This window comes from Geotrypetes seraphini, chromosome 5 (assembly GCF_902459505.1).
Source record: "Geotrypetes seraphini chromosome 5, aGeoSer1.1, whole genome shotgun sequence".
Classification (NCBI taxonomy): Eukaryota; Metazoa; Chordata; class Amphibia; order Gymnophiona; family Dermophiidae; genus Geotrypetes; species Geotrypetes seraphini.
In genome coordinates, this window is record NC_047088.1 from 60,954,854 (window position 1) to 61,243,211 (window position 288,358).

Genomic DNA, 288,358 nt, shown 5'->3' on the forward strand with positions numbered 1-288,358 from the left:
CGCACTTTAGTAAAAGGAGCCCACAGTCTTGATCAGAATGAATGTTTGATAAATATTTCTTTACAGATTTTGTTTTTGAACTGTAGTGGAACAGAAGATTTATTAATGGGAAAACTATACAAAAGTTTAAGTCAGATCTTACATAAACAATAAAGGTAGTAATTAACTGATCTTAGTACAATAATAAAGAAGGAACATAATAATCTTAATTAGCAGAATAAGATAATTTGCTGTAGGACTGAATATTTCACCACTTAATGTAGGACATATTGGCATGAGTCAAGCATTTACATTTCTTCCACGGACAGTTTCTTATTGACCTTGTGAGGTGACATATCTACTGTCACTAAGCTCCCAAATGTGAATCCCATCATGCCTCTCCACTTTTCTGTACAGAAAGCAACTAATTTGTCAGCTTGCCAGCTTTAACTAGCCAAGATGAAGCTAAGCTAATTTAATAGGAACTGTTCAATAACTTCGACCCACCTGACACTGTCAGTTAAGGCAGCTTCTCATTGCAATGTCTTTCATTATACCCGCCACTTTCTTCAGAATAGCTGAACACTAAGTCAAATAATATGTTTAGGAGTCAATATGCCTGACTTTTTCTCAAGGACATTCTTCTGATGCCAGAAACTGTCAAGTAGAAAAACACATGTGTGAAGGCAAGACGACACTAATTAAATATATATATCAGGGGCCGCTGAAAAATTCTCAGCCCAGCCAAGAAAAGAATGATATAGAGCCATGAAACTTACACGTTATTCCAAATTTTTCTTGACACTTTTCTGTTTCAATGATATGAAATGAAAAGTGTCAAGAAAAGTGTGGAATAACTTGTAAGTTTCATGGCTCCACATCATTCTCTTCTTGGTTGGGCTGAGAACTTTTCAGCAGCCTCTAATAGTTCTGGCCAAAAGTACAAGAGTAGCTTGCTTTATGAAACTCTGTTGACTGCATGACTAAGATTACAACTGTGGGCAAGAATGCATTTCTAATATTGTACATTCAAGCTGATATGGCTTAACCTCTTAAAATGTAAAATAAACCAGTCCTTAACTATGTTACTGATAAATACAATTTCTGGAAATTTTCTGTATAATTAAAAATTCATCAGGTTTGTTTTAATTATCTGAGTGAATTTATAACATGCCTTCTGAAAATCCAGATAAGATATATCAACTGGCTTTCTTTTATTTATAGGCTAATTCACAATTTTAAAGAATTATAATAGATTAGTATGGCAAGACCTCACTCAGAGGCCCATGTTAGTACTTCCCCCATTAAACCATGTGACATGTGACTAATAATGTTGTTCTTAACAATGGTTTTCACCATTTTTACTGCCACCAGAATCATGTACATTGAAGTACATAAGAACATAAGAACATAAGCAATGCCTCTGCTGGGTCAGACCTGAGGTCCATCATGCCCAGCAGTCCGCTCACGCGGCGGCCCAACAGGTCCAGGACCTGTGCAGTAATCCTCTATTTATACCCCTCTATCCCCTTTTCCAGCAGGAAATTGTCCAATCCTTTCTTAAACCCCTGTACTGTACTCTGCCCTATTACTCCCTCTGGAAGCGCATTCCAGGTGTCCACCACTCATTGGGTAAAGAAGAACTTCCTAGCATTCGTTTTAAATCTGTCCCCTTTCAACTTTTCCAAGTGTCCTCTTGTTCTTTTATTTTTCGAAAGTTTGAAGAATCTGTCCTTCTCTACTCTCTCTATGCCCTTCATGATTTTATAAGTCTCTATCATATCCCCTCTAAGTCTCCTCTTCTCCAGGGAAAAGAGACCCAGTTTCTCCAATCTCTCAGCGTATGAGAGGTTTTCCATCCCTTTTATCAAGCGTGTCGCTCTCCTCTGAACCCTCTCGAGTAACGCCATATCCTTCCTAAGGTACGGAGACCAATATTGGACGCAGTATTCCAGATGCGGGTGCACCATCGCCCGATACAATGGCAGGATAACTTCTTTTGTCCTTGTTGTAATACCCTTCTTGATTATGCCTAGCATTCTATTTGCTTTCTTAGCGGCTGTTGCGCACTGTGCCGTCGGCTTCATTGTCATGTCCACCATTACCCCCAAGTCCCTTTCTTGGTTGCTCTCATTTAATAATATCCCTCCCATCGTATAGTTGTACCTCGGGTTTCTGTTTCCAACATGCAATACTTTACATTTCTCAACGTTGAACTTAATCTGCCATCTCGCCGCCCATTCCCCCAATTTGTTTAAGTCCCTTTGCAATTCTTCGCATTCCTCTTTAGTCCCAGCTCCACTAAATAGTTTTGTATCGTCCGCAAATTTTATTATCTCACACTTCGTGCCTGTTTCTAGATCATTTATGAATATATTAAATAGCAGCGGCCCTAGCACTGAGCCCTGCGGAACACCACTCGTGACCCCCATCCAGTCCGAGTAGTGGCCCTTCACCCCTACCCTCTGTTTCCTACCCGCCAACCAGTTTCTGATCCATCTATGTACGTCTCCGTCCACTCCATGGTTCTTCAGTTTCCGGAGTAGACGTTCGTGAGGCACCTTGTCAAAGGCTTTTTGGAAATCAAGGTATATGATGTCTATGGGGTCTCCTCTGTCCATCCGTTTGTTAATTCCTTCGAAGAAGTGCAATAAGTTCGTTAGGCACGATCTCCCCCTGCAGAAACCATGTTGGGTTGTTTTCAAAAGTTCGTTTCTTTCCAGATGTTCATCGATGTGTTCTTTAATCAGTGCTTCCGTCAGTTTCCCCGGAACCGAGGTCAAACTCACTGGTCTGTAGTTTCCCGGGTCACCTCTTGATCTCTTTTTAAAGATGGGCGTGACATTGGCTATCTTCCAATCCTCCGGGATCATGCCTGTTTTCAAGGATAGGTTGCAAATTTGCTGCAGTAGTTCCGCTATCTCCTCCTTTAATTCCTTCAGAACCCTGGGATGGATTCCGTCCGGACCCGGGGATTTGTCAGTTTTAAGTTTTTCTATCTGCCTGTGTACATCATCAAGGCTCACTTCCATGGATGTTAATTTTTCTGCTTGATTTCCATTGAAGATTTGTTCAGGTTCCGGTATGTTGGTTGTGTCTTCGTTTGTAAATACAGACGAGAAGAACATGTTGAGTCTTTCTGCGACTTCTTTCTCCTCCTTCACCGCTCCCTTCCTGTCTCCTTCGTCCAGCGGTCCTACCTCCTCCCTAGCTGGCTGTTTCCCTTTAACATATCTGAAGAACGGTTTGAAATTTCGTGCCTCCCTGGCTAGCCTCTCTTCATACTCTCTTTTTGCTTTTTGAACCACACGGTGACATTCTTTTTGATACTTCCTGTGCTCCTTCTGGTTCCCTTCAGTTTTGTCCTTTTTCCATTCCCTGAATGAATTTTTCTTATTGCCTATCGCTTCCTTCACTATTTTAGTCATCCATACTGGGTCTTTTGTTCGACCCTTTTTGCACCCCTTTCTGAATCTGGTCATTAACAAACCCCTAGGGGTCCTTTTACTAAGGCGTGCTAGCCAATTTAGCATGTGCTAAAAATTAGCGCATGCTAATGCATCTATATGATATAACGGACGTGTTAGCATTTAGTGTACGATAATTTTTAGTGTGTGCTAAATCGGCTAGCATCCCTTAGTAAAAGGACCCCCAAATATTTATAAATTTAAACATTTATTTCTGACACAATAATTCTCATACAGTAAACACAATATTAAGAAGAAAAAGCTAATTGATAAAATATACAACAAAGAAATACTGATATTAGCCCTCAACGTTGGGGGGGGGGGGGTTGTAACCAATGTGACATTTTCCAAAGACATGGGGAAAAAAGATAAAAGGAAAATAAAATGCAGATTAGGTTCGTACAGATTTCTATCATTGAGGAGTTCAAAGATTCAGTCATTGAGAGTTACTAGAAGTTGCTGGAACCTTCTTAGATACAAATGTTAAGAGTTCAGCTGGATCAAGGAAAAAATATTGTACTCAATGAATATTGAGGGTACATTTATATAAAGATAACAAAGGACAAAAGAGGTTCCTAACTGCAACACATGAAGTAAAAGTAAAATGCCTTCTCTTCTTTTGGGTCGCTTGTGATATATCAGGATAAGCATGAATCTTATAATTCATAAACATAACATCTTTAGTTGTAAAGAAAAGTCATTATGTATCAGAATCCAAATCCACTTGAACCAGAAGAGTAGCAGGAACCATAACTTCTGTGTCTGTTTTGTCATAGAAATTAGTCAAGTCCAAGCTATTCACAGTAGGGTTTTGAGAGCTCCCCATACAATATAATCAAAATATGGTGACATCTGTACCTGGAACCTTAATATGAAATTCACTGTGGTAAACTCTGCTCTCTGGCCCTGATTCTGCAAAGTGCTCCCAATTGTAGGCAGCTGTAGACATCCTACAGCTGTCTAATCAGCCAATCGAGAGGCACTTTAAAAATAAAAAAATGCTCCCCAGGCAGGCCGCCTATATTGAAGGCGCCTCCAGGGAGTCTAGAGAGGCCCGCAAGCCCGTCTAAGCTCGCATAAGGCTAGGCAGTAGTCTTAAGCAAACCTAAGCGGCCCTACGCATCTCCCTAGCAGAACGGGAGATGCTTACAATGTAGGCTAGCAAAATGCTGGCTTATATGGTAAGTAGACGCGGCCGCTGTACCTAATCGCGGCAAGGATCTCCCTGCCGTGATTAGTATAGTGGTTGCGGCTACGGCCGCAAGTCTCCCCTCCTTCCAGTGATCATGGCAGGAGGGTACCCAACCCCTCCTGCCGACCCCCCCAACGGCCCTCCCGACAATCGCGGAAGAAGGGTACCCAACCCCTCCTGCCAACCCCCCCAACAGCCCTCCCGACAATCATGGCAGGAGGGAACCCAACCCCTCCTGCCAACCCCAATGGTCCTACCGACAATTGTGGCAGGAGGGTGACCAACCCCTCCTGCCAGCCCCCCCAACGGCTCCCCCTAAGATCACTGGCAGGAGAGTGCCCAACCCCTCCTGCCGGCCCCTACCCCCAATGAACCCCCCCACACTGGAACCCCCCCTTAGACTTACTTTCTCAAGTTGGACCGGATGGCTCCTCGCACGTCCGGCCAGCAGGCCTGCCTCCATCCAAATGAGTCAGGTCTGCCCCTCCCCTGCCCAACCCACAGGATCCTAGGGCCTGATTGGCCCAAGCGCCTAAGGCACCTCCTATAGCGGGCCCATAGAGATTTAAAGGGCTTTGGGGCTGTTGCCACATGGCTTTGTAAAACAGGCCCTAAGTGATTACATCACAAGTTTAAAAAAGAAAAGATAGCTGAACTTATGTCTTGGGCCTAATTTATCGCTTGTGCTTGTGATTCTAGAGGGGTACTTGAGGAAGATACCACTTTCCAGAAATAATGTTGTTAACTGTGAAGCTTCAAAAATTTTTTTTTTTTTAAAACAATGCTTAACTCCCTGAATAGTAACCATAAGTTTACAAGGGTATCTAAGCACAAATGTAGTCCCCAATTTCAAAACCTGGGGTCACAAGAGTAGAAATTGTTTCCTCTTCTGAGTAATTCTTGATACATCTGGATATATTCTAATTTTATGATTCATAAACAAATTATATTGGTGTTTGAAAAACATTTTCAGCAACCAATGTCTATCCGAGTCCGATGCTAATTAAACAAACAATGTAGCCAAGGCTACCACTTTCACATCTGTCTCTCCAAGAAATTGGTCAAAATTCAGACTATCTGCTGAGGGACTTTGTTGATCAACCACTGATTTCTTTCTTCCCTGAGGGAGATATACTTTAAAGATTGGTGGATAGGAGGATTCTGGAACTTTTAAAACCTCTGACAAATATCTCTTAAACATATCAAGGGCCAATATAGAATACATTTTTGGAAAATTAATTAGTCTGAGGTTTTGTCATCTAGAAACATTCTCCAATACCTCTTCTAAAACTTCTACTTTAGTTTCTTGTTCTACAAATTTATTTTCCAGCTTTTCCACTCTGTCCTTAGTGTTTGACAATTCCAAGAGCATTCCTGTGCAGTGGGATGTTAAAGTCTGTATCTGAGTACCCAGAGAGGTTTGTAGTAAGGAAATAGCTTCCCAAATTTAACACAAATCAATAACTGAAGGTCTTTTTAGAGTGGTGGGATCAAAGGTATAGGTCCAAAAATATTAGCTTTCACAGTACCTGAAAGTAGACCAGTAGCAAATTAAGCCTGCGTTCCCTCTCCTGCCTGCAAAGCATTACATAATGTACCAATGAATCCACTTGTAGCCGTTGTACAGCAGGATCTTCTCTTTCATTATGGTCCGCAGGCCAAGCTGCCTCACTCCTCAAACCAATTGCATCGCTCAACATAAATCAGGGAAGTGGTTGTACTGGCAAATCTTAACTCTTCCAGAGAAAGGGTGACTGCCTTGAATAATGTTCTGGAGTTCTCCCTCTGGCTTCCATCTCCGACCAAGAACTTTTCATCTGGAACTACTCTAGGCCCACGTTCGATGAAGGCATCCATCGGACCAGGTAATTGTGATGCTAGCTCAGGTTCAGAAGGAAAACCCCAGGTTTTAGATTTCCTTTTTATCATCGGAGAATTGGTAAAGGTCAACGGTGTCTTCCCAGGCAGCCATCTTAGTCAAGCTCCTCCCCGGAAAACCTCATTATATTCTCTCTAATCTTTGTACTTTAAGATTTTGCCGTGTAATGTGCATAGCACCAATCAGAGACAAGAAATTCAAATAAATTCCCAGTAGTGAAAGGCAATGTAAATGGTTAACATTCTTCTGTTTCTATAACTGTTATAAGAACTGTTGTTTCTCATGTTTTATGGGAGCAGGATGGAGACTTGAAAATATGAGCAGTAAATATAGTGACATCTACTCAGAGTGACTTACCTGACAGAAAGATAAGCATTGGATTTAACATCTATGAGTTATTACATTCCTAGCTGGTTTAAGAATTGGTTTAGGGCTCCAGAATGTGATGGTTAAAATGTTTTTCTCTGACTTTTATGTGTATTATATTTGAGTGGTAATCAAAGAAATGTTTGTCTCACTAGCTTTCTTTATGAGGGAAGAAAGAAATCATTAAAAAATAGAAGCAGTTAATATAAGGGCATGCTTACAAAAGTGGTTACCTCTCATTAGACATTAAAGCACACATTAATGGTAAATGGTTACCTCTCATTAGACATTAAAGCACACATTAATGCATGTTAAAAGACCAAAAGTGGTAAAAGTCCAGACTAGCTGTTTAATATGCTGAGTAGTGTAACGGGGTAGTACAGAGATCTGGCCATGTGTGATAAATAGCATGTGGTACAGACCCACATGCTATTTGTCACCAAGGCTGGCATAACCACTGGACAAGGTGAGGCACCGGCTTAGGGCCTGGGTGATAAAGGGTACAAAAATCTCCAGCCTCTGACATTACTACAGCAGCGGGGCAGAAGTGTGGAAAGCTCGCTCCTGCCCGCTGCACCTCTGGACTACCAGGGATTGGCAGTGCACATACGACGGATAGGACATGGAGGGGGCAGGGGGCAGAGCCTGGCAATGGCCTGCAATAAGTCTGGGAGGGGGACTCTGGCCCGAATATAAACCAGGACTCCCATGTTTGGGACAATTTTTTGGCCCCCAAATCCCGGTTTATATTTGAGTATATATGGTAAGTTAGGTGGTGGTAGGACGCCGACCTCACCTAACTTATGGCGCTGTTACTAGAATCAGGTTTTTGGTGCCTAGCTTTGGGTGAGTTACAGAATGAGAGGCTTAATGTCTACCTTCAAGGGGGATGTAAACACTGGTAGAGTACAGATGGGCACAGGTATGTCATTAAACAACATATATACCTTATAGAATATTATCAGTTACAGTAATGCAGCTTATATCAGCCTTGACCAGTTAGAAATGTTTGTACCTATATTCTGGTACACTGACACGGCTTTGCTTTAGTATTCTATAATGTACCCTGAAGCCATTAAAGAAATTATGCAAATTATACATCTACATCTTGGTGATCAGTTGTATAATTGCCCTGTATCTGGATAGTGCAATATTCAGTCAATTAACCTAATATCTGGACAGCAGACTACATTTTCTGGTATCCAGATAGTGGTATCAGTCATATTTAGCCCTAATCACTAACACCAGTACCATCTGTATTTGTTCTGGTTGCTGTGACCTGCATTTAAAAAAAAATGCTGATCACAGTAGCTGAATGTCAGTCCACTGTTCCTTTCTCCTATCCATTTCCACCCTAGGCACTGGTTTGTTTTATAACACTATTCCCCTCTATAGTACTATCGCATTGAATCTGCTCCTTTCGGTCTAAATGGCTTCTTAACACTGACAATCCCATGCATCCACTCTTCAGTTTTTGATTGATGCTTGCATTGTAGCAAGTATAAGCAGCTCACCATGGGTCTTCTGATCTATGTAAAATACTTTCAAACAATAGATGTGAAGTTACTTGATTTTTGAGTATTGTGGCACCAATAGGTAATTAAGTATGTTGACTTACTCTGAAATTCTGATTTGACAGCTCCTCACTTTACAATGATTTCAGCTATGTTATTTTGGAAATGTATTTTCCCGTCAATGTCTATAGCCTAAACACTTTAGAAATTTCAAAAAAAAAAAAAAAAATCCCATGCTTTTCTTTATTACTCTCCTTCCTGCCCTAGCCAGGAGATAGTGTCCCACTAGTACAGCATAAAACCAAAGCTTTATATTTCAGCTAAGACACTTTGGATAAGAATAGTTAAGAATTATAGAATTTACAATAATTTAATTTAATTCCTTATACTACTCTATCAGTATCATGACTGACGAGCATGAAAAACATAATAAAACATATTTTAAATTATTCAGTATCTAGAGTACCTGATTGGATTGTAAACTGTAGCTGCTGGGTGGTATATTAAATACAAAATTAACTTGAACTTAATTACATTTTAAAGCAGAATATACTCGCACTATCCCCAATATATCACTCACTGTCAAAAACGTAACTCTCCTCTGCCTCAAAGCCAAGGGATTGACCTCTGTTTATTGAGTCCCAGAAATATTTCTCCTCCATGCACAGGACTCTCAGCCTTGTATATATAACCAAATTTTATTTATTTTTTCTTCTAATAGCCACATAATCAGTTTCCAATCAGTATCCAAAGGTCTGGAAGACCATAGTACAACTCAATGCAATAATACGAGGAACGGCTGGATAAATTGCGGCTATACTCACTCGAGGAACGCAGAGAGAGGGGAGACATGATCGAGACGTTCAAATATCTCACGGGCCGTATCGCGGTAGAAGAAGATATCTTCCTTCTCAAAGGTCCAACAATAACAAGAGGACATCCATGGAAAATCAGGGGCGGGAAATTGCACGGTGACACCAGGAAATACTTTTTCACCGAAAGAGTGGTTGATCGCTGGAATAATCTTCCACTTCAGGTGATCGAGGCAAGCAACGTGCCTGATTTTAAGAAGAAATGGGATTGTCACGTGGGATCTCTTCACAGGGGAGGGTCATTAGGGTGGGCAGACTAGATGGGCCGTGGCCCTTATCTGCCGTCTATTTCTATGTTTATGTTTCTATTCACTATGAAACAAAAAGTCAGTCCTATGAGTATACACGTCCGGGGTGGATGGGAGGGGGATATATCATTAATTTAACTTGGGAAAGGTTATTGAAGGAATCTATGCATTTGTGTTTTTCTTGATTAGTCATTTGGGTGAACGGGAGGGGTAAAAATGATTGCTTATGTATTTCTGCAAGATGAATGTGCATTTATTGAATTATTATATGTACATCTACTTATTTATTGCACTGTTGATAGTTGGAAAATCAATAAAGAATATGTATATATTTAAAAAAGTCATCTAAAAAAGACTGCAATTTCCAAGGGATATGAATGCAAAGAAACACTATAGGGATGAAATAAAGGAACTCCAAGATGGTATTGTTGTGAACTCACCATTCAGACACCAAATTTTGCTCCTCGCACCAACAGTGGTGTGTCTTTTCTCACTACGAGAAAGAAGAAGGGGCATCCTGGGCAGTTCTCGGCAAGTCTGGAGCATCCCTTCACCTGTGGTAGACAACTCTGGAGCAATTTTGGGTGCCTGGATCTTCCGCCACCAATTCCTTTTCTTTGCTGTCAGGGTTTCCAGACTCAACAGCATTGAAAGGGCTTCATTGAGCCCTGAATTACAGTCTGCTGCCCATCTACCTGGAAACTCTTACATGGAGACAAAGCAATGTTTGGAAGCTGATTTCTTGAACAGGCAGTCAGCCTTATTGTTGGGGAGCCTATCTTTAGTGGTGACTTGCCCCCAGGAGGGTGCTATACTCAAGAGGGATGAAGACTTGAACCCTTCACTGATAGCTCAAGTATCACCAGCTAACCAAGCTGAGGAGGAAGGAGGAACCAGAGGAGTGTTGAAGGATTTGAAGAAACCTGCAGCCATAACCCTAGAGATCGTTTAAGTGACTTGAATTCCTCCTTAAAAAATATCTTAGTGAAAAAGTACAAAGATATAAAGAGTATTTCTCAAACTTTAAGTTTCAAGTTAATTTCAGTTCGATATACCACCTATTATATAATCTAAGCAGTTTACATAAAATGTAACAAAATTTATATAAAAATTAATAAAAACAAATGCAAAAGTAAACAACAGGAAGACAGTACTAAACACAACAGGAAAGGAGGTAAAAATGTTACAATTTAAAAAAAAAGACAATGAGAACTGAATCTATGGATCCAAGATGGCAGTGGCTGACTGATGCTGGAAAGATCCCTTGGGACTCGTACAGCTAAATAGTAATTTCCTCTATTTGTGTGTTTGAGCTATGGCGCTTTCATAATGCCGAAGAGAAGAGGCAAGAGTGTTGCTGGGGCCTTGCGGCGTTCTGGTACTCCTCCACTTGGTACTATTAATGAGTTCCTGAGATGCTTACAGAATGACCCGTTGATGTTGGAGTCTCGCCTGCAGTAAGCAGAGCTGGTATGGATCTCCATGGGCTGGATACAACTTTGAGCCCTGACCTTAGAGCTCCACATCCATAGCCTCAGTGTTCCAGTCACCATGGGGTCAAGACACGATGAGGGAAGATATGTCTCTATCCCAGGAGGCTGAGATTTCTAGTATGGTGAGCGTGGATTCGGTCTCTCCTTTTGCTAAAGGAGAGCTTGGAGAAACCTGAGCAATTAACAATGGAGGTAGTTGAGCAACCTCAAGCAGGAGATCAGCAAGCTGTGGAATTTGGTGGTGAGCAAGTATCTACTACTCATTTACAATCTTTCACTATACAAAAGCCACCTGAAGTGACACTCGATTCCCTTTGGGATTTAATAGTAACCCTGGGAAAATTCTTAATCCCTAAAATTCAGGTTATAGAGGTTAAAGTAAATGAACAAAAGGAGGAAATAAGAGAACTAAAACAAGAAATGATTTATGTTAAATCCCAAATGGATAAGTTGGATAAAGATATGATAGAGATTTGTCATGTTCAAGATTCATTAATTAGAAATAATTTGTACCTGAGAAGAAAATCTGAAATATTAGAGAATAATTCTCGCAATAACAACTTGTGTTTTATAAATATCTCGAAGGTATATACTCTATCACCTAGGGAAATGTTAAAGAAATATTTCTTGAAAATGTTGGGGATATAATAAAAATCAGTTCCTCCTTGTACACAAGTCTACTACCTACCGACTAAACTCCAACAACCAGAACAAGTAGAAGAAAAACTAAACCCCTGTTTCACTAAAGTGCGCTATGCATTTTAGTGCTCATTTAGCATGCGCTACATCTACATGCGTGCTAAATGCTAAATGTTAGTCCATAGACTAACATGCACACATTAGCATTTAGCATGTGATTAGCGCACACTAATATTTAGTGCATACTAAAACGCTTAGCGCACTTTAGTAAAAAGAGCCCCAAATGTTACTGATATTCTGGAGAAATCTGATAGAGACATAGCTCAATCCTCTACTTTGTTGGTATCAGTAGCTTTAATGTCAGATAACATATGGATTAGAGAGTTGCGCGGGGACAGAAATCCCACCCATCCCCGCCTGTCCCCACCACGATTCTCTCCGTCCCCACCACGATCCTCTCCGTCCCCACCCATCCCTGCAAGGAATTACCTCCATCCCCGCCCGTCCCCATAAAAAGCAGCAATTACTTCTGACAGGATCATCAATTCCACAGTTTCTTTTGTGTTTGCACTGCTGTTTTCCTGGTTTCAGGTCAAAAGCGCGCGCAGACAATTGAGCGCAGTGCAGAGGCACACGCCGCACAAAATTACTGTTTTTATGGCTCCGACGGGGGTGGGTGGGAGGGGGAACCCCCCCATTTTACTTAATAGAGGTCGCGCCGCATTGTGAGGGCATTGTGGGGGGTTGTAACCCCCCACATTTTACTGAAAACTTCACTTTTTCCCTGCACTGAGAGAGGCCTAAGACTCTGATTGGCCAAATATCTAAGGCCCCTCCTATGTTGTATGGATTATTACCATAATATTTGATGAATCATTTTTTATTTGTTTCTCGAGGACATTCCTTGCATAATTTATCTCAATTTAGATTCCCAGCAGTCAAAGGTTGCACTCAAATATGATTTATAAATTGGCAATTATCTTATCAAGTTGGGACTCTGAGTTTGGACCGTTGGTTAGAATGCCTATGAGATATGCATTTTAGAAAATATTTTAAAACATTTATTTTCTAAATATCTGTAGATTATTGAATGTTATTGAAATTGTTATTTAAATGTAATTCACTGATAATGTTCAGTTCCATTTTTGTGTACATTGCACAGAACCACAAGATATTTGGTTATGTTACTAATAGTCCAGGTTAATGATAAACTAACCTATAGCCTATATTGTTAATGTTCCCTTTAGTGTGGTTTATTAAACATCCTTTATGGGTCTACTTTGCTGCCTTTTGCATATAATACAAAAATTATATTAGAAGAAACATAAAAAAAGCATGAAAGTAAAATCAATCTCTTAATAATCTATTGCTGATTTCAGATTCAGTTTTGCTACAGAAAGATGTTAGATTCCAAGCCTTTGGGGGATAGGAAAATATCTACTCAATCTGAATACAATGTGCTTTCAGCTATCAATGAAAAGCATGAGCTAAATATAAGAAAAACAGTAAACACATGTAAATTATTATTCAACTATAGTAATGCTCAATTAAACATGACAAAATTTCTCAATGATTCCCAAATCTTGCAAAATAAGAGGATCTCATTACATTTATCAGCAATTATCATGACATATATATATGTCACATAGACTAACCCCTACCAGCAGCAATAATCAATGGAAATGTTATCTTTTCAATGGCACATCCTAATCTTGGTGGCTAGGGAAAGCAAAATATCTATAAGGCATCTACCTGAATTAGAATATTTAGAGGATGTACTGTATAATGAAAAATATCTAAGGGCCCCTTTTACAAAGCTGTGATAGAACTTTGCGGCAATTACATTGAAGTCCATTCAAGCCTTATGATCTTCAGTGAATTTGCTGCAGGAGAATCGCTACCGTGACTTTATAAAAGGGGCCCTACCAGAGAAGTAACTGAAAAGAAAGTATGGGAGTTTAATTCTATACCATTCTAAAGACAAAAAAAAGACAAATTGCAGGCGGACCTTAGGAATTTGGAAGACTGGGCGTCCAAATGGCAGATGAAATTTAATGTGGACAAAGATGGTAAAGGGGATGGAACTCCTCTTGTATTAGAAAAGACTAAAATGGTTAGGGCTCTTTAGTTTGGAAAAGAGATGGCCGAGGGGCGATATGATTGAAGTCTACAAAATCTTGAGAGGAGTAGAATGGGTACAAGTGGATTGATTTTTCACTCCATCAGGAATTACAAATACTAGGGGACACGCAATTAAGTTACAGGGAAATACTTTTAAAACCAATTGGGGGAAATTTTTTTTCACTCAGAGAATAGTTAAGCTCTGGAACGCATTGCCAGAGAATGTGGTAAGAGCGGATAGTGTAGCTGGTTTTAAGAAAAGTTTGGACAAGTTCCTGGAGGAAAAGTCCATAGTCTGTTTTTGAAAGAGACACAGGGGAAGCCACTGCTTGCCCTATATCGATAGCATGGAATATTGCTACACCTTGGGTTATGGCCAGGTAATAGTGACCTGGATTGGCCACCATAGAACGGGCTACTGGGCTTGATGGAGCATTTGTCTGACTCAGTAAGGCTATTCTTATGTTCTTATGTTACTTCAGTTTACAAAACACAACTTTACATACAACAGAAAATATGCAATAACATAACTTAAGTCCAACAATAAAACCTATAATCCCTTAGTGGGCAAAACAGGATGGAAACTAGGGAAGCCAGGGTTCAAATTCCACAGATGCTTCTTGTGGCTTTGTCTCAGATATAATTTTACAAGAGGATGCTGGAAAGTTCTCAGCCCAACCAAGAAGGGAATAACATGAAACTAACACATATTCATCTCTAAGTTCTCTAACCTTTCCAAAACTACTCTGATGTCTGGTCAATGAAATACTGCTCTGCTGCTGCAATCACCCTTTCAAACTATTTTAAAGGTTTTGAAACAGAAAATATTCAGATGGAGCAAGGTCTGGTGAGTAGGGTGGATGACCAACCAGCAAAAACAAAAAAAGGATGACCCAAATTTCCACAGAGGAAAATGGCAATCCCAAATAAAACAAAACTGTGGAAACCAAACAATGTTCCAAATCTTTGTTTTATTTATCTAAAACATAAAATACTGTCCAATAAATATATATATATACAAGTTTAATAGTAAAATTAAAAGGCTTTGCTTCAAATATATGCCACAATATGCTGATTGGGAAACCTTTTTTTTTCTGTCATATATACAAATTCACTTTTTATATATGTCAGCATTGAAGCTGAAGTTAATGAGCACGTGGTTCCTGATTTGAAAAAAAAAAACCCCAAAAACATTTAAAGGTAGGAATAATAGTGTTTGATTCTAATTAGTCCAGGTATTTACAAAGATATGCAGGGTTCTCAAATGACTTTGTACAATTGTCAACTATTAAATGAAGAATGGCAGGATAGAATATGCTATGTTGAGTCACACTTTGAGAGAAGGTGAGAGTTCAAGCCACTTCTTCCATTTATCTGTAATGGTCTTTATAAAAGTGTGCAATGATAAAAATCTTATTCCCTTCCCATGTTTAGATGAGGTTTGAGGGCATACTTTGAACAGCTATAAAACATGGAGGTAACAAAGCACCTTAAGAATAAATGGTCTTAGATAAGACTTTCTGTTGCCACAATAAAAATGATTACAATGACCCCTTTCTACTTGAAATGAGTAGAATGCAGACCACTGAATCAGCAGACCTTAAATTATCACAGCAATGCTAGTTATTATTTCCTTCCAATTCTGTCCAGGCCATCTATCATCTTGATCTTAGTCACCATTGCATATATGTTGTTCTCTGCTCCTTACACACTCAGGGTTGTTGGGTTGTTGTTTTTTCTTAAAAGCCTTTATTTTCTTCTTAACTGCAAAATTGGGACATACATAATTAAAGATTTTATAAATAAAAACAAAAAAAAGTGAGGCAACAATTTTATTGAATTAGCATAATAAATTAGTTGATTTGCTTTTAGGTACAACAGCCCCTTCCTCTTCATGCAAAGATATGTGGATAAAAAAATAAAAACACTAGAAAATATAGCGGAAGAAGAAATTAGGGAAAGGGTAGTTATCAAGTTGCTTTATAGAAATAACCCTTTGCTTCTTAGCATGGATTTAACACAGCAACATTTAGGTCACCATATGTTTACTAATGAGATGTAAAACATGTAAATTAATGTAAATCAGCTCATTATTATATAAAATCCAGAACATGACTTGAGATGATCACCAGGTGAACACCTCAAGTTGTGTTATAGAAATATGAGGACAGATAAAGGTCAATCTGCCATAAAATGAGGGCAAAATAACCTCAGTCAAAATATGGGCTTTTTACTGTACTGGGAGCACTGAGCCTCAAAGCCATGGCCCAAATTTCCAGGCTAGGAGCTTAAAGGAGCTGTTGTTGTCCCCCACCCCCAATCGAACTATCCATTCCCCCAATCACATCTTTCTACATGTATTTTATTACACTCTTCACACTCAATCATATCCTTCCACCCCAATCAATCGCCTCTCACTGACCCAATTATATTTCCCCACCCCCATCTGGGGCCTACCAGTCCTGTATGCTCTGTTCCGATGGTCCTAGGGCAGGAACAATCCTCTGTCACTCTAGTCATGTCCTCTCTAAATGATATCCCTAGCTGTAGTGTTGAACTATTTTCACCAGGGTTTATGTCTCTGTATTTTGGAGATAGTGCCATCAGGGAAGGAACAACTTGGGATCACTTCTGACTTAGGAGCACAGGTACAGGGCTACATTCTTATTAAAAGAGGCTTGGATCATTTCCTAACAGATAAGTCTATAAGCCATTATTAAGATGGATTGGGAAAATCCACTGCTTATTCCTAGAATAAGCAGCATAAAATCTGTTTTACTAGTTTGGATCTAGCTGGGTACTTGGGACCTGGGTAAGCAGGATACTGGGTCTGCCCCAGAATGGCAATTCTTAAGTTTTTATGAAGTAGACATGGGTAGAGCATGCAAGGGTTGTCAAGTTACAGGAATATCATCATTATCTTGGGTACAAACTTAGGGCTCCTATTACTAAGGTGTGTTAGGGCTTTAACGCACGGAATAGTGCACGCTACATTGCCGCGTGTGCTAGACCTTAATGCCAGCATTGAGCTGGCATTAGTTCTAGAAGCATAGTGTGAGGTGTAGCGTGTGGTAATTTCCTGCGTTGTGCTAAAAACGCTAGTGCACCTTAGTAAAAGGAGCCCTTAAAAGGCAATTCTATAAGCTGGTGCTTAAATTTAGACCTCAACAGAACATATATTCTGCAAGCACTTATATATTTTAATGACACCAATAATTGGCAACTATGACAACCCTGCCCTTGATTGATGGATCACAAATAAATGAATATTGGTACCAGAATCCGGTATGTGTCACGTAAGGAAACTTATATTGTAAAATATTGCACTGTAACTATGGCAAATCCAATCTGTAAACTGTGTGTCAATTAGGATAAAACTTGTACTGGAAAACCTGCAGTGTAAGGATCATTATGACGAACTGTAACGGTAAACTGTATATTATGTATACACTTCCCCCTCCCTATTAGCGGTTTCGATGTTCGCGATTTCAATTATCTGCGGGTTTTTTCCCAGGCCCGCCCCTGAGAATCGCTCGTTGTCATCGCAAAAAAAAAAAACGGCCCTGGGACTTGGAGTGAGACAATCAGAGGCGGAGGGGGGTGATCGGAAGTGGCGTGGGGGCAATCAGACCTTACCTAGTGGTCTAGCGGTGACACGGGGCAGGAGCGATCTTCCTACGCTCCTGCCCCCTGCAGAGCCGTGCTGTGAATTCCCATGGTCTCACGAGACTACAACAGTGAGACCACGGGAACTCAGCAGCACGGCTCTGCATGGGGCAGGAGCGTAGGAAGATCGCTCCTGCCCCGCGTCACCGCTAAACGACCAGGTAAGGTCAGGGGGTGGGTCAGAGCCAGCCTAAAGTTATTCGCGATTTGTCCCTATTCGTGGGCTAGCTCTGTCCCTATAACTTGTAATGTAAACTTGTACTGAAATTGTGGCAAATCCAGTGGAAATCGTAACCTTTTAACTGTATACTATGTATGTTTAACCTGTAACGTGTTCTGAGCTCTTTGGGGACAACGGGATAGAAAATGAATTATAAGTGCTAGGAGCTATTCTAAAAACAATGCACCTAAAATTGCCATCTTAGATTGTGAGCACTACAGGGACAGAAAACACCAACTGTACCTGAATATAGCTCACCTTAAATTACTACTGAAAAAGCATGAGCTAAAAAAAAATATATATATACCACAAAAAAATGAATCCTTGATTAAATAGCACAAGTGCTCAATCTCGTCAAAAGTAACTAGACAAAAATAATTAATAATAAAGACCCCCCAACCAACAGAGCTAGGAACACACATGTTGCTACTGTGAATGCAGAAAAAAAAAAAAAAAAAGCAGCAGAAGAACAAAACTCCGCAGGACACAGAAGAAACACCAAACACAGTGGAGACGATCAGGCTGCACGCTGAAAATAATTTGTAGACTTTTTCCAGACTCAAGCGGAAAATAATCATGCCAAACAGATTTGACAAACTTGTCTCCAGACTCATACTGAAGAGAATCTTTTATTGGTAAATTTTCATCAGTCTCGACATGACCATGTTTCAGCCACTTGGCCTGCTGCTATTACTATTAATTAATTCTATAGTGCTACCAGACGTACACAGCACTGTACAGAGTCACAAAGTAGACGGTCCCTGCTCGAACAAGCTTCAATCTAAACAGACAAGGAAGATGTTATGGATACAGTTAAGGGGAACAGTTAATCTGCTGGCTGGGTTGGTGGGCAGTGGGGAGTAGGGTTAAGGATCGAAGGCTGTATCAAAAAGGTGGATTTTCAGTCTGCTTTTAAACAAGGTAAGGGAAGAAGCTTACGGACAAACTCAGGTAATTTATTCCAGCCATGGGGGCAGCTAGATGAAAAGAATAAAGTCTGGAATTGGCAGTGAAGGAGAAGTGTACAGCTAAGAGCAACTTATCTGAGGAACAGAGTTCTCTGGGAGGTGTATAAAGAGAGAGAAGAGAGGATAGATATTGAGGGGCAACAGAATTAACACATTTGTAGATCAGCAATAGGAGCTTGAACTGTATTTGAACGGGACTATGGAGCTAATGAAGTGATTTAAGGTGAGGGACGACATGAGTGTAGCAATGTTGGTAGAAGATGAGACGTGCAGCAGTTTTTGCACAGATTGCAGGGGGAGAGGTGATACTGTGGGAGACCAGATAGATTGCAGTAATCTAAGCGTGAGGTTTCAAGAGCGTGAACAAGGGTCCGAGTAGTGTGCTCAGTGAGGAAGGGAAAAATTTAGCACATGGCCATTAAAAAAAATAGTGTGTTGCCTCTACTGCCTCCTATTTTGTAGATGGTAAGGGACCCCGTGATAGTCATGCTCACTCTCTGCCCTTTGAAACGCCCCCCCTACAAAAAAAAATCAAACAAAATCTGCACACTGTGTTCACTCAAGATTACCCATTTACTGAGGCTCACGAGAGCATAAATTGACATTAAAAACTAGTATAACTTTATGTTCGTATTTGCCATCTAATTGTTGAGAGCTGTTGTAAAAATTATCCCGATGTTTAAAAGATTCAGTAAGAAGTTCAGGTGGAGATATTTTACAATATAGAATATCACGTGTTCTTGAGGCCACATTGAGCTAGCAATACAAACTAATGCGGTCAGCATTGGACGTCAACAAGTTCAGAAACTGTTCATTTTTTTTTCTTATCACTCAGTGTGACCTTGAATATGTCATTTACCTCTATGTGCTTAGGATTGAAAGCTCTTTTGGCTTAATAATGTTACAACCTTACAAGTTATCTCAGACAACTGCTCTATACACTGATGACATATAGAAAAATAATTTAATATCGTTATTATTGAAGAACAGTTTCTTGGGGAAATCATTTTAGGAAATAGTAATGGCAAATCTGAGAACAGGCATAGACCGAACAAAGGGTGGACCAGAACATGTGGCTGTACCGATAGTGTGCTTTTCATGTCAGCTAAAATGAGTGGGTAAAGAGAACTGAGATAGGGTCAATCTTCTTGAGTCACAGAAGAAGGATTCCTTGATTATAACAATTTTCAAGGAAAGGCAGTAATTTCCTAGGTAATGAAAAGATGGATGTACAATACATAGGGATTTTCAGCAAATAATCTTGCTCTGTAGGTGCACAGTACACTTTGTGGTCTTTTACAAACCAGTAACAGACTAAAGGATAATATGCACTAGGCTTTTTTTTTTTCCTTCTTCTTAAAATAATAGAATGTCCATGATCTGCTTTCGGTGATTTTTTTTTTTTTAATATGAATCAGAAAAATTGCATCTCCTAAATTCATATGTAAAACAGGGGTAAATTTTTAATAACTAGACCCCTAGAAGAAAATATATTTTATGCAGCTCACATACCAGCTGAAAAAGCACTATGGGCCTGATTCTAGTAATGACATCTACATAAGCTGGTGCCTCGAAAAATGGTGCCAGCTGCGGGACATGTTAGAAGAATCGCAGCTTACATTTAATATAGGTGCTGGTAATATAGGTATTGCAGGTCTATATTACTGGCACCTATGTTTGATGAGAATCACGTCTACAGAGGCGCCTAGTGGTGCCTAAGGTTGGCCCAGTTGCCTATGGACAGGGCCTTAGGCACATGGACCAACTCATCCCATGTGCATAAGGCCCTGCCCTTAGGAGGGGCCTAAGGCAACTGGGCAAATTCTGGTTGGGCGAGCCTTAGGCGAATGAGCCAATCAGGCCTAGGCCCCTCCCCGGTTCATCGCACAATGCCCCGGGATGGGGCAGGCCTACCATTCCAAGGATGGTGGGCCTGCCGGCTGGCCCAGGGACCCAGCCAGCCGGCTAACGTTAAAGGTTAGTGTGGGAGGGTCCGGGGTGGTGGGGAAGGGGGTCCAGAGTCCAGTGTTGTGGGAGGGCTGTCTTTGTTAGGAGGACCTGGGATCCCTCCTGCCAGTGTGGTCGGGGGGTGGTGGTTTCTGGGGGTATGCCTCAGCAGGAGGGCCTGGGATCCCTTTTGCCGGTGTTGTTGGGTTCTGGGGGTGCACCTCGGCAGGAGAGATTGGGCATCTCTCCTGCCGCTATTCACGGCGGGGTGGGGGGGGGAGGGTGCCTCGGCAGAAGAGATTGGGCATCTCTCCTGCTGGTATTTGTGGCAGTTCGGGGGGGATCATGGCAGGGGGTGGGCAGGTTGCCGGGGCTATTGAGCTGATCGTGGCAGCCACAAACAGCTCAGCGGCCCCTATTTGAAACTTATACCTGTTTTGACTTGGTATAAGTTCCAAATGGGCAAGCTCGTTAAACTTTTGGTTATACTTGCTGTACGACTAAGTCTAGGTCAGCCCACCTCCTGCCCTTTCCCCTCCTCCAAAAATGCCTCTTTTCGCTCTAGGCGTTCAGAGGCAGGGGAAAGGCCTAAGCTGGTTTTAGATACGTCTAAAACCAACTTTGATTATCAGTACTTGAACAATCTGTCTTTTTGATCATCCAAGAACTGATTTAGGCCACTTTTTGGATGTTTTTTATTGTTATAATTCTGAGCTCCATATTATTCTGAGTTTGCTAGGGCTGAGTTCTGCAATTACATCTCTTTGCTTACATATCACTCTAGTATTTTCCTTAGTTCACATCAGCCATCTACTCTCTTATTTTAAACCATAACTTCAAACATAAATCAATACTTTACTTACTATGTCTGGTGTTAAGCCTTTCTCTCGTTCACTGGGCTCTCGATTCATGTCCTCTTCACTTTATGGAGTTACCATTGCAAAGGAGAAAATAATGATGCAAACACTTGGGTAAAGAAGCACAAAAGAGAGAGAGACAAAAGTAGATTAAATTAACATTACCTAGAATAAAAACAGATTAATTTAATGTAAAATCAGGGACCCACATTAAGGGAAGGGTGAGAAGAAAAATAATATCACATTACAAAACAGAGGTCACTTCTTAAACTGGCTACAGGCAGAAACAGGGCAGGATTAACCAATAGGCCAAGTAGGCACGTGCCTAGGGCCCAAAACGGTCAGGGGGGCCCGATGTTTTTTTCCAAACGGTGATTGGCCCCTCCAGCATCGATCGGCAACACTGCCCCCCCCCTCCATCGATGGAAAGTAAGACAAGCAAGCAACACGGGTAAGAAAGGCAACGGGACCTGTAATTATGTAATTGTGCAAGCGGTGCAGCTTGTCCAAAGCTTCCCTCTGATGCAGCTTCCTGTTTCCGCCTGGGCGCATGGTGAGGTGGGGCGGGGCAGGGGGCCCAGTGTCCTTGTGTGCCTAGGGGCCCTCGACGACACACACACACACACCATAAGGCAGTTATGGTGAGATTTTGGGGGGGTCATTGGTCCTGCTTTCAGTAATAATTTGCTTTGTATTCAAGGTTTGAATTTCTATTCCAGAAATGTAAAACTGGCCCTCAAACTCTTTTCCTCTAAGGCAAGGGTGTCAAAGTCCCTCCTGGAGGGCCGCAATCCAGTCGGGTTTTCAGGATTTCCCCAATGAATATGCATGAGATCTATTAGCATACAATGAAAGCAGTGCATGCAAATAGATCTCATGCATATTCATTGGGGAAATCCTGAAAACCCGACTGGATTGCGGCCCTTCAGGAGGGACTTTGACATCCCTACTCTAAGGCCATTCATTCTTAGAAACCATTAGTTTGAAAGGGTAGTGCTGTGGAGCCTTTAACCTCTAAAACAGTGTTCTTCAACCTTTTTACACCTAAGGACCAGCAGAAATAAAATAATTATTTTGTGGACCGGCATCGTTCCGCAGACCGGCAGTTGAAGAACACTGGGCTAAGTCATGGGCCAGACCCTGCCCATCTCTACCCAGTCTCCACCCCAGATCCTGCCTCCATAGTCCTATATGTAACACTATTTTTTCCATTCATTTTTCATATATACACATAATATAATCTTATTAACAACGCCTCGATCGCACCGCGGACCGGCAATTGAAGAACACAGTTTTGGGCCTGATGCACATGCCGGCCCTGTGGACCGGCAGGAAATTTCTGTGGAATGGCACCGGTCCATGGACCGGTTGTTGAAGAACACTGCTCTAATACACTTTCATTTCTAGAGCTTCGCTCTTGTTTTAGCTTCGGTTTACAGATGGGATCACCTCCCTTTTGTACTTCCCTCTTTCCTATTCTGAAATGTACCTCTTACCTCCATCCCTATCGTTGTAGTATGTCTTTTTTGTCACAATGTTCGTTACCCCAATTTTATCATTTTAAATGTGTATAACCGACTAGAAGTTTGATAGGCGGTATATCAAATTTAATTAAAAATTGAACTGGTGATTCACAATGGCAAAAGCCCTTGTCACTACTGTTCTTTGTTTTAGCTGTTATATACCCACTTTCCTCTTCTTTCTCTGTCTCAGTTTATAGTATTTTATTATTCGTATTCTCTGTTAACCATCCAGATGGTTCTCTAATGGTGATATATCAAAAACAAAACTTGAAACTTTAAATGTAGTATACATTTTTTGCTAGGGCATTGTTTTGTATGCTTTTTTTTAATGGGTCCTGCTTTCACCCCACCTTTTAAATTAGGCCCTTGAGCTGGTATTTCACTTTATCCTGGCTGCTAGAAATGATGCCGAAAGATAAGTGATCATTTTCTGGTACCTCTTTGATCCCTCAATACCTCTTACCACCTCCTCCTAAGCGAGGTCTGCTTTATGATGCATGGCTTCAATGGCTTCCATTTTTACGAAGCTGTTATCCTATTTGCACTTGGGTTGATCTAAACTCAGGTAGTTACGGTCACTGCAATCACATTTTTACAATACAGGTCTGCTGAAAGTCTCTAAAGTGTAGCACTTTGGCCGCTTCAGAATGTAATTCTATTTCTTTTGTTCTCCCCGGTTTACAACAGAATGATTGTTATTTCAAAGTTTATAAAAGGTAATACAGCCATTGTGGAAGTCAGTGTAGGAGATTACTTATAACCTGATACTAAAGTGCCGCACCATTCTACTTTCAACATTGCTGTTTCTCCAAATTCCAGGATGTGTACTATCAAAATAAGACTGTTTTATGCCTAGAGCAATAATGCTGCAGCTTGGAGAGAATGTGCTAGTAATAATAGAAAATTAAGCTCACTACCATTTTTTTATGGTACATTCCGGAGCATGAGAAAATATATTTTCCCCCTTATATGAAAACGCTAGCAACATCCATTTCAAACTGCTTTAGCCAAGATCTTTTTTTTTTTTGTTTAAGAGATGTCAGCCTGAAAGGCAATGATATAAGCACATTTTCGAAAGCAAAAGAGCTAGATCGCACTATAGCGTGTCTGAAAAATATTAATAGAACTATTCAAAAAAATCACTCTACGCTCTATAACTCTTGAATCTCAGTATTTTGCACTCCGTTCGCACCCACCACTTCCGTGGTGCATCGAGTAATGTGCAGCCGATCTTCACCGATCCTCAAGTATTCTATTTAGAGCTTCTTTTACTAAGGTATGCTACGCGTTTTAATATGCTCTAAATATACACATGCTGTAAACACTAACACACCAATTATAAGTCTATGGATGCGTTAGCGTTTAGCGCGCACTAATAACGCACCTTTGTAAAAGAGAGGGTTATTCTGATTATTATTATTAAATTTACTTAAATTATGTTTTTAAAAAATATTTATGAGGTTATTAGCATTCATTAATTCATTCAAAAATATAAAGTGCATAGACTTAACTTAATCTTCTGTCGGCACGGGGTTCTCTCCACCAAGAGTTATAGAGTGTATAGTGATTTTTTGAATATTTCTATGATTTAGATTTACTATATATGAAAAAAATGTATATACAACTGCAAGTGGAAAATAATAATATCATAGTCAGTTATTCTTCAAAAAGTGTACATCCTGCACTGTACTTAATGCTGGCCTCAGTATCTTCTGTGGAGTTATATTTGATATGATGGCTTTGACATGTAAAGTGAAAAATTTTGCTATTGTATTTCATAACAGATTTTCTCTTTTCTTTTATGATTCATCTATAATTTAACTCATTAGACCAAAGACTCACAGCATATTTTCCACTTTTGGAACAACCCTGCACTGTTTTAGATAAAATTCACATTGACAATGGGGGTTTTCAGTCTATTTAAATATCCTTGCTCATGTGAGTTTTAAGGCTTTTTAGGGCAAATTCTATAAGAAGCGCCCAAAAGTTAGGCCCCAAAATAGGCGCCCATCAGCGTGATTCAAGTATACCTGTCACTCCCGTGTACCACTCCTCCTTATATTATATAGCTAGTGCAGGGTTTTTACTACAGCAGCTGTTTTAACATGTGTTACGAGCTGTTAGCAAGTTTTGCGCTAAAGTTTCAAATTTATTTAAATTTTTTTATACCGCCCAATCAGCCTTCTAGGCGGTGTACAAATTCATAAAAACATAAAACAAACTTTAGTTAAAATACAAGTTTAAGCTGACATTACATCACCAAACTGTAACTTTTAATAACTTTTGAAGACTTTTAAAGACAAAGACAAACAGGAGCAAAAGGTAAAAGGCAAGAACTACAATAGTCAAAGTAAAAGAGAACAATTAAGGAAAAAACAATAGGAGGGGCTGCTATAAATAACGTTGAACTCAATAGTATTTGCACTCAATTGCCCTTAAAAGGACAGATAGGTCTCAAAGGCATCAAGGAAGAAAAATGTCTTTAGCTTCGTCTTAAAGTTATTAAGAATTGATTCTTCGCGTAAGTCAGGGGTGTCCAATGTCGGTCCTCGAGGGCCGCAATCCAGTCGGGTTTTCAGGATTTCCCCAATGAATATGCATGAGATCTATTTGCATACAATGAAAGCAGTGCATGCAAATAGACCTCATGTATATTCATTGGGGAAATCCTGAAAATCCGACTGGACTGCGGCCCTCGAGGACCGACATTGGACACCCCTGGCGTAAGTAATTTGGAATACTATTCCAAAGAGAGGGGGCAGTGACAGAGAAGATAGTAGACCTCATTGTATATATAAACTTCAATGACGGAATAGAGAAAAGGTTATTAGCTGTCGATCATAGGGTCTTAGAAGGATTATAAGGGGTAAGAAGATTATTAATAAATTCAGATTGATTGTTTTGTCTGGTCTTAAATGTTAACAGAAGAATTTTGTAAGTGATTCTGTGTTCTACTGGCAGCCAGTGGGCTTCTTGCAAAAGGGGGAATAACATGGTCGGATTTCTTTGCATTGAATATAATCTTTACCTACACTAGTTGCCTAACAGAGTTTAGTAAGCATGCCCCATTATTAATTCATTGTCAATGATTTGCCTAAGCGTTGATTGTGTGCATATTGCAGGTAATTTTATATCACATTTCAGTATATAGAACAACATTCTCCGGTTGTCCATTATAAAATGTGCACAGATACACAGAACTGGTTTTTATGTGATATCTACATACTCCAGGAGTGAGGTATTATGAAGCAGAAGAGAGATTGGCATTTTATCATAAATGAGGGGGTCACTGAAAAGTTCTCAGCCCAACCAAGAAGAGAATGATGTAGAGCCATTAAACTTACAAGTTATTCCACATTTTTATTGACACTTTTCATTTCAATGATATGAAATGAAACAAAAAAAATGTCAAGAAAAGTGTGGATTAACTTCTTAAATTTCATGGCTCCAAATCATTCTCTTCTTGGTTGGGCTGAAAACTTTGTAGCAGCTTCTCATATTGTGATGTCATAATGTCTCATTCCACCAAAGACTAAGAGCCAACCTCATCGGGGATATCACAATGGCTTAGTTTCCCTATACTTGTGCCCATTTACTGGAATTTGCCTCACTGAAATGAGAAGTGTCAAGAAAAGTGTGGAATAACTTGTAAGTTTAATGGCTCCACGTCATTCACTTCTTGGCTGGGCTGAGAACTTTTCAGTGGTCCCTCATACTTTATAAATTATGTTTATGTACATCTAGTCTTAATGATGGATGCAAACATGCAGTTACACCTGCTTGAAGCAGGTATAAATGGTGAACATCTGTTTTGATTGCACATACTGCCTTTATAAAATAGATACATCTGTGCTTATATGCCTTACTAGCTCAAGCACTCTCCATACATCACACACAGTTGAAAGTTGTAGATAAGCTATATATAAATGTTAGCCATAAAATCTTGCTCACCACAGTCAGTCTCACGGTAATAAGAAGGGACTGGGCAAATGGCAGAAAGAGCTAATCTTCTTTCAGTTCATTATGCTTAACTTCTTTCTTCACTTTGAAATCAGTTTTATTTTGCAGCAATGCCCTCTAATTGATCATTCTGTCACTTTACTCTTTTCTCCTCAATGGGAGATTGATTTGCTGTATAGCAGTGGCACATATTAATTGCAATTTGTCGTAATATCTTGTGACATGGTTGCATCAAATATAATGCAGCTTAATGTAGCTAGAATTCCAGTTAACACCTCGATACAATATGCCACAAAAATGACATGTAGCATCTCATGTTAAAATGTCAATTCCTACATTATGTTAGGGGATGAGCATTAATTTGAAACTACATGGGAAACAATTCATATTGTTTTTAACCTGAAACGCCAAGAAAAACACTGCTTTGTTTTGGTTTTTTTTTTTTTTTTGGGGGGGGGGTTGTCCCATTTTTAATAGTGCATATAGTAAGCACCTATTAAAGTGATAACTAGGCATCTTTTTTTTTCTGAAAGCAACTATTGAAGTGCTAAATAGGCTTATTCTGTGTACTTTTAATGAAATTGCCCTGAATGGAAAATGAATAGACAGCATGAATAAAACCCCCACAAATGGCATGAGAAACAACATAAAATAGATAAATTGTTTGCCTCCACACCATTGCATTGTGGGCTGAATTCTACATATTGCACCTAAAAAATCAGTGCCGAAAAAATTGCTGTTCCATAAGTCACACTTAGGGCTTCTTTCACTGAGGTGCACTAGCGTTTTTAGCATATGCAAAAGATTAACGCACGCTATAGCATGTGCTAGCTGAAAAATTACCGCCTGCTTAAAAAGAGGTGGTAGCAGCTAGCGTGCGCTATTCTGCGCATTAAGGCCCTAACGCACCTTTGTAAAAGGAGCCCTTAAAGTTATACTCAATGTTATTAGCCTAGTGGTGAAGCTACCCACTGAAGCACATTTACTAATAGTGGAGAAAAAGCCTCAACTGCATTAAAAAATGCTTTCAATATCAGATGGCAACACAACAGGGTTATAAGCCAGTCAGCTTCTGTTTCATAGGCAAAAAAAAAAAAAAAACCCACAAAGTAAAAAATGCTATTATCAAATTGGGTTAACCAACACCACTGTGCACAGGAAAAGAAAAGAAGAACAGGAAAAAGTGTTTCACTTATCTTCACTAGCTGATATCCTTGCTCACAGACTGTTGCAATCGGGCCCACAGCTGTTCATGTTGAAATTGCATCTCAATTAATCCACAATGCTGTAGTGAAGTAAAGTAGTTATTCCAACATGGCTATTGTTTCGCCACCTAGTGGCTGCATCAGGGAAATATCCAATGTTCTCTCTCCCTCCAGCGTAAATGTGTATGAGTCGAGTCTCTTTCATTTGAAAGGAAGCTCTGGAATGAGAGGGCATAGGATGAAGATAAGAGGTGATAGGCTCAGGAGTAATCTAAGGAAATAATGTTTTACAGAAAGGGTGGTAGATGTGTGGAACAATCTCTCAGAACAGGTGGTGGAGACAGAGACTGTGTGTGGCACAGTAGTTAGAGCTACAATATCAGCACTCTTAGGTTGTGAGTTCAAATCCCATGCTGCTCCTTGTGACTCTGGGAAAGTCACTTAATCCCCCATTGCCCCAGGTACATTAGATAGAGTTGTGAGCCCACCAGGACAGATAGGGGAAAATGCTTGAGTTCCTGAATGTAAACCACTTAGGTTATAAGTGGTATATAAATACTTAAATAAATTAAATAAATAAGAAGGCATGGGATAGGCACGTAGGATCTCCTAGAGAGAGGAAGAGATAATGGTTACTGCGGATGGGCAAACTAGATGGGATATTTGGCCTTTATCTACCATCATGTTTCTCTGTTTATAGAATAGTGCTTATGCCTGGGAACCGTGGCTAAATATACTTGCAGCCATTTGCACCAATAAAAATGTAGCACAAATGCATGTGCCTAAATTTGTCCTTATACTATAATTACCATGTAATAGTTAGGTGTAGATCAAGTTTCTAACTTTTAATTATTCTAATTATCACCCAGCATCGCTTGTTAAAATGCCAATTATTAGCACTAATTAGCTTGTCATTCAATTAAATTGCATGCACAATTTGGGAGCGCAAGCAAAACTGTGCACACAAATTTTAACCCTTTATATAGAATTAGGGGATGTATCTCTCTTATTGTTTGCACTTTTTCAGAATGAGACAGCTTTGCAGCATTGCAAGAGTATTTCAGTTGTGAAGAATCCGCCATATATCTTTCAATCAACAGGATTGTACCAGACTGTCTAACCTTAATGATTTTAGAATTTTATTAGGTTTTTTATCCAACATTGGATCCATTACATCATTAAAGTCCCCCGCCACAACTACATTAGAAGCAGCCAGTGGTAGTACCAACTGTTGAAGAGTTTTGAGAAAGTCAGCCAGATTGGAATTAGGGGCATAGATGTTGAAGAGCACCAACATATCATTCCCAAGCTCATATTCATATGAACCCATCTACCTAAGGGATCTGCAGAAATCTGATTAAATATAGCCGAACATTTCTTGTTTACCAAGATAGCCACCCCTGCCTTCGTATCCACTACTGGGGCAAAAAACAATACTTAACCCATCTTCCTTCCAATTTTCTTGATTCTGATAAGTGTGTTTCTTGCATATAATATATATCTGCATCTTGTTGTTTTAGGAAATTAAATGCCAAAGAATGCATATGTCCAATAAAAATATTAATACAGATCATCCAATCCAGACACTCAAAGTTCATTGACTATGAGAGAAAAATTGAGTTCTTATAGAGTATATCTTTAACACTCAGTGGTCTGAAAGTTTCTTAGGTTTTATTTAGTCATTCATTTATTTAGCCCGTCCTCCCAAAAGAGCCTAGAACAGGCTACAGGAGTACATATACAGTATAATCAAGACAAATATGGATAAGACATATTTGGAAAGCTAGTAGAACAATGACCGAGTTATGGTAAATAGAGAACATCTGAGATACATTAGGTAACTATACATGGTATAGTAGAAATGAACAGCTGAGGTACATTAATTAACCATACATTGCTATAGCAGCTATAAACATCTGAGATACTCTACTTTACTATACATGCTTGGTGAGGAACTTAGCATTATGACCTGGTTGATGAGTTTATCTGAAATCATTTAGGTTTTGCTTACTAGGGGTCACTTTTACCAAGCTGCAGTCAATACTACTACATGCTTACTGCATCTTAAAAGGGCTTACCATGGGTATGCTGAAAAATCCCATTGTGTGTGCATACTACCCCACAGGATACAAAATACATTTTATATTTGCTGTGGTTTTCATGAATTACCAGCAAATTCCACAAACATTCATGTTCCTAAAATAAAGGCAGTGGTAACTTTACAAAGGCCAGAGATGAAAAAAAACCCAAAATCCTCAAATAAGAACATTCCACTTAAAATCACATTGAGAGGACTATGCGCTACAGCTCAGCTCAGACCTTCTGCTGTTCATGCTAAATGGTGTTCTATGAATAAAGATCCCACAATTCATGCAAGCCTGTTCTGAAAAGATGTCAGTATATACAGTATGTGCTAAAATTAGCTTGGAATCATATCTAAGTGGTAGAATGCCAGATGCAAATTAATTAAACTTATTCAGAAAAAAATGATAAATAGTTTGTTATACTCGGTCTTAGACCAGGAAACAAATTTATATCTTGCTACTGATAAGGAGATAAGCTATAAGAGCAGGAAAAGTTATGGGAGATGTGGCATATAGGACTAGAAAGAGATTTAGATGGGAGACATTGAGGACAAGGAGGACATTTGAGAGAAGAGAGCTCAATGCATAACTAACCCCTCCCCCCTTTTATTAAACAGCAATAGTAGTTATTAGCGCAGGGAGCCGTGCTGAATGCTCTGTGCTGCTCCTGACATGAAACATTCAGGGCAGCTCACTACACTAATAACGGCAATCGTGGTTTAGTAAAAGGGGAGTTAAATACTTTTCTGAACAAGGAAGTAAACAAGGGTTCTTCAAAAGGTTTCTGCGCTTTCATATTTTCACACTCAACCATACACATTCTTGAAAAATGTATCGCAGAACAGGATGATTATGTAAAAAAGTGATATAATTTGCTTTTGAGATATTTAATAGCGTTTAAAAATAAAATAAAAGTGCTGAAATGTTTTGAAGATTCCTCATATATTTGAAGTCAAACGTTCTCCGATAGCAATGTTTTAAAAGTTATCATTGTACACTGCAAAGTATATTGGGCACATTGCTGAAACTTGTAGAATCATCATTTATTTTTATGGAGACCGTCTAATTGAACTCCCTATCCTAACATGGAAGCATCAGTCGTCAAAATATTTTGATGGGGGTGGGACTTGGAATAGGAGACCTCTGGAAAGATTGGCTGGAGTCATCCACCACAGAAGTGAGCCTTTGAGTAGTGGTGTCACAGATAAACACTGATATAGGAGACGGTAGTACAACTCTACTAGTATACTCCTTTCCTTCACACATGGAATTTCTATCCATAAGGCTTCCATGCTATTATGTCATGCAGAATGTTTATTTTGTTTGACTCAGTTCCTTCTTTAACATATAACACAATGCCACCTCCAATTTGATCCACTCTATCACTGCGATATAATTTGTACTCTGATAACACAGTGTCACAGTGCCTATATCTACCTCTTCATTTAGCACTATATGTATACTCTCACTTTCCCATCTTATTTTATAGACTTCTAGCATTGTGTGTTCTCCCTTGCATTAAAAGCCGCTTAGAAGTTGATGGACATAATTTGCATCTTTTTCTCTCCCCTGAAACACTCCTGATTTTTTCCACCATTATTGAAACATCTCTGTTGGGATTCCCTAAATGTCCTGTTTCAATAGTATCTATCAAGGATATTCTACACCAAAACATGTACTCCTGGGTGACTGTCAGCTTCCCCCTCCATTTTAGTTTAAAATATGTTATATTTCCTTTTAAAATGTTTGTGCCAGCAGACTTGTTCCATTAATGCGGTGTTCTTGAAGAATAAGCAAGCTTTAACTAACAGGGGCTCCCTTCCTTAATGTTTTTCTCCTAATTGTTCCTTTTCTTTGAAATTTGTAATTCTATCCCTCTATCCCTCCCATTCAAGTATGATGTCCGTAGTTAGCCCTTAGTATGTTTTTTTATGTGACAAATTTTAATGTGCATTGCTTTGAATTTATTATAAAAGTGTTTTATCAAATTTTAATAAAAACTTGAAACTTGTGAGGTGGAGTTCAGCCTTTTGGAATAAGCTCTCCCTTTTCTCAGAATGTTGCTCAATTCCTTTTCAATCTTAATCCCTTGTCCCTGCACCATCATCTTTGGAACTCTGTCTATCTCTTGGGTCCTCCACATGGAATGGGAAGCATTTCTAAAAATTCTATTCTGTAGGATCTGGATTTCAGCTTTCTAACCAAGAAACTAAGTTTAGCTTCCAGAACTTCCCTCCGCCCAATGACATTGGTACCTACATGTACCAAGACAGCTAGCTCCTCTCCAACACTATCTAAAAAGCTGTCCAGGTGATGTACAGAGTCCAAAAGCTTTATACCAGGCAGGCAAATGACCTCTTGTCAACTGAGACATTAATTAAAACTTGTTAAGATACTAAGAATAGAATAAAGAGCCTTAAGATTATATGGTATATTGTGTGCATTATTTTCTAATCCTAATTAGAATAAATATAGATTGAGAAATATGTGAGGGTTGGGTGAGAAAGAACACTGAGCTAGACTTTGCTTTGCCTTCTAGAAATTTTAGGCTGTGACAGTAAAGTTTCTTCTATCTCTGGCATAAAGTTCAAGTTTAAAACTAAGGAAACTAGTTTGCTTTTTTTTAAATTCAAATTGTCTTTATTAATGAACCTACATTTTCTCTTCCAATCTTTAAGTCACCAAAGCACAGAGTAAAAGTATTCGCTTACTACCATTCCTAGTATCTCCCCTCCCTATCTCTTGCTTTATTCTTTTAGCCCAACACCCCTTCTGTCTCTCGCATTCACACACTTAAAGCTGATCAATCCCTCCCTCCCCTAGGCTGTTATTTCTCTTTACTGTTTTTTCACCTTTCCACCTGTCATATATATCTCCCTCCCTCCCCTCCCTGAGTATGACATCTTTTCTTCTATCCCATTTGACATTTCTCTCCCTCCCTAAATCCATCTCTCTTTCCCCTTCTTTTCGTGTCAATCTCTCATCTCCCTTCTACCGCATCACCCTTAAAACCCCTCCCCCTTCTGTGATCTACCAAGGCCATATTTCCCTCTCCCATTTTTTCCCAATCTTCTTGTCAATCTGTCCCTTTTCCGCCCTCCCCATGAATCTGAATCTGCTTTTATTGTAACCACAGAAAAACAGTATATCAAGTCCCGTCCCCTTTCCCTTATTAATGACATTCACACATGCAGGTTTGCAAAATGGCTGACACATTTGTGTGTGCCAACATACATTCAAGGAGCCATTTCCACTATGATTTTTTTTCAACTTTTATATTTATATAGCGGATGCTCACATTGCACATGTTACCCCATACAAGTACATACTAAAATACTTCTGGAATTGTATATTATTCATCCTGGCAGATTCTGTAAAGGACGTCTAACTTTAGGCGTCCATAATGACGTCCATCAACTTAGGCATCCAAATAAAGTGGATAATAAGCCTAATTAACAACTTTAACAAGCAATAATTGGAAGTTAGATGTCCAAAGATTGTGCATGATTCATAAAATAGGCGTCCACGATTTTGTGTACGCCCATTGGAAAAAGCTGTGCCTAATGGAATAGGTGTGGATGTGGCTTTGAAATAGATGTCCATTTACAGAATTGTATGCTGCTCAGCGTCTTAACGCATCTACCTAATGCGTAAAATATAGCTATTACAAAAGAAAGTCTAATTTTGAGTGTGAGCTGGGTGCTAGGTAGGCGCGTGTTAGGTGGATGTGACTTAGGCATCACTTAGGCGTTCCGGAAGCATCCACATATAGGTCTCATATCTTGCTTCTATGGCTATTCCATATGTATCAAGTAGGATACTTCATTTATTGACAGATCATTGTATGGTCATCCCTCCTCTTGTCAAAGCCTGTTGGAATTCTACCCATGAAAGCGCTTTTGTTTTGTTTGTGCCCACTTTAGGGATGACTCCCTGGTATACCATGAACTTAGAGAATGACACGGTGAAAAAATTGGTCCCCGTCACCGCCCCGTCCCCGTCTCACCATCCTCTGCACCGCCCCATCACCGCCATTCCCTTCACCGCCCCGTCACCGCCACTGCCACCCCATTCACCGCCCCGTCACCGCCACTGCAACCCCATTCACCGCCCCGTCACCGTCACCGCTGCATACATAAAAGCCTCAAACGGGTACGATTTTATATACTTTTCTTTATTTACAGACATAAAACTACACAGTCTTACATGCAAAGGGGTTGGAAATAAAATAATCTTATTCGCTTTGCACTCTGATTAAAAAAAAAGAACCAGCTCAGTGCTGCAAGAGTAGCCCAGCCAGACTTCAGCACGGAGCTGGTCCTACTAGAAACCTCTAATGTGGCTTAGTAAAAGAGACCCTAAAAGCAAATAATCTCACCTGCATCAGAGCAAATGAAAATTTCAGCATGAGAATGTGTATGCTATTGGAAAGAGTAGCTCAGCCAGACCTCAGCACGGAGCTGTTTTTTTTTTTTTACACAAACATTCCTTTCCTTACCTCAGCTTGTAACCGACGAAGTTTTCAGGTTTTCAAGAAGCTGCGAAATCCAAATCCTCTGCTCGGCTCCGAAATCACAATCGCTACTGCTGCACTACAAGCCATTAAATATCATGTGCGGCAGTAGCGATTGGTCCCCTACTTTGATCTGACAAATGAGGAGCCAGTATATTGAGGGGCGGAGTCAATGCGGCAACGTGCAAGTTGGATCGAGAGTTGGAGGAGACAGACAACATGGCGGAGACATCAAACACCCGGTCACGAACACGGTGAAACACAGGTAAATAGCGGTTCCTAGAAGGGGGTACATTGGCCTGCGGGGACAAATCTTTTCACCGTTTTTGCGGGCGGTGAAAACTTTTGTCCCCGTGTCTGCGGCGATTTGGCTTTGGAGTCTCCATAACCCGCAGCCAAACCGCAGCCATGCCGCAGCTCCCTGCGGGGATCGCTCCCCGTGTCATTCTCTACATGAACTGAAGGATTTTTGAAAACTTTGACATGCTAAAGGTTCATGTTATTGTCCAGGTATTTGGAAAGCAGGAGCAGGAGGCCTCTTTACAAGTGATAAGCAAGGTTACTTTTCCTTTTATGGTTGAATGGTTTGTGAATTGTGTTCTTGGTGGTTTTAAGTTTATCATTTCTTAAATGGAGTTCATTTCTTTTATAGCACATTTTATTGTTTCATTATGTAAAAAGCCGTGATCTGTCAAAGTCAGATAACATTGCAAATTCTAAGAAACATATACATTTGAAGGGATATTAATTTACTTGCATTATCATCTTTAGCTTGCTTTAACAATGTGTAAAGTGTACAAATATCACTTGATTGGCACATTTTCAGAACACCAGACTGTGTTCTCCAATTGAAATGTTCAAATATAAAAGAAATATCAACTTCATCACTGGGCCCGATCACCCCTCTTGTCCCATCCAAGCATAAAATTTGTTGCTATGACAATACTAAAAGCCTTCCTGCTCTGCTACCTTGGACTTATAACGACTCTTTCAATATAATAACAAGGTCAAAAAGAAATAATACTGTGTTAAGATACAAAAAAAAATAAGCAATAAGACCTGGATTCTTTGAACAGCGCCGTTGTTGGTGGCTGCCGATTACTGTGCTAGAACCCTTTTGAGAATCGTGCCTAGAAGGTAGAATGCTACAATTAATATAGGGATTTCAATATTTAATTCTTTAATTGCATTAAAGCTCTTAATATTGACATCAAATTCATGCAATCTCACAATCTCATAGGGCTCCTTTCACAAAGCTGCACTAGAGGTTTTATCACATGCACCGGATTAGCGCGCGTGATAGCGCACGCTAGCCAGAAATCTACCGCCTGCTCAAAAGGAGGTGGTAGCAGCTAGCGCATGCGGCAATTTAGCGCACGCTATTCCGCGCGTTAAGGCCCTAGCGCAGCTTTGTAAAAGGAGCCCATAGTGATCATTCTGTTTTAAGGATCTTCGGAAGTTAGTGCAGTAATTCCTCATTAATGCTCTTTATGAAGAACTGTTAAAATCATCATCAATCCTTAGTAATATCCTTTAATTTTTAACTTTTTCTTTAGAAATTTTAAGATCTCATGAAAATCATAGCCGCGGCCAGTCCAGAGGCAGAATCAGCCGTTAACTGCTTAACCCCCTCCCCTCCCACAAAACCGCAGAAGCGGTTTTTAGCGCCGACTGACACGCTGAATACTCTGTGTTGCTCCCAATGTTTATAGGAACTCTATGAACATCGGGAACAGCACAGAGCATTTAGCATGCCAGCCAGTGCTAAAAACTGCTTTTGTGGTTTTGTAAAAAGGGGGGTACGTTAATCAGACCACTAGAATCACTAAATTAAACTAAACCTAAAGTTTATATGCCGCATCATCTCCACAGATGTGGAGCTCGGCACAGTTTACAGAAACTTAAAATATAGGAAGAGAAGGAAAAAAAAAAGGTTTACATGAACTTATATATAGAAGAGAAGAGTAAGGGGGATAGAATTACATTTTAGTGAAAAGCCAGGTTTTCAGTTGCTTGCGGAATAATGGGAGGGAGCTCAGTTTCCGCAGCGGGGTAGTAAGGTCGTTCCAAAGACCTGTAATTCTGAAGTGAAGGGATTTTCCCAGTTTGCCTGCATAGCGAATACCGTGTAGAGAGGGGAAGGATAGTTTATACCTTTGGGCGGGTCTGGTAGACTCAGGACTCGAGGAGTTATAAGATAGTGGGATTAAGGGAGGAAGGATGCCGTGAATGATCTTAAAAGCCAGGCAGGAGCATTTGAAATGGATTCTGGAAATCACTGGGAGCCAGTGAAGTTTGGCTAGGAGTGGGGAGACATGGTCAGACTTGCATTTTGCAAAGATCAACTTGGCTGCAGTATTCTGGATTAGCTGGAGTCTTTGAAGACTTTTTTTTTGTTAGGCTTAAGTAGATGGCACTGCAGTAGTCTAGTTTGGAGAGAATAATGGATTGGACAAGGACGGCGAAATGTTGTTGGCGAAAATAGGATCTTACTTTCCTCAGCATGTAGAGGCTGAAAAAGCATGATTTAGCCAAGGAGTTGAGGTGGTCATTGAGGGAGAGAGAAGAATCGATAATGATGCCAAGGACGTTGCTTGAGAACTCAAGCTGCAGTGTAACGCCTGAGGGTAGTGCGAAGAGGGTGGGCAGGTGTTCTAATTTTGGGCCGAGCCAGAGTAATTTTGTTTTTGATTCATTCAATTCCATCTGTACTGAGAAGGACCAGGAATGGTGTCTCATTATGCAAGCTATAATGTTCTCGTGGAGGTTGGTGAGGTTCTGGTCTGTCTCAAGGAGGACAAGGATGTCATCAGCGTATGTGTAGATTGTTTCAAGGGGGGATAATTGCAGGAGTTTCAGGGAGGACATATAGATGTTAAAGAGAATAGGGGATAGGGGTGATCCCTGAGGGACACCGCAAGATGGTGTCCAAGGAACGGACATGGTGCCATTTGTGTTGACAGTGTAGGAGCGAGAGCCACTATAGTATGCGCTACCCGAAAAACTACCGCCTGCTCAAGAAGAGGGGGTAGCGGCTAGCGCGCGCTATTCCGCATGTTACCTTTGTAAAAGGAGCCCACTGTTCTGTCTTTGTCTGGTTTAATTTATGTGGCAAAATGCTGAATAATGCACTTAACTGCATAAGTAATAGCCATCCAGACATACCTCCTTTTTTACTAAGGTGCGCTAGCCGATTTAGTTTGCTCTAAATATTAGTATGCACTAAACACTAACGCGTCCATAGAATATAATGGGCGCATTAGCATTTAGCGCGCGCTTTAGTAAAAGGACCCCATAGTCAGTGAGCAGACATGGCCTGTCATTGAACATCTGTTATAACACTGGGAGTGGCCAAAACTGCTGATCACTGATGAATATTTATCTACTAGCATGTATTTTTTATAAATTTAAAATATGCATGCACTGTATATCAAACAAATGCCTATGCAACAACCTCTGTAAATGGGCAGCCTGCCACACCAGCCCTAAACATCTCAAAACAGTGCATATGTACATGTAACAAGTCATTTGCCTTAACACTGAAATGTGTCCTCAACCCACTAGGCTCCTGGGAAATACCTTCTGTGTTGGAAACAGTGAGAGGAGTAAGAGAACTAAAACACGAGTCCAGACATTTTGTATCCCTTCCGCTACAGGTCAGGTGATGGCAATGTAGTTTCATGGCTGATTCTGAGCTTGGAGCCAGTATAATTCAGTTCATGTCAGTGGCCAGACAGTAAGCTTCCAATTGGCCAGCAGAAGTGTTTAAGCTGAGAGAACCACACTTCCCACAGACTTCTGTCTTCCAGCATCCTCCTCCCTAAATAAAATAAATTGCACAGAGTTCACAAGTTCCTTGACACTGAAAATAATCAGATATGACTGTTCTAGGTTTAAATGGCCTCTTATCCACACTACAGCATCATGCATCTAGCAGTACACGGCTGTTGCTGTTGCTTCAATGGAAAAATTCAATAAAAATGTAAATTAAAAATGGCATTGTCATTGTAATGCTTTGATATTTCACAGTACATTCATTTTTCTTTTATTTGCAAAGTGCTTTCTTATAGATTGAAATAGTTGTGTAATATATGAACTTAATTATTAAAATAGTTTAAACATTTAAACCAATTTCTTAGGACTAGCAGCATTCATTTTTAATTAGTAATCCTGTGCCCCAAAATAGTTTTGTACATGTGACTAATACGGAATAAGTAAGGAAAATGCATGTGGGATCTCTCTGAGAGAGAAAGAGATAATGGTTACTGCCGATGGGCAGACTAGATGGGTCATCATGTCTCTATACTCTACAGAACACATATACTGTAGGGCCCTTTTTATCAAACCGTGTTAGAGCTTTTTACTGCAGGTCAGTGAGGTAAATGCTCTGATACTCATTCAATTCCTAAGAGAGTGTTGGAGCATTTATCTCCCTGGACCGCCATAAAAAGCTCTACTGTGGTTTGATAAAAGGGAGCTTAATTTTCCCTTAAATATTGGATAAATTCAAGTCTTTGAGCGGGGCTGGTAAAATGTTCATTTTTGTCATATATAAATTCATGCATGCTTGTTGCAGTTTTCCGGATCTCACTGTGTTTGGGTAGGTTCCTATCCAAACGCAGCATGACCCGGAAAACTGCAACAAGATGACGCCAGCCATGGAAGCCTAAGAGAACAAATTCATGCATTGTCAACTTGCCAAATGTCCCTCTACCGCTGCTACTTCCTTCCTATTCCTTCTGCATCATTATTCCATCATTTCATCTACCAGCAACCACATTTCCACTCAAACTTTTCCACTCAATTCAGTCAGCTGCAATGAAAGTGGGAACAGGGGTATGTAGAGAAGGAGCTAGAGGACACAATGGATGAAAGAAGAGTCTAGAGTAGAGAAGGGGAAGCACTTTTTTTTGGGGGGGGGGGACTGGCAGGGATATTGGTACTAGGCAGAACCTCAAAAGGGAAGCAGAACAAATAGTGGAGTTGGACCTTTAAACACCTTGAGAAGAAGAAGCAACAACACCCACTAAACCCAGCTGTCTATAACCCCAATAGCCCTTATGGCTGCAGGTACCACCTATATGGCAGTAGAGTGGGATTTGGAGGGCTTTTGGTGGGCTCACATTTTCCACCATGAATGTAACTTCAATAAGAGTAAAGGCTAAGTCACTTCTTATTTATATATTTAAACACTTTAGATACTTCTCCTTTTCCTTTAATATCCTTGCTACTTCCTACTTAGCCACTATTTTGATCTCCCTGAGCCTGCTAGCAACCCAGAGCCGGGGGTTGGGAAAACTTTACACAATCCTTCTCATGAACACAGCAGAGCTAGGACCCTGGAGTGTAAAGCCAGACCTGTCAGCAAGCAGAGTGACTATTATCTAGGTCACCACCAGGGGAGCCAAAGAGATGAGCAGCTAGGTACTGACTGGGCGTGTCTTCCCTCTTGAAAAGCCAGCAGTCTTCAACAAATTGTTAGGAAGGTTAGGAAGGAAACTTAGGGCTCTCCCTGAAGATGAGTTACTAGCAACTGATCAGGAGATGCCCATGGAGTTGCAAGGTGAACTGACTACTGAGGATTTGTGCGGAGCTCCAGAGCTGATGGAAGCAGGAGTGGCTATCAGCTCTAGCTGAGCAACAAGACTATGAAGTTTTTTTTTTTGTTTGTTTGTTTCCTTCTATTGTTGGCTGGGATTTTTTTCTGCTCCCAGTCACATTCATGGACTTCCTGGATTGTGCATTTTTCTGTAAAGCTGGGGAGTGTTGTGAGGGAGAAGTTTTCTTTCATCTGGGTGGGAATTTTGAAAAGCAGTTAATGCTTTTGCTAAGCAAACTTGAGACACTCTTGCCCAGCCCTGCTCCATTTTAGGCTGCAGGCTTTTTTGTGTTGGTGCTAGGAATGTTTGAGTGAGAAAGTATATTCTCCAGGAACTGAACTTTGGTTCTCTGAACTGTGCTTACCTGAGCGCTGCTGGGAGCAAGGCTTGGGAGAAAGAAGCAGCTCTGTGAAAGAGAGAATCACAGGGAGAACTGTTTCTATGAAAAGTGAAAATCCTGATTTTGGCCAGAGTTTTCTTCTGGTCATTTCTTTTTGTTATAAGAACATAAGAACATAAGACTTGCCTCTGTCGGGTCAGACTGGAGGTCCATCGTGCCCGGCAGTCCGCTCACGCGGCGGCCCCTCAGGTCCAGGACCTGATAATGCTCCTACCCTAAAACTCACATATGCTTTTCACTTTGGTCCTGTAGAGTAACCTTCTATCTATACCCTGCAATCCCCTTCGCTTTCAGGAAGTCATCCAGTCCCTTTTTGAAACCCAGTATTGTACTCTGTCCTATTACCTCCTTTGGAAGCGTGTTCCAGGTGTCCACCACCCTCTGAGTGAAGAAAAACTTCCTTGCATTCGTTTTGAATCTGTCCCCTCTCAGTTTTTCTGAGTGACCTCTTGTTTTTGTTGTCCCCGCTAGTCTGAAGAATTTGTCCCTCTCCACCCTCTCTATGCCTTTCATGATTTTATATGTCTGTATCATGTTTCCTCTCAGTCTCCGCTTTTCCAGGGTAAAGAGCCCCAGTTTGTCCAACCTTTCGGCATATGAAAGGTTCTCCATTCCCTTTATCATCCTAGTTGCTCTCCTCTGGACCCTCTCAAGTATCGCCATGTCTTTCCTAAGGTACGGTGTTATATGCATTTTTCTTGGTACTATGTTGGGAGATTGGGCCATTCTGAACTTTATTTTGATTAGTAAATTTTCTTTTGTTACCATCCTAGAACTGTGTTGGTGTTTTTTGGATAGTTCCTTTAAACCCTGTAGGGTGACTCCTCTCTGGTTCACACGCCGGTGCAATTTTGGTCTGTGGCCACCGGAGGCACTGCAGAGTCCCGGCCTAAGGCTCTGGTGCTGGCTACAACTGCAGTGCCCTGTAAGGTTCCCCACTGATCTGTTGCCATGTCTGGGTGGCCAGTGCATCACAATGCTGGCCCCTCTCACATCTAAAAGATCTTGTTCCGGATGTTTCAGGCTATAGTGGGTATAGTGGTTAGAGTGGAACTAGAACTTCAGATTAGTGGGAAGAGGGAGGGGACAAGGAAATTGTAGCAGGCTTAGACACATTTTTGGTCGAGAATATGGTATAAAGATTGATGTACTGACAGTCTGGATGATCAACCATCTGGACGTATTTTTCGAGAATGGACATTTTGCTGCTGCTGATTTTGGGCAACTAGCGCCCTACATCCAAATCAGACTTAGATACATTTTTTTGATTATGGCCCTCCATGTGTGACTAAAGTTGATGCATGTTAAAGCTTCATTTATGTTTGAAGGTAGTGCTCTTGTACCATAGTGTGGGACAAGTTTGAATTTAAAATACTTGAAGTGTTTAATGTTTGTCTAATTATCTTTTTTTTTTTTAATTGCTTTTAAATTATAATTCAAACTATATATTCTGAAAGGAAATTGTTTGTGTCAATTTATTGGTCTTATATGTCTTTTTCTGACTTAACATTACCATTCTGAAAAACAAAAAGTTCCAAGAAACAAAATATGCCTGGTCCCAAGGATTTTGGAGAAAGGATAATGTACCTGTAGTAAATAATCATTGAAGATTGACTGTGAAAGGATCAAAGAATGTCATGTTTGTTGAGTATAATGTAAATCTGTTGCTGATATCACTATTCTCTTGATCTTACAAGACCAACTTTCCAACAACCTTGGAAGGCAATAGAGTAACACAGCAATCAGCAGGAGGCTATACAAGGACACAGTAACTAATTTACAGGACTTCATACATATATGAAGGACACTTGAAATCTAATTGGAGACACAGACAGTACAGCATGAATACTGGCTTGAAGTATTTCAGAGAATGGCATCCTGAAAAAAATGGCAGCAAAGAGTTTTGGGGCTCATAATCAAAAAAATTAAATGTCTAAAAAGTAGCCTAAATGGGTACTTGGACGATGAAAAAAAGCCTGATCGTCCAAGTACCCATAATCAAAGCTGGTTTTAGACATATCTAAAACCAGCTTAGGCCTTTCCCCTGCCTCTAAACGCATAGAGCAAAAACAGGCATTTTTAGAGGAGGGGAAAGGGCGGGAGGTGGGCCGACCTATACCTAGGCGTACAGCAGATATAACCAAAACTTTAGGCAGGATGCCTAGTCAGCACTTATACGTTTTGATTTAGACCAAGTCAAAGTACCGAAAAGGGGCCACTGAGCTGATCTCTGCAGCTCAGCGGCCCCAGCAACTTGCCCTACCCCTACTGCAACGTTCGCTGCATGAGAGATGGCTCATCTCTCCTGCCACATTGGTGATCACCCACCCCCCTCCGAACCACGGCTCTACGGGGTGAGCATCGCGGCAGGGCATCTCCCCTTCCGGCGATCCTCACCCCGAAGTGCCGTGGTTCGGAGGGGGGTGGGCGATCACGATCGCTGGCAGGAGAAATGAGCCATCTCTCCTGCCGCGATCACCCCTCCCCGGCTATTACAATTGAGCAGGAGGGGGCCCAAGTCCTCCTGCCTGGCAACACCCCGAACCCCCGACAGCATCGGGGGCAAGAGAGAGCCCAAGTCCTCTTGCCCCGCCCCAATGCTGTCGGGGAATTGGCAGGGCAAGAAGGCTTGGGCTCCCTCTTGCCCCGATGCTGTCGGGGAGTCGGCGGGGCAAGAGGGCTTGGGCTCCCTCTTGCCCCGATGCTGTCGGGGAGTTGAGGAGTCGGCAGGGCAAGAGGGCTTGGGCTCCCTCTTACCTCGAATGTTGTCGGGGTTTCGGGGTGCCACGGGCCAGGAGGGTGAATTCTGTAACTGGTGTTGTTTTTGACAGACACCGGTTACAGAATCCAGCTTTTAGGCAAAGGACCGGCTCCTCCTTCGCCTAAAAGCCCTTGTTTTGGGTGTTTGGGACTTAGGCTTTTTTTAGGTTGATTATATGATGTAAGTTTAGACGTAGTGGTGGTCTGGGCATTTAAACAGTTGAACGTAGAGGCAGGCCATTATCAAAAACAACCTCCTTTTGGACGTTTTTTTGATGATGGACATTTTCCCTGCTTCTACTTTCAACGTTTAAGATCTTAGGCCAAAAGGGGACTTAGACGTTTTTTTTATTATGCTCCACGCTTTTCAATGCACCTCTGTTACTGATAGCACAAGGAAGGGGAAAGGCAATACATAATTTACAGTGAATCACTAATCATTACACAGAATCTTGTTCACCAGAGATTCAGAATAAGACCTAAATCTTTCTAAAAGAGATGACTACCACAAATAATGAATATTAAAAAAAAAATTATTTCAAAAAAGCAAAGACTGTGAACTTATCAAGAGAGCGGAACTACTTTTAATATATTTTATTTAATAAATAATTTAAAGCGAGAGTCCTCAGTTATCACAACTGAAAAAAGGAGTTATGGATTGCAGTGAACCCACTAGGGTATTTTTTTGTGAAAACATCTCAGGATCTCTCAATTAATGTGAAAAAGCAAAAATGTTAATGTGTTCAGGTTTCAAGTTTATTAGGATTTTATATACCGCCTATCAAGGTTATCTAAGCGGTTTTTACAATCAGGTACTCAAGCATTTTTCCCTCTCTGTCCCGGTGGGCTCACAATCTATCTAACGTACCTGTTCAAGTGAAAACTCAAAAACACTAAGTGGTCCTTTTACTAAGGAGTGCTAGCCATTTTATTGTGCACGTTAGCGTTTAGTGCACGCTAAAACAACTAGTGCAGCTTATTAAAGGGACCCCTAAGTTCAACTAAATAGTTCACAGTCTTTATTATATCAATAAACATCAAAAAGGGTCCAATATCTACTGTGATATCCAATTTCATAAACCAGAACTTTCAGAGTATACTTATCTCATGATAATAATAAATTTATTCTTGTATACTGCCCAACCATGAAGTTCCAGGTGGTTAACAACAAAGAAGAACTGTACAATCAGTGAAAGGTACAATAGGTTAATAAAAATGAGTGACAAGAAAAATATAACAGATATTTAACAAACTTATCAAACAAGTGTGATTTTAAAAATTTTCTAAAAATGTTATAAGAATCTGTTTGACAAATAACCAAGAGCTTAACCAAGAGTTCAGTTTGCCTAGTTGAAAGGCAAATGCCCTATTTAAAAATTTCTTGTAATGACAGTTCTTAGCTGAAGGATACATAAACATTAACTTATTAAGAGTATTTTTTTAATGAAATATAAAAATTTTTAATGAAATATAAAAATTAAATTGAGAGGCTAGATATCCCGGAGCCAAACCAAAAAGAGATTTAAAACAAAGACAACCAAATTTAAAAAGAATATGTGCCTCAAAAAGCAACCAATGTAATTGCCGATAAAATGGGCTAATGTGATCATATTTCTTCAGGCCAAAAATTGAACACACTGCCGTATTTTGTACTAATCTTATATGTTGTAAATTTTTCTTAAATGAAGCAAGATAGACGCTATTACAATAGTTGAGGACAGACAGAATTAGAGACTGTACCAAAATTTTGAAAGAAACAAAATCAAAATTTTTTTTGATAGTTCTGAGTTTCCAGAGGATCATAAAACATCTTTTTATCTTAAGGTCAGTATGATCCTCAAATGTTAACTGTCTATCTAGTGTAACCCCTATAATCCTAATAAAAGGAACAATTTCAAAGGTTTGATCATTGATTAAGACCTGTTTGTCTTCAATACTGGTTAAAAAAAACCCTCCGAGCATGCTATTATTCAGTTCACATTTGAACGCTCGACAGAACTCCATTTCGGAGGTCTTCCCCTCCTTTTTCGGAAGCAAAACGCACTGCTCATGTACAATCTAGATCTACCTGAAGAGGATAACAAAATGAAAATGGCACTCTGACAGTACTGAAGACATCATGAGATAAGTACACGCTATGACATAATGAAGACTGTGAACTATTTAGTTGAACTTTAGTGTTTTTTGAGTTTTCACTTGAACACATTAAACATTTTTGCTTTTTCACATTAATTGAGAGGTCCTGGGATGTTTTCAGAAAAAAATACCCTAGTGGGTTGATTGCAATCCATAACTTCTTTTTTTTCAGAGGTTTCTTTGCAGGAGTTGTGATAACAGGACTCTCTTTCACTTCAAATTATGTATTAAATAAAATATGTTAAAAGTAGTTCTGCTCTCTTAATACGTAAGTTCACAGTCTTTTTTTAAATAATTTTTTTAACATTTGCTATTTGGACCTTTCTTTCTATTTGGGTTTGTTTATTGAAATAGCACAAATAATGGGCAACTATTTGCAGAAACTATGGGGACCTTAACAGCTTGTCAAAGATAAACTAACTTTACCTCTAAATCACTTCCCAGAGAACCATAGCAGTAGGCAAAAAATATTTTCTCCAAGCAAGAACCTGCACATTTGTGGGAGCTGTTGAATAGGCATCTGAAAGAGAACCAAAATACTGAAATAGTGTATGTAGGGTATTCTACATTAGGGATGCGTTCCCTTACATTCCAGCTATGAAGAATCAGACAGTATGATCAGGAAATTATTGGGGAGGGGCTGCCTACACTCATTTCTTTGTATTGGAAACAATTATTTTCTTTACTTTTGATGGATATTGGAATTTATATAGATGATACCTTGATACAAGGGGGCACTGAAAAGTTCTCAACTCAATCAAGGAAAGAATGGTGTGGAGCCATGAAACTTATAAGTTATTCCACACTTTTCTTGACACTTTTCATTTCAGTGATATGACATGAAAAGTGTGGAATAACTTCTAAGTTTCACAGCTCTACATCAATCTCTTCTTGGTTGGGCTGAGAACGTTTCAGTGGCCCCTCGTACAATATACTATACTAACATAATTGCTAGTAGTCAAAATATTTTCATTTTGTTTAGTTTCCTGTATTATTCATGGAAATTGTTATTATTTTGTTTTAGGGAACAATTTCATAAATAGTGAATACAGTTTGGAAGGAGTACACATTGACTCCCTTTGATGAAGCCACGTTAGGTTTATTACCAGCTGCGGCGATATTAGCTCTGACGCACATAGGAATTCTATGTCAGAGCTTTTACCACAGCGGCTAGTGATAAAAAAAAGCCTAAAGCTGCTTCATAAGGGAGAGGGGGGGGGGGGAATTATTTGTGATTGGAGTGGATTATTTATGATGAGTGTGCCCTATTCATGAATACTTCACACTCTTTCTAAAAAGTGACACACAACACCTCCCTCCCCCAAGTTTCAGTTTTTTTCCTGTTATGTTCGACAAAAAAATGACATAAAACATCAAAAGAAATGTCATCAACACTTTCCATGTCATCTCAAATGAGTGCGCATCTTTAATCGCTACTGAATATTTTTGTGTCATATTCCGAGCAACAAGAACATAGGCTTCACTTTTTCTCACAGACAGTATATCACACATATAGACGCTTCAGCCGTAATTCATGTTGTCTCTACTAGTGACTGCCTCAGTCTTTTTTTAATGGCCAGCTGTGCGATATCTTACCTTTATGCATTCCTGCTGTGTACTATGCTTATATTCTGTCTTCAGAGACCAAAGACATAAGTTCCCTGCTTGCATCTGGCTCAGGCACATGAAACATAACTGCATTCTCTAACTTGTCAGCACATTACACAGGCACAATTTCACAGGATCATCCTTTATTTAAATCCTCAATAAAAAGGCATGAGTAACATTACATTTATAATTATGCATGCACCATATTTTTATCATTACTGTAATGCATAATGTTTGAGGTAGGGGTATGAGAAAATCAGCATTATTTCTAATAATGTACTCGTGTAATTGCTTCTATTTGAATAATTTAAATAAGAAGTCTCATGTAGAATTTCACTTTTTGAAAGAAAAAAACCCCCATCCAGCATCAAGGACTTGCACATACTTGATATTATCTTTAGCTCAATTATGGACTTAAATTATTATTTTTTTTAATTGTTCCCTATGTCCTTTATGTCTTCTGTACTGTACATATCATGACACTTGAATGCCCAGAAATGTTGTTTACCCCTGGGGCACAAGCCATCTGGAGCAGAAGAGCTGCTCTGCTGCAGGAGGTATTCCATGGGAGACAAAACAAAGGGGAAAGAGAGCACACATAATGAAGGAAGGGTTGAGAAAAGGAAAAAGTGTTCACCTGGAGAAAAATAAAAGGAAAGAGAGAGTGAGTACCTGGGATGAGAAGGGAAAGGAGATAGAAATAGTGCTGGACACAAGAAAGGAAGCAAAAGAATGTTAACATGAAGAAGGAAAGGAGAAAAAGAGATGGACACAAAGAAGCAGAAGAATGTTGAAATGAAGAAAAAGGGGGAAAAGAGACTAACTGAAGGATGATAGGAAGGGACATAGTGCTGGGTGAAGATGGGAACAGATGTGTAAGCAAGAAAATTTTGAAAAAGGGGGAAAGGGGAGAAAGTGAAAGGAAGAGGGGATAGGAGGCAAGAGAGAAAAAATGGTGGGCAAGGGAAAGAGAAGTGAGGGACAGAGTGCTAAGGAGCAGAGATAGAGACAAGGTGATGGGGAAAAATGGAGAGAATGAGAGAATTTGGGAAGGAGTAACATGAAGAGGTAGAGAAAAAGCAGGAGGTGTGAAGGGAAGATTGTGTGTTCACTTTTCAGTCTTATTCTTGCTACGCCAAGGATTCTGCTTGTTGAACACCTCAATATTAGGTGGTGTTTGGCTAATCTTTGTCTGGATTGCATTGAATGACCCCTACTGCAGGAAGACACACCAAAACACGAACTGTTTTGGGTTCTTCAGTAATTTTGCTTTTTGATTACTCAGATCTTGAAGGCCCCTTATGCTTCTTTGTCCTTCCTGTTTGGTCTATACTTTGACTCCCTCTACATTTTGATTGTTTAATCATAGTTTCTCAGGCATGTTCTGACCAATGATATTGGGACTCACTTTAACCATGAATACCACCTTTCTAGTTGATCACAACTTCAGAAGCTAGAGAAGCCCAGCCAGGGCCTAATTTTGAGCTCCATTTATAGAAGAACACCAGATTCATCTGGTGTGATATAACATTAGCTGAGCTGATGTCACCGGCTAGTAATATTTATTGAATGATGGGGGGAGGGGGGACAGAGGGTAAGGGGAATATATGAGGTGTTATCAAGGGTCTGTAGAATAAGGATTGACAATTTTATAAGAGGAAGTAAGAAAGGGTTAATAGACAGAGCTTGTAAGAAAGAAAAATGATTAGGGAGGTTTCTAAGGTGATGAGGTGGAGCAGTCACGTGATTGGTTGGATGTTGTGGCAGGCTGGAGTGAACTCTGTGAGGAAAGGGGAACAGTAGAGTAGTCTCTTCAGGAAAAGATTATTCTCTTCAGAGTATATTAATTCTTACTAAAAATATTCTTTTTCATTGTGATTTTAATGTTAGAAAGTTTGGTTTATTTTGAGTAAGGGAATTTTTTACCTTGTTAACCTTCTCTGTGTCTGTGTTTTAGTCAGGACAGGCTATTTGTCTGCCAGGTGCTGGATTTGTTGCCTGATTAAGCAGAGACTGCAATGGAGAGGAGCAGTTTGGGCTCTTCTGTGGAGGTTTAACAGCCTGGCAGTACAACAGTCCCCTGTGAGGAGCAGCAGTTAGCGTTGGGCTGACATTTGGTGAGTTGTCTGCACGACCGTGGGCAGAGTGGGTTGGCTGTGAGGGAGATGGGATGTATAAGGTGTTTGCTCGCTAATGTACAGTGTATCAGAGAGGGACTTACCTGTTGGGGTTATTTTGTGTGACACAGAGAGGTCTTTCTGTTGAGGTGTAATTTTGCCAGGTTGTTTCTTAGTAGGCTAGTTTAGGGGAGCTGGCAGGTCTTTAGTTCACGAGGATAGTGACTGACTGCTCTGTGTGCCACACGGTTGGGCACTTATGGAAAGGTTTGATGATTTGACGTGAAATTCTGGTGTTAGAGGTAAGGAGGGAGTTAGGAGGTGCTGATGCTGCATTCAGGTGTTTGTTTTTTACAGCTAGGCAGAGTTGTGGATTTGCGGCCTTTGCAGATTTGGTGTTCCCGTGTCTGGGAGCTGAGGAGCACTGGCAGCTGCCATTGCAATAGTTATGTGCTCAGCGGCTGCATGACTGTACAGCATCACTATTTTCGCAGCATTGTGATTTAAAATTTTGGTTGGAGTGTCAATAGGGGCCATTTTCCTAATTTTCCTTTTGTGCTGTGGCCTTTCTGGATCTCTTGTATCTTCCTGTGACTGGCATTCTTTCTGTGTCGATTCAGCTTGGTGTCAGCTGTCCTGATTTGTTAGCTTAGCTGGAGATGACCTGTTCTTGGTGTTTCAGGTACATTCATATTATGTACTTGTGGGTTGTTGTTTTTTCTGGGTTTGTTAGGGGGAAATAGATTTCATGGTGTCTGTCTCTGTGGAAAGGGGGGCATTGTAATAAAAATGAGGGTTTGGTTTATTTGTGCTGGAGAAATTAAAGGGAAAAGTTTTTATAGTGTTAGTGGGGAATCATCTAGGTAAGTAGTGAGCAAACTTGAACAAAGTTATAGTGTATGTCATGTATAGGAACTACTGAGTGGAGTGCAGAGAAAAGGGTGGATGTGAATTGCTTGTTCACTCTTTCCAAAAATATTAGGACTAGGGGGTGTGCAATGAAGATATTAAGTACTAGATTTACAAACCAGAGAAATATGTCTTCAAACAACATGTGATTAATCTATGGAATTCATTGCTGGAGAATGAGGTAAAATCAGTTAGCTTAGCGGGGTTTAAAAAAGGTTTGGATACTTTCCTAAAAGAGAAGTCCATAGGCCATTATTGAGATGGCTTGGGGAAATCCTTTACTTATTCCTATGATAGGCAGCATAATTTCTGTTTTATTACTAGGGCATAGAATTTGGATTATAGGATCTCACTAGGTTCTTGGGTCCTGGGTTAGCTACTGTTGGAAACAGGATACTGTTCTTGCTGGACTTTTTGGTCTGTCCCAGTATCACAATTCTTATGTTCTTATGACGTGCAAGGCATCAGAGGCACTATTGGATAGAATTAAGGGGGGGGGGGGATTAGTCGAGTAGTCTGGAAAGTGAAGATGGAGATGGAAGGATAAATAGCTGCCACGGTAATGATGGGGTACAAGACATTTTTAGATTTATTAGGGATAGGAAGACATGCAAAAGTGATATTGTGGAACCCAAGGGGGCAATAAGTAGTAGCTGATAAAAAGATAGCTGACTTCTTCACTAATATTTTCTGTTCTGGGTTCACAGCTGAAGTGTTTGGGGAGGAGGGTGTACAAACACCTCATGTGACTGGGGCAGGAGGTGTAATAAACCCTGATTGATTTTCAGTGGCTTGGGTTTGTGAGGGTTCGTTAGAACTATGGGTGGATACTGCAAGGTACATCCAAGGGTAATGCAGGAATTTGGGGGTAGTTCTGGTGACTCTGCTGACTACCTTCTCACTGCTTCTTTAGAGTCGGGAGTGGGTAATGCAGGAATAGAGCAGGGAGGATGTGGTTTCTCTCCACAACAAATGGAAAAAAGGCAGCACTAGGGATATACAGGCAGGTAAGTTTGACTTTTTGGTAAGTAACTCAATAGAAACACTTTTACAACAGAGCTTGGGGATTCACTAGAGATGGGTTTGGATAAGGGGAGTGTGGTGAATATGGTGTATTTTGATTTTAGTAATTTTACCATTTTCATAGGCATATCGTACTCTGTTCTCGGTATGGGGGCTCCACTGATGGTCTGGGGCAGGAACTAGTTGGTCAGTAAGGTGTCAGTGGGTTGTGGTCCCAGGAGATGGCTATGCCAAGGGGGGATCTTATCAGTAGTGTTTGAAGATTTGTTATTGGGCTTGTTCTTTTCACAATTTTGTAAGTGGGATTGTTGTAGGGTTGTAAGTAAGATTTGCCTTTTTGTGGAAGAGGCCAAAACAGTAATGGACCAGACAGTCCTGATGGTGTGCCTAACAAGGATGGGCTTAAGTTTGTAGAATGGATTCCTATTGTGCAGCTCAGATTTTATGTTTGCATGGTGTGATTATGGGGTGAAGACCTTGGTGTACGAATGAGAAGTGGGGTTTAGTGTGATTATATGTGATGAGCTTCAGGAGGCAACCAGGTTATAATAGTGCTAGCAAAAGCTAGACAGATGTTTGGGTGCATGGGGATCAGTATGGCCAGCAGGACAATGGAAGTTTGCTGCCCCTCTAAAAATTTTGGTAAGACCTCCTTGTGAATTTTGTGTACATTTAAGTTCAGTTCAAAGGAAAGCTACTACAAGGGTTGACGGTCTATGTCCTATAGGCATATGGGAACTGAGTTCATGATCTCCATCTGTATACTTTGAGGAAGGGCATGAGAAGGAAGATAATAGTGATATTTAAATACCTATGTGGCCTAACTATACATGAGATGACTCCCCCTTTTATTAGACAGCAAATCCAGAGTAAGAGGGCAAGGAATGCAGTGCAGCAGTGCTGGGCTCTGCAGTACTGTATGGCACTATGTTGTTACAGAAGGTGAGGTAGATGCATGAAATAGTTTCTGAATTGGGGAAGGCATTGGATAGGCACATGGACTCTCTGGGAAAGAGGAGAAGTTAATTGTTGCTGTGGAGGGGTATACTGGCTGGACATTTTGGTCTTTATCTGTCCTTATGTTTTTTCTAGGTGGCTTTGCTTATGTCCTTAGACTGGGTTATGAGGAACTGCAAGGCGCTGGCTAGGTGCTAGGAGCCAAATTGCTTTGTTTTACTCATTTTCTGCAATTTTGGGTGCCAGAGGTGCGTTGCTCTTTTCTCATATGGAGCAGCCGAATGTTCTATTAGTGCTGTATGGTTTGTTTGTAGAATGATTTTGGAAGAAGGTTCACTGGACATTTGCTGGTGTGGGAATTTTATGGAAGTTATGAAATTGGTACTGAAATTGGTTGTGGGTGTGTGTGATCCAGTGTCCATGTGCAGAGTTTACTTGTTTGTTTGTTTTTTGTATGAGGGTTTGGTGACATTTGTTTGCAGTATTGCCTGATGTGTGTACTTCATGATTTGTATTGGTGCTCTGGCGATTAGCCTTTTTGTGGCACTTATCAGCTTATCGAGTGGGTGAGCTGGCACCTTCTCAACTTGCTATTGTGTTCAAGGGATAGCTGTTTGAAGATGTTGGGTTGACTGCAGGTTAAATGCAATTGCCTATTCCCTGGTCACCTGCTTAGAAGGATCAGGAATTTGGATTATTTTGTACGTGTGTGTGGAGTAACGGGAATGTGCAGTACCTTGTGTACCATTCTAGTGGGCTGGGGAGGATTGTCTTAGCTGTTTCTGAGTCCAGTTGGGCATGGACTATAGATTTTATGGTTAGGTGTATGGAGCATTTGTTGGGAATGACCCTTGCTAATCCTTTTCCAGCAAATACAATTTCCTAATCTCCTATTCTGTTTCACTTCTGATTCTTTTGATGGGTTGTGACATTTGTTCAGCAAAAGGAGAGGATTTCATACTGCCCCTGAGGCGGGATCTGTTGTCTGCTGTCTGTGTTTTCCCTAATGCCCCCACCCCTTTTGTTTTGTTTGGTCCTCTATTGAGTGTGTAAGGAGGACTGGGACATGGTTGCTATTGAGTGGTTGCATAAATGGGTTTAATACTAAGCTTTTGGAGTTACGGATAGCTTTTGGGGGTTTAGAGTGGTTTCTCATGAGTTTGTTGCAGCTGTTTTCCCTAAACATTATTGTCCTGATGCTGTCTACTTTTCAGGCATAGGTTTGGCCAATTTTATTGGGGTACTCTTTAGGATTTGTTGGAGACTTGTTTTAAAGATGTTGGCCGCAGCTTATGAGGTGGGGGAGCGGTGACAAGCTCGAGGCTGTCACCGCTTGTGGCGGAAAATGGGGTTTGGCCCAGTTGGATCTGGGAGATGAGCAGTTAATAAATAAATAAATGTAACACTCGTATGCAATACCGCTGCGAGGGGAAGCATGGCCTTGCGTCACCGTGGATCATGTTTGGGGGGAGGGGAAGCATGACCTTGCGTCACCGTGGGTCATGTTTGGGGGGAGGGGAGGGGAAGCATGGCCTTGCGTCACCGTGGGCCATATTTGGGGGAATGTTATAAATTTAAAGACTTAACAGGAGCTAGTTTCGACACCGAGTAGCTCGCTGGGGATGTGTGAAATATGCATTGGGGGTTTGTTGGTTTTTGGACACAGATTGTATTGTAAGTGAAGATAATATTCAGATAGATAATAAAGCTGCGGCCAAATATTTATTCCAATAAAACTGAGTTGTGTGATTATTGATTGATGGTGATTAGCTTTCAGTTGCAGGTGACGGGAATGCTAATGTTAAGAATTTGTCCTGTAGTGGTTTCTGTGAATACATATAGCCACTTTCATTTTTAAAAAAAACCACTATTGTGCTGTTAAAACCAACTCTCTGTTCACTTATTCTAACTCAGACTAGTTTCTTCATCTCTTTTGGGGTATACAGCAACCACCGTTACATAGAAGAAGAGACAGAAAGAAGAAAAAGATCAAGCCATCATAATGCAGTATTCATAGGCCCATCTCTGTCAGGCAGTGTACTTTTCATAATGACTTATGCTAGAAGTCTGCTGAGATGTCTTCTGCAAGGACTCAGACTGCTGTGCTCTTATCTGTACCGTTGATATATTCTGGAGGACATTTTAGAAGGGTTATGCAGAATCTATATAGGTAAATAGTGGCATTTAAACATCTAAATAACAGAAGTGCAAATGTTGACTTTAGAGCGCCATGTGGATGCTGCAGAACATGTAGATTTAAATGGGACATGCTCTATGTGTGATTTGGTTGGTCTTAGAAAGTATATATTTCTGAAGATATTACCTTGAAGATTCGGATTATAACTTTCTACCTTGAGGCTTAAATTTGACTTCCGGCACCTCTTTCTTATATATTTCTACATCATTGATACCCATATATACAATGATAACCCACGTTTCCACAACACATGCAAAATTCTTACCTACCTGGTGTTTAAAATGACCACCAACTTTGTACCATGTAGGCAAATTACCAAACAATTTTCACACCCACAAGCCACCCAGTTATCTACATTCCTAATGAACTGAAAATGCAGCTTAGTGAAAGGGCTCTTTAGTGCAGGATGGCCCCAGGGAAATATATGTGCATATATATGCATATATAAGGTACTACTATGTCAATAAATGACAACCTAGCCTGGAAATATAACAGAGGAATAATAAAGGTTTAACTCATAACAAGTCAGCTCTCCATATTACATAGAATATTTATCTTATTTTAGAAGTTCTATTCATGTTTTGGACTTCTGACAAACTGAAATGTAAACATCCATATTCCATGATCATTCACATTCTGATTGTATTAAACTGGGATACAAATGTCTAAAACTGCAATACATTCTGGTCTGGCTGTGTTTTGGGATGTGGTTTGGATGTGTTTATGGATACCCTATTCTGATTTTTGAAGGGAATGTCCAAAAAAATTGGATATTGTTATTTAGACTTAGTACCTGGCATGTCAAGGTTACAAAAAACTGCACTAACTGAGCATCACCTTCCCTTGTCCTCTCCCAATGTGAAATTAGCAAGTGATACCAGGCTCTGAGACAGCTTCAGGAACTATGAAATTTCATGGTACAAAATGAGGAAGAACATATTTAGGTGCAATAAGAGGGGCATAAAAAAAAACAACAAAAAAAAATCTAAGTCCCCTTTTGGCCTAAGGCCTTAAATGTTGAAAGTAGAAGCATTATCAAAAAAAAGTCCAAAAGGAGGTGGTTTAAAAAAAAATAATAATAATAATTGCCTGCCTCTACGTTCAGCTGTTTAAACGCCCAGACCACCACTACGTCTAAACTTACACCATATAATCAACCCCCCCAAAGCCTAAGTCCCAAACACCCAAAACAAGGGCTTTTAGGCAAAGGAAGAGCCAGTCCTTCACCTAAAAGCTGGATTCTGTAACCGGTGTCTGTCAAAAAACAACACCAGTTACAGTCTGTCTCCTCTCACTGAGGTCTTTTCTCCGTATAATTTAGATACCTGCTAAATTGAAGTCTCTTGCAAGGGGATTTAGTGTATGAATATCTTTTTAGTGATTTTATAATATCCTCTCACCTTCTACATCCAATATCTACCCCCTCCCACCTGACACCTCAGCCGCAGCCATACGAAGCCTTTCCTCCGACATCAACTCTGACTTCGGGGGAAGACTTCTGGGCCGGCTACATATGGCGTGTTGCAGGCTTCCTCCAACCCCTGCTGTTATCTGAGGACTCAAATGAACGGGTGGGAGAGAGTGCATTTTTGGACACAGAATGCAAAAACTTGGAAGAGAGGGAAAGAGATGCTGAAGTGGGGGAGGGAATGCATTTTTGGAAACAGAAGGCATGAACTAGAGATAGAGGAAGGGAGGGAAAAAGATGCTGAGATGGGAGAAGGAATAGAAAGGGAGAATTGGGCGTGGGTGTGTCAGTGAGCGGGAAAGAGAGATGGTTGTGTACACACGGGGAATGGAAGAAAGAGGAGATTTTTTGGTCATAGGAAGGGAGAGAGGTACTGATGATAGGGAAAAGAAAGATGAGAGTGAGAAATGTGGTAGAAAGAGAACAGTGGGACAGATTGAAAGGGATGCAAGAGGGAGGAATGTTGGACATAGTGGTGAAAGGAATGGAGGGAGAGATGTGGCATGATGCTGGAGAGGGATGATAGGACAGAAGGAGAAATGTTGAGCATGGGGCTTGTGGGCAGGCATGAAAGATGAGAAAGGGATAAATGCTGGACCATGGTAGGAGGAACCAATGGACAGCCACAGAAGAATTTACAGAAGATGGGAAAATAGAAAAAAGAAACTGGGACTAACTTGATGGAAAAATAAGTTTCCAGACAACAAAGGTAAAAAACTGAATTTATTGACTAAAATATGTTAGCTTTGGGAAATGTATATAGCAGATGTCTTTGTATTGTGTTCAAAAGAAAAGGAAATGCATTTCTGGTTTTATTTCTCCAGTGTTGAAGTACTTGCTGACCCTTGCTGTGACTGGTGGGGATCCCCAATCACCGCCAGCAGAGGAACTCCTCTACAGACGGCCAGAACTCCCCTCCACCAAGCCCAGCAGTCACTGGCAGCATCCATAAGCCACAGAGGTGCCAGCTTCTGTGACTCAGGCACACTACTGCTACCTGCCAAGCTGGCAAAAGGGACCCCCAGCCAACTGCAGAGGAAGTCCTCAGCTGAAAGCTTGGGGGTCCTTATCAGCTGAGTATTTCTATTTTATATTTACATTAGAGGCTCTGGTAGAAACCCGTTTACAAAGTATGTATACTTCACAATTAATATTTCCAAATTAATAAAGCGTCTTTGCTTATTTGTAAATGGGTCTCTACCAGAGCCTTTAATTCAGTAGCATAATTAAATGGAATAATTGTTTCTGAAGTTTATAGGGATGGGCGGGGACGGAGGGGATTCCTCGCGGGGACGGATGGGGACAGAGGGATTCTTCATGGGGTTGGGTAGGGACGGGTGGGATTTCTGTCCCCACACAACTCCCTAGTCTCAAACTCATATCCTTTGCAGGGCCACATTATGGATTTGTAGGCCTCAAAAAAAATTGTTAATGTCTTATTAAAGAAATTACAATTTTGCATGAGGTAAAACTCTTTATAGTTAATAAATCTTTCCTTTTGGATAAGTCTTAAAAATAATATTATAATTTATAGCTAAAGAGGCATAAGATAAAAAAACTGATTTATTTTACTTTTGTGATTATGATAAACATACCGAGGGCCTCAAAATAGTACCTGGCGGGCTGCGAGTTTGAGACCACTGCTGTAGAGCAATGTTTTCAGTTTTCTTCTAAAGATCAGGCTGTTTGTTTCCAATCTTATGTCATTAGAGAGGTTGTTTCAGATTTCTGTTCTAGCATATGTGATTAATGAATTGAATATGCATTTGTATTTGACCTCCTTTGGTGAGGGGAGGAGCATTATGAAGGTGTTGAAGATTCTAGTAGATGGGATTTAAAGTTGGCGTGACGTAGCTGGTGCAGGATGATTTGAAGTAGATTCTTGATGCTATTGGTAACCAGTCTATATGGACTTCACTGTAACCATTTTATAGCATGGATGTTCCTATGCTGCCATAATGATGTCCATGTCACTTAGGGCTCCTTTAATGAAGCATGGTAGAGTTTTAACTGCAGACTGACAGCGTAAGTACTCCAACACTCATTTACCTTGCTGGCCCACAGTAAAAGGCTCTACCGCTGCTTGATAAAAGGAGCTCACCATTTTGCATAGTTCTTAGTGCAGACATTCGACTTTGTAAAATGGATGTTCATGTTATATATAATCATCATATGGACATCTATTTCCCCTGTATTTTAGAACAGGCTGCAGGTCAACAGATCCTGTTCTAAAATACTAGCTCTGTGATATACTAACCTGGACTAATCACAGCACAGTGGCGTACTAAGGGGGGGGGGGGAGGACCGCCCCGGGTGTAAGCCCTGAGGGGGTGCTCCGGTGTCCGTTTTCCCCCCCACGACGTCCGGTTCTTCCCCTCTGGCCTCCCTGCACCATTAAGAGTACCAAAGCAGCCTGCAGCAAGATCGCGATGTCAGCGATCTTGCGCTGCTTCGTGCTGTCCTCCGCCGCGGTCCCGCCCCCTCCACTGACGTCAGAGGAGGGGGGCGGGTCCGTGGCGGAGGACAGCACAAGCAGCACAAGATCGCTGACATCGTGATCTTGCTGCAGGCTGCTTCGGTACTCTAAATGGTGCAGGGAGGCCAGAGGGGAAGAACCGGACGTCGGGGTGGGGGGAGGGCGAGCGGTCCTTTGGGGTGGGGCGGGCAGGCAGGCCTTCAGGGGGAGATGCAGGCCTTAAAGGGGGGAGACAAGCCTTCATGGGGGGAGACAGGCAGGCAGGCCTTCAAGGGGGGGACAGACAGGCAGGCTTTTAAGGAGGGGGACAGGCCTACAAGGGGGTGGGACAGGCCTTCAAGGGGGTGCAGGCCTTCGGGGAGGGGTGCAGGCCTTCGGGGAGGGGTGCAGGCCTTCGGGGGGGGAACAAGCCTTCATGGGGGGAGACAGGCTTTCGGGGGGGAAAGTCAGGCAGGCCTTTAAGGGGGGGGGACAGGCCTACAAGGGGGTGGGACAGGCCTACAAGGGGGTGCAGGCCTTCTGGGGGGTGCAGGCCTTCTGGGGGGGTGCAGGCCTTCAAGGGGGGGTGGACAGGCCTTCAGGGGTGAGATGCAGACCTTTAAGGGGGGACAGGCCTTTGAGGGGGACCCTGGTGTAGAAGGACACGGAGGGAACGGGGTGTTCAAAGAGACGTGCATATGCCAGACTTTGGGGGGAAGAAATAATGGGTCTGAAAATAGAGGAGAGGGAGAGAGATGATGGACCATGGGATTTAGGGAGGGAAGGAACAGAAAGGGAGAGAAATTGGACACAAGGGATGGTGTGGAGGAGTGATAGAGATACTGGATAGGAGGGTAATTGGGAAAAGAAAGGGAGAGATGGTGGGTCCTGGGGTGGTGGAGAAGGAGGGTGAGATGCTGGATGAAAGGGTAGTTAAAAAAACGTGGATCTGTGGAGGGAAAAAAAGGAAAGATACCAGACTTCCTGGGGAGGGAAGGGAAATGGAAAGGGAGGACAGAGATGGCAGATGGATGGTTAGCATGAAGAAAGAAGGAGACCCTGGCAAGCAAGTTATCAGAAGACAACCAGAGCCTGGGACCAACAAGATTTGAAAAATACCCAGACAACAAAAGGTAGAAAAATTAATTTTATTTTCTGTTTTGTGATTACAATATGTCAGATTTGAAATGTGTATCCTACCAGAGCTGGTGTTAGACCGTAAACGTGAGCTAGGATTTAACAGAGAGAGGAAAAGTCCTTTTTGTTTTTTATTTTATTTACACCACAGCACCAGTGTGGTTAGGAGAAGCCAAAGGGGGTGAAAAAGCTATAAAACCCACCAGGATTTTTGAAAAAAATCACCCAACTGGGCAGGAAAATCGAATCGAAAAACCAATTAAATAGGCTGAATCTAAATTTTTCTTCCTGAATCAGGCAGTTTGCGTTACTGTCTCAGACTTTAGGACCTGGGATTGGGGAGAGATGGCATCCTCAGTACTTTATAATGCAAGTGAAATGAGGATTTGGTCAGACTTTTGAAGGGTCTGCAGAAGAAAAATATTGTATAGGCTGGGGACATGAGACAGCAGGAAATGGGAACTTTTCTTCCTTCTATTTTTGTGAATGGAAAGGCTGAGGATGTCAGAGAGTTCAGTTAAAACATGTGCTTTATAAAAAAATATAATAATGTGTTTTATAAAGTTTATAAGCATTGCTGGCCTACCCGGTGAGGTGTTCCTAGTGGTGGTGGTCGTGGTGGCAGTGTGTCAATGTGTTCTGGGTGGTCTGCGAAATTCTCCTGAGCAAACTCCGGGCCCATTTCCACCCCCCAGTTAGTCCACTCCACTCAACTGTTTCACACACTGAGTGGGTCTTTGGGTATTGTGCCTAGGTAATTGTTTTGGGATCTCTTCCAGTGGTTTGTCAGTATCTCCTTGTGGTCCAAGGAAGGAAACTTTGTTAAGCTTAGCATTGACCTTTTGTAACAGTGCTGCTTGTGTGGCATTAGTCTATGTAGTGATCGAAAGAAAAAACCAGACCTTTGCACATTTTGCACTATAGGTGGGTGTATGAGGAGATTCACATTTCCTGCACAGCTAAGTCCGTGTGAAGTTCCCTTGTGCTGTATTTGACATCTAGCAAGGTTTCTGTTTGGAAGGAAAGATCTAAGCTTAAAAATGAAGTGGCCAGAAGTTATGGTAAAAGCAGATAGCTTAGCTGGTTTTAAGAAAGATTAGGACAAATTCCTGGAGGAAAAGTCCATATCTGTTATTAAGACATGGGGGAAGTGTCTGCTTGCCCTGGATCGGTAGCATGGAATGTTGCTACTCTTTGGGTTTTGACCAGGTACTAGTGACCTGGATTGGCTACCATGAGAATGGGCTACTGGGCATGATGGACCATTTGTCTGACCCAATTAGGCTATTCTTATGTTATGTTCTCATATGTAGGGGCCTTTGTTTTCACTTCTTATTTTAATGTATTTTTTTTTCTGGGAACTTATCAGTGTTTTTTTATAATGGGAACAAAAATGGAAGAGAATTAATGTGTGTGGAATGGGAGGGGGGGGGTAACTAATTTCTTCAGCTAAATAATTAAATCCACCTCAACCAGACATAGGAGAACTTGCACACCATTCACACACCCTCCAACCAAAAACGTCAAAAGAAAAAACTGTTCGACAACCTCCTAGCTATTCGAGCTGCAACACTCGACCCCCAACTCTACAACCTATTGACCTCGACCACAGACTACAAAACCTTCAAAAAATAAATAAAAACCCTTCTATTCAAAAAACACATAAAACTAAACTAAGTCAATCAGAACTGTCCCAAGCATCACCTGCAACTACTCCATATGTACTTCTCATGTCATGACAATTCAGACATAATTTATGTTATGTTATATTTGGAATAATGGCTACATATATGAGGTTCAATAAAAGAATATTTTCCCTCCCTGTTTCTATTCTGACCATTTATACCGTTTCATGGTTATTACAAAAAATATTTTTTACATGGGGGGGTGTCAAAAAATGATTGACCCCGGGTGCCACATACCCTAGGTACGCCACTGTCACAGCATTGATATTTCTGTTATGGACTTGCTATGTACATTAGTGCTCACTGCCTTCTGCCCACCAAACTAGCCAGCAGTTTAATCATCCACTCTAACTGTAATCCCAAGCCTGGCATCCTGTTTTTTGGTCTTGATTGTTTAGATTGTAAGCTCTTTTGATCAGGGACTGTTTCCTTTGTGACTAAGTATAGCAATGCGTACATCTAGAAACATTCTAGAAATAACACTGGCCAACACTCATTTTGGTGCCTCAAATGTTAGACCTGTTTCTAGGTAAATTTGACCTGCTGATTCCAAAAATGGCACCAATTTCCTCCTATCAGTTCTAGTTTTTGAGATACAGAACAAGTGCCATATACCATTCTTCACTCTGCTCGCTCATTAAAAAATCTGGATATTTTAATGTAGTGTTTAAATTAATATCTTTTTTTTTTTTAAGTTCAATAATGTTTTATTTTTTTTTTTAAAAAGTACAAAACAAACATTGCACTATAACAAATTAATATATTTTAAGCATGAAGGAAGCATATTAAAAATTAAAAGAAAAGTGTACAACATGAAAATCTACTTATTTCATACCAAAAGCACAAGTTTATGATGCAAACTTTCCAGTCATTCGACACACAAGAAGCTCATTTTGTAAGACTTCCAAGAGTGGGATCTGCCAGGACAATCCCGCATAAGATTCCAACAATAGTCTGTCATCATGTGTGCATCCCATCTTCTTTGGTATCTGGTTTCCATTGTTTTTATGTCTTGATGAAATCTTTTACCTTGCTCTTCGCTTAAGTCACCAAGGTTCTCTGGAAAGCGATCTAAGTGACTGTGCAGATAATGGACTTTTAATACTCATGTTACAGCCAAGCCTGTTGAAATGAAAGAGCATATCCTCTACTAATTGTGTGTAGTTGTCTGTCTTCTTGTTGCCAAGAAAGTTTTTCACAACAAGAACAAATGAAGACCAGACACATGATTCAGTTTTATTCATTGATGCTATGAAATGTGGATCATTTATAAGTTGTCTGATCTGTGGACTATCAAAAATTCTTGCCTTCAGTTTTTCCATAGTAAGTCCAGGTAACATATGTGCCATGTATTCAATGCATGAATTGTCTTTAATCAAAGCCTTCATAAATTGTTTCATCAGGCCTAGTTTTATATGTAGTCATGGCAGTATGATTTTATCACATGCTACCAAAGGTTCATTAATTACATTTTGTCCTCCAACCACCATGTATTCCCTCGGAGGCCAATCTTTTTTTGCCCAATGGTCATGTTTGGCTCTACTATCCCAAAGACAAATCTACTATCCCATAACCATATCTAAGAAACTATATCTGATACAGTCTATCAAATGCAATTTTCTGAATCAGCACCCCAAATAACCCCAGGAACAGGTCAAAAAACCAAGGCACCAAGATTTTTTGTTTGTTTTGCTGGCTTTTGTAATTAATAATAATAATAGTAGTAGTAACATAGAAACATGATGGCAGATAAAGGCCAAATGGCCCATCTAGTCTGCCCATCCGCAGTAACCATTATCTCTTTATCTGTCCGAGAGATCCCACGTGCCTATCCCAGTAGTAATAGTGTTTTTACATTTTTATCCCGTAAGCCTTTGCTGATTAGGCCATAATTTAATTTATTGAGATTATTTTGGTGAGACTAACATTTTTTTTGCAGCTTATGTCAGATCCCTTTGATAGCTCCTTCTCTTAGCCTCTATTGAATGATATAGATGTAAATTATGAATACAAAAAAAATTGCTTCATCCTATTTGCAATAAGCATTCAAACTGAGTTGTTTAAAAAGCAGAAGTTGCAAACAACAAAGATCACATACTTATGCTAAAACTGATTGCACAGTTTGATATTGACTAGCTGCATAAAATAAGTGATAATTTCTGTAAAAGGGACAGGTGCAAGTTACATCAGTACCTTCTGCTGCCAGGTCATCAAAATAGTATTAACAGGTGCTTGTAGTGCTAAAGCTTGGGAGAATGACTCAGGAGAGCCCTAGAAAAGTGGCAGAGTTTTGACAGCTGCTATGCAAACTCAACTATACAGTGGAAACACTTTGTATACATCTAGTTTGATAGTCTTTCTTTGTAATTCTTGATTTTATAACTACTTCAGTTTTTAGATATAAGTATGTTATTTGAAAAGGAATACAATATACATCCTTAACTTGGATCATATTTAGCTAGTGACAATCAGCATTTTGTAAATGCTGACCACTGTGAAAATAATTTGATCTGGATATTCAATGTCGGCCCATGTCCAGACACTGGCATTGAATATCATAGAAAAAGAAATTAATATCATAGGTCATGCTGGCATATACTGGCTGCTGGATCTTATGCAGATCTCAATCGATATTCAGCTGGGACCCACATAAGAATTGCTATACTGGGACAGACTGAAGTTCCATTAAGCCCAGTATCCTGTTCCAACAGTGGCCAACCCAGGTCCCAAGTACCTAGCTAGATCCCAAGTAGTAAAACAGACTTTATGCTGCTTATCATAGGAATAAGCAATGGATTTCCCCAAGCTATCTCAATAATGACCTATGGACCTATGGGTCTCTTCTCCCTCGAACAGAGGAGATTGAGAGGTGACATGATCGAAACATTCAAGGTACTGAAGGGGATAGACTTAGTAGATAAGGACAGGTTGTTCACCCTCTCCAAGGTAGGGAGAACAAGAGGGCACTCTCTAAAGTTGAAAGGGGATAGATTCCGTACAAACGTAAGGAAGTTCTTCTTCACCCAGAGAGTGGTAGAAAGCTGGAACACCCTTCCAGAGGCTGTTAGAGGGGAAAACACCTTCCAAGGATTCAAGACAAAGTTAGACAAGTTTCTGCTGAGCAAGAACGTGCGCTGGTAGGGCTAGTCTCAGTTAGGGTGCTGGTCTTAGACCAGAGGGCCGCCGCGTGAGCGGACTGCTGGGCATGATGGACCACTGGTCTGACTCAGCAGTGGCAATTCTTATGTTCTTATGTTCTTAAGATAACTGATTTCACCTCATTCTCTGGCAACAAATTCCAGAGTTTAATTACCTGTTGTGTGAAGAAATATTTTTTCCTCTGGTTTAAATCTACTACTTAGCAGTTTCGTCGTATACTCTTAGTCCTAGTATTTTTGTAAAGAGTAAACAAGTGATTCACATCTACCCTTTCTACTGCACTCAGTAATTTTTAGACCTCTTTCATATCACCCCTGAGCTGTCTCTTCTCAAAGCTAAAGAGCACTAGCCACTTTAGCCTTTCCTCATAGGGAAGTCGTCTCATCCCGTTTATCATTTTCCTCAACTTTCTTTGAACCTTTTCTAGTACCACTACATCTTTTTTGAGATACAGTGACCAAAATTGCACACAGTATTTGAGATGCAGCAGTTATCATAGGGCAATACCGGGGCATTATAACATTTTCATATTTTGGTTTTCATTCCTTTCCTGATAATTCCTAACATTCTATTTGCTTTCTTAGTCACCGTCACACATTGAGCCGAGGGTTTCATCATATCCTCATCAATGACACCTAGATCCTTTTCCTGGGCAGTGAATGCTAACGTTGTAGCGTGGCCGGCCCTCGAGGCTTGCGGTAACCGTCCCACGCTTAAAATATTCTCCCAGCGTGCTTCCCCAAGAGGGAGGAAGACCCTGTTGTGAATAAATTCTCCTATGTGAATAAAACAGAATGGCCTCACACAGGTAAGTAATGAAATAAAGAAATCAAATTTATTGTTCAACTGAACAGGTCCAAGCAGAAATGCATGAAAAGAAAATGGACTCCAAAAGATCTCGGTCACAATAATGAAAAACAAAAATAATATGGTCTAGATAACTTTCCCAAAATTATTTTATCAATGTCCCAGGTATAACAGAGTCTCTGACAGTCCTTGACTCTCCCAGAGTCTTACTTGTAAATTGACAAACAGACTATGTCACACTGCAATGTGCAGCGCTGCCCTTTCAAAAGCAGTGGCAGAAGGCTGGCGGATTTGTCAAATCGGCTCCTTGTTACCAAGAGCAAAATAACCCGCAAACAATTCACTAAGGTGCTGGGCAAATCCTGCCCCAGCTTTCAGGATATTCACACCTTATGAAAAGAAATGGCTGAAGTTATTTTCACAGCAGCCATCTTGGCAAAAAGAAAAAAAAACAACTTCCCATCAAAGCAAACACTTTGCTAGCATACATCCCTTTAGCTAACATGCCCAAGGAAAATCCTTATGCCCAGCAGAAATGGAAACATTCAAAAATTAACTCAAAAGCAATTCAAAACTAACTGATATCCATTTCCTCAGATAGTCCCACCTCTGGTAAAGCACTGCAATCCATTGCTTCATATTCTGGGTTTACCAGGGTTGTTCCTTCTGGCTCGATGTCTAACATTTCAATATCCTTTGGCTCTGGGGAACTTGGAGGCTCCTTCCACCTGAGAGCTTCTCCTGTGTCTCCCCTCCTCCTGGACAGCCAGCTCTCCAAATGCTGCAAGGCTGCTGTACCACACCCAGTCCTACTCAGGGGCTGGACTTCCTTCAGCTGAGGCTGCCTTCTACCCTGTTTAGCCAGCTTCTCACAAAATGGAGGATTTAAAGGGGCCCTGCCAGATTTCATCAGGCTGTGTTCTGCAGCAGGTCTGACACAGCCTGTGCTTCCTGGTCTTGTTCCTGATTATCAGGGACACAGTGATTAGCCCGGATTAGTTTCAAGGGATGTTTTCTCCGGGGTTTAACTGGCACAAGGCCAGCCTTGGGCTCGGGTTTGTGACAACGTGGAATCCTGCATCATGTAACAGTAATGCTAGGAGACTTCAACATACCAGATGCAGATTAGAACACACTATCCGCGACTACAGGTAGCAACAAAAGAATATTAAACTCCATAAAGGGTGCACGTCTTAAGCAATTGGTATTGGAGCTCACCAGGGACCAGGCGTTACTAGACCTGGTTCTCACCAACGGAGATAGCATCACGGAAGTCTCAGTAGGAGACACACTGGCCTCCAGCGACCATAATATGGTATGGCTCAACCTCAAGAAAGGTTTCCCAAAAACAAACACAGCAACAAGGGTTCTCAACTTTAGAGGCGCAGACTTCAACCGCATGGGAGATTTCGTCCATCAGGAGCTACATAAACAAGCAAAAACTGACAATGTGGAGGATATGTGGTCGTCTCTGAAGTCCATACTACACGAAGCAACAGACCGATACATAAAGACAGTAAGTAAACGCAGGAGAAACAAAAGACCCCAATGGTTTAGTAAAGAAATTTCAGACCTAGTTAAACAGAAAAAAGACGCATTTATCGCCTACAAACATTTAGGCAGAGAGGGGGCAAAAGAGGACTATCTAGACATATCTAAAGCTGTCAAAACAGCAGTCAGAGAGGCCAAACTCCGAATGGAGGAAGAGCTAGCACGGAAAATTAAGAAAGGGGATAAATCTTTCTTCAGCTATATTAGTGACAGGAAAAGAAACAAAGATGGGATAGTACGCCTGAAGCAATCGGATGGTAACTTTGCAGAATCAGACTCTGAGAAGGCTGAATTACTAAACCAATACTTCTGTTCAGTGTTCACCCGCGAAGCGCCGGGAGCTGGTCCACAGCTGCAGACGGGAGATAACCGAAAAGACCTGTTTCAAGATTTCGAATTTACGCCCAGTAGTGTCTACGGTGAACTATCAAGACTCAAAGTAAACAAAGCCATGGGGCCGGATAACCTACACCCCAGAATGCTCAGGGAGTTAAGGGAAGTCCTGGCAGAACCATTCTTTTCAATCTTTCCCTAAGCACAGGAATGGTCCCCTTGGACTGGAAAACCGTCAATGTAATCCCACTCCACAAAAAGGGCTGCAGGACAGAGACAGCAAACTACAGACCAGTGAGTCTCACGTCTATAGTGTGTAAACTCATGGAAACACTGATCAAACAGAATATTGACACAATCCTAGACAAAGAAAAACTGCGTGATCCACACCAAAACGGGTTCACCCAGGGTAGATCCTGCCAATCTAATCTGATTAGCTTTTTTGACTGGGTTACTAGACAACTGGACGCCGGAGAGTCACTGGACGTGGTATATTTGGACTTCAGTAAAGCATTTGATAGCGTCCCTCATCGAAGATTACTGAACAAGCTGAAATCGATGGGATTAGGAGACATTCTAACTACATGGGTTGGAGATTGGCTGAGCGGTAGACTTCAGAAGGTGGTGGTAAACGGTACCCCATCCGAAGTATTGGACGTGATCAGTGGAGTGCCGCAGGGATCGGTCCTGGGCCCGATTCTATTCAACTTATTCATAAGAGATATGATGCAAGGACTTAGAGGAAGGGTATCACTGTTCGCTGACGACGCCAAACTTTGCAACATAGTAGGCAGATGCTTATCACCTGATAATAGGACACACAACCTACTGCGACTGGAACAATGGTCAAATACTTGGCAGCTAGGCTTCAATGCTAAAAAATGCAAGATAATGCACCTGGGCAGGAGAAACCCGCGTGGAACTTATATACTAAATGGTGAGACCTTGGTTAGGACCACGGCGGAACGTGATCTAGGAGTGATCATTAGCGAGGACATGAAGGTTGCCAATCAAGTGGAGAATGCTTCCTCCAGGGCAAGACAAATGATGGAGTGTATCCGCAGAGGTTTCGTCAGCAGGAGACCTGAAGTTATGATGCCGTTATACAGAGCCATGGTGAGGCCTCACTTAGAGTACTGTGTTCAGTTTTGGAGACCACACTATCGAAAGGACGTGCTGAGGATCGAGTCGGTTCAGCGAACGGCCACCAGGATGGTCATGGGGCTCAAGGATCTCACGTATGAAGAAAGACTAAAGAAATTGCGGCTGTACTCACTTGAGGAAAGAAGAGAACGGGGAGATATGATTGAAACGTATAAGTACATCACGGGACGCATCGAGTCAGAAGATGATATCTTCTGGCTCATGGGACCCTCGACCACCAGAGGGCATCCGCTGAAAATCAGGGGAGGGAAGTTTCATGGCGACTCCAGGAAGTACTTCTTCACCGAAAGAGTGGTGGATCATTGGAACAGACTCCCACTCCAGGTGATAAAGGCCAGCAGCGTGACGGATTTTAAGAAAAAATAGGATACTCACGTGGGATCTTTAAGGGAGTAAATTCAGGGGGGATACTTGGAATGGGTAGACTTGGGGGCTATAGCCCTTTTCTGCCGCTTTTTTTCTGTTTCTATGTTTCTATAGTTCGGGTTCCTCTTTCCCATATAAATCACCTTGCACTTGCTCTCACTAAACACCATCTGCCATTTTGACACCTGGTCTCCCAGTCTCAGAAGGTCCTCTTGCAATTTTTCACAATCCAAGTTTTATTTAAAATTTGATAAAATGCTTATAAACATTTCAAAACGATATTCATTTAAAAAAACAACAACACAGAGACCATACTAAAAAAACAAAACAATCACTTACAGGAAAGAAAGGAAAGAGGGTTGAACATCAAATTTAATTATCTCACTAGTTATTCCAATCTCTAGATCATTGATAAATATGTTAAAAAGCAGCAGTCACAGCACAGACCCCTGGGGAACCCTACTATTTACCTTCTCCATTGAGAATATTGACCATTTAAACCTACTCTCTGTTTTCTTTCTTTCAACCAGTTCTTAATCCATAATAGGACATTACCTCCTATCCTATGACTCTCTAAATTCCTCAGAAGTCTTTCATGAGGTACTTTGTCAAATGCCTTATGAAAATCCAAATACACAATATCAACCGGCTCACCTTTATCCACATATTCATTCACCCCTTCAAAGAAATGCAGTAGATTGGTGAGGCAAGATTTCCCTTGACTAAATCCATGTTGGCTCTTTCTCATTAATTCATGCTTATGTATATGTTCTGTTATTCTGTTCTTTATAATTGTCTCTACTATTTTGCCCGGTACCATCAGACTCACTAGACTATAATTTCCCAGATCACCTCTGGTACCCTTTTTAAAAATAGGCATCACATTGGCTACCTTCCAGTCTTACGGTATTATACAGATCCCAACTGAATATTGGTTGTTGCCTGCATAAAGGGAATCATGTGCCATCGCCCTCTTCAAGTCCTCTTTCTCTCCCTCCTTATCCCAAAACCCTTCTCTTCCCCCAAAACAAGAAGTTGACTAGACTCTCAGCCTCCTCCCACCCACTGTAGGCCACTCTCAGGCCTAACCTTTCTACTCTTAATGGTCTAGGACAGGGGTGCCAAAGTCCCTCCTCGAGGGCCGCATTCCAGTCAGGTTTTCAGGATTTCCCCAATGAATATACATGAGATCTATTAGCATACAATGAAAGCTGTGCATGCAAATAGATCTCATGCATATTCATTGGGGAAATCCTGAAAACCCGACTGGATTGCTGCCCTCGAGGAGGGACTTTGACACCCCTGGTCTAGGAGGTTGTAAGGGCATATAAATGCCCATTTGCTTCTGTGGCTCAGTTGGACTCAAAATACTACCATGACCTCTAGCAGTACTAGAAAATGCTACTGTGCCTTGCAGTACTAGAAAATACCATAAGACAGACAGTAGAATTTGTGGTGGCCATTTTGAACGGGCATCATTCCTGCCTTTACAACCTCATTGATCAGGGCTAGGAATGATCAACCTTGGGGCCCTACAAAGTAAGTGGGTGGGGACCTGGTTGGGGGAGGAAATGGAGGGGCACTAGGAATCCCTAAGGACACTATATGGGAGTTAATTCATCAACTGTCAATATTCAGACCGATGCCTGGTCAGTTACATGAATAGTTAAAACATCCTTTCTGCTGTACTAACTTTATCTGCTTACTTAACTGGCTTGTGGTCAAAATATTGCTGGTAACTAGTTAACTACCAACTCGACCCAGATTCCACCTGAGCTTCACCCACAGATTGCCTCTTCGCTAAGTGGACAGTACAGGGCAATTAGTTTAATATTCAGTGGTACTGTTCACTTAAGTGCTCCTGAATATCAGCTGGTAGGCAGTCACAATTGATTTAACCAAGAAGGCGGCTCTTCTGCCTGGTTAAATCGCTTTGGATATTGGGTTCCAATATTATTACATAATAAATGCCTTATTTAATTAGTATATCAAAGGAACTGTACAAAGTTTGCATTATTGTATAATAAATTACTTACATGCTACGGAACATCTGCTTAACTAAAGTGTTGCTTTGAAAAATATAAAATCTGCCAATAATTAATAAAATTATTTGTACTGCAATCAGCAGACTGTAAAAAATTAGTGATTTTAGCCCTCTAAAGTGCCCATAAACTATGTTTGGTGATCTCTTCCATAAAAAAGTAAGATTTTACTTCACTTACCAGATCATTTGTGTGCAATATAATAAACATATTCCTTTGTGTTTATTTAAAAAAATGCATCCCCCCTAGGTGTAATAAATGTTAAACACCAAAATGGAGATAATTTATACAGCATTCTGTATCAATAAATGTATTTTGAACTATATTCCCTTGGAAAATGGTGGAAAGCAGCAGCAAGCTTGATCTCTAGTACACTTCTTTCTAAAGTCTGCATCTATCCTTTTGATAAGTCATTAGAAAAAAAAAATGGCGTGTGTCCTGGCACAACTATATCCTAGGGAAATGTTGACAGATGTGGAAATATAAATCAGTTCTGATGCACAATGTGTTGCCTCCAGAGGCATCTTCTGGTCCTCTGCTAAAGGTTAGCGAACTGTGCATAATTCTAAGATGCAGATACCATGTTAAGGAATAAATATAATGTACTAGGCTTTGCTACTTAGAAAATCTAATGCATGAATAATGTTCCATCTACACAATGGTCAGATGTAAATGAAATTGATTTTAGATGTAGTATACTGAGAGGCACTGACTTAACAAGCACAGCAAGACAAGGCAACTTGTCAAGACTGCAAAATTTATCATAGAGGTTATTCGTGTGAAAGAGAAACTGGGACACTGATAGGAATTACAGTTAGAAACGTGTGCCAAATAAAGCAAATGGATACTTTCATTTCAAATGTTATATGGACAAATACAAATCCAATTCTACTCAATTCTTCACAATCATGGAAGATGAATGAGTATCTGATTTTAAACCACTTAGATCACCTTGACAGGAGGAGAGTGTGGCCTAGTGGTTAGCGCTACAGCCTCGGCACCCTGAGGTTGTGGGTTCAAATCCTTTGCTGCTCCCTGTGACCCTGGGCAAGTCACTTAATCCTCCACTGCCCCAAGTACACCAGGACAGATAGGGGGAAAATGCTTGAAGAGCCTGTATGTCAAATGTTTTGAATGTGGTTGTATAACTACAAAAGACAATATACAAATCTCATTCCCTTTCCCCTAATAAAAATCTAAAATTTAACTATATGTAACTAATTATGGAATACAGCATGGACAATTAATTTCTCACAATCATGTAAATAAATGGAATAAGGATTACGTATTGGAATAGTTCCAGTTGCCACTGTTGAATTTATTTTGCAGCTCCAGACTATCATTCAATCTATGGCACAACAGTGTAGAATACTGAGGAAACAAGAATGTATTGAAGTTAGTACTGTACAGAAATGGGATGTAATTAGAAAGACAGCAGTTATTGTATTTCACATGGTATAAGCAGAGAATAAGAAGTGGAAGGGTAGGGGAGCAGACCGATGGTTAGATAAACCAGTTACAAACCAGGGAAGTCAGGGCTTAAATCCCAGCTCTCCCACTGGCAAATTAATTCAGGCTCTGTTGCTTCAGGCACAGCTTTCAAGAGTGAATTCAGTTGGGCAAAGAAATGACTGTGCCGTACATATATTCAGTACAAAGGTAAACCAAGAAGAGGACTTCCTTATTGTATAACCATCCTACCCAGAATGACATGTGGCATAGAACAAATTGGGTCTAAAATGGATGTTTCCAAAGGACTTGAAGAATATATAAAAAGGCGTATCACAAGCTAACTTAAGTGTGTCTATCTTCAATATTAGCTGTTCCCTTATAGAACAAAATAAGGTACTATCTATTTCTAAACAGTAGATTTACTTGCACCCATGCCCCGTCTTTGGCCATACCTTCTTTTTAGATCCTTGTAGTAGACTTTACATACGCTTTATAAAATATGTTTAGAAATTTGTGTGCTTAAATTCTAATTAATGAACATAAGAACATAAGAATAGCCTTACTGGGTTAGCCCAATGGTTCATCAAGCTCAGTAGCCCGTTCTCACGGTGGCCAATCCTGGTCACTAGTATCTGGTCAAAACCCAAGGTGTAGCAATATTCCATGTTACCAATATAGGGCAAACAGTGGCTTCCCCCATGTCTTTCTCAATAACAGACTATGGACTTTTCTTCCAGGAACTTGTACAAACCTTTCTTAAAACTAGCTACACTATCCGCTCTTACCACATCCTCTGGTAACACGTTTCAGAGCTTAACTATTCTGTGAGTGCAAAAAAATTTTTCCTATTGGTTTTAAGAGTATTTCCCTGTAACTTCTTCGAGTGTCCCCTAGTCTTTGTAATTTTCTACTCTACTCAGGCTTTTGTAGACTTCAATCATATCTCCCCTCAGCTGTCTCTTTTCCAAGCTGAAGAGCCCTAACCGTTTTAGTCTTTCCTCATACGAGAGGAGTTCCATCCCCTTTACCATTTTGGTCGCTCTTCTTTGAACCTTTTCAAGCGCCACTAAGCGCCAGATAAGGAAACCAGAATTAAACACAATACTCCAAATGATGTTGCACCATGGAGCGATACAGGGGCATTATGACATTCTTAGTTTTGTTAACCATCCCTTTTTTAATAATTCCCAGCATCCTGTTTGCTTTGGATTATGAGGGCCAAAGAATTTTGTTATTTAATGAGTATTCCATTTGGGTGGCAGTCCAAAGGAAGGTAGCGTCCCCATTCTGTTCTGAGCTGCAAGCAAAAAAAGGTGTCTTTTGCTTTGATTTACCCTGCTAAGCTTCGAGTGTGCACGCTGGGAAAACAACGGTGCTGCAATCGGCGGAGGAAGCGAAGGCATTTCTGGAAAGACTGAATGTGGCAACTTAAATGGTCTGGACCTTTCCTTATTATCTCTGAACCTCTTTTCTTGGAGTGGGAGAGAAAAAATGCATCATCAGTTTGTTAAAGAACCTATAGAATACTAGTGTAAGTTTGTAGCTATGGTCCTAAATTTAGGTGCAAGCACTTGCGCTAGCCAAATGGCTCATATAAATGTTCATGCGTAACTATAGGCAATTAGGTGCATAAATACAAGAATTCTATAACATGCATGTGTAAATGCCAGACTTGCCTCTGATCCTCCTATGCCTCTCCTTGGTTCATGCCCCACCCCCCAGTTGTACACGTTGGAATTTGCATGTACAATTTTTAGAATGCCAACTAGGGACAATTACACACAACTGCCAATTAGCACCAATTAACATCATTTATAGCCAATAATTGATTGTTAATGACAATTAGAAACTATTAATTTATTAAATTATGCCTTAAACTAAACATGTTCTATAAACTGTGTACACAACTACACATGCTAATCACTAACCCCCCTTTTTACTAAACCGCGATAGCGGTTTTTAGTGCAGGGATCCACGCTGAATGCTCCGCGCTGCTCCCGATGCTCATAGAGTTCTTATGAGCATCAGGAGCCACGCACAGCATTCAGCTTGGCTCCCTGCACTAAAAACTGCTGATGCGGTTTATTAAAAGGGGGGGTTAAGTTAGGTGCATTACTTTATGGACTTATGGGGTGTTTAATGTGATTTAGTAAAAGGGCCCTGAAATTGTTTTGCTTTGACTGCTTTATGGCACCCCCAAGAACTTGCTGCCCCGTGTAAAAGCCTAGTCTTTCTAATGGTTAATCCAGCCCTGCAAGCTTCAAGACTTCAGTGCAGTATTTTAACATGCTCGCTCCTTTGAAAAAAAGAAAAAGTTTAGAAGTGTTCTATAATGATTAAAGATAATTCACTTTGCATGTCTAAACCCATTTGACATTAAAGTTAAATGGAGACTTTAATACGCACAGAAGAAGTGATAAAAAGGGAAAAAAACATATTTTTAGCAACTAGATTCTAAAATACAACATGCTTGATAGAAACACTAAGCTCCCAAGATAGTTACCCATCATTAAAACAACAAAGGTTGTCAGCTATCTTGAGAACTGCTATAGCATTTCTGGTGGAATAACAGTTCCATTTTATTGTGATGTATCACAGACTCTGAGTAAGTTAATTGAGACTGTAAATTTCAAACAAAGTGGAAGAGTATAAAGAGTTTACAACTTGATTTACCCTCTTACTGATGGGTTCATAAATAATTTGTTTTTATTTTCTTCATCATGGACTTTGATGCCCTTACTATTGTTATGCTTATTGGCATTTGATATGCTGTACAGTTTTTTTTTATCAGGCACTCTATGTATTTTCGCTATCTGTTTAAAGTTAATGGCTATTTTTATTGTATATGTCAGTGATTCCTAGGGTTCTACAAACTTTCTGTGGACTCTCTTTAGGGGTTCGTGTCAGTTGAGACTGGAGCAATCCCCAGTCATTCCTGACCAAGCTGGCTCTGCTGACAAAATATCTGTCGAGTCCTCCCATACAGTGAAGCTGACCTGGGAAGGAGCACCTAGGGATCATTCCTGCCCCCTTTAGACTATCAATAATATTGTAGGCCTGAGGAGCTGTGGGGGAGTATGGTTTCAAGAAAGGGGGAGAAGGATCAGAGGGTAATGGGTTCGTCAGAGTATGAAAAATATTTTAGAGATTCTGCCATAGAAAAAAAAATGGGAATCACTGGTATATGCCCTGGTTGCTTTGTCTAGTCCTGTTTTTTATAATTATTATTGGAACAGGCTGCTGATTTATATATCTTTTCCTTTTAAGCAAATATCAATGAGAGACAGCACAGGAAGAAAAAAAAGAAGAAATTTTTTGAGAAAAATTCACAATACACACTTTTCATGAAAAATCTATCTATCTACATATGTGTATATACTGTGCAGTCCTTACATACTTTTAAACAATTGTTTGTATGTGTATATCTGTGTGTGGGGGAGGAGGGAAGTAATAAGCTACAGCAAAAAAATGACATTTTAACTCATCTCAGTTTACCATAGGAGTCACTAACCAGATAAATGTAGTATTATCTGGTACAAATTATATTACAAATATAGAGAAGGTCAAATTAGATGGGGGGGGGGGGGGGTTGTGCTATATGTTAAAGAAGGAATTGAATCAAACAAAATAAAAATTCTGCAAGACACAGATAGCAGTGTGGAATCCATATGGATAGAAATTCCATGTGTGAAGGGAAGACATACATTATAAATGTAGGGTTGTGCTACCATTCCTCAGGACAGAATGAGCAGATAGAAGAAGAAATATTTTCAGAGATTAGGAAAGCTGGCAAATTGGGCAACAGTATAATAATTGGTGATTTCAATTACTATATCAGTAATGTATAATTATTCCACACCTAAACCAACCTACCTAACTGGAGCATCCTTAGGATACACACAATTAAATATGGTAGAGAAAAAGACCTCAGTTATGCTACATAGGTCAGAAAAAAAACCTCCACCATATGCAATCAAGCAGGAGCTAAATAATTATCTTCATATTGACAGAGACAAACACATATTCTTCTGCTTTCTTTGTGTAACATCCACAATATTAGATTTCAATTAGTCATATGTGGAATCCCAGGGTCAACAGTAATTAATAGTCAATAGCACATACAAACATCAGCTTGCGCTGTCAGAAACTTCACTTGCTTCACAAAAATATTTAACTGGAGAGAAATACTATTGCTCTCAATCAGTCTATGTCTCAGACAATGAGTTACTACTCTTCAGCATGACACGGAATCCCCATTTCACCCACAGCTGCATCAGGGATTGTCACTATAAATTAAAAGTGAAATTCAAACTTCCAGCTTGATAGCTCTATTGACACACCAGTAAAAAAAAAAATTACTGGTGTGTGGGTATGTAAGTAGACCTCTTAAGCTGGAAGTTTGAATTTCACTTTGAATTTAAATTACTGATCTCAGTTATCCCAACATTGACTGGTTAAATGTTATATCAGGGAATGCTAGGGAGGTAAAATTTCTAGACATAATAAATGGCTGCTTCTTGGAACAACTGGTCCAGGAACTGATAAGAGGGATAGCTATTTTAGATTTGGTCCTTAGTGGAAGCAAAGCAAAGTACAGGAGGTAACTGTGTTGGGTCCACTGAGAAACATGATCAAATTTGAGCTGATACCTAGAGTGACATCACAAAAGAAATCTACTGTAGTAGCATTTAATTTTCAAAAGCGCAACAATGATAAAATGAGGAAAATAGTTAAAAAGAAGCTAAAAGGATCAGTTACAAACATTAGAACTATAAACCAGACATGGATGTTATTTAAAAATACCATCATGGAAGCCCAGACCAGATGTATTCCATGTAGTATCAAAGGTGGAAAGAAGAAAAAACAAGAGCCAGAATGATTAAAAAGTGAAGTGAAAGAGGCTATTAGAACAAAAAAAAAAAAATAATTTAAAGAATGGAAAAAGGATCAAAATGAAGAAAATAGCAAACATAAGTACTGGAAAGTTAGATGCAAAGCACTGATAAAGAAAACTAAGAAAGAATATGAAAAGAAACTTACCAAAGAGGCAAAACTTATAGTAACTATTTTTTTTTAGGTACATCAGAAGCAGAAAACATGTGAGGGAATCCATGAGACTGTTGGATGATCAAGAAACAAAAAGGGCACTCAGGGAGGATAAGGTCATGGCAGAGAGACTGAATGAATTCTTTGCTTTGGTCTTTATGTAAGAAGATGTAAAAGTTCTACCTGAATCAAAAATGGTATTTAAAGGTGATGATGCAGAGGAACTGAAAGAAATCTCTGTGAATCTGGAAGATGTACTAAGCCAAATAGATACGTTAAAAAGTGATAAATCACCTGGACTGGATGGTATATATCACAGTGTACTAAAATAACTCAAACACGAAATTGCTGACCTGCTGTTTGTGATCTGTAACCTGTCACTAAAATCATTTGTAGTACCCAAAGATTGGATGGTGGCTAATGTTATGCCAATTTTTAAAAAGGGTTCCAGGGGAGATCCAGGAAATTACAGACTGGTAATCCTGACTTCAGTGTCAGGCAAAATAGTAGAAACAATTATAAAAAAATAAAGCTGTAGAACACTTACCCACTCTTTTAAGTGCTAACCGATTTAGAAAATAAGAACATAAGAATATAAGAAGCGCCATCTCCAGATCAGAATATAATGGGTGTGTTAGCATTTAGTGCATGCTTAATTAGTTTGTGCACACTAAATCTATTAGTGCACCTTAGTAAAAGGACTCCTTAGACAAATATGATTTAATGAGACAAAGTTAGCATGGGTTCAGCCGAGGGAGATCTTGCCTTAAAATCAAATACCAAAGAGGTGTACTGAGATGTGTCTGAACCAACTTCACCTCTAAAACTAGCCACTGATGTAATATAAAGCTAATTGATAACAAGCCTCAGAGACCTTGAATTCAAGCAGTGTGCTGCTAGATGCATCATCAGGTCAGAATCTCAATCATTGGCTTGTGGCACAAACATATATGTGCTTTAAATATTTTTAAATATATTTTTTCAAATAAATATTAAATAGAAAATGTTTGAAACTATAAGGTAATCAAAATATCAAACATTCAACAATAGTGCATAAACTAATAATCGGCACTTATTTTACTGATATTCGGCACTGGACTTAAGACCCGACGGGGCCACCGTTTCACCTGTACCGGCTTCGTCAGGGGAAATGCCAAAACAGTGCGGAACAAGACTTATCCTTGATTCAAATGTGCTGCTCTCAAAATGGCCATCGTTGAATGTTTGATATTTTGATTACCTTATAGTTTCAAACATTTTCTATTTAATATTTATTTGAAAAAATATATTTTAAAATATTTAAAATATTTAAAGCACGTATATGTTTGTGCCACAAGCCAATGATTGAGATGATGCATCTAGCAGCTCACTGCTTGAATTCAAGGTCTCTGAGGTTTGTTATCAGTTAGCTTCATAATACATCAGTGGCTAGTTTTAGAGGTGATCTTGCCTTACCAATTTTCTGGACTTCTTTGTAGGTTGAATAAACAGGTGGATAAAGGTGAGCCAGTTGATATAGGGCTCCTTTTACGAAGCCACGTTAGCAGCTTTATCGTGCGCGACTTTTAATCACGCGCTAACCCCCGCGCTAGCCAGAAAACTACCGCCTGCTCAAGAGGAGGCGGTAGCGGCTAGCATGACCGGCAGTTTACTGCGCGCTATTACATGCGTTAAACCACTAACACGCCTTCGTAAAAGGAGCCCATAGTGTAACTAGATTCTCAGAAAGCTTTTGACAAAGTTTTTCATGAGAGGTTCCTGAGAAAACTAGAGTCATGTAATAGGAGGCTACATTGAGAATTAGGAATTGGTTATTGGATAGAAAACAGAGGGTAGGGTTAAATGACCATATTTCTCAATTGAGGAAGGTAAATAGTGAAGTTCTGCAGGGATCTCTTACTGGGACTGGTGCTATTTAACTTACCATATATACTCGAATATAAGTCAATCCGAATATAAGTTGAGACCCCCATTTTACTCCCCAAAAGGAGTATAAATGGTTGACTCAAATATAAGTCACTAACAAAAAGGCAGAAGTAGTCAAAAGGTTCTAAGAGTGGTAACTCAATGACAAAAATTCTTGTGAATGTCAACACGACTTCAAAATAAGATAATATAATAAACTAGCTGATGCCCCGGCGTTGCACGGGTATTTAATTATAGCAATAACACTGTAAATGGATTCAAATAAAGATACTTTATAGTGGTGAATGAAATTATTTTTTTACAGCTTAATAAAAAGTACAATATTCAAATTATAATGTGAAATATTTGACAAAATGAATACAATACAACTAACGCAAAATGTGATTATAAACAACATTTTTAGTTTCACCTCCTGGAGCAAGAACATATAAATTATTGGGTGAACCCACCCTTGAGCAAGCAACATGGAGTTGTGGGCCGCGAGACCCCCAGAACATATCACCCCAGGTAGTGAGGGATCTGCATACCAAGTTTCGTTCAAATCGGTCAAGCCGTTTTTGAATTACAGTGAGAATGGCAGCTTTTTACATTTTTCCATTGACATGAATGGGTGAAATCTGATTTTCTGTTTGTAGCTCCGTCCACGTGTGCAGGTGGGCCGCGAGACCCCCAGAACATATCACCCCAGGTAGTGAGGGATCTGCATACTAAGTTTCGTTCAAATCGGTCAAGCCGTTTTTGAATTACAGTGAGAATGGCAGCTTTTTACATTTTTCCATTGACATGAATGGGTGAAATCTGATTTTCTGTTTGTAGCTCCGTCCACGTGTGCAGGTGGGCCGCGAGACCCCCAGAACATATCACCCCAGGTAGTGAGGGATCTGCATACCAAGTTTCGTTCAAATCGGTCAAGCCGTTTTTGAATTATAGTGAGAATGACAGCTTTTTACATTTTTTCCATTGACATGAATGGGTGAAATCTGATTTTATGTTTGTAGCTCCACCCACGTGTGCAGGTGGGCCGCGAGACCCCCAGAACATATCACCCCAGGTAGTGAGGGATCTGCATACCAAGTTTCGTTCAAATCGGTCAAGCCGTTTTTGAATTACTGTGAGAATGGCAGCTTTTTACATTTTTTCCATTGACATGAATGGGTGAAATCTGATTTTCTGTTTGTAGCTCCACCCACATGTGCAGGTGGGCCGTGAGACCCCCAGAACATATCACCCCAGGTAGTGAGGGATCTGCATACCAAGTTTCGTTCAAATCGGTCAAGCCGTTTTTGAATTACTGTTAGAATGGCAGCTTTTTACATTTTTTCCATTGACATGAATGGGTGAAATCTGATTTTATGTTTGTAGCTCCGCCCATGTGTGCAGGTGAGCCGCGAGACCCCCAGAACATATCATCCCAGGTAGTGAGGGGTCTGCATACAAAGTTTCGTTCAAATCGGTCAAGCCGTTTTTGAATTACTGTGAGAATGGCAGCTTTTTACATTTTTTCCATTGACATGAATGGGTGAAATCTGATTTTCTGTTTGTAGCTCCGCCCACGTGTGCAGGTGGGCCGCAAGACCCCCAGAACATATCACCCCAGGTAGTGAGGGATCTGCATACCAAGTTTCGTGCAAATCGGTCAAGCCGTTTTTGAATTACTGTGAGAATGGCAGCTTTTGACATTTTTTCCATTGACATGAATGGGTGAAATCTGATTTTATGTTTGTAGCTCCGCCCACGTGTGCAGGTGGGCCGCGAGACCCCCAGAACATATCACCCCAGGTTGTGAGGGATCTGCATACCAAGTTTCGTTCAAATCGGTCAAGCCGTTTTTGCGTGATCGCGGCACATACACACACACACACATACATACACACATACATACCTCCGATTTTATATATAGAGATATTAGTGAAATTGGGTAACCTCAGTGCGGAGGATCAGCGAAGGGAGAATTTCTCCAGCGCTTCACACAACAAGGCAGAGGCAACCATACCCCTGCCTACACACCATCATTGGGTACCTCATGTGTACTTTAAATCAAAATGTGGATCAAACCACAGTGAAATAACTAATAAAACACAGGTGAAATCGATCATTGAGACCACTCTGAGAACCCCCCCCAGCCAACTCCCCAAACAATGACAACAGACTTAGCTTCAAGTAGTCTTCATAAATCACACAGAAGAAACAGGGGGAAGTAGGTTGACTACTTCAGTCTTTTTCATTAGTATCTTTTTCAAGTTTCAGTGGCAGGTTATTTGGAGTAGTGCAGCGTTCAAATATAAGTCAGGCAACTTAATATTCAATTGCCCTGCCCATATATGCACCCAGTGCCCCCTCCCTCCCCTGTCAGGCACTGCACCCAGCTTCCTTCCCTCCATCCCCTGTCAGACCCTGCACCCAGCCCCCTACCTGCCAGGCACTACACCCATCCCCTTTCCTTAATTTATTTCCTCCCTCCCAGGCTCTGCACCCTGCCCCCTCCCTGCCCTGTCCGTTGTACCTGCTCTGCCAATCCCTGGTGGTCCAGAAGTACAGCGACCAGGAGTAAGATTTTCGTGCTTCTGCCCGCTGCTAACCCATTCGGTCGGTCACTGCTGTGGTCATCGCGAGTTCCAGTTTCTTTAGCTGCTAAGCAGCATGAGCAGGAGAGTGTTTTGGCGCTGCTACTCAGCGCTGAACAGCTTCCTGACGGGCTCCCATGAATTCTCGTGAGAATTTGCAGGAGCCAGTCAGGAAGTTGCTCAGCACTGAGCAACAGCACCAAAGCATGCTGCTGCTCATGCTGCTTAGTGGCTGAAGAAACCAGGACTCATGGCAGCTATAGCAGTGACCAACCAACCAGGTTAACAGCAGGGCAGGAGCATAGAAAGCTCGCTCCTGCCTGCTGCACCACTGGACCACCAGGGATCGTCAGAGCAGGTACGATGGACAGGGCGGGGCAGGGTGCAGAGCCTGATGTTGGCTTGCAGTAAGTTTGGGAAGGGGCGCTGGCCCAAAAATCACATATATACGGTATTTATAAATGATCTTGAAATTGGAATGAGTGATGTGATTAAATTTGTTCAACGTTGTTAAAATGCAGGCAGATTGTGAAAAATTGCAGGCAGACTTTGCAAAAAAAGACCCTCATGGACCACTACCTTGGATTTCACTAATAGAAATTGCTTACAACATTTCCGTGTGGCCTTTGGTACATCTGGAAACATTTGTATTTTCAAAGAAGAGAACATAAAATTATGATATTTGAAATATAGTCTCAAAATCCAATCCCTATCATAATCTAAGGTTAAAGTCACAAATAATGGTGAAGGAATAGCATTGCCTTTCCTTGAGGATTCCAAAAAAGTGGAAAGGTCCAAACTATCCTGTGAAATAGGAGAAAGAGAAAGAGGACCTTCTCCCACTACATGGTCAGATTTTTTCTTAAAGGCTGGTAGGTGGAAGAGTCTAGAAGGAGGTGGAATGGACTGCTGAGGCACCTTCAAAATTTCTAACATATATTTCCTAAACATATCCTATGCTGAAATTCCAGGAATCCTAGGAAAATTAATCATAGATTCATCTTCTCACCACATTTTCAAAATTCTCACATTTAAACTCTAAAGAAGTAGATCCTTTAACTAAAGCTGAAGTTAAGGTTCTCAAAGATTTACTTTCAGTCTCCAGAGTTTGTACAGAATTTTCTAGTAGAAGAACTAGTGATTCCTTTAAATCCATTATCTGTTCTACTTTGTCAATTCTACCATTTTCCAAGCTTATTTGAGAGCTCATAGACTGCCCTAGTGCCACTATTGTTTTCCATATATCTTCTAAATTAAATACCTGTGGTTTCACTGGTGAAAAGATAATAAAAGTTAATGATACCTCCTGTTCCAACCAAACTTCCAGCCATTTGTACAGTGTTTCATTAACTGCTATCATAGCAGGCTTGCTCTTTATTACTGCTTGATCACCCTGCATTCCTATTGCGACCCCCACAGCAATGGTATTGGTTGTGCTCGACTCGGAAGTAGCATGGATGTAATCAAAGTATGCTGTTCCCAGATCTGCTGCACCCTCACACTGACTAGATGAACTTCTCGAAAAAAACTCCAAGGGGTAATGAAATGCTGTTACTTCTCACCTTTACCAAACTTCAGTGAACCCCCGAATGATGGTCCAACAGCAAACTGATCCATAGTTGTTTGAGACATTTTAGGAGTTTTATTTATTTATTCAATTTTCTATACCATTCTCCCAGGAGAGCTCAGAACGGTTTACATGAGTTTATTCAGGTACTCAAACATTTTTCCCTGTCTGTCCCGGTGGGCTCACAATCTATCTAATGTACCTGGGGCATTGGAGGGATTAAGTGACTTGCCCAGGGTCACAAGGAGCAGTGTGGGTTTGAACCCGCAACCCCAGGATGCAGAGGCTGTAGCTTTAACCACTGCGCCACACCAAAATTTTAAGTTTCCCTTGGCACTTCAAAGGCATCTTGGTCTAAAAACACATCTGTTCCTAAAACATCTTGACAACTGATCCACTTATCTCTTTCCTCTCAATAGGACCTACTGTTCTTTTGATCACTTTTCTCCTCAACAATGAATTTCCTGTCTAATTACTTCTCTTTCTTCTTCCCCTCTTGAAGTCAGTCAATTTGTACCTTTGCTTAATCTTTTGTAAACCGCATAGAACTTCACGGTATTGCGGTATATAAGCTGTTATTATTATTATTATTATTATTATAAGAGTTGCTGCTGCTAAGGTTCAGCAATAGGACACCATCTTATCCCCACCATTTTCTAAGATCGAGAGCACATTTTTAGATGCAAACATGGCCATACACTTACAAGTTGGATCCCCCAAAATATCACTGTTTGAATCCTCTGAAATTTCTTGGCATATCCTGAAAATTCAAAATAGCTAGAACACCAGAAATACTGTAAACATAAAGTGAGTGGGGGACACTGATGCACCTACACATACAGATGTGCTTTCATATGCCTATGGTAGGGTTTGTTTGGGTTTTTTTCAAGACAGTAGGCCAAAACACTTTAAAGAGGAACAAGAAAACCTGAACTTATGTCACCTGCTCTTTATGATTGATAGTAGAGAATGACACGGTGACAAAATTAATCACCGTTCCCGTCCCTGCGAATAACTGCGGGAAATAACCCCATGTCATTTTCTAGTGTCTATTTCAACCTCAGTCCTTCTACACCAGCATTCTTCAAAGCAAAGCTGGCGGGTTAGTGGCTGTGCTTATGTGAGTCAAGGATAATGAAGCCATTGTGACATCACTGATGTGATTGGCTCTTAGGCACTGGTGGAATGAGGCATTATGACATCACAATATCTGCTCTGGATACCAGAGACTGTCATTCTGTAGTGTCTGTTTCAACCTCAGTCCTTCTACACCAGCATTCTTCAAAGCAAAGCTTGCGGGTCAGTGGTTGTGGCCATTCATACTCTGATTCTTCCCTCTCTCCTTAAAGAATGACTTGAAGATGGTTTCCAGTGGTTATCCGCGGGGACGGGAACAGTGATTAATTTTGTCACCGTGTCATTCTCTAATTGATAGGTCCTTTTTTCTAAGGTGCACTAACCGATTTAGCACGCAAACTGATTTAGCATGCGCTAATTGAATTAGCGCACGCTAAACACTAATGCATCCATAGACTAACAATCACGCATTGACCTTTAGCATGTGTTAATTTGATTAGTAGGTGCTAAATCAGTTAGCACGCGTTAAATTAGGTAGCACACCTTAGTAAAAGAGGGGGCTAGTATCAGGTATGTGACAAAAAAATTGATAAATAAGAATCAGATTTAAACTAAGGAAATTATTTCGGCTGGCAGGCTAAAATGACAATCTAGTTTTTTAACAAGTTGCTCAACAGGTGTTTCCTATAATTACAAAGTAAATATCCCTTTGTTCCTAAGATTTTCAAAACATAATTCATTGCCATCTTCTCAGTTTTTGTCAACTGTACATTTATTTAGAATGACTTCTTAGGGCATATGTAGATTACAAAGATTTTAAGATGTCTAATAGTCTCTGTAGTTGCATTAAGAGAATAGATATAGTTTATTTTAAGGGAAAACACCTGTTAGTCAGTAACTAAGGTGCAGAGTTGGTCTAGTAAAGAAACAGAGCCTCAGATACAGTAACCATATTTCCTTTTTTCTCAGAACATCTGTGAAGTATAATTATAATTAGGCATGCTTTGAATATTAATCTTCTAATGTCATTGATGTAAAGTCCTAGAATACAGTAAACCATTGCTATGCCAAAGTAGTGCTTTATTTAAGAGCTCTACCAGATGTTCCAATCATTTCATTTAGATTTTGTCCATCAGGAAAACAGTTGCTACTCTTGGGAATCTCATTTTTTTGCCAACTTGCAGGGAGATAATCTTATTCCATAACAGTAAGTAGAATTCTAGAGATCCCTTGTAATATGGTTTAGGAATACATACCCTTAGTGAGTCATCAATAGGTATTGAGAACTATTGGGAACCACAAGAACAAGGGGGCACTCTGAGAAATTGAAAGGAGACAGGTTTAGAACCAATGCTAGGAAGTTCTTTTCACTCAGAGGGTGGTGGGCACCTGGAATGCGCTTCCGGAGGTTGTGATAGGACAGAGTACATTACGGGGTTTTAAAGAAGGATTGGATAAATTCCTGAAGGATATGGGGATTGAGGGATACAGATAGAGGTAGAGATAGGATTATGAAAGGATATAGATAGAAGCATAAAGGGGAATAAAGGGTTTTAGACAAGGATCACCTTACAGGTCATGGACCTGATGGGCCGCCGTGGGAGTGGACTGCTGGGCGCCATGGACCTCTGGTCTGACGCAGCGGAGGCAACTTCTTATGTTTTTATGTAGACATTTCAGAACAACATCCCATATAGGGCTGAAACTTCATTTAGCATAGTATAGCTACAGGTAAGGCAAAAAAAAACAAACCCAAAAACAACCCAACCACTAACCCCCTAGAGTTTTTGTTGTTTTCTATGCAACCTCTTTGAATTTCAACAAGAAATTTTGCCATGCTTCCTTAGTCATCATACTTACATATTACTGTTAAACAACATGTAATTATCTTAAGCTACGTTAATGTTGCTGATAGTTTAGCACTACTAATTATTATTTTTTTAGCATTAAAATGTTAAAGCTAAAACACAGTAAAATTACGGTACATCATTCAGACAATAAAATCAACATTGTCAGAATTTTGTAGTCATTTTGAATGTTCAAAGTGTGTACCCCCTAGGTTTTACACAGGTCTTCAGAAACGTTGGGAAGTTCTTAAAAGCTTTGTCGATCTGTCCCTGTGGCAGGCTGCCCCAGATCATCTGCAGTGCTTCCTTGGGTTTGACAGCCTCCAACAATGCTCCCCAGAAAAAAAAGGCAATGCCACTGTGACATCATTAACAGTAAGCAGGTACCCTGTTTGTTTTTTGGGGAGTTGTTTTTTTTTTGGGGGGGGGGTTCAAGTAATGGTAGTTTTATAGTGCAAATATTTTTGAATGCACAAAAATCACTGGGTAGTCATGCTAAAAAAGTCTGTGACTTTGGGCTCCTTTTACGAAGGTGCGCTAAGCGTTTTAGCGCACGCATCAGATTAGCGTACGCTATAGCGCACGCTAGCTGAAAATCTACCGCCTGCTCAAAAGGAGGCGGTAGTGGCTAGCGCGCATGGCAATTTAGCACACGCTATTCCGCGCGTTAAGGCCCTAACGCCCCTTCGTAAAAGGAGCCCTTTGTGTCTAAAGATAATCTCATTCTACTCGGCACATAAACACGGAAGCAACAAATAAAGCTTTAAAAGTTCATGTTGAAATTCCAAATGGCTGCTGAGAAAACAGCAAAAAAAATTAGTTTTTTAAATTTCTCTTTGCCTCACCCTGTGGGTCAAAAAAGAGATACCCTAGCTAATATATTCCAGATTCCAGATATTTTACAAAACCCCAAATTCTGTAAAGTATGCCTATAGTTAAACGCCTATATGCTCACACCAAGCCGATGTAAGTGCCTAACTTAGGGCTCCTTTTACAAAGTCACTTTAGGCTTTTTTATAGCTGGCCATGGCGGTATTAGCATCAATGCTCATAAAATTCCTATGGGTGTTGGAGCTAATACCACTGCGGACGGTGATAAAAAGGCCTAACGCGGCTTTCTAAAAGGAGCGGATTAATCAAGTAATACACTAAATCGGCACCGCTAATCAGCACACAACACCTCATAAATGACACTAATTGGAGTTAATTAGCACCTAACTTGGTAGGTATGATTGTACAATAGTTAGGTACCTAGTCCAAAGCATATGCCTAAAAATGGGTGTGGTCAGGGTGGATTGTGGGTGTATTTTGGACTTAGGTGACTTTTATTGAATTAGATGCCTAACTTAGGGGCTGGAATTTTGGACAGGAAACTCATGGCAGAAATAGGGTGTGCTTAAATATTATAATACTTAGCACCGCTTAAGTATATTAAGCATGATTTTATAACGGGTGCCTAACTTTTATAGAATTGCACTTAGCACCAAACTAGTCAGTGCCGTTTTTTTAGGCGACAAATAGATAGAGATATGATAGAGACCTTCAAGATCATGAGGGGCATAGAGAGGGTGGATAGGGACAGATTCTTCAGACTGAAGGGGACAACAAGTACGAGGGGGCATTTGGAGAAACTGAAGGGAGATAGGTTCAAAACAAATGCAAGGAAGTTTTTTTTCACCCAAAGGGTCGTGGACACTTGGAATGCGCTACCGGAGGAAGTGATCAGGCAGAGTACGGTACAGGGATTCAAACAGGGATTGGACGGATTCCTGAGGGATAAAGGGATCGTGGGATACTGAGAGAGGTGCTGGGATGTAGCACAAGTATAGAAAGCCATTCAGGTCGTGCATGTGCAAGACCGGAGGGTTAGGACTTCGATGGGAAGATAGGACTTCAATGGGAAACCAAGGTGGCAAGGGGGCCCCTTCTGGTGATTCAGACAGGTCGTGACCTGTTTGGGCCGCCGCAGGAGCGGACTGCTGGGCAGGATGGACCTGTGGTCTGACCCGGCGGAGGCACTGCTTATGTTCTTATGTTCTTTAAATCTAGAATCAGGCCCAAAATGCTCCCTGAATACGGACATGTTGATGTGCAAGAGTGCTCTGCAAATTACTTCACACAAGGTGTTACACATATAATTAGCAGTACTTATACAGTAAACTAAAACTTAACCTTATATAACAGGTCTTTAACCAAAGGAAGCTCGACGCAGTTAACAATAAATTTAAATAAATAAATAATAAAGTAAACTGAAATACAAGAGTTAGTTTTCAAAATGTTTAGCGAATAAAAAAGTTCTTAGAAGTTTATGGAAGAGTTGGAAGGAACTGGAACACCTCAAAATTAGGGGAAATTCATTCCATAGTTGGGTAAATTTAAACGCCAGAGAGCTGCTAAAATTCTTAACTCCTTGAATTCCTTTCCTAGAAAGAAGAGAAAGTTTAAATCGATGAATGCCTCTCACATATAAAAATCTATAAACATTCCATAGCAGAGGAACAAGAGGAGCAAAGATACCATGTAAAATCTTAAAAACAATACATAAACACTTAAACTGAATTCTAAAATAATCCGGGAGCCAATGGAGAGAGAAAAGCAAAGGAGTCACATGGTCGAATTTGCTCTTTCCATAGATCAACTTCAAGGCGGTATTCTGAATCAATTGTAGTCTTTGAAGGCAGTTCTTAGTGAAGCCGAGATAAATGGTGTTACAATAATCTAACCGGGATAATATAACAGATTGGACCAAAACAGAAAAATGACGTTGATGGAAAAGAGATCTGACCTTCCTCAACATTCATACGCTGAAAAAACATTTCTTAATCAGAGAGTTTATTTAGAAACATAGAAACATAGAAAGATGACGGCAGAAAAGGGCTACAGCCCATCAAGTCTGCCCACTCTATTGACCCACCCCATTAAGTCTGAATGCTAATGACCTAGTTCTTTGACTCGACCCTCGTAGGGATCCCACGTGGATGTCCCATTTATTCTTAAAGTCGAGCACGCTGGTGGCCTTGATCACCTGCACCGGAAGTCTGTTCCAGTTATCTACCACCCTTTCTGTGAAGAAATACTTCCTGGTATCACCACTAAATTTCCCTCCTCTGAGTTTGAGCGGGTGCCCCCCTTGTGACCGAGGGGTCCCTTGGGAAAGAATATATCGCTTTCCGCCTCGACACGGAACCCATGTACGTACTTAAATGTCTCAATCATGTCACCCCTTTCCCTGCGCTCCTCTAGGGTATAGAGCTGCAGTTTGGAGGAGAATCAAAAAGTATTCCCAAAATCTTAGAGGAGAACTGAATTTGTAGGGAGGCTCCAGAATCCAAAAGTACAGTGGAAGGAAGATGATCAATTTTGTGCTTAACCACAGACGTTTAGTTTTAGCTGCATTTAGCTTCATTCTGGACAGACATAGCCCAAGTTTGAAGTCTTAGAGATACAGTGATTTATTTTAAAAGTTAAATTGGTAATATTTGGACAATCTCAATCAGTATAAAAATGTCATCCGCATAAGTAAAAAGTGTTTCCCACGCTGACAGCTTATAAATATTCAAAGTTGTCATATAAAGATTGAACAAAATTGGGGGAAAGCAGAGAGCCTGGGGAACTCTGCAAGGAGGTTGCCAGGAATTAAAACTATTACCATCAATATTAACTGAATATAATAATAATAATAACTTTATTCTTGTATACCGTCATACCCAGAGAGTCTAGGCGGTAAGATTGGAACAATAAAAATTTAGAAAACCAAACAAGAACAACCTGATTAAGACCAATATCTGAACGTGATTGGGCAAAATGTCATGATGTGCTACATCGAACACCGCGGACAAATAAACCGGGAGCAAAATTGAACATTTATTTTGAAATCGTTAGTGCTATCAAATGCAACCAGTATAAACTCAGAAGCCCCATTTTCTCAAATGTGACAAAAATCTGGGTTTTAATGCAATATAAAAAGCACCTGCTATTAGGCACCTAGATTGGTTGTACCTGCTGATCTAGACACCCTAACTTATATTTTAATTGGTTTCAATTAGTACTGTTAAGTGAACAGTGGCATAAAAAAAAAAAATAAACCAACAATTAAAAACCAATTAAAAAATAATAATTTGGGGGTAGATGCCTAACTCTGAAGGTACCATATAGATGTCCGCACTGAGGCACCTACCAGCACCTACCCGAGTCTACCTAAAAAGTAGGAATGGTTAGATGTGGAGTTTCAGTATGGATTGTATTAGGCATCAATAGGCACCTACCCTAGATGTGCCTGCACTACTAACTCTATATTATCAAATTAGCACATGTTAATTATAATATGCTAGCTGGATAATACAGGAATGCCTGTTCCCTGCCCATTTATATGCCCTCTCCCAACATATTTGTAAAAAAATCAGACATTTGGCACTCGCACCACTGCGTCCTGCTAAACTTAACACTAACAACCTTCACACTCAAATAATCGTTCTACAAACTGTGGTGACAAAAACTTGGCTGCAGCTTTATGTACTTCAACAAGAATTCAAATAACAATGTAATTCCATTTTATCACCCCTCTTCCTAGGTGCCCCTCCCCCAAACTCTCCTTTTTCCCAACAGATAATTGGTCATGACCTAGCTGCTCTACCACTAACCCCCTCTTCTACAAAACCGCGCTAACGTTTTTTAGCGCAGGGAGCTTCGCTGAATGGCCCGTGCTGCTCCCGACGCTCAGAGGAACTCAATGAGCATTGGGAGCAGGGCGGGCCATTCAGCGCGGCTCTGCGCTAAAAAACATTAGCGTGGTTTTGTAGAAGAAGGGGGTAAATCCCAGTATATCATATTTAATTCCAAGTATCCCATTTGCAAGACCTGCAGTGCCGCCTGACCTCACAGCTATCTGTGGTGGTGTCGCACACAGTATACAACATCATAATACCTCTTACACCCATCACAAAATGAGTGGCTGCCTGGAATGCCCCCCTCCCCCACCCATTTCCACACAGCTGCAACCTACCACCACCTCCAAAATCCCCCCACAGATCACCAACAACTAAACATTGAACAAGTCATCCTCCCAGGGAAAAAACAACCTCAAATACAAATAAAAATAACCAAAAAGACACCCTTTCACCCAAACCTTCCCTAACTCTCCTTCCTGATCTCCTACCTTCTCGTAAATCGCACAACTCCCAAAAATCTTTTCCACACAAACTCCGGCCCAAATTATCCAATCAGTGCCTCTTCCCCTCTGCCCTGTCACTAACCTCCTATCCCCTTATTCAAACCGCCATCCAGTATTCAAACTTCCAACCAATCGCATACCCCTACCACTCGCACACACTATCCACCTTGCCTTATCCCCAATCCCCCCCTTCAATACATCTCTCACACAGTGGGCTCAGCCAATGTTATTAGCCCACTGATTACCTTATTGGACCTCCCTTTAACACATGGGTTAGCAAGTGCTAACAGTCATTGTAGCCTATTGGCTTGTGCTAACCATGTATTAAAGGGTTAATACCCTTTATTAAAATGGCCCTTTAGATTGTAAGCTCTTGAAGGACAGGACAATACTCAAAATATATGAATGTATCTCAATTTGGCCTGCTATGCAAGTGCCAGAATTCTGCTAAATTAAAGATACAAGTGGCTTTTTCTAAATCACTACATTTTTTTTTGTATATGTCACAAACCACAACAAACATGTGAACTGGTTCTTTTTTTTTTTTTCAAATATAAAGCCACCTAATCCTTCTCAAATTACCTCCTACACATATAAATGTCACCTAATTCTTTAGAGAGACTCCCCCCATCAAATAGCAGTCAACCCCCTCCCCCCTTCCCCCCCCCCCGAAAATATGCCAGAGAACAAAGCCAAAAAAGAAAATAGGGAGAAGGCCAATACAGTTCCATCTCATGGTTAAAAAGCAGTTTTATTAGTCGAACTCAATGCAGATTTTGCATTTCGGCACCGAAGCACCTGCCTCTGAAGTCAACACTTCAAATCAGACAAATATGGATTGCTAGTGTACACAATCTCAGCTTTGAAAATAATTCTACATGCAAATGACACCAGCGCAAGGTTTTAAAATTATAACCAGGATTTATGAATTATTGGTTCTATTTTCCCATTATTAGATCAAAAGAACAGCATAATTGCTTACGTTGCGCTCATGGGAGATCATCATCGTGGCCAAAGGCTGGCCTTCTCACAATGGTCTCGTCTCTCTATCTCATTACAGTCTATTATATAACTTTTGGTTTAGTGACATCATCAAGTTTGACGACCAATAACATTTCTATGGGTGGTCTTAAAGTTTAGACAAAGAAACATTCCTCCATGTTTAAAAGTTAGTCAAAGTTTCAGATGATTTCTGAATTAACATTAACATTCAAAAGAATTCACAATTATTAACATGGTAAATTCTCAGTCCTTCCATGCTGACAAGTTCTGAGCCTTAAAGGAAAAAAACTCCTAAGCTGACAGATTCAAATTGCACAGCCTTACACAGAAATCTTACTCAGGAGAAAAAGGGGGGGTTAAATCCCCCTCTCCTCTCCCTGAAGCGTGGGCTTTCAATGCCCCCCTTCTCCCTATTCTTGAGACTGACTCTAATCACTTCCAGATGTTGTGCTCAAGATTTTTTCTTAATGTTTCTGCTTATAAAACCATTTATATAAACCATTTATATTTTACATTCATGTCACCACATATTACATTCAGGGGCCCCAAACATTCATAATTTCATTCATATCTTGGCCATTCATACTTCATACATTTTATATCTCAGTTTGGAATAAGGAATCTAGTATGCTTTTTCCTAACTGGCCTGAGCACATCTGTTTTCAATTAGAACCACGAGGCTAAAGGCGGGAAGCTGAACAAAGAACAGAAACTATTCACTGGCACAAGATGCTGGCCTAAGACAGGACAGTCATAGTACACACAAAGAACCTAAAATGGATTCCATGTAATCCTGATTTCCACCATGATTTGGCTCAACAGCAAAGTACATACACAGATATTATTATGCTTTCCCTTATATTAATCATTAGTATATTTTTCTCTGGCCTTAGCTACATTATATTTAAATGTTTTATTCACCTGTTTTTCCGTACGCTTCTATTTGGGCGTGGTCCTTAACTAACACAGATGTTTGTCTAACTAGAATTACCCAGAATCATACGAAAAACTGGCGCTACAAAAATACTGCACTATCATGCTTCTGACCTCAATATCGTCCCATAAACAGCACCCCCTGCTGGCCACGAGCCACTACTCCTCAATCCCCTCTTGAATATTTCTGAATTTATGAAGTAATATTCAGAATTGAGCTCGTGGTCTTATCTGTGGCGCTGGGGTTTACTCAGGGTACGGTTCTTCTTATGGATCAGTGTGTGTCTGTGCAAGTATATTCTTTTAATGCCAATTAGATAGCAAAAGCCAGAAAAATGTACTACCTAGGCCTGCAACGGCAGGTGCCTAGAAGATCTTACCCAAAACTTACTTGAATTCTCTAGTGAGAATGCAAGCAAATCCCATCCACTATTCTAGATAAAACCCATTTACGTGTACATTTATGTAAGTTGCTGCTTAAGCCATACCATACAGGAAACTTACCATTCCAGTGGTAGTTAGACAGTGTCTGTTCTAGGTGCAAGTACAGTCCTAGAGCAGAGACTAACCTAGTGTCTGTTGTTTTATTCATAGAGGTATTCATGAAACGCCAGTACTTTTGAAGTTAAAAAGTCAGAAAATTTAGAGAAAGTATAGTTACAGAAAAATAGAACCCTAGATTTCCCTAAAATAAAGAGAACCTCAGTATTACCTAATTTAATTAGTCCCTATGCTCAAAAGTGTTATGTTATAAAATCTTGGAATTAAATCAATAAAGTGTAAAATAATGCACAGTGAAAACCCAAATATATGCTTAATATGGAAATGTACTCATGTGCAGATAATGCATGCACATCAGATATAAGTTTTCTTTTTCTGTGTGTGTTGCAGGAACTCATTTCTCAAATTTAAATTAAAATCATTAAAAGGACTGATGATATCAGCTGTTAAACCCAATTAAACAATATTGTGGCACTGTGTTACAGCTTAGAAGCTGCCACTGTGTATAGAAATACAGTCATATGAAATAAAATTTAAAATACAGGATACACAAAATATTTTCTGAGAACAATGCATGAAAACAATGATAAAGAAAATACAGTTGTTAATACAATATCAGAATAAGTCTATGAATTATGCATAAGCATAATAAAGTTCAGAAGCCTAATTCAAATGAAGTGATTTAAAGTAACATGGTTTAAGATAAAGTCTGTTTTTTCGTTCAAAATTTTTTATATGAGTTCAGAAATGTCTTTTGCAAATAGTTTTAGCAACTTGTAAGGTCGGAGTCTCTAAATTAATTTCAGTGAAATTTAAATCATGGCTTTAAAAAGTTCATGCTGCAACGTTTTCATAATTCAAGCTTGGCTTTTCTGTAACTATGGAACTGCTTTTTTCTTTACACCGTACTGGTACAACTGAAAGGTAAGCACAGCTCATTAGTTGAAGACAAAGGAACACTGAAATTCCCGCCGAAAATTCAGCATCGGAATTTTTCTCTGTGTTCTCCACAGCTCTAGTGGTGGAATGTGTTACTGCGGGTCAGTGTAAATCCTGGAAGGAAAGCACATGTTCATTAACAAAAGAACAAAGAAACGTTATCCCCTCTGCAAACTGTACTAATTCTTGTATTGCAGAGTCTTCTGTATAGAATTGTTGAAAAGATTCAAAGAAGGTTCTTAACTGAAACACAAAACATACAGATTAAATAGACTTTTTTTTCAGGGTCCTGTAGTACCAAAATATGGCCACAGGAAAATTTAAACATGCAGACACATTCTCTACATGGTAAAATTAGACTTTCTTTTTTTCTAACATCAGGGAATTATTCTCAATTTCATATTTTTTATTAGGTTCCTATCCTGAAGAGCTTACTTGTAAAAAGTAAGCAAAATTTCAATTCCGAATTCATCCACTTACATAAAAGTTTATTATAATTGTTCATTTCCGGTAACAAGGTTAACAAGCCTTTTGTTTCACATTTATTTCGATTTTCAAAAAAAAATATAGGTACTTAACCTCTACTTTTGTTAATCTTTTTATTTTAAACTTCCCAATTTAATTTTAAAATGTATTTAAATTTAATTACTCCCTAATCATACATTCCAGGCAATGCACAAGTTTAAAAATACTTTATAAACCATGCAGGGGCACAAAAATTCATATTCAAAACTAATTTGAAACCTGAGATAAAAATATAAAGGCAGGGATTTTATTTCTCATGCACTGCTTTGCTTGCTCATAAAAACAATCTTTCTTGTAAGCATGGTATCTGTTTTTTTGAATAAATCTTTTTCTTTTCCACAAAATTATCCTTTCACTGTTGAATACAATTCCCAAGTCCAGCAGAATTCTTTTCTCTTCTCTCATCTTCCCTATCGAACTTCTCCATATCAGATCCCTTACAATCAGGTCATAATTCATAGCACATCCTTCCTTAACACGTCTCACGTTCGTTCTACAGACTATCTCCCTGCTTTGAAACAGCCAAACATTTAAACGATCTAGCTATTCAAACTTTCTTTTCCTTTTCACTTCACTTTCTTGTTTAAAAATCACTTTCCAATTCCTTCTGATCCTACAGTTCTGTTCTTCCAATATTCTGATAACCTTTTTTAAAATATAAAGAAACAAGGGAAAAATTCAAGCTACATAACGTCTTTTTTTTTTTCTAGAATGCATCTTGTACAGAGCCCTTAGGCTACAAACAGCTTCTGAAACTCTCCCAAAGTACCTCCATTGTTCCTAACACAGCAGGGATCACTTAGCTATGTAAACTCTGCTCTCCCAATACACTGCAAGCCTTTTTGAACTTAAATCAACATATTCAACTTCTCGACATCAAAACAATTGAATTACATGCTCGTGCTTAGTTGGTAAAGTTTTATCAGAAAGAGACCACATTGAATCCTGATAATAAGCAAATACCTGTTGGAAAATCTATAGCCCTGAGACAAAGGACTCCATTGCTGCTATTCCCTCCCCCTCTTTCCTCACGTGATAGCTCTGTGGAAGGCATGGAGGAAAAAGGTGGGGGTGAAAATCCCCCATTTGCAGCCCGCTCTTTTAAACAAAGAAGACTGAAGGGAACGGGAAGCCATTAACTTTATTTTTCTTTTTCCAGAGACAAGAGAAAAAGTTAGGGCAGAACAAAAAAGACAGAGAGAGACAGAACTGGAGTTTAGAAAGACAAAGCTGAGAAACACAATTTCTTTTTTCTTTTCAAAGTAGTTACTTCAGATAGGCACTGAAAATGCACAGAGGGAGACAAAGAAAGAGGGGGTACCCTCAGCCCGTTTTTTCAAACAAAAAGACGGGACAGAGGGAAACTTTTCAAAGTCAGATTAAAACAGACAGTTTTCTTTTTCACAGAGAGAAAGAGTTAGTTCAGAGACAAAGCTTATACACACAGCAGGAAAATATATATATTTTTTTTCTCTTCAAACTCAGTAACCTCTGTTATCAGACAAGCAAAAACTTAATTTTTTTCTTCTTTCAGACAGGCACTGCTCAGTTTAAAAGCCAGATGGAAAAATGCCAGCACTGCAAGGTTTTTTCTTTCTTTTCACAACATTCTTTCTGTGTTACTTTTATTTCTAATTTTTTTCTTTTTCTTTTTCCATTAATATTTAATTTCCACTAACTTCATATCCCTCTACCCACAAATTTATACAATAATGTACAGATATATACAAGAATGCATGCTCCTTACTGTTAAATAATATTTTTTTATTATTTTTAATTTTTTTTTATTAATTTTTTTTTTTTTTATAATTTTTTAATTTTTTTTTTTTTTTTTTTAAACAGGCGTAATACTCACAATTTTCCAGTTTTCCGGTCCCGTTTTATCTCTAATTTCCGCCATATTCCTGCGCAGCCAGTCAACCTGTGACTACCTTTAGTTACACAACCATGCGAAATCTCTAAAGTTCCTAGAGCTTCTATGAATAACCTATAAGCTTTTTCAAGGCGTCAAATTAGTTAGTTCCCGGGTTTCGGCACCAATTGAGCATGGGGCATTGACGCCATTTGTGAAAGCTTCAGGTTTGAAAATAATTCTACATGCAAAATGACACCAGCGCAAGGTTTTAAAATTATAACCAGGATTTATTGAATTATTGGTTCTATTTTCCCATTATTAGATCAAAAGAACAGCATAATTGCTTACGTTGCGCTCATGGGAGTCATCATCGTGGCCAAAGGCTGGCCTTCTCACAATGGTCTCGTCTCTCTATCTCATTACAGTCTATTATATAACTTTTGGTTTAGTGACATCATCAAGTTTGACGACCAATAACATTTCTATGGGTGGTCTTAAAGTTTAGACAAAGAAACATTCCTCCATGTTTAAAAGTTAGTCAAAGTTTCAGATGATTTCTGAATTAACATTAACATTCAAAAGAATTCACAATTATTAACATGGTAAATTCTCAGTCCTTCCATGCTGACAAGTTCTGAGCCTTAAAGGAAAAAAAACCTCCTAAGCTGACAGATTCAAATTGCACAGCCTTACACAGAAATCTTACTCAGGAGAAAAAGGGGGGGTTAAATCCCCCTCTCCTCTCCTTGAAGCGTGGGCTTTCAATGCCCCCCTTCTCCCTATTCTTGAGACTGACTCTAATCACTTCCAGATGTTGTGCTCAAGATTTTTTTCTTAATGTTTCTGCTTATAAAACCATTTATATAAACCATTTATATTTTACATTCATGTCACCACATATTACATTCAGGGGCCCCAAACATTCATAATTTCATTCATATCTTGGCCATTCATACTTCATACATTTTATATCTCAGTTTGGAATAAGGAATCTAGTATGCTTTTTCCTAACTGGCCTGAGCACATCTGTTTTCAATTAGAACCACGAGGCTAAAGGCGGGAAGCTGAACAAAGAACAGAAACTATTCACTGGCACAAGATGCTGGCCTAAGACAGGACAGTCATAGTACACACAAAGAACCTAAAATGGATTCCATGTAATCCTGATTTCCACCATGATTTGGCTCAACAGCAAAGTACATACACAGATATTATTATGCTTTCCCTTATATTAATCATTAGTATATTTTTCTCTGGCCTTAGCTACATTATATTTAAATGTTTTATTCACCTGTTTTTCCGTACGCTTCTATTTGGGCGTGGTCCTTAACTAACACAGATGTTTGTCTAACTAGAATTACCCAGAATCATACGAAAAACTGGCGCTACAAAAATACTGCACTATCATGCTTCTGACCTCAATATCGTCCCATAAACAGCACCCCCTGCTGGCCACGAGCCACTACTCCTCACTTTGTAGCTATGTTTTTGGAAACCTGAAATTTAGTTGCACACATTATTGTATTCAGTTGGTATTTGCAGTACCAAGGAAACTGACATCTGTGTCAGCTCCAACTAAAGAAGCTTCTTTTTCACCTTGAGTTGGAATGTTTTTGTTTTTCTCTTCTTTTTTTGCCAGAATTTCTTGATAAATTTAGGATTTGTGACCTCAAGTGTGTAGCTCCCCCTACTTCTATGTTCACTCCTCTAGCTTCTCCAAACCCCCTTCCCCCTCTACTTTCCCTCTCTTTGGTCTGTCGCCTTCAGCCTGTATAGGTAGCTGCGACTCACAAATGGAAGATTAGATTAGATTTCAGCCACCTATTATAGGGCTGTCCACATTACCAGAAACTCAGACAAAATGTTTGTGTTGATAAAATATATACAGTGGAACCTTGGTTTACGAGCATAATTTGTTCCAGAAGCATGATTACCGTATTTGCCGGCGTATAAGACGACTGGGCGTATAAGACGACCCCCCAACTTTTACAGTTAAAATATAGAGTTTGTTATATACTCGCCATATAAGACTACCCCTTCTTCCGCACACCTTCTGCACAACAAATAAAACTTAAAAGAACATCAGAATTTATTTCAACAATTTTAATTAATTCACTAAAGCTGAATAGAACAATAAACCCATGGGAGCTGCCATGCTATTTGTTTTCTAAACTGTTAACCAAACTGAAACTGTCAATGATAGAAGGAAGATAACACATATAGGGAGAGAGCAAGTGCCGGGCAAGTCCCTAGCAAGTTTGCTGGCATGACAGTTTCCCTTTAAAAGCCTTCAAAAGCCTCCTGTTCGCCCCCACAACTTCCTTAAGGGCTAGACTCCACACATGGCCGCATGTGCGAGAGACGTAGTAAAGAGAAAAGGGGTGGGGCCAGAGCGCCGGTGCTTCCCGCTGCGCAGGATGAAGGAGCTGGCACCCTTGTCACACTGATGTCCCGCCATGGCCCTGCTGATGTCCCGGCAGGTTTACTAGTACCATAAGCACCGTAAGGAGGTAAGGAAGGAGATGTTAGGGCATGTAAAGTAAGGGCATGTAAACCAGTGTTCTTCTACCTTTTTACACCCGTGGACCGGCAGAAATAAAAGAATTATTTTGTGGACCGGCAAACTACTAAGACCGAAATTTTAAAAAACACATTTTCGCCCCATCTCCGCAAGCTCAGTCCCCACAAACCATCTGATCCCATCTGCACAAGCCTCAGTTATGATTTTATATTTAACGTATTTTATTAAAGTATAAAAAGAAACAATATTCTGTACAATTGTCATTTTATAAATATAAATATTCAGAACAAGGACCAACAAAACCCCTGTCTCCCCTCCCCTTCACATATATCCCCTCTACTATCAAGAAAACTGAACAAGCCAAATTATTACAGAATGCTACACAGAAATATCATGCTAACAGAATACTGCAGTCACACATGACAGGAATAGTGTTAGGCTTTGCAGTCCACAGTTATGTCTCTAGCAGGATATATATTTCAAATCTGATATATTGTAATGACAAAATAGAAATAAAATGATTTTTTTCTACCTTTTGTGGTCTCTGCTTTCATCTTCTTTCCACTCTTCCTTCCAGCATCTGCCCATTCCATCCACTGTCTGGCCTCTCCCCCTTCCATATGTATCTGACTTCTTTCTATGCCCCTCTCCCCTTTCCATCCAGCCTGTGCCTCCTCTCTCCTTTTACATCATTCATTCCAGCTTCACTGCTTTCTTCATTTTTATCTCTCCTACACCAGATCTAGCATCTTTATCCCTCTCTCATTTCTCTGCTGACCCCATTTCCAGCATCAATCTCTCTCTACTTTCTCATTCCTGTCTCTCCCCTTTCCCTCCTCTAATCTCCCTGCCAGCTGTTTCCTTCCTTTTTACCTTCTCCCTTCCCTCCTCCCCCCTATCCAACAGTAGCTCTCTTCCCAACTCTTTCCCTCTTCCCCTCCCAGCAGCATCTCTCTTTCTACCTCTCTCCAGGTGCAGTAGCAGCTCTCCCTTTATCCATCAGCTTCCCAGCCTCCAACAGTGGCTTCCTCTCCTTCCAGCAGCTCTCAGTACTTGCCTGCAGCAGTGATTTCCTTAGGCAGCCTTGGGTCCGTTGCCGCCTCTGAGGAAAGGGGAAGTTGCCAAAGTGAATCACTGCCCTGGTAAGTACAGAGCTGATAGGAGAGGAGACAGCCACTGTTGAAGGCTCCCCATGATCTTACTCCTGCTGTGCCCTGCACATTCGCGACCCCCCCCCCCCAAGCCGGCAAAAACAGCTTTGCACCGCAGGCCCAGCCGCCCAAGACGAGTCGGAGGCCCCTACCCGCCGCATCCTGCACGTGGGCAGACTCAGCACAAACGCTGCTGATGGCCCCAATCGACACGCTGACCTCCCCGCGCACGCTGACCATCTTCTCTCTGCCTGCACTTTCCCCGCGGCCCTCTTCGGCGACTCAGCAGGGGCAGCGATCAAGACAGGCTGCAAACGTCGGGACCTTCCCTCTCTGAGTCCCGCCTATTTTGTTTCAACTTCCTGTTTCCGCATAGGCGAGACTCACAGAGGGAATGACCGCCTGTCTTGATTGCCCGAGGCTGGGAGGAACAGAAGATTTCTGCAAACACCATCGGGGCAGAAAATTTAACGGGTCCATCTCGCCGGTCCTGTGCGGACCGGCAGGAATTTTCTGCGGACCGACACCGGTCCGCGGACCGGCGGTTGAAGAACTGTGATGTAAACAGTACACGGCGTATAAGACGACCCCCGACTTTGGGGAGGATTTTAAGGTACTGAAAAGTCGTCTTATACGCCGGCAAATACGGTAAATAAGTGCCATCAAGCGTTTTTAGCGCCAGCCGCCACAGTAACAGCTCTGACGCTCATCGAATTCCTATGAGCATCCGAGCTGTTACCACTGTGGCCAGCACTAAATACGCTAGCGTAGCTTTGTAAAGGAGGGGGTATGAGTGTCAGACCAGTTACCACCACAGCCGGCACGGTTTTGAAAAAAGGGTGTTTGCTGTTTCCCAGGACATTTTTGGATTTTAGTGTTCATTTTGTTTTATTAAAAAAAAAAAAAAAAAAAAGTTTGACCTCGAAGGGCTTCTTTTACTAAACTGCGCTTATGTTTTTGGCGCACGCTGCAGATTAGCACGTGCTGCCCCCCGTGCTATATGGAAAAACTAATGCCAGCTCAATGGAGGCATTAGCGTCTAGCGCACATGGAACTGCAGTGTGCGTTAAGCGCGCACTAAAACCGCTAACGCAGCTTAGTAAAAGGAGCCCCAAGCGTCATTAATAGTGCACTTTCTTTCTCAATAGCCTTCACTATTCTCAAATAACATGTATTATTCTCAATAAAAAGATAATAGTTAGAAACATCTGACACATTGGAAATAGAGTTGAATTTAGCTTATGAAATTCAAATACAGTTACTTTAAAGTACTTAAGATAGTTTACTGTCCTCAAAGAGTTTCTTCATTTAGGGGTTCTTTTACTAAACTGCAGTAAAAGGCGGCCTTAGCATGTGCTTACATGTGTCATTCTCATACCCTAAAGCCATTTTTTCCATATGGATGAAATGGCTGATTTTTCTATTTTCGGCATTAATGGCCATGTGCTAATTTTCCCTTTAGTATATGGCCATTAGCACATGAGCACATTACACCTATTTTATGGGTGGTAAGGGCTCACACAACTAACCATGTGCTAATCAGTTAGCCCAGAACATATCTACTCTCCACGCAAAAAAATTAAGTTTATTTTTAGCATATTGGAACTGCATGAGCATGCAAAACACCTCAGGGAACTTCAGTGTACTCCATGGTAAGCACTTTTTTTGCTGCGTTAAGAACACATCAATGCTTACCGCAGCTTAGTAAAAGGGCCCCTCACTAATGTTCCTTAAGAAAGATTATGAGATGGGTTCTAGACATCATGAAATATGACATCACTTGGTTCTTTGTAGAGCTGAAATGAAAAGCTTAGAGAAAATTTATAAGATCAAGGAAATGAATTGGGGGGGTTTCTATTATATTCTGGACTATCATGAAATAGGACAAAAAAGTATTGATGCATTTGACATCTGGTGACCATGGATAGGTAAAAAGAAAAACAGTTGCATCCTGGACCAGATCAAACCTGAACTGTTACTTGAAACACAAATAACCAGACTGAACTCGTATTTTGAACATATTAGGTAATGACCAGATTTGTAAGACTGAAGGCATTAGAGGCATTGGAAGACCAGCAGCAAGATAAATTGATTGAATCTCATTAACTATGAATATGCCTTTGAGTAGCCTTAAGCGGCAAACATAAGATAAAGCATGGTGAAGAAAGTCAATCCATATGGTCGCCAGGAGTCTTCCTCACCTTGACACTTGATCAACAGCTGGACATTGAATGCAACGTTGGAATGAACTCAGACCGACTACATCTATTTATAAAACTCTTATTTATAATTATGTAATCTCCTCTTTTGACCCAAAATTCTGTCTATTTTCATAATAAATATTTACCTCTCTTCCCTCCCCTTTTATGAAGCAATGTTAGGCATCTCTATGCAGTTATTTCAGCCAAAAGGGGTAACACTAGCTACTAGGGTGTCCTAATTTATTCCTCAGTTAGAATACACATTTTTGTGGATAACTTTTGTTTCATGAGTAAATCAAGGAAAAGTTTTGTTGTTTACCTGCAATTACATCACTTTCTTTTCCAGACATTAAAAAAAAAAAAAAAAATTCAATATCAATATGTGAATATTTCTTAAGAAAGAACTGAATATTTCATGGGGTGTCCTAATTTTTTCACATGACTGTATATATATATACACATATATATAATTTTTTGGGGGTAAGAAAATAGATATCAGGTTACTGAGGGATTAGTAGGAAAGGGAGTTGCAATGGAGAAAGATATAGAGAGCACAAGACATGATAGACATTTCTATTAATACTTATTTCCAGCAAGTACTCTGTGCAGTTTTTATTGCTATTATTTGTAAATTGTAGCTCTTAAAGATGTCAGAGAATGCTATTATGTGGACATCTATCTAAGGTCATATGTCCTGGCTTTCAATCATCTAAGTGAGTACCAATTTTCACAAATTTAGCTCACCTGTATACTGTACAAAATGTCCAGGTACAATTTGGACATTTTAGGCTAGTCCTGTTTTTAAAATGAACAAGGACCAAAAGGTGACCAGACGACCACTGGAAGAATGAAAATATACCCCTCAGACACTTTCCCAATGGTCACTGACTCCCTCGTACCTCCCAAATATCTGCATGAAATAGTACATTTCTGTCATAAGAACATAAGAATAGCCTTACTAGGTCAGACCAATGGTCAATCAAGCCCAGTAGCCTGTTCACATGGTAGCCAATTCAGGTCACTAGTACCTGTCCAAAACCCAGTTAACTCCTGCACTATGCTTTGCCTGTACTATGTCAGCTGCAGATACTATGGCCAGTCTGAGTAGAGCTGCAAGCAGATCTCTGGAGTAGCCTAGTGGGCAGTGCAGTGGACATGGGCCCATATTCCATCCTAACTAGTATGCATGGAAAGTGTGATTCCACCAAAACCTACCAAAAATCCACTGTACTATCATATAGGTGATACCTGCAGGCATATGGGCTATTGGGCAGGTGTAGACAGTAGGTTTTAGGGGAGTTTTGGGCTAACCATATAATGTACGGGGGGGGGGGGGTTATAGTGAGATGTGTACCTGGTACCCTAAATGTGAATTACAAAGCAGATCCCCCAAGGGTGTCCTACTGTTCTGCTGGTATGTCTGTATGGCTAGTCCATTTAAAATGCTGGCCCCCTCCTATATGCAAATGGCTTGTTCTGGATGTTTTTAATTTTAATGTGCGTTTTTTGATAATGGCTATATATATATATATATATATATATATATATATATATATATATATATGTTTATTTATTTATTTATAGTATCATGCAATCATATTATTTAGGCTATTAGAGTGAAGTGCTTTCATACTCAACTAAAAAGTAAGCCCAGGCTGATTATGGGACCATCATCACACTTAATCGTCCCAAACCACCAAGATATGTTCAATAAAAGGTTAACAATTATTCAACATGAAATGTTCTCATATTACTTATCTTTGTTGAATATTATCGTGGTGTAATCATTCCATCATAAACAACCTATGCTTGATTAAATTCTTCAACCTAATCCCCGATACTGTGCATTGAGCCGGCCCCCTGACTCGAGTTTCGCACCAACAGCTTCCTTAGGAGGGGATGCTACAATACAAATAAGACATCACTGCATTAAACCCTTTAGTTTGACCCTCACTCAACATACCACACTCTATCTCATACTGATTATTATACTCAAAGAACAATCTAAATTGCCACTGTTTTCTGGCCCGCAGGGAGACTGCCAAACTCCGGCCTGAATTCCACAACTCTACACCATCCCTCCCACCTACTTATGGGTTTCACTATTGATGCCGTGCAGCGACTCCACTCATTGGTCAACATTTTATCACACATATTTTCACTGGTTCCCCAACTTCAAGGCCAGGAGACTCAAATCTGAAACCACTCGATTTCAGCATTGAGTCCCCCAGGAGTCAAAGTTTGCCATTGCCATAGCAAAAGTGGTCTTAGTATGCCCCTTATGCAGGTTATTACTGCATATTAAGGCTACTTTTGCTGTGGCCAGAAAATGGCTGATTTTCCCATTTTCTGAATTAATGGCTACATGCTATTTTTTCCATTACCATGTGGCTATTTAAAAAACTTATTGCAACCAAATGAGCCCTTACTACCATCTATTTTGTCCTAATCTTATACTAATCTTAAATAAACATAATCAATTAGTGCACAGAAATGCCTCATGCACTAACTGATTAGCGTAATCACACCTACACTCTATCCCTTCACTTGTCCCCCTCCCCTTCAAAGAAAATGTTTTATTTTAGCACTAGTGTTTAAGCCCGTTACATTAACGGGTGCTAGTAAAGCCTCCTTCCCTCACATGTCCCCTATTTCGACGGCCCGTAGAAGAGCGTCTTTAAACCTGGAAGTAAGCTGACGAATGTTTGGGCGGCTCATGAGCGCTGTAATGCTGGTGGGAGGTTTGGGCTCGTGAGAGAGATGAGGGTTCGCGGGTCGCTGGGGGTGACTTGCTGCGTGCTATTGCAGGCAGTTGCTGTAGCGCTGTTCCTTCGCGGCTTTTTCCCTGCACCCGTGCACTCTTTGAACCACCTAGCCGAGACCCTGGTGGAGCCCAATGCAGGTAGTCGGGGATGCTGGGTGGCAGTGCTTCTGCATCTCGATTGTGTTGCTGCTTAGAAAAATTCCTGAGTACTGGTGCTACTACTATAGAAAAGCCGACGCTGCGTCTCCTCTCTCGATCCCCGCCAGAATCGGAAGTCTTCTCTGACTCTGTTGAGGTTCGATAGAGGAGCTGCGGCGGGGGCTTTGAACCAAAAAATGAACTTTGTGTGGCCGTAGCCGGCAAGCCCGCATGGTAAGCGCGCATGCGCACTCTGCCAGCCACGGAACTACAGATCAGGCAACACGGCATTAAGAGTGCGCATGCGCGCTTAGCGTTTTATTATTATAGATGTAATATACTGTATGCACACCAATTGGCAAATTTACCAAGGAATGCCAGTGAACATTCTATGGTAAGCCTTTTTAATGTGTGGAAAGCAGGTGCTAGCACTTACCACAGTTTAGTTAAAGGACCCCATAAATTCTTAAATCTTTTTGTAGCAACTGCAGCACAAACTGTTCATCTTTGGCTGTTCCTCCCTCAAATGTCATGGATAGAATAATTTTCACAGTGTAGTTTTCTTCTTCATTCAAATGTTTTATGACACTTTGGTAAAACCAGTAGTACTTTTAGTTTAATTTGCTGTCTGCCAGAAAGCTCGTTACTAATCATTTGCGGATGACACCAAACTATTTAATGGAGCTTGGACTACAGAGGACTGCGAAAAGTTGCAAAGGGACTTGAACAAATTAGAAGAATGGGCGGCGAAATGGCAGATGAAGTTCAACATTGAAAAATGTAAAGTATTACATGTGGGGAGCAGAAACTCGAGGTACAACTATACAATGGGAGGGATGTTATTGAATAAGAGTACCCAGGAAAGGGACTTGGGGGTAATGGTGGACATGACAATGAAGCCGTCGGCGCAGTGTGCAGCGGCCGCTAAGAGAGCGAATAGAATGCTTGGTATAATCAAAAAGGGTATTACAGCCAGAACGAAAGAAGTTATCCTGCTGTTGTATCGGGCGATGGTGCGCCTGCATTTGGAGTACTGCGTCCAATATTGGTCGCCGTATCTTAAGAAGGATATGGCGTTAGTTGAGAGGGTTCAAAGGAGAGCAACACGTCTGATAATAGGTATGGAAAACCTGTCATATTCTGAGAGAATGGAGAAGCTGGGTCTCTTTTCCCTGGAGAAGAGGAGACTTAGAGAGGATATGATAGAGACTTACAAGATCATGAAGGGCATAGAGAGAGTAGAGAGGGACAGATTCTTCGAACTTTCGGAAAATAAGAGAACAAGAGGGCATTCGGAAAAGTTGAAAGGGGACAGATTCAAAACAAATGCTAGGAAGTTCTTCTTTACCCAACGTGTGGTGGACACCTGGAATGCGCTTCCAGAGGACGTTATAAGGCAGAGTACGGTACTGGGGTTCAAGAAAGGATTGGACAAATTCCTACTGGAAATGGGGATAGAGGGGTATAGATAGAAGATTACTGCACAGGTCCTGGACCTGTTGGGCCGCCGCGTGAGCGGACTGCTGGGCACGATGGACCTCGGGTCTGACCCAGCAGAGGCATTTCTTATGTTTCTTATGTTTCTTATGTTTCATGCTTTAATTACAGTGATAGCAGTTACTACTGCCATTGATATGTCATGACCCGCAGAAAAACTTGTCTTCATATCAACCTGCAATTAGATCCTTTGAAGATGATCAACTGTATTGGGTTTTAACATGATTGCTGATTGTAGGTTTAGCATGGTTAACAGTTTGTATCATTAAAGTTCATGACATATTCCAGGCCTACAATCTTCCTTGCCTGAAAAGCCCCGTTCAACACATTCTCATACACAATCCCACAAAAGAAACAGGTTTTTTCCCATTCTACTATGTAGATCCCAAGGATCTGGAATGAGGGACCAGGAACCAAAGGGGTTTTGGGAGAGAGCTATTATTTCTTTTAATTTTATAGTCTCCTAATTCAACTGGCAGCTGCTAAGCAAAATTTAACAAACAGGCCTCTAATCTCAAAACAAAATCCAAACTTGAGCAGACATGGTAGTACTGTATTAGAACAACCAAGTTCAACCAAATTACTGATTTTGTTTCATGTCTGCTTTCAATAGTGTTAGGGGTTTTTTTTAGAAGGAAATTTTAGACTATGAGAGGGGCATTTTCAAATAGGTCTAAGTCCTATTTGGACATTTCAAGCAAAATTTCCAAATCAGAAGCACAAAAGGCTATTTCCAAAACCTGAACCACTAGACATCCAAATATATATATTTTTTAAATCCTCTCTCTCGATCCGGGTAGGTCTGACTAATTCAGGAAACTAACATGCAGATGAGGGTGATCGGAGGAACGCCCCCATCTGCAGGCACGGATCATGCTATAGCGATCCCCGCTTATGCACAGACCATCTATAGATGGTCTGAGCATGCACAGGACCTCCGGGCCGTCGGAGTTGGGGTGGGTTGTTTTTTTTTTGTCCTTCTTCTATTTTTTTTTTTTTACTGAACGCAGCCAGGGAATCTGCTGGACCTCAGGGTTGGCGATCGAGGAACTTTTGGGAGCCCGTGGTTTTAACCCGCTTAAGCCCGCGGGTTGAAACCACAGGCTTGCAGTGCGGGGAAGGGTAGGAGAATTCAGGGCAGGCAGGCAAGTTTTTTTTGGGGGGGATCTGCATATTTTCCTTCCCCATGGATTCCCCATGTCCAGCAGAAGGATATAGACGAGCGGGGGCTGCAGCCCGGGGCCAATCCAGCCCGTACAAGAGTTGCCTGGATTGCCTGGAGACGGGTGAGAATGGGTATGCCCATGGCTCCCGGCAGCCGCGGCTGTGTTTGGGACAAACAGGCAGGCACGTTCAAGGCTGCAGGAGCATTCAGGGCAGCAGGAAATTGGGGCTGACAGGGCAGAGAGCACGGCTGCAGAAGGCAGGGCAGTCGTAAAAGGCTTCAGTGACTGGTCCTCAGCAGTCACTTTTTTTTTATCAGCCAGCCCAGTCGGTGTTGCAGGGTTTTCTTTTGTGAATCACGTCCCTGCCTATTTTGCATGCCGTAGCCTTCATTTGCATGCACGGATCAGAGGATGGTCGGAAGACAGGTATGTTAATCGAGCTAGGGTCGCTAAGGGGTCACAAACCGATTGGTACACGATCGGTTTGCTTTGTGAATCTAGCCCATTGACGCTTCTACAACAGGTCTAGCCTGAAATATCTAACTTCCGTCCTGAACATCCTGCAAAATATTTTGATTATTGCTGCAGGATGTCCAAGTCTAAAGCGGCCCAAGGCTCGCCCATAGCCCACCTATATCACACCTCCCAACATGCTCCTTTACTCTCTGGATGCACAGCAGGAAAAATGTCCTGCTAGACATCCAGGAAATGAGTTTTGATTATTGACACATGGATGTTTTGGCGAGAAAAACATCCAAGTGCCGACTTAGGGTTTTTTTTTTAAAGTTTGGATGTTTTGATTATGAGCCCCTGAGTATACAATATATGCCAGTTTAAAAATGAACTGGCCAGATGATGCAGGTACAAAGCATTCACAGTAAATAGCTAAAAGCAGGCAAAAGATTTCAAAATGAAATTCTACCTATACAGCCCCTGTAGTATGAGGAAAATAAAGGGCACAGAGAAGCATGGGGGGCCGAAGTAGCTGTTTCTGCATCTTCTAAGGTGGATCTGCCTACTTTGAGGACCATGTTTAATCATTTGTTTGGGTACTTTCATTCAAACTTGTGTGCTTGCATTTTCTGGATTGCCCAGTCCTGGTCTCCACCCTGCCTTTTGTCCCCATGAGTAAGGGGGTAGTTTTCCCCACAGGTGAGGGCAGTTTTCAAAAAAGACACTTCTCTGAATATAAATACCTGGTTATCCATGGAGAATTCCTTTGAAAATTGCCACCTTTAACTCTCCAACTTGACAGTGAGCCTATCAATTTTATATATCACTTTTAAAAAATGGCCTGCAAGATGCAATGAATATATTTGTAGCATAGGCTTCTTCTCTAATGCATCTAAGGAAAAAAATCATATATCTTTGATAAGAGAAAAAAAAGCTATTCAATTTGTATTTTACTGTTCTATAATTCAGTCTCGATATATGCTTGAGAAAGAATTATAAATGTTTTAGCAATGCATAAAATTATATGCTAAAATGCTCTGAATATTAATTTATGACAAGATAATTATCTTCCTTTTCTACACAATTTATTAAAATAGACTTAAGCTCCCATTTTAACATATTTAAACAAAAGTTACTAAATTATATTCTGATTATGATTTTGTCAGCCTTTATACTTGTAGTCCATATGTTATTTCAGACCAATGCCATACCATGTGAGTCATGGATAGTATTAGAAACTGCTGAACTGGTCTACATTAAATACAATGAATTAGTCAAATATCACACAAAAAATCCCCATAAGATTTTCTGTGAAGGACATTAGGAATGCTCTGTAGAATCGTAGAGTTGAAAAATGATGACCATTTTGAAATGTTAAAAGGGTATGACAGTATAATCGCAATTATCAAATCATGAAAAGAATTTGAAAACTAATGATAGGAATAGGGGAAGTCAATATAGAAACAAAAGGAATTATGAAAGTGTTTAGTGCATAATAATTATCAAACCAGACACATTAGAGGATCTAGTATTAAAATTAATAGAGCTAGAAAAAGAATGATTGCATTGTAAATAAAGATAAAGCTCCCTTCTACAGAACATGGTGTGCTAGCTCTCTCCATGTGATAGGATGTGGGTGATCTACTGAGAATACCATTCACATGCTATAGTCTGCTATGTACAAACTGAAAAGGAAAACAGCTTTGGAGAAGCCATCTGGAATAATCTGTGGATGCTAATTTTGGAGAATGCCCAGGGTTTCAATAGCTATAACAAAACCTCCCCAACCCCAAGAAAGACAACCGACAAGGGGGAGAGACAAGAGAACTCTGACCACAGCCTAAATTAACCTACAAATGATATGATGTGAAACAGGAAAACCCTCAGTAACACAGCCGCCCGCTTGGGGAAAGGCTGTCACCGGCTGACACTCAGAAAGAGTGTAAACTGTGAAACATCCCCGGGTTTTTCCTGTACAATTTATGAAAATCAATAAAGTGCACCCCCAAAAAGTGCTACGTGTGAAAAAAGATTACTAAATCAAAAAAACACACAATATGAAGTCGAGTAAACTCTTGTCTCTACTCCTTGTCAGGGGGGCCAAACAAGGAAGGAAAGTGTCCAAATCTGTCCAAATCTGAACCAAGCCAGTCATCCGTCCGGATGATGTCTTACATCGGCTGGCTGTGCTATTGCTTAGAGAAGCTAAGTACTTCCATTTATTGACTGGCTTGGTTCAGATTTGGACAGATTTGGACACTTTCCTTCCTTGTTTGGCCCCCCTGACAAGGAGTAGAGACAAGAGTTTACTCGACTTCATATTGTGTGTTTTTTTGATTTAGTAATCTTTTTTCACACGTAGCACTTTTTGGGGGTGCACTTTATTGATTTTCATAAATTGTACAGGAAAAACCCGGGGATGTTTCACAGTTTACACTCTTTCTGAGTGTCAGCCGGTGACAGCCTTTCCCCAAGCGGGCGGCTGTGTTACTGAGGGTTTTCCTGTTTCACATCATATCATTTGTAGGTTAATTTAGGCTGTGGTCAGAGTTCTCTTGTCTCTCCCCCTTGTCGGTTGTCTTTCTTGGGGTTGGGGAGGTTTTGTTATAGTTATATTTTTTCCTCCCTTTACATTTTTTTGGGTTCGTGTTTTGTATTCCAGGGTTTCAATAGAACAGGCAATTAGTAAGGCAAAATCTAAACCAATTACATACTGATACAGTCAAGATATGAAACAATCTAAACATAGGAACAAGCCAGGCAAAAACTATTCTTCATTATTATTATTTCAGGAAAGCTCAATCTCACCTTTGATGTTTATGATGACAATGATTCCATTGTCAATTATACTTAAAGAGTTTTAGGCTACAGGACTAGAAGGACATCACAAATTTTCATATTTACTCAGAGGCAGATTTACAATAGGGCAGTACCTTAGAGCCCACAATAGTAAGAGACCCATTCTCCCCAAAAGTACATCCAGTTTAATCATTTTGATAGGTAATTAGGGGGCCATGACCCTTATTGCCAGGGGCCCAGATCACTATGAGTCTGCCCCTATATCTAATTTTAAGTTCTGTTGAACATTACAACTGGAAAATAAATTGCTGGTAAATACCATCTGAATATTCTGTGAAGATATTGCCATGTAATTTGTTTTAGAAAAATGTGCCATCCTACCTATGAAAAAGGGAAAAATTGTTGACATCAAATGCATAGAAATGTCCCATAAAAGTGTAAGATCAAGGAACTGGAAAGTGAAGAAGCCTACAACTATCTGAGCATTAACATCAAATATATCATGATGAAGAATAAAATCAACAAAGAACATCTTAGGAAAATCCTGAAGGCAAAACTTAATGGTGCAAATGCCATCAGGTCCATCAACAACCTGGCCATATCTATTATTAGAAACAGTGTGGAAACTGTGAATTGGACTCAGACAGAGCTGGAAACTTTGGATTAAAAAATATAAAAGATTACAATCATCAATCATGCTCTACACCCCCACAGTGATGTTGAGAGGCTTTTTCTTCCCCAAATCATAGGTGGAAAAGAAATGCCTCAAGAACAATAAATTGTAGAAGAGAAATGAGGCCTGTCTGCCTACGGTGACCAAAGTGAAGGGGATGCACTAAAACTTGTAAATCAACAAGGCTTGCTTAAGATCATAGATCATAGGCTTACTTAAGATCTGAAAGTCTGTGGTGTCTTACATGAATCTGTTTCTTTTGTGCACTAACCCCCAAATTCTGTATAAGGTGCCTAAGGTTGTGTGTGCATTTGACTTGATTGGCACTGATAATTGCCAATTAACACCTGCTAATTGATACTAACTGCCATCAATTACAAGTTACATGAACAACTTGGTATTTATTATTTATTAATTTATTTCTAATATTTCTAGAATGCCTAAAACTAAGCGGTGAACAGTTAAAAAACATTCACAGGTAGGCACATTGCCCAAAGTGTTATGCATCATGTCCAGTGTGCAGATCTGCAAGGGGGTGTGGCTAGGGGCAGATCATGGGCGGATTGTGGATGTTCTGAAAAAATTATGTGCTGAACAATGGGTCAGAGTATAACTTAGGTGCAGTCATTTAGGCCTGGTTTTAACTGGCCTAAACAAGTGTGCCTAACAGTTATGATATGCACTCGTGCTTACATAGACATAGAAACATAGAAGATGACGGCAGAAAAGGGCTACAGCCCATCAAGTCTGCCCACTCTGCTTACCCACCCCCTCTCTATGCCCTAATGACCCAATTTCCTTATCTTGACCCTCGTAGGGATCCCACATGGGTATCCCATTTATTCTTAAATTCTGGCACGCTGTCTGCCTCGATCACCTGCACTGGAAGCTTGTTCCAATGATCAACCACTCTCTCTGTGAAGAAATACTTTCTGGTGTCGCCATGAAATTTTCCGTCCCTTAGTTTGAGCGGGTGCCCTCTTGTGGCCAAGGGTCCCTTGAGAAAGAAAATATCATCTTCCACTTCGACACGTCCCGTGAGGTACATAAATGTTTCGAACATGTCTCCCCTCTCCCTACGTTCCTCGAGAGTGTAGAGCTGCAATTTGTTCAGTCTCTCTTCGTACGAGAGACCCTTGAGCCCCGAGATCATCCTGGTGACCGTCCGCTGAACCGATTCAATTCTGCGCACATCTTTACTGTAATGTGGCCTCCAGAATTGCACACAGTACTCCAGATGAGGTCTCGCCATGGCCCTGTACAACGGCATTATGACTTCAGGCTTTCGGCTGACGAAACTTCTATTGATACAACCCAATATCTGCCTTGCCTTAGATGAAGCCTTCTCCACTTGATTGGCAGTTTTCATGTCTGCACTGATGATTACTCCTAAATCTCGTTCTGCTGAAGTCCATACAGTTGGATTTGAAAATCAAATAATTTGTTGCGTTCATTTCCATTAGTCAATAGGGAAAGTGTGTGATGACAGTAGATTTCTCATTTATTTTCAACACTTAGGATTGGAGTAGTAGCCTATGATTAGAACAGTAGGCTGTGAACCAGAGAAATCACAAATCTCACTCCTGTTCTATTGCCTTGGGTACAACTTTGAATATAACTCACCATGAAAAAGGTGTGAGCAAAAACATAATATCTATTTAAACTCACTGGCAGGCAACTGTATGAGTAGGAAAGAGCTGCAAATTATTGAGTGGCATAAAGACTCTATGACACCAGAAAAGGAACAAAGGATATAAAAAGGGCAATTTTATAACTGAGCGCTGACATTTACATTACACTTGTACACATATATACATAGAATACAGCGGTTTTGCAGCTAAGTGTTCACTGGTACATAAAGGGAAGCACAGCAACTAAATTCAAAGCATGTGAATGTAAGGGGGTAGAACATGGAAGAGGCATGAGTAGAGCTGCCACTAATCTGTACAACTTGTATAATACTTCAAGTTGTTTGTGTCCTTGCTATACTGCAATTCTTCCAAGTCTATGGCTGGTATAACTTCAGGCATGCAAATGTTAGGCCTGCTGAATGGGGTTATGCTAGAATTCTATAATGGAATCTGGGAGCTGTATCAAGACATCTTAAAAATGGGTGCCTGGTTATAGAATTGCCCCCCCCCCAAAAAAAAAAAAAAAAAAAAAAAAACACCTTGCTTTACCATGGGAATCACTGTAGAGGATGGGCATGCTTCCTTAGATGACCACTCATCCAGAAAATCCCACCACACCTGATAGGACCTTCCATAGTCAGTTCCCCCTAAATGTGATAGAGCCCCCCAAAGGCTCTCCACTACCCCTAGGCCCATCTGGACCCACCTGAAGGTGTCCCTGGTGGTCCATTGTCTTCTAGGTAATAGCAATCCCCAGTATTCCTGTTTATGCTGACACTATCTCTAAAATGACATTGTTAACCCCTAGCTGTAGCCTTGCAGTACCATCACTATGAGTTGTTAGTATCATTTTGGAGTCGATGCTGGCAATAGCAGGAGCAACTAGGGATCACTCTCTCCAGATCCCATTAGATTACCAAGGACATAGTAACATAATAACATAGAAGATGTCGGTAGATAAAGACCTGAACAGTCCATCCAGTCTGCCCAACAAGATAAACTCATTGCATATGATATGATGTGATATAACATATGCATAATTAATCTTGGTATGTCCTTGCCATTTTCAGAGCACAGACATTAGAAGTCTGCATGGCAGTTGACACCCAATCCAGCCCATCCAGATATGTCTAGCCATAATTGGGGCACAAACCACAAAAGCCTGCCTGACACTTACCTTATTCCCTAATTACTAGAATTGCTATTGAAGCTCCACTCCAGTCCATCCAAATCTGTCTAGCCATAATCAAGGTACATATCATGAAAATCTATCCGGCACTGGCTTTATTTCACAGTTACTAGAGCTGCAGTAGAAGTTTGTTAAATTTGTTTGATTCCATTCCCTTCTCTATTTTGGGGATCTGTTGATGAATATTTGTGGGGACTTGTTGATGAACATTTATGGTGATCTGTTTGGATTATTTTTCTATTACTATTTGGATGTTTGTACTCTGTTGCTCATTTGAAGTTTGATTATGTACACATAGCCTATGAACCACCTAGACCACAGTTCTTCAACCGCCGGTCCGCGGACCGGTGCCGGTCCGCAGAAAATTCCTGCCGGTCCGCGCAGGGCCGGCGAGATGGACGCTGTTAAATTTCTTGCCCTGGTGGTGTTCGGGGAAATCTCTTCCGCCCAGCCTCGGGCGATCAAGACAGGCTGCTGACGTCGGGCATTCCCTCTGAGTCTCGCCTATGCGGAAACAGGAAGTTGAAAAAAATAGGCGGGACTCAGAGAGGGAAGGTCCCGACGTCGGAAGCCTGTCTTGATCGCTGCCCCTGCCGAGTCGCCGAAGAGGGCCGCGGGGAAGCGGCAAGTAGAAGGGAGATGCGCGGTGGGGGCAGCGTGTAGATTGGGACCATCAGCAGCGTCTGTGCTGAGAGTCTGCCCACGTGCAGGATGCGGCGGATAGGGGCCTCCGGCTCGTCTTGGGTGGCAGGGCCTGCGGTGCAAAGTTTTTGCCGGCTTGGGGGGGGGGGGTTGCGAATGTGCAGGGAGCCTTCAACAGTGGCTGTCTCCTCTCCTAGCAGCTCTATACTTACCAGGGCAGTGATTCACTTTGGCAACTTTACCTTCCTCAGAGGCAGCAACGACTTAAGGCTGCCTAAGGAAATCACTGCTGCAGGCAAGTACTGAGAGCTGCTGGATGGAGAGGAAGCCACTGTTGGAAGCTGGGAAGCTGCTGGATAAAGGGAGAGCTGCCACTGCACCTGGAGGTAGAAAGAGAGATGCTGCTGGGAGGGGAAGAGGGAAAGGGATGGTTAGAGAGTTACTGTTGGATAGGGGGGAGGAGGGAAGGGAGAAGGAAAAAAGGAAGGAAACAGCTGGCAGGGAGATTAGAGGAGGGAAAGGGGAGAGACAGGAATGAGAAAGTAGAGAGAGATTGATGCTGGAAAGGGGATCAGCAGAGAAATGAGAGAGGGATAAATATGCTAGATCTGGTGTAGGAGAGATAAAAATGAAGAAAGCAGTGAAGCTGGAATGAATGATGTAAAAAGGAGAGAGGAGGCACAGGCTGGATGGAAAGGAGAGAGGGGCATAGAAAGAAGTCAGATACATATGGAAGGAGGAGAGGCCAGACAGTGGATGGAACGGGCAGACGCTGGAAGGAAGAGTGGAAAGAAGATGAAAGCAGAGACCACAAAAGGTAGAAAAAAATCATTTTATTTCTATTTTGTCATTACAATATATCAGATTTGAAATATATATCCTGCTACTGCTAGAGACATAACTGGGGACTGCAAAGCCTAACACTATTTCTATCATGTGTGACTGCAGTATTCTGTTAGCATGATATTTCTGTGTAGCATTCTGTAATAATTTGGCTTGTTCAGTTTTCTTGATAGTAGAGGGGATATATGTGAAGGGGAGGGGAGACAGGGGTTTTGTTGGTCCTTGCTCTGAATATTTATATTTATAAAATGACAATTGTACAGAATATTGTTTCTTTTTATACTTTAATAAAATACGTTCAATATAAAATCATAACTGAGGCTTGTGCAGATGGGATCAGATGGTTTGTGGGGACCGAGATTGCGGAGACGGGCGAAAATGTGTTTTTTTATTTCGGTCTTAGTAGTTTGCCGGTCCACAAAATAATTCTTTTATTTCTGCCGGTCCACGGGTGTAAAAAGGTTGAAGAACACTGACCTAGACCTTTGTGATTGTGTGGGACATATGTTTTAAAATAAATAAATATAGGTAGGCCCAGGATGAGTCTAGGCAAAATGAGGAGCTTTGGAGGGGGACATCAAGTTTAGTGATATTTTTAAGGGTGGACCTATTGTGTATGGGGGGAGTAATCTGTTTAACCACTTATGTTGGCTTGCTCTGTGGGTACCTTATATGCAGAGGCTATGACATCATAGAAGGCATTCCCAAGTAGTCTTTCTGATTGTAGGGGTACTCAGGAGGCACCTTTATGGAACCGTAGTTGGCTCCTTTAAGATGTGACTCAAGACAATCAGGCCTTGGATTTGTGACCAGATGCTTCCATCTGGGGTTATTTTACCATCTATAATGCAGCTTGCAATGTATACCCAGTGTTAACATCAAGCTGTGTTAAAGAATTTAAATAGCAATGTGCTGCTTTCCATGGATTTGCATGTTTTGCATCTCATTACAATGTACTGTGGGGTAAGCTAAATAATGCTATGTTAGGGTACTAAAACCACAAGTTTTTAACCCATGTTAAGGGACAAATGAGAAGGGTTAGTGCCTTAACTTAGGGGTCCTATTACTAAGGCATGCTAACCGATTTAGTGCATGCTAAATGCTAAGGCGCCCATTATATTCTATGGGCGCCTTAGCATTTAGTACGTGCTAAATCAGTTAGTGCCTTAGTAAAAGGACCCCTCAGTTTGTTAATAACCCCTTAATTCAGTGTAAAATGGGCAATGTGGCACAAACACTGGATTGAAAATCTTAAGGTAATGGGAAAGGGGCAAAGCTGGTAACAAACTTTCTTTTTTTTTCGGTGTTGGCTAAAACCAAAAATGCATCCAAAATAGTTTTGGACAAAACTAAAGATGAAACCCAAACCGTTTCAGCTCCTGCTCAAGAACAGTCCCTACTCCCTCTCCTCCTCTCTTCCTTCCCTACTGCTGGTACTCCCAAATTAAAGGAGCTCCCAATTTCTCATTTTCCCCTCAAACCAAATAAACTCCCCTCTTGGACCCATCTGTAGGCCACCGCTGACCCCCCCTGGTCTACCTTATCACCCTAGTAGTTTTGTGGTTTCGGGCAAGAGCAATACCCAGTCATCCCTGTTTATCTTGTGTCCAAAGTCAAAATGACTGCCACAACTTCCAGCAGCAGTCTCACATGATTGGAGCTGGCATGAACAGGACCAATCCATATTTACTTTTATCAATGCCACATCCAGTCTCAGAATGGCTAAGATGACTTCCAATGACAATCTCATGAAAATGCTGGTGGAAATCATACAACCATTTTAACTGTGGACATGGGATGGATAAGAGTGAATGGGGGTCACTCATGTCCAAGATAGCTACTATATAATCAGGCAAGTAAGATAGGCCTACGGGCAGTGGCAGCAGCATATGGGTGGATCTGGGAGGGAGGCTTCATATGCTCAGTGGTGGGGGAAAGGAGGAAGAAAGAGAGGAAGTATGAAATCTTTAGGTTGAAAGGGTGGGGAGGGGAGGAGGAGGAGGAGGAATGCCACAAGTCTTAGAACAAAAAGTTTCAGTTTCTTAGAAATGAAAAAAATAAAGGCAGATAAATATCAGTTGGCCTATCTAGTCTGATCATCCAAACCTTTTATTAGCACTTCCTCTCTCTTAGTGGCCCTATGTACTTGTACCAAGCTTTATTGAATTAATATACAATATAGAAACACAGAAGAACAAAGTCAGAAATTACCCTGACATTTTTGGCTGAAACAAAATAAGGTTAAATGCTGATTTTGAGATGGTTTTGACATGGAAATCAAAACTGAAACTGAAATTTGGTTAGCCTCTAAACCAGGGGTGTCCAAAAGGTCGATCTCAATCGATCAGTAGATGGCAAAGGCAACGTGAGTCAATCGCGGAGCCCGTCCTGGGCTCCGCGATAGACTCGCAATGCCTTTGCGTTCTCTCCATTCCCGGTGCTGTAAAAGGCCAGACTGCAGAAGCGCCAGGCACACCAGCCTTCCCCCTTCCCCAATGTCAATTCTGACGTCGTAGAGGAAGTTCTGGACCAGCCAATTGCTGCCTGGCTGCCCAGCTGCTGGCCTGTTACAGCGTCGGGGAGCAGGGAGAACTCGACGGCAACAGCGGCTTGTGGGCCTGTTCCCAGACGATGGTGGCGGTGGCCGTAGGTGGCTTGGGGAGAAAGAAAGGACAGACAGAAAGACAGGGACAGAAAGACAGACAGGGAGGCAGAAAGAAAGAGAGGGGAGACAGAAAGAAAGACAGAGAGAAAGAAAGAGAAAGGGGGCAGGGAGAGAGAAAGAAAGAAAGAAAGGGGAGGGGGCAGAGAGAGAGGAAGAAAAAGTTGGACAGTAAAGAGAAGAAAGTGCAACCAGAGACTCATGAAATCACCAGACAACAAAGGTAGGATAAATGATTTTATTTTCAATTTAGTGATCAAAATGTGTCCGTTTTGAGAATTTATATCTGTTGTCTATATTTTGCACTATGGCCCCCTTTTACTAAACTGCAGTAGTGGATTTTAGCGCTGGGAGCCTATGAGCGTCGAGAGCAGCACGGGGCATTCAGTGCAGCTCCCTGCGCTAAAAACCGCTATCACGGTTTAGTAAAAAGGGAGGAGGTATATTTGTCTATTTTTGTATAGTTGTTACTAAGGTGACGTTGCATATTTTAAAATCATCTGCCTTGATCTCTTTGAAAAAAAAAACCAAATATAAATGATAATTAACATTTTCTCTGCGTACAGTGTGCTTTGTGTTTTTTATAATTTTATTGTTGGTAGAGCATTTTGACTTGGTCATTTTAAAAGTAGCTCGCAAGCCAAAAAAAAGTGTGGGCATCCCTGCTCTAAACTGATACCAACATTGGCAATGTTTTTTGTTTTATTTTGTTTTCTAGCTAACTTCCCATTATAGATCCTGTGTGCTGGGCATTATAAATCCTAATTTTGCTTTTTCATGCAAACTCTCTCATTGCCTGGCATTTTTGTACCTGAGCTCTGTGTATGTTCTTTGCCTTCTCTCTGTCTCTGGTAATTTTCACTCCTTTTCTCTCTGAAGCGTACAGCTTCCTAATACAAGCTTCTTGCCCCAGAAATCAAAGAGAATAATATGAGTTGTGCTAATCTCAAACTCCTTAAAACATCAGCAGTTATAGGATTTGGAAGTTAGGCTGGGATAGACTTGTTTGGCTGCTGGTCAAAATGTTTCAACATGGTGGGTCAAGTAAGTACTGTCTTCTCATTGGCAGTTAAGCCTTTGCTCTCTCGCTTCAGTTTTTCTTTCTTGCGTATTGACACACCACTGTATGCTTTCAATGTATAACCAAGTATTATGGTATTTGGCAATTGGACCCTTGAAGAGAGTGTTCAAAGCCTAAACACGGACCTTATAGGGTCTGCACCACATTTCATTGATGTGTGTTGTATGGCTTGATATTGTCTGCACCATTTTGAAGAACTATGGACATCAAGTACCTCATATCCATAGTTTTGTTTTTGGCTTCTCCTTTTCCCTTGACATGGTGGCTCCACTCTGTTTGAATGGAAAAAGCAAAAAAAAAAAAAAATCACATTTTGCATTTTTTCATTTGTTGATAATAGTGCACACTTTTTAGAAAGAGTGCATAATAGATGTAAAGAGGGAACACTCTTTCAAAAGAGTGCACAAACTTTTCCTGATAGTTTACCCATTTGAAACATTGCATGACCAATTGTGCATGTGCAACTAATGCACACATGTATGCACTAGTGGAAAAGGTATGCATCCTCTTTGCAAATAGTGCATACTTTCTAAAACAGTGCACTCAATGACAGCTCCTAGGACATCAAAATGTCCAAATTAAAATGAATGAAACAACATGTCCAGCAATACACACAGGAAACAAAATATATAATGAAACCAACATTTTCTGCCTGCCTATTTTATCTATCTACATACATACTTATATGTTATGTGCAATCTTATATCCTGCCGAATTGTGGGCATTCCTAAAAGTTACCCGCACTGTTATGGAATTTGCCCAATCTACATGCAATTTAGGTGCAGGTTTTTCTTGACCTAAATGGGTGCACCTAAAAGTTATGATATGCATTGACACTTAGCACAATTCTATAAGGCACATGTATATTTTATAGAGTCTTGCTAAGCGCTGTTCTAGCTGGCACCAATTGTTGAGGTGTTAAATATAGAATATGACCCAATATGCAATAAGGCCTGATTCTATATATGTTGCCTAAAAAATTGGCACACTGTATAGAACCATGTTTAGGTGTTGCTATGCATACTAACTTTTAGGCATAGCCTAGTTATTCCAGGGTTTTCTTGGCCTAATTGTATGTTCCTAAGTTGTGCACACAACAGTGCCTAAATCAAAAACAGGTTTAATTTACCAAGGCACTCAAATTTTCAAAAAGCTATCTTTCTGAGAAATAAACAACTCCACAACTGCTATTAGGTAACTCTTCCAATATTTAAACAGTGATCGATATATTTCTCAGTAACAATCAGTAATAGTCCTCAGCGACACCATCAGGGACTCAGTACATTCATAGTCCGTGGCTTTAAGTATTCTCTCCTGATCGGACCTACTTAAACTTAATTTTTACTTTTTTAATTTTTATTCAATTTAATAATACTATTAAATATATAAGTACTTAGCTTAGTGGTCGATATGCAGGGATGTCAGGCCAACATGTTTCACCTAGTAAGGTTTTTTCAAGGCAATAATCCCTTCCTGCTTATAGCCACTGTTTAAGACCACAACCTGACATCCAGGACAGGATTAACCAATAAACCAAGTAGGTATGTGCCTAGGGCCCGAAATGGTCAGGGGGGCCCGATGAAGGAGGGCATCAACATTGTTTTTTCCAAACGGCGATGGGCCCCTCCAGCATTGATCGGCAATGCGGCCCCCCCCCCCCCTGATTGGCAATGCGAGCCCCACCCCGATCGGCAACGTGCCCCCCCCCCCAATCGATGGAAAGCAACGCGGGTAAGAAAGGCAACAGGAACTGTAATTGTGCAAGTGGTGCTGCTTGCCCAAAGCTTCCCTCTGACGCAGCTTCCTGTTTCCACCTGGGCACATGGTGGGGTGGGGCGGGGCAGGGGGCCCAGTGTACTTGTGTGCCTAGGGGCCCTCAACAAATTAATCCTGCCCTGCTGACATCCCTGTATATCGACCACTAAGCTAAGTATTTATATATTTAATAGCATTATTAAATTTAATAAAAGTAAAAATTAAGTTTAAGTAGGTCCGATGAGGACACTTAAAGCCACGGACTATGAATGTACTGAGTCCTGGTGGTGTCGCTGAGGACTGTTACTGATTGTTACTGAGAAATATATCGGTCACTGTTCAAATATAGAAACAGTTACCTAATAGCAGTTGGTAAGTCAAAAACAGGAGCATAGCCCGAAAACACTCCCATGATCCACTCCCTAACCAAACCCACGTTTAGGTAGGCGCTTTGAACTAGGTGCTTACCACTTTGTGCTATGCGCCTACCAGGTTGTGCACTTAACTTTCAAAGAAGTCCAGTTAATGGCAATTATGAGTTGTTAATTGCCAATTATTGACACTGATTATTGGCATTGATTGGTAAGTGCCAATTATTGGCACTATTAATCAATTAAATAAGGCACCTATATCAGCTAGGTGTGCTAATGTAAGTGACTAACTTTAGGTGAACTTAATAGAATTTGAGGATAATTGCATTACAAATAACATGATTCAGTTTGCACCATCTATCAGGGTGACTTTGGTATATTAACAGTTACATATTAATTTTATAATGGTGCCTATGTGTTGTATGTTCTATAAAGGACGGTAAATACATTATGGTGTCTAAATGCTATTTGGAAATACCCACTTAACTTATATATTACATATTTTCATAGGAGCATGCACAGGGGTGAAACAGGGTAGAACATCGGCTGGGCTCACACTTACATGAATACCGTATTTTCACGCATATAACGTGCGCGTTATACACGATTTTACAAACCGTGCATAACCTTGCGTGTTATACGCATGAGCGCGTTGTACAAATTTTTTTTTACATAGTTCCCCCCCGACGTCCGATTCACCCCCCCTCGCAGGACCGCTTGCACCCCCACCCCGAAGGACCGCTCACACGCACCCGCTAGTTGTTCGGGCCAGGAGGGAGCCCAAACCATCCTGGCCACAGCGACCCCCTACCCCCACCCCGCACTACATTACGGGCAGGAGGGATCCCAGGCCCTCCTGCCCTCGACGCAAACCACCCTCCCCCCAACGACCGCCCCCCCCAAGAACCTCCGACCGCCCCCCCAGCCGACCCGCGACCCTCCTGGTCGACCCCCATGACACCCCCATCCCCTTCCCCGTATCTTTGTGTAGTTGGCCGGACAGACGGGAGCCAAACCCGCCTGTCCGGCAGGCAGCCAACGACGGAATGAGGCCGGATTGGCCCATCCGTCCCAAAGCTCCGCCTACTGGTGGGGCCTAAGGCACCTGGGCCAATCAGAATAGGCCTGGGAGCCTTAGGTCCCTCCTGGGGGCGGGGCCTGAGGCACATGGGCCCAACCCGACCATGTGCCCAAGGCCCCGCCCCCAGGAGGGGCCTAAGGCTCCCGGGCCTATTCTGGGACCGCCGGAAGAGGAAGCAGCGCAGGCGCAGGGCTCACAGAAGGGCCGGGACCGCCAAGGGGAAGCAGCAGGACACCGATAGGAGCTTCTACATGATGGGGGGGGGGTCAGGAGGCTGTGGGGGTGCGAGCGGTCCTTCAGGGTGCGGGTGCGGGTGCGGGAGGGAGTGCGTGCGAGCGGTCCTTCGGGGTGGGGGTGTGGGTGTGTGCGAGCGGTCCTTTGGGGTGGGGGTGCGAGCGGTCCTGCGGGGGGGATGAATCGGACATCAGGGGGGGGGGGGCTTCAAGGGGGAGAGGAGAGTCAGGGCGGGCGAAAGGAGAGTCGGGGTGGCCAGAGGAGAGTCGGGGCGGGCGAAAGGAGAGTCGGGCGGCGACGGGAGAGTCGGGCAGCATGCGCGGTATATGGGTGTGCGCGGTATACAAATTTTTTTTTACATATATTTATTTTTCCCGTGCGCTATACCCATGTGCGCGTTTTACATGGGTGCGCGTTATCTACATGAAAATACGGTAACTTACAGAACATTCTAAGTTACAAATGTTCCTGTCACATTTAGGTGCTCACACTTACACCAGCTCTATGGCCAATATAAGTGCTAACACTTAAATGATAAATGCCCAAATGATACTTGGTTAAACTAATATTCCATAAAGTTCTCTGAAGATGTCCAGTTAAAGAACTGCTCCCTAATAGGTAAATTCTATAAGGAAATACCTACATTTAAGTGCTAGGAAAGTATCTTTTTGAGGCCTATTCTAAAGTAAAAGTAAATGCCTTATTTTTTTATATAGGTATACTAATAACATAATAGCATAAGCCTTGCCATTCTAGGACAGACCAAAGGTCCATTAAGCCCAGTATCATGTTTCTAGCAGTGCTCCATGCATGTCAAAAGAGTAGAAGATTTTATGCTGCTTATCCTAGAAAAGTTTGGGTTTTCCCAAGTCCATGTTAATAATGATTTATGGACTTTTCATTAGGAAATTATCCAAACTTTTTTTTAAAACCCTGCTAAGCTAACTGATTTGAACCACATTTTCTGGCAATGAATTCCAGAGTTTAATTGCATGTTGATCAAAGAAATATTTTTTACAATTTGTTCTTAATGTACTTCTTGCATCATATAGCTATAGTTTGGGTTCATCTTTCCTATATGCATCACTTTGCACTTTGTTCACATTAAATGTCATCTGCTGTTTGATGCCCAGTTTCCCAGGCTCGCATGTCCTCTTGCAATTTTTCACAATTTTCTTGTGATTTAACAACTTTGAATAACTTTGTGCCATCAGCAAATTTAATTACCTCATTAGTTATTCCCATCTCTAGACCATTTATAAATATGATAGAAATGCAAAGTTCTGCATTAGGAGTCATTGCCCAGGAAAACAATTTAGGTGTCATCATTGATGATACGTTGAAAGCCTCAGCTCAATGTGCAGTGGCAGCTAAGAAGGCAAATAGAATATTAGGAATTAATAAGAGTGGAATGGAGAACAAAACTGAGAACACAGGTACAAGATCCTTTATCCAAAATTCCAAAACCAAAAAGCTTTGAAAACTGGATTTTGATGCAGACTGGAAGTACGGTAGTTGATTTTCCTGGGGTGACATACACTGAAATCAATGCAGGTTCATGTGTTTCTTCTGTTCTCCGTGCAATTCAAGTTAGTGTGCTTGAAAAATGGGAAAGAGCTGCAGATTCCACTCAGGGTGGCAATTTTATGATCCTATGGTCTTTTTCTGACTTAAGATTACCATTCCAAAAACTGAAATATGCCTGTCCCAAGGATTTCAGATAAAGGATCTTGTACCTATATTTAGATGTCTTTGTATTGTTCCAAGGTGCAACCACACCTGAAATATTTTGAGAAATTATGGCCACTGCATCTCAAAAAAGATACAGCAGAATTTAAAAATGTGTAGAAAGGGGCAACACGAATGATAAAAGGAAATGAGATGAGGTCACTACGAGGAAAGGCTAAAAACAGGGATTTTCAATTTGTTTACTCTTTCCAAAAAATGTAAGTACTAAGGGGCACTCAATGAAGCTACTACGTAGTAAATTTAAAACAAATCTGAAAAATATTTTTCACCCGGCATGTAATTAAACTTTGGAATTCGTTATCAGAGAATGTAGTAAAAATAGTTAGTTTAGCAGGGGATAAAAAAAGGTTTAGACAAGTTTCTACAAAAAAAGTCTGTAAGCCTTCAAATCATGCACTCAGCACTTGTTGCTCTACCTTAAGGTCTGACGCGATAGAAAGACAACACTCAGGCATTTATCAACTCAGTGTGGAATTTATTAGGCCGCAGCCATAACAGCGAGATTACATTAATTTATCAGCAACTGAACAAGTTCATTAATATCAGCAATTGCTCACAAAAAGACTGAAATTTCACAGTAACAAAATTCAAGTAAGCAGAATATTTCACACTAGTATTAATATCTGAATGTACTACTGCAATGGCATAACTCTATATGAAACAGCATACTGCTAACGTGTGGCTATGAATATTTAAATAATGCACCTTGTAAATTCATAACCTTACCATTAAATGGAAAAAATGCAACTTCAAAGAAAAGAAAAGAAAAACCCCAGCTCTGATATTAAAAGTGCAACGTATTAAACTCCAGGTCCTTCAGCCTGCTATTGAAGGTTCATACTTCAACCACAACACATAAGTCTTGTATGAAAAGTGATAAATACCTGTGATAGTAGTTCCGACAGCTTGATACTACATATATCACAGTAATTCAAAATGAAAACACTATCATTCAATCTACTAGTACCTAACAGACTCCAGGCTATTATTACTTGGTAGATAATATCTCTACAAGTTATTCCTTGAGAAGAATTCCATTTGTTTCACTCTTCTTAAAGCTGAAAAAAACCCCTTTATTCTATACATCTCATAACTGCTTTTATATAGGGAGTCATTAGAAGTTACAAAAAATTAGCTTAAAAAACAATGGATACTAATTTTACAAACAGGATCATGCCACTATGATGTTGTATGTCATTAGGAAGTAATTAGGTTTCACTTCAATATTTGCAAATGTGCGGTTTACAAGAGTAAGCAGAGAAAAAAAAGTTTTTAAAATACTTTGAGCCAGATATTCAAAAGGATTTATTCCTATAGGGACTGGTTCTATAAATGTATATTAATTTTACTAACAGGATCATGCCACTATGCTGTTGTATGTCATTAGGAAGTAATTAGGTTTCACTACAATATTTGCAAATGTGCAAATATTTTGCAAGAGTAAGCAGAGAAAAAAAAAGTTTTTAAAAATACTTTGGGCCAGATATTCAAAAGGATTTATTCATATAGAGACTGATTCTAAAAATGGTGCCTAAATCAGCCTAAATTGGCCCCTTTAAAAACCATGTCCCCGGAGCCCCGCAAAACCTCCCATGAAATATGAATGAGATGTCGAGGACCTCTTCTATCAAACTGTGCTAGCAGTTTTTAGCACAGAGAGCCGCGCTGAATGGCCCACGCTGCTCCCGACACTCAAAGGAACTCTATGAGCAGTGCTGGCAATTCAGCGCGGCTCTCTGTGCTAAAAACTGCTAGCGCAGTTTGATAGAAGAGGCCCCTGAGTGACACTACTTGGCACGCTCATCCTTCTCAGCACCCAATGCTTTGCTGCATTCATCTCAGTCGATCATATGACCATATTGTGGAAACCTCAAGCGTCTGCTTCATCTTTTGTCAACTCCTTTCTGAACAGCCATAATTATTTAAACCCCCATTTTTCAAAACTGTGCTTGCATTTTTTTAGCAACGGCTACGGCGGTAACAGCTCCGATGCTCATAGGAATTCTATGAGTGTCAGAGCTGTTACTGCCATGATCAGCAAAAAAAATGCTAGTGTTGTTTTGTAAATAGGGGGGAGGGGGTAAGCCGAGCAAATCCTACAAAAATTCTATAAGCCCTTAAAAAAATTGGAATAACCGAGGACTCATACTAAATGGCGCTAGAAGTTTTTAGCACAGGCCGGTGAGGTAAATGCTCTGATGTTCATAGAATTCATAGAAACATAGAAGATGACGGCAGAAAAGGGCTATAGCCCATCTAGTCTGCCCACTCTAACAACCCCACCCCCTTGAATTTACCCCCCTAGAGATACCACATGTGTATCCCCTCTACATTTTATTACCTCCCTATGAGCATTGGAGCATTTATCTTGCCCGTCCATGCTATAAACCTCTAGCATCATTTAGTAAAACCTAGCATAAGTAAACCTGGATAAAACAAGGGCTTAACTGCCCCCAAATTGGGGGCACTGTCAAAATGTTTAAAAAATATTGCTTAGAAGCATATGAACAGTATTCGGACTCTTTAATATTCAGATCCCAATTATAGAATATATTTTGAGTGTAAAATCATTCCACTGGTTGTCCTTAGCATTTTAGTTATAAAGCCAAATTATAAGATATATAGAAAATTTCTGGAGGGATGACTTTATGAGGAATACCATGCTTTATACTTCCCTAAAGGAATGGTTCATAGGAAGCTTTTGCTGTAAAAAAGGCTTTTGTGATTTAGCTCCTGCATTTCATGGCCTCACATGAAATGGATGTAGTGAATGATTATCGTTGCTACATGCTGTATCTTCCAAATGAAGATTGATGTAAGGAGCGCAGTCAATGCTGTGGCGTTCTCTTTTCTTACTGTTTTTTGTCTGTTCGTTTGGAAGGTTAGACATCTATTAATTTAGGGTTCCTTTTACCAAGACGTGCTAACTGATTTAGTGCGCACTAACAATTAGCGCACGCTAAATGCTAACATGCCCATTATATTCTATGGGCATGTTAGCATTTAAGCGCGTGCTAAATTGGTTAATGCGCCCCTAAGAACAATCTTAAGGCGGAGAGGGCTTGGTCATGCAGGTGGGCCTTTCAGCTGTGTTTAGGTCAACCATGGTCTCTTAGGAGATAACTTTAGCTCATACAAGACTGATTTACCCTGGGCTGACATAAATTATATGCAGTGCTCAGGGGAAGAGTTTTGATATTATAGATGGAGTTACAATCTGCAGTACACACACTTTATAAACTATGCTCAGCTTTGTGCATTACACATGTGTATATTTATACCTGCTCTTGAGCTGGCACAATGTCCCTAAACTTGACTCCTACAGAATTTATACTAGTATATAAAGAAACATAAATCACTATGGCTTTATATAATAGGCAAAAAATGGTCTTTGGGTGAATGAAATACATCATTTATATTACTCTTGTAGCAGTTAATTTCCTTTGGCTGCTTCCAATATCAAAGATGTACTGGAAGGATAAAAGGATTGTTGTTCCTTTATATGTGGCCTGTGATTGTGAGCCCATCAGTGCATGCCCAAAGGGTTGTAGCCCAAGGGATATTTGGAGCCCCTTCATATCCAGTAAGTAGTCAATGAGTAATGTATGGGAAGCCCAAGATGATCTGCAGCTCTTTCCTGGTTAGATTTGATTTTGGAAGGTTGTTATTGGATTATCCAAGCAGAGAGAGTTGGTGGCTGGTTCAAATCCTTCAACTCCTGGAGACAGTGTAAGGGGAAATAAGGGCAGAGAGGTAGGAAGGGTTACCAGAGTGTAAGTCCTTGTGAGTCAAAGTAAGGATCTCAAAAAGGTACTGAAGCCAGTGATGATGGGCAAAGAGGGAAGAAACATGGTCCGACCTATATGCATGTGAGAGCAATGACAGTGTTTTGACCATTTGGAGACATTTCAGGAAAACTTTCAGACGGCTGGTGTAAACAATCATATATAATAAAACCCTAGCCGCGCATGCACACTCCTACCTGCGTGATCTGTGATCCGTAGGTCCGTGGCTGGCAGGAGTGCGCATGCGCACCTAGCTGTGACATTGGCCGGCAGAGAAACTGTACGCGGGCCTCCCTGCTCTTCAGCTCCTCCAGGCAGTGGCAGACCAAACAGGACCCGATCAGAGACCAGGGTTCTATTAGCTTGGGAGGAAAAATTGTACCACACTCGCGGAACCCAAGGTAATGTTCTGACAGAAGTTATTTTTAAGTTCAGCAGACCCCAAGGTAATGTTCTGACCAAAGTTATTTTTAAGTTCTAAGCCACGGCGGCGGCTCCTCTCATGAGCCGCACCTGCGTCGGAGAACTTAAAAATAATTTCGGCCAGAACTAAAGGAGTCATGGCTCCAAAGGCCCCAATTGTAATGGTCAGCAGCAGAACATTGGGCATTGCTCGCGATCCCAGCCGCTCCTCACACCCACTAGCCTGCAAAACAACTTCCCATGAGGAAATAAGAAAACAGCCCCACACTCACAAACCCCAAGGTGGCAAGGAGACCACGATCACTGTAAGCGAGAATTCGGGGCAGCCGGCATAACAAAAATTATGCAGTCGCAAGGGTCAGTGAAAGGGGATCAGGAGCGACATGCACAACAGGGGCTTAGAGGGCAAGAGAGCTGCAGTTGGAGAGACTGAGGAAGGGAATGTTCAGAACTGAGACTGAAGAAGGAATTAAAAAAAAAAAAGGAAGAGACACCTACAAGGAAACACAGGATCAGGAGCATACAGAGAAAACAGGAGAGCGTAGAGGTTTGCAGGAATCAGGAACATATAGAGAAAGGAGAGCAGAGACCCCTGCAAGAAGAGAAAAAGAGCAAAAGAGACTGGGGATGAGAAAGAGAGCAGAGATGCTTGCAGGGAGAAAAAATGAGGCAGTAATGTTACAGCTGGAGAGGAAGAAAGCAGAGATAGCGCTACACAGGGAAATGGAGGGAGAGAGAGACAGAAAGAAAAAGACAGACAGACATATATTCTAGCACCCGTTAATGTAACGGGCTTAACGACTAGTGTTACAATAATTCAGGTGCTAAGAAATGAATGAACATAGCAGAGTAGTGTAGGAAGAGCTTTCTAGGTAACTACAAAGGGAACAGATGAAGTGGAGGGAATGAAAGTGGGCTATAACTATGGAGGGAATATGAGAGCTGAAGGAAAATCAGGGTTCAAATATAATGCCCAAGTATTTAAGGGACTGAACTAGATAAAAAGGTGTATTTTGAAGGAAGGGGATGAGAAGGACTGACCAGTGATCCAAAGGGCAACTGATATCAAGGGGTTCCAGCCATGAGTCTATTTCAGACAAGTTTGAAGATGACAAGGTCAAAATTAGAGGGTATTTTGGAGAGCAATTAACAAAATGTTGTCAGTATATATGTAGAACTTATTGTAGTGAAGCCATGAGATTTAAGAAAATGTTAAATAGGACTACAGGAACATTTGAGGGATGCTACATTTGAGGGGGACTTGAGGGGGAATATGAGTGAGGAAACAAAGTAGAAGAAGTATACTTGTTCCGAAAAAAAGAAAACTACTGTTCATTGACATATTTGCAGGTTGATAATCAAAGTGATTTAACTGGCCAGAAATATTTCTGGCTGGTTAAATTGCTTGTTCAGGGCTAACGTCTTATTTTAAGTGACATTTAAGCTGCTAGATGCTAACCAGATATTTTTTAGCAGCACTAGCTCAAAACTAGCTATTTTGTGGGCATTTCAGCAGCAGTCAGCAATTTGATGGTTAAGTGTCGATACTCAGCACTTAAACAGCCAAGGCAACTGCATAAATAGGACTGACATTTATGTGTTCCTTTCATGTTATGACAACAAAATGAAGCAGATCAGTGAATTAAAGCTTGAATATAATTTATTCACCACAAGCAGGTAGGTAAATAAATAAATGCATACATACTTAAATAAAACAGTCCTTAGAAGCCCAACACAACCATGTTTATAAGCTCCTAGAATATCTATAATAATAAAATGCTAGCCCGCGCATGTGCACTTGTGACGCGTGTTCCCTGATCCCTGTTCTGTTGCGCTGTGCCAGCTTAATGCGCATGCGCGCATACTACCTCACCAGACATGCGTCGCACGTGCGGGACCGCAGCCAGCCAATGATCGCCTCCACAGCAGAAGGACTGGACCCCAGCGCTGGACATCCTGCTCTCCTGTCGGATCCTCTCAAGAGCCGCACCAGCGTCGGAGAAGGCTTCCGATGCTGGCGGGGATCGAGAGGAGCCACGGCGCACCTCAAGGGGCGGGAAGGGAAGCGCAAAAAAAAAGTCCAGCTGATACTTTCTTCGCGGGCCCCAATCCAAACACCAATTCAAGCAGCGTAAACAGCACTCTCCACATGCTGCTTCGGGGCCTTCTACTGCCCTGATTTGCTCTGCCGCGTCTCTGATGATGTCATCAGGGACGTGCCAGAGTAAATCAGGGCAGTACACGGCCCCTAAGCAGTGTGTGGAGAGTGCTGCACACGAAAAGTCACCGTGCCTCAGAGCGGCCTGCAAGGTTCCTTACAGCCGGTAGGCTGTTTTAAAGAAGAGGAGCCACATGCTGGACAGGGGGAGCAGATACGAGGGTCAGGGGGAGAAAGTAAGGAGTGCTGCTGGACAGGGGAGCAGGTAAGAGGGTCAGGGGGAGAAAGTAAGGAGTGCTGCTGGACAGGGGGAGCAGGGAAGAGGAACAGAGGAGCAGGTAAGAAGTGCTGCAGGACAGGGGGAGCAGGGAAGAGGGACTGGGGAGCAGGGAAGAATTGCTGCTGGACAGGGGGAGCAGGGAAGAAGGACAGGGGGAGCAGGTAAGAGGGTTGGGGGAGAAAGTAAGGAGTGCTGCTGGACAGGGGGAGCAGGGAAGATGAACAGAGGAGCAGGTAAGAAGTGCTGCTGGACAGGGGGAGCAGGGAAAAGGGACTGGGGAGTAGGGAAGAAGTGCTGCTGGACAGGGGGAGCAGGTAAGGAGTGCTGCTGGACAGGGGGAGGTAAAAGGAAGGGAGAAGGCCTACTGCTGGACAGGTGGAACAGGCAAGGGGTGATGGTGGACAGCCGAGTAAAGAGAGAGACAGAAAGCGGCAAAGGAGAGAGAGAAAGAAAGAAAGACACACACATCTATTCTAGCACCTGGCTAAAGAGAGAAAAAGAAATAAAACCACACACACACACACATATATATTCTAGCACCCGTTAATGTAACAAATTAAGTATGAATCTATTTCATATAAGAGACCACACAGATTAAATATAGATAACATATAACTAAAAAAACATATGGATCATGATTCAACAGACAGTAGACAACATATCATAACTGTCAAAAGATAAATAAGAACTTACATCTCAGCAGGTTAAATCCAAGTATAAACCTGTCTAGTGAAAGCTAAAATAACAAATAGACAAACTGTGATTCTTACAGATACAATATAAATGAAAATAAGTTCATTTAACTATTTATAGAATGAATACCCAGCTGAATGCATATAATAAAATTATTTATTCACTAAATGTATTCTGACAAGTACAGCTTCAGTACAAGTAGCAACTGTCTGTAGTGAATCTGCCACAGCTATTCCAAATGTTCTTTTCTTGTCTTGTGAGAGGGGTCAGAGGTCATTAGCTTTTTTTTTAAAAAAAATTCATCATTGTGGCTAGTAATAAATTGTAGCAAAGTATGATGTAAAATGTTTTGACATGTTATTCTGGAACAATAACCTATATATATCCCAGCTTTTCACACCATTCCGGATTATTTTTCTATATATATATATATATATATCTTTTGGCCTCAACCCCATCACTCCACCGCTAATATAAATTTGTAGAGTGAAGAATTATGTGGATCTTCATCATCGGTCATAAATTAATTTGTTATTCATTTTCCTTATCTTAAATATCAATAAATACTCTTTCATAAATTAGATTCTTTTTTATTTATTTATTTATTTATTTATGATTTTAAACATTAATATCAAGCATTATAACTTGTACAGAAAGAAATTAAACCTAGGAACAATTTCCACTAAAGTTTCCACTTTAACAATAAAAGAAAAAGGGAAAGAAAAAGAACATAGTCATAAGTTTAACTTTACTCAAGTCTTCTAATGGGATCCAAGATTTAACAAACAGCGAGAAACATAAGCAAATATTCAAAGTATATCAAAGGCTATAGAGCTGAGAGCTATTGTCTAATTCAGTCTAAAGAGCTGAAGATTTTTATTTCTCCAAACGAGATAGTGACAAAAAGGTAGTTAATTGAAAAGGTTTGAAGAAAACATATTTGATTGCACAGTGATACACAATACACTTACAGTGACGTCTTAAATAGAATGTAGCCCCTAAAGCTATGACACCTGTCTTAAGAAGAAGAAACAACTCATGTCTGCGCTTCTGCGTCTCACATGATAAGCTGGGAAATATCTGTATATTAAAACCATGAATTTTTTCTGCCTATTCTTAAAGAATAATCTCAAAATCCATGCTTTATCTGGTAGAAGAGCTACCATTAAAATTAATGTAGCTGGAATTGCCATTTCTTTATCTGACATCTCAAGCAAAGTTGAAACATCCAATACTTCTTGATTAGTGGTCATTTGATGTTGAACTTGAGTTCTAATAGGCAGGTAGTAAACCTCAGAGAGTGGAGGTAAACATTCCTCCGAAACTCCCAAAATTTCCTGTAAGTAACATAGAAACATAGAAATAGACGGCAGATAAGGGCCACGGCCCATCCAGTCTGCCCACCCCAAAGACCCTCCCCCCTACCTTTCTTTGTGAATAGATCCCACGTGTCTGTCCCATTTGGCCTTAAAATCAGGCACACTGCTGGCCTCAATAACCTGAAGTGGAAGACTATTCCAGCGATCAACCATCCTTTCAGTGAAAAAGAATTTCTTGGTGTCCCCATGCAGTTTTCCGCCCCTAATTTTCCACGGATGCCCCCTTGTTGCCGCTGGACCCTTGAAGAAGAAGATTTCTTCTTCCACCTCGATGTGTCCCATAAGATACTTGAATGTCTCAATCATGTCACCCCTCTCTCTGCGTTCCTCGAGTGAGTACAGCTGCAATTTATCCAGCCGTTCCTCGGATCCTTGAGTCCTGAGACCATCCGGGTGGCCATTCTCTAGACCGACTCCAGTCTCAGCACATCCTTGCGTTAATGCGGCCTCCAGAATTGCACACAGTATTCCAGGTGGGGCCTCACCATGGATCTATACAATGGCATAATGACTTCCGGCTTCCGGCTGACGAAACCCCTCCGTATGCAACCAATGATTTGTCTTGCCTTGGATGAAGCTTGCTCCACTTGATTGGCAGCTTTCATGTCCTCACTGACGATCACCCCTAAGTCTCGTTCTGCTACCGTTCTTGTTAGGATCTCACCATTAAGGGTGTAAGTCTTACATGGATTATGGCCGCCCAGGTGCATAACTTTGCATTTTTTGGCATTGAAGCTGAGTTGCCAGTTCCTAGACCTAGGAGATACTATAGCGACCCTAGGGAAATTAATCAATCTTAAGTTGTTACTATGAGCACTGTTCTCTAAAGATTCAATTTTCTTCCTAAGATTTGTATTATCTTTAATGTCTCTTGAATATGTTTAAAGGATATTAAGTCCTGTTCAACTTTTTCCATAGTAGATTTAGAGAAAGTCATGTCTGTTTTTAAGTTCTTTATCTCTTTTGTATGATCAATTAATTTCCCTTCTATATATTGAAAATAGGGACTTATGGCTTTACCAAAGTTAGCCACAAGATCCTAAAGCGATTCCAGGGTCACTTCAGTGGGCTTGCTTATAAGAATCTGTTCCTGTTTGGTGAAAAAGCGCTCACCATAATGAAGATCTTCTTGCCGCTTTTCCCTCTGGACTCGTCCATCCCCTGGTGATGAAATAGCCTCAGTCTCCATAATGAGGCTCTCTTGCTGAAGTGCCCTAGCTTCCAGGCTCTCCGATGTTACAACACTAGCCTCCAGAGGAGGGAACAATTCAACCTGTGGGGTTTCCTCACTCCGTGGAGAGCTTGTGGTCCAAGGCTGCGAGGGCAGTGCTGTTGCATCTGAGCTAAGGGTTGTATCTGGCCCAAGGAGAGCTGCCACGGTCCCGCCCACTCTCAGCATCTCCAGCAGGCTAACTGCCGATGCTAACAGGACATTTCACATCCTCAGAAGGTCTTCAATATTGCCTGTAGAGATTCCTCCGGTGTGCCACGAGGCAGCAGCAGTGCTCTGACCGCGTCTCTTCAACATTTCAGGTAGGTAAAAACTGCTACCACAAAAATTTCCTTCCAAACTCTGAGGAGCATTACTCAGCACATCCAGCCTAAGGCCATCTTGGATCCTCTATCCTCCTGTCCACTCCCATAAATTAGATTCTTATTGTGTTTAAGGATTAAGACTTTTTTTCAGCCACTTCTCTTAACAGCCGATATGACCCGGGAGAAATTGACTCAACATGTTTTTGCACAAACGTGCTTTTTCAAGGGTCCCTCTATAATGAAAGAAAACATAGAAATCAACTTTTATCCCACGTTTAACTTATTATTTGTGCTCAAGAAATATATTAAATACATTACTCCTACTGTGGCCGGTATTGTCATCCGACTTACAAGCAGTTTAGCAAGTAAGAAAGCGCTGGCGTCTTTTTTTCTTTTTTATATACAAACTTAACAGCTGACTTTCCCTGCATCCTATTGGGTAAGAACTAGCCAATCAATGATGTCCACTATATTTCAGCATTCAAATCCTTTGATTCAAAGGTATCAAGTTTGTAAATAAACTGTTCTTTTTCATTAAGAATTTTCTCAGCATTACCACCCGCCCACCCTTGTTCTATCATATCTATAACACGCCACTGTAATTCTTCAATATTATGGTTTTTTAGCACCCAGTGTTGCACCATGGGGGCTTGTAAGATCTTATTAGTCAACCGTGATTTGTGCTCATTCAATTTAATTTTTACTGCTCTTCTTGTGCGACCCACATATACAAGGTCACACGGGCACACTATAACATAAACCACATGACTGCTATTACAGTCTGTGGAACCACCTGATTTTAGTATTATGTTCCTTTCCGGGACCTTCCATTGAGCCCTTTTGATAGTTTTATTGCACCATTGACATCTTCCACATGTTTTTATGTTGACTCCCATTCTTGACTCTCCTAGTCCCAAATTTTTGGAAATTTAGTGGGGCTGAAGCCAAAGGATATATATAGAAAAATAATCCAGAATAGTGTGAAAAACTGGGATAGTAATAAATTGTGATATATACAGACTGAAGCTGGCTCAAAAACAGTTCTATTGTGCTTAAAATCAATTGCACAATTATAAAAATGCTATACTTTATTTTAAAATGCTAAAAAATTATGTCTTCCAATTTGAAAAATCGAGAAGTTATAATTCAGACGGGCATTCATTTTGGGGGGTTTTTCTTTTACATGCTTGTCCTCCCAGTACCTCAAAATGGAAATATGGAACACAACTCTATATGTGGCCTGTAATCCAATACCTCAGAAAATCAGTTATTTGAAGAAAAATAAAAACATTGAAAATCTGGTCACATTCACACTGTGACCTTTTATCACATCAGATTGCTGTTGATTGGGGAAGTATATTGCTCCTCTTTTTCAAAGCTCTTCAGTTTTTTGACAGATGGTCTTTGACTGGTATATATGATAGCTTATAGAGGAACTATTTACTGAGATAAATGATCATGGAGATGACATTTTCAAAGCACAACAGAAAACATCCTTAACCTGGTCATGAACTTGATTAATAAGGTAAAGATTTCTAATTTTTGAAGAATATTTTCTTCACTTGAATTCTTTAGCACAATGCCCCCTCTTTCCTTGCTTCTTTACAACATGCCCTCCTTACAAGTTTATACATGCCAGCCTAGAGCACAAGCTTCTTCACTGATTCTGTAATAGCTGAATAATGAAGTGTTGGCCTAATTTTTCTGTGCTACAAAATAAACAAGGCTCTGATCTACTAGGATTACTTCCTCTTTTAAACTTCTATTGGGTTCTTCCTAGGTTTTTCACTCATTAATAATAATAATAACTTTATTCTTTTATACTGCCATAACCAAAAGTTCTAGGCAGTTTACACTAAAAAGAGCTGGACAGTCAGCGAAATACAATAATACAGTAAAAAATACAAATATTTGTAAAATAGAATTTCAATAATAAAACTCACTAAGTAATAAACTTATCGAACAAAGTAGTCTTAATTAATTTACGAAAACTGCAATAGGATAATATAGCTTGCTAAATACATTTACCTAACCCAGATTGTTGCCTACCAGCTTGAAATGCTAGGGTCCTATCTAAGATGGTCCCTAGCATTTCAAGAACTACACATCATGTTAACTATTGTATTTCAGAAATCCTTAAGTCTATTAAAGGGATGTTGTGCTTGGACATTTTGGGCAGGATGTCCACAAACCCAGATAAAGAACTTAAAAACGGACATGACTTTCCCTAAATCGACTATATTAAATCTACTATGTTAGCATCCAGTAGTTATTAATACAGACCTGCACTAATGGCTATTGTATGCTAACAAAGGAACAACAAAGTGAAATTTGTAGGAAATCAGGATTCAAAGTCAATTTTAATATATGTAAACAACAGCAAAGTTCAATATAATTCTCTCTTATACAGGTGGAGTGGCATTTTCAAAAAACAAACAAACATCAAAGTCCAAGTTGGATTTTTCAGCTGAATGTCCAAAGTTGGAGGTACAAAAATAGTCATTTTCGAATGTCAAACTGCTGTACGTCCAATATAACATTTTTTGAAAGTCATCTACTTAGACTTCTTGGCCACCAGAACATCTAAATTTATACCCCATTTTTGATCAAAAAACATCCAGGTTGAAAATGTCCTCATCCTGACCATTTGGATGTGGGTTGGGACAGAATAGTAATGGACTGGCCACAAAGTCATCCTGACAGAGCAATGGGACACAGAGTGCACTGCTGTTAACCTCACATAAAGGGTGCCATCTATACATCTCACCATAACCCCCTTGTAATTTAGAGTGAGCTCCCAATCAAACACTTCCAAAACCTACTATACACTCCTGTCTCCCACTCCAATTGCACTTATGGCTGCAGGTGGCACCTATATGGCAGCATTGTAGGTTTTGGATGGGCTCACATGTTCTACAATAATATAGTAGTTAGAGTGACTTAGGGGCCTGGATCCTCCTCTCTATGGTTCATTAACCTACCCAATGACAAAAAATAACTATTTGCAAGCAATTTATCAAAAACTTATATAGCCACCAAAAGATATTCATTAAATAAATCCCCTTACCAGAGACTTTAGTAGAGCAGGTATCAAAAATATGGAGAAAAGACCTCAGTGTTCCCTGAGAAAAAACTCAGGAAACTACTATGACAAATACATAATTGTCATAGAAAACACATCCTTGGTCTAAGAAAAACTCCTTTGTAATTCAATAAACGTGGTTCATAAAAAGAGAAATTTCTAAAATTCTTTAAATAAGATCAACAGCCTTTGTGTCCTCTGCTGTAGGCAAGATCACTGCAGCGCAGTGAAAAATAATCACCCGGTGCTCTTTCTTTCAATCTAGCATCTACCCATCAGGCTACTTAAGACACCTGTGTGCAGCTCTACTAGGCTTCCCCATACCAGATGCCACTGTTTTAAAGACAGGTTTATACTTTTTGTTCTCATTTTTGTATGGTGGAAGGGGGGGGGGTCAGTGAGCACTGGGGGAGTATGCATTTGATGTACTTGATGCATTCAGTGGTCATCTGGTCAGTTTGGGCACCTTTGTAGTACTTAGACCCTTCTAAAACAATCTACTTTCAAATATATGTTCCATCCAGGATGTCTTGCAAAATGTTTGATTATTATCACTGCAAGATGTCCATGTCTAAAGTACCCTTGATACCGCCCAAAGCCCACCCATAACATGCTTCCACCACACCCATCGCATGCTCTGAACATATAGAGGCTGGAACATCTCGCTAGATGTACAGAAAGACAGTTTTGATTATTGTCACTTGGATGTCCTGGCAATTAGGATGTCCAATTGTCGATTTAGGATGCTTCTTGGACATCTATATTTTTTTATTAGCCTGTTTGTCTCACATCTCTCGATGCAGCCGAAGCTATCATACAGGCAGGTATGTACTGTTTCATTCACATCATTTGGTGGTTGGAGGGGGGGTGGTCAGTGACCACTAGGGAAGTGTGAAGAGACCACGTTTACTTCTCTCCAATAGTCTTCTGGTCAGTTTGGATAGCTTTTTGGCACTGATTCATTATTAAAATAAATCTAGCCCCAAATATCCAAATTTGTCCCTTGAACATATTCTTAAATGATTGATTATGGCAGAAAAACATCCAGGTCATAAGTCTGACCTAGTCCCATCCATTCCATGCTCCAACATGCCTTTTTGAGATTTAGACAAATTATTCATCAAAAGCATACGTAAATATCTGTCTAGAACATGTGTTTCAAAAATAGCAAATTGGAAGAGTTTGAAAAGAAAGGTCTATGCTATTTTATGGATATTTTTCTTTCTTGCAAATGAGCCCCTTGGTCTACCATATCCTATCTTCCATCTTATTGTAGCATCCTTTAAAGATACCTTATTCCAAACCATACTGTTTTGAGTGATTGTCAACTTTCCCCGCGTTTCTAGTTTGAAAGATGCTTTATCTTCTTTTTAAATGTTGATGTCAGCAGTTTGGTTCACTGCAGAATAACCCCCCACACACCCCCTTCCCCAGAATATTGCCTAGTTCCTAACCAATCTAAAACTCTCCTCCCTGCACCATCGCCCTATCCAATCATTGAGACTCCAGAGCTTTGCTTGTCTCATGGGTTTTGTGCATTGAATGGAGAACACTTCTAAAAATGCTACCCTGAGGGTTCTGGATTTTAGCTTCCTATCTAAAAACCTAAATTGGGCTTCCAGAACTTTCTACCACATTTCCCTATGTAATTGGTACCCACATGTACCAAGACAGCAGTCCCAGCATTGTCTACAGTTTTATCTAGGTGGTATGTGAGGTCCACCACCGCCGTACCAGACAGGCAAGTGACCAGGCAATCCTCATATCCACCATTCACCCAGCTATCTACAAGCCAAATTATCCCACTTCAATAGCCCTCCTAACATGTACCAAGCTTTAGTAAAAGACCCCAGATATTTAGTAGTATATTCACATTCTGTAAATATAGATTTTTTTGGAAATAAAAAAGTCTTTAAAGGAAAGGTAATTTGTTATAATTTTTTTGGTATTGAGGTTTCAAGTTAATGAAAGCACTGAATTGCTTCCCCCAGATTTTGGTTATTTAGTAATCCAGAATAGACAAGACCACGGCTTGAATAACTATTCTTATGTTGCTCATCCAAATAGTCTCTTATGACTAATTTGATGAAATTGACCATATGTTTTGTTATATTATTCATGTCTACTACTATTACTACTTATTTCTATAACCCTGCCAGATGTATACAGCCACTGTACATTAAACATATATGAGGCAATCCCTTCTTGATAAAAGTTTACAATCTAATCAAAACAAACAGGACAAATAGGATTAAGGAATATTCATATTTTTTCTATCTGTATATAATTTATATTTTATCTTCTAGATTTAGGCCCGGATTCTCTAAACAGTGCTGTTCTCAGTGGCCGACAATCTCATGTCAATCACGTTTAGAGAATTGTACTTTCAGCAAAGGTAGGCACTGGAAGTGTAGGTCAGGGTTTTCAAGGCCTAAATTTCCAGCACTTACCTTTGACATGAATCACACCTCCGGAGCCTACGCCACTTCCAGCTATAGCTACACTATAGTGGCATTAGGCACAGGCAGGCACCTCTGGAGGCACAATTCCATGGATATATTTTTAGGTGCTGATAGGCACCTGGAAAAGCCTTTTAAAATGTCTTTTAAATGGTGTTTATCACTTAATTTTGGTGCCGGTAGGCTTACAGAATATGGGGAGGATAATCAAAACTTTAAAACATCCAAAAACCTACCTAAGTTGGCAATTGGACATCCTAATAGCAGGGACATCAAAGTTCCGATAATCAAAACAAACATTTTGGACATTCAGCAGCTATTTTGAGCCAATCAGAACTGTAGGCTCCTCCCACTGTATCCCAAGAAGCACTGGGAGGGGTAAGGCCCATCATTCACAGCACACAGCTCTGTAGGCAGGAGGGTGTGGGATTCCCTTCTGCTGATTTAGCAGCACAAGGTATGGGAGTGACAGGTGATGTTGGGGGCGCAGTTGCCTAAAGTCGGGTGGTGTCTGCTGATGTGTGGGTTGTTGCCTGAAGAAGGTGGTGTCTGCTTATGTGGGGGGGAGGTTGCCTGAAGTCGGGTGGTGTCTGCTGATGTGTGGGGTGTTGCCTGAAGAAGGTGGTGACTGCTTATATGGGGGGAGGTTGCCTGAAGTTGGGTGGTGTCCGCTGATGTGTTTGTTTGTTTGTTTTTTTTCGGGGGGGGGGGGGTTTGCCTGAAGTCGGGTGGTGTTCGCTGATGTGTGTGTGTATAGGGGTTGTTGCCTAAAGTTGGGTGTGTCTGATGATGAGTGTGGGGTGTTGTCTGATGTTAGGGGTATCCGGTGATAGGGGGCAGGAATATTGGGTTATGGGGGGGTGATGTTAGGGGAGGGAGTGGGGGAGGGGTGTAGGGGAATCCCCTTCATCTGAGCCAGTAGAAGTCCCTGAAACTGGCTCAGCTGTTGGTGATTTCTCTGCTTATTTCAGACAAGGTAGTTGAGTACATCTACAAAACATGCTTTTCTGCATTTTTCACATGAACATTTGTATTTTTAAAAATGGACAAGAAAGGTAGATGTCCTAAGGACCAAAATTTATACCTATACTATCAGCTTTGAAAATGAATATTTTTTTTCCCTGGGTTTGTGGACATCCTGCCCAAAATTTCCAACCTCAGACTTATACGTCCTATCGAAAATGCCCCTCTATGGGCCTAAATATTTTTTTTACCTGCATACTGATATCACTGAAATCTGGAAGACATAAGTGACATAGGACAATGAACGGAGCCATGCCACCTGGTTGTAATTAGTTTAAATTACATGTAATAGAAGTATAGTTAATTTTATAGTTATGGCTTTTAAGATGGAAAAATATTGTCATTATAATAGAGCTATAGAGAATAGTTACTTATGCTCTGATTCATGTTAAGACAAATTATGATTTGTCTCTTTTTTTTTTTTTTGATAGATCATAGGGATTTGAATTGTAGCAAACCGAAAGCTGCATTGAAACATACGATATATCATGACATTAACATAATTATATGATACCAAAGCAACAAGAGGGTAATATTATTATAACAGAGAGCCAAGGGTACCATCTACAGAGGCAACTATGTATAAACAATTTTATGAAAAAAGGTAAGCACTTAGGGCCGGATTCTGTATTAGATGAAGGTTACTGCAGCCGCCTAAAAAGCAGCTGAGAATCGCACACCGAGGCATCCTATATAGAATTGTGTCAGCCCTAAGGGACAGATGCCCAACCCCATAGGAAGGGCTATAGGCACCTGGGTCAACAGGAGTCTTAGGCCACTCCCACTGCATCTTAGAATGCATTGGGATGGAGGCCTAAGACTCTGGTTGGCCCAGGAGCTTAAGGACCCTCCTATGGGAGAGGCCTTAGGCATCTGAGCCAATCAGAATCTTAGACCCCTCCCCTGTATATCCCATAGTGTACCGGGAAGGGGAAGGCCCACCATTTTGGCGTGGTGGAGAGGTCAGTCAGAGGGTGTGAGCATCCCTCCAGTCAGACATTCAACTGAGAAGTATTGGGGGGGGGGGGTTGGTGGTTGGGGCCTGAACCTTGGAGGATGTCAGGGGGTTCGGGTTCAGGGGAGTTTGAGTTATGGAGGTGGCGGCAGGAGGGAGTGGGCATCCATTCTGTCCAGTTTGCTTCAGTGGAAATTCTGGGACAGGAGGGAGTGAGCATTCCTTCTTCCCAGCTTACTTGAGGGGAGGGGGTTCAGGGGTTCTGGTGGGAGGTAATGAGCATCCCCTTTGCTGGCTAACTTCATACAAAAGGGTTTTCTGCCATGGCCGCTCAGCTTATTGCAGCAGGGAGATTTCCTTGCCACAATCAGCTCGGCGGCCATGTCTATTTGAAATGTAGGTCAACATTTTGCTGGCCTACATTTTAGGTATCTATCACAGCCCTAAGAAGACACCTAGAGCTGCTTAAGCTCACCCAAGGCCACTTCTGGGTGAAACCATGCACACACACAGCCTTCGGCAAGCTTAAGTGTCCTGATGCATCTCCCTGCACCAGTGACAGATGTTTAGAGTGTAAGCAGCCTGCCTTGTTTTTGTTTTTTTTAGAAAACATGTGTCTTGATTGGCTGGTTAGACAGTGGTAGGACGCCTACCACTGCATAAAATCATAACACCATTTATAGAATTTGCCCCTTAGGGCCTGATTCTCTATATGACACTGATCTTGGTGGACGCCTAAGAAGCAGATGCCAATCGTGTGTCAATCGCACATCGGCATCTTAAAAAGAATCACGTCTACATCGTTGAACAGCCACCTTAAATGTAGGCAAGCATTTTGCAGACCTAAATTTAAGGTGGCTGTCTCGCACCTATGGAGACACATAAAGATGATTAAGCATCTGCAAATCAGGATGCGCGTTTCAAGAATAAGGCTCTTTCTTTTCTTTACAAATTAGTAGTATAAGTCACTTAGGGAACAATATTTTAACAGAGTTCCTCCATTTAGGCATTCCTAGTGTGTGTGGTAGAAGCCTGTTCTATAACAGAATCTAGACACTTAGGCATGCTTAACATTTTGGCATCTGCACTTATACCAGCCACAATGTTATTTATAAAGGGGTAATGGGATTTAATATACCACCATTTTATGGTACAATCAAAGTGGTTTAAATTAGAGAATGACTGGGACGAAAAAAATTGTCCCCATCCCTGCAAGCAGTTCCTGCAATTATGGTATGGTTATGTGGTCATTCCTACATAATTTGGGCCCTGAAGAGAGCTGAGCAGTCCCATTGGGGCTCTAATTTGGGTCTGGCTCTTTGGTGAGTCTGGATTCATTGGTTGGGGTTGTGGGACAAGATTTGGGATCAGCTGTTATCAACTTTGCTGCAAGCCCTGCATTTTTCAAGGCCAGCACTCCTTCTGATTCACCTTGTAGGGAATGATTTGTGTTATGTTACAGGAGTAGAGCTCATTCATCAAATGAAGTGGACTTTGTTGATTACTCATTGTTATTTTCCTCAAGCCCATTCGATTTGGTCTATGATTGTTCATCATCTGGTTTGACGGGATGCTAAGAAGGTGTGGGCTATTGAAATATTATATACATACATATATTTATTTATTTAATTCATTTTCTAACTCATCCTCCCCTAAGAGCTCAGAACAGGTTACAGGTTAACATATATAATATACAGTTAATAGGTTACAATTTGCCATAATTAAAGTACAAGGGGGTTTTTTGGTACAAGTTTGTATCCTAATTTGACACTATGGATCTAATACCAATATACAGTAAATAATATACAGTTTACAGGTTGCAATTTGCCCTAAAGTGCAAGGTTTTTATCCTAGATCAAAATATAGAGATCTAATATTATTACACATAATATACAGTACAATTTAGTTGATGACGGCAGATAAAGACCTGAATGGTCCATCCAGTCTGCCCAACCTGATTCAATTTAATTTTTTTTTATTTTTTCTTCTTAGCTATTTCTGGGCAAGAATCCAAAGCTTTACCCGGTACTGTGCTTGGGTTCCAACTGCCGAAATCTATGTTAAGACTTACTCCAGCCCATCTACACCCTCCCAGCCATTGAAGCCCTCCCCAGCCCATCCTCCACCAAACGGTCATATACAGACACAGATTAAATATGACATAACTAGCTGATCACCCAGTGTTGCCCAGATATCCCAATCTCAACAGCAAGAATGGCTCTCTCTATGGCCCTCTCTATGTCTCAGCCCTCTCTATATCTCAGCAACCCCAAAACTATGGATTAGACACTTATCTTTCATAGCCTGTAGTCGGGCCTCACGCTGTTGTACTGTCTATGAAGCTCTAGATGTAGCAGCACTCTTTTTCATATCCTGTAGTCAGGCCTTATGATTCAGGACTGTCTCTGAAGCTCTAGATGTAGCTTTAAAAACTTGGCCAGTGAAGGGATCTCAATAAAGGATGCTAAGAGTATTAATGTGTGCTAAATGTTAGAGAATGAGAGGAAAAAAAATTGTCCTTTTCACCGCCCAACCCCGCGACAACTGTCCCTGCCCCATCCCCAAGCCCACAACCACTGTCCCCGCCCCATCCCTGTCCCTGTGACCACTGTCCCCACCCCGTCCCTGTCCCCGTGACCACTATTCCCGCAGCATCCATACAAGCCTCAGTACTGCAATATTTAGCTTATACCTTCCTTATAAATCAAAGTTCTTGCTGCTGAACTAGAGAAAGAGATATTCAGCTGGAAGGGCTTTGTTTATAAATTTTTATCAACACATCTTCTCCTCATTCATTTCCTTCCATCCACTGTCTGCCTTCTCTGTCTCTTCCATATGCTCTGTTACTGTGCCGCTGCTTTCCATCTCTCCCTGGCACCCATTTTCTTCCCTCTGCTCCCCCTATAGTCTGGAATCTCTTCCCCATTTCCCTTCAGCATCTGTTCCTCTCTACCCCACCTTCCCTCCTCTCTCCCTTCCCCAGTTCCTTTCAGGGTCTTCTCCCAACTCTCTCTTCCCCATTTCCCTTCAGCGTCTGTTCCTCTCTACCCCACCTTCCCCCATCTCTCCTTTCCCCAGTTCCCTTCAGCGTCTGTTCCTCTGCACCCCATCTTCCTCAGTTCCCTTCAGCATCTGTTCCTCTCCACCCTACTTTTCGCAATTCCCTTTAGCGTCTGTTCATCCCCCTCCTCCAGTCCATCCTCGCTATTCCAACTCTCAACAGCTGTTGCCACATTCCCCCAGTCTGCACACTTCCTGCCTTTTAACTTCATCCCATGCAAGCTAGCACCTAAGGCTACTCTTCTCTGCAGCTGGCATGTCTGTTGCCTCTTCATTCTGGTTCACATGTGCTGGTGTTCACTGCAGCGCCTCTCCCAGGTGAGCAGGCAGCAACTTCTGCTTTGTCTGAGCAGACTATCACCACCTTTCCCCAGTTCCCTTCAGCATCTGTTCTTCTCCACCCCACTTTTCCTCCCTTTCTCCCTCCCTGCCCCTTACCTTCGTGGCGGGTGATTTCTAAATTTCCTTCCAATGAGCAGCTGGAGCGTTGAAGTTGCGTATGGCTGCAGGAAAGGTTGTCAGAGATGACCTTTACAGCAGCTACACGTGATTTCAACTTTCTGGCTGCTTGTAGGAAGGAAATTTAGAAATTGCCTGCCACGAAGATAAGGGGTAGGGAGGGAGAAAGGGAGATGCTCAGATGGGGCGGTGGCGATCGGGCAGCAGCGATCAGCAAGGAGGGAGGAAGAAAGATGCTTGGATGGGGTGGTGATCGGGCAGTGGCAGCGGCGATCAGTAAGGAGGGAGGGAGCGCGATTGGCCTTCCCTTCCTTAACTGCGGAGAAAAGGCACCACTTCACGTCATTCTCTATTAAATGCACGTGTCATTCTCCACTAAATGCTACAGATGCCCATTATATTCCTATGTACTTAACACTCTTTGATGAATTCCCCTGAGTAGTATTTTATAAACCAGATACAAGAGTCGTGAGGTCATTAACATTAGGTGTGATTTATATAATAGCTTTTACACCCAGAACCTGTGTTTAACTTTAGATACATCCATTTATAGCAATGGAAACATGGTGCAAATCCTCATGTCTAAAGTTAGGCATAGATGTCTCTCATTTTATAAGTGTGTAACTTTGAGAAATGCCCCCCAAACCATCCATGACATCCCAATTCTGCAACCCCCTTTTTGGTTCTACACGTTAATTTTAGGCACGGATCCTGTGCCTAAATTTATATGCATAAATTTAAATAAAAACCAATTAACAATAATAGTATTTTGTAACATAAGAACATAAGCAATGCTTCTGCTGGGTCAGACATGAGGTCCATCGTGCCCAGCAGTCCGCTCACGCGGTGGCCCAACAGGTCCAGGACCTGTGCAGTAATCCTCTATCTATACCCCTCTATCCCTTTTTCCAGCAGGAAATTGTCCAATCCTTTCTTGAACCCCAGTACCGTACTCTGCCCTATTACGCTCTCTGGAAGCGCATTCCAGGTGTCCACCACACGTTGGGTAAAGGAGAACTTCCTAGCATTCGTTTTGAATCTGTTCCCTTTCAACTTTTCTGAATGCCCTCTTGTTCTTTTATTATTCAAAAGTTTGAAGAATCTGTCCCTCTCTACTCTCTCTATGCCCTTCATGATCTTGTAAGTCTCTATCATATCCTCTCTAAGTCTCCTCTTCTCCAGGGAAAAGAGACCCAGTTTCTCCAATCTCTCAGTGTATGAAAGGTTTTCTATCCCCTTTATCAGATTCGTCGCTATCCTCTGAACCCTCTCGAGTAACGCCATGTCCTTCTTAAGGTACGGCGACCAATATTGGACGCAGTACTCCAGATGCGGACTCACCATCGCCCGATACAATGGCAGGATTACTTTTTCGTTCTGGTTGTAATACCCTTCTTGATTATGCCTAGCATTCTGTTTGCCTTCTTAGCGGCCATTGTGCACTGTGCCATCGGCTTCATTGTCATGTCCACCATTATCCCCAAGTCCCTTTCTTGGGTACTCTCATTTAATAGCATCCCTCCCATCGTATAGTTGTGCCTCAGGTTTCTGTTTCCCACATGCAATACTTTACATTTCTCAACGTTAAACTTCATCCGCCATCTCGTCAACGTTAAACTTCATCCGCCATCTCGTCACCCATTCCCCTAGTTTATTCAAGTCCCTTTGCAATTCTTCGCAGTCCTCTTTAGTATGAGCTCCACTAAATAGTTTGGTGTTGTCCGCAAATTTTATTATCTCACACTTCATCCCTGTTTCTAGATCATTTATGAATATATTAAATAGCAGCGGTCCGAGCACCGAGCCCTGCGGGACCCCACTCGTGACCCTCCTCCAATCCGAATAGTGGCCCTTCACTCCTACCTTCTGTTTCCTACCCGCCAACTAGTTTCTGATCCATCTATATATGTCTCCTTCCACCCCATGTTTCTTCAGTTTCTGGAGTAGGTGTTCATGGGGCACCTTGTCAAAGGCTTTTTGGAAATCTAGATATATGATATCTATGGAGTCTCCTTTGTCCATCCATTTGTTAATTCCTTCGAAGAAGTGCAATAAGTTCATTAGGCACGATCTCCCCTTGCAGAAACCATGTTGGCTGGTTATCAGAAGTTCATTCAAAATGTTCATCGATGCTTTCTTTTATCAGTGCTTCCGCCATTTTCCCCAGAACCAAGGTCAGACTCACCGGTCTGTAGTTTCCCGGGTCACCTCTTGATCCCTTTTTAAAGATGGGCGTAACGTTGGCTATCTTCCAGTCCTCCAGGATCATGCCTGTTTTCAGGGATAGATTGCAAATTTGCTGCAGTATTCCGCTATCTCCTCTTTTAATTCCTTCAGAACCCTTGGATGGATTTCGTCCGGACCTGGGGATATGTCCGTTTTTAGTTTTTCTATCTGCCTGCGTACATCTTCAAGGCTCACTTCCATAGATGTTAATTTTTCTGCTTGATTTCCATTGAAGAATTGCTCAGGTTCCGGTATATTGGATGTGTCTTCGTTTGTAAATACAGACGAAAAGAACATGTTAAGTCTTTCTGCCACTTCTTTCTCCTCCTTCACCACTCCCTTCCTGTCTCCGTAGTCCAGCGGTCCCACCTCCTCCCTAGCTGGTTGCTTCCCTTTAACATATCTAAAGAACGGTTTGAAATTTCGTGCTTCCCTGGCTAGCCTCTCTTCATACTCTCTTTTGGCTTTTCAAACCACTCGGTGACATTTTTTTTTATACTTCCTGTGCTCTTTCCAGTTTCCCTCAATTTTGTCCTTTTTCCATTTCCTGAATGAATTTTTCTTATTTCCTATCGCTTCCTTCACTATTTTAGTTATCCACGTCGGGTCTTTTGTTCGACTCTTTTTGCACCCCTTTCTGAATCTGGGGATATACAGATTTTGCACCTCGCTCACCGTGTTCTTGAGAAAAGACCAGGCATGTTCTACCGTTTGCCATTTTTTGGAAGTGTTCCTAAGTTTCTTCCTTACCATTTCTCTCATTGCTTCGTAGTTTCCTTTCCTGAAGTTGAAAGTTGTCGCTATGGTTCTCTTTCCTTTTGGTATTCCTACCTCAGCCTTGAACTTGATCATGTTATGATCGCTGTTTCCCAATGGTCCCACTACCTCTACTTCCTTTGCAGGTCCCCTTAACCCATTTAGTCAATTATCAACACTAACTGGATCATATTCAATTAAGTTGTGTACATAAATTGGAGGCATGCCCAAATTTGCATGCACAACTCAAAGTGCCATATATAGAATTCATGGAATAACAGTCACATTACATGGCTGAAAATTCAGCATTGTATAAATTAAGTACATTTAAATATTAAGCACATAACACACACACACACACACACAAAAAAAAAAAAAAAACCTATGGAGAACTAGTGGATAATTTATATCCTGCAGATGCCATGTTACCTGTTATTACTTGCTGTTGTTGATTTTCCAGAAATAGTCTGAACCAATTTAAAGTAATTGCTGCAATGCCAAGTTCAGTAAGTCTTTCAATCATAATATCATGGTTAATGGTGTGAAATACAGCAGAGATATTAAGTGCCAGCATTATAAAACTTATACATGTGTCAAAGCCATAGTATGTAACATCTAGGCTGGAAAACAACATTTCAGTGCTGAACATTAGAAGAAAAATAGATGTACAGTATAAGGATCCAATGCATTGTTAATATTAATTAACATAATATAGCTATTTTAATATGATCTTTTCAATAATGTTAGCTAAAAATGAAAGGGAAGAAATTGGGTGATAATCAGTGTGTTTTGATGGTTCCATACTCTTTTTTTTTTTAGCACAGAAGTCGCAAGATAGCTGGCGGTATATAAAAATAAAGTTATTATTATTATTATTAACAGATGTTTGCATCTTATTATAAGGTTATGTGTGCTGCAGTAAAATAACAAAGCTTTTGCCGTTTAACACATTAACCCCCTCATTTACAAAACCGCACAAGAGGTTTTTAGTATCAGCTGGCGTGCTGGATGCTTATGCACAGAGCTTTTAGCATTCCGGCCGGCGCTAAAAAACCTCTTGTTGGTTTTGTAAAAAAAAAAAAAGGGGGAGAGTTTAGAGACAAATATGCATAACACTGGAATTCGCATCTCGCTCAGATTGTTCACATAAAATACACAACACATATAAAGTGGCAAAAAATGGGCCGCAACTTTATTGTCATAAAATCAGACTTTAACAAAACAACTTAGAACTTTCCAATACAGTGTAGCTTATTCTCAAAATTCTGGAGCTACTCAGTGTCGAACTAGCTCCTCTTCCAAAATTCACCCCCATTCCCTACTTCTCTTTCGGCAAGACATGCGGTGGTGCAGAGTCCAGCCGCCACCCATGGCGGTATCGCACATGAGCAGTTAACAAAATTTAATCACCCAATAGGTTGCATAGCCACACTGATCCAAAATTGTTTCCCCAACATAGAAATTTTCCGCCAACAAAACTGCGACCAACAAACCCCCCCTCCCCACCCACCAAAAAACACCAAACCGCCCAGAGAGGACCCATAAAGAGGGAAGGGAAGGGCAGGACAAATTTCCCTCACAACTCTAACCTTCCTACACTCCCTCCCAACCCTTAATTCTCCCTTGCCCGCCAATTCTCCTCACAAAAACCCTCCAATCCCAGAGCCCCTTCCCCAGCCAATCTACACTTTCTCTCTCTTACCCTATCCTTGCATCTCTTACTTCCACACTCCTCCCTTTACCTAACTTGCCTAACAACTCACTACCTATTCTCCTACCTTCCTGCTAATATTAATTAACCCTTTCCCCCCAACCCAATCTTCACTAGCTCATCCAGCGTTATAAGCCCGCAGATTAATCTGCAAGCCACTTTATTTCTTTAGTACAAATTTGTAACTACATCCTTAATGTTGTGTTGGTTATTCTTTAAATATGTTAAACCTTCCTAAGAAATAATTTTGACTTTGTTATGATAATATTAATGAAATATTAATCAAAATATGACCCAACTATGGAGCCAGTGAACATGGCAATTCAGAATTCTTGTTCATGCATAGATGTTCATTAAGAAACAGTAAATCTAATGTGTGCAAAACAAACTGTGTAGGATCATGGATAATCTAGTGCCAACCTAATGAAGTTAATGACATCTAAAACTTTCTCACATGGGTCAAATTTAGGAGATTCCTCTACATGGAGATTAAAATCTCTGAGTTTAATGGTATTCATTTTATCAAGTTTCAAGTTTAATAGTTCATTTGATTAATCGCTTAATCGTAATTCTAAGCGATGTACAATTTAAAATACATTCAGAGGGAAACAATACATAACAGACTTTAAATAATAACATAAAATTAAAAAATTGTCCAACATACTTATAACATAAGGCCAAGGCCCTCTTTTACCAAGGTGCACTAAGAGTTTTAGCATGCGTTTAACATGCGCCAAATCAACGCATGCGCTAACAGCTAACGTGTCCATAGGATAATATGCACGTGTTAGTGTTTAGCGCGCTAATATTTATTGCACGCTAAAAAAGCATAGCACACCTTAGTAAAAGAGGGGGCAAGTGTGATTCAACTTTGGTTTCAATCATTGGACCTAAATAACCCGCCCTTCCCCCCCTTTTTGCCAAACCGCAGAAGCAGTTTTTATCACAGACAGGCTGGTGCGCTGAATGCTCTGCACTGTTCCTCACACTAATAGAGTTTCTATGGGTGTTGGGAGCAGCACAGAGCATTCAGCGCATCAGCCTATCTGTGATAAAAACGGCTTCTGCGGTTTTGCAAAAGGGGTGGGGGTGGGTAAACCAAGCATATGGCCCCTTAATAAATGTCTATTGAAATTAACTCAGACTGAGAATTAGATTGGGCAGAGGTACATAACAAATATTTCAGTTCTGCCTTTGCCAAAGAAAATCCTGGAGTTACGACCCATGGCTGATAAAGGTATATCTGAAAACGAAAATGATATTACATCATTTATGGAAGAAAGCAATTTTATGAACAACTTGAAAAACTGAAAGTGAACAAAGCCAGATGGGATCAATCCTAGAATCTGGAGAGTTCTCAGAGAGGTTCTGGCATTCCTCTTAAAGATTGTTTCATAGATCCTCTGAGACAGGAGAGGTTCAACTGAATTGGAAAAGAGTAGATGTGGTCTTTCTTCACAAGAGTGGAGACAGGGAAAAGGCAGGAAATTTATAAGCTGGTAAGCCATACTTTGGTGGTTGAAAAGTGATAGAGGTGCTGCTCAAGGATAGAATAGTGAGTTTCCTGGAATTCAGTGAGATTCAAAATCCAAGGCAATATGGTTTCACGAAAGGAAACAGTACCACAGTGAAGGAAACAAAAAACAATGGAGTAAACGAAAATGGATTTATTGGGTAATTCAAGATGACTAAACACGATTTGTGTTTCGACTGAAAGACCTGTATCAGGAGTCTAAAAACATTAAAAACAAATATGCATGCACATTCTAGTTAAACCTAATGAGCTAAATACTAGAACAAAAGTAGAAAATAAAAAAAATAGGAATAAAGATTTAGGGCTCCTTTTATTCGCGCATGCTAAATGTTAACACATCCATTGACTTATAATGGGCACGTTAGCGTTTGGCACTAAAATGTGTAGCGCACCTTAGTAAAAGGAGCCCTTAAAGTACTGAATAAAAGACAAATTAATATAATAATGACCAATAAAAATAGGTAATGAAAGCATTATCCCCCTTCTTTACAAAGCTGCACTAGCGATTTTAGCACCGGCTCATGCGGTAACAGCTGGCGCTATAAACATTAGTGCGGATTTGTAAAAGAGGGGGTATATGTATCAAAACTCATATTAAATAAAATAAGAAATTCCAGTTTAAATATGCGCTGGTGGCACTTGCTCGATGCCGTAACCCCTGGTGAGCAGTTAACTTCAAACAATTATAGCTGAATTGTTTGAAGTTAAGTGCTCACCAGGGGTTAAGGCATCAAGCAAGTGCCACCAGTGCATATTTAAACTGGAATTTTCTTATTTTATTTGATTTATGTGGATATTTTTTCCAGTTCCTCTATTTTTGTTGTTTTGTTATCAAAACTCATATTATACATATTATAAATAGAGCAAAATTTAAAGGCAGTATATAGCAAATGTTCTATAATAGATAATACCCAGATGATAAATTAAGAAGGGCAACTTTACCAAAGATGTAGGATTGACTGATGAAAAACCAAACTGATTTTTGGACAAGCTAAGACCTATAAAATATAACCCCCTCCTTTACAAATCCACGCTAGTATTTTTAGTGCCTGCCGCCACGGTAACAATTCCAACACTCATAGAATTCCTAAGAGCGCCTGAGCTGTTACCGCCATGGCCGGCGCTAAAAATACTAGCGTGACTTTGTAAAGGAGGGGATAAATGGATATGAAACAAAATGTCACAATTAACAGCATTTTGCATTCATTTTTGGTATTTGTACCATTTCATTTTCATAGTGGATTTTTCAAAATTACCTCTTCACTTTGTAATATTATAAGTTTTATTACACCACATGTTTTAAAAATAATATTATGGCACTTTATCATATTTCACTGTCACATAATCAAGTAGTCTTTATAGTCTTTTGTCTTTGAAGCAATTTCTCAATCTGTATTCACACATTTTTCATTGTGTTAGTTCCTGGGTATTTGATATGGAATATGGATCATTCATTTTGTTTCATATTCATTTACTCCCCCCCCCCTTTTACAAAACTGTGAAATCAGTTTTTAACAGCAACAGCTGCGCTGAATGCTCTGTGCTGTTCCCGTTCCTATGAGGGTCAGGAGCAACGCAGAGCATTCAGCGCACTGGCTTCGCGATTTTGTAAAAGGGGGGGTTAGTTTTTATTGGTCTTTGTCCATAAATCAGTTTGTTTTTTCATCAGTCAATCCTACATCTTTGGAGGGACCCTCTCATTATTTTTCCCATGGGCCACTGATGTTCTAGCTATGCCACTAATCATGGTCATATTGTCAACCAGACATAACGCAAGAAATAAAATGTTTAAATTACATTACATTAGTGATTTCTATTCCGCCATTACCTTGTGGTCCAAGGTGGATTACATAAGGAGTTATTTGGACATTTAGGAATACATAAGGAGTTATCTGGACATTTCCCGTGGTATTATGAAGTGGAGCAGGTTGCTATTGGGGATTGAGATGATTCTTGCTGTGTTAGTTTGTCTTTAAGGATTTCTTGAATAGCCGGGTTTTTATTTCTTTTCTGAAGGTTTTGTAGCCTGGGGTTGTGATCAGTAAATTGGAGAATTGGTAGTCTAGTTTTGCTGCTTGAGTGGCCAGGAGACCATCGTACATTTTTTTTTTTCATTTCACGTTTCTGATTGGAGGGTGCGTGGATGGAGTATGGGTTCTCCTATGTCTGGTTGTGGTTGTTTGGATTAGTTGGTTGTTCACGTAGGCTGGGCAATCTCCGTTTATGGTCTTAAACAGTAGACAGTAGAATTTGAATAGTATTCTTGCTTGTATTGGGAGCCAGTGTGAATCGAGGTAAGCCGCTGTGATGTGGTCGTGTTTCTCAACAAAATCAAATACAATGACTACAAAATCATAAAAACATCCAAAACACCATAAATCATATTACAACATGATCAAGCAAATATACTAAAAAGGACATCCATATCACATTATCCACCTTAGCTATCCAGATAACTTTAAGTAGTCAGCTGTGAATATGATCCTTGGTTGGCTAAAGTTTAAATGCACCCATACCATCTCTTCTTGTCTGGGTAATTCTTGTGCAGGGAACAGTTTGTTCAGGAAAACAAATAAGTGGTACGAGGAGGTTATACCTGTTAATTCTGAAAGTTAACCAGGCAAGCCCTTGAATTTCAACTTTTATAGATCCTCTATTGAAAACATTGCACAAGAGTACTGACATTTGATCCTCACAAATAGGGTGAGAAATAGTGCTTTTACACGTGCAGTGTTCCAAGGGACTGGCTATATAAATGCCAAATATGGTGCAGTTAGATATTTGGTCAGTCATCCCGCAAGCCTCATAGTGTTTTTGTTAGAGGAATATGCAGTTTCATGTTCATGATGGATTATGCTCAACTCTAGGGAAAATGGACAAAATGGAACTGTCAGAGAGGGTATAAAGAACAAAGCAGTTTGGGATATGCACGTTTTGCATACCTAGTCATCACAAGTGTTGGGGCTTTTGTAAAATAAAAATTCACCAAGCTTTTGACATCTAAAATGTTTTAAGATGCTTGTGTGCCTCTGTTTTCCATGGGGGAGAGGATATGAATCATTCTACCCCTTTTGCATGCTGTAGCTTTCACTATCCTGCAGAGCTGCTCTATATAATTGGAAGAATTGTTGTAGGTCAGATATTCAAGGCTGGCTATAAAAGTGCCAGTATTTCAAAAAAAATAGGAAAGACTGCAATTAGAGCAAAAATTGAGGACAGAAAGCTTAATAATATCTGACAGTCCCTCAACGGTCTTTAATCACTACTTTCTCAATGGTATCTGTACCAGTGCAAGTTATTTTGCTACAGGATGTCAGAAGTCACACTATCTTCTGTAATTAGTTTTTGAATAACCAGTTAGTGACTGTGCAAACTACTTCCGATCATGTTAACATCTCTTTTACTTGATCATGTATCATCATAACTTGACAGTGCATTCTGCTAATATATATATATATATAATTTTACATATAGAGGCAGAGGCATATAGAGTAAATGTGAAGAGGAATTCATATGTCCAGGACTTGAGGTGGAGAATTTCCATAGTATTTGTAAAAAGCTTAGTCAAACATATGCAGCACCATTTTAGAACAGTTGTGAATGCCTGCATATAGATGTTTTAGATCAGTGGTCTCAAACATGCGGCCCGGGGGCCACATGTGGCCCACCAGGTACTATTTTGAGGCCCTCGGTATGTTTAGCATAATCACAAAAATAAAATAAAACAGTTTCTTGATCATATGTCTCTTTAGCTATAAATTACAATATTATTATTAAGACTTAGCTAAAAGGAAAGATTTATAAACTATAAAGAGTTTTACCTCATGCAAAATTTTCATTTATTTAATAAGACATTACCTATTTTTTTCTGAGGCCTTTCAAGCACCTCCAAATCCAAAATGTGGCCCTGTAAAGGGTTTGAGTTTGAGACCACTGTTTTAGATACAACTTAGAGCCTGTGATATATTTTACAAATTCAAGACTAAGGGCTCATTTTATCAAGCAGCAGGGGAGCCTTTTACCACGGGCTGGTGAGGTAAATTCTCCAAAGCTCATTCAATTCCTTTAAGCATTGGAGCATTTACCTCGCTGACCCACATTAAAAGGCTCTACCGCTGCTTGATAAAAGGAACCCTAAATGTAGAAGTTTAATGTAATATCACCATGTCCCTGCCCCCAGATCAAGGCACCCTAAAAGCATTTTAAAAATCTGGAGCACATCAACAGCAATATTGCAAAATATGGTACTATATAGTAAAACATCTTTAAAAAACTGTACCCGTGAAGCTGAACATGACTCACAAAAGCTCACACCATCATGCCCTGGTACCATAGGACAAGTGCATAGTGTCTGCAAGGTCCCCACAATATCTCTGGTGTCCCATTCAATGCCTTCAGTGGAAAATGTTTAACACCACTTGTGGTGGCAGTACAAAATGTTTAGCACTACCCTGGGGCACAAAATATTTACAGTATTTGCCGGCGTATAAGACGACTGGGCGTATAAGACAACCCCCCAACTTTTAGTTAAAAAATAGAGTTTTGTGTTATACTCGCCGTATAAGACTACCCCTTCTTCCGCACACCTTCTCTACCGCCCCGGATGCAGCACAGCCGGCCAGGTTCCCTTACTTTTGTGGCACTTCCCCGACCGACCAACAACAGCCCCGGTCCGACAAACCTCCCTGCCCTTAACCGCGAATCTAAATTACCTTCTTACAGCTGCTGTAAGAAGGTATTTAGATTCGTGGCTACAGGGCAGGGAGGATTGTCGGACCCGGGCTGTTATCGGTCGGTCGGGGAAGTGCCACAAAAGTAAGGGAACCTGGCCGGCTGTGCTGCAACCAGGGCGGGGCGGCCGCCCCTCTCTCTTGGTACCGCGAGGCTACTCTCCTTCTCCTTACCTGCCATGCCTGCAGCACAGAGCCGAACGGAAGTCTTCCCGACGTCAGCGCTGACGTCGGAGGGAGGGAGGGCTTTGTTTAAGCCCTCCCTCCCCTCCGACGTCAGCGCTGACGTCGGGAAGACTTCCGTTCGGCTCTGTGCTGCAAGCAGAGAAGGTAGGGAGAAGAAGAGCCGCGTACATCCAGAAGACTGAGCATCCAGCCCCGCAGGAGCCCCGCGACCCTCGGAGGCGTCCCCATGGGATCCCCACGACCCTAGGGGGCGTCCCCACGGGATCCCCGCGACCCTAGGGGCGTCCCCGTGCAGCTCTGTAATGTAAAGTAAGTACATGTAAAACAGTACCCGGCGTATAAGACGACCCCCGACTTTGGGGAGGATTTTAAGGTACTGAAAAGTCGTCTTATACGCCGGCAAATACGGTATTTATATTTTGCTAACACTTTTTTTGAAAGCAGCTCAAACCTTGTCGGGCTTACAATCTAAATTTATATCTGAGACAATGGAGGGTTGAGTGACATGCCCAAGATCACAAAAATCAGCAGTGAGATTTGAATAATACATCCCTAGATGCCAAGCCTGGTATTTTAACCACTAAGGGCTCCTTTTACTAAGGTGCGCTAGCGGTTTTAGCGCACGCGCTAAAAGCTAACGCCTCCATAGAGCTTGCATTCGTATTTTTCATTTAGCGCGCACTAAAAACGCTAGCGCACCTTAGTAAAAGGAGCCCTAAGCTACTCCTCCACTTAATTCTGCAAAAAAAAAAGGTTTCCTTACTCTGGGGTGCAATATATTTTGTGTCTCAAAACAGGGCAATCTTGGAGTTGAGTAGCTCAATGGTTAGCACATCAGGCTTGACATCATAGAAACATAGAGTATGACGGCAGAAAAGGGCCGGCAGCCCAACAAGTCTGCCCACTCAAGAACCCTCCCTCCCTCGAGAATCCATCTTATAAGCATTCCTCTGGATCGACCCCACCTGTCTGTCCGATTGTCCCTTGAAGTCGTGCGTGGTACTGGCCTCGATTACCTGACGTGGAAGACCATTCCATCAATCAATTACCCTTTCAGTGAAGAAATATTTCCTGGTGTCCCCATGAAATCCCCCCCCCCCCTTGAGTTTTAACGGATGCCCTCTCGTCACCGTGGGACCCGTAAGAAAAAAGATTTCTTCCTTCACCTTAATGCGGCCCATGATGTATTTGAATGTTTCTATCATGTCCCCCCCTTTCTCTGCACTCTTCGAGAGAATATAAGCGCAGCCTGCTCAAACATTCTTCATATGGGACGCCTGGCTCAACTCCCTGTCAGAGGGGTGGTAGATTCAGGGGCAATGTTAGGAAATTCTACTTTACGGAGAGGGTGGTGGATGCCTGGAATGCGCTCCCGAGAGAGGTGGTGGAGAGTAAAACTGTGACTGAGTTCAAAGAAGCGTGGGATGAACACAGAAGATTTAGAATCAGAAAATAATATTAAAGATTGAACTAGGCCAGTTACTGGGCAGACTTGTACGGTCTGTGTCTGTGTATGGCCGTTTGGAGGAGGATGGGCAGGGGAGGGCTTCAATGGCTGGGAGGGTGTAGATGGGCTGGAGTAAGTCTTAACAGAGATTTCGGCAGTTGGAACCCAAGCACAGTACCGGGAAAAGCTTTGGATTCTCGCCCAGAAATAGCTAAGAAGAAAAAAAAAAAAAAAATTTAAATTGAATCAGGTTGGGCAGACTGGATGGACCATTCGGGTCTTTATCTGCCGTCATCTACTATGTTACTATGTTACTATGTTACTATATTTAACAGCAGGCTTTCTGTTTGTTTGTTTCTAACCTTTATTCTGCACTGCACATAAATTGAACAAGTTACATATACCATTAAGAAATACAACACAGAGGGCATCAAATCACAAAAAGCAATTGAAAGAAAAAGAATATTGTACCACCCGAATCTTCTATAAACAACTTTTGTTCATGTTTTAATACTGAGCCAGCGAAGCAGCCAGCTATGTGATATGGCAGGCATAGATGCTTTTCAGCCTAAATATTTAGAGCTGCTAATAAATTTCAGAAACTTAGGCCCTCTTTTATAAAGGCGCGCTAAGCGTCTTAGCGCAGATTTAGCGCACGCTAAAACCACACATGCGCTAACCGCTAATGCATCCATAGGATAACATGCAAGCGTTAGCATTTAGCGCGTGTTTAGCGTGCGCTAAAAAGCTTAGCGCACCTTTGTAAAAGAGGGGATTAGCCATAACAAATAATGTATACAGCCCTCCCACCTAGTTGTTTTTAAAAGGCATATAAATGTCATGCTTGGCATTTTACAATCTCTGGCAGAGTTTGCTTGGGAAAGTTCATGTCCCACCAGGGAAACCTCACTTCAGATGGTACAAGGGGCAGAATGATGAACATCCTGAGGAGCAGACAAGATCATAGAAATGACTCACTCCACCCTAGAGAGGGAGGGAAAGGAGACAGGTAAGGGGGGAAAAGGTATTTGGTATAGCATTGGAAGGTAGAGGAGATAAAGGGGTTTCAGATAACAGACCTAGGTAGACAGAGATGTCAGTCTTGCTCAGAGACACCAATGCAATCACAGGGGCGTGCACTGGCAGCACTTATTCATGATTTAGAGGTGGTCTAAGCCCTAATATTCACCTGGAATTGGATGTACATCTGTGTACTACCTGAAATCAGGGATAGATGTCACTGACACAGCATCACTCTTGATACTCCTCACACTCATGGCCAACATGCCCCCAAGAATCCTGTACATTTAGACCTAACTGGCCGCCATCTTGTTGGAATATTCATTTCTATCTCTATCTCTGTCTTTATATTTTTATCTTTACTTTTCATAAATTGTTTCTTCAGGTACTTTAGCTACATTGTGAGCGTTTGGGACAGTTAGGGAATTTCCAAGTATCTAGCTTATTTATTTTTATTTATTGTATCTTTTAATGCATCATTTTTGTAAACTGCTTAGAAACTTCACAGTTATTAGTGGTATATAAGAATTAAATTAAATTAAAATTAAATTAATATATTGTCCTGTCCTTTTGTAAAATACTGGCATATACATTTTGACCACAAAAACTGTATAAATGCTGGGATTGGGACTTTTAAAGCATGAGTAGTGCTTGTAAAATGACTACCTTAGTATCTTGGAAAACTAAATGCAGGTAGTTTTTTTCTCTATGTACAGCTGGAGCAGCAATTTTGCAAAACTACACATAAGGAAAAAATGTGGAAATCTCTCTCACATATGCATGGATAAAGCTTTTCAAAACCACTACTTTGGCATAACCTAGGTCAACAGAATTGTTTCTGCCTCCCCTTGATCATACTTACCAGATTATGATCTTCTCTAGGATGCATCTAGGAAATAAAAACAAGGAATATGAGTACAAGATGTTGGGGGTGAAATTAGTAAAAAGCGAGCAAGAAAGGGATTTGGGGGTACTGATTGACAGTACCCTAAAACCATCGGCACAATGTGCGGCAGCGGGGAAGAAAGCGAACAGGATGTTGGGCATAATTAAGAGGGGGATTACGAGTAGAACGGAAGAGGTCATAATGCCACTTTATAGAACAATGGTCCGACCGCACTTAGAATACTGTGTCCAACACTGGTCTCCATACCTTAAAAAAGATATAACTCTGCTGGAAAAAGTGCAGAGGCGAGCCACAAAACTTATCAAAGGAATGGAAAATTTGACTTACAAAGATCGACTCAGGAAGCTGGGGCTGTTTACCCTTGAGAAGAGAAGACTAAGAGGAGATTTGATAGAGACTTTTAAAATATTAAAAGGATTTGATAGATTAGACCAAAAAGAAGCATTACTGAAATATTCTGATGTGACGAGGACAAGATGACATAGACTGAAACTGAGTGGCAGCAGGTTTAGGACAAATGTCAGGAAATTCTGTTTCACACATCGCGTGGTTGGTGCTTGGAATGCACTCCCAGAGGAGGTTGTAAAGGAGACTGCCTGGTCTGCCTCCTTTCCTCTCTGCCGCTCTCTTTGGCCTGCTGTGCCGTGCTCCATGGATGTCTGCGGCCGCCTCTGCTGTAAGCTGTTTGGGTTTGGGCTTCCTGCTTCGCCCGCATAGAGGAGAGATCTGCAGTCGATGGCCTGACTCTTGCACGGATGCCTCCATGGCCTTGCGCTAAGCAGATCTCAAACTGGACTTAATTGGACTTCATTTGGTTTGTTTTTATTATTTTGGTTTGTGTTCTCACCTGTTTTGGCTTAATTGTATCTATAATAATAAAACGCTAAGCGTGCATGCACAGTCGCACCGCGTGTTCCCTGAGATCTGATCTGTTGGGATGTGGCAGCACAAGTGCACATGCGCGCTTTCAGGACGCGTGGAGTGGCGGCTGCCGGGAGGAGGACTGTCGGTGGAAGGCAGACGCTGAAAAGGGCTAGACCGGCGGGAGCGGCAGGGTCGAAGCACAGTCAGTAGTGCACAGCTGTGGAGAGTGTGCGGTCTGCTGGCCCATGAGTGCACAGTCTGCTCTGGCCCACGTGGCAGCCGGCGCCTCCGTGCGACATGCAGCGGCGCCATGGAGCACGGGTCGAGTATCAATCAGAGGTGCGAGGCAGAGGGAGCGTGTGGTTTCCTTGGCAGCCAGGGTCTGCATCCCTCCTGACAGTGCATGACGGCAGTACTTGGTTGGGAAGCTGTTAGAGGAAGTGGCGCACTGAGCAAGGTTGCAGCTGCCAGCCGTGAGCTCGGTTGGCGCATGGAAGGTAAGGCAGAGAGAGATATAATTAATAGTAGCAGTAGTAGTAGAGAGGCAGAGGGAGGGGAGAAAAAAAGGGTGGGAGGCAACACAACCTAAAACCTAACCAGGCACCATCTTGAAAAAAAAAAAAAAAAAACCTCCCAAACTGCACAGGGAAATGGAGGGGGAGGGGATGCTGCTGCTGCTGCATAGGGGGCAGGGAGAGAGACAGATATAAAGAAAGACAGACAGCGGGAGGGAGACAGAAAGAAAGGAAGAAATACACAGGGGCAGGGACAGAGACAGACAGAAAGAAAGCAGGAGGGAGAGAAACAAAAATAAAAAGACAGGGATAGGGAGAGAGACAGAAATAAAGACAGACAGACATATATTCTAGCACCCGTTAATGTAACGGGCTAAATATATATATTTATATACTTTAAAGATATTTTGATTTAGTTCTCTTGCTTTAGTTTTCATTTTTGTTCTTTTTACATTCTATTATTTGAATAACTGCTGGTTATAACTGTCTACTGGTTTATCCGGCAGTAGGCATTCTACTATGCTACGTGAGATCTAGGCTGCATTAAGGGGTCTGGACTGATATTATTTTTTAATTTATTTTGTTAGGTTAAGTTTTTAAGCACCTAGTGTTGAACGCCTTGATCTGAAAATTAATGTAAAGTAAAGCGGTATATCACATACATACATACCTCTGCCAGCAGCTTCTCCTCACTGCTGCTAACCTATTAATGGAAGAAAATTCCTTCTACCACAGTAGTTTTACTGCCCCCCTCCTTTTTAAAAAAAAAACCTGCAAAATTAATTTTTAGTTCTGGCTGGTGTGCCGAGTGCTATGCAATGCTCCGATGCTCCTAGAGTTCACATGAGCGTAGGAGCAGCACTCAGCATTCAACATGCCAGCTGGTGCTAAAAACCGCTTTTGCAGTTTTGTAAATGGGGAGGGGGTAAATATGAAAATTTCAACTATTCTAAAGGAAGAAATATACAGTAAGGAACATCTGTGAACCATATGTATAAAATCATATTTGCTTCATAAACTTTCAGAACCTAACTCAGAATGCAATGTACGCGTATGTTATACAACTATTAAAATTTCCTCTACATTTAGCCTATCGTACACTACAGTATATTTTATACTGTAACAAATATGTTGATTAACAATTTTCAGCAAAGGATGAAAAGCAGCAGCAATCTGGAAAAGAACATTTCAGGTTGTGAAGTTATAAATTCTTAAAGACATTAATAAATTGCAAAGACTATTTGATAAAGTAGTGGCTTAGGTGTTTATAAATGGAAACTTAGCTTTAATGGGAAAAAAAAAATTTGCTTGCACTGAGAGCACAAAAATGAGAATGTAATTTGTCGGCCAGAGAAACGAAATCTGAGCCTGTTTTTATTTTTATTTTTTTTTTAAAAAAGGACTTGGCTGTAATAATTGGCAACTGCCTAAAAACAGTACTGTATTGTCAGTAAGTAGCTGGCAAGCTATTAGTTATTCCATCTTGTATATAAACGGCAATCACTTTCAGGGACATGATTGTATTATTGTCACTGCATGGGGCCTTGTTACAGTCACACTTGGAATTTGGTGTTCAATTTTGGCCACTGCATTGCCACGGTATAAAAGCAAAGAACACAGCACAGCTTGACTAGACATTCATGGAAGTCTAGCTTGTTTACTATAAAGTAGAATTAAACTCGGAAAAAGTATAGTAGTGACTTTGTACTGAAAACGGGGCAGTTGTCATTCTGCTCATAGATTGCTCACTGCATTCTGTCCACTAAGAAGAATAAGGCCGCCTCCCGTTGATATAATATTCAAGTTTCAATGGCACAGTTTCATATTCCAACTTGAATGCTTTTATTTCATGCTAGGAAGGATATAATTAACTTATAGAATGGTAACACTCTACTGAAGACTTAAGAGTTCCACGAAGCTCTTCAGAACAATGTACCTCTCTTTTACACCATTATAAAAATAACAGATTAGAATACAGAAACAAGATGGAACTGTCTTTCAAAAATACAGTTTTAAAAAAACTGATCTTAAAAGTAGCTTAAGGAAGGGCAAAAACTGAGAATTCTGGTCCAGTAGAACAATATGCTAAGGCTGGCCAGTCAGTATAAGGAAGAAGCAAGTAATGAAAAACTGGTGTAAGAATGGATCTCGGCACTAAACAGAATTTTATCTACAGTACTAGATATGTTTTGGGTTTTTTTTCTGCATAATTCACTGTCAAACTATAAACTGTTCTCTACTGCAGTGGTTCTCAACCCTGTCCTGGAGGACCACCAGCCACTGAGGTTTTCTGGATAGCCCTAATAAATATGCATGAGACAGATTTGCATGCCTGTCACCTCCATTATATGCAAATCTTTATCATGCATATACATTAGGACTTACCCAAAAACCCAACTGGCTGGTGGTCCTCCAAGACAGAGTTGGGAACCACTGCTCTACTGAGAAAGTAGCAAATGAAACAGGCACTGTTGTGATGCAAGTATATCATTATACTAAGTTGCCGATAATATATTCTATATGTTTCCTTTTGCTATGCCTTTGGAAATCATTTATATTTAGATAATAACTTTGAGTAGTTGAGATTCTGGGTGGTCAGTTTAAAACACAGTGTTTGATCATCTATGTACTGTACATTGGATATCAATAATATTTAAGAACTGCACCAATCCTAATTTGCATCATAAATATGGAATTTTTAAATACACTTCTCCCTCCGTATCCATGGGGGTTAGGTGCAGAGCCAGACCGCGAAGTTTGAAAAAACGCAAATAACTTCTCGACCGGCTCTGACCCACCCCGCCTCCCTCCCGCCTTCCTCCCATACTTTAAATACAAACTCTCAGTCAAACAAACCATCCTGGACCTTACCTGGTGGTCTAGCGGACTTTTGGGGCAGGAGCGATCTTCCTACACTCCTGCCCCATGTAGATCACTCATAGGAAATGGCTGTGGGGAGTTCCTGTCGTAGTATCGAGAGACTACCGGAGCTCATGGCAGCCATTTCCTATGAGTGATCTGCACGGGGCAGGAGCGTAGGAAGATCGCTCCTGCCCTGAAAACCCGCTAGACTACCAGGTAAGGCTTAAAAATAGCCCCCAAAATTAAATTCGCCCCTCCCCCCCAAAAAAAAAAATTGCGAATGACCAAATCCGCGGATGCTGAAACCATGGATTCGGAGGGAGAAGTGTAAAGCTGTGTTTTAATTTGATATGATACACATGAATCATTATCATCATAAAGTTAATTGTGACCATTTTCAATTCTGCTCCTTGTGACCTCTGGCAAGTCCTTAACTCTGCATTGCCAGAGGTTGTGGTAAGAGCGGATAGCGTAGCTGGTTTTAAGAAAGGTTTGGACAATTTCCTGAAGAAAAAGTCCATAGTCTGTTATTAAGACATGGGGATCAGTAGCACGGAATGTTGGTACTCTTTGTGGTTCTAGAATCTTTTGTTACTCTTTGGGATTGCCCTAAGTACAAAACTTAGACTGTGAGCCCACTAGGGACAGAAAGAATATCTGCATATAAGCCCTGATTCCATAAAAAGTGCCTAACTTGCAGGTGCCATTGAGTGCAATTGTCAATCATCCGCTAAGCACCATCTAAAGAACTGCACCATGGTGGCTAAGCAGACTTTATGCCAATAGATGCTGAAATCTTAGGCACACTCCCTTTGATGCCAGGGTTTTCTTGGCCTAAATAAGTGTACCTAAATTAAGTCAAATCACACACAAAATCTGCTCACAATTCTCCCCAAACCATGCCTATTTTTCGGTAGACACCTCGGAGTAGGTGCTTACCGAGTTAGGCACTTACCACGTAATACATTTTTTAAAATTGTTTGTTAACTACTTTTTAATGGTGCTTTTCAATTATCATTGCTGATAAAGCCCAATTGAAAAATTAAGTCCCCCTTTTTACTAAGCCACAGTAGAGGTTTCTACCGTGTCCCAGAGCACTAAGGGATAAATTCTCTATAATACGTCTAAACTTAGGCGTGCTTTAGACGTCCATATTAATTGAATAATTACGGTGTTAAGGGTCTTAATAAGCGTTAATTGGAACTTAGACGTAGGTAGACGGCAGGTAGACGTCCAAAAAAAGATAGGCGTGGGATAGACATCTGAAGAAAGCATAGTCGCGTCTATATATGTAGACATGGGCGTGCCGTGGGCGTGGTGATGGGCAGGCACTAGTTAGACGCTACTTAGGCGGCATACCACTTCTAAATATTGTCTATAATGTAGGCGTAAGAAACGCCTAACGTGGATTTTGCTTCATTTCAATGCAGTTTCAACTTTCTTAATCCCGGCTCCCCCTTAGACGCGAGTTAGACGTCCTTGGTGCTTTTGCAACAATAATTCAAATAGTGGGTTTGAATAGGTAATTTTCATCTTTTCTCTGTGTGTTCCCTGCTGAGGACGCGGGCAGGGAGAGAGCTTGCCTGGCTTCCATGTTGAGTGAGGGCGGGAGGAGGGGAGTGGCCGGGGACCCGCGCATGCGCACTCCTGCAAAGCCATGGACCTACATCTCACAGAACAGGGATTACCGATCACGCAGGTCTGAGTGCGCGGCTAGCATTTTATTATTTTAGATAGACCTATCGCTTCTCATTTTCATCTCAAACATATTAGCAATACTATACACAATACATTACAAAGTTGAGCTTGGGTTTGATAAAATAAACAGCATAATTTGACTTTGTATTACATTTATTGAACCATACTTAAGAATATGGGTTTTGCATCCGTGACAGCAGTGCTTTACACCATTGAGCTACCAGTCTTTTGCCTCAACTGATTGTGAGATGATAGATAAGTAGATTATACCTTAGCATATCACTAAGGTATGCTATGACAGGGGAGCCAGAGACACTGGTGTAAAAGGTGCTGTAGCTCAGTGAGTAAAAGCGCTGTATCGATCATCCGGAGGTTGTGAGTTCAACTCCCGGCTTGTCTTTTACTTGTGGCATATCTACCTTCCAGGTGCACCTTGATGATGTCACAATGAGGTCAGCATTGTGCTGCTGGCTACTTCCTCTTCCTTTGAACTAGAAGCCACATTCAGGTCTGATCTGTGTTTTGATTCTGTTTCTAAGTTGGGCCAGTGTAAGTTATGGGATTTACCTTTGTTCTGAAGAATGAGCTGATTGTAGCAATGTTGTAAGACCAGGAGAGTGTAATTTAGAGCAAGATATCATTTCTAAACTATCCTCTCTGAAATAATGTCTCTGGGAAATTCAGAGAAAGCTTATTGGATGACTTAGGGTGCCTTTCCTGCCAGTCTTTGTGGAACTTAAACTAAGTTTATCAGAAGTCTATATGGTGTTCAAAGTCCTATCCTTTCTACTTCTAATAGGAGGTGAGTATGACATTACTGTACAACTTTCTGTGTAGCATACATCTACAGGTTCCCACCTTCCATACTGATAATGTAAGTTCAACACCCACTCAGTACGTTTCATCTTCTAGTTCTCCTTTCAAACATAACATATTTTTTTTACTTTGTATTAATGGTAAACTCTACAATTCTGATATCAAAGAGGAAAAAGATACAACACAGCAGTGTTCTCTGTCTGCCGTTCCCTACCTCACTGATATTCCCAGATCAACTCTCACTAAAACTAATATATTACAGAAAATATATAGTTTACAAAATGGTATACTGTGTTTTGATTATACTTTTCATCATCCTATACTTTGGGTTAATTATGTGAAAGCTTACAATGCTGAATGACTGATAATAAATCAGTAAAGAGTATAAAAAAGTATAATTTAAAAAAACATCGTACAGACGTCTATCTGGCGTCTAAGCACGGCCATTTGGAGACATCTAGATGACGTTTCAGAAACCTGCGTCTACCCTGCGCTCAGCGTCTCTACAGACGTCTACCAGACGCCTAAGTACCGTTTGATTGACACTTGCGTTTTCTGGACGTCTAAAGCACGCCTAAGTTAGACGTAGTATAGAGAATCTAGACCTAAATGCTCAGACGCTGCTCTAACACTCATAGAGGAGTAAACTAATGGTTAGTGTTGTGGGCAGAGAACCTGGGGAACTGGGTTCAATTCCCATCACAGTTCCCTGTGACCCTGGGCATGTCACCTAACCCTCTATTACCCAAGGCACAATTTTTATAAAAATTGAAATTATAAAGTTAAATTCCACAGTTAACCTCAAAACAATATCACATATTTTAAACCAGTCCTATTTACCTGCATATGAAGGAGGATAGTTTCCCCCCCCCCCCCAGATGGCTTCCCTATTTTTAATAACTTCATGTAGCAGCCTGTAAACAGCCAGACATGATCAGCAATAGTGCAGGAAAAATTCTTTATTGACTCAAAAGCAAAACCTCCCTGAATCCTGTTCACAGAATCGGGCATACAGAAAAACAGTCTCTTGATTGACAACAAAAATCCTGAGCTGAGCTTGGAGCTGGTGGTGCCACACCCCAACACACAGACTTCAAAGCAGATAGTGAGGTCTGGTCTTAGCCAGATCTTAGAAAAAGGCTTCCATGTAGTTAGTGCAAAGAATTGGCTTACTACAGCCAAGCAGAATATTTACTTGTTGAAGTCAATGAGTATGCTGGGGCCACTTCTTCCACCTACTCTCCTGGGCTTGCTTAACCTAGCTCTGGCCCTGCCTCTTTTACTTCCTGGTAGCTGCCTCTTTGACTCCTCATTCCCATGTCACTTCCCCTAAAGAGGAGCTCTCAATGTTAAGGTGGTTCTGACATTGTGAGGGAGTATCCAATAGGCCAAATGGTAGTATCCTATAGACTCCCTCACACTCCACATAATTCCTTTTTAGTGCCATATGTATAGGGTGACTATATGTCCTTTTTTTCAACGGGACCAGCCCATTTTTGGACTGGCCGTCCTGTTGTCCTGACCCACTACTTCAGAACGCCGAAATATCCCATTTTCAGGGACAGCGTCCCGAAGCTGTGCACGGGGATAATGGGACCGGCGATTGCTTCCCCTTCCTTCCTGCCACACTGATTCAAACCCCTGGTCTGCCGCCGCTGCTTCTTGCCGCCTAGAAGCCTTCTTCCCGACGTCAATTCTGACATCGGAAAGGAAGTTCCGGGCCAGCCAGGCAGCGATTGGCTGGCCCAGAACTTCCTCTCTGACATCAGAATTGATGTTGGGAAGAAGGCTTCTGGGTGGCAAGAAGAAGGTGCAGCAGCGGCGGGTGGGGGTTTGAATCGGCACAGGAGGGAGGGAAGGAGGGAGGATGGCAGGCAGCAGCAGCAGCGGCAGATGGGGGGTTGAATCGGGCGCTGGAGTCAGGCAGTCTTTGGCGCAGCAGGGAGGGAGGGAGGCAGGCTGGCTGGCTGGCTTTGTGGAAGGGGGTGGGACAAAGGCTGGAAGGCAGTGTGGGGGACATAGGAAGGAGGCACTGAGGACACTAAGGACATGGGAAGGGGCACTAAGGATATAGGAAGGAAGCACTGGGAACACTAAGGGCATAGGAAGGAAGCACTGGGGGCACTAAGGATATAGGAAGGGGCATTAAGGACATAGGAAGGAGGTACTGGGGGCATTAAGGACACAGGAAGGGGCACTAAGGACATAGGAAGGAGGTACTGGGGGCACTAAGGACACAGGAAGGGGCACTAAGGACATAGGAAGGAAGGAGGGAAAGAATAGAAAGGGACAATTGTTGGGCCTGAGTGCAGAAAGACAGAAATGAAAGAAAGGATGCAGTCAGAAGGAAACACAACCAGAGACTCATGAAATCACCAGACAGCAAAGGTTGGAAAAATGATTTTACAGTGGTACCTTGGTTTACGAGCATAATTTGTTCCAGAAGCATGCTCGTAAACCAAAATACTCGTATATCAAAGCGAGTTTCCCCGTAGGAAATAATGGAAACTCGCTTTGATACGTTCCCACCTCCTGAGGCCAGTGACGCTGCGCTATCTCCCCCCCCCCCACGATCCGGCACACCCCCTGCCGCAATCTGGCACCCCCCCCACCGCGATCTGAAGTCCCCCAGACCCACCCGAACCCGCTTCATACTTTCATCTCGGCCTCGGCACCTGCATCGGCCTCCTCTTCTGTGCTGGGCCTTGAGCATCTGCGCATGCTCAAGGCCTGCGAGTTCACACTCTCTCCGAGATTCTCGGAGATCTCGGAGAGAACGTGAACTTGCAGGCCTTGAGCATGCGCAGATGCTCAAGACCCAGCACAGAAGAGGAGACCGATCTTTGGGCACCGGCACCAATGCCGGTGCCAGTGCCGAGGCCGAGATGAAAGTAAGAAGCGGGTTTGGGTGGGTCTGAGGGACTTCAGATCGCGGCGGGGAGGTGCCAGATTATGGCGGGGGGGGTGCCGGATCATGGGGGGGAGGGTGCCGGATCACAGGGGGGGGGGGGTGCTTGTAAATCGAGGCACGCTCGGTTTCCGAGGCGCCGATTTTGCAAAACACTCACAAACTGGTGCACTCGTAAACCGAGGTACCACTGTATTTTCAATTTAGTGATCAAAATGTGTCAGTTTTGAGAATTTATATCTGCTGTCTATATTTTACACTATATTTGCCTATTTTCTATAGCTACTGAGATGACATTGCATATTTTAAAGTCTTCTGCCTTTACATCTTTGAACCCCCCCAAAAAAATATAAATGATAATTAACATTTTCTCTGCATATAGTGTGCTTTGTGGGGTTTTTTAAATTATTATTTTATGGTTCCCATTATGAATTAATAAGATATTATGTGTACATGAAAAATGAATAGAAGAAATTGGGGGCTGTATTGGGTGGTGGGGCTAGGGCGGAATTGGGGACAGGACTGTCAATTAATAGATTTTTCTTTTTGTTGAAAAAAAATAGTCACGTTACATATCCATTGGTCATTGAGATGTAATACAAAAAGTAATCAATTTTTCTTCTTTTCAGCTTTAAAGTTGTCTTAATCTTATTTTAAAGCTCTATTTTTGTACTATTTTGGTAGACTTCTTTTTAACAAAGAAGCAGTGCAAAGACTAGAGAAATCCTTCAATATTTTAAAAATTGCAGGATAATCCCTATGATATACTCATGATTTGCTATAAATAATATTGCATGTACTGTATTTAGACTTGGTGATGAAACTCTTCAAATTACACTGTTAAGAAACACCAGGAATCTGTGTAAGAAACCCATGGATCTACAAAGGCAAATTGTTTTTTAGATTGAATTTATCATGTGGTGAACACGTTACTGATAGGAGGCCATGCCCCTGCAGTAATAGAAGATTATAATGCCTGTGATAATGTCAGGTAGAGATGTGCAGCCTTTCTACCAAGGTAGTGCAAAGAGGTAATGTATGAGGTAGATATGCTCTCCTTGCTGCGCTTATTCATTTCACAAATAACCTTTTTAAAAACTGCAAATCTGGCCTGGCAGCTAAACTGTGCAATCAATCTTTCAGAGAAAGATTCAGTGCATTCCTGGGCAACGTAAGGGGGGCGATTAGATGGCATGGTTTGTGTAATAGAATTGGTGGAACTCCTTCTTCATCATCTGATTTATTTCTCGGCCTATGTTTTGCGTTTAGTATGATTTATACCTTTATTCTTAAGATACCATAGGAACATAAGACCGCTGTAGTTATTTAATGCTGCAAAGATGATTTAAAAGCAGAGGGCTATTTCTTCTAATTTGCAGCTCCTCTATTCAATGGCATAAAAATATAATGCATTATACAGGATGCTGGATTCCACAGTATGCATTTTCAGAGGTGACAGATAGCTTAGAGGGACACGCCTTATGTCTGTTCCAGTAGAGCAATGCAATAAATTCTGATTGTCATATGGTATGGTAGGAGCCATACAAACAGGACTGAAATGACCCATGAACAGTACCACATAATTTATTCAGTATACTCAGCATTAAAGGCATTCTGGATAATGGAATTTCCAGATAACAGGAGTTTTCTGCCAAAATAATTTGGGATAATAAGATTCTCAGGTAATAGCTGAATTGGTTTTTTCCAAAATAATTACAGTCAGGAGTCCAAGATTTTCTTCTTCAAATAATGAGTTTTCCAGTCAATGGATCTTTACTCCAGTTCACAAATTGAAATGGCACATTATGGTATCAGCAACAGAAGCAAATGTAGTTTCTTTGTTGATGATAGTGTTTCTGGTTATGATTACTGCTACTACTACTACTACTACTATTTATCACTTATATAGTACTGCAAGGCGCACTGCACTTTTTGACATTTGATAGATGGTCCCTGCTTGGAAGAGCTTACATTACTGTCTATACTATTGGAATACAGTCAAGATGGGTCTACCTGACTCTGCACTAAGGTTGAGATTCAGTAAATGGCACACAAAGTTATTTATTTAAAAAGCTTATAGCCTGCCCAAACTTAAGCGGGTTCCAAAACATATTGTCTGTCTATTGTTTTTAACAATCCCTGTATGTTTCCCCCATTTTATATTTTATACAATTTGTATGGAAACCGCTTAGGCTCCTTTAATGGTATATCAAATATTATAAAAATTGAAACGACTTTTTAGACTTATCCAGGGACATTTTAGGCCTCTGAATGCTGCTGTGTGCCCAGAGCTAAAAGGGGCGTTTTTGGAGGAGTGGTGATGGCGGAATTTAAGCAGGACGTGGGCCGTCCTAGATTTAGTCATACTGCAGGAATAATCGAAGGTTTTTCGAGACTGCCTGGACGGAACTTTTACGATCTAAAATCAGGAGATCTAAAATCAGATCTAAGTGCCCAGAAGGTATCAAAAGTGACCAGATAACCACTGCACATACAAAGTACAGACCCCCCAAACATTCCCCAGTGATTACTGATCCCTTCACACTTCCATAAAAATCAGAATAAAAATGAACATACCTGTCTCCGGAACATCAGCACCCGCTAAAGGAAAGTCTAATAGAGCTGCACATAGGTCTCTTAAGTAGCCTGGGGGGTAGTCTAGTGAACCATAGAGGACCCAGGTCCATAAGCCACTCTAACTACTACATTCATGGTAGAAAATGTGAACCACCAGCCCCCCCACCAAAAAAAAAATTTAAATCCTATTGTACTGCCATATAGGTGCCACCTGCAGCCATAAGGCTATTGGGGTTGTAGACAGGTGTGTGTAGTGAGTTTGGGGGTGTTTTGGGGGGCTCAAGTTTACTTATATGGCAGTTCTGATGAGATGTTTATGTGGCAGCCTTTTTGTGAAGTTCACAGCAGTGCCCTGTAAGGTGCCCCACTGCTCTGTTGCCATGTCTAGGTGACCAATCCATCACATTGCTGGCCCCTCCCATATCTAAAAGGTCTTGTTCCGGACATTTGGGACTTGGATGAATATTTGGATTAGAATGTGGTATAAAGATAGACTTGGCAATCTGGACGATCAAATGCCTGGACGTACAGATGGACAATTTTCGAAAAAAGTATACTGTAGACGTATTTTTCGAGAATGGACATTTATGCCCTGCCAACTTTGGGTGACTAGCACCCTACATCCAAATCGAACTTAGACGTATGTTTTGATTATGTCCCTCAAAGCCTTTTAAATCTGTGTAAATCATCAATTAGTGTCAATTGTCCAACCAGATTATTCCACAACTTCACCCCTGCTACTGAAATGGCCATAGTTCTAGTATTAGTATATTTCACCTGCTGCATTAGACTCTATAAGTGGCACCTAAAAAAACTGGTGCAGAAGAAGTTAGGCATCGTTTATAGAATAGTGTTTGCTGCTGGGAGCCACGCCTAACTTTAGACATGGCTTTTTATGTCAGCTGAAATGTGGTATAAATCCTCATGCCTAAATTAGGTGTGGATGACCATTATGATACACGCTAAAATTGTATTCTGCAAAATGTCACTTTATATAGACCACCCTTTACAGACTCCTAGCGTAGCACGCGTTTTGCACATAACTTTGGATGCACACTAGAGAATGACATGGTGGCGGTTTACCCGCGGCCACCGCATTTTAGCCGCGGGTCACCCGCCGAAAACAGGGAAGAAAACTAGCAGTCGCTGCGGCGACGGGGACAAGGCCATTCACCGCCCGCGGGGCGGTGAATGGTCTTGTCTCCGCAGTGAGGTATCAAGGATCGCGCGGTCCCCGCAGCCACCGCCCGCCCGCCCGTAGCATTTAGCCAGCTCCCTCCCTCCACCTCACCTTAAATTTCGAGTTTTCCGGCTTCCTTTTTTCCGAGCCGCACGTGTTCAAAAATCCGTGCACGCGCGGCTGCGCGAGTCAATCAATCTTCTCCTCTGACGCAACCGGAAACAGGAAGTTGCAGGAGAGGAGAAGTTTGATTGACTCGCGCAGCCGCGCGTGCACGGATTTTTGAACACGTGCGGCTCGGAAAAAAGGAAGCCGGAAAACTCAAAATTTAAGGTGAGGTGGAGGGAGGGAGCTGGCTAAATGCACGGCTTTTTGAACGCGTGCGGCTAGGGAAAAAGGAAGCCGGCAAACTCGGCTTATATGGATGCTGCGGGGACGGTGACGGGGCAGTGAATGGGATGGCAGTGGCGGTGACGGGGCGGTGAATGGAATGGCGGTGACGGGGCGGTGCAGAGGATGGTGGGCCGGGGACGGGGCGGTGACGGGGACAGATTTTTTCCCCGTGTCATTCTCTAATGCACACACTTATGCCTGCCAAAATCTGTTGTAAAGCAGGAGCCTAGCTTACAGCAATTGAATACATAAATCACATTATTCTATAACATCAAGACTAAATCCCGGGAATGCACCTGACCCACCCATGACCATGCCACCATAATAAACTTTAGGCACGCATTGTTACAGAATGGGACATGAGGCAGATCTGTGCATAATTCCTAATCACTGCCAATTAGCTCCAATTATTGGCAATGCCTCATTAACTAATTAGTTTGTGAATGGATCTGTGAGCCATGCCCAAAGTTGCTCACCCACCTTTGGGCGACCTATATAGAATCTGACATTCAAAATGCAAGTAATAGTGCAAAGTACTAAAGCCCAAGTACTAATGGGGGCAGTAAGAGACAAGCACAAAATGCAATATTACATTCATTACACGACTGCCAATTCACAGCCTTTTTATATAAAATGCACTAAAAATTGTGCACATGAATTTGAGTGTGCTCCTAATTTGCATGTGCAATTTAATTGAATAATGAGCCAATTATCATTGATAATTGAGATGTTATCAAGCATTTATTTATGCTAATTGAAGTTAATTAAAATATATGCATATATGTTGACACAGGATCCACATGTAAATTTTACAGGTGGTTCTAAAAAGGAAGCATAGCCTTTGGAGGGTCAGGCAGCTCACATCCTGGAGATGAATGTGTGGATGGTGTCACTGAGAGTGTTTCAAGTTCCTGGACCATGGGATGATTTTCCAAGAGCTACTGAGCAGAGATGGTGTGCATCTATCTAAATAGACTGGCTAACCTGCTGGGGAGGGCTTTGAACTAGGATCATTAGGACAGGGTGATCAAAGCCCCCAGGTGAGTATAAGCCCTCAGGTATGTGAATCACTAAATACGTCTACACAAAAGGGAAAAGGGAGCAATATATAATACTTTTAACCTAAGTGGTTTACATTCAGATACTCAAGTATTTTCCCCTACGTGGGCTTATGCTCTATCTAATGTACCTGGGGCAATGGGAGATTAAGTGACTTGCCCAGGGTCACAAGGAAGAGCATAGGATTCGAACCCACAAATTCAGGGTGCTGAGGCTGTGGCTCTAACCACTGTTCTAAAGTATGGGAAACAAGGTTCTGGATCTAGAGTCTATGATGGAAGAGGCTGAGGTGGATTTAGTGGCTATCACAGAGACGTGGTTCACCGAGACATGTCATTGTTCTATTTGATTAAGGGCTCCTTTTACCAAGGTGCGCTAAGCATTTTAGCATGCACTAAATATTAGTGCGTGCTAACCATGTGCTAAACACTAATGCGTGCATGTTAGTCTATGGACACGTTAACATTTAGTGCATGCGTAGATTTAGCGCACACTAAACGCATGCTAAAAGGCTTAGCGCACCTTAGTAAAACAGGGGGGTAAGATGTGATTTAATATAAGATATTGTTTTTATGTATTTATATGTTGTTGTACATTATACATCAATTAATGTCATCTTTGTCTCCTTTCTTCAGGCTGGTTATGCTATTTTGTTTGGACTTTTGTAATCTCCTTCTTGCTGATCTTGGACATTACGGGGCTGATTCTGAAAGCGACACCATGGCAGGCGCCTACAAAAGGGGTTCCTACTGCATGGCAATCACAAAGAGGTGCCACGTCCAGAATTGCGGTGAGCAAGGACCCTAGGCACCAGTAATGTTGGCCAAGGTTTAACAGGCCTAAATTACAGCTAGCTCAGCAGTCTCTCTCCTTTTTTTTTTTTTTTGCTCTCTTCGGGGTACTGGATAGGGGTTTCCAGGGTGGGGTGAGGGGTGTGTTTGCATTTGGGAGTGGGTGGGGGGAGATGGGGGTTTCTTTGAAAAACCTGTCTTGTTGTACTCTTGGTATTCTCGATCTTGTTGAACCATTGTTTTGTTTTGTGTAATTGCCGATTGTGCATCAATAAAACATGATTTACATTAACAGGCCTAAATTTATGGTGCCCAGGTTCCTGTCAGAATCATGGCCAAAGTCTGCAATTCTGACAGGACCCTGGATGCAGTATGTGTAGTGATGCCAAAGTTCAGTGCCATCCCTAAACATGCCCACTTCTGGGCATCAGCACATTGGCTACCTATCACTCATCGCCTCACCTATAAAATACTCCTCCTCACCTTTAAAACAAAAAAACTCTAACTAACCGGCGTTCATAGATAAACTTTTGATGCCATGCTCATCATCTAGTGCCCTCCAATCTAATAATCAAAATCTACTTTCCATACTGTCAATATGGGAACTGTTTTATGATATTACTCGCAAATCCATTTTTTCTGTCACCGCCCCCTGTCTGTGGAATGCCCTCCCATTAGACGTTTGATTAGAGAACTCGCTTGAAAAATTTAAAGCCAAACTTAAAACGTTCCTCTTTAAAGATGCTTTTACTCTTTAGTATCAGCATCCACCTCTTAATCCCTTAAATCTTGTGAAGCTTTGAAACATCAAATGCCTCTTCTTAAGTGATTCCCATCCTTTTTTTTCAGTTCAAAAAGTTTTTTATTGAAAATTTTTTTACAAAACACAAAAATGAAATATTCAGTACAAATTTGTTGCGCAGTGATACAACAATCAAAAGGTCAGTGGGATAAAGAAATATGGAGAAATGATCAATTTTGCCACTCCTCATTTACCATCCTTTTTTATTAATTTTACTTCAATGTATTTTAAACAACCTTTCCCTCCCCTACTTTCCTTCTGTTTTATGTACGTTAATCTGAATTTGTCTAGGATTTTTAATATCTGATAAAATATTGCTTTTATTTATTTATTTTAATTGTTTTTTGCAATCTTTTTACATTGTACATCGATAGACGGTATATCAAAAATAAAGAAACTTGAAACTATGCGCCATTAGCTGCCAGGGACCTAGGAGCCATATGTTAGGCACGATCTAGGCACCTGCAGGCATCTAATATAAACTAAACTAAACCTTAAGTTTGTATACCGCATCATCTCCATAAAGATAGAGCTCGGCACGGTTTACTGGTAATTCAATAAATGAGGGAAGGACATAATAAGAAATTAGAGGTTATGAAGAGGATAGATAGTTTTACATTTTAAATAGATAGCTTTACGTTTTGGAGAAAAGCCAGGTTTTCAGATGCTTTCGGAATAATTGGAATGAGCCTAGGTTCTGCAGCGGGGCAGGGAGGTTATTCCAAAGCTCAATGAATATAATATAATATAAGGCGATTTGTTTGTGAATCTGAGCCTTAATTCCTATGGTCATCTTAGCATTTAGCACACAGTCAACACACGCTAAATCCATTAGCACACACTAATGGAGTTAGTGCCCCTTGATGAATTCCCTTCTTAACTCTACTTTATTTGCATCATCATTAGCCTCCAGCTCAGTACAGAATCAACTTTAATGTATTAGCTTTGGTTTATAAAGCCCTCAATGATAGAAATCCACTCCATTTTGCTGCATTAACAATAAATTATACTCCTGTTAGATCTTTGCTTTTTTTTCAGAACATAAATTAGTTATATCTTTTCTCCCCAGGGCAAATTTGGAAATAATATGCAAAGCCACACACTTTTAGTTAGCATTAGCTTTATGAAATAAGTTCCCAGTAACACAGAGATGATTTATCATATAAGCAGTTTGGGGCACATCTGAAGTTTTATTATTAATTTTTGACTTTGAATTAGACTTTTCCCTACCTTTAGCACTTTTCCTCTTTCCTTTTCTCTCTCTCTCTCTCTTTTTTTAAATTTATTACAATGTATTTTCTTCTTTTCCTCTTGGTTTCATGTCAGTTAAATAGTATTTCCTATGTACATTATATTTATTTTTTTATATATAGTTTTAAATTGTTTTATAAGCAATTTTATTGTAAACTGTTTAGATAAGTTTCATAGACGGTATATCAAGAAACTAATAAACTTGAAACTTGAAATCTGGGAAATGTATCGATATTGATATTTGACAGTATGTTTTTAGTAGTATAGTTTTCTTAGGCGTATGTTTGCGCATATGCGTTTCCTTTATTTCCTGTGGGAATGGTTCTGCTTTCCTATCCTGAAAATGGAGTTATTTTCTTTCTCGTTTATTTTTATTTTTTTGTTTTTATCGCCATCTACCATGACCGGTTTTACTTAGGCCATATTGAAAGCTAGAAATAAACAATGGGAATTGCTCTGGGATGTACTTTGTAATTTGAGACTTTTACAGCAACTTCACGTTTTTCATCCCTGGTCATCTAGGGTACTCATTTCACTGATGTACCATGTCACCACTTTCAATGCTATCTGCTTCTTGTCTTGGGAGTGTAATGAGTACCACCAGCCCATCTGTTCATCCATTTCATGATAGCTCGCTGCTGATAATCTGAGGCTGTAAGCTACTGGTATGTCACATCATTCACAAAAAAAGACCCAGGGATGTCAGCCAGGGTCACAGACTTCTCTTCCCTGTTGTTTATGCAAATGATATTCCTTGGTACTACTTAAAAGATAACTCTTCATTTTTCATGCTTATGAGGGTCCACTGAAAAGTTCTCAGCCCAACCAAGAAGAGAATGATGTGGAGTCATGAAACTTGCATGTTCTGATTTCCCAGTGGCAATAAAATAAAATATTACGGGAAGTTTTTGCTATATTGTATGTATCTACACTTTTCTTGGCACTTTTCTTTAAAATGAAACTAATAGAAACAAAAACCAATGAACCCCCTCCAAAAACTGAAGCAAACAACAACAAAAAGTCTGGTTCCTCATGCACACACCTAAACCATTACTGCAGTCACTGAACTTGATTTATAATAGGCTTCTATAACTCCCATGAACTCTCTACCTACCCCAGAACATCCACCCCCTCCATTTATCATGTGCAGTGATGGAGAATGAGTCTCTCCTTTGACTACTGCCTTGCACCTACAGATTGTCAAGATAACACCAAATGAACCAAAGCTGGAAGAACTTTGACTAGAAGCCTCAGAGGGACAGAAGACTTTAGATAGTAAAAGGAGGGTAGGGAAAACCAGTGCAAATAAAGCATATGAAGAAGGCCCAGTGGAGGAGTGGTGGTAAGCTTCAATTTGAAGATCTGTAATGGGAAGAGATGGAATAAATCCTTAAGTGGACAGGATTGTGTTCACCACCTCCTGGGTCATAATACTGTATAGGATCTAAAGAGCATGAGAAAGGGCAAAAGCCTGAACAACCTGACAGAGGGTCCTTAAGGCTGCAAAAATTTAAAGGGCCAGGAGTCTTAAGAACATAAGAACATAAGAACATAAGCAGTGCCTCTGCTGGGTCAGACCAGAGGTCCATCGTGCCCAGCAGTCCGCTCTCGCGGCGGCCCAACAGGTCCAGTACCTGTGCAGTAATCCTCTATCTATACCCCTCTATCCCCTTTTCCAGTAGGTAATTGTCTAATCCTTTCTTAAACCCCATTACTGTACTCTGCCCTATCACGTCCTCTGGAAGCGCATTCCAGGTGTCCACCACACGTTGGGTAAAGAAGAACTTCCTAGCATTCGTTTTGAATCTGTCCCCTTCTATCTTTTCCGAGTGCCCTCTTGTTCTTTTATTTTTTGAAAGTTTGAAGAATCTGTCTCTCTCTACTTTCTCTATGCCCTTTATGATCTTGTAAGTTTCTTTCAAATCCCCTCTAAGTCTCCTCTTCTCCAGAGAAAAGAGACCCAATTTCTCCAATCTCTCAGCGTATGAAAGGTTTTCCATACCTTTTATCAGACGTGTCGCTCTCCTCTGGACCCTCTCGAGTAACGCCATATCCTTCTTAAGGTATGGTGACCAAAATTGGACGCAGTACTCCAGATGCGGGCGCACCATCGCCCGATACAACGGCAGAATAACTTCTTTCGTTCTGGTCGCAATACCCTTCTTGATTATACCAAGCATTCTATTCGCTTTCTTAGCGGCAGCTGCACACTGTGCCATCGGCTTCATTGTTGTGTCCACCATTACCCCCAAGTCCCTTTCCTGTATACTCTCCTTCAATAATATCCCTCCCATCGTATAGTTGTACCTCAAGTTTCTGCTTCCCATATGTAATACTTTACATTTCTCAACGTTGAACTTCTTCTGCCACCTCGTCGCCCATTCCCCTAGCTTGTTCAAGTCCCTTTGCAATTCTTCGCAGTCTTCTATAGTCCGAGCACCACTAAAAAGTTTGGTGTCGTCTGCAAATTTTATTATCTCACACTTTGTCCCTGTTTCTAGATCATTTATGAATATATTAAATAACAGTGGCCCGAGCACCGAGCCCTGCGGTACACCACTCGTGACCCTCCTCCAGTCAGAGTAGTGGCCTTTCACTCCTACCCTTTGCTTTCTACCTTCCAACCAGTTTCTGATCCATCTATGTACATCTCCTTCCACCCCATGGTTCTTCAGCTTCTGGAGTAGACGTTCATGGGGCACCTTGTCAAAGGCTTTTTGGAAATCTAGATATATGATGTCTATGGGGTCTCCTCTGTCCATTTGTTTGTTAACTCCCTCGAAGAAGTGCAGTAAGTTCGTTAGGCACGATCTACCCTTGCAGAAACCATGTTGACTGGTTATCAGTAGTTCGTTCCTTTCGAAATGTTCATCGATGTTTTCTTTTATCAGAGCTTCTGCCATTTTTCCCGGAACCGAGGTCAGACTCACTGGTCTGTAATTTCCAGGGTCTCCTCTTGATCCCTTTTTAAAGATGGGCGTAACGTTGGCTATTTTCCAATCCTCCGGGATCACGCCTGTTTTTAGGGACAGGTTGCAAATTTGCTGTAGTAGTTCCGCTATCTCCTCCTTTAATTCTTTCAGAACCCTTGGATGTATTCCGTCCGGACCCGGGGATTTGTCAGGTTTTAGTTTTCCTATCTGCCTGCGTACGTCTTCAAGGCTCACTTCTATGGATGTTAATTTTTCTGTTTGACTTCCATGAAAGAATTGCTCAGGTTCCGGTATGTTTGAAGTGTCCTCATTTGTAAATACAGACGAAAAAAACATGTTTAGCCTTTCCGCCACTTCTTTCTCCTCTTTCACAGCTCCCTTCCTGTCTTCGTCATCCAGCGGTCCTACCTCCTCCCTAGCCGGCTCCTTCCCTTTAACATATTTAAAGAATGGTTTGAAGATTCGTGCTTCCTTAGCTAGCCTCTCTTCGTACTCTCTTTTGGCTTTTCGAACCACACGGTGACATTCTTTTTGATTTTTCCTGTGCTCTTTCCAATTCTCCTCAGTTTTGTCCTTTTTCCACTTCCTGAATGAATTTTTCTTATTGCCTATTGCTTCTTTCACTATTTTGGTTATCCATGCCGGGTCTTTTGTTCGACTCTTTGTGCACCCCTTTCTGAACCTGGGGATATATGTATTTTGCGCCTCGCTCACCATGCCCTTGAAAAAAGACCAGGCATGTTGTACCGTTTGCCATTTTTTGGACGTGTTCCTAAGTTTCTTTCTTACCATTTCCCTCATTGCCTCGTAGTTTCCTTTCCTGAAGTTTAAAGTTGTCGCTATGGTTCTCTTCCCTTTCAGTATTCCTACTTCAACCTTGAACTTGATCATATTATGATCACTGCTTCCCAACGGTCCCACTATTTCTACTTCCTTTGCAGGTCCCCTTAACCCATTTAGGATTAGATCCAGAGTGGCAAGGAAAGTTAATGCACAGAGGTTCTATTAGTCACCTTATAGAGTGAGAGGAGCTAAGTGGCAGTATGAAAAACAGCATGTGAGCTTGAGTTTACAGAGCTGCTAACATTTTAAAAGTATAAAGCCCTAATGGTTGTTTATGCTTGTGCCTTAATGATGATGAATAGAATCTCATGGGAGAAGTAAAATTAAGGCAGGGCTTAAAGAGATGTCCAAAGGAACATTTTTTTAAAGGACTGTGAGTAAGGTATATGAATTTTCTGTGTGGTGAGCTTCATGAATGGGGTAAATCATCAACAGCTAGTATCACTCCAAACAAATTTTACAAAGCTGTGTTAGCGGTTCTCCTGTAGCAAATGCTCTGAAGGCCATTCAATTCCTCTGGCTTCGTTGCATTTACTGCACTGCCTTGCACTATTCGGCTTGATAAAAGAGGGCATAAGCCACAGTTGGAAACCCAAGCTAGACCCAAGCTAAATAGTAACATCTTAGTGGGAAGAGGGAAAAAAAAAATCAGAATATGATTGCAACAATGGGGAGATGAATGGTGAGTGTCTGACAGAGCACATCTGTAAACTTTGAGGGGAAAAAAAAACATTAAAAAGGGAATTGGAAGTTGAGTAGAAAATGATATGTGATTTAAAAGTAAAACATGGACAGGATACAGTATTAGCCTGTTCTTACTCATATAACTAGAATGAGAGAAACATTTCAGGGAGAAGGAATACAAATTCTGGAAACACTTGAGACCTTGCTGATATAAAAGAAGCTCTGGGAAGAAATTTGCCAGAAAGAGCATAACCAGTTTTAACAAGTAGAGTTACAGAGGAATTAGAAAAGGTACAGAGAAGGGCGACGAGAATGATAAAAGGTTTGGGATGACTTCCCTATGAGGAGAGGCTAAAGCGGCTAGGGCTCTTCAGCTTGGAGAAGAGACGACTCAGGGGTAATATGACAGAGGTCTATAAAATACTGAGTGGAATGGAAACGGTAGATGAGAATCGCTTGTTTACTTTTTCTAAAAATACTAGGACTAGGGGGACATATGATAAAGCTACTAAGGGCTCCTTTTATCAAGCCACGCTAGTGGTTTAACGTGTGTAATAGCGTGCGTTAAACCGCCGGCCGCACTAGCCGCTACCGCCTCCTCTTGAGCAGGCGGTAGTTTTTGGCCAGCGTGGGGGTTAGCGCTTGATAAAAGGAGCCCTAAGTAGTAGATTTAAAACAAACCAGATAAAATATTTCTTTAATCAACATGAAATTAAACTCTGGAATTTGTTGCCGGAGAATGTAGTGAAATAAGTTAGCTTAGCGGGGTTTAAAAAAGCTTGGATAATTTCCTAAAAGAGAAGTCTATAAGCCTAATTATTTAGTTGGATATGGGGAAATTCACTTCTTATTCCTAGGATAAGCAGCATAAAATCTGTTTTACTACCTGGGATCTAGCTAGTTATTTGGGATCTGAACTGGCCACTGTTGGAGACAGGATACTGAGCTTGATGGACCTTTGATCTGTCCCAGTATGGTAATTCTTATGTTTTTATGTATGTTCAGAAATGAATGCTTCCTTTTAGAATCCAAAATAATTGCAGCACTAAGCTTTAAAGTGATGAAAATAATTATACAAACTTAGCCCTGCTATTTGAAGTAAGATTAGGGCCACTTTAACTAAAGTGTGATAGACTGTTAACCCTTTATGCACATTAACAGCTAACACACAAATGGGTTAGCAGTTGATGCTATATATTTAATTGAAGTGTGGTAGTTTGCACATTAAGGCCATTTTTTGGAAGGGCTAGAACAAGGCAGGATATGGATACAGAATGGGTGTGAAAAGTAATTTGCACTGAATGTGCTGTTCTTATTGCATGCTAACTGACTAATGCTCAGGTAGCAGAGGACTATGAGGGGTCACTGAAAAATTCTCAGCCCAGCCAACAAAGTTGGGGCAGTCTCCATTGAGAGTTATACACTTACCCCCTCTTTTACAAAGGTGTGCTAAGCTTTTTAGCACGCGCTAAATGCTAATGTGTACATGTTATCCTATGTACATATTAGCGGTTAGCGCAGGTGTTGATTTAGTGCATGCTAAATCCACGCTAAAACGCTTAGCATGCCTTTGTAAAAGAGGGCCTTAGGGGTCCTTTTACTAAGGCTCGCTAACCGATTTAGTGCATGCTAATCGATTAGCATATGCTAAATGCTAACGCATCCATATAATATAATGGGGTTGTTAGCATTTAGTGCATGCTAATTCTGAGTGTGCGCTAAATCGGCTAGCGTACCCTAGTAAAAGAGGGGTTAGTCCAGTGATTTTCCAGTTTTTTTGTTCCATATTTTTCTGACGGAATGAAAAAAGTAAAAAAATCATTAGATTAATCCCCTGTTTTACTAAGGTGCGCTAACTGATTAGCGCACACTAATCAAATTAGTGCGCACTAAACGCTAACACGTCCATAGACTAACATGCACACGTTAGCGTTTAGCGCGCACTAATCAGTTAGCGCACCTTAGTGTATAGCCTAAGTGTATATCCTAAGGGGCTCATAATCGAAAGAGAAAAACGTCCAAAAACCGGCCTAAGTCTGCACTTGGACGAACGTTTCTCAAAAACGTCCAAGCGCCGATAATAAAACCGGGTTTTGGACGTATTTAAAAATGACCTAGGCCTTCATAGTGCCGCTCAACATCCAAAGCTAAACGGGGCGTTTCGGGAGACGTGTTGAGGGCAGGAGTTGGGCGGGACGTGGGCCGGCTTAGACTTAGTCGTACAGCTTTTATAACCGAAAGTTTAACAACAGAGCCTAGATGGAACTTGGACGTTGTGACTTAGACCATTGATACTTAAACATGTGCACTCTCCTATACACCCCCAAAACCCTTTTGTACTAGCATATAAGTGGCTCCTGCAGCCATAAGGGCTATTGGGGTGGTAGATAAGTGGGTCTAAGGGATTCTGGAGGTGGTTTGGGGGTCTCACTATCAACTATAAGGGAGCTGTAGTGAGGAGAAGCCATGGCACCCTTTTTGTGAAGTTCACAGCGGTGCCCCGTAAGGTACCCCACCATTTAGGTGGCAAGTGTGGGTGTGCAGTCCATCACTTTGCAGACCCCTCCCACATCCAACAGGGCTTGTTCTAGGTGTTTTGGACTTGGACGGAAAGTTGGACGGAAATGTGGTATAAAGATAGACAATTTAGTGGCTTGGACGATCAGATCGGCAGGATGTATAATTAGAAGATTTTTGAAAGTAAAAAAAAGTTGGACGTATCTTTCAAAAATGTGTCTTAGGCTCTTTTTAACTTTGGACGACTTGCGATATGGACGTAAACGGACTTAGTCGTCCTTTTCGATTATGCCCCTCCATGTGTATAGCCCTTGAAGGAGACTGCTCTAACTTTGTTGGTTGGGCTGAGAACTTTTCAGTGGTCCTCATAATATGGGAGGATAAGGCCCAGAAAGAAGCCATATAAGCTTCTATTGGTTCCTTAAGTAAAAAACAAAACAAAAAAAAACTCACTAAAAAAAATTACTGATTGCTTGGCTTCCAGTAGAAAATGAAGCTGGTCTGGATCAAAAAAAAAAATTATCTAATAGAATAAATAACTATTATACATTTACAAGGATATTGAAGCTGAAAAGTGTCATCAAGTGTCTGAACTCACTGGTCTATATGCTAGACATTTCTCTCTCTTTCTTCTCTTGAGTAGTTTTAGTAAGATCTAGAAAAATCCCAAATCTTTTGTCCCATATAATCTAGATTTTCCAGGTATGATTACGGTCCTGAGGAAAAAGTATACAGAGTAATAATTTAATGTGGACAAATGAAAGTATTGCACTTTGGGAACAATAATCCAAATCATAATTGCCAGATGCTAGGTCAATCTTAGGGATCAGCACTGAAGAAAAAAAGGTCTAGATGTCATGGTAGACAATATGCTGAAATCTTCTACCCAATTTGCAGAGGCAGTCAGAAAGGCAAACAGGAGGCTAGGAATTATTTAGAAAAGATAATTAAATTCTGTAAGACCAAGATTATAATACTTCTGTATTACCCCATGGTGCATCCTCACCTCGAGTATTGTGTACAATTCTCCTGCCAGGGATGCTAGCGGGGGATGGGGGTGCCAGCAGGAGGGAGTGGGCATTTCTCCTGCTGGGTAATTTGAGGTCGGGTATAAGGGTTCCCTGCCGCGGCCACTCTCAGCCAATTGCGGCAGTGGAATTTCCCCCTCCAATATCAGCTGAGTGGCAAGGACTCCCAAAAGCCACAATTCTGTAACTAGCAGCCAAGAATCACGGCTTTGAGGAATCACTGCCGCTCTGCAGATGAGGGAGGGGAGAATTCCCCTGCTGTGATTGGCTGCTGCAGTCTAGACAACGATAGGTGGCTGAAATGTAAGCCCAAGTTATCCGGGACTACATTTCAGCCACCTAACTTGTCGTGATTCACAACTGGGTAGCAACTTCAGGTGTTGGCCATGCCTAATTTGGTGTTCCACGGCCTACCTAGCCGCGATTCCAGTGGCCATTTTAGCCACCTTTTACTTAGGCAACGGTAGGCACTTCAACCCTGCTGTTTATGACCATTGGCAGGGTGCCTACCAATGCCTTACCCCCTCTTCTATTAAACTGCATTAGCAGTTTGTAATGTAGAGTGCCACGCTGAATAGCCCGCACTGCTCCCGACACTCATAGGAACTGTATGAGCATCGGGAGCAGCACGGGCCATTCAGTGCGGCTCACCATGCTAAAAACTGCTATCGCAGTTTCATAGAAGAGGGGGTAAATTTAGGCACTGGTTATAGAATTTCCCCCAATGTTTCTAACTGGGATGGATCATAAAATACATATTTCAAATCATCATAAGCCAGGAGTATCCAACCTTTTGGCTTCCCTGGGCCGCTTTGGCCGAATAAAATATTTCTGGGGCTGCGCAAACGCTGCAGCAAGACAGAGGAGGGAGCCGGCAAGACGGAAAACACCGTATGTTGCACACCCCTGTTATAAGCAATTAAACTTCCACAAGGAAATATAAGAACATTACTCCTAAAGTCAGTATCTGAGACACAAATTCCCAAAATTGATTTTTCATCAAGGGGGGGAGTGTAAGATTTTAAGATTCCGATAGTCTCTCACTTAAGGCCTCTTGTACAAAGCCGTGCTAGCAGCTGCCGCGCGGCAACAGCCCCGATGCTCTTTAAATCTCTATGGGCTTTGGGGTCATTAGCGCGGCTTTGTAAAAGAGGCCGTTAGAGTTCAGAGTTACCAGAGATGTTTCCAGAAATTCTGTTAAATCTTAAGATTCCAAGTCTCCAACTTTGTCTGTATTTTCTGGAAATAAGCATAGCAATTAAAAAGAAAAGAAAAAAATATAATGCAATCCATATCCTCCTTTTGCTAAACTTCCTTTAAATATTTTCTCATTAGAAGATCACATAACAACCTGTGAAAGGACAATTTAACAAATATTTTTAGCTCTAGTAATTTCCAAATTATCCAACCAGCCATAAGTCAAGAGGTTGTCCTTAATAGCAAAAGATCTAGCACTCTGCAAGGTCTTAATTTGAGAAGCTACTTGAACTTGATTTCTGCCTAAAGATTGAACTCTTGACTCAGAATACTTCAATTTAATAACCGTTTGTGGAGAGAATTCACATAATTGTGGAATGGAAGATCATAGCCAGTTCTTTATCCTGGTCACAACCTTTCTAGGCTCCATGCTATCTCATTTGAAAAGTATGGGCCCCTTTTGAAAAGCTGCAGTAGTGAGTCCTGCTGTAGCAAATGTGACACAGCGTTTAGGAAGTGAACCATGCAGGAATAGTTGCAGTGGCTTTGTGAAAGGAGCCCTATATATATTGTGCTTCTGTTTCCCTGTACAAGCGGCTGCTGAAAAGTTCTCAGCCCAACCAAGAAGAGAATGATGTGGAGCCATGAAACTTACACGTTACTCCATACTTTTCTTGACACTTCATTTCAGTAAGGCAAATGTATCTAGTAAATGTTCAAAAGTATAGGGAAACCAAGCCATTGTGACATCAGCGATGAGGTTGGCTCTTAGGCATTGGAGGAATAAGGCATTATGACATCACAATACAAGGAGCCCCTGAAAGTTCTCATCCCAACCAAGAGAACGATGATGTGGAGCCATGAAACACACAAGCTATTCCATACTTTTCTTAACACTTTTCATTTCAATGATATGAAATGAAATGAAAAGAGTCAAGAAAAGTGTGGAATAGCATGTAAGTTTCATGGCTCCACATCATTCTCTTCCTGGTTGAGTTGAGAACTTTTCAGCAGCCCCGCATAGATTTTTAATGGCCTATAGAAATGGTCAATAGAAATGAAGCAAAGCATATAGTTTCTTGACCATTTCTTTTCAAAATGAAACAATCTGTTTTTATTCAAAATGAAATAATCTGTTTCTATTTTCTTTTCTTTTTTTCAAACAAATGCACATTCATACTTTTCACTCATTTGGGGGTTATAAAATTACTCTCTTACCACAAATTAACCCTTATTAGCATGTTTTATTGCCTTTGGAACATAAAACACATTTTCAAAAAGAAAAAAATGGAAATAAATAGAAAATAACATATTTTTCGCTCCATAAGACATATTTTTGCCACCCCCAAAAAGGGGATGGAAATGTAAGTTTGTCTTATGAAGCGAAGATATAAATTTGTTAAGCCCGCTGCTGCATCTTTTAACCCCCCTGCCGCTGCTGCAACAAATTTGTTAAGCCCACTGCCGCATCTTTTAACCCCCCTGCCGCCACCAATGCATATTTGTAACACCCCCCGCCGCTGCATTTTTTTTTTTTTTAAACCCGCCACTGTTGTATATTTAAACCCCCTCCCCTGCCACCGCTACATATTTAAAACCCACCCGCCCGCATGCTGCTGTCGTACATGGTGGTCAAGCGTTTTTTCCAGCCACCAGTGACATAGACCAGAAGCACAGAGATCCTGTCTGGGCTCCTGCCTGGGCCTGCACCAATCTACGAATGGCTGCAGTCAGCTCTCGTGGGACTTGCGAGAACTAAACTGCAGCCATTCGGATATCAGCACGTGCACAGGCGGGAGCACGAAGGGCTTGCTCCTGATCTCAGTGCTTCTGACCTTTGGGAAAGATGAGATCTGTCTAAGGAGGGAGGAATTTAAAAAGGTACCGAGGGGGTATGATTAAAGGTACGGGGGAATGATTGAAAAAGGTACTGGGGGTACATTGGGGGATGATTTAAGGTACTGGGGGCATGTGGAGATATGGGGTGATGATTTGAGGTACTAGGGGGCATGTGGGGGATGGGGGATGATTTAAGGTACTGGGGGCATGTGGTTGCATGGGGAATGATTTAAGATACTGGGAGGCACGTGGAAGTATGGGGAGATGATTTAAGGTACTGGGGGCATGTGGTTGAATGGGGGATGATTTTAGGTACTGGGGGAACATGGGGGATGATTTAAGGTACTGGGGGCATGTGGGGGATGATATAAGGTAATGGGGGGTACGTGGGAGGTATAGGGCCTGCCTATCACTAGGCCACTAGGCCTGCCTGCTCTGTGCCCTGTCCCAGCCTACAGTAGACCACCAGAAGGGGGATAGGATACAGAGCCTGGCAGGGAGGGGAAACAGGGTGCAGAGCCTGGCAGAGAGAATTTGGTTCAGAATGGTTTTTTTTCTTGTTTTCCTCCTCTAAATCTAGGGTGCGTCTTATAGTCAGGTGCGTCATATGGAGCAAAAAATACAATAAATAAATCTCATATATCCCATCTAACACAGAATCTTCTGTCAAGTCAACATCTAGGAAAGATTGGTGGCATCATTAGAAGTAAATTAAAACAGAATGAGGTAGACGCCCTCTTTTAACAGCATATCAATCTTAATCCAGACACTCCCCACTCCAACAATACTTGCTTCTGTATTGTCATCTACCCTTAGGATCTTCCAAGAATTTTTCCAATTGAACAAAATCACAAACAAATAATTTATTCCCTGAAAACTAATAATACGTTTACGGGGTGATTTCAGGACAAAGTAGTCCCATGTGCTAAGAATTTAAGACTTTCTGTCGCATCTCAGATGAGTGAGCAACATCAAGAAAAATCTGTTATTTAGTCCCAGCAAAAAGGACATCCTTCCTCCTGAAATATGCCTTGAGAATTTACACCTTACCGTTTTCATTCATAAATGTAACCAATAAGATAGTCCTTGATGTTTTATTATCCTATTCATATCAAAAACCTCAAAAAAGAACCCAAAGGCACACTGGCATCCTATATAGAATCATGGCTGTCCAGATGGATAGATGCCTTATCCCGCCTAACCACTCCGATCCTTTAAGCGGTGCCGGTTAGAGAATTGCATTGCCACTGAGCTGATTGTAATCTCCCTGCCACGATCAGCTCAGCATCTGTAGCAGGGAATCCATATCCCCGCTAAGTCGACTGGCAGGAAGGATGCCCACTCCCTCTTGTCGGAACCCCCAAAGCCCCCACCCCCACCCCCGAATGTCTGCATCAGGAGTAGTGCTGAATTTCTCCTGCTGCTACCACCCCAATACATCCCCCCTAAGATCATCGGCAGGATGGATGCCCAGTCCCTCCTGCCAGAACCCCCTCCCTGAAGCATATTCCCCCTCCCTCCCCAAGCCCACTAGTATCTATTTTTGTTGGCCGGCAGAAGGGATGCTTACTCCCTCTAGACCAGGGATCTCAAAGTCCTTCCTTGAGGGCCGCAATCCAGTCGGGTTTTCAGGATTTCCCCAATCAATATGCATTGAAAGCAGTGCATGCACATACATCTCATGCATATTCATTGAGGAAATCTTGAAAACCCGACTGGATTACGGCCCTCAAGAAGGGACTTTGAGACCCCTGCCTAAGGCCCTGATTGGTCCATAGGAGGGGCTTTAGGTACCTGGGCAAACCAGAATGTTAGGCTTCTCTCCCAGTTCATTCTGGGATGCACTTGAAGTGGCCTAAGATTCCGATTGGGGAAGACCCACCATTTTTGGAGATGGGCCTTCCGACTGGAGGAATTAAGCATCCATCTGACCGGCCAATGAAAATAGGTACTGGTGGGATCCGGGTAAGCTTGGGGGGGTGGGGGGGGAGATGTCAGGGTGGGAGCATGCTTCAAGGAGGGGGGTTCCAAAAGGAGGAACTGGGCATACTTCCTGCCGGGGGATGTATCAGGGTGGTAATGGCAGTTGGAATTCAGCCCTCCTCCTGAAGCACACATTTGGGGCAAAGGAGGGCTTCAGGGTTCTGGCAGGAGGGTGTGGGCATCCCTCCTGGGGGTCATGGGGGGGAGAGGACGGGTTCCCTGCCGCTAAATTGATCGTGGCAGAGAGATCACTTGCCGCAAACAGCTCAGCAGCCATGTCTATTTGAATGTAGACCAGTATTTTGCTGGCCTATATTTCAGGCACCTATCATGGCCCTAGGGAGATAACTAGGGCTGCTTAAGCTCACCTAAGTCCATTTCCAGGCAAAACCACACCCACACCTAGCCTTGGGTGAACTTAGGCATCCCTAAGTACCTCCCTAGCCTTGTGAAGACACCTACAATGTTGGCGGCCTGACTCAGGGTGGTTATTTTTTTAAACGTGCATCCCAATTGGCTGGTTAGACAGTGGTAGAACACCTACCGCCACCTGCAATCAGGACACTGTATAGAATTTGCCCCAAAGTGTCCATCTCCTTTGTATTCATAGTCCTCCTCTGCAATGCAATACTTGTATAATAAAAAGATGAAGATGAAATATTTAGAATCTCAGCAAAATATTTTCCTAAAAATATTTCTGGTGTTAACAATGGCCTGTGATAACGCTAATGTGGCTTCATAAAAGCATCTTGAGAAAGTTAGTAAAGTATCTTGAGAAAAATTTACAAGATGATCAACTGTGAAGGAGTAACCTAATACACTTAGCAGTTGGCTGAGAACTAGGGGGGCTGGGTTTGATTCTTAACAGAGCTTCTAGTGACTCTGAGCAAGTCATGTGGAGGGGCATAATCAAAAGGGACGTCTAAGTCCATTTACGTCCATCTCGCAAGTCGTCCAAAGTTAAAAAGAGCCCAAAGACACATTTTCGAAAGATACGTCTAACTTTTTTTTACTTTCAAAAATCGTCTAATTATACATCCTGCCGATCTGATCGTCCAAGCCACTAAATCGTCCATCTTTATACCACATTTCCGTCCAACTTTCCGTCCAAGTCCAAAACACCTAGAACAAGCCCTGTTGGACGTGGGAGGGGTCTGCAAAGTGATGGATTACACACCCAGACATGCCACCTAAATAGCGGGGTACCTTACAGAGCACTGCTGTGAACTTCACAAAAAGAGTGCCATGGCTTCTCCTCACTACAGCTCCCTTATAGGTGATGGTGAGCCCCCCAAACCACCTCCAGATTCCCCTAGACCCATTTATCTACCACCCCAATAGTCCTTTTGGCTGCAGGAGCCACTTATATGCCAGTAAAAAAGAGTTTTGGGGGTGTATAGGGGAGTGCACATGTTTAAGTATCAATGCAGTGATTGCAGGGACTTATGGGCATGGGTCTTCCTCTCCATGGGTCCCTAACCCACCCCTAAGACGACTTAAGCTGCCTCTTGGCTGGACGACTAGGCTTTCCTATGATGGTTTGGAGGCTGAATTTTAAAGTTCTGAATAAAATTTTTATGGGGGTGTGGGGGATCGGTGATCACTGGGGTAGTGTGTGGAGGTCTGTGTTATGTGTTTTCAGTGCTTATCTGGTTAGTTTAAGTGGGTTTTTGTGACTTAGACCATGTTTTACATGGTCTAAATCACAACGTCCAAGTTCTGTCTAGGCTCTGTTGTTAAACTTTCAGTTATACATGCTGTACGACTAAGTCTAAGCCGGCCCATGTCCTGCCCAACTCCCGCCCTTGACACGCCTCCCAAAACGCCCTATTTAGCTTTGAACGTTGAGCGGCACTATGAAGGCCTAGGTCGTTTAGAAATACGTCCAAAACACGTTTTTATTTTCGGCGCTTGGACGTTTTTGAGAAATGTTCGTCCAAGTGCCGACAGGCCAGTTTTTGGACGTTTTTCTCTTTCGATTATGAGCCCCATAAGGTTTAATTGCCCCAGGTGCAAAAACGTAAGTTTGTGAACCCACTAGGGACAGAAGAAATACCTGGATATAATATGTAAACTGCATTGGTTTTACCACATAAAGTTGGAATATCAAATGCATTACTCATTATTGAGCCATAAAATAAATCTCCACTCTCAAAATAGGACCCCCAATGTTGTGTAAAGAAATATCTTTGTCTTCAGAAACAGCCACAACTTTAGCTAATGGCAAAAAGAAACATATGCAGCAAGAGCTGAACTCCCAACTAGGATAGGTGTAACCAGAGAGGAGGCAGAGACTTCAGCTATTGGAAGGGGAGGGGGGGGTACAATTTGCAGAGCTTAAAGACACAGTGGGAATAGAAACTCCTGGTTCAACAGCACAAGGAACAATCTAACTGATATTCAGAAGAGTTTAACAGGGCAGGAGCAGCCCAGCACATAATATTCAGCTGCATTCAAACATTAGTGTTTCTGAATTATCACCACTAACTGACCACCTCCTAACTGGTTAGCTTAGGGGCAAAATGCCTACCTTACAGGTTAGCAGCAACTCATAGTCTGCTAACAGGCAAAGTGACCACATAAAGTTAGGACAGCCTACTTGCTGGGACATAAAGTTAGGACAGCTTATTTGTTAACTAGGCACCAGCCTGAATATCAGTGAGCATCTAATGAACTTCCAGGCGACTGCTGAGACCCAGATATTCAATGATGAGTCATGTATGATTCGACATTGAATATCTAGGTTCAGTTCAGCCTGAGGCTGTGAGCAGCTCAGATGCCACTTACCATGGCAGACTGAATATTGACTGGAACATCTTTGTCCACAGAGCCTTTTACAGCTGTAGCACCACTATATTTGGGCTTCAGAGTGCTCCAAGGGACTCCCAAAGAGCAGGCATGCCTCTTTGAATACATTCTTTCAGATATGTGCCTATGGCCATGCACCACAGCATTCAGCATCTTTAATCCAAAGACATAGTGACCTTGGCGATGTCAGTGGAGCAGTTACTTCCCCTAATCATTTCTAAAGCACTACTATACGCATTATATTAAGGTCCTATCTCTATCCTGAGGCAATGGAGGGTTAAGTGACTTGCCCAGGGTCACAAGGACCTGCAGTTGAAATTGAGCCCAGGTCCCCAGGATCTCGGGCCACTTTCACTAACCATTAGGCTACTCCTCCATTCCAGTTCATGATGGCGCCTGCTGGAAATGCACTGGTATAACACTGCTGCTCACTGTCACACCTGGTAAGCACTCCGCAAACCACCATCTCCCCAATCCTGACAATAACATTAATGCTTTTACTACCCCCCCCTCCCCTTGTATAAAACCGTAGAGTGGTTTTTTAGTGCTGGTGGCGGTGGTAACAGCTCCGATGCTCATAGGAATTCTATGAACATCGGAGCTGTTACTGCCATGGGCGACGCTAAAAAATATGCTACAGTTTTGTAAAAGGGGGAGTAAATTATACAATTCCACATGAAACCCATACTCAGAGTAGTTAACAGATATGTGGCATATCAAGGAATCCTTTCTAGAGAATGACACGGGGACAAATTTTTCCATGTCCCCCTGGGAACTCATTTTCCTGCCCCTGCCCCATTCCTGAAAGCTCCATCCTCATCTGCACAAGCCTCAAACTCTTTAAAATCACAAGTAGCAACATTCTAGAGCTCAGATTGTGATGTCATAATGCCTCATTCCACCAATGCCTAAGCTCCATCCTCATCTGCACAAGCCTCAAACTCTTTAAAATCACAAGTAGCAACATTTCTAGAGCTCAGATTGTGATGTCATAAAGCCTCATTCCACCAATGCCTAAGCTCCGTCCTCATCTGCACAAGCCTCAAACTCTTTAAAATCATGTGTTCGAGGCTGGTGCGGTTAAGGCAGAGCTTACAGGAATGGGGCAGGGACAGGGACAAAACCCGCGGAGACGGAATGGGGAAATTGAATTCTTGCGGGGATTTGTCCCCATGTCATTCTCTAATCCTTTCAAAATTTCATGTGAACCAATATTTTTTTATTTGCTGCAAGGACATAACAGGAACAAGGACAGTCAGAAAATCATACTAGAGGTAGACAATTTTCCATAGAAACAGCAAGTTCTCTGCTTCAGTTTCATATGAGCAGTGCTTCAAGAATGAAATAAGACAGTTAAATCTCTAGCTTGGAAGAATCAGATTCCTTTCACTGGCAGATCACAGCATGGCATAAGGGCACACCGCCATGAAAACTGGATGCATTGTCTCCCAGACTGCTATTTATCTACTTTTCTGCTTTCGTTGACAAGCAAAAACCATGGTTTCTGATGAATTCGGCTTCCTGGAGAATGGTTGATGAAGGCAGGAGCTGCATCTGTATGCATGCTTTATCAGACAGTTATCCTCCTTTAAGCCTCAGTGGTGTCATCCCTCACTTTCCTGCCCTATTTCTGTTTCTCTGACTCATCTGTTGTTGCTCTATGATCCTTCTTTTCATCATACTCAGACCCACCCCTGTCAATCATTTTTAATCAATTTCCCTAACTTACCTTATATTGTCCCTTTACCGGTACCTATCCTACTGATGCTCCTGGATGGCTGCCACTGTTTGTGACCTACCTTCCAAAGGTTGATCTTTTTTTACCATTTTTTTCCATAGAAACAACAAATTTGTTGTTTCAGCTTCAAAAGGATAAAGATAAGGAGAAGGCAGCTAAATCCCTAACCTAGAAGAACGAAATCAGCAGCTGTCTTCTCTTTCACGCCAACTCTTGATATGGTTTGATGAGGATCTGAGTTATCTTCTTGTTTTAAGAGAGAAGAAAGTACAAATGTACATTATTTTGTGCTGGTAATGAGAGAAATCTTAAAAATGGATTTTGTGAACCTGTGTATCAAAACATTGAGGAAGGACTTTGGCTCACTCTTTGAGCTGCTGGTTGTGAGATCAAATCCTGCTCCTTGTGACCCTGGACAAGTCACTTAATCCTCCAGCGCCCACTGATTTGAATGTAAGCTTTGAAATGCCAAAGCCACAAAAAGGCAGTATACAAGTCCCTATTCTGAAAGGATAAAAAAAAGAATACTTTTAGGGCAGTTCTATAATTTGGCACCTACAATTGCATGCATCAAAGGTGCTAAAATTGGCAGCTATTTGTTTGTTTAATATATTGTCTAATTCCTGTGAGCAGGTCAAGGTAGTTTACCAGTTTAAAACACAGAGAAAAGGAGCACCAAATAGAAGAGCAAACTTCATTCACACAGGAGGACACAAACCACTCAACTGAGTGCAAGTGCTCAATGCCAGACTGAATAAAGGGAAAGGGATTGGGATTTTTATACCATCCTTTTGTAGTTTTAAAACCACATTCAAAGCAGTTTACATACAGATACTTCAAGCTTTTTCCCTGTTTGTCCTGGTGGGCTCACAATCTATCTAACATACCTGGAGCAATGGAGGAGTAACTTGCCTAGGGTCACAAGGAGCAGCACAGGGTTTGAACCCACAACCTCAGGGTACTGAAAATAAATAAAGGTACTTAGGCTGTAGCTCTAACCACTGTGCCGCAGTCTCCTCTGATACAGGAGCAGTAGTGAGTCAAGTATAGAACAATGAAGCCATTGTGACATCACTGATGAGGTTGGCTCTTAGGCAATGGTAGAATGAGGCATTAAGACATTAGGGAAAGGGATTGGGACTTGTATACCGCCTTTTCCTAGTTATACAACCACATTCAAAGCAGTTTGCATACAGGTATTTCAAGCATTTTCCCTTATTTATTTTCAGTGGACCCACTTGTACTACATGTAGTGCCTGGTATCACCGAGTGCCCTTTGTGTTAAATGTGCACCCCCTGCATTTAGCACACAGGCTTTTCTCTTATGTTCTTGGATAGGCACGTGGGATCTCTTGGAGAGAGAAAGAGATAATGTTACTGCGGATAGGCAGAATAGATGGGCCATTTGGCCTTTATCTGCCATCATGTTTCTAGTATCTTTATTATTACCTATTAAGATGTTTTGTTGTGTACTGTGTTGCCAAAGTAAGTAGCATACTATGCCAATTTATATACTGTCGTTTGTATATTTTTTTTTTTTTATTGATGCAATTGTGTGTTAGCTTATTCTTACTGTACAAAGCCATGGGTGAATTTCTCAAAAAGGCAGTAAATACATCCTAATAAATAAATACATTACAATTCTTTGTTCACTGGTGTTCTAGTAAATGCAAGTAAACTGATCTTATTGTACCGATTTTGATGAAGTTTCACTGGCTTCCAGGCTGTCAGCTGGCCAAATTTAAGTTACTGTTGTTTGTTGTGAAGGTTCTTCTTGGAACTTGGATCTTTCTGTGTATTAGTCCTTCTGCTCATTGCATTATGTCTCAGCAGGCCTAGCTGGCAGCACCTTCTGTGAAACTGGCCACGAAACATGTTATCTGATCAGCTTTTATCTTGGTAATGGTAAGCTGTATTGTGCCATTCTTAGCCAGACATTCTGTGGCATGAGTCTGATAACCGTTATTTAAGAGGAAGTTGAAGATGTTCTGTTTGGGGAAGCATTTACATTTCATGAGTAATATTCTACTGTATATACTTTATTACATATTTCTATTCTTAATTAGTAGCCTGCTTAGAAGATTAATTTGATACCCCCCCCCCCCACCGCAACGATCGCGGCAGGAGAGATTGGGCATCTCTCCTGCCGTGGTTTGCGGCAGTTTGGGGGGGATTGCGATCGTGGCAGGGGAGGTGAGGTATCTCTCCTGCCGCAATCATTGCCGGGGGGGAGAGGGGAGGGATTCTATAACTGGTGTTGTTTTTGACAGACGCCGGTTACAGAATCCAGCTTTTAGGCTAAGGACTGGCCCCTCCTTCACCTATAAGGTCTTGTTTTGGGCGTTTGGGACATGGACAATTTTTTTGGTTGATAATGTGTTTTAAGTAGTGGTGGTCTGGGTGATTAAACTGCTGAACATAAAGGTAGGCCATTCAAACAAAAACCAAAAACCCTCATTTTGGACATTTTTTTTTTTTTAGAATGGACATTTTCCCTGCTGCTACTTTCACCATTTAGGGCCTTAGGCCAAAAGGGGACTTAGATGTTTTTTTTATTATTATTATGTCCCTCCATGTGTGCTACAAAAAAAAAGATCTTCCTGAAAAATGGACTTTGAGGGATGTAAGAAGGAAGTTATCAACATGGGCTACTATTAAGATGAACTGCGTATTTTACTATTGACTTGTGTTATTAGTAACTGGGACTCATTGCATAAAATGAAACTTGTGCTACAGTAGCACAAGTTGTGCTGAAATAACCTTTCTCCTAGGACAAGCAGGATGAGTCAGCCACATATGGGTGTTGTCCCAACAGCTCCTAATTTGCGGATAAGCTCTCCAATAGCTCAGAGAGATTTTTTTTTTTTCTCTGAGCACGTGCAGTGCCCAGGCCCCACTGGGCATGCCCGAGCCCTACCTATTTCCCCCTACTTCCCCCTAATCCCCAGTCTTTAATTTCCGCCCGTTCCCATCGGTCGGATTTTCTACAGTTCTCCATTACAACTTTTCTACTCATCACCTTGAAGATGCCTAAATCATCTAAAGAAACGACTGGGATGCAGAAGAAGGATGAAAACACTGGATCCTCATGAATTGTGCGCCCACTGATTGGATCCGGCGCTCGAGGTTTCCGTGTTGCTTGCATTGTGCGCACATGTCACCACGTGCACGCAAGGTAAGAAAGAGGGCACTGAGAGACTTCATGAAGAGAAGTGAGGCCCGAGAATCTTCCTCCAGCAGTGGCTGACTATCCTGCTGTCCACGGAGAACCTACGTTACAGGTAAGTATCTACACTTTCGCCAACATTGATAATTCCCCGCCCCTCCCCCCACCCACCCACACACATCTTTAGAGGCACCATTAAGACATCCAGTCAATGTTCAACTAGCCACAGTCAGCATGTGCTTTAAACACTGACTGTTACCAGCTAAGTTAGATACAGATATTGAATTCCAAACCATGTCCAGGATCTGGCATTGAATATCAGGGTCTGACCAGACTGCTGCTGGCTACCCAAATATATGCTGGTCCCAGCTGATATTGAACCAGGACTTGCAAACTATATTTATAAATACCTGTTAAATTTTTCACACAGTTCATCCCTTTGATGCAGCTCTCCCCTCGCAAACAGGTCCTCCAATCAAGATCCCCCTGAGCAAGCCTGACCCTGAGGAAGCCACCCCAGACAAGCCCCTCCCCCCTCAAGGAAGTGCACTCCTTGAGCAAACTTCCCATACATGACCCAATTCCTAAGCAACCCCTCCCTATATCCCTGGTGGTCCAGTAAGAGGTATCCTGGGTAGCTAACAACTGCCTGAGTTAAACTGGCTACTGTCAACTGCTGCTAGAGTTAAACAAAAGAGAAAGGGAGTTAAATAAACATCACCTGAAAACCCTCCCCACCCATGTCCTACCAACATAAACCTTGCATTTACACAGCCTATAAGGGGCTCTTTTACTTTATATTCTAATGTAGGACTTTTCCACCCATTTACTGTGACCATTCCACAGATTTACTGTGGCATTAAAGCTGGCCTTTTTTTTTTTGTAAGTCTTGCGCTGTTATTTGCAAAAAAAAAAAACAAAAAAAAAAAACCCATGCAAACACTTACCTGAGTTACCTAACTATAACTATTTATTATTTCTAAAGCGATGAAAGGCGTATGCAGCGCTGTACATTTTAACATACAATAGATGGTCCCTGCTCAGAAGAGCTTACAATCTAATTTAGACAGGAAATCTTGGGGTTGGGGAGATTATGGTAAAGGAAATGATATCGTAGGTATAGGTATCTGACAGCAGTGAGTGGGAGTTAGGAGTTGAAAACAGATTCAAAAAAGTGGTCTTTTAGCTTAGATTTGAACGCTGCTAGGGAGGGAGTATGACGTATTGATTCAGGCAGCCTGTTCCAGGCATACGGCGCTGCAAGAAAGAAGGGACAGAGTCTGGAGTTGGCAGTGGAAGAGAAGGGTACAGAGAGGGGCTTGCCCAACGAACGGAGATCACGGGGATGAGCATAGGGGGAGATAAGTGAAGAGAGATGGGGAGGGGGGCTTCAGAGCGAATACAATTGTAAGTCATCAAGGGGAGTTTAAACTGTATTCAGAGATGGATGGGAAGCCAATGAAGCGACTTGAGGAGAGGGGTAATGTGAGAATAGTGGCTCTCACGAAATACGAATCGCGCAGCAGCATTTTGAACGGATTGAAGAGGCGGGCATGCGGGAGGCCCGAGAGAAGTACGTTGCAGTAGTCTTAAGCGCGAGGTGATGAGAGCGTGGACAAGGGTTTTGGTCGTGTGTTCAGAGAGGACGGATTTTGGTAATATTATAGAGGAGGAAGCGACAGGATTTGTGGTAAAAGAACCTCTCTTAATAGTAGCCCCTTTTGATAACGTCCCCCCTCCGTTCCTATTTCAACATTCTATCTAAAATGAAACTTCATATGAAAAGCTTTCTCAAAGCCTTGACACATATTTCCTTTGCAACTTGTCCCTTGACGTCAAAATAATTTTCCTTCAATTGAACCCTGAGTGTTCAACTCAGACCTTGTGCATATATTGTGCATAGATGGAAAATATGCAATAGGAAAGCTAGATGGGCCATCAATGTGTCAGAATCATATTTTGACATATATTTTCATTCTGTGCAGAAGACACAAATAAGCTTCCAGGCTTTGAATCGTGCCCTAAGGGAAGTAATTATATGCTATTATGATACATTTGGAAATAAAAATATGTATTACTTTACTGTATAATTCCTCTAATGTTCTGATTGTTCTATTGCTGTAATAAAACCATAATACTTTTTTAAGAGATTTATTTTGCTTTCACGTGCCACAAACCACTCAAAATATTCAGGCATGTAATTTGCACTCAGATGCTACTTATGTCTGTTCCTTACTCTCGCCCCCTCCCCTCCCAATAAAAACTACAACATGCATATTTCAAAAGAAAATTGTTCTTTACATTGCATGGTTATGGCTGCAGAATACATTACCAACCCCCTACAAAATGATATACACACATGAAGTCCTATTTTGCATAGAACATCTAGGTAGAAAGTGGGACATCCATGTTGGGCTGTTCAGAATTCCCTGAGCTCTTACCAAAGGCTCTGCTGAACACAGAACATTTGGTTGAAAATACAAATTCATCTGCTGGCACATACTTGTAAATAGTAGCACTGTAAAATCTGCATTTACATTTATATGCAATCTAAACATGCAAATGCTGGCATTTATACATATAATTGCTACATGAGGCTTCTAAAATAGCCTCCAATAAATACTTTGCATAGGAAATTGTCAGTGGTATATTTGCTAAACTTCCTTAAGGTGGGCTAGGTCCTACTTATTCACACAAAACCTGACAATATCAACACTTTATTCCAATTTATGAGCACAATTTAATTGACATAACATAGATTCTAATATACCGCAGCTACCTCACGGTTTTGTGCAGTTCACAAACCAAGAAATACCAACCAATCAAATTAATCAAAATATTTGCCAAACAAATATGTTTTCAACATTTTTCTGAAGGCCATATAAGAAGTAGAAAGTGATATATGAGTACTAACTTGTTTCTCCCACATAGCCGCCTAGTATGCTAATATTTTACCAAAGAATCGTCTATAAACACATCCCTTTACTGACGGAAAGTCAAAGAATCGTACTTTACGCAAATGTTTTCTGTTTACATATTTTAAATGGTCAAGAAGATAACTGGGTAAAAGTCCATTCAAAGCTTTAAAGCAGGGGTGTCCAACCTGCGGCCAATGGGCCGCATTCGGCCCCATGAAGTATTTTGTGTGGCCCCGGTCGAGGGTGATGCAGTGTTTTCCTCTGCTGCCCCCGGGTGTTTACCGTCTTGCCTGCTCCCTCCTCTTTCTTGCTGCAGCGTTTGCGCCTTTGTTCGGCCCCAGAAACATTTTTTTCGGCCAATGCGGCCCAGGGAAGCCAAAAGGTTGGACACCCCCGCTTTAAAGCATATACAACCAAACTTGAAAATTACTGGTGCTAATTGGCATGAATTTAAATTTATGTGTGCATCTTTAGGTGCCCAATCTGTGCATAAATTTTACACAGAGATTGGAAAAGTGAGGCAGAGCCAAGGGAGTGGATCTGGGCTGTTCCTAATTTAAGTGTGAGAACGTATACCAGGTTTTAATTGGTGTAAATCCTCATGTTCCAAATTAGGCATAGATCAGTTATAGCACCCCAGCATTGGAACAATCTATCTATTTATATTCGTAATGAATCATCTTTAGACAAATTCAAGAGTTCCTTAAAAAGTTGTTTGTTCAAGGACGTTTTTGAAAAATAGACAACACAATTTTATAAATCACTGAACTTCTTAGATCTAAACTAGATTACTGTATAGATTACAGATACATCCTTTTTCTTTCTTTCCCCTTTTTTGTGTTACCTACCAAATATGCTCCCCGCTAAATGTTTTCTTTCTCTCTTTAAAAATTTGTAGTTCATCCCCTTTACCTTCCGTACCAGTTATGTATTAGAATGGATAGAATTTGACTGTAACTATGTAAAAGAGTTTTGTTCTGCCCCCCCCCCCCCCATTTTTAAAATGTTATATGCTTTGAAGCTTTTGATATTGCGTACATAACAAAACTTTAATAAACTTGAAACTTAAACTTGAAACAAACACAGGAGAAAATTCCTTCTCAGAACAGAGAATCAAAGAAAGAACAGCGCAGTTGCCCTATGTGTTCTACAATTTTATTTACTTGAAGACTCGACACGTGCGTGTTTCGGCCTGGTTCACAAACTTTTAGATGTGTATTTATTTGATGTTTTTTACACTGCAGGCTCCTGATGCAGGCTGCTTAGGCCGAAACATGTACGTGGTGAGTCTTCAAGTAAATAAAATTGTAGAACACAGAGGTCACCTTCGCTATTCTTTCTTTAATCCAACACTGAGTGTCATATATAGGAAAGTACTTAGCACTAATATTTTTGGCACCCAAATTTGGTCACCATTTGAATAATTTTATCCTATGCATACTATAGCTATCAACCTTGTAATCTCCCTGGGAATGCCCAGGCTAAGTTCTTGTTGTAAACTGCCTAGAACTGAAAGGTATTGGTGGGATATAAGACATCAATGTAATGTAATGTAATGATAGTAGGTATGAACTCGAATACCCATCTTTTCAGTTTGTTTCTAGTTATTTCAACTACTGCTTGAGAATCTGTATATGTCATGCTCTGCTGGGGGGTAATGTGCTCATGTTGTTTCTACTATTTCTAATTTCTAAAGTTCTACCAGATTTACAAAATGCTGCATAGCCTCACATACTAAAGATGGTCTTTGCTCTACATTGCTTACAAGCCAGTTAAGAGAAATATACATGACAAATAAGAATGCTTAAGTGAAAGTATTTATTAGAGAAGTCAATACGCAAAAAGAATTTCAACCATGAGAGTTTTTAGTCCGAATCTGAATATCATTATTGAAGAAGCATGATGCAGAAAACAAGGAAGTCTGTTCCAGGCAAACACTGCAGCAAGGTTGGAAAAGTTGTTTCAGATATTAGCAATAGCAAAGAATGACACAGACAAGAATGACTTGCAAGATGAATAGAGTTCACAAGGAAGGAATAGAAAGAGAGAAGAAATGAGGAGAGGCAAAGTAAATACTTGTAGGAGAGCAATAGAAGATGAACTGTATAGGGAGACAGATGGAGAGAAAATGAAAAAAATGTGAGGACAGATTACTTGGTCACAGTGATAGTTAAAAAAGAGAAGGCAGAGGAGTCACTGTGCAAGTGTCAGTAAGAACTGATGCATATGTACATATTTTATGAAATGTGTCTATGTGTAATATTACACCTGTTCTGCCCATTCTCCAGCACCATAAATGCCTAGGAATATATCACACAAAATAGGCTCCTTGCTTTCTTATCACCTGGTTTTAGGTGTGCATTCCTGGGGCAATTTTATAAACAACTATGTGAGCATGCAAAATGCTGTTCTGGATAATCAATTCACTTTTGAAATTAATTAACCCCATTGTGAGGACATGGATGGTAAATGGATGAGCACTTCTTCACCGAGGTCACAGCTGGTCCTGAGTCAGAGGGGGCGGGGCTCAGAGGGAAAGAAGTTTAAAAGCCCTGAGAGAGTGTAAAACCAGAGATGTCCCTAAGCAAGAAACTTCCCAAGCAATGGGGTCTCTGGAAGGGGACATTTTGAGGGCAAGGATCCTCCCAGCATGTCTTATTGGCTTGCAGTACCTGGGGAAGGTCTGAAGTGGTGTTCAGTAGACATTGCTACCCTGGAGTCTGTGTGAAGAAAAAGGTTCCAGGAAAGTAGGAGAAGTTCTTGGAACCTAAGCTAAGAGTCTCTGAGAAGGAAAACGGTATACTGTACAGTGAAGTGTGAAACCTGTCAGCCACAGAGTATAAGGATTATGTTTGAGAAATGTTGTTGAGAGTGCAGAACCTGTGAAGAAACAAGCCTGTTAACTTTATTTCTGCAAGAAAAAAATATTCATTTTGACCTTTTTACTATCCACTGCTTGTTTTTTAAGAGTTCAGGCCCTCTGGTCTCACCATGCAATCACACCCATTATTTATGTTATTTTTTTTATTTCCTTTCCTGGACTGAGTTGGCCTCACACTTTTTCCCTCTGAACAAACAACAAAAAAAGTGCCTCCTTGGAAGTCCGTAGGATTGTCCAGTAGAAACAGAAAATGTTAAACTCTGTCATGTTTGTAAATATACTGATGCTATTTTTTTTCTCGGTATGTGAAAGGGTGACAAATAGGGTGAAAGGAAATTGTATACTACCTTTGTGATTACATATTCAAAGCAGTTTAAATATATACAGGTACTTATTTTGTACCTGAAACAATAGATGATTAAGTGACTTGCTCAGGGTCATAGGGAACAGTGCTGTGATTTGATCCCACAACTTCAGGGTGCTGAGGCAGCAGCTACTACTACTACTTATCACTTATATTGTGCTGAAAGGCATACGCAGAACTTTACGTTTTGACAATTATAGACGGTCCCTGCTTGGAAGAGCTTACAATCTAACTTGGACTGACAGACATGACCTATAGGGTTGGGGATGCAGAACCCGAGGTGAGAGGAGCTGGTAGTCGAAAGCACTCTCAAAGAGGTGGACTCTACCACTAAGCCACTCCTCACCTCAACAGGTGAACATCAAATTATAACAAATACTAAATAATTTTTTTAAGGGAAAACTTTCAAAATAGTCCACAATTCAAGAGAGCCAAGATGAACAGATAGGGCTTGATTCTGTATTGGATGTCCAGTCTAAGCAGCCACCTAAGCGGCTTTTGAGAATCATACATGGGTGCCCGTTAACCTTGCCTAACCAACCCAATTCTCTAACTGGCATCCATGTCACAGGCGCCATTTAGAGAATCGCATTACCGCTGAGCTGATCACAGCAGGGGAATCTCCCTGCTGTGATCAGCTGAGTGGCAGCGGTAGGGAACCCCCGAACCCCACTGCAAGTCAACCGGCAGGATGGATGCCACTTCCTTCCGCTGCCATTCCTGAACCCCACTACACTGTCCACAGCAGAAGAGATGCCCAATCCTTCCTTCTGCAAACTCCAAAACAATCCCCTGCAGGAGGGTTGCCCACTCCCTCCTGCTGGCACCCCCTCACCCCAACATCCCCATTTTATACCTATCGACTTTTTAGCATTTAGTGTAGACTAAGTGTATGCTAAGCTTCAGTAAAAGAGCCCCTAAGGGACCTACATACTAGTAGGTGCCTGCAGTCTGGCCATCGGTCCAACGGTCAGCTCGGGGGCCCGTTCCAGTGGGGCACCCGACACTGTCTTCGCTCCTCCCCCATTCCAGCAGGGGAGAGCCGACGGAGGAGGGCTGCAGTCCGGCCATCGGACCAACGGTTGGCTCGGGGGTCCGTTCAAGCTGGACTTCAGTTTTGACTGTTTTGATTTTATTTTCAATTCTTTTTAGTTTATGATATATTTTTTAATCTCACTTATTGTTTTACCACTTATTTTGTTTTATTTTATCATTCTAATTTCATTTAAATTTCCCCAGAATTCTATTGCTTCAACGGTTCTCCCTCTGCATCTATTCTTATCTCCCCTCTTTTTTCAACCTTTCAAAGTCCTTTAGATCATTGTAGTCTTATTAGAATGTTTATTTTCTTATTTTTCTCATCTATTCTCTATTTTATTTCTTCATTACTCTACTAATTGTCATTTTTCCAGGTACTTTAGTTAGATTGTGAGCCTTCGGGACAGTAAGGGAATTTCTAAGTAACTATTTTACTTATAATTTTAATGCACCCTATTGTCTATTTTTCTGTAAACCACTTAGAATCCTAACGGAGTTTAGCGATATATAAGAAATAAATTACATTACATTACATTACAGTATGACGCAGGACCTACTCCTGCTGGAGCATTGGTCAAAGACTTGGCAATTAAGTTTCAATGCCAAAAAATGCAAGGTCATGCACCTTGGGGGCAAAAATCCATGCAGGACTTACACCCTAAATGGTGAGATCCTAGCAAGGACTGTAACAGAATGTGACTTGGGGGTGATCATTAGTGAAGACATGAAGACTGCCAATCAAGTGGAGAAAGCTTCATCCAGGGCTAGACAAATCATGGGCTGTATCCGTAGAAGTTTCATCAGCCGTAAGCCCGAGGTCATAATGCCGTTGTATAGATCCATGGTGAGACCCCATCTGGAATACTGTGTACAATTCTGGAGGTCGCATTATCAAAAAGATGTGCGGAGAGTTGAGTCGGTTCAGCGAATGGCCACCAGGTCTCAAGGATCTCCCGTATGAGGAACGCCTGGTAAGTTGCAGCTGTACTCACTCGAAGAACACAGAGAGAGGGAAGACATGATCGAGACGTTCAAATATGTCACAGGCCGTATCGAGGTGAAAGAGGATCTCTTTTTCCTTAAAGGACCCACGGCAAATCAGGGGTGGGAAATTTCATAGCGACACCAGAAAATATTTCTTCACCGAAAGGGTGGTTCATCGCTGGTAATTAAGGCCAGCAGCGTGCCAGATTTTAAGAAAAGATGGGATTGGCATGTGGGATTTCTTCATGGAGGTAGTTAGGGGGTGGGCCATTAGTGTGGGCAGACTAGATGGGCCGTGGCCCTTTTCTGCCGTCATGTTCTATGTTTCTATGTAACATGGGATGTTCTCAGATGTTTTGCAGTATGTATTCTACCCATGCTAAAAATGCTTTCTTTTCTTCTTTTTTTTTTTTTTTTTTTTGAGGAAGCATGTCAGGAGCAAAGAGTTAGCACATCTAAAGCACTTCATGCTAACTGGTTAGTGTAGGGATACTGTGCAAGACCCTGGGGCCCAATTCCATACATAGTGCCTAAAAGTTAGGTACCAACTAGTGCTAACACAATTCTATAAAAGTTAGGCACCATTAAAAGAAGAAGAAAAAAAAAAAAATCAGCCATTTTACTGCTGTGATAAAATTGGCCTTAGCACATCAGAAAAATCCAAATAAGGGTGCACTAAAGCAACTTTTTACTACAGCTTAGTAAAAGGACCCCTAAGGTATTTCCCTATTCTTTGCCCGAATATATCAAACATAGACTTGTTTATAACAGTGAACTTCACATGTAAAACATGGTCTAAGTCACAAAAACCCACCTAAAGTCACCAGAGATGCACTGCAAACACATAAAACACCCAGTGATCGCCAACCCCCTCCCCATAAAAATATTAATCTCACTTTAAAATTCAGCCTCCAGCCTGGCATAGGAAAGCCTAGTCGTCCAGCACAGAAGAGGCTTAAGCCGTCTTGGGGGTGGGTTAGGGACTCATGGAGAGGAGGACCCATCCCCATAAGCCCCTGTAATCACTGCATTGATACTGAAACATGTGCACTCCCCTATACACCCCAAAACCCTTTTGTACTGGCATATAGGTGGCTTCTGCAGCCATAAGGGCTATTGGGGTGGTAGATACATGGGTATAGGGAATTCTGGAGGTGGTTTGGGGGGCTCACCATGACCTATAAGGGAGCTGTAGTGAGGAGAAGACATGGCACCCTTTTTGTGAAGTTCACAGCAGTGCCATGTAAGGTACCCCACTATTTAGGTGGCATGTCTTGGTGTTCAGTCCATCACTTTGCAGACCCCTCCCACATCCAACAGGGCTTGTTCTAGGCATTTTGGACGTGGACGAAAAGTTAGATGAAAATGTGGTATAAAGATGGACGCTTTAGCGACTTGGACGATCAGACCGGCAGGACGTATTGTTAGACGATTTTCGAAACAAGAAAAATTTTGGACGTATTTTTCGAAAATGTGTCCTAGGCTAATTTTTACTTTGGACGACTTGCGACTTAGACAAAAACGGACTTAGATGTCCATTTCGATTATGCCCCTCCAAGCTTTTATTGAATGTTTCCATTATGTAAAAGGAAAAATAATTGCCTTTTCTGTACGAGGGGATGATGAAAAGTTTTCAGCCCAACCAAGAAGAGAATGATGTGGATATTTATTTATTTATTTTAAAAATTTCTTACCCGCATATTCCTAGGTTGTTTACAAGACACAGTCATAAAATGCAAGTACATACAATAATTTTGTACAAACACACAATAAAGACATCAGTTTCTTTAGAAAATAATTATCTGACATTGGCACCCACATATCAATGGAAATATTCTGCATGGACTAGAAATAAGCAATCATTTAAATGCCTCCTTGAAAAAGGTGTTTTTTTAATACCTTCTTAAATTTTTGAAAATCCAAGAGGACTCTTAATGGTCCAGTTAGATTGTTCCATAAGTTCACTCCTACTAAAGAGAAAACAGATGTTCTTGTGCTTTCATAACCTGAGCGGTTGGTAGAGTATTGTTGCCTGTGTCAAGTTCCAAGGAATGCCCTGATAAATAACCTTAAATACCAACACTATTGTTTTGAAAATAATTCGAGATCTTACAGGCACCCTATTAAGTTTTTTTAACCATGGTGTGATACGGTCAAACTTTCTCACACCACAGATTTTTTTCTGCAAATTGTCAGTTAACTGTGCTACAGGGTGGTGGTAAAAGCTCCAACGCTCATAGGAATTCCATAAGCATCGGAACTGTTACCACCGTGGCTGGTGCTAAAAACTACGCTATGATTTTTGTAAAAAAAAAAGGGAGGGGGGGGGTTAATGAAATAAGATAACACTCTTTTCAGCTACAGTGGCACAATAGTCCTTAGGATTTAGGAAGTTGGTTGGTTGGGCTGAGAACTTTTCAGCACCCCATCACATAGCCACACTTTGGTATAAATTTTCAAATACAGAAGTATTTTTAGTGATATAGCACTCTTATTTTTGGCCTTTAAATTTTAATAATCATGAAATCTAGCTTTAAAATGCAAGAGAATGGCTTGATTTTTTTAAAATCAGTGAGAAAATGAAAATTGAACAGCCTTTTCGTCCAGAAAACTTTATTCTCAAAGGTAAACAGTAAAAAGAAGTAGGCTTTGAATTTAATAAACGGCCTGCAGTATTAAGAGAGTTGCCATGTCAGTGGATGTATTTTTAATGTAAATAAAGGAAGACAAAGTTAATAAAGTGGGAAATGTATGAGAGAATTTTAGAAGCTCTGATAAATTTAAGCCCTGAAGCAAGCCTCATCCCATAAACACAACAGAGATATGAGAAAGATGTATGAAAGTTTTGAACAGCCAACACCTGACTTGAATTCTGATAACCACCTGCTGTACCACTTAAATGGAAGCTGTACCTGCAGGATCCCCTAAGAATACACGACTGTGATTTTTAACTAACCAACATCTGGATGCTCCACAGAAATGCAACTAAAAGGGCACTTTTTTGGCAGTTACAAGAGAAATGCAGTTTTGAGAACTACAGCTTCAAGCAGCTCATTATATCCCTATTAAAAACGCAACATGTTTTTCCATTCCAAGATTTTTTTTTTTTGACTCGCGACAGTTCAGTCCCCAAAAATTTATCGGTCTTATTTTTCAAAACTGTTTTTACATAAATATTAGAAGATTAATTAGTTTACAAAGAAATGAAGATATTTTAAATCTAAACATATAAGTCTCCCCTCCCCCATTTATGATGCTGCATTTTTATTTTTTTTTATCGCCAGTCGTGGTGAGAAAAGCTCCAATGCTCATAGGAACTCTATGAGCGTTGGGAGTAGCGTGGGCCATTCAGTGCGGCTCACCACGCTACAAACTGTTAGCGCAGTTTGATAGAAGAGGCCCCCAAGTGATGTGAAAATCAGATATATTTATTGAAGAATAGGTAGCAAAACTTATTTTTAGGTGAAACGCAGCTAGGTTGAGAAAAGGTTTTAATTATTTATATTTCATTCCTGATAAACTAGATCAGAGATTGTCCAGGAAGTCTGATATCATGTTTCCTTCATCTAAAGCTGTTTGTTTTAAGAAAATGTTAGAACAGGCTTTTTCTTATTAAGTTACAGCTATTTGGAAAGGTCTCCCGAATAAGATTAGCATTATTGATTTTTTATGTTCTGTTTCAATATATTCTTAAGTCATTCCTCCCATCGGAGCAGCACACAGCATTCAGCGCGCCGGCCGGTAATAAAAAAAAAAATGCTTTTGTGGTTTTATAAAAGGGGGGGGGGGGGTTACAGATCTTTGTCCTGGATCAGTTCTTCTATTTTATTGCGCTGTTCTGTAATTTTACTAACATGTGTTCCTTTTAAAGTTGTAAATGACTTTGGGACCTAATTCTAGGGTAGAATGTGGTATAAAAGTTTAACAAATAGAATATGAGGGTGTGCTGAAAAGTTCTCAGCCCAACCAAGCACTGAATGACGTGGAGCCATGAAACTTAAAAGTTATTCCACATATTCACCCTCTACGTTCAACACACTTGCCATATCATGTCTGAAGTTTCTGAAGCCTTTCCCACAAAATACTTTGATGTCTGGTCTGTATACTTTGGAGGAAAAGTGGGAGAGGGGAGATATGATAGAGACATTTAAAACCTACATAATGTAAATGCACATGAGTCAAGTCTCTTTAATTTGAAAGGAAGCTCTGGAATGGGAGGGCATGGGATGAAGTTAAGAGGTGTAAAAAAGTATTTCCTTAGATTACTCCTGAGTCTAGGTGATAGGCTCAGGAGTAATCTAAGGAAATACTTTTTTTACAGAAAGGGTGGTAGATGCATGGAACAGTCTCCCAGAAGAGGTGGTGGAGACAGAGACTGTGTATGAATTCAAAAGAGCCTGAGATAGACACGTGGGATCTCTCAGAGAGAAAATGGTTACTGCGGATGGGCAGACTAGATGGGCCATTTGGCCTTTATCTGCCATCATGTTTCTATGGACACTGAAATACTGCACCGCAGCTGCAATCACCTCTGAATCACTTGAAAACTATCAAACTCTTTAAGGTTTGAAAATAGATGGAGGAAGATCTGGTGAGTAGGATGGATGGTCTATGCACTGAAACCCCAATTGTGTCAAAGCATCCACCTTGTAAGCAGGTGCATTTTCTTACAAAAAGATAACTCCTTTCCACAGCTTTCCTCTCCATTTTTTTCCCTTTCAATGCCTGCTTTGATTGACACAGTAAGTTACAGTAATATTCTGTATTAATTGTTTGGCCCCTTGGAAGATAGTCATTACAAAACCATCTTGATTCCAAAACACTGTGGCCATGAGCTTTCTTGATTACTCATGGATTTAGAATTCCCTTTGCCTTGGAAAACCTGAGTGATGCCATTACATAGACTGTTTTGTTTATCTCAGGATCATAGTGGTGTAACCATGTTTTCATAGATTTTATAAAAACTGTAGTCAGAAGAGAGTCTTAAGATGAACTGACAGTGTATCCCATGCTTTTTGCAGCCTTATGTGCAAAAGAAATAAAATACTTCTTGGATGTTATTCCCTTAAGATTCAGGAAATGCAATTTTGGTTTATTATATAATGAAAAAATTAGGTGAAAAAATGAATTAATTGTAGATAAAAAAGGCACAACAACATGTATATCTTAAATATAATACAATAAAGCAGTAGTTTCCAGACCTGGTCCTGGAGGAACCCCAGCCAGTTAGGTTTACAGAATGAAAATCTCTCTCATGAATATTCATTGTGAATATCCTGAAAACCTAATTGATTGGGATGTCTTCAGGACCAGGTTTAAGAACCACTGCTTATAAGTTTAAACAGGACCCATGCCTTTATTGGTAACCAATAGCAATGAAGATATAGAGAAGACACACGCTCATATTTGTTAATAGAAAATGTTAAGCTAATAGGGGTTTATAGCTTTTTGCATATATTTGGGACAAGTTAGGTACCTGTAGAAGATGTTGCAATAATGTAGTTATAACAGTAATAAGGCCTAGCCAACCAGTGTAAATTGTTCCAATCAAAAATATTTATGCATTCCCCATAGCTTCCAGAGTAACAGAAATTATTTAGTTATCAAATAATTTGCTTATGTTTCAAGCCATCAAATCGAGGGTGAAATACTCACGTGGATTAAAAACTGGCTGGCAGATAGGAAATAGAGTGGGGGTAAATAGACAATACTCAGACTGGAAAAGCGTCACGAGTGAAGTGCCGCAGGGTTCGGTGCTTTGACTCTTCAACATATTTATAAACGATCTGGAAATTGGTACAATGAGTGAGATGATTAAATTTGCAGATGACACAAAGTTATTAAGAGTAGTGAAGACACAGGATTGCGAAGACCTATAACATGACATAAACATGCTCAAGAAATGGGCCGTGATATATTAAATGAGGTTCAACATGGATAAGTGTAAGGTGATGCAAGTTGGTAACAAAACTCTTATACACGAATACAGGATGTCTGGTGCAGTACTTAGAGAGACCCCCCCCTAAGAAAAATACTTGGGATTACTGGTCGACAAGTCAATGAAGCCATCCACGTAATGCGCGGCGGCAGCGAAAATGGCGAACAAAATCCTAGAAATGATTAAGAAGGGGATCACGAACAGACTGGAGAAGGTTATCATGCCACTGTACTGGGCCATGGTACACCCTCACCTGGAATGCTGCGTCCAGCACTGGTCGCCGTACATGAAGAAGGACACAGTATTACTCAAAAGGGTTCAGAGAAGAGTGACTAAAATGATTAAGGGACTGAAGGAGTTGCCATTCAGCGAGAGATTAGAGAAACTGGGCTTCTTCTCCCTTGAAAAGAGGAGACTGAGAGGGGACATTCAAGATAATGAAGGGAATAGAATTTGAAGATAAAGACAGGTTGTTTACCCTCTCCAAGGTAGAGAGAACAAGAGGACACTCTAAAGCTAAAAGGGGATAGATTCCGTACAAACATAAGGAAGTTCTTCTTCACCCAGAGAGTGGTAGAAAATTGGAACGCTCTTCCGGAGGCTGTTATAGGGGAAAACACCCTCTAGAGAATCAAGACAAAGTTAGACAAGTTCCTGCTGAACCGGAACGTACGCAGATAAGGCTAATCTCAGTTAGGGCACTGGTCTTTGACCTAAGGGCTGCCGCATGAGCGGACTGCTGGGCACGATGGACCACTGGTCTGACCCAGCAGTGGCAATTCTTATGTTCTTAAATGTTATATATAAGATTCTCAGTTTTGATAAAAAAATGTATATGCCACATCTTTTATAGTAATTGAGGAATTATAACACTGGCCAACGCTCATTTTGGTGCCTCAAATGTTAGGCCAGTTTCTAGGTATATTTAACCTGCTGATTCCAAAAATGGCACCAGTTTTCTCCTATCAGCTCTAGTTTTTGAGGTACAGAACATGTGCCATATACCACTCTTCACTCTACTCGCCCTTTAAAAATCAATGATTCTAAGCTTATTCAGGAGAGTTTTCCAAATAGCTGCAGCTTAACAAGAAAAAGACTGTTCTAAAAATTTCTTAAAACAAATAGCTTTAGATAAAGGAAACATTAAATCAAACTTCTTGGACAATCTCTGATTTAGTTTATCAGGAAAGAAATATAAACAATTAAAACCTATGCTCAACTTAGCCGCGTTTCACTTAAAAATAGGTTTTAATACCTATTCTTCAATAAACATCCCTGATTTTCACATCACTTGGTATGTCTGGTCTGCTCCTTTTCTGCACTACTTTGACATGTCTGGCCATACCCGCTTGGGCATGGTCGCACCCGCTGACAATATGCTCTCTTTTCCTGACACCATTTTTTGGACAGTTGCCATTTTAAAGCTGACTCTCCTATATTCAACTTGAATAATAGTTTCTCATGGCAACATGCTCTGCTACTGAATAACACAACTTAAAATCGGCAGAACTCTGACTTGCTTTTCTAGTTGATGCCGCACCAGCTTGTTAAACCCATATGTATAGACTAAAATCCAACAAGTATATTTTTATGAGCAAAAAAACAAACAAACATTTACTCATCTAAGATGTCCTTATCTATTGCCCATATAATAGTGCGTTATAAACAATAAAATAATAAGCCTACATCTCTAATAATTTTGTTTAAACTACAGCCAAGAGGTATTAAGCATGGTGGATATAATTACCTAATATTAAAACAGTCTGCATTAGTTATGTACAGTTCTTATGCATTATGCAAAAGATAATTAGCAAACCAACATAGATTATAGTAAGAGGATAAAAAAAAAAAAAGCCAAGAAGGACTAAAAGACATCTGAACTTCCAAATCAAATGGAAAGTTAAAATATAGGGGTTCTTTTACTAAAATGCAGTACAATTTGCAAACACTGTGGCTTAATATGGAATTTTAGCCTGCAGTAGCTGCAGGTTGTAATGTGATAACCAATGGAGGCATTACCACTATTTTGTATTTGAGGTCACGTGTCGTCATGCAGATTAACATGCAAAACCTGCTTCCAGTTAATGCAGAAACACTTACCTCGAAATTCTATAAAGTCTGCCTAAAGCTAGGTGCCTACCCATCAGTGTGCCTAGCTGATGTAGGCGCCTAACTTAATTGATTAATAGACTTAATAGGCATTGATATTTGGCACTTTTAACCCCTAATTCATGTTAATTGGACTTGACTAAAAGTTAGGCGCACAACTCAGAAAGTGTGATTCTATAAAAGTATGAGCCTAGTCCAAAGCACCTACCTAAAAGTAGGTGTTAGGGAATGAATCGTGGGCATATTTTTGAGTTAGGTGCCTGTTTTTTACTTAGCCAATGTGGTGTACTTAAGTTAGGTGCAGGCAATTAAGCCAAGGAAGCCCCTTAACACAGCTCTATGCTAGCAGTTAATATGGCATAAACCAAGTATTAAGGGTGGATTCAGTAAATGGTGTTGAAAAAATAGACCTGCAAACCAAGCAAAATCTGTACAACTCATTTAGATATCATTCAGTGAAGTGAGTGGTGAACCTCAAACACCCAGACACTGATAACAATCAAGTGTCCTTACTGGGCGTAATGATTATTATCATCGGTTCCCATTTACTCACTGGAAACTACTGCCTTAAATCTTTAATTCAAAAACAGATTTTTAAAAATATAAAACATTTAACTTTATCCCAAGCCAGAATTGCATCTGATAGAAGCCCAAGAAAATAGCAGCAATGTGATGATAGGACTTATTCAACGATATGATGTATGGAAACTGCATTGAAATATGAAAGCAACTTGTTTAAACACTAACATTAACTTCTGGTAGAAAGTGTGTGCCCATCAAATCCTTTTTGTACTGTCATGTAGGTGCCACCTACATTGGGGTGGTAGACAAGTACTGTAGGTTCAGTGGGTTTGGAGGACTCCCCATACAATTTAAAGGGGTTGTGGTGAGATGTGTACCTCATAAGGAAGTCATTCCAAACCTTTTATCATTTTCGTTGCCCTTCTCTGTACTTCTTTCTAATTCTGCTATATATTTTTTGAGATACAGTGACCAGAACTGCACACAGTATTCAAGTTGCAGCTATAGCATAGGGCAATACAAAGGGCATTATAACATTTTCATCTTTGTTTTCCATTCATTTCTTGATAATTCCTAACATTCTATTTGCTTTCTTAGCTGCCACTGCACATTGAGCTGAGGGTTTCAATGTATCCTCAACAATGACACCTAGATCCTTTGCTTGGGCAGTGACTCCTAACATAAAACCCAGCATAACGTAGTTATAGTTTGGGTTCCTCTTTCCCACATGCATCACTTTGCACTTGTCCACATTAAACGTCATCTGCCATTTTGACGCCCAGTCTTCCAGTCTCACAAGGCTCTCTTGTTACTTATTCCTTCCAGCAATGCTAGTAGGAAAAGATGTCAGGCTCTAAAATAACAAGAGAGGCAGCAGAAGAGAACTGCTGTGGCCTTTGACCACTGGGATCTATGATCTATATTTCTAGTAGGTCCCACATAGGTGGGAGATGGGGTTGAGGGTAGATGAAGGTAGGGCTTGGGAGTGACTTGTTTGTTTTATCTGGGGCTGGGTTTGGTGTTGGAAGAATTGAAATTCAGTTGGGGGGGACAAGAGGGGGATCAGAACTGGGGTTGGAAGAATTAGAACCCAGGATGAGGATTGGGAGAAGGCTGAACACACTGGGGGTTTGGGGAAAGTTTCAGAACTTTTGCTGGGAGGTGGGACAGGACTTTGGACCTGCCAGAGGGATGAACAGAAGGGGGGACATGGGTTTTGGATGTACACCACCAACTCTCTGCTTGTACCACATTGTGCTTATCTTGTGCTATGTTTACAATAAACAAGGGGTAGGTACAGTTACTGACCCTTCCAACAAAGGTCCCCTGAGTGTTTCTGATAGTAGCTACCTTTATGAACGTGGACATTCTATCCTCTTCTACAATGGAGAAAGAATGTCCATATTTTTAGTCCAATTAAGTTCCATCTTGGGGAGGAGCCAGTAGTCTTGTGGGCACCAGTGATATTCAGTGCCAGTGCATGTGAATGACTAGCTAGCTAGGTATGTAGAACTGCACAAATGACAGTCTTAACTTTGCCTGATTCACTATGTGGGTACAACACCTAACAATGTCCATACCTCCATAACATATGGTCACTGGTGCTACCAAAGACTCAGATATTCAGTGCAGGTGCCTGGATAGGATCAGCACTAAATATCTGGATCTAAATTAACTCTATCGTCATCTGAATATTGACCAGAAAACATCTAAATAAAAAATAAAATTAGAGCTATAGTTTAGTTCAGGGGTTGGCAATTCCGGTCCTTGATTGAGGCAGGTCAGGATTTCAGGATATCCACAATAAATATGCATGAGATAGATTTGCATCTCAAGGAGGCTATGCATGCAAATTCATCTCATATATATTCATTGTGAATATCCTGAAAACCTGACCTGCCTGTGGCTCTTGAGGACCATAATTGCCTACCCCTGGTTTAATTGAAATCTCCAATTCTTATCTTTTATTAAGCCAATGATGGAAATCATTTAGGGCTCCTTTTACTAAGCATCTTACCTTGGGCCGGTGAGATAAATGCTCCGACGCTCCTTGAATTCCTATGAGCGTTGGAGCGTTTACCTTGCCGGTCCACGGTAAAATGCAATTATGCTGCTTAATACTGGATACTACTATTAAGCTAAGTCTATGATATGAATAAATGAATTTACATATTAAAAAAGGAATACAAAAAGCGAAAAAGTTAAAAAATTCATAAAAATAAACAAGTTGTTGATCCAAGGAAGATCGGGTTCTGTGATCTGTTTCACATGAACCATTGGGGTTGTATAGCCCTCTGAGGATCATGAATATTTTGAAATATTAAATGTCTGGTCTTAATTGGCCACTATTGGTTCTAAAGACTGGAAGTTGTCTATGCTTAGTAAAACCCAGCATTATTTTTTTTTCCATCTCACCTTTCCAAATAATAAATATATATTATCAATGTAGTGCTTCCAGAAGACAATATTTTCTTCAAATAGTGTATTTTATGAAATGTACCTTCATATTCAGACTGAAGTCATCATCACTCCCATGGCTGTGTCCTTAATCTGTTTGTAGAGCACTCCATCAAACCAAAAGAAATGTCCTGCCAGGTCTATCTCTGCTAGTTGCACAATGAACTCTGTAGGGACTCCTAATGTTTCCTTTCTCAGAAGGAGTGTTTTTTGGACAACCTCAATAGTTTTTCTCAGAGGGATGTTAGTGGCTAAGGTCACCAGAAGGACATGATCATCAACTAAATGGATAATGTCTAATAATTGAATTATATGTGAAGAGTCAAAAGAAGTAAAAAAGGAAGGGCTGAGCAGGACCAAAGGGAGCAGAACTCGATAATAATAGAAAGAGATCTCAAAATAATAATACTGCCAAAAAGAAGATAAAATAAAGAGATCGTCAAGGGTGTGGTAGACCAACAGATTCAAATGTCATATAAATGCCAACCATCTTCCAAGAATTTATATATTTCATATTTATGGACTGCAATGTCCTATTATACTCAAAGTAGTGAAAAAGCCATTTTGGATATATAGAAAAATAAAACAAAATGAAACATGATATCAACAACATTATCTGACACTGCAAAATCCAGTGCAGGTATTACAGTATATGCATTCTATCAAGCTATAAGCTTCAAATTTATTCTTACCTCTCCAACTTCATCACATATCTTTTCTACTTCTTTTTCCAGGTTGTTTCTGGTTATCTACTACTACTGCTACTAGTATTTATTATTTCTATAGTGCTTCCAGACACACACAGTACTGTACATTAAACACACAAGAGATGGTCCCCGTTCAAAAGAGCTTATAATCTAAATTATGACAGACATGAAGGGTTAAAGAGGTAGAGAGGGTAGGGGCTACAGAGGGAATGAGAAACAGATATAGTGTTTTACAAGTTGGAAGCATTAGAACCTAAACGCAGCTTTGAGAAAGTAGACTTTGAGCCTAGATTTGAATACCGCCAGAGACGTAGCCTGGCTTACTGATTCAGGCAATTTGTCCCAGGCATAAGGCACAGCAATGCAGAAGGGACAGAGTCAGGAGTTGGCTGTAGAGGAGAAGGGTACGGACAAGAGAGACTTACCCGAAGATCGAAGTTCCCAGGGTGGGGTGTAGTGAGAAATAAGACAGGAGAGATATTGAGTGGTTACACTTGAAGGTCAGTAAGAGGAGTTTGAGCTGTATGCGGAAACAGCCAGGGAGCCAATGAAGCCATTTGAGGAGAGGGGTAATATGAGCACAGCAACCTTAGCAGACGCAAGATGCATAGCAGAATTCTGAACAGATTGAAGGGGGAGAGATAGGTTAGTGGGAGATCCGCGAGAAGCATATTGCAGTAATCCAGGCGAGGGGTGATGAGGGTGTGGATAATAGTCTTGGCAGTATGCTCAGAAAGGAAAATCTGGATTTTAGTGAGATTGTATAGAAAGAAGCAACAAGTTTTGGCGGTTTGATATGTGAAGAGAAGTCAAAGATGACCCCGAGGTTGTGAGCCAATGAGACAGGGAATAAACTTAGTAGATAAAGACAGGTTGTTCATCCTCTCCAAGACAGAGAGAACAAGAGGGCACTCTCTGAAGTTAAAAGGGGATAGATTCCGTATGAACGTAAGGAAGTTCTTCTTCACCCAGAGAGTGTTGGAGAACTGGAATGCTCTTCCGGAGTCTGTTATAAGGGAAAACACACTCCAGGGATTCAAGACAAGGTTGGAAAAGTTCCTGCTGAACTGGAACGAACACAGGTAGGGCTGATCTCAGTTAGGGCACAGGTCTTTGACCTGGGGGCCACCGCGTGAGCGGACTGCTGGGCGCGATGGACCACTGGTCTGACCCAGCCGCAGCAATTCTTATGTTCTTATGTGTTATCCACCAAAATAGAGAATGTAAGGAGAGGAGAGGCAAGTTTAGGAAGAAAGATAAGGAGTTCCGTCTTGGCCATGTTTAACTTTAGATGGTGGTGAGACATCCATATAGCAATGTCAGATAAGCAGGTTAAGATTTGGGCCTGGATTGCACTGAGAGGGTCCTATTTCCCTGAGCCATAAGCCCCTCTCAGTGCATTTTGGGATGCATTGGAAGTGGACTCAGACCTCGATTGGTTTAAGGTCTCAGGTCCTTCTAAGCGTATCCCAAAATGCACTGGGAGAGGAAAGGACCACCATTTTGAAGAGGCAACCCTATCAGCAGAAGGGAGTGGGCATCCCTCCTACCAATGTTTCATTGAAGGTAAGGGATGTGTGTGTATATCAGGAAGGGGGATGGGGGATGTTGTGGAGTGTGGAGTATGGGGTGGCAGGCATGGCAGGAGGGGGCTCTCTTTTGAGGGGGACTGGGGGATCGGTGGGTAGGAGAGAGGGAGAGAGAGAGAAAATGGGGATCTCCATGCCAGCTCAGCTGATCGGAGTTCCCCTGCCATGATCAGCTGAACCAACAAGCTGTGCACTATTTTCATGTTCCCCCAGCAAACATAGGCATCTATCGATGAATGAATTGTGCCTATGAAGGTGCTTTAGGCTGCCTAACACCACTTCTGGTGTTGGCCATGCTTACTTTGGCATTTGGCAGCCCATGGCCCCTACGTAGGCGTGGTTCCAGCACTTTTTATTTAAGTACTGGTAAGTGCTTTATTCATACTGGGGTTTTATTGCCATTTTAAACGTTGTTTCTCAATTAACTTAGATGCCGGTAGGGTGCCTATGTTTTAGCACCATTTATAGAATTCCCCCCCTCCCCCCTTGGTGCATTTTAATTTTTTTCTGTCCATGCTTCCAAGTGCAAAAACAGTGTGCTTTAGTAAACAATGCTTTGTTGTTGGCTTATCTAACAATAAAATATAAACACATGCGAAGCGCAGAAAGGGACAGAGTAGACCAGATTTAATACCACGTATCACTATCAAGATGTGATAATTTTATCCTCTATAATAAAACCCTAAGCGCGCATGCGCACTTACAACACCGTGTTCCCTGACAGTGTGATGTGTGTCTCTGTGCCGAATTCGATTGGAGGCACGTGGGGCGGTTTGTGGCACATGCAGCGATTTCAGCGGCGGTGGCAGTTTGACTCCTGTGCTGTCGCTGCCGGGATGCCTCTTCTCACTCCCGGAACAGCAAACACAGCAGCCGCGGGGCATTTGCTAGGCCGGCCCACTTTGATAATGCGAGGTGGATCAGCCCAGCAAAAGCCCTGAGGCTGCCCGGGCTAATGGATGCTGGACAGGGGGAGCAGGGAAAGGAGAAGGCCTACTGCTGGACAGGGGGATCAGGTAAGAGATGCTGCTGGACAGGGGGGAGGTAAAAGGAAGGAAGAAGACCTACTGCTGGACAGGGGGAGCAGGGAAGAGGTGCTGCTGGACAGGGGGAGCAGGGAAGGGGTGCTGCTGGACACAGGGGAGATAAAAGGAAGGGAGAAGGGCTACTGCTGGACAGGGGAAGCAGGCAAGGGGTGGTGGTGGACAGCCGAGGAAAGAGAGAGATAGAAAGAAAGAAAGACACATCTGTTCTAGCACCCGTTAATATAACGGGCTTAAAGACTAGTGTTTGAATAAATCCTTTGTTGTATTAAGCTTCCCAGTATTGGAGCTTCAGATACTTGCATACTTTCTTCTTTCCTAGATGTTTGCAAGATTGACAGTGTTCCAAGGCTCTATCCTTGCTATTTGAGATTTCATGGAGAGAAAATGACCCAGTGTGTCATTTTTTTTTTCCTTTTGACTTCTTACAGGTGACAGTTTAAACAAGTCAGACAGGTACAATTAGTAAAAGGAACTTCCATAAGGGTAATACTCAGCTTTGTCATGCCCCAGCTATAAATTAAGCAGTGCAGTGGAGCATTGACTAGAAAAGCAGAAACCTGTAAACCAGAATTTTAGAGTGCTTTACAAGAATTCATCTTTTTACTTAAAAAAGGGTATGAACTTTTTCCTATAAAAGCTACTGTTTGAGATGCAGTACTGACATCCAATGGACAATTAAGTTAACACAATTTAAATATTTTATACCCCAAAATGAACAAATCCTCTTTCATCACTTCTAATATAAGATGTGATTTAGAGCCGATTTGTTAAGAGACCGTTTTAGTAAACTATGTCATGGGAAATGCAAACTTGATAAATGCAGAGGTCGGCCTGGTGGGAAGCAGAGAGAGCTTGGGGCAGCCATGGCGATGGCTTTGGGGCCTGTTTCCCCCAATGGTTGCGGCGGTGGCTTTGGGACCTGTTTCCCCCAATGGTGGCAGCAGTGGCTTTGTGGAGGGTAGGGAGAAAGAAAGGGGGCAGGCAGGGAGATAGAAGGGAAACAGAAAAAAAGAAAGGGGGCATCAAGAGAGAAAAAAGAAAGAAAGGGCAGGGAGAGAGGAAGAAAAAGTTAGGGGAGGGAATGAGGTCTGGAGGAGAGGAAGCATACAGGCTGAAAGAAGGAAAAAAAGATTGGATGCACAGTCAGAAGATGAAAGTGCAACCAGAGACTCATGAAATCACCAGACAAGGTAGGAAAAATGATTTTATTTTAAATTTAGTGATCAAAATGTGTCTGAATTTATATATGCTGTCTATATTTTGCACTATGGCCCCCTTTTACTAAACAGCAATAGTGTTTTTTAGTGCAGAGAGCATATGGCGAGATCCTAGCAAGGACTGTAGCAGAACGGGACTTAGGGGTGATCATCAGTGAAGACATGAAGACTGCCAATCAAGTGGAGCAGGCTTCATCTAAGGCTATAGAGAGAACTGACTCGAGCTAATTAAACCTCCAAGAGAAGTACTCATAAAACTGTAACTCTGCTCAGAGGCTTGTAACTCTAAAGAGAGGGAGGTAACCCTCTCTTGAAACAAGAGTTATTATTTTAAATCATAGCATAGTGTTTTAGTAAAAATGAGTACAACTCTTGAGGGTAACAAGGCTTGAAAAATGTTCAATACTTAAATGGAGTGTTTTGCAGAATTTTTAAAAGTCCAAAAATAATGATGATTGCATTCAGGAAGATTGTACTTAACTTAAATGCAGAACATGCAACTTCCAGGGTCCCGACGTGGCCCCGTTTCGGCGACTGCTTCAGGAGACCCCGCCAACCGAAAGTAGATAGTTTTTGCAAATATCATACTGAGTATAAGTGCTTCAACTGTAAGCTGAAATGCAACAACAAAAAGAAGAGAAAAATGTAACATGCACAAGAAACAGGCACCGGGACTCAAAAGGTTACTGTAGCTGTGCAAAATACTAAAATGTTAGAAGCTGGCAATCAGACAGGAGACACAATGTAACTTCATACCGGTTCAAAAACTTAGTTTTAGTATTTTGCACAGCTACAGTAACCTTTTGAGTCCCGGTGCCTGTTTCTTGTGCATGTTACATTTTTCTCTTCTTTTTGTTGTTGCATTTCAGCTTACAGTTGAAGCACTTATACTCAGTGTGATATTTGCAAAAACTATCTACTTTCGGTTGGCGGGGTCTCCTGAAGCAGTCGCCGAAACGGGGCCACGTCGGGACCCTGGAAGTTGCATGTTCTGCATTTAAGTTAAGTACAATCTTCCTGAATGCAATCATCATTATTTTTGGACTTTTAAAAATTCTGCAAAACACTCCATTTAAGTATTGAACATTTTTCAAGCCTTGTTACCCTCAAGAGTTGTACTCATTTTTACTAAAACACTATGCTATGATTTGAAATAATAACTCTTGTTTCAAGAGAGGGTTACCTCCCTCTCTTTAGAGTTACAAGCCTCTGAGCAGAGTTACAGTTTTATGAGTACTTCTCTTGGAGGTTTAATTAGCTCGAGTCAGTTCTCTCTATTGCATTTCAGCTACTTTCTGACTCTTAATTGCTACATTTTCCCTGTGTATTTGAAATTCATCTAAGGCTAGACAACTCATAAGTTGTATACGTAGGAGTTTCGTCAGCCATAAGACTGAAGTCATTATGCCATTGTATAGATCCATGGTGAGACCCAATCTGGAATACTGTGTACAATTCTGGAGGCCTCATTACCGCAAAGATGTGCTGAGACTGGAGTCGGTCCAGCGAATGGCCACCCGGATGGTCTCGGGACCCAAGAACCTCCCGTACGAGGAACGGCTGGATAAGTTGCGGCTATATTCACTCGAGGAACACAGAGAGAGGGTAGACATGATCGAGACGTTCAAATATCTCACGGGCCGTATCGAGGTGGAAGAAGATATCTTCTTTTTCAAAGGTCCCACGGCTACAAGAGGACATCCATGGAAAATCAGGGGAGGGAAGCTGCACGGTGACACCAGGAAGTACTTTTTCACCAAGAGAGTGGTTGATCGCTGGAATAGTCTTCCACTTCAGGTGATCGAGGCCAGCAGAGTGCCTGATTTTAAGACAAAATGGGATCGTCACATGGGATCTCTTCACAGAGAAAGGTAGGGGAGAGTCATTAGGGTGGGAAGACTGGATGGGCCGTGGCCCTTATCTGCCGTCTATTTCTATGTTTCTATGTTTCTATTAGTACACCTACTGCACAGGTGCTGCTTTACATGCAGTAACAGATAGCAAGGACATCCATGTTATCTCCCACTGTGTGCAATACAGGAGAAGAATGGGGAGGAAAAATAAATAAATAATAGGAACTTGGCATTCCAGTGGTGGTACACCTCCTAAACATCCCCCACTGTTTACAAATCTCAACCCCTGATATCTGGTCCCAAGCTACCTCCTCCCCATCTAAAGATCTGATCTTCCCAACATCAGTACATCACTAGCCAGCTCATTCCCCCCCCCCCCCCAGCAATTAAACCTCACCCATTTCTACCCCCACTCTGTCCCTACTATCAAACCCTGTCCCACTGATCCTTGTTCTCTCCATTCCCCCTCTGACCTGGGACTCACCTGGAGGTCAGTCAGTAGTGGTACAGTGCATTTTTAATTGTTGTTCTTTTTTATAAAATTACTTTGCCAAATAAAGCAATTAAGGTAGGCAGCGGTAGGGCACATACCATCACCTAACTTATGGTGCCATTTTTAGAATTCAGGCCTCTGAGTCAGCATGTTATACTTCCTCTCTGGTCTTAAGAACATAAGAATAGCCTTACTGGGTCAGACCAATGGTCCATCAAGCCCAATAGCCCATTCTCACGGTGGCCAATCCAGGTCACTAGTACCTGGCCAAAACCCAAGGTATAGCAATATTTCATGCTATCAACACAGGGCAAGCAGTGGTTTCCCCCTTGTCTTTCTCAATAACAGACTAAGGACTTTTCCTCCAGGAACTTGTCCAAATCTTTCTTCAAACCAGTTACTATCTGCTCTTAACACATCCTCTGGCAACGTGTTCCAGAGCTTAAATATTCTCTGAATGAAAAAAAAAAAAAAAATTCCTCCTGTTGGTTTTAAAAGTTTTTCCATGTAACTTCATCAAGTGTCCCCTAGTCTTTGTAATTTTTGCCGGAGTGAAAAATCGATCCACTTGTACCCATTCTGCTCCACTCAGGATTTTGTAGACTTCAATCATATATTCCCTGAGCCATTTCTTTTCCAAGCTGAAGAGCCCTAACCGTTGTAGTCTTTCCTCAAACGAGAGGAGTTCAATCCCCTTTAACATCTTGGTCGCTCTTCTTTGAACCTTTTCTAGTGCCACTAGATCTTTCTTGAGATAAGGAGATCAGAATTGAATGTAATACTCCAAATGAGGTCGCACCATGGAGCGATACAGGGGCATTATGACATTCTTAGTCTTGTTAACTGTCACTTTAAAATCTTAACCTCTAATTTTCCTATTCATATCCATGTTAGGGAGAATATTCAGCCCAAATGGTCAGCAGCTTGCCTGCCACTTCTAGCCACAGTCTGACCTCTCCCTAAAAAGGATAGAGTTCTTCAACTTGGAAAAGAGATTGTTAACGGGAGATATGATTAAAGTCTACAAAATCCTGAGTGGTATAGACAGTGGCGTACCTAGGGGGGGGGGGGGGGGGGGCGGGCCGCCCCGGGTACCAGCCCTAAGGGGGTGTTCCCGGCCTTGCCGTTCAGTCCCCCGCCACCCCCGAAGGACCGCTCGCCCCCCTGGCCTCCCCGCACCACCTATGAACAGCCGCAGCAGGATCGCGAAGTCAGCGTCAGCATCCCTGCGCTGCTTCCTACGACGCGATCCCGCCCCTCCTCTGACGTCAGAGGAGGGGCGGGACCGTGGCGCAGGAAGCAGCAGGGATCGCTGACGCAAGTGACTTCGCGATCCTGCTGCGGCTGTTCATAGGTGGTGCGGGGAGGCCAGGGGGGCGAGCGGTCCTTCGGGGGTGGCGGGGGACTGAACGGCAAGGCCGGGAACACCCCCTTAGGGCTGGTACCCGACGCTGACTTCGCGATCCTGCTGCGGCTGTTCATAGGTGGTGCGGGGAGGCCAGGGGGGCGAGCGGTCCTTCGGGGTGGGTCGGGGCATCAGGCCTTCAGGGTGGGGCAGGCGGGCAGGCAAGCAGGCTTTCAAGGGGGAGGGGGTGACAGGCAGGCAGGCAGGCCTTCAAGGGGGGACAGGCCTTCGGGGGGGGGGTGCAGACATTCAAGGGGTGCAGGCCTTCAAGGGGGGCAGGCAGGCCTTCAGGGGGGTGCAGACCTTCGGGGGGGGGGTGCAGACCTTCAAGGGGGTGCAGGCCTTCAAGGGGGGAAAGGCAGGCAGGCCTTCAAGGGGGGGACAGGCCTACAAGGGGGGGGGACAGGCCTACAAGGGGGGGGACAGGCCTACAAGGGGGGGGGGACAGGCCTTCAAGGGGGGGGTGCAGGCCTTCAAGGGGGGGTGCAGGCCTTCAAGGGGGGGAAAGGCAGGCAGGCAGGCCTTAAAGGGGGGACAGGCCTACAAGGGGGTGGGACAGGCCTACAAGGGGGGGGGACAGGCCTACAAGGGGGGGTGCAGGCCTTCAAGGGGGGGTGCAGGCCTTCAAGGGGGAGACAGGCCTTCAAGGGGGGGAAAGGCAGGCAGGCAGGCCTTAAAGGGGGGGACAGGCCTACAAGGGGGTGGGACAGGCCTTCAAGGGGGGGACAGGCCTTCGGGGGGGGTGCAGACCTTCAAGGGAGTGCAGGCCTTCGGGGGGGGGGGGCAGTCCTTCAGGGGTGGGGTTTAGGCCTTCAGAGGGGGACAGACCTTCGGGTGGGAGGTAAAGTCCTTCGGGGGGTGCAGGTCTTCAGGGGTGGGGTGTAGCCCTTCGGAGGGGGGACAGACCTTCGGGGGACGGGGGGTCCTGGTGTAAAAGTACACAGAGGGAGAGAGGGAAGGGGGGGTTCAAAGATACATGCATATGCCAGACTTTGGGGGTTAGAAATAATGGGTCTAAAAACAGAGGAGTGGGAGAGAGATGGTGCATAATGGGATTTAGGGAGGGAAGGAACAGAAAGGGAGAGAACTTGGAAACAGGGGATGGTGTGGAGGGGGGATAGAGATACTGGATAGGAGGATAGTTGGGAACAGAAAGGGAGAGATGGTGGATCCTGGGGTGGTGGGGAGTTGAGAAAAGGTGAATCTGTGGATGGAGACAAAAAAAAAGGAAAGATGCCAGATCTCCGGGAGAGGGAAGGGAAACGGAAGGGGAGAACAGAGATGGCAGACGGATGGTTAGCACGGAGAAAGGAGACCCTGGCAAGCAAGACAACAAGAGCCTGGGACCAACAAGATTTGAATATTGATCAGAGAACAAAAGGTAGAAAAAATAATTTTATTTTCTGTTTTGTGATTACAATATGTTAGATTTGAAAAGTGTACATGAGACAGCTTGAAATGGGAACTTTTCTATTTTTGTGAATGGCAAGGTTGAGTTCAGTTAAAATATATGCTTTATAAGAAAATATAATAATGTGTTTTATAAAGTTTATAAGCATTGCTGGCATACTCGGTGAGGTGTTCCTAGTGTTGGTGGTGGTGGTAGCATGTCAGTGTGTTGAGAGGAAGAGGTAGTCTGGGAAATTCTGCTGAGCAAACTCTGGGCCCATTTCCACCCCCAGTTAGTCCACTCCACTCAACTGGTTCACACACTGAGTGGGTCTTTGGGTGTTATTTCTGGGTAGTTGTTTTAGAATCTCTTCCAGTGGTTTGTCAGTATCTCCTTCTGGTCCAAGGAAGGAAACTTTGTCAACCTTAGCATTGACCTTCAGAATATGTTTGTAACAGCGCTGCTTGTGTGGCATTAGGCTATGTAGTGATCGAAAGAAAAAAACAGACCTTTGCACATTTTTGCACTATATGGTGGGTGTATGAGGAGATTCATTTCCTGCACAGTTAAGTCCATTTTTTCTACTGAATAATAGTATAGGTACAATGAAAGTAAATAGCAAAAATGTTTGAGTAGATAATTAAGGAAATCTTTTTCATATTGCTTGCTTATGGACTGGGAAAAAAGACTGTTCAAGCAAATGTCTCCAGAACTGCTTTAATGGAAAAATGTGATTTTTTTTTTTTTAAGTACTTTGTGAAATTTATTGTTGTTGTGAAATTTATTGTTATACTTTGTTTAAACTTAAAAAGCGGTGTCATTAACAGTGAATCTAATCGAAAAATCGATTCAACAGGGTGAATCGGATCGAATGAAATATTTTTCTCTGAATCGGGCAGCACTATTGGCTACCATGAGAATGGGCTACTGGGCATGATGGACCATTGGTGTGACCCAGTTAGGCTATTCTTATGTTATGTTCTCATCTGTAGGGGCCTTTGTTTTCACTTCTTATTTTAATGTATTTTTTTCCTGGGAACTTATCAGTGTTTTTTTATAATGGGAACAAAAATGGAAGAGAATTAATGTGTGTGGAATGGGGGGGGGGGGTAACTAATTTCTTCAGCTAAATAATTCAATCCACTTCAAACAGACATAGGAGAACTCACGCACCATTCACACACCCTCCAACCAAAAACGTCAAAAGAAAAAAAACTGTTCAACAACCTCCTAGCCATTCGAGCTGCAACACTTGACCCCCAACTCTACAACCTATTGACCTCGACCACAAACTACAAAACCTTAAAAAAAGAAATAAAAACCCTTCTATTAAAAAAAACACATAAAACCAAACTAACATAATCAGAACTGTCCCAAGCATCACCTGCAACTACTCCATATGTACTTCTGATGTCATGACAATTCAGACATAATTTATGTTATGTTATGTTTGGAATAATGGTTACATAAATGAGGTTCAATAAAAGAAAATTTTCTGTGGGAGCATTTGTTGGAACTTCTGTTATCCTGATTTCTTCTATCTGTGGGCTTTCTTTAGCTAACCTACTTATCTGGGGCTTTCCACTTCTGCAGCTGCCCTTTTCACGGTCCACTTTGCGCTTGCACTCTCTGGGGAGGGGGGGTTGGGTCTGGGCTTGGTGGGGTAGGTGTGTCTGGTAGTTTTGTCTGGGTGGTGGCTGGGTGTTTCTTGGGTGCTTGTTGTGCGGATTGGTGTGTCTGGTGAGCGGTCTGGGTGTTGTTGCTTGTGGGGGTTTTTTTCATTATAAAATATGGCTGAGGGTCTAGTCCGGCTTATTATTCTTGTGGGTTCAGGGGTGGGATTTGTTTGCTTGCCCCAAGTTTTGGCCTTTTGTTGTGTATTGCTATGCCTCTCATTGGCAATTTTCTCTTGGGAGAGGCTTGTTCATGCTTGTTGTTGCTGTTACTCTCATTCTGTGTTCTTTTTGATAATGTATAAGTTTCTGTACAGACCATGGTTGCTTGTCTGGACCTTTTGCCATTCTCAATAAAAATACTTTGGAAAAAAAAAAAAAAAAAAAAAAGAAAATTTTCACTGCCTGTTTCTATTCTGACCATTTATTCCATTTCATGGTTATTGCAAAAAAAAAAAAAAAAAAAAAAAATTTTACATGAGGGGGGGGGGGGGTGTCAAAAAATGATGGGCCCCGGGTGCCACATACCCTAGGTACGCCACTGGGTATAGAACAAGTACAAGTGGATCGATTTTTGACTGCATCAAGATTTACAGAGACTAGGGGACACTAGATGAAGTTACAGACTAACACTTTTAAAACCAATAGGAGGTAATATTTTTTTTTTCACTCAGAGAATAGTTAAGTTCTGGAACGCATTGCCAGAGGATGTAGTAAGAGCAGTTAATGTAGCTGGTTTTTTAACAAAACGTTGGACAAATTCCTGGAGGAAAAGTCCATAGTCTGCTGTTGAGACAGGCATGGGATGGTAGCATGGAATGCTGCTACTATTTAGGTTTTTACCAGGTACTTCTGATTTGGATTTATGGGATACTGGGCTAGATGGACCATTGGTCTGACCCAGTAAGGCTATTCTTATGTAGATAGAATGTTGCTACTTAGCATGGAATGTTGCTATTATTTAGGTTTCTGCCAGTTGGAAACAGGATACTTGCCTACATGAGCCATTGGTCTGATCCAATATGGCTGTTCTTATTTTCTTATGGATATTTACTACCAGTGCTTGCACAGCTCCCAGCACTGAATATCCAGGTATGTCTGCTGACCTGGACATCAACCAGGCACAAGCTGATATTCAGACCAGTGCCCAGTTAACTTGGTGCATAACGCTGGAAAAAAAATGTTTTACTGCTCAAACTTTATGCATTTCCTTAGCTAGCTAGCGAACTGAATATGCCCCAAAATTGGCCCAGTTGCCTCTGCCCCAACTCCGACCCCCAGCCCACTCCTAGCGTAGCTGGTTAGGGGATGACCAGTTAGCAATGATATTCAGTGGCAGTGTCCGCTTCAGTTCTGCTGAATGTCGGCAGCTGGTTTTCTCAACTTCTCATCACTTTTAACCATTTCCATAATAAATGACACCCTCTAATTCTTTTATTTATATATATAAAAAAATGTAATGCTTGAATTTTAAATTGAAAATCAATAAAGATTTAATTATATATATATATATATATATATACATATATATATATATATATATATATATATATATATAATTAAATCTTTATTGATTTTCAATTTAAAATTCAAGCATTACACTTATACAGAAAGCAATAATAGTAAAGTATAATTAATTATACATCCAATAAAGAAGACATTAATTAACTATTTATGCTCAAGTCCTCTCAAATCCTCTCTCTAGATCTAAGGTTTTAGAAACAGTGAAAAAAATAACAAAAAATACAATGTATTATAGCAAGATGCTAAAAAAGAGGTCCCGTATTTAATCATATTATAGGGGGTCAGGATTGTCCTCCATCCAGACGAGACATTGCCACAAAAGTTGTCACTTGAGATGGTTCAAAGAACACATACTTAACAGAGCGGTAACACACAATACACTTACATGGATGTCTCAAATAAAAAGTAGCCACCCAAAGAAATTCACGGTGGCGCTTCTAAGTCTCCCGCGTAAGTTCTATTTACAAGGGACTCTCTCTACAGCACTTTAGAGAGAGTTTTAGAAATGATAACAGACGTGGTAGAATATATTCTTTTAAACTGGATCGGAGGTCCTTATTCAGTGCACTGTGCCTTTGATTTCTTTTTCCCATGTTTTAGGAAGACATTTCCAGGCACAGTTACTAATATATGCTACTGAGTTAGCACCCATTAACCCCACTAATGCACATTATCCGTAATGTGCCTAGTGCATAAAATGGAACTTGTGGTAAACTAATGTGTGTTAACCATATTAACACACATTAAACCAGCAGCACACATTAGTAACCGTGCCTGTTAGAAAATTGTTTTACAGTGAAACAGTTCTCTTGGAACACATTTAGCGTTTAGCGTTTAGCGAAGGCACAGGCGGAAGAACAAATGGCTAAAAATGTAAAAAAGGGAGATAAAAATTTTTTCAGATATATTAGTGAAAGGAGGAAGATAAAAAATGGAATTGCTAGGCTAAAAGATGCTGGGAACAAATATGTGGAGAGTGATGAGGAGAAAGCAAATGTGCTAAACAAATACTTCTGTTCTGTGTTCACAGAAGAAAATCCTGGAGAAGGACCGAGATTGTCCGGCAAAGTTACACGAGAAAATGGAGTAGATTCTGCGCCGTTCACGGAGGAGGGTGTTTAAGAGCAACTTGAAAAACTGAAGGTGGACAAAGCGATGGGACCAGACGGGATCCATCCCAGGATACTAAGGGAACTCAGAGAGGTTCTGGCGAGTCCTATTAAAGACTTGTTCAACAAATCTCTGGAGACGGGAGTGATTCCTGGGGATTGGAGGAGAGCGGATGTGGTCCCTATTCATAAAAGTGGTCACAGGGATGAAGCAGGAAACTACAGGCCGGTGAGCCTCACTTCAGTTGTTGGAAAAATAATGGAAGTGTTGCTGAAAGAAAGGATAGTGTATTTCCTTGAATCTAATGGGTTACAGGATCCGAGGCAACATGGCTTTACAAAAGGTAAATCGTGCCAAACGAACCTGATTGAATTTTTTGATTGGGTGACCAGAGAGCTGGATCAAGGACATATGCTAGATGTAATTTACTTGGATTTCAGCAAAGCCTTTGATACAGTTCCTCATAGGAGGCTGTTGAACAAACTTGAAGGGCTGAAGTTAGGACCCAAAGTGGTGAACTGGGTCAGAAACTGGCTATCGGACAGACGCCAGAGGGTGGTGGTTAATGGAAGTCGCTCGAAGGAAGGAAAGGTGACTAGTGGAGTCCCTCAGGGTTCGGTGCTGGGGCCAATCCTGTTCAATATGTATGTAAGTGACATTGCTGAAGGGCTAGAAGGAAAAGTGTGCCTTTTTGCAGATGATACCAAGATTTGTAACAGAGTAGACACCGAAGAGGGAGTGGAAAATATGAAAAAGGATCTGCAAAAGTTAGAGGAATGGTCTAATGCCTGGCAACTAAAATTCAATGCAAAGAAATGCAGAGTAATGCATTTGGGGATTAATAATAGGAAGGAACCGTATATGCTGGGAGGAGAGAAGCTGATATGCACGGACGGAGAGAGGGACCTTGGGGTGATAGTGTCCGAAGATCTAAAGGCGAAAAAACAGTGTGATAAGGCAGTGGCTGCTGCCAGAAGGATTCTGGGCTGTATAAAGAGAGGCATAGTCAGTAGAAGGAAGAAGGTGTTGATGCCCCTGTACAGGTCATTGGTGAGGCCCCACTTGGAGTATTGTGTTCAGTTTTGGAGACCGTATCTGGTGAAAGACATAAGAAGACTTGAGGCGGTCCAGAGGAGGGCGACGAAAATGATAGGACGCTTGCGCCAGAAGACGTATGAGGAGAGACTGGAAGACCTGAATATGTATACCCTAGAGGAAAGGAGAGACAGGGGAGATATGATTCAGACGTTCAAATACTTAAAGGGTATTAACGTAGAACAAAATCTTTTCCAGAGAAAGGAAAATGGTAAAACCAGAGGACATAATTTGAGGTTGAGGGGTGGTAGATTCAGGGGCAATGTTAGGAAATTCTACTTTACGGAGAGGGTGGTGGATGCCTGGAATGCGCTCCCGAGAGAGGTGGTGGAGAGTAAAACTGTGACTGAGTTCAAAGAAGCGTGGAATGAACACAGAAGATTTAGAATCAGAAAATAATATTAAATATTGAACTAGGCCAGTTACTGGGCAGACTTGCACGGTCTGTGTCTGTATATGGCCGTTTGGTGGAGGATGGGCTGGGGAGGGCTTCAATGGCTGGGAGGGTGTAGATGGGCTGGAGTAAGTCTTAACAGAGATTTTGGCAGTTGGAACTCAAGCACAGTACCGGGTAAAGCTTTGGATTCTCGCCCAGAAATAGCTAAGAAGAAAAAAAAAAAAAAAAAAAAAAAATTTAAATTGAATCAGGTTGGGCAGACTGGATGGACCATTCGGGTCTTTATCTGCCATCATCTACTATGTTACTATGTTACTATGTTACTATATCAGTGAACTCTTAACATGAGAAGATAAGTTTATTTTGGCTTTTAATTGGTTAATTTATAAAATGCAATGTAGATCTTTTGTGTTTGTTTTTTTAAGCTATAGGGGAAACAATAAATATGTTTAATATGTCTTCCTTAGCATAATATGATATTAATGATAAATGAAATATAACTGTCTCCTTACCCTATAGTGCCACTTAACGTGAAGTGGAGAATTCTCCGAGGCACATATTTATTAGTAGTTCCTTCTACTTAATTTGTTTTGCTTCTGAGTGATTAAGTTAGGAACTGGACTACACAATTTACAAAAGTAATTGCAATTTATCTTTCTCAGAGGAAGGCTGATAAAGAAAACGCTATACCAGAGCAAGAAACTCACAACTAATTGGCTTCTATAGTCACTGTGAACCAATTAGCTTCATTCAGAGCCAGAAATTGTATTCCCTCTAAACACATCACACAGTATTTTTTAAACAATTTAAAGCTACAGCTTTAATAATTCTATTGGCGCATGAATCACTATAGTCATGTCAACGAAAAATATAATTAACTGTTTAGTTAATAATGTCAGGGAAGCGTTAATTTTATCTAACTTACAGGTCTTTATTTAGAAATGCTTAATGTATATTTGAGCAATCAAGTCAAACTATATAATTAAGGACCTTAGATTTTATGTGACTTCATTCTTCCATACACTCAGTTTTCTAGTTAAAAATATATTTTTCATTGAGTTGCTACAGTATATAAGGAGGGGATGGAATCTGAAGCTCAAGATGCAATTTTTCTGGATTACATCAATGCAAAGGATTATTTTCAACAGCAGTTAGAATACTTGTATTTAAAGAAAAGCAACAAACCATTGTGTAGATATGTCAGCTAAAAGTCTCATGACATTTGTCATGGGGGGGGTAATTCTTTAAAAAAGGTGTTATCAATTATATGACATAAAATAAAAGGGTTACAATGCCCACACTTATATCCACAAATCCTCCCAAATTAGCTATATACAATTATCTAAATGTATGCATGTCTTAAATAGGGCCATATTCTATACAGTATATGGCACCTAAAAAAATCAATGCCAACTAGACCCAGGCTAAAATGCCTTCACCTAAGTTATGCACACATTGGACATAAGAACATAAGAAGCGCCATCTCCGGAACAGACCCTAGGTCCATCAAGTCCGGCAATCCGCATACGCGGAGGCCCCGCCAGGTGTACCCTGGCATAGTTTTGGTCCCCATATCGCTCCAAGCTTCTCGTAAAGAGAAGTGCATCTAGCCTAACCCCTACCCATGTCACTTCATGCCACTCATAAGGAGATGTACATCTAACTTACCCTTAAATCCTAGAATGGTGGATTCCGCAATTACCTCTTCTGGGAGAGCATTCCAGGTGTCCACCACTCGTTGTGTGAAGCAGAACTTCCTGATATTTGTCTTGAACTTGTCCCCCCTTAGCTTCAGCCCATGTCCTCTTGTCCGTGCCACATTGGACATTGTAAATAACGTTTTTTTTCTGCTCTATCTTGTCGATTCCTTTCAGTATTTTGAATGTCTCGATCATATCCCCTCGTAGTCTCCTTTTCTCAAGGGAGAACAACCCCAGTCTCTTAAGTCTTTCCTCGTAATCCAGGTTCTCCATACCTTTCACCAGCTTTGTTGCTCGTCTCTGCACCCTCTCTAGCAGTATGATATCCTTCTTTAGGTATGGAGACCAATGCTGGACGCAGTATTCCAAGTGTGGTCTGACCATCGCTCTATAAAGCGGCATTATGACTTTCTCCGATCTACTCGTGATTCCCTTCTTAATCATCTTCTATAACAATGCACTTAAGGGAAAGGGGTTTGTATACTGTCTTTTTGTAATTTTACAAACACACTCAAAGTGGTTTATATACAGGTAGTACAAGCATTTTCCCTACCTGTCCTGGTGGGCTCACAATCTATCTAATGTACCTGGGGCAGTGAAGGATTAGGTGACTTGCTCAGGTGACAAGGAATAGTTTGGGGTTTGAACCCACAACCTCTAGGTGTTGAGGCTGTTGTTCTAGCCACTACCCCACACTCTCCTCCAAACAGTCCTAACTTTTAGGAATGCCCTGATCTACCCCTGACCAGGTCACGTTTTTCGAACTTGCACACTGATTTTAAGCAGTAATATAAGGACTATGTTTTTATCACGTACATTGCTTAGAAGTTTTATAGGCGATATTATCAAATTTTAAATAAACCTGAAACCTACACTATTGGTTGGTGGTATGTTATGCTACTGGCTGTCATCCTGATAAAAGTTTAGACCCTACTTTTCATTTAATTATCTTCCTCTTTGTCCTCACTAAACACTCTCTCTTTTTCCTTCAACCTGACCTTTCCTCCCTCCTCTGACCCCTTTAAGCCCCGTATCCTATCCATCTGTGCAACTGTGTATATGTCTCTCTAAACATAGAAACATAGAACATGACGGCAGAAAAGGGCTACGGCCCATCTAGTCTGCCCACACTAATGGCCCACCCCCTAACTACCTCCATGAAGAAATCCCACATGCTAATCCCATCTTTTCTTAAAATCTGGCACACTGCTGTCCTCAATTACCTGTTGTGGAAGATTATTCCAGCGATCAACCACCCTTTCGGTGAAGAAATATTTTCTGGTGTCGCCATGAAATTTCCCACCCCTGATTTTCAACGGATGCCCTCTTGTTGCCATGGGTCCTTTAAGGAAAAAGAGATCCTCTTCCACCTTGATACGGCCTGTGACATATTTGAACGTCTCGATCATGTATCCCCTCTCTCTGCGTTCCTCGAGTGAGTACAGCTGCAACTTATCCAGTCGTTCCTCATATGGGAGATCCTTGAGACCTGAAACCATCCTGGTGACCATTCGCTGAACTGACTCAACTCTCCGCACATCTTTTTGATAATGTGGCCTCCAGAATTGTACATAGTATTCCAGATGGGGTCTCACCATGAATCTGTACAATGGCATTATGACCTCGGGCTTACGGCTGACGAAACTTCTACGGATACAGTCTATGATTTGTCTAGCCCTGGATGAAGCTTTCTCTACTTGATTGGCAGTCCTCATGTCTTCGCTAATGATCACCCCCAAGTCACGTTCTGCTACAGTCCTTGCTAGAATCTCACCATTTAGGGTGTAAGTCCTGCATGGATTTTTGCCGCTAAGGTGCATGACCTTGCATTTTTTGGCATTAAACTTAGTTGCCAAGTCTTTGACCAATGTATCTATTTACTGTTCTATGTCATGTGTTTATCTTGATGTGTCTTAGTAACATTGTCTGACTGTATCTATCTGGGCCTTTGTTCCCTCAAAGCTGAGTGGGAGTCCTCTACCTGCAGTCCTACCAATGGGTAGGGGGATTTGCTAGCAACCCCCACCTGCAGCAATTATCAAGTAACATTGCTGACTATGGGCTAGATTCACTAAGGCCACGGATTGGATCCAATCCGTGAGCGATCCGATCTTTGGCCAGGGGGCTGATTCACGAAGTGCCCTCGTGCAAATGAGGACAATCTGAATCACGTCCCCAACCAGCCACACATTGGGCCCTGAGATGCCAGTGGGGGAGGGGGGGAGCCAGAAGGGAAGAGGGCCAGAGAGAAGGATAGGTGCCTACCGATTGCCTACAGGACGTGCCTCTCGCCACGAGAGGCATGCGCTGTAGGCAGTCAGCTAGCGCCAGTGCCTCTCCTCCACCCAGTGTACTGCGGCACACCTGAAATCTCAGGAGGCACACAGTTTGAGATACACCGCCCTGTTCATTAGATAAAACAGTATATCAAGATACAATAAACATATTACATTACATTACATTAGTGATTTCTATTCCGCCATTACCTTGTGGTTCAAGGCGGATTACATTCAAACTAAAAACAAGAATTACATTCAAATTAAAAGGAATAGAATAAGCGATGACATAGAATTTTTAAAGGTAATAAACATTGGGTAAAGAGTTACCAAAGGGAGGTGGAGGTCTTTAGGAGATAAGAATAGGGTGAAATTATTGACATTGACATTAATATTCATTTGAACATATAGACAAACTGACCCTCAACAACAGTAACTTATCATCTGTTTTAAAAGGATGATCTTATTGTCACACAGCTATTGAATCAAAATTTTTTTTTTTTTTGAGACAATGAACTGTAATACTGGAGAAATAGTAAAGAACTTATGTAGTAAGAATGTACAACGGCAAACAGATAAAAGCATTGTGTTAACAGATTTTCACACTTTTTCTATATTTTGTCTGTTTTGGTTTGTTTTTATTTGTTTCCAGACGTTCACTTCAAATTAGAAAAAAAAAACCCCCACAAACATATGCAAAGTGATTGTGCACATGTTAATGTTTAGGCGAAGATTATTAAATCAGTTTTGGATGTACCACATGGTGGGCCAGAAGTAGATATACAGTATTTATTCATTATTTCTTTTTTTTTTTTTTTTTACAGGTATTGAATAGGTAAAATACAGTACAGAATGATAGTCAAGTAAAAATGAAATGATATAACTGATACAAAAACTTCACCCGAATGATATTGTGACACCTGTAAAATAAAAAGAAATAATGGAACTGTTTACCTCCTTTTGGCCCACCATGCATATTTAAACATAGAAACATGATGGCAGATAAAGGCCAAATGCACTAACAAACAGGGAGACTCTTTTACTAACATTTACCCCCCCCCCACACACACACACACTTTTTACAAAACTGCGCAAGAGGTTTATAGTGTCGACCGGTGCTCTGAATGCTCTGTGTTGCTCCAATGGTCATAGAGTTTTGTAAAGGGGAAAGGGGGGTTTAATGCATGCTAATGGAATTCTTCCCAACTTCTCTGACTCACTTATATATCAAATTCGTCCAAATTCATCCAGTCCTTAAACACTCAAAGAACAGCTATCTGGGAGTTCAGATTCCACCATTTCATTCGAAATTGGTAGCAGTGGTATTCTTCATTATTCCATTTATAGCTTTCCTCTTTAACTTTACTTTACTTTATAGCTTTACTCTTCTTTATATCCAAATGTATTCAATTTTATTTATATTCAAAATAACTTATTGTTTCAATTGAACTTAGCTTTTGTCATTGCGGGTTCCCCTTCCCGACGCGTTTCGCCAGTCTTTCTCAAGGTCGGGGGAACTTTATTAAGGATTAAACTTTCCCATCTACATCTACCGCTGGCAGTCCAAATTAGATTAGTCCAAATTAGTTACTGGAATTAGCATGCACAAAATGCTAGGTAGTCCATATGTATTAAATGAGTGTGTTAGCATTAGTATTTATTTTATTTATATATTTTTTAATCCATCCTCCCAAAGGAGCTCAGAATGGGTTACATATCACAAGTATTTTCCCTGTCTGTCCTGGCAGATTCACAATCTATCTATTGCACCTGGGGCAGTGGAGGATTAAGTGACTTGCCCAGGATCACATGGAGCAGTGTGGGGTTTGAACCCACAACCTCAGAGCGCTAAGGCTATGGCTCTAACTATTACGCCATGCTGCTCCTTGTGACCTTGGGCAAGTCACTTAATCCCTCATTGCCCCAAATACATTAAATAGAGTGTGAAACAGGGAAAAATGCTTGGGCACCTGATTGTAAGCCGCTAGGCTATAAGTAGTATATAAATATATAAATAATAATAGGGCCTTAGACTGGACTAATATAAATACCTATCATATAGTAAAGGTGATAACACCTTCACCATGAGTTATATGAGTTTAAAAGTAGGGTAAATACTTCACTCTATATAATAAACATCTCCATTTCTATTATTCCATTGTAAATAACATAATGGTGGCAGTTTAAGAACTCTATCCATGCCAAAAGTTGCAATGGTGCTGCATTTGCCTCAGTTTATTTAATAAATGTCTCCCCTCCTAAAAGCGTACATTAAAGAGGTAATTCTCTAAAAGTATATGTTAACATTTATGTACCAGTTACATGCAGAAATGTTTAGAATATATTCTATGGTTTATTAAAATTTACTATACCATTTAGTTTGTGCATATCACAGAGGTTTACAACACAATAAAACCAAATAGAACAGAAAAGAGTTTCAATAAATGATAGGAAAGAGCCTGAGACACATTCAAGAACCAATTATACATGCTTACTCAACGAAAAGCAATTGAAAAGATCCCATAGAGACTCTTTCCCTGGGGTATGTGCATAAAATGCAGCCATAAAGTAATACATTTCCAATAGCATTTTGAACTTCTTAAGAAAACTTTCTGACCAGGAGCTGATTCCACCACACTAGTGGCTACAACACTAGCATAAGCATATATGTATATATGCACTTACATGATTACATGCTGTGACAGGCAGGACCCTGTCATGGCTAAAAACCGAGCACTCAGACCAGAACAGGCTAAGAGCAAGCCCCTGCACAACGAGGGAAGCAGGACTGTAAAGAAAAAGCTCCCCTGGAAACACAGAGACTAGAAGCCAGAGTAGGAAGAGCTCCAAAAGCTAACTATTTACCCCGTTATTCCTTTCCCACACCCAGGGAGAAGGTTGAGTCTCTTTCAGAAGCAAGGCTGCAGGACAAACAAAGGTATTAAGGAAAAGGGAGATTCTAACAGTGCCGGGAAGCTTCAGGCTCGTGGAGGGATCAGGGCCGCCATCAGGGCAGTACTACCAGTCCTGCATTCAGGGGCCCGGAGCTGACAGGGGGCCCGGGCTCCCCCAGGGTCCTCGGCCACAGTCTAGGGAGCGGGCGGTCCACACCAGATGCACAGGAGAGAGCTGGACGGAGCATCCTCGGAGTTCAATACATCTCGAGCCGCAAGGCTCGTCTTCTGTTCCTACCTGCCCTGCCGCTCACATTTAGCCGATTGGAAGTGTTCCCCGATGTCAGCGCTGACGTCGGAGGGAGGACTTAAGCAAAGCCTGCCCTCCGATGTCAGCGCTGATGTCGGAGAATACTTCCGGTCGGCTATTTGTGCGCGGCAGGACCGGCAGGAAACAGGAAACAAGCCTCTCGGCTCGAGCTCCGTTTTGCTGAGAAAGTTGCAAAGATGGGCTGGGAGGCAAACGCGGAACACAAAAGGGGGGACGGAGTGCATTTTGGACACAAGGCATGAACTTGGGAGAGAGGAAGGGAGGGAAAGAGATGCTGAGGTGGGGGAGGGAATGGGTTTTTGGACACAAGGCATGAACTTGGGAGAGAGGAAGGGAGGGAAAGAGATGCTGAGGTGGGGGAGGGAATGGGTTTTTGGACACAGAAGGCATGGACTTGGGAGGGAAAGAGATGCTGAGGTGGGGGAGGGAATGGGTTTTTGGACACAAGGCATGAACTTGGGAGAGAGGAAGGGAGGGAAAGAGATGCTGAGGTGGGGGAGGGAATGGGTTTTTGGACACAGAAGGCATGGACTTGGGAGAGAGGAAGGGAGAGAAAGAGATGCTGAGTGGGGGAGGGAATGGGTTTTTGGACACAGAAGGCATGGACTTGGGAGAAGGAAGGGAAGGAAAGAGATGGTTGTGTATACGGGGAATAGAAGAAAGGAGAATTTTTGGTCATAGGGAGGGAGTGAGGTACAGATAGTGGCATACCAAGGTGGGGGAGGAGCGGTCTGCCCCACGCTGGGTTTACATCCCAAGAGGGTGCACAGCTGGCCACCCTCCAGTGTTCTCCCTAGGCCAGCAAACTGCGGCTCTTTAGCCACTTGAGTGCCACCACCGCCATCGGGAACAGGCCGGCGCCAAGTTCTCCCTGCTTTTCCCTGTGGGGCCGACCAACTCTCGCCACTCGCGTCAATTCTGACGTCGGAGAGTACGTTCTGGGCCAGCCAATCGCTGCCTGGCTGGCCTAGAACGTCCTCTCCGACGTTAGAATTTACGTCGGGTGGCGAGAGTTGGTCGGCCCCGCGGGGAAGAGAAGCAGGGCGAACTCGGCGCCGGCCTGTTCCCGATGGCGGCAGTGGCAGCCTATTCCCCAGTGGCGGTGGCAGCATTTTCCCAATGATGGTGGCATAGGGGAGGGCAGGGAGAAAGAAAGAAAGAAAAGAGGGGACAGGAAGCCAGAAAGAAAGAAAGGGGGCAGGGTGAAACAAAGAAAAATGGGGCACGGAGAGAGAGAAAGACAGACATACAGAACGAAAGAGGGTGTGGAGAGAGAAAGAAAGAAGGGGGCAGGGTGAGAGAGAGAGAAAAACAGACATACAGAAAGAAAGGGGGTATGGAGAGAGAGAAAAAGAAAGAAGGGGCAGGGTGAAACAAAGAAAAAGTTTGGGGAGGGAATGAGGTCTGGAGGAGAGGAAGCATACAGGAGGCTGAAAGAAGGGAAGAAATATTGGATGCACAGTCAGAAGAATAAAGTGCAACCAGAGACTGATGAAATTACCAAAGGTAGGAAAAATGATTTTATTTTCAATTTAGTGATCAAAATATGTCTGCTTTGAGAATTTATATATACTGTCTATATTTTGCACTATGGCCCCCTTTTACTAAATCGCAATAGCATTTTTTAGCGCAGGGAGCCTATAAGCGTTGAGAGCAGTGTGGGGCATCAGAGCAGCTCCCTGCGCTAAAAATTGCTATCGCGTTTTAGTAAAAAGGGAGGGGGAATATTTGTTTATTTTTGTATAGTTGTTATTGAGATGACATTGCATAAAGTCATCTGCCTTGACCTCTTTGAAAACCCGCGGAATATAAATGATAATTAACATTTTCTCTGTGTACAGCGTGCTTTGTGTTTTTAAAATTTTATTGTTGGTAAATCATTTTGACTTGGCCACAAAGGTAAGGGGGGGGGGGGAGGGAGGGGAGCTGCTGAAAGACATCTAGTAATCCTTGCAGGCTTGACTGTGCAGGGAATTATTTTTGTAAAATCATGTTTTGTTATGTGACTGGCATTATTTAGACTTTAATTTCTATGAATGAATAGAATGAAAATGATATAAATTACTTGCTTGTTTTTATGTGCATGCGCTGAAGGAAAATGGAGAGAGAATGGGCTGAGGACGCTGAAGGGAAATGGGGAAGAGAGAGTGGGGAGAAGATGCTGTACAATTGACAATTGTACAGAATAATGTTTCTTTTTTATATTCATCCATAGCTGCATGTTAATGATGTGCTCATATGCACTTATTTATCATCATAACATATACATTATCATTAACATGCAGCTGTGGATGTGTAAGGACAGGCTGAGGAGGATGGATGGGAAGGAAGGAAGGTGCACATATCAACATATTGTACATTTTTAACATGCATGATGCAGCTATAGGCAAGCCGAGGAGGATGGGATCATACAGATGTGTATGTTCAGATATGCGCTCAGATGTGTAGTTTTTTCTGATATATTTATTAAGCTTACAGTATTTATAAAAACACATTTAATACTTGTTACAAAAAATATTGTGCAATTGTGATCTACTTCTGGCCTACAAAGGTCAAAAGAAATCCTTAATTGAGATTTTACATTCAAAAGTGAATTATAGCTACTAGCACTATTATTTATTAGTTATTTATTATGCAGATGTTTGTTAGTTTGTTATTAGTTCAGTATTAGACATATGTTAGTTTAGAATAGATAGGTATAGATTAGTTTAGTTTAGGTTAGGTTAGGGCCCTGCTGAAAGAGTCTACCTTGACGTGGTTGCAGGCTTACAAATCTTTTGGTCAAAGAGTGCGGCGTCAGAGAAAAGTATGTGTGTATTCGGCCCATGGAAGAAGGGGTGCGTGGGGGGCCCAATAGGATTGCTCAGTAAGGGGCCCAGAAATTTCTGATGGCCCTGGGAGGGATGGCCGAGGGAAAGGGAAAAGAGCCAGCCCTGCATGTGAATAAATTCCTTTCAGCTGTGCACCGAGCAGTTGATCAGAACTCCAGGGCATGGAAATCCTCCAAGCTCATACAGGGCAAAAAGGTTGAGGCAGAGGCAGCCAGAGAGACAGGTATTTTGCTCCCAAAGATAGGCTTTAATGGCTTGATGCTAACAGGTTAGCTCTCAATGTTAATAAATCAAATGTTATGCTCTTCCCTTGGAAAGACGGTCTTAAACTAAATTTTCCAATCACTATAGAGGGTATCACGCTACAGTCAATCAGTAATATCAATATCCTAGGGGTTATTTATGATTAAAAACTAACCTACCATGACATTAGTAGCATTGTCAAATCGACTTTCTTAAGACTACGTCAAATTCGTTCTGTATCAAAATTCTTATGTTCCAAGTCACTTAACATATTAATTCATAGAAACATAGAAGATGACGGCAGAAAAGGGCTACAGCCCATCAAGTCTGCCCACTCTGCTTACCCACCCCCTGTCTATGCCCTAATGACCCAATTTCCTTATCTTGACCCTCGTAGGGATCTCACATGGGTATCCCATTTATTCTTAAAGTCTGGCACGCTGTCTGCCTCGATCACCTGCACTGGAAGCTTGTTCCAATGATCAACCACTCTCTCTGTGAAGAAATACTTTCTGGTGTCGCCATGAAATTTTCCGCCCCTGAGTTTGAGCGGGTGCCCTCTTGTGGCCGAGGGTCCCTTGAGAAAGAAAATATCATCTTCCACTTCGACACGTCCCGTGAGGTACTTAAATGTTTCGATCATGTCTCCCCTCTCCCTACGTTCCTCAAGAGTGTAGAGCTGCAATTTGTTCAGTCTCTCTTCGTACGAGAGACCCTTGAGTCCCGAGATCATCCTGGTGGCCGTCCGTTGAACCGATTCAATTCTGCGCACATCTTTACTGTAATGTGGCCTCCAGAATTGCACACAGTACTCCAGATGAGGTCTCACCATGGCCCTGTACAACGGCATTATGACTTCAGGCTTTCGGCTGACAAAACTTCTATTGATATAACCCAATATCTGCCTTGCCTTAGATGAAGCCTTCTCCACTTGATTGGCAGTTTTCATGTCTGCACTGATGATTACTCCTAAATCTCGTTCTGCTGAAGTCCTAGTTAAAGTTTCTCCGTTCAAGAAGTACGTCCTGCATGGATTTCCGCTTCCGAGGTGCATGATCTTACATTTCTTAGCATTGAAGCTTAGCTGCCAGGTTGAGGACCAACTTTCCAATGTAAGCAGGTCCTGCGCCATATAATTCTGTAAACTGCATTCACTTACATAGTTTGGCGTCATCGGCGAATAGTGTTATTTTACCTTGAAGCCCTTGAGTCAGATCCCCTATGAATATGTTGAAAAGGAGTGGACCCAGGACCGAGCCCTACGGCACTCCACTGGTCACCTCCGATGTTTTAGAGAGGGTACCATTAACCACCACCCTCTGAAATCTGCCACTCAGCCAATCATTGACCCATGCAGTTAGTGTCTCTCCTAACCCCATCGATTCCATCTTGCTTAGCAGCCTGCGGTGTGGGACACTGTCAAAAGCTTTACTGAAGTCCAGGTACACGACGTCCAAAGACTCTCCCAAGTCCAACTTTCTTGTTACCCAGTCAAAGAAGCTGATGAGATTGGATTGGCAGAACCTACCCTTGGTGAATCCATGCTGACTGGGATCCCGAAGATTCCCTTCATTCAAGATTGTGTCCAATTTGCTTTTAATTAGTGTTTCCATGAGTTTGCACACTATTGATGTGAGGCTCACCGGTCTATAATTCGCAGCCTCTGCCCTGCAACCCTTTTTATGCAGAGGAACGACATTAGCTAATTTCCAGTCCAGGGGAACTTTCCCCTTACTTAGGGAGAGATTGAATAGCTCAGCCAACGGTTTCGCCAGGACATCGCTCAATTCTCTGAGCACTCTTGGGTGCAAATTGTCTGGTCCCATGGCTTTGTTCACCTTGAGTCTTGCCAGTTCACTGTAAACTTCACCTGGTGTGAACTCAAAATTCTGAAACGGGTCTTCTGTGCTTTGTGTTGCCTTCAACTGCGGACCGTGTCACGGTGCCTCACAGGTGAAGACTGAGCAGAAGTATTCATTCAATAGTTCGGCTTTATCAGAATCTGCTTCCACGTAACTTCCGTCCGATCTTCTAAGGCGTACTATCCCGCCTGTGTTCCTTTTTCTGTCACTAATATACCTGAAGAAGGATTTGTCCCCCTTTTTAATGTTTTTTGCCAGAATTTCTTCCACTCGAAGTTTTGCATCCCTAACTGCCATTTTGACCGCTGTAGACCTGATCCTATATTCTACTTTTGCCTCTCTTTTCTCCGTGCGCTTGTAGGAGAGAAACGCTTTTTTCTTCTCCTTAATGAGGTGCGAGATCTCCGCGATGAACCATTGGGGTTTATTGTTTCTTTGTCATTTATTTACTGATTTTATGAAGCGGCTAGTTGCTTCATGTATGGTTGATTTCAGTGTTAACCACTTAGCTTCTACATCATCGGTCTCCGCTTGGTCCTGCAGCGTCTGATGGACGAAATCTCCCATGCGTGCGAAGTCTGTGCCCCAGAAATTGAGTATCTTTGTTTTCGTGTTTGATCTAGGGAAGCCTTTCCTAAGGTTGAACCATACTATGTTGTGGTCGCTGGAGGCTAGCGTATCTCCTACTGAGATCTCTTAGACGCTTTCCCCGTTGGTGAGTACCAGGTCGAGGATCGCCTGGGCCCTAGTGGGCTCCGTTACCATTTGTTTGAGACATGCTCCCTTTATGGAGGTTAAGAGCCTCCTGCTACCGCTGGTTGTCGCTGAAAATGAATTCCAGTCTGCATCAGGCATATTGAAGTCCCCTAGCAGTACAGCTTCTCCTCGTAGAGTGATATTCTCTATGTCTTCAATTAATTCTGCGTCCATGTCTTCCAGTTGTCTTGGGGGTCTGTATACCACACCTAGATACAGGCATTTTTCTCTGCCTCTTGCCAGGTTTACCCAGAGGGACTCCCCGGTGTACTTGACATCTGTGATCCTGGTGGTTTTGATGTCCTCTTTAATGTATAGAGCTACCCCCCCCTCCTAACCTGCCCTCTCTGTCCTGACGAAGTAGATTGTAGCCCGGTATAGCCATATCCCACCCATGTGAGTCCGTGAACCAAGTTTCAGATATTGCCACCACATCTAGGTCGGCATTCCTTATTTCAGCCTCCAATTCTAGAATTTTGCTACCTAAACTGTGTGCATTGACATACATGGCCCTCCATATCTTGTGTTTGCTAAGTCCCTGTGAGGCGTATCCTACCCGAGTCGGTGTGACTCCCAAAGAACTGTTTGCAATTTGGGTTCTTACCTTGGACATGGAAGCGGAGTTTCGACTCACCTCATCAGGATAATTCCTTTCTGCACTAATATGTGAATGGGTACCCTCCCCCGACTTACCTAGTTTAAAGCCCTGTGAAGCAGGCGGGCTAGTCGGTGTCCGAAGACGTTCTTACCCCTACTGGTCAGATGGAGTCCGTCTGGTCCCTGAAGTCCTTGTAGCACTTCCCCATGGTTTTGGAATCCGAAGTTCATATCCCGGCACCATCCCTGTAGCCACTCGTTCGTCCTCAGGATACGTTCATCTCTGGCTCTTCCCTTGCCTCTAACTGGGAGGATCGATGAGAAAACCACCTACGCTCCTGTCCGCTTCAGCCTCTCACCCAGTGCTCCAAAGTCTCTGGTGATGGTCTCCGGTGTGTTCCTGGCAGTGTCGTTGGTTCCTATGTGGACAAGAAGCATAGGAAAGTGGTCTCGGGGCGTGAGTAGTCTATCCAGACTGGAAGTGACATCTCATATCCTGGCTCCAGGCAGACAGCAGACCTCCCTAGATTGCATATCCGGTCTGCAAATTGGTCCCTCGGTGCCCCTCAGCATGGAATCCCCGATGACTATTACTCTGCGCTTCTTTGGGGGGAGCCGGTCAGTTGTCCCTGGAGATGGACCTGTGTGTTGGGCCTGCTCCTGTTCCTGCTCCTGTTCCTCATTGGCAGTTCCTTCCTGAAGAAACTGGAATCTGTTCCGCAGGGCGAGTTGAGGGGTTGATGTATAGCTGCCCTGTTTGAAAGAAGGAGAAGATGAAGAGATTGAAAAGGGGGGGGGGGGTCTCCTATGTTTGCCCGTGGAGGAGGTCACCAGCTGCCAGGAGTCAGTGCCGCTAGCCATTTCCTGTATCCCAATTGTTGGTTTCAAAGCTGATGATTTGGGTGTCTCGAGGATGGACTTGTCATGGGCCTGCTCGGTGATTTGGGACAGCTCCTGGACGACTCCGTCGATGTAGGCCTCGTCCTCTCAGATGCTTCTCAGGCATATCACCTCCTCCCTGAGGCTCCTTAGTTCCTCCATGAGATCTCCATCCAGCTGCGCAGCCTCCTCTGTCTGTGTAGAGACTGTAGTGTAGTGCTGGGGGATGGTCTCGGTCTGCACAGAGACCTCTGTCCACTGTCATGGGTCTTCCTCCTTCTGCACGCAGTCCGTGGTCGCTTCCTGGATCCCCATAGCAACTGGAATACTGGTCTTGATTGTAGACTTCACGCTTCTTGTCCTCCTTACCATTGCTGAGTTGTAATTGAGGTCTGCCTGTCAGTAAGGAAGAGAATTAGGAAAATTAGAAAAATCTGTCTGTGAGCAGGTGTGAGATTTTGAAAGTTAGGGTGTCTGAGAGTTGGAAGATTGGGGTATCTAGTGCTTGAAAGATAAGGGTGTCTGAGAGACTGAGAGTTTGAGATGTCTGAGAGGGTTGCTGTCTGTGAGTTAGTATGAGAGCCTGTACGATTAGGGTGAAGGGATAGTGTGTTTGAGAGGTCCGCTTGTTGTCCTAAGGTATCGTTGTCTTATGTAGTTTGGCTCTTCTTAAAGCTCTTCACAAAGGCGCTCTCGCTAAGGCGAGCGCCTTTGCCGCTCGCCTTCGCCGCACGCCGAACGGCTGCGCGCCGTTGGCTCGTCCCCTTTTATGGGGGGAGTTTGGCTGGTGATGTCAGGGGTGGGCGGAGTTAGCTCTCGCCTCTTCCCCTGCTAGCACCGCCTTCTCTGCTCCTCTCTCTGCTTCTTCCTGCTAGCACACTCTCCGCTCACTGTTCTGCCATGTGCTCAGAACTCTGCTACCATGTGCTCAGGACTAGGCACAGCTCCTACAGTCTCCCTTCGGCTGGCCTTGCACTGTGAACTCTCTGCTGTTGGCTCGTCCCCTTTTATGGGGGGAGTTTGGCTGGTGATGTCAGGTGTGGGCGGAGTTAGCTCTCACCTCTTCCCCTGCTAGCACCGCCTTCTCTGCTCCTCTCTCTGCTTCTTCCTGCTAGCACACTCTCCGCTCACTGTTCTGCCATGTGCTCAGAACTCTGCTACCATGTGCTCAGGACTAGGCACAGCTCCTACAGTCTCCCTTCGGCTGGCCTTGCACTGTGAACTCTCTGCTGTTGGCTCGTCCCCTTTTATGGGGGAAGTTTGGCTGGTAATTTCAAAAATCGACTATTGTAATGCCCTATTTAAGGGAATAGCCCAAAAGGAAACAAGACGTCTACAGATTATTCAAAATGCCTCAATCAAACTTATATGAAAGCCAAGAAATTCGACCACGTGTCGCCCCCCCTCCTTAAGAAAGCACTTTGGCTTCCAGTTGCTCATCGCATAACATATAAAATATGTTTGCTAAATCTCAAGTCCCTCCTTTTCAACCCCCCCGCCTTCATTCATAGACTCTTGATTCCTTACACTCCAGCAAGATTACTTAGGTCAAACGACCAACATTTATTAATTGTTCTCTCTCTCAAAAACATTAATAAACGGTATCAATTTATCTTCTCCATCACAGCTCCCCAAACATGGAATTCCCTCCCCATTTAATTAAGGGAAAAGCGCAACCTTGACATATTTAAGAGCAAGTTAAAATGCTTTCTTTTTAAAGATGCATTTGACAGCTAGAAAGCTAGATTAGGAGTCTCTAATGAATTTTATTTTCTGACTTATTTCAAGCCTACCGCTTTTATCCTTCCTGTTGTTTTTTCCTTATTTGTCTTATTTACTATCAACAATTTGTATTTCTTTCCCCATTTTTTCTCTTTTGTTTGGTATGTTCTGTCTGGTTAGTCATAATTGTTGGTTTTGTTCCCCCCCCCCTGAAATTTGTAATTTTACTTTTTGTACATCGCCTAGAATTTTGAATAAGCGATTAATCAAATTTTTAATAAACTTGAAACTCCAAGAAGCCTTTACACCCACAGGTGGGGAACTGGAGAATGAGGAAGAAACGTTAATGGAGATAGAGGGCTGTAACCCCATTCTAAGTGACACAGAGGGGGGACATGGAATGCACCTAAGGGCAGGAATATTTTATGGAGAAGGAATGCATGTATGATTGAGCAAAGTGATAAGCAAGTCGGATTCTGTTTGTGACTGTAGTTTTGATCCTGAGCAATATGGTTATTGAAAGTAAAGTATGTGAAAGTGGTTTAGGAAAGGCCAGAGCAATGCTATGAGTGTGTGTATGGGGGGAAGGGGAGGGGGGCGGGGGAAGAGAATTTATGAATGTGTTTAACAAGTCCCAGTGTGTTAGGACTACAATCAGTACTGTACTGGAAAGAAAAGCACCCTAATATAAAGCTGTCCCTGAAAGGGATCTTTAATTCTTAGTGTTCCTGTGGGCAATCACCATTTTGTGATCTCCGCGCTATGTGAAAGTCATTCTCTGTTTTATTCTCCTTAAGAACTATACTCATACAATGATCCAAGCATAGATGAAAAGTTAGACCTGGATTTCAAACATCACTATAAAAAGAATAAATGAATGAAAATGTAAAACAATGGAGGGGCCACAATAGAACCCACAAGAGCCTAAAGAAAGAGACTGAACAGAGACGAGGCAGACCAAGGGAGAGTAACAGAAAAAGTACAATCATTGAGATAAGGTGCCTACTTTCCTCTCTTGGTTTTTGTGGGGGGGTTTTTGCATTTCAAAATAAGGTTTAAAAGCATTCCAGCTGAAAAAAAGAAAAGCGCATTTCAGCAATATATAAAACTTAGACAATATATCAAGTATAACCAAAAGGAAAAAATAGTGCATTATCAATAATTATTAACAAATAATATGGGAGAGATCCAAAAGAAAAACTACCCTTGAAACTAAGGTTACCTGAACATTAGTGTAGATGTCACTTAGCTAAATGTATAAATGTATCTTGTCACTAGCATGATTGTATACTTATATCCTATCTTTCCCCCACCCCCCACTCCCGGTAATTGTCACCCCTGAAAATTATGTTGTGTCACATTTTAAATTATGAATGTAGATCTGTAATCTGCCCAAAAACTGACTGACGGTGCAGAATATAAATGCTTCAAAGAAAGAAAACAAAAGCATTGCATGAGAGAAGCCTTTAAACAAACATATTACACCTTTCACTACTAAGGACCTGGGGCTAGATTGATTAAGCAAACCGATCATTTACCGATCAGTTTGCGAGCCTTTTGCGGCCCAATTTCCCTCTGACCCGATTCACTAACCTGTGTACCGATCCGATCCCGATCCATGCATGCAAATGAGGGGAATCGGCATGCAAAGCAGGAAGGACGCGATTTCACTAAACTTTCTTCTAGCACACCGACTGGCTGGCTGATCAAAAAACTAGCGACTGGTGAGGACCAGTCGCTTGTGCTAAAATCCTGCTCTCTGCCCTGATTCTCCTGCCCTGCTCAGCCCCGACTCGCCTACCCTTCCCTGCAGTGCGAGCCCGTGGTTTTAACCCACGGGTTTAAAGCAGGTTAAAACCACAGGCTCGCGAAGTAAAAAAAACAAAAAACAGTAAAGTAAAAAAGAAAAAAAAACACAGGCACAGAGGACCAGCGCATGTGCAGACCATCTACAGCCAAGGAAGATTGTCTGTGCAGGCTCATGGATCACTCTACAGCGATCTGTGTGGTTGGTGGGGGGGAGGGGGCGTGCCAACGATCGCCCCCATTTGCATGCAGTCCTTTAGTGAATTTGTCGGCTTGCCTGCAATTGGACACGGATCGGACACGGATCTCAGGTTAGCGAATCTAGCCCTTGATTCTGTAAATAGCGCATAGACTCTATCCTGGAGTTCCTTGTAGACAGGCAAAAGCTTGTTTGCAGTTTTAACTGATTCTTTCTTCATTTGGGATCCCCGATGAAGGTGTGTTTTCCGAAACACGGACCGTGTCGGGTCCTTTGGTTCATTTGCCTTTAGGTGATGTTTTTAACTGCATTTTATCTATTGTCACAGTAAACTTTGCCTGCATCATTGCCCGCCTGTCTGCAGTTTTCCTTGTTTTGGCTTGCTTTCGTATTCCTGACTGCAGACTTTGTTGGGTTCCCTCCTTCGTTGTTTGGTAAACACCCTACCACCACCTAATTTAATTGATTTAATAGTCTTTAATTGGCATGATAATTGACCACACTGTTAAAACTCATTAAGAAAAATAGGCCAGGGTTTTCTGAGCCTGCATTTCCGGCGCCTATTCTTGCATGAATCCCATCTATGTAGGCGCTTTAGGCTGCCGAATGCCACTTTTGACCTTGACTATGCCTACTTTGGCATTCGGCAGCCTAAAGCACCTAAATAGGCACAATTCCAGTGTCTTTTATGCATTTCAACCCTGCTGTTCTTTTTTTTTGGGGGGGAAGGGAGGTTACTGTTTCTAATGGCATTCTTCAATTAACTTAGGCATCAATAGGGCACCTACCAGTGGCTAAGTTTAGGTACCAGCTTTAGAATTTCCGCTTAAATTCTAAGAAACCTAATGCTCAAGCAAAGTCCTTAATGTTGCTTGATGAATTCACCCCCTTAGTCCATGATAGTCAGTGGCTTTAAAATGAATGGCACAATGGGTTACATATCACAGGTACTATTTTATCTGTTAGCGTGTTTCAAGTTTCAAGTTTATTATTTTTCTTGATTAATCGCTTTATCTAATTCAAAGCGATGTACATAGTAAAAAATAATTAAAAGAAAACATACAATACAAACTTTAAATACTTACAATGAATAATATAAACAACATTACATTGGGTAAGAGGGGTATATGAAATACATTTGTCGAATAAAAAGAGATACATAGGAAAAACACAAAAGGGAAACATTAAAACGAATGGTACAAAATATTAGAATTATTGATTTGAATATTATTAAATTAAGTATTAAAAGCATCATTAAACAAAAATGTAATCATGCAATTAATTGTAATCCTAGTGCTACATTGTATGGATTACAAAGGAATTTATATGAAATTCCTAGTGCCTATGGGGTGGGTTGGGAAGGAAAAATCTCTGATTCGGTAGTGCCATCTTTATATCAAACTATATTTGTACTTACTGTTCTTTTGTTTAGAGTATTTATTGTGACTTTTATGTAGTATTTTTAGCACAATAACCATAAAAACAATAAATGCAATTTTAATCTGCCTTGAAACAGAGCTTCCTGGGTAAAGTGGAATATAAGTACCCACTTCAAATAAATTAAATTGTATCTGATTTCATGCTGTTAAAGTGATATTAAATATCATTTTTACGTTTCTGCAGTACTCTTTGCTGATCATTTCTCTCCGTAATTTGTGTGGGTGGTTGCATCTTCTTCTACTCCTTGATATTTATATACACTTTTATGTTCAATCTCCTTTATACAATACAGTAGTGTTCCATCAGAAAGATAGTTTCAGTAAGAAAGGTTGCCTTTGCACATTTGCGGAAACCAAAATTCATCCTGATCTTACCTGAAAAACTCCTGATGATTGCAGAAGTTATATGGCTTTAAATCATCAACAAACAATAAATGTGATTTTATCTAAGGGGTAAAAAAAAAACACACTTCTGGAATTAAGGCTAAATCCAGACCTCACTAACAACCCCCCCTCCCAATTTACAAAACTGCAGAAGTTGTTTTAGCGCAGGCCGATGCGCTGAATGCTCTATGCTGTTCCTGACGAACTCTATGAGTGTCAGGAGCAGCGCAGAGCATTCAGCACGCCGGCCTGCACTAAAAAAACATTTTCACAGTTTTGTAAAAAAGGGGGGGGGGGGAGGGGCCTTAAGTGTAGGTTTAATTCCAGTTAATAAGAGTATTTAATAGGAGAGAGATTTGTGATAGGGAGTCTCCCTGACATATTCTTAATTGAATCCTACTATTAAGAATGACAGTCTGTCGCTTTTCATAAATCAGATGGGGCGTGGTTTCCTACATTTTCATGGTGAACTTGATGCATCCACTTGGTATATCTTGAGGCAATTTATCATGTAAGAATGTAGAGCACTATCAAAAGCTTTCTTGTTTTCAACCCACGTTCAACTATATTGCTTACTGCCAGTCATAATAGCTTTATTTCGCATTAAGTGGTCTTTTATTGTTCTACTGTCATTATATTACTATCTGCTGCATATTCTTTCTGCACCTATTACAATAAATAGCTTCTGAATAGGAAGGAAGCAAGCTCTGTGGAGCTTCTGATGCTCTAGATGCAGAAAAAGAGGGGGGAAAAGATGGGTAAGAATAAAAAAGCAGAGAGGAAGAACATTAGAAAAAGAGACAAAGTGTAAAAGAGAAAGGGAGAAGGATTGACAGAAAGGGAACATGAAACCCAGTTGCAGTAATGGAGATGGGTGAGCAATCAACAAGTAGCAGTGCTAAAGAAAGCAGGAAAGAAATACACTTACAGGAATTGTTAGGCCTTATAGAACTTTTTTTTACCTCTAATGTACTCCTGTCTCAGGAAAGTTGTTAGAATATCCTCCACAGCACAGATCTGCATGAACCATAGTCTCTTTCTGGTCTTGATTGGGTAAGCTGGTATCTTAGTACTGGAGTATTGCGTCCAGCACTGGTCGCCGTACACGAAGAAGGACACGGTACTACTTGAAAGGGTCCAGAGAAGAGCGACTAAAATGGTTAAGGGGCTGGAGGAGTTGCCGTACAGTGAGAGATTGGAGAAACTGGGCCTCTTCTCCCTTGAAAAGAGGAGACTAAGAGGGGACTTGATCGAAACGTTCAAAATACTGAAGGGAATAGACTTAGTAGAGAAGGACAGACTGTTCACCCTCTCCAAGGTAGGGAGAATGAGAGGGCACTCTCTAAAGTTGAAAGGGAATAGATTCCATACAAATATAAGGAAATTCTTCTTCACCCAGAAAGTGATGGAAAACTGGAACGCTCTTCCGGAGTCTGTTAAAGGGAAAAACACCCTCCAGGGTTTCAAGACAAAGTTGGACAAGTTCCTGCTAAACTGGAACGTATGCAGGTGAGGCTGGACTCATTTAGAGCACTGGTCCTTGATCTGAGGGAAGACGCGTGAGCGGGCTGCTGGGTAGGATGGAACACTGGTCTGACCAAGCAGCGGCAATTCTTATGTTCTTATGTTCCAGTATAGTCTCTTGTGATCCCTTAGCAGTGGTCATTAGTATGCAAGTACACCCCCAAATTATTGACAGTTGTGTCTATTTCCTTTCAACATTTTTCTTTTTTTGGTATAGACCACACGTCTGACTTAACCATGAGGGGTGGTGAGTAATGGTCCAGGACCCTAAGAGAAAAGTATTCTCTTTACAGCTGAAAAAGATGTGGATCTCTGGTATTTCACTCTTTTTCTTCTCTTTTCACTCTACCTCCTCTTTTTCAATCTAACCTTTTCCCATAGAGGGCCATTCTTTATAGGGGGACCTACAATTATGCGCATAGAGAACACTTATTGCAAGCTTATTCTATACATGAAAGTAATTGAATTAGAACAGCGTTTGATCATTTTGTGCTCCAGACCGCAGTAGAAACCTCTACCGTGGCTTAGTACAAGAGGGCCTATATGATTTTAAGAAAAATTTTAAAGACATATTTATTTTAAAAATATGTGTTAACAGCTAGATAAATGTGATTTTTAATTTTGTTATTCTAGATATTGTCTCCACTCTTATTATTTGTAAACCACAATGAGGCTCCCCTTTTATCCAACCGCTGTAGAACCAGCAAGGTAAATACTCCTATGCTCATAGGAATTGAATAAATGTCGGAACATTTATCTCCGTGGCCCACAGTAAAAAGCTCTACCACAGTTTGATAAAAGGGACCTGAACTAGATATTTGCAGTATATAAACATTGATTGTGTTGTATTTGTAAATATGTTAACTAGAACAGATTCCAATACCAATCCGTTGGGCATACCAATATTTACCTTCTTCCGTTGAAAGGAATGGCCATTTAACACTATCCTTCTTTATCTTTTTACCAGTTCGTAATCTGCAACAGAATATTGCCTCCTGTTACACGACTTTTATAAAATTTTCTCAGGAGTCTCTTGTGAGGGATTTTGTCAAATGCTTGATGAAAATCTAGATATACTAATTCAACTGTTTCACCTTTATTCAGATGTTTAATCATTTCTTCAAAGAAATGAAGCAAATTGGTCTCGCACGCTTTCCCTTGGCTGAACCCATGTTGACTCTAACTAATTAAGTCATGTTTGTCTATGTTCTACAGTGATTTTATTCTTTATAAGAGTTTCTGTCACCGACACTAGGTTTACTGATCTCTGGTTTTCCTTTTCAAACTTCCCCCTCTCCCTTTTTACTCAAGCGTGATAGAAGTTATTAGCACAGTGAGTCATACTGAATGCTCCGCGCTGCTCCCAATACTCATAGAGTTCCTATGAGTGTTGGGAGCAGAGTGGAGCATTCAGCATGGCTTCCTTTCATCATTATCTCCTAATATTGTTTGGTAAGCCCTCCAAAATCTAATGTAGGTTTTCAGGATATCTGCAATGAATATGCATGAAACAGATTTGCATACAATGTATATAATTGAGAGTCAAAATGCTAGGGGTAACAGCTAGTTATTGAGATCTTTTATATAGATCATGAGTTGATTTGATAATGAGGGTTGCAATTGGATGATTATTATATTTGGGCTGGGTCCTATGGATGTCATGGTATAATTAGTATAATAATAACGGTGACTGAGTTCAAAAAAGCGTGGGATGAACACAGAGGACCTAGAAAAAGAAAATAATATTAAATATTGAACTAAGGCCAGTACTGGGCAGACTTGCACAGTCTGTGTCTGTGTATGGCCGTTTGGGGGAGGATGGGCTTGGGAGGGTTTCAATGGCTACAAGGGTGTAGATTGGCTGGAGTAGTTTTTGACGGAGATTTTGGCAGTTGGAACCCAAGCACAGTACCGGGTAGAGCTTTGGATTCTTGCCCAGAAATAGCTAAGAAGAAAAAATTTAAAAAATTTAAATTGAATCAGGTTGGGCAGACTGGATGGACCATTCGGGTCTTTATCTGCCGTCATCTACTATGTTACTATAATTCTTGAAGCCATGTTAGTGTTTTTTGTTTGTTTGTTTTTTATTGCCAGCCATGGCGGTAAAAGTTTCAGTGCTCATGGGAATTTGAGGAGCATCTGAGCTTTTACTGCCATGGCAGGTGATTAAAAAAAAATGCTAGTGCGGCTTTATAAGGGGGTGAGGTAAGTTTATAATTTGTATAATCAGCTGTTTTTAGAACTGTAAACTGCTATAGCACTTAGGGCTCCTTTTATGAAGGTGCGCTAAATGTTTTAGTGCATGCACTGGATTAGCACGCGATAGCCAAAAATCTACCGCCTGCTCAAAAGGAGGCAGTAGCGGCTAGCGCGCATGGCAATTTAGTGTGCGCTATTCCACGTGTTAAGGCCCTAACGCGCCTTCGTAAAAGGAGCCCTTAATTTTTAGCAGTATATTAAGCATTACAATCAAATCAAATCTTGAGATTTTGATGGCCCGTAAATGAACTCCATAGAAAACTGTCTTAAAAATGGGTTTCAAAAATAATGATTTGGATGTTTGGGTGAAAAAAAAAGTCCATCTGCTGTCTTGTGCCGCTTTTTGGATATTTTTCTGTTTTGAAAATTAGCCCTTTAATATTTTGAAACTTTGTATTTCAGTGAAAACATACTTGTAACTGCTGGATTGAACACTTATTAATCAGCTTCATCAAAAAGGTCTTGAAATCTAAAAAGATTTTATGATAATTGGTGTGATTTAATAAGTTCTTACACTATAATAAATTTGTGGCCAGATGTATATGTTGACAAGCGCTAAGTCATATTAAATCACATTACCTTTATTTAAAACACAAAGCAAGAAAGTAGCAGGATTCTGGGTCTCACCGTGTCTGTGTAGAAAGAACCAACGTTTCAGCCATCATGAGGTGGCTTTTTCAGGGCATACCCTTTCTCTCTACACAGAAGTGGCAATACCTGAAAACCTGCTACAATCGTGATGCCAGACATGTAAGCCTAAGAGAACACAAAGCAAGAAAATTTCTGCCAGATCTGAGGTGGCACAAAAGCAGTGGCTTGTGGTCAGAGCCTTCAGTAAGGCCTTCAATGAAGGCCCTGACCACAGGCTATGGGCTCCCAAGCTCTTCCTCTTTACTTTCATGCCAAATCTGATGTAGTCCTGGACATCAAGAATAAAACAAAGGAGCTCCATAGGAGCATATGGAGCAAAAATAAATTTAATAGCCACATTTCATCCATGGGCTGCATCAGAGGCAAAACTAGAGAGAAAAACAGACAGCAAGCTTCTCTCTAAGTAATAGCTTACCAAACAACCCAGAGTATTTAAACACAATGAACACATTTCGCACTGGTGCAAAATTTTCAGCAGGAAGTGGTTGGAGTATTGCAGCAGGACTACTATTGCTGAATTCTTATATCAGTGATAAGTATATTCATTGTGTATTCAGGCGAAACTTGGCCATGTCAGACACATGTTACATTAACTTTTCTTTTTGTTCCATATACTCATTTGGTCTGCTATTTGTTCTACCCTGAATCATCACAGATCATCTGACTCCCTTACGTCCCTCTGTCCTGAGCTTTGTGCCAGCGTTGGGCTGTCAAGGGATTCTGTACAGAAACTGAATTCCTTGACTGCTCAAGCTAACCAAGCCCAGATCAGTATAGTGTTCAGGCTCCTCATCCATAGCATCCTGCCATCCTCAAAGCACAGGCATATATGGTGCAGTTGGGGGATTCAATTCCTGGTTGCAAATCCCTGAAAGCTTTTTAAAAAAAATTTGATTGGTTGGGCTGGCAGAACTTCTGAGCATGTCCAACCAATCAAATTGAAACAAAATAAAAAAAGCATGTAGAAGATTCTCATCAGGTGCTGAATCCCCTAACAACACTATGTGCTTTTGTGCTCTGACTGCTGATTCAGGTTTGCCATTCATGTCTTTGCTGACTTCTGCAGTATTTGGGGAACTGTAGCAAGCAAAAAGAAAAAAAAAAGCAAACTGCTGTAGGGCTGAGGATTCCGTGAAGCCCCTGAAGACCTTGACATACTGTTCTACAGCTCTGTGAGTAATTCCTCCAGTGGCACAGAGCTGACTGAAAGAGGACAGGAGCTAAACACTAAGCCTGCCTTGCCGTCCTGGCAGTTCCACTTGCTTCTGCCTATGCTGCAAATAAGTTGAAAACTCCACTGCCTCAGGTTCTGTAAATTGAACTCCTGAGATCAGCTTACAGAAAGTGAGGTGCAGAAATGTTCAACTTGTTTGCAGCATTGGCAGATGCAAGAGAGAAACTGTGGGGGACAGCAGACTCCATTCTCTGGTACACAGCAGTTTTAGGAAGATAAATGAGAATAGATAGAATAATAGCAGGAGGCAAAGAAAAAAAATTCCAGAGCAGAAGGCTTTGTACAGATAATGGGGGAGAGGAAGAGGTTGAGGAGAGAATGCTGTATAATGAGCACAGGTGGTTGAGGCATATTTTGTGGAGGGGGGTTAAATGAGAGAATTGAAAATGGGAGGGGGCTTAGTATGATGTAAAGGACTGATAAGAGGAGGAAAGCAAGGAAGGAGGAGTGCTGTAGAAAAAAAATGAGTGAAGGAGGAGAGAGAGATATGATAGAAAAAGATGTGTGAGGGAGGAAAGGGATTTAGTTTTTTTATGTGTATGAGAGTGGAGAAGAAATGAAGTGTAGTGATTTCCATGAAGTGGGAGAAATGGGGTATATTTTCTGGAAGGAAGGGTGAGAAGGGGGAAAGTAGAAGGAGTGAGTGATAAGGAGAATAGTAAAAAAAAAAAAAAGGGGTGACAACAGGGGGAAGAACATCTGGAGGGAGGGGATAGGAATGGAGGAGAGTGGAAGAGGAAAAGAGTGGAAGTGGGAGGAAGATAACTGGAAAAGTAGAGACTATTGGAGTCAGGGAGGAAGAGAGCACACGCAAGGAGGAAGTATGTCTAGAAGGAAAGAGTGTAAAGGGGAAAGAGCATCTAGAGATGGAAGAAGAGCATGAGAAGAGATAAAGCATCTGGAGGATGGGTGGAGAGAATTTGAAGGATCTGAAAGGGCAAGGGAGAACTGAGAAATGAGGACCGTGGAAGGAATGAAAAAATATGAAAAGAGGGGGACTGTAAAACTACGGGAGGGCTAAGAAAATAAAGAAAGGGGCTGGGTGACAGGAGGGTTTTGTGTGACAGGGATGGTGCTATTTCAAGTCTTGTAAACTGTCACAGGAACTCATGGCAGTCATTTTTTTTCTGTGAGACTATGCAGGCAGGAGTATAAGAGGACTGCTCCTGCCACAACTAACCTTGCTGAACCACCAGTGATTAAGGTAGGCCTGGGGGGGGGAGGGAGGCCTACGCTGTTTCTCTGAGGGAAGAAGGAAGTGGGTATACAGTATGGCGATTCAATAGTAGGGATAATGGGAAGGAAGGAGGGGGCACATATCAATTCTACAGCAGGGAGGGAGAGAGGGAAAAGATGAACGGAGATCCTACAGCCAGGATCCGGAAGGGAGGAATCACTGTCGTACCGGTTTGGATCACCACACCACTGGACCATCAGGATTTAATGTGGACCTGGGGAGAATCTTTGGTTTATATTCAAGTTAACATTTTTCCCCTAAAAAAAGGGGGGGGAGAGGAAATGTTATCTCAGTTTATATTTGTGTATATACAGTAATAAAGCTGCAGTTCTATACCAGATAATGTCAGTCTGTATATAACTCGAAAGGATAGATTTTGGAAAAGTTGTAGTGATACAGAACTTGTTTCTTCACTTCAATACAGAAGTCAAAAGGAGACAGAGGTGACTCTCGGAAAGACACCAAGATGTGGCATCATTTATCTCAAACAATGAGCACATTAACCTTGGTTAAGGGTATATGTTGCACTAACCGTTTAGCATATGAGTGTCCACTCTCAGTCCTCAAGAGCCTCAGTCTAGTCGGGTTTTCAGGATTTCTTCAATGATTATGTATAGGATTATTTGCATGTGCTGCTTCCATTGTATCAAATTGATCTCATGCATATTCATTGTAGAAAACCTGACATGATGGGGGCCAAGTTTGGTAACCCCTGGTTTAGCTCATTCACTAAATCCCCTGCTATAAATGTCACCACAAACCACTATACAAAAGGGTCAGCTTGCCTTCAACTCAAGGCGGAAAAGCTAAGCCCCCCCTCTCCCCAAGTCCCATGATTTCCCCCTCTGAGAGAAAGTCTAATCTCATATCCTTCATTTGTCTGCTTTGATTACTGATGTGTCTATATGAAGTCTAAATCATACCTACTGTAATGGATTTTGCAATATCTTTTTTTGTGAATTACATAGCGATAGTTCCTGAAGATTACAACTAAGCTTTGCCAGAGGGGACATATATGTTTCCTGTTCATAGTTTATTGGGTTTATGACTTTTTTTGTGGAACTGAAATTATTTAAGAGATGTCTAGTGTGCAATATAACATATTGTGTGGTAAGGAAGTTTTTGTAATGACACACTACATTGACAATTTATTGATACTGACTGAGAAGGATAGTTACTAAGCTGTAGTGGCATTAACACATTTTACCACAACAATATTTATTATGGTAGTCACCAACCTGAAGTATCTCAGGACGGCAGGTTAGCAACTGCAATAGTAAATATAAATTTCCATTGTTGCAGCCTGGAATATTATGTATTCCTGGCTGCAGTAGCAAGGTGGCAGGGAATAAGCCAGATCCACTGTCTCTTAAAGGGGCCGAAGATAGGTTATAGTAACATCTGAATCTCCCCTCCCCCTCCCATTCATCCTGACTCGCTTTATAATCCTGCACCCTTAATCCTTCCAAATAAAGTCATAACTCCCAAAGCCCCCAGTACAAAGCACAACCTCCTAACGATCCCCTGGTATCTACCAAGAGATTTCCGATTACATTAGGAATAATCCCTTGTCACTGTGCTGTTGAGTCCCAGGTTCAAAATGTTGCCTCATGGACTTAGTGGTAGTTTCACTGTAAGCTTATTAGTAAACCAGAGGGGGCACTGGAAATACAGAATATGTATATGAAATCTATATTTATCTATATTCCCCCAAAGATCCAAATCTAAACCCCCTGGACAAATAGAATGTTTGACAAGCAATAAACCAGGTGTTGTACTAGAAAAATAGAGCATTTATTTCTATGGCAAGTGGCACACACACAAAATATCAGCTCGATAAAAAAAAAATTAACCCCCCCCTCCCTCTCCCGACAAGTGCCCCTTCCCTCCTCCCTCCCCAAACCCCAAAATCCAATGCTGCTTTTAAAATTATGGCAGGAGGGATTCCAACTCCCTCCTGCAATCGCAAACCCGCCCAGCCCACCCCTTCCCGTACCTTAAACCGCGGCTCTTAAAATTATGGCATAAGGGTTACCACTCCCTCCTGCCATATCTACTACTCCCCCACCCCCAAAAACAAATGGCGCCTCAGCCAATCAGGGCCTTAGGCCCCACCCCATGCATCACATGATGCACATGGGTGAGGCCAAAAGCCGCACTCGTCATCGGAGGAGGCCTGGAGCAGGAGGGACTGAGAACCCCTCCTGCTCCCAACTGTAAAGGTACGGGAAGGGGGGGTGGGTCCGGTCGGGAATCGGGAGGGGGCGTCATTTGGGTGGCAGAAGGACGTCGGCCATTTGTGTTTGGGGGTAGAGGAGTAGTAGATATGGCAGGAGGGAGTGGGAACCCTCCTGCCATAATTTTAAGTATGGGGAGTGGTGGGCCGAGCATGGCCGGGCCGATGTCGGGTTTGCAATGGCAGGAGGGAGTTGGCATTCCTCCTGCCATATTCATTCAGTTATGCACGGGGACAGGTTGGGCAGCGTCGGCCCAGATGGCAGCGGCGGTGGTGGATTTCAGGTTAAAACCACAGGCTTACTCTGCTAAAAAGCATTGCGAGCCCGTGGTTTTAAAGGGCAGAAGAGGGAGGAGAGTCTGCAAGGATAGAAGCAACTGGTCTTCAGCAGTCGCTTCTTTTCTGATCGGCAAGCCCAATTGCTATTACAAAAATTGTTTAGTGAATCACTCCCTTCCAAAATATGCATGCCATTCCCCTCATTTGCATGCATGGATCAGGATGGGATCGCTACACTCGTTAGTGGATTGGGTCGGAGAGAAATCGGGTCGCAAAGGGCTTGCAAACCGATTGGTACACGGTTTGCTTTGTGAATCTAATCCACTGTCTTAATTTTTCAGGAGAAATGTGTTCAACTCTGTGTAAAATTACATCACAGTACTACCACTGGAGATAAAATTGTCAAACAAGTTGCTTTAATTCAATTAGCATAATAGTGAAATGCTTAGCATCCCATTATTATTTAACTTGCATTACACCCAAAAAGTGCATTAAAAATTAATAAAATGCAATTTTCCCCCAAATTTTGAATATGACATCTAAGGTAGTATGCACACATGGTTTTGCATAGCTAATGTGAGTGTACAACTTAATTTATTAATTGGACTAATTGGCACCAATAATTGCCAATTAACACATCAATTGATACTAATTGGCATCAATTAAAAGTTATGCAAATAATTTGGAAAGTGTGATTCTATAAAAAGTATATGCAAATTGCAATGTGCAAATTTGAAAAAGTGTGTGTGGCTGGGGCAGAATATAGACCTTCCTAAAAGACACCTTTTTGTAGAATATACCCAAAGCAGGCACAACTTAGGTGCAGGCATTTTGGTCTGGCCTAAATGGGTGTGCCAAAGTTATTTGATGTACACATGTGCTAAGTGTGATTCTATAAAAGGTACATGCATCTTGTAGAAACTTGCTTAACACCATTCTAGTCAACACCTGCTGACGACAACGGGCGACCTCAAAATATTCCGAAAAGAAATCAAAACCCTGCTTTTCAAAAAATTCATCCAAATATCTTAACCCCTCTTCACCTACCTCCAGATAATTCTCCCCTATAAAATCCTTGCCAAATCACCTACCAAGTAAACAGATCCCTGAAATGTACTGTAATCTTACCTACTCTAAATGTAATCTATTTGTTTATATCACACAGTTCTGCACTGTCAATTTGCTATCCAACTTGTAAATCCCCTCGGAATCTTTCCAACTATATCTCCTCTGTTGGAAAAAAAAAAAATTGTATCTTCACTGGAAAATGTCCAGTCAAATCTTTTGTAATCCGCCTTGAACTGCAAGGTATAGGCGGAATAGAAATCCGTAATGTAATGTAATGTAAACTCATCTGAATAGGATTCCTCATTCTAAAGCAGAGGAAAAAAAGTGTTTTCTTAGAGAAGTTTGGCTTTAGACATATCCCTTAACTAGCCAAGCAAAAAATAAATACATACACACATACAGTACAAAGTATTTTTTTTTCTTCTTCTCACATTTGAGTCACTAGGATAATATAATTTAGTATTTTATTTCTGCAATCATAAACAGATTTTATTTGGTTCCACTAAGAATGCTGCAGTGCTTTTAACAGGAAAAATAGTTAATAGTGAGAAAGAAGTTGTCTTGTGTAGGCAAACTAGCAACCAATTAAAATCTTGCTATACTAATTATGCACCTATCATTCTCCCCTGCCAATGTAGTGAACAGAAACAGACACTTTTTCCATTTTTACTTTCTGTTAACTAGAACTCAATTAACCAGAATTCTCAAGCAACCAGAAAAAAAAATCTAAGAAACACTGTAAAAATGAAAATAAAATCAATTTCTGGCAGAAATTTAAGTGTAAACTTGGCACGCCACTCCTGAGTACGCCCATGTTTTGCCTACCTCATGTCTGGTAGTTTGTCTGGAACAGTTTATGGTATGGCATAATATGGTGTATAGCAGGGGTGTCCAATCTGCGGCCCAAGGGCCCCATGCGACCCCGTGAAGTATGTTGTGTGGCCCCGGTCGAGGGCGATGCAGTCTTTTCCTCTGCTGCCCTTGGATGTTTACCGTCTTGCCAGCTCCCTCCTCTGTCTTGCTGCAGCGTTTGCGCGGCCCCAGAAACATTTTTTTCGGCCAATGCGGCCCAGGGAAGCCAAAAGGTTGGAAACCTCCGATGTATAGTATTAGTTAGGCCTATTTTAAATAGTAACTCTCAAGCAACCAGAAATTATATTTATCCGGCATCTATCAATCCCCAGGGGTGCCGGTTAACTGAGAGACTACTGTATATATATTTGTTACGCCTTTTATTAGAATGTATTTAAGTTTTCATCATGAGCTCTGAATTCAGACAGCATTGGATAGCAGGTGGGATAATTTTCCCTTTATCGTAAGCCTCGGTTTCATACAAATATTTTGAAAATCTGTGTGCTTCTTCTTTATATTAAGTGTCACATTTACAATTAGCAGCAATATAGCTTACAATAAGATTTGTAGCTGCCCTGCATTAGATTTGTCCAGGTGCATTTCTATTTTTCACCAATATACTATAGAGCAGTGCCATTTTAAGCTTGTGGGTAAATCTCAGTCTCCTTCAGCCAGGTGAACATACAGCAAATTCCCCTTCAAATAGCCTTTGTGTGGATTTGGAGGAGGAGAAAAAGCTGTCTGTTAAAGATTATTTACGCTTTCTACTTTCTGGTGCTCCTCAAGGGAGTCTCACGGCTCAATAACTTTCACAACAGCTTTTAACAGCATTTACCACATTGCCATTCTTTCTTCCTGGGATCAATTTTAGTATATAAACTGATAGTCCTTGTATAATGGGGACATAAAAAAAGGTTGATGAAGCTAACAAAATATGTGCTATGCGACTATGAAAGAGAAGAAGTTGTGCTTCACACTGCTGTTTTCTGGACTACTTATTCTGGCATTTACAGTATTTATTTAACACCCCTCCCCCCTTTTTACAAAACCGCAATAGCTGAATGCTCTGTGCTGCTCCCAACGCTCATAGAGTTCCTATGTATGTCGGAAGCAGTGCACCGGCCAGTGCTAACAGCCGCTATCACGGTTTTGTTAAAAGTGGGGTTATTTATTTATTTATTTTAAGAAATGTATATACTGCCTAAAGTCTAGGCAGTTTGCAAAACAACATACAATATGCAAAATAAATAATAATACAACATACTGTAGATTCTCCTACATCTTCCACTACAAACATACTCATTTTGTCCTATAACTAAGGGCCTCTTCTATCAAACAGCGCTGAACGGCCCACGCTGCTCCCGACGCTCATAGAGTTTCTATGAGCATCGGGAGCAGTGCGGGCCATTCAGCGCGGCTTTCTACGCTAAAACTGCTAACGCAGTTTGATCGAAGAGGCCCTAAATCTTCATGAGTTTTTTAAAATTATCACAGAAATACTTAGGGCTCCTTTTACGAAGCCGCTAACCCCTTGCTAGCCCAAAAACTACTGCCTGCTCAAGAGGAGACGGTAGCGGCTAGTGCATCTGGCGGTTTAATGTGTGTTATTATGTGCATTAAACCGCTAGCGCTCCTTTTACAAAGGCACGCTAGTGGGGTGACTTTTCATCACACGCTAACCCCCGTGCTGGCCAAAAACTACCACCTGCTTTAGAGGAGGCGGTAGCGGATAGCACGTCCAGCGGTTTAGTGCACACTATTACGTGCATTAAACCGCTAGCGCACCTTTGTAAAAGGAGCCCTTAGTGTTTTTATTCACATAAATACATTGACAAATAACTGTGTCTTTAAAAGTTTCTTAAAAGTTTCCCTGATTATAATCGTGAGTTCCCAAAATTTCACCCTTACTATTGAAAACATAGAATTCCTGACCCTGGTATGTATCACCTTTCTCTCTTAAATCTTTAAACCTCGGTGTTTTCCAAATATAACCTTGTTGATTTTATAAACACATAAAATAAAACTTTATTTGTCTTATCTTGCATCCTCTATAATAAAACCTTAAGCGCGCATGTCACTTAGGACGGCATGTTCTCTGACAGTGCTGAATTCCATTTTGAACATGGAGACAGGGAACACGCCGGTGACTCCCACCCTCATCCAGACAACAAACCGCTGCTGCTGCTCCTCTTCAAAGCAGCCTGCTGAGGATCGCCGACCGGCTGTAGCAAACCTCGCAGGCCACTCACCACCTCGGTAGTATGTTCCCTCTGACGCGATCCCGTGCATCAGAGGGAACGTGCTACCGAGGTGGAGAGCGGCCTGCAAGGCTCGCTACAGCTGGCCAGCTATCCTCAGCAGGCTGCTTTGAAGAGGAGCAGCAGCGACAGTTCATATTGGTGGGCCAGAAGAGGGAGCAATACAGGCAGGCAGAGGGCCAGGGCGAGAGGGAAAGGGGGCTGCTTTGGGGGAAGGGGTGTGCTGGGGGCAGACAGCAATCATGCTTTGCTCTGGGAGGGGGCAACAGAAGGGGGCCACGGAGCAGGCAGGCATGGAACAACAGAGGGCCAGGGGAAAAGGGAAAGGGGGTGCTTTGTGGGGAGGGTTGTGCTGGGGGGCAGACAGCAATCATGCTTTGCTCTGGGAAAGGAAAGGAAGAGAGACAGACAGACAGCGTCCAAGGAGAGAGAGACAAAGAAAAAAAGACACACAGACAAGACAGCGTCCAAGGAGAGAGAGAGAAAGAAAGAAAGACAGACAGACACACATATCTATTCTAGCACTCGTTAATGTAACGGGCTTAAAGAGTAGTTCTAAATAAATTGTAAACTCAATGGAAAAAGGACTACAGTGCTGCATATATCTAGTCGTATTATGGAGCCTATCATTAAAGTGTGTTAGATGTTTAATGTGCGGCTTATTGTACAGCAACCGCTACTGCATGAACACTTTAGTGTGCTTTACAGCAATCTAATATCTAAGACCGCCCTGCAAGGTTGCCAATCAGCTGATAGGCGCTATTTATACAACCCCACCTAGTAGCGCCTAGGCATGCTTAGACATCATTAGGCATCCTAGAGATAGGAGCCGGTATATTAGGACAGGGTTTTCCTAAACGAGATGCCTAGTGATTAATTTATGTGAACAAAATGAGTATGTTTGTAATGGAAGATGTAGAAGCGTCTATAAGTATATACTATATTGTTAGCATATTGCTAAACCAACCATATCTGTTCTCTGCTCTTAAGCACACCTACTTTTCTGGTAGGCATCACTAGGCACCGCGGGGAATTCTGCACCTAACTTTTAATTTGTTTAAATCGGCTATTCAATTAACTTCAGTGGTGTAGTCAATTACCATACTAGTTAAGCTAATTGATTTAGTTTAGGCTAGGCACAGATTTTAGTTAGGTGTCACTAAATGGCCTGAATTACAGTGCCTAGTGGTGCCTTACTGTATGTTAAGCTTATTTGGTGTTGGGGGCAGTAACTAAGTGAGGCATGGGAGAGGAACAGGTGTGAAGAATATTTCGTAGTGAGCATTCAGCACCCACTATGCACTGCCATAAGCTGTGCATACAAATCGGTGTGCACAGCTGATTTGCCTTTTATAGAATTGTGCTAAGTATCGTTATGATCAGCACTGATTTTTATAGGCATTATAAGGGACTGATTCTATGAATGGCATCTAGAAAAATGGTGTTGGCCGCCTGCCAATCACACTTAGGTGATGCTTCCAGAATCTATTGGCACCTATGTGAAAACTTAGGTGCCTGAAATGTAGGTCAAGGTTTTAAGGGCCTAGATTTCAGGTGCCTAAATTATGGGAGAATCATATTTAGCGGTGCCTAATCCACGTTTCCCCAATAGAAATGCCGACTTAGGCATTAGGCGCCTATAGAATCACCCAATTACATTTTTTCCCAATTATTGAGACAATTAAGGGTATTTTGCCTATTAAGTTAGGCACCTTTTATAGAATCAGCCCTTAAGTGCTTCCACATTAACTGTAACCTGAGTACCAATTGCTAATGCAAATGTCAATGCTGGATCTGCAAAGGAAAATGCTGGACATATCCTCAATGGTTATCATGTTAAATTTTCAGCCAGGGCACATTAATTTACTGTTTTAAACCATGGTAACTTCAAGATCTAACACACATTGTTAAAAAGACCACTGTATAAATAATTAGTAGTACCGTATTTTCGCGGATATAACGCGCACCATTGTAAAACGCGCACAGGGGTATAGCGCGCAGAAATCACGATGATATGTACAAAAACTTTTCTATACCGCGCTCAGGCATATAACGCGCATGCTGCCCGACTCTCCTCTGGCCACCCCGACTCTCCTTTCGCCCTCCCCGACTCTCATCTGGTTGCCCCGACTCACCCTGACTTTCGGTGCACTGCCCCGACTCTCCTCTGGTTGCCCCGACTCACCCTGACTTTCGGTGCACTGCCCCGACTCTCCTCTGGTTGCCCCGACTCACCATTCACCCGCCCTGACTTTCGGTGCACTGCCCCGCCTCTCCGTGCCTGTCCCCCTTGAAGTCCTGTCCCCCCTTGAAGGTCTGCCTGTCCCCCCTTGAAGTCCTGTCCCCCTTGAAGGTCTGCCTGTCCCCCTTGAAGATCTGCCTGTCCCCCCTTGAAGTCCTGTCCCCATCCTGAAAGCCTGATGCCCCCCCTCGACGTCCGATTCTTCTCCCCCCTCGGCAGGACCACTCGCACCCCCACCCCGAAGGACCGCCGACTCCCCGACAATATTGGGCCAGGAGGGAGCCCAAATCCTCCTGGCCACGGCGACCCCCTAACCCCACCCCGCACTACATTACGGGCAGGAGGGATCCCAGGCCCTCCTGCCCTCGACGCAAACCCCCTCCCCCCAACGACCGCCCCCCCCCAAGAACCTCCGCCCGTCCCCCAGCCGACCCGCGACCCCCCTGGCAGACCCCCACGACACCCCCACCCGCCTTCCCCGTACTTTGTGTAGTTGGGCCAGAAGGGAGCCCAAACCCTCCTGGCCACGGCGACCCCCTAACCCCACCCCGCACTACATTACGGGCAGGAGGGATCCCAGGCCCTCCTGCCCTCGACGCAAACCCCCCTCCCTCCAACGACCGCCCCCCCCCCAAGAACCTCCGACCGACCCGCGACCCCCCTGGCCGACCCCCCCACCCCCCTTCCCCGTACCTTTGGAAGTTGGCCGGACAGACGGGAGCCAAACCCGCCTGTCCGGCAGGCAGCCAACGAAGGAATGAGGCCGGATTGGCCCATCCGTCCTAAAGCTCCGCCTACTGGTGGGGCCTAAGGCGCGTGGGCCAATCAGAATAGGCCCTGGAGCCTTAGGTCCCACCTGGGGGCGCGGCCTGAGACACATGGTCGGGTTTGGCCCATGTGCCTCAGGCCGCGCCCCCAGGTGGGACCTAAGGTTCCAGGGCCTATTCTGATTGGCCCACGCGCCTTAGGCCCCACCAGTAGGCGGAGCTTTAGGACGGATGGGCCAATCCGGCCTCATTCCTTCGTTGGCTGCCTGCCGGACAGGCGGGTTTGGCTCCCGTCTGTCCGGCCAACTTCCAAAGGTACGGGGAAGGGGGGTGGGGGGGTCGGCCAGGGGGGTCGCGGGTCGGTCGGAGGTTCTTGGGGGGGGACGGTCGTTGGAGGGAGGGGGGTTTGCGTCGAGGGCAGGAGGGCCTGGGATCCCTCCTGCCTGTAATGTAGTGCGGGGTGGGGTTAGGGGGTCGCCGTGGCCAGGAGGGTTTGGGCTCCCTTCTGGCCCAACTACACAAAGTACGGGGAAGGCGGGTGGGGGTGTCGTGGGGGTCGGCCAGGGGGGTCGCGGGTCGGCTGAGGGACGGGCGGAGGTTCTTGGGGGGGGCGGTCGTTGGGGGGAGGGGGTTTGCGTCGAGGGCAGGAGGGCCTGGGATCCCTCCTGCCCGTAATGTAGTGCGGGGTGGGGTTAGGGGGTCGCCGTGGCCAGGAGGGTTTGGGCTCCCTCCTGGCCCGATATTGTTGGGGAGTCGGCGGTCCTTCGGGGTGAGGGTGCGAGTGGTCCTGCCGGGGGGGGGATGTATCGGACGTCGGGGAGTCGGCCGGGCAAGAGGGCTTGGGCTCCCTCTTGCTCCGATCGTGGATGCGGGTGCGGGTGGGAGCGCGTGCGAGCGGTCGTTCGGGGTGGGGGTGCGAGCGGTCCTGCTGGGGGGGTGAATCGGGCGTCGGGCGGGGTGGGAACTATGTTTAAAAACTTTTGTATACCGCGCTCAGGCATATAACGCGCGAGGGGTATGCGCGGTACGTAAAATCACGTATAACGCGCGCGTTATATCCGCGAAAATACGGTAATCTTGGTTTCATACATAAAACAATATGGGCGCTAGGTTAATCCACTTCATAGTTTCATAGTTTATTTAAGTTTTGATTAAACGCTTATCCAAAAGTACAAAGTGTTGTACAAAGTATTTAAAAATAAGTGGGAGATGAATATTTTTAAATTATTGGACATACACGACTAAATAGCTGGGAGACAAACATTTTTAAAATTAATTAGACATACATGAACTAATTATTAAACATGCACGAACTAAACAAACATTCAAAATACTGAAGGGAATAGACTTAGTAGAGAAAGACAGACTGTTCACCCTCTCCAAGGTAGGGAGAACGAGAGGACACTCTCTAAAGTTGAAAGGGGATAGATTCCGTATGAACGTAAGGAAATTCTTCTTCAACCAGAGAGTGGTAGAAAACTGGAACGCTCTTTATAGGGGAAAACACCCTCCAGGGTTTCAAGACAAAGTTGGACAAGTCCATGCTAAACTGGTGAGACTGGACTCATTTGGAGCACTGGTCTTGACATTGGGGCCACCGCGTGAGAGGACTGCTGGGCAGGATGGACCATTGGTCTGACCCAGCAGCGGCAATCCTTATGTTCTTATACTTATGACTTGAAAATAATGGGAAAAGAGGGAAGAACTACAATTTTATAGAAAGAATACATAAAAGGAAAATACAATAGGAAAAGGGAAAAAAGTTAAAAATTGATGGAGTAGATAACTGCAGCACACATAGGGCCTGATTCTATAAATGAGCCTATATTAGGCTTCTCTAGATGCCCTAATCATGGACATCTAGTGATGCCTATTTAAAATTCATGCATAACTTAATTGTTTTTTAGGTGTGGCAATTGACCATGCCATTAAAAGCCCACTGAAAAACTTTAAAAATAAATTGCTAATTAGGGTTGTATTTGGATATCCGCATGGCACCTAGTGATGCCTAAGTCAAGGTGCCTTCCGACACCTAACGGCATCTACCTGAAAAGTAGACAAAGTTAGGGGCAGAAAATAAGTGTGGTAGACCTAGGTGTTGCTACGTATTTGAGGGAGGTGCCAGTAAATTATAATGTCTAGTGATGCCTAAGTTTGCTTTGGCAATGCTAGGCGTGATTCTATAAAAGGTGTCATGTAGTTGATTGACAACTGCATGGAACTGTGCCTAAAAGTTAGGCACTGCTAGGCACCATTTATACAATCAGGCCCAAACTATACATTCTATAAACAGATGATACAAGCGTTTCACAAATGGTTATTAGTAGGTATAGTTAGACCATATACCTCTATTCTTACCATAAATAATGCATAACATAATTTTGAGAAATATGAACTCTCTTCGTTCATATTGCTATTATCTTACTCTCAGATTTTTAGACTCAGAAATTAAGCCTCTTTTTATTGATGCTCTCTGTTTTTTTTCTATTTTACCCTTATCCTGCCCGGTTGTGTTTTTCCCTATATGCACTTTCTTTACTATAACCATTGTAGTTCCTCCCTTCTTCCAATTCTGTATCAGTCCTGTCATTTATATGTCTGTCTAATATTGTGTCTATATACAGTAATGTTTTCCCCCATTTTAGATTTGTAATACACTTTGAATTTATGACAATGCGTGTACATCAAATTTTAAATAAAACTTGAACAGTAGAAATACTTTCTTGGATCAGCAGAAAAGATCCAATCATTTATGTGCCTTAGTGAAGAATCAATCACAACTATGATTAGTACGGTAACTAAAGTGTAGCTTAATCAGGAGAATTGATTTGGGCCATTCTGCTACCAGCAGTCACTTGGAAGAAAAGATGCTGCCACCCAGAGACAGATTCTTCAATGTCAACAAGATTATACAAAGTTGGGGATGTTGTTGACATTGACAATGATTCAGATATGGAAATTTTACTTTTCTTTCTAACCAATGTTAAAAGCAGAAAATAATTTGATTACATTTAATACGATTCTTATATACCACAACATACCCAGCAAAGAGATCAGACAAAAGTACAATAGTCAATCAATAATTAATGGACGCATGCTAATTTTACAGCAGAACAAACATCGGACCACCAATGTAGAAGGTAAAAACAAACAGGCTCATATTCAGTCTGCGTTTCATCACCAGTGATACCAGAAATTCAGTGCTGACACGATATCCAGCTACTGGCATTGAATTTCTGGTCTATTTTTAGCTGGCCAAAACAAAGCCGGCCTTGCCAATATTCAGCGACTAGTCGGTTATGTTTCAGTGGCCAAAGAGATACCACCTTTTTAGGCGGTTGTCTTTGGCTGCTAAACCTAGCCAGTGAGCTGCTGAATATTGGTGATGACCAGCTATGCTGATTGTCATAGCTGATCACTGGCCAATCCACTAAACTGGATATTCAGCATGATATAGCCAGTTATCCCCTGATGAATATTGGTGGATAGCCAGCCATGTGATATTTAGACAGCTGGAATCCATTCTGGCCATTTAAATAACACCAAATATTGACTTCAAAGACTTTAATTTCAATTAATTTCACAGAGGTCTATGGAATGTTGAGTGGAGTGAAGGGGGTAGATGTGAATCACTTGTTTACTCTTTCCAAAAATACTAGGACTAGAGAACATACAATGAAGCTACTAAGAAGTAGATTTAAAACGAACCAGATACAATATTTCTTCACAGGTGTAATTAAACTCTGGAACTTGTTGCTGGAGAATATGGTGAAATCAGTTAGCTTAGCAGGGTTTAAAAAAGGCTTGGATAATTTCCTAAAAAAGAAGTCCATAGGCCATTATTGTGATTGCTTGGGGATATCCACTGCTTATTCCTAGGATAAGCAACATAAAATCTATTTTACTACTTGGAGTCTAGCTAGGTACTTGGGACCTGGGTTGGCCATTGTTGGAAACAGGATACTGGACTTGATGGACCTTCAGTCTGTCCCGATATGACAATTCTTCTGTTCAAATAGGCAAAACACTCAGGCACATTGTTTATATGTTACATTTTAGATGTTTGTAACTAGCTGGGTAAATGATAATTTTGTGCATGTTTTTATAGTATTTATACATGTTATGATATTTTGTTCTATGTATATGATGTGAATTATTTATATATGATTTTAATTGTATTGTTTTATTTGACAGTTTTGCCTCTGGCCTAGCCTATATGGTGAAATGTGGTCACATCAGGCATAAGTACAGTATTTATTCTATAAAATTAAAGTCTTTGTTTCTACCTTCAATATTGGTTTTCTGCTTTTTGTTCTGATGAATCTGCTTTTTGTTCAGATCCCCCCTGTTTTCCTCTCACACTAATTTTGTCATTAACGTTAGGCCATTAAAATAGATTAGGTCACTCATTATGTAGGCGGTAAGGGTTCATGCGCTAAGCAAGTGCTAATTGGTTAGCATGCTGTAATGTAGCTCTGTTAACCAATTAGTGCAGAATGCGCTCACTCTCTGCTACGAGACATTTCCTCTGCACCAAAAAATAGATTTTATTTTTTAGTGTGGGTAGCATATGCACATCCCAAAATAAATGTAGAACACCAAGATGATAAAGGGGATGGAATTCATCTTGTATGAGGAAAGACTATAATGATTAAGGATCTTCAGCTTGGAAAAGAGACGGCTGAGGGGAGATATGATTGAAGTCTACAAAATCCTGAGTGGTGTAGAACAGGTAGAAGTGAATTGGATTTTCACTCCGTCGAAAATTACAAAGACAAGGGGACACTCGATGAAGTTACATGGAAATACTTTTAAAACCAATAGGAGGAAATATTGTTTTCACTCAGAGAATAGTTAAGCTCTGGAACGCATTGCCAGAGGTTGTGGTAAGAGCGGATAGCATAGTTGGTTTTAAGAAAGGTTTGGACAATTTCCTGGAGGAAAAGTCCAGGAAGCCACTGCTTGCCCTGGATCGATAGCATGGAATGTTGCTGCTCCTTGGATTTTGGCCAGGTACTAATGGCCTGGATTGGCCACGGTGAGAATGGGCTACTGGGTTTGATGGTCTGACTCAAGCCCAGTATGCCCCATGGTATGCCATTTTTCGCTGCAGTAAGCCTGTGTTAATGCTCACTGCAGTTTTGTAAAAGGGTCCCTAAGTCTTAAACAGCTTCCTAAAACTCAGATAAAATAAACTTTCTTTAATGTCTTGAGGCAGTTCATTCCAAAGTTTGGAGCAGCTCTACAAAGTGTGCAATTCATCATGAAAATCAATCTAGTATCTTCCTTTGACAGAATACTTAACCATATCTCGGTTTGTTATCAAAGCATTTGTCATGGGGCATAAAGAACAATACTTGCTTACAAGTAAGCCGGGATAACATTATATAAAATCTTAAAATCAAATGTCAGCAACTTAAATTCAATTCTAAGCTCCACTGGAAGCCAGTGCAATGCAGGTGGAGAATCCTCAGGACACATCAAGCCATTCTGACATTCAAGATATTCAGAAAGATTATGCATGACATAAATTTGCATGCACAAATCTCTCTCATGTATATTCATTGTGGGGATCCTGAAAACCTGACTGGTTGGTAGGGCCCAAGGATTGGGTTGAGAAACCTTTCAATAAGACAAGGTGTTGGTCTTTCTCATCACTTGCGTAGCTGGATCATTTTTGCTGCTGTATTTTGTATCCATTGCAAATGGCTCAAACTCTATTTTTTGGCAATCCTCAAAACAGCAGTATAAGACAGTGGCATACACCAGAATCTTAAAATCATTTTCCATTAAAAAAAAGGGGACAAATCAGTCTCGGTGCATGTAAAGTGCAAAAGTGTTTCTATAAAACAACATTACAACTTTTACAAAGTCGCAGTAGTGATTCCTGGTGAGGTAGAGTGTTGTCAATTTTAGGGATAGATTTTTATTTTTTTAAACTTTACAAACTGTTAGTGACCAAATAATGCTGTTTTGCATGCTGAATCTAAAACTATCTTCAGAAACTGCTTAAAGTGAGTTTTACCTACATTGAATCACAGTTGAAATATGTAAGAATTAAGTCATATTTATTTAAATATACAAATAGTCTGAACTACATTTGTAGTCACTTAATTGTCTTTAAAATGTTATTTATTCAGGTAGTTTGTTTTATTTTCTTTTTTTACACTTATATACCTCACAATCCAAAGTTCTTGGTGGTTTATATACAAACATGCTTATGTTCTGTTGTATTGTAATTGTATGGATTGTTTATTGTTCCTTTGTATGTGATTTTGTTCCCCGCTTAGATTTGTGGATAGACGGGTTATAAATATTTTTAAATAAAATAGAACAGCCACAAACATAAGGATACAATTAATTCATCCATTTAATCCTGAAAATCATGAAGAAATCAAAACTTTAAATGCAAAACTTGAACAAGTTCATAATTGGCTTAATAATAATAAATTATCATTAAATATAAATAAAACAAAAGCTATGATTTTTAACTGGAAAAGAGACATTAGACTTAATTCTCCTTTCCTCCTTAATAATAAACCAATTGAAATTGTCCCTAAAACGAAAATCTTGGGTGTTATAATCGATGAAAGATTAGAATTTAAAGATCACATTAATAATATAGTTAAAGTCTGCTTCTACAAATTACGGCTAATTCGATCTATCTCTAAATTTCTTGAATCCAAATCTCGCAATATCTTAATTCATTCATTGGTAATATCAAAACTGGACTATTGCAACTCTCTGTTGCTTAATATTACTCAAAAGGAAAAACGACAACTGCAAATTGTTCAAAACACGGCAATAAAACAAATCTATGATGCTCGGAAATTTGATCATGTGACTCCACTCTTCAAAGACGCACACTGGCTTCCTATTTGTCAGCGTATACAATTTAAAGTTTTACTACTTATCTTTAAAAACTTGATTTTCAAAGAACCTCAGTGCATTTCTAAAATGCTAATTCCATATAGCTCCGCACGTGCACTTAGGTCATCTTCCCAAAACTTATTAGTTATTCCATCTTTAAAAATTATAGGCACCCGTAGATTAGACATGTTTTCGGTCGTGGGCCCCCAATGGTGGAATTTACTGCCCCAATATATAAAAAACGAAAAAGATATTCCCTCTTTTAAGAAATCTTTAAAAACATTTCTTTTTAAAAAAATTTTTAATTCATAAAAATTTTTTTCTTTTTAACAAAATTTTTCCGTTTCAAGAATTTTACTACCTCCTTAATGTTTTACCCTTAAATGTCTTTCTTATTATAAGATATGTAACTTTGACCTTCCTTTCCTCCCAACTGTTGTTTGTCTTGTCCAATATCTAATGTTTATATATTTATTGTATGTTTTTATCTTAATTAATTGTATTTTAATGTACATCGCTTTGTATAACGATATAGCGATTTATCAAATATTTAATAAACCTTGAAACCTTGAAACCTTGATACATATTGCAAAATATATATCCAAATTTATCTAATCTTATCTGGGATTTATGCCTTCAAAGTTTCAAGGCAACTTACTGTACAATTTCTGGAGAACAGTTTAGTAAGTGCAAAGATGCTTAGTGATACATTACAGTACAAATATGCTATAGATGTATTATAAGACTTTGGGAATCCATGAGGTAGATATCGTTGTACCTTGATTTAAAGAGGTGATAAGTACAGCTCAGAGGTGCTGTGGGAAGTATATTAGCTGAAAATATAGGGAAACATTACTTACAGAGCAATATGTTCGATGAAAGATGTCATGAGGAAGATACAGTCTGTTATAGACTTTAACTAGTGGTTAGCTGTGTATTTTGTTCCATGGTGGCAAAAGAGTGGACTGTGGTTTTGTATGTCTATTTCCCTGGGAGTCTATTGCAGTTAAGTCTTGCTCGGTACTGTCGATGGATGTTGGGATTGGTTACTGGTAGAGTTTATGGAGTTGAAAACAAAGGTCTTTAGTTTCCTGTGAAACATGGAGTAATTAGATTCAGATCTGATGGTTGTAGTGAGGTTGTTCCATTCTTTCACACCAGAGAATGTGAACATTGAGTGGAATACACACTTATACTTGAGGTATTTTTCATTGTGGGGAGATTCATCTGTATCTTGTCAAGATTTCTGGGTGAAGAAGAGGTAGATTAGTGGTATGATGGAGCTTCTGTTGAGTATGTGGTTCATAATGCAGGACATTTTGAATTTGATTTGGGATGAGATAGGTAGCCAATGTAGTTGTTTGAGGTAGTTAGAGATTGAGTCATATTTTTTTCAGTCTGAATGAGTCTTATTGCCATGTTTTGTATGAGTTGCAGTTTGCAGATAAGGACGATGTTGATACCGGCGTAGATGGAGTTTCAGTAGTCTAGTTGAGATAGGATTAGCATCTGCACAAGCAGGGCAAAGTATTGTTAGTGGAAGTATGGTCTGATGAGTCTCAGTTGTCTCAGTTGAAGAAGGTTTTCCTCCAGACACTGGAGATTTGTGGCTCCAGGGATAGAATGGAGTTTAAAATACAGCCTAGAACTTTGGAAGATTTGTCTACTGTAAGAGTGTTACCTGCTTGGAGAGTGATGTTTTTTTGGAGCTGTCCGTTGTGGGGTATGAAACCAAATAATTTGGGGTTTTTTGATGCATTTAGTTTTAGTTTGTTGTTTAGTTTGTTGTTTGCTGCCAATGTTTGTATTTTATCTATATTGTCTGAGATTTTGAGGCTGTATCAGATTGGTTGCTAGTTGTTGGGATGAGGAGAAGGATGTCATCTGTGTATAACAGTATGCATTCATCACTGATTTTAATATTGCCAAGTGAACTCATAAATAGAGTAAATAATATTAGGGAGAGTGGAGAACCCTGGTGCACTCCACAGAAGGTATTCCAGTTGTTGGAGAAGATGTCATCTTTCTTGATGAGGTATTCTCTTTTTATGAGAAAATCTTTGAACCAATTTAGTGCGGTACCTGTCACTTCTATTACAGAGAGCTTTATTAGGAGGAGGTGGTGATTTACTGAGTCGAAGGCAGCAGAGATGTCGAATTGGAGAAGAACTGCTTGCCAGTCTATGCTTAATAACTGTTTGATTTTGTGGTCAGGGTTAGGATGAAAACTTCTGTGCTGTGCTGCAGTCAGAATCCGAAATGGGAGGGATGTAAGCAGGAGTGTTGTTCAATATATGTTGTAAGTTGTTTGCTTATATGGGTTTCTAGGAGTTTGGCGAGTATGGGTATACCTGCACCATCAACTAAAAACATACTTGAATTAGTGTTGATGGATGATGCTTTCAAGTTTATTAGTTATTGATATCCCACAAATCATTTTACAACTAAGCGGCTTACAATAAAATCCTGGGTCTCATCCTGCTGTTTTCAAGTTGGCTTCTCATCTCCTTCATCATTTATCTTCAATATCTTCTTCACTACAGCTCTTCTCTCCCATTCTTCACTGCACAACATAACTGTGTAGAACCATACCAAGCTGATCTTCTCACTGTAGGTATGACTATCCACACACTGTTCCATTCTTAAATTTTTCAGATTCTTTCCTTTCAGGTTATGCTTGGAAATCCATATTCTCATGAACCTTAGAGCTATTGTGAGCCATCTGTTATGCAATACAGGCCCTATTTAGAACGGAGCCAAATCCTTGACACCAGTTCTAATGATACTTAGTTACAATTCTATAGCCATAGCTTTGATTTGTGCTTAAGCCTTTGATCAATTCATCTCTGAGCTGAGGAAGATCAGGGCCAACAGAGATCTTCGTAAAATCAGAATTTGTTTCAAGTTCAGTAGCCGAATCCAGCATTTTTCCTTGTTGTTGCTTTAATGTCTTGCCATCTAAAGCAGTCACAAAGGGCCAGATTCTATAAGAGGGAGCGGACCGCTGAGCAAGATGGACCTCTGGTCTGACTCAGCGGGGGCAACTTCTTATGTTCTTATGTTCTTAAAGATAGGCACCTACCTTAATTGCTCAAACCACCTTAATAGCTTCAATGATGGGCTTTAACAAGCAGACTATGACAATAGGTACCATAGGGGCCAATATTCAAAGCAATTTAGCTGGCCACTGACTGGTTAAATCACTTAGGGCTAGCTGCTAATTTTCAGCGGCACTTAACTGGGCAAATACCGCTGAAATTCACAATTAGCACCTAACTCAAAGTTGGCAATGTTGGGAGAATTCTGAAGTGGAGTCAGTACTTGGCCATTTAAGTGCTGATATTCAGTGTTTAACTAGCCATTTAAGCACACAAATGGGATGACATAAGTCTCTCCAATTGGGCAGCTTTAATATGATCTTTAACACATAACACTGCTTCCCTTCCTTTTCTTCCTACCCTGTCTTTCTTGAACAGATTATAGCCTAGTATAACTACATCCCAGTCATGGTTTTCTGTGAACCATGTGTCTGTGATCACCACTATACCAAACTCATCTTCTTCCATCACAGCTTCTAGATCCAGAATCTTCTTTCCCATACTTTGAGCTTTAGTATATACCAGGGGTGCCCACACTTTTTGGGCTTGCAAGCTACTTTTAAAATGACCAAGTCAAAATTATCTACCAAAAATAAAATTAAAAAAAAAATCCACAAAGCACACTGTACACATAGAAAATGTTAATTATCATTCCTATTCCGGGATTTTTTCAAAGAGGTCAAAGTAGATGACTCTATGCACTGTCACCTCAGTAACAACCATACAAAAATAGACAAATATCCCCACCTCCCTTTTTACTAAACCACGATAGCAGTTTTTAGCGCAGGGAGCTGCGCTGAATGCCCAGCGCTGCTCTCGAAGCTCATAGGCTCCCTGCGCTAAAAAACGCTGTTGCGGTTTAGTAAAAGGGGATCATAGTGTAAAATATAGACAGCAGATATAAATTCAGACACATTTTGATCACTAAATTTAAAATAAAATCATTTTTCCTACCTTTGTTGTCTGGTGATTTCATGAGTCTCTGGTTGCACTTTCTTCTTCTGACTGTGCATCCAATCTTTCTCCCCTTCTTTCAGCCTGTATGCTTCCTCTCCTCCAGACCTCCTCTCCAACTTTTTCTTCCTCTCTCCCTGCCTCCCTTTCTTTTTTCTGTTTCTCTTCTTTTCTTCTGTCTCCCTGCCTGCCCTCTTTCTTTCTTTCTCCCTGCCCTCCCCCGAGCCACTGCCACTACCGCTGCCATCGGGGAACAGGCCCTCAAGCCGCCACCACCATCCAATAACAGGCCCCAAAGCCACTGCCGCCGCCCCAAACTCTCCCTGCTTCCCTGCGTCGGGCTGACCAGCATTCCTCTCCCCGACGTCAATTCTGCCGTCGGAGAGGAAGTTCCGGCCCTACCTCTATCTTTTGAGCTAAGTCATCTTATCCGTGATTCAGAGCAGTGTTAAAAATAATATTTCTATTTCAGACAGCATTTGAAAGCTAAGGAGATCATGGAGTCTCTTGACTATTTTGCTTTCTGTTATCTGGATGCTGGTACGCTATGGGGCTTATTAAAAAAAAAAGAAATGTCCAAAAAATGGCATAAAGGGGGAATATAGACATTTTTCTCATCAAACTCTTCTAATTCACTACTTTCAAAATCTATATTTGTCTGCCATAAATATTTAAGAATACATCCAGAGCATAAGTTAGATGTTTGGGGCTAGACCTGGTTTAGTAACAAATAAGTGCCAAAAAGGTGCCCAAACTGACCATATGACCACTGGAGGGATATAAGCACGACCCCCCCTACACACACACACACTCCCTCATTGGTCACTGACTTCCTCCTACACCCCCTAAAAATTTTTTTTAAAAAAAAATTTATATAATATATATATATATATATATATATATAATATAATATTATATATATAAAAATATATCTATATAGATAGATATATATAGATATATATTGTGACAGGGAAGCCCCTGTTCCAGCTCCAAGAACTACATTACCCAGCATGCACCCTGGCCTAGGACCAGGAAAGCCTGGCCCAGAGTCGGGCCAGCCAGCACAGTCAGGAAGGGGAAAGGGAAAACAGGAAATTGAAAAGCCCAAAAGTCGGGGGGGGGGGGGGGAAGTCAGTTGAGCCTAATCACTTTCCCTATTACTCCTTTCCTGAGGCTGTGAAGGGGAGATCCAACCCAGGAGGGGGTGGGGCTAAGCCTCCTCCAAGACAAACTAAAAAGCCTCTGACACAACCTAGAAGGGAGGAACCTAGATGCACAGGTGCAGCAAATGCTAATCAGCTTCCAGCCAGGAAGGCTTGTAGCTATCCTAGAGGAGAAGTGCCTCAGCCTAGAACCCCAGGAGGGAGACAGCCTAGCAGAAAAGTGAGTGAGAACCCGGAGAGGTATCTTACTGTGGCAAGCCAACCCTGGAGCAGGGTTCCCAGAGACTGGCCAAAAAGAAACCCGGAGAATACAGAACTAGCCCAGAAACAAGGAGGTAATTGGGGAAGGGAGCTTGAGGTTACCGGGGAAAGAGATAGTCTGGTCCCGGAGGGTATTAATTGGCACATGAACAGTCTGTCTCAAAAAGGGGAATACGGAGAAGACATGGAGTTAGGGGAAAGTATGACCTAGGGTCCGTGCTAACTTTCCCAGGCATCCAGTTCAGGACTGGAGTTCCCCAAACCTAAGCCCGGCCAGAGAAGGGCAGGACCAGTTCTCTTCAAGCAGGAAAATTCATTACTTGTAACCTTAAGTTGCCTTTCCTCAACCCAGAAAGGAAAGGAAGTAATTGAGGGTCTTTGTGTAAGGGAAACAGTTTCCCTGACCCGAAGAGTTTAAACAGTAAGTTGGAAGCTAAACTTTTGTGGGGGTTTTTTTCCTCTTCGTTTTGTGTTTGAATTTGCACTGGGGAGTGGACCTGGAGGATCCAGGCCGAGCCCAAGGATTTGGGGCCAGATGTATGAACTTTGAGAATGTGCAAAGCTGATAGTGTATTGCCAACTAATTTTCCTTTGAACTTTAATAAACTTAAACTCAGTTCCTTGAAAATCTGGTTTCCGGGTTTTGATTTCACCAGCCATATAAAAGGCGCTACAACATAAATCTACCTGTGGTCCGAGCCCGGCTTCCCACCTAACTCGGTGACCGGCCCGGCCACAATATATATAAATGAAACAGTACATACTTCAGATGTTATGGCTAGTCCTAGTAGAGCAGCAAGCAGGATCCTGGGGAATGGCTTTTAAGCAGTGTATTCAATCATAGAAATGGAGATTCAGGCCCATACTCCACTCTAACCACTACACTTATGGTGGAATCTGTGAGCCTTCCAAAATCCATTCACATCTCAGGTTACTAGATTTTACTCCTGTAAAATCCAGATCCATAGCCCTACCCATAGGTCCACTCAGCCCCGCCCTGTTAAACCCATGTCATGCCCTGTTCCATCCAGCCTCACCCCCTAGCCCTGCCCCCTCTAAATGTTCTCGTCCTCGGGACTGCATTGGCAGGTCATCTTCACATGCGCAGATGCAATGTGATGATGTCACACACATGTGCATGACATCAACATATTGCCTCCACGCATGTGCAGATGTCCTCCTGATGTGGTCCCGAGGTGGAAGCTTTTCAAAACCTGGACAAGTGCCGGGTTTTGAAAAGCCTTCTGGATGCCCAGACATGTCCTCTAAAAAGAGGACGTGTCCCAGAAAATCAATGTCTGGTAACCCTACCCAAATCCCACATGGGAGGTATCACAAGCAGATCTAAGGGCTATTGGGATAGTGTGCAGTTGGGTCCAGTAGGTTTTGAGTAGATTTTGGAGGGCTCACCATACACCATAAGGGAGTTATGGAGAGATGTGTGCCTGGAACCTTTTCTGTGAAGTTCACTACAGTGCCCCATATGACATGCAAATTGGGATTGAGATGTCCAAGATTTATTTATTTTGGATCTTTTGTTGACTTATCCATTTCTATTTCCACAAGAAATTCCAATCTGTTAATACTGCCTTTCAAATTCTTAACGGTTAATTGTACAGCATTACTTACCTGTCAATTAATATTTCTAAAAGGAAAATAGTTTTACTATATTACTTTTATCAGGTGCTCCAAAAATACAAATAAAATTGTATAAAAAAGGGAGTATGCACAAAGGCCTACAGTGTGAAATTTCAGACTAGGGGAAGAAGCAGAGATTCACCAGTGACTATTTGTGGAATGCAGCAAAATAGAAATTTCATTCTCTTTTTCTGATTATTTTGAGATCATTTATTCAGACTCCAGATGAGATTGTCCCATCGAAACACCATACACTGTCAAAACTCTATTCCCTGTCTGTTGGCAGTGAATGGAGTTTTATCAATACCTTGGAACCTGCATTCATGCTACATAAATGTATCTGAGTCAAATAATTGCATTATTTTGCTGCTTCAGTCCTCTGGTATAGAGATGGTGGTGAAAGGGAACTAATGCCTGCTTGTCTGACCTTCTAAAATAAGAGATGATGTTCTTTTTACCTCCTATATTTCCTTCTGGAAGAGAGAAAAATGCTGTTGCACTGGGACCATAGTGTATGTATTGTACAGTATATATTTTTTATATTATCATTATTTTTAATTGACCCTGCTGTTTCTAAACAATGCATCAAAATACAATACTTAATTCATTGTTAAAGGGCATAGCTACATTGTGGGCTACCGATGTGTTATATACACTAACTCATGCTATTTTAGTGAAGGTCCCATTTTATGCAATGGGATCTATTGCAAGTCTAACACAGCTTAAAATGGTATACCGTAGTATGTGCCCAGGTGTCCTATGGTAAGTGTTAAATGTTTATGCGCTAACTATGCACAAATGATCTTATTTATAGAAGTTACATTTTAAATGACGGCATTTAGGTATGTCAATTTATGGGGTAAGTGGGCACATCTGGCATCCAGTTATCACTGCATGGTACGGCTTAATATTAAGACAGATATAGAGAGGGCTCATTGTTTGAATGGGGGATTACATCATGGAATTGTCTGGATGGGAAGGAGTAGAAATGCAGTGGGAAAAACTGAAAGGAGTTATTTAAGGGTGACAAATCTTTTTGTGAGGCAAGTTAAGTAAGAGGAAAAGAATGCCGCTTTGGTTCTCAAAAGTAGTATCTGAGAAGGTAAGGAATAAGAGGTTAGCTTTCATAAACTACAAAAGATCACAGAAAGAGGAAGACAGGCAAAACTATTTGGAAAAGTTAAGAGAGGCTGGTTGAGCCAGGAAAGCAAAGTTACAAATGGAAGAAAAAAATAGCTGACACAGTAAAACAGGGAGACAAGACATTTTTAGATAGATCAGTGATAGGAAGATGTGCAAAAGTGGCATTGTGAGACTCAAAAGTGAAGGGATAGAATATGTAGAAGCTGGCAAAGAAAAGGCTGAATTGCTTAACAAATATTTCTGATCTGTGTTCACGGCTGAAGATACGGTAGCGGGACCCGAGACGACAAATGCAAATAGGGAGGGTGGAGTTGTAGACCCTGATCAATTTTCAGAGGGTTGTGTTCATGAGGAGCTAGCTAACTTAAAGGTAAACAAAGCAATGGGTCTGGATGGTATACATCTGAGGGTGCTGAAGAAAATTAGGGAAGTTCTGGTGGCTCCACTGATTGACCTTTTCAATGCTTCTCTAGAGTTGGGAATGGACAAGGGCAGAGGTGATCCCTCTACACAAAAGTGGAAGTAAGAAAGAAGTATGAAATTATAGGCCGTAAGTCTGACTTCTGTTGTAAGCAATTTAATAGAAAAGCTTTTAAAACAGAGAATGGTGAAGTTTATGGAATCCTGTAGATTACAGGACCAGAGGCAACATGGATTAACTATAAGTAGTTCTTGTCAGACAAATATGATCAATTTATTTGGGTAGAGGGAGTGTGCTAGATGTGGTGCATTTAGATTTTAGCAAAGCCTTTGACAGTGTTCCACACAGACATCTAATAAATAAATTGAGTGCTCTTGGGATGGGCCCCAAAGTGTTGCTTAAGGGCTATCAAGTAAGATTTGCTTCTTTGTGGATGATACCAAAATCTGCAATAGAGTAAACATCCCTAATGAAGCTTGGAGAATGGTCTGAAATTTGGCAGCTAATATTTAATGCTAAAAAATGCAGGGTTATGAATTTGGACTGCAAAAACCTAAAGAAATGGTACAATTTAGGGGGTGAAGAACTTATGCGCACGACAGAAGAGTGAGATTTGGATGCAATTGTATGTGATGATCTTAAGGTAGCCAAACAGGTTGAAAAGGTGATGGCAAAAGCTGGAAGGATGTTAGGATGCATAGGAAGAGGTATGGACAGTATGAAAAAGGAGGTATTGATGCCCCTGTATAAGACTCTGGTGAGACTTCATTTAAAATATTGTGTACAATTCTGGAGACTGCACCTTCAAAAAAATATTAAAAGGATGGAGTCAGTCCAGAGGAAGGCTACTAAAATGGTGCGTGGTCTTTGTCATAAAGTGTATGAGGACAGACTTAAAGATCTCAGTATGTATACTTTAGAGGAAAGGTGGGAGAGGGTAGATATGATAGAGACATTTAAATACCTATGTGGCATATATGTGCATGAGTTGAGTCTTTTTCATTTGAAAGGAAGCTCTGGAATGAGAGGGCATAGGATGAAATTAGAAGAAGGTGTTGGATGCATAGGATGAATTCAAGAAGTCGTTGGGATAGGCATGTGGGATCTCTTAGAGAGAGGAAGAGATAGTTACTGCAGATGTGTAGACTGGATAGGCCTTGTGGCCTTTATCTGTCATCATGTTTCTATGTATCTACTGTATGTAATTTATATGGAGCAGAGTTTAAAAATACTGAAGTATACCAAATATATATAAAAAGAGAACAAATTGTATGAACCAATCCCAATCCACTAGCTGGTTAATGTCTCCATGCCCATTCTCCACATATGACACACTCATGACACTTTTGCATTAACCCTTTTCTCGCATGCTACCCCTGCATTAGAATTTAGTACACTTTAGTTTAAAAGGGTCCTAGGATTAGAAACTTTCTTTAAAAAATGTAAAATTACTTTGAAAACCTATTTTCTAAAAGCATAATAATATCCTGATATGTGTTTGTCTTTATTTAAAACATTTATAATGTGCTTTAAACCAATGCGGCTTACAATTAACATACACAGCCTTCAACACATACACATTGTAAAAATCCACATAACAAAAAACAATTGTCATAATGTGGGCATCTTAACATACTCATCTTAGAAAAATATAATATCATCATAACTGAAATTAAGTGCAACTATTCTGTATGTTGTTTCTTCATTGTTCAGCCTGCCTG